The following is a 277,311-nucleotide window of genomic DNA, read 5'->3' on the forward strand; positions in this document are numbered from 1 at the left end:
TGATGAGGAATTGTCAGAGAGTCTGGGAGGTCAGTGCAGATGATGAGGCATTGTCAGAGAGTCAGGGAGGTCAGTGCAGATGATGAGGAATTGTCAGAGAGTCTGGGAGGTCAGTGCAGATGATGAGGCATTGTCAGAGAGTCTGGGAGGTCAGAGCAGATGAGGCAGCATTGTCAGAGAGTCTGGGAGGTCTGTGCAGATGATGAGACATTCTCAGAGAGTCTGACAGGTCAGTGCAGATGATGAGGCATTGTTAGAGAGTCTGGGAGGTCAGTGCAGTTGATGAGGCATTGTCAGAGAGTCTGGGAGATCAGTGCAGATGATGAGGCATTGTCAGAGAGTCTGGGAGGTCAGTGCAGATGATGAGGCATTGTCCGAGAGTCTGACAGGTCAGTGCAGATGATGAGGCATTGTTAGAGAGTCTGGGAGGTCAGTGCAGATGATGAGGCATTGTCCGAGAGTCTGGGAGGTCAGTGCTGTTGATGAGGCATTGTCAGAGAGTCTGGGAGATCAGTGCAGATGATGAGGCATTGTCAGAGAGTCTGGGAGGTCAGTGCAGATGATGAGGCATTGTCAGAGAGTCTGGGAGGTTAGTGCAGATGATGAGGCATTGTCAGAGAGTCTGGGAGGTCAGTGCAGATGATGAGGCATTGTCAGAGAGTCTGGGAGGTCAGTGCAGATGATGAGGAATTGTCAGAGAGTCTGGGAGGTCAGTGCAGATGATGAGGCATTGTCAGAGAGTCAGGGAGGTCAGTGCAGATGATGAGGAATTGTCAGAGAGTCTGGGAGGTCAGTGCAGATGATGAGGCATTGTCAGAGAGTCTGGGAGGTCAGAGCAGATGAGGCAGCATTGTCAGAGAGTCTGGGAGGTCTGTGCAGATGATGAGACATTCTCAGAGAGTCTGGGAGGTCAGTGCAGATGATGAGGCATTGTCAGAGAGTCTGGGAGGTCTGTGCAGATGATGAGACATTGTCAGAGAGTCAGGGAGGTCAGAGCAGCTGAGGCAGCATTGTCAGAGAGTCTGGGAGGTCAGTGCGGATGATGAGGCATTGTCAGAGAGTCTGGGAGGTCAGTGCAGATGATGTGGTATTGTCAGAGAGTCTGGGAGGTCAGTGCGGATGATGAGGCATTGTCAGAGAGTCTGGGAGGTCAGTGCAGTTGATGAGGCATTGTCAGAGAGTCTGGGAGGTCAGTGCAGATGATGAGGTATTGTCAGAGAGTCTGGGAGGTCAGTGCAGTTGATGAGGCATTGTCAGAGAGTCCTGGAGGTCAGTGCAGATGATGAGGTATTGTCAGAGAGTCTGACAGGTCAGTGCAGATGATGAGGCATTGTCAGAGAGTCTGGGAGGTCAGTGCAGATGATGAGGCATTGTCAGAGAGTCTGGGAGGTCAGTGCAGTTGATGAGGCATTGTCAGAGAGTCTGACAGGTCAGTGCAGATGATGAGGCATTGTCAGAGAGTCTGGGAGGTCAGTGCAGATGATGAGGTATTGTCAGAGAGTCTGGGAGGTCAGTGCAGATGATGAGGAATTGTCAGAGAGTCTGACAGGTCAGTGCAGATGATGAGGCATTGTCAGAGAGTCTGGGAGGTCAGTGCAGATGATGAGGCATTGTCAGAGAGTCTGGGAGGTCCGTGCAGATGATGAGGCATTGTCAGAGAGTCTGGGAGGTCAGTGCAGATGCTGAGGCATTGTCAGAGAGTCTGGGAGGTCCGTGCAGATGATGAGGCATTGTCAGAGAGTCTGGGAGGTCAGTGCAGATGATGAGGCATTGTCAGAGAGTCTGGGAGGTCAGCGCAGATGATGAGGCATTGTCAGAGAGTCTGGGAGGTCAGTGCGGATGATGAGGCATTGTCAGAGAGTCTGACAAGGTCAGTGCAGAAGATGAGGCATTGTCAGAGAGTCTGACAGGTCAGTGCGGATGATGAGGCATTGTCAGAGAGTCTGACAGGTCAGTGCACATGATGAGGCATTGTCCGAGAGTCTGACAGGTCAGTGCAGATGATGAGGCATTGTCCGACAGTCTGGGAGGTCAGTGCGGATGATGAGGCATTGTCAGAGAGTCTGGGAGGTCAGGGCAGATGATGAGGCATTGTCCGAGAGTCCGGGAGGTCAGTGCAGATGATGAGGCATTGTCAGAGAGTCTGGGAGGTCAGGGCAGATGATGAGGCATTGTCCGAGAGTCCGGGAGGTCAGTGCAGATGATGAGGCATTGTCAGAGAGTCTGACAGGTCAGGGCAGATGATGAGGCATTGTCAGAGAGTCTGGGAGGTCAGTGCGGAAGATGAGGCATTGTCAGAGATTCTGACAGGTCAGTGCAGATGATGAGGCATTGTCAGAGAGTCTGATAGGTCAGTGCAGATGATGAGGCATTGACAGAGGGTCTGGGAGGTCAGTGCGGATGATGAGGCATTGTCAGAGAGTCTGGGAGGTCAGTGCGGATGATGAGGCATTGTCAGAGAGTCTGGGAGGTCAGTGCAGATGATGCGGCATTGTCAGAGAGTCTGGGAGGTCAGTGCAGATGATGAGGCATTGTCAGAGAGTCTGGGAGGTCAGTGCGGATGATGAGGCATTGTCAGAGAATCTGGGAGGTCAGTGCAGATGATGCGGCATTGTCAGAGAGTCTGGGAGGTCAGTGCAGATGATGAGGCATTGTCAGAGAGTCTGGGAGGTCAGTGCAGATGATGAGGCATTGACAGTGAGTCTGGGAGGTCAGTGCAGATGATGAGATATTGTCAGAGAGTCTGACAGGTCAGTGCGGATGATGAGGCATTGTCAGAGAGTCTGGGAGGTCAGTGCAGATGATGAGGCATTGTCAGAGAGTCTGGGAGGTCTGTGCAGATGATGAGACATTGTCAGAGAGTCAGGGAGGTCAGAGCAGCTGAGGCAGCATTGTCAGAGAGTCTGGGAGGTCAGTGCGGATGATGAGGCATTGTCAGAGAGTCTGGGAGGTCAGTGCAGATGATGTGGTATTGTCAGAGAGTCTGGGAGGTCAGTGCGGATGATGAGGCATTGTCAGAGAGTCTGGGAGGTCAGTGCAGTTGATGAGGCATTGTCAGAGAGTCTGGGAGGTCAGTGCAGATGATGAGGTATTGTCAGAGAGTCTGGGAGGTCAGTGCAGTTGATGAGGCATTGTCAGAGAGACCTGGAGGTCAGTGCAGATGATGAGGTATTGTCAGAGAGTCTGACAGGTCAGTGCAGATGATGAGGCATTGTCAGAGAGTCTGGGAGGTCAGTGCAGATGATGAGGCATTGTCAGAGAGTCTGGGAGGTCAGTGCAGTTGATGAGGCATTGTCAGAGAGTCTGACAGGTCAGTGCAGATGATGAGGCATTGTCAGAGAGTCTGGGAGGTCAGTGCAGATGATGAGGTATTGTCAGAGAGTCTGGGAGGTCAGTGCAGATGATGAGGAATTGTCAGAGAGTCTGACAGGTCAGTGCAGATGATGAGGCATTGTCAGAGAGTCTGGGAGGTCAGTGCAGATGATGAGGCATTGTCAGAGAGTCTGGGAGGTCCGTGCAGATGATGAGGCATTGTCAGAGAGTCTGGGAGGTCAGTGCTGATGATGAGGCATTGTCAGAGAGTCTGGGAGGTCCGTGCAGATGATGAGGCATTGTCAGAGAGTCTGGGAGGTCAGTGCAGATGATGAGGCATTGTCAGAGAGTCTGGGAGGTCAGCGCAGATGATGAGGCATTGTCAGAGAGTCTGGGAGGTCAGTGCGGATGATGAGGCATTGTCAGAGAGTCTGACAAGGTCAGTGCAGAAGATGAGGCATTGTCAGAGAGTCTGACAGGTCAGTGCGGATGATGAGGCATTGTCAGAGAGTCTGACAGGTCAGTGCACATGATGAGGCATTGTCCGAGAGTCTGACAGGTCAGTGCAGATGATGAGGCATTGTCCGACAGTCTGGGAGGTCAGTGCGGATGATGAGGCATTCTCAGAGAGTCTGGGAGGTCAGGGCAGATGATGAGGCATTGTCCGAGAGTCCGGGAGGTCAGTGCAGATGATGAGGCATTGTCAGAGAGTCTGGGAGGTCAGGGCAGATGATGAGGCATTGTCCGAGAGTCCGGGAGGTCAGTGCAGATGATGAGGCATTGTCAGAGAGTCTGACAGGTCAGGGCAGATGATGAGGCATTGTCAGAGAGTCTGGGAGGTCAGTGCGGAAGATGAGGCATTGTCAGAGAGTCTGACAGGTCAGTGCAGATGATGAGGCATTGTCAGAGAGTCTGATAGGTCAGTGCAGATGATGAGGCATTGACAGAGGGTCTGGGAGGTCAGTGCGGATGATGAGGCATTGTCAGAGAGTCTGGGAGGTCAGTGCGGATGATGAGGCATTGTCAGAGAGTCTGGGAGGTCAGTGCAGATGATGCGGCATTGTCAGAGAGTCTGGGAGGTCAGTGCAGATGATGAGGCATTGTCAGAGAGTCTGGGAGGTCAGTGCGGATGATGAGGCATTGTCAGAGAATCTGGGAGGTCAGTGCAGATGATGCGGCATTGTCAGAGAGTCTGGGAGGTCAGTGCAGATGATGAGGCATTGTCAGAGAGTCTGGGAGGTCAGTGCAGATGATGAGGCATTGACAGTGAGTCTGGGAGGTCAGTGCAGATGATGAGACATTGTCAGAGAGTCTGACAGGTCAGTGCGGATGATGCGGCATTGTCAGAGAGTCTGGGAGGTCAGTGTGGATGATGAGGCATTGTCAGAGAGTCTGATAGGTCAGTGCAGATGATGAGGCATTGTCAGAGAGTCTGGGAGGTCAGTGCAGATGATGAGGCATTGACAGTGTGTCTGGGAGGTCCGTGCAGATGATGAGGCATTGTCAGAGATTCTGGGAGGTCAGTGCGGATGATGAGGCATTGTCAGAGATTCTGGGAGGTCAGTGCAGATGATGAGGCATTGTCAGAGAGTCTGGGAGGTCAGCGCAGATGATGAGGAATTGTCAGAGAGTCTGGGAGTTCAGTGCAGATGATAAGGAACTGTCAGATAGTCTGACAGGTCAGTGCAGATGATGAGGCATTGTCAGAGAGTCTGGGAGGTCAGTGCAGATGATGAGGAATTGTCAGCGAGTCTGACAGGTCAGTGCAGATGATGAGGCATTGTCAGAGAGTCTGGGAGGTCAGTGCAGATGATGAGGAATTGTCAGAGAGTCTGACAGGTCAGTGCAGATGATGAGGGATTGTCCGAGAGTCTGGGAGGTCAGTGCAGATGATGAGGGATTATCCGAGAGTCTGGGAGGTCAGTGCAGATGATGTGGCATTGTCAGAGAGTCTGGGAGGTCTGTGCAGATGATGAGGCATTGTCAGAGAGTCTGACAAGGTCAGTGCAGATGATGTGGCATTGTCAGAGAGTCTGGGAGGTCTGTGCAGATGATGAGGCATTGTCAGAGAGTCTGACAGGTCAGTGCAGATGATGAGACATTGTCAGAGAGTCTGGGAGGTCTGTGCAGATGATGAGGCATTTTCAGAGAGTCTGACAGGTCAGTGCAGATGATGAGGCATTGTCCGAGAGTCTGACAGGTCAGTGCAGATGATGAGGCATTGTCCGACAGTCTGGGAGGTCAGTGCGGATGATGAGGAATTGTCAGAGAGTCTGGGAGGTCAGGGCAGATGATGTGGCATTGTCCGAGAGTCCGGGAGGTCAGTGCAGATGATGAGGCATTGTCAGAGAGTCTGGGAGGTCAGTGCGGATGATGAGGCATTGTCAGAGAGTCTGACAGGTCAGTGCAGATGATGAGGCATTGTCAGAGAGTCTGATAGGTCAGTGCAGATGATGAGGCATTGTCAGAGAGTCTGGGAGGTCAGTGCAGATGATGAGGCATTGACAGTGAGTCTGGGAGGTCAGTGCAGATGATGAGGCATTGTCAGAGAGTCTGATAGGTCAGTGCAGATGATGAGGCATTGTCAGAGAGTCTGGGAGGTCAGTGCAAATGATGAGGCATTGACAGTGAGTCTGGGAGGTCAGTGCAGATGATGAGGCATTGTCAGAGATTCTGGGAGGTCAGTGCGGATGATGAGGCATTGTCAGAGATTCTGGGAGGTCAGTGCAGATGATGAGGAATTGTCAGAGAGTCTGGGAGTTCAGTGCAGATGTTAAGGAACTGTCAGATAGTCTGACAGGTCAGTGCAGATGATGAGGCATTGTCAGAGAGTCTGGGAGGTCAGTGCAGATGATGAGGAATTGTCAGCGAGTCTGACAGGTCAGTGCAGATGATGAGGCATTGTCAGAGAGTCTGGGAGGTCAGTGCAGATGATGAGGAATTGTCAGAGAGTCTGACAGGTCAGTGCAGATGATGAGGGATTGTCCGAGAGTCTGGGAGGTCAGTGCAGATGATGAGGGATTATCCGAGAGTCCGGGAGGTCAGTGCAGATGATGTGGCATTGTCAGAGAGTCTGGGAGGTCTGTGCAGATGATGAGGCATTGTCAGAGAGTCTGACAAGGTCAGTGCAGATGATGTGGCATTGTCAGAGAGTCTGGGAGGTCTGTGCAGATGATGAGGCATTGTCAGAGAGTCTGACAGGTCAGTGCAGATGATGAGACATTGTCAGAGAGTCTGGGAGGTCTGTGCAGATGATGAGGCATTGTCAGAGAGTCTGACAGGTCAGTGCAGATGATGAGGCATTGTCCGAGAGTCTGACAGGTCAGTGCAGATGATGAGGCATTGTCCGACAGTCTGGGAGGTCAGTGCGGATGATGAGGAATTGTCAGAGAGTCTGGGAGGTCAGGGCAGATGATGTGGCATTGTCCGAGAGTCCGCGAGGTCAGTGCAGATGATGAGGCGTTGTCAGAGAGTCAGGGAGGTCAGTGCAGATGATGAGGAATTGTCATAGAGTCTGACAGGTCAGTGCAGATGCTGAGGCATTGTCAGAGAGTCTGGGAGGTCCGTGCAGATGATGAGGCATTGTCAGAGAGTCTGGGAGGTCAGTGCAGATGATGAGGCATTGTCAGAGAGTCTGGGAGGTCAGCGCAGATGATGAGGCATTGTCAGAGAGTCTGGGAGGTCAGTGCGGATGATGAGGCATTGTCAGAGAGTCTGACAAGGTCAGTGCAGAAGATGAGGCATTGTCAGAGAGTCTGACAGGTCAGTGCGGATGATGAGGCATTGTCAGAGAGTCTGACAGGTCAGTGCACATGATGAGGCATTGTCCGAGAGTCTGACAGGTCAGTGCAGATGATGAGGCATTGTCCGACAGTCTGGGAGGTCAGTGCGGATGATGAGGCATTGTCAGAGAGTCTGGGAGGTCAGGGCAGATGATGAGGCATTGTCCGAGAGTCCGGGAGGTCAGTGCAGATGATGAGGCATTGTCAGAGAGTCTGGGAGGTCAGGGCAGATGATGAGGCATTGTCCGAGAGTCCGGGAGGTCAGTGCAGATGATGAGGCATTGTCAGAGAGTCTGACAGGTCAGGGCAGATGATGAGGCATTGTCAGAGAGTCTGGGAGGTCAGTGCGGAAGATGAGGCATTGTCAGAGAGTCTGACAGGTCAGTGCAGATGATGAGGCATTGTCAGAGAGTCTGATAGGTCAGTGCAGATGATGAGGCATTGACAGAGGGTCTGGGAGGTCAGTGCGGATGATGAGGCATTGTCAGAGAGTCTGGGAAGTCAGTGCGGATGATGAGGCATTGTCAGAGAGTCTGGGAGGTCAGTGCAGATGATGCGGCATTGTCAGAGAGTCTGGGAGGTCAGTGCAGATGATGAGGCATTGTCAGAGAGTCTGGGAGGTCAGTGCGGATGATGAGGCATTGTCAGAGAATCTGGGAGGTCAGTGCAGATGATGCGGCATTGTCAGAGAGTCTGGGAGGTCAGTGCAGATGATGAGGCATTGTCAGAGAGTCTGGGAGGTCAGTGCAGATGATGAGGCATTGACAGTGAGTTTGGGAGGTCAGTGCAGATGATGAGACATTGTCAGAGAGTCTGACAGGTCAGTGCGGATGATGAGGCATTGTCAGAGAGTCTGGGAGGTCAGTGTGGATGATGAGGCATTGTCAGAGAGTCTGATAGGTCAGTGCAGATGATGAGGCATTGTCAGAGAGTCTGGGAGGTCAGTGCAGATGATGAGGCATTGACAGTGTGTCTGGGAGGTCCGTGCAGATGATGAGGCATTGTCAGAGATTCTGGGAGGTCAGTGCGGATGATGAGGCATTGTCAGAGATTCTGGGAGGTCAGTGCAGATGATGAGGCATTGTCAGAGAGTCTGGGAGGTCAGCGCAGATGATGAGGAATTGTCAGAGAGTCTGGGAGTTCAGTGCAGATGATAAGGAACTGTCAGATAGTCTGACAGGTCAGTGCAGATGATGAGGCATTGTCAGAGAGTCTGGGAGGTCAGTGCAGATGATGAGGAATTGTCAGCGAGTCTGACAGGTCAGTGCAGATGATGAGGCATTGTCAGAGAGTCTGGGAGGTCAGTGCAGATGATGAGGAATTGTCAGAGAGTCTGACAGGTCAGTGCAGATGATGAGGGATTGTCCGAGAGTCTGGGAGGTCAGTGCAGATGATGAGGGATTATCCGAGAGTCTGGGAGGTCAGTGCAGATGATGTGGCATTGTCAGAGAGTCTGGGAGGTCTGTGCAGATGATGAGGCATTGTCAGAGAGTCTGACAAGGTCAGTGCAGATGATGTGGCATTGTCAGAGAGTCTGGGAGGTCTGTGCAGATGATGAGGCATTGTCAGAGAGTCTGACAGGTCAGTGCAGATGATGAGACATTGTCAGAGAGTCTGGGAGGTCTGTGCAGATGATGAGGCATTGTCAGAGAGTCTGACAGGTCAGTGCAGATGATGAGGCATTGTCCGACAGTCTGGGAGGTCAGTGCGGATGTTGAGGAATTGTCAGAGAGTCTGGGAGGTCAGGGCAGATGATGTGGCATTGTCCGAGAGTCCGGGAGGTCAGTGCAGATGATGAGGCATTGTCAGAGAGTCTGGGAGGTCAGTGCGGATGATGAGGCATTGTCAGAGAGTCTGACAGGTCAGTGCAGATGATGAGGCATTGTCAGAGAGTCTGATAGGTCAGTGCAGATGATGAGGCATTGTCAGAGAGTCTGGGAGGTCAGTGCAGATGATGAGGCATTGACAGTGAGTCTGGGAGGTCAGTGCAGATGATGAGGCATTGTCAGAGAGTCTGATAGGTCAGTGCAGATGATGAGGCATTGTCAGAGAGTCTGGGAGGTCAGTGCAAATGATGAGGCATTGACAGTGAGTCTGGGAGGTCAGTGCAGATGATGAGGCATTGTCAGAGATTCTGGGAGGTCAGTGCGGATGATGAGGCATTGTCAGAGATTCTGGGAGGTCAGTGCAGATGATGAGGAATTGTCAGAGAGTCTGGGAGTTCAGTGCAGATGATAAGGAACTGTCAGATAGTCTGACAGGTCAGTGCAGATGATGAGGCATTGTCAGAGAGTCTGGGAGGTCAGTGCAGATGATGAGTAATTGTCAGCGAGTCTGACAGGTCAGTGCAGATGATGAGGCATTGTCAGAGAGTCTGGGAGGTCAGTGCAGATGATGAGGAATTGTCAGAGAGTCTGACAGGTCAGTGCAGATGATGAGGGATTGTCCGAGAGTCTGGGAGGTCAGTGCAGATGATGAGGGATTATCCGAGAGTCTGGGAGGTCAGTGCAGATGATGTGGCATTGTCAGAGAGTCTGGGAGGTCTGTGCAGATGATGAGGCATTGTCAGAGAGTCTGACAAGGTCAGTGCAGATGATGTGGCATTGTCAGAGAGTCTGGGAGGTCAGTGCAGATGATGAGGCATTGTCAGAGAGTCTGACAGGTCAGTGCAGATGATGAGACATTGTCAGAGAGTCTGGGAGGTCTGTGCAGATGATGAGGCATTGTCAGAGAGTCTGACCGGTCAGTGCAGATGATGAGGCATTGTCCGAGAGTCTGACATGTCAGTGCAGATGATGAGGCATTGTCCGACAGTTTGGGAGGTCAGTGCGGATGATGAGGAATTGTCAGAGAGTCTGGGAGGTCAGGGCAGATGATGTGGCATTGTCCGAGAGTCCGCGAGGTCAGTGCAGATGATGAGGCGTTGTCAGAGAGTCAGGGAGGTCAGTGCAGATGATGAGGAATTGTCATAGAGTCTGACAGGTCAGTGCAGATGATGAGGCATTGTCAGAGAGTCTGGGAGGTCAGTGCTGATGATGAGGCATTGTCAGAGAGTCTGACAGGTCAGTGCAGATGATGAGGCATTGTCAGAGAGTCTGATAGGTCAGTGCAGATGATGAGGCATTGACAGAGAGTCTGGGAGGTCAGTGCGGATGATGAGGCATTGTCAGAGAGTCTGGGAGGTCAGTGCGGATGATGAGGCATTGTCAGAGAGTCTGGGAGGTCAGTGCAGATGATGCGGCATTGTCAGAGAGTCTGGGAGGTCAGTGCAGATGATGAGGCATTGTCAGAGAGTCTGGGAGGTCAGTGCGGATGATGAGGCATTGTCAGAGAGTCTGGGAGGTCAGTGCAGATGATGAGGCATTGTCAGAGAGTCTGGGAGGTCAGTGCAGATGATGAGGCATTGACAGTGAGTCTGGGAGGTCAGTGCAGATGATGAGACATTGTCAGAGAGTCTGACAGGTCAGTGCGGATGATGAGGCATTGTCAGAGAGTCTGGGAGGTCAGTGCAGATGATGAGGCATTGTCAGAGAGTCTGATAGGTCAGTGCAGATGATGAGGCATTGTCAGAGAGTCTGGGAGGTCAGTGCAGATGATGAGGCATTGACAGTGAGTCTGGGAGGTCAGTGCAGATGATGAGGCATTGTCAGAGAGTCTGATAGGTCAGTGCAGATGATGAGGCATTGTCAGAGAGTCTGGGAGGTCAGTGCAGATGATGAGGCATTGACAGTGAGTCTGGGAGGTCAGTGCAGATGATGAGGCATTGTCAGAGAGTCTGGGAGGTCAGCGCAGATGATGAGGAATTGTCAGAGAGTCTGGGAGTTCAGTGCAGATGATAAGGAACTGTCAGATAGTCTGACAGGTCAGTGCAGAAGATGAGGCATTGTCAGAGAGTCTGGGAGGTCAGTGCAGATGATGAGGAATTGTCAGCGAGTCTGACAGGTCAGTGCAGATGATGAGGCATTGTCAGAGAGTCTGGGAGGTCAGTGCAGATGATGAGGAATTGTCAGAGAGTCTGACAGGTCAGTGCAGATGATGAGGGATTGTCCGAGAGTCTGGGAGGTCAGTGCAGATGATGAGGGATTATCCGAGAGTCTGGGAGGTCAGTGCAGATGATGTGGCATTGTCAGAGAGTCTGGGAGGTCTGTGCAGATGATGAGGCATTGTCAGAGAGTCTGACAAGGTCAGTGCAGATGATGTGGCATTGTCAGAGAGTCTGGGAGGTCTGTGCAGATGATGAGGCATTGTCAGAGAGTCTGGGAGGTCAGTGCAGATGATGAGACATTGTCAGAGAGTCTGGGAGGTCTGTGCAGATGATGAGGCATTGTCAGAGAGACTGACAGGTCAGTGCAGATGATGAGGCATTGTCAGAGAGTCTGGGAGGTCACTGCAGATGATGAGGCATTGTCAGAGAGTCTGGGAGGTCAGTGCAGATGATGAGGCATTGTCAGAGAGTCTGGGAGGTCAGTGCAGATGATGAGGCATTGTCAGAGAGTCTGGGAGGTCAGTGCAGATGACGAGGAATTGTCAGAGAGTCTGGGAGGTCAGTGCAGATGACGAGGAATTGTCAGAGAGTCTGGGAGGTCAGTGCAGATGATGAGGCATTGTAAGAGAGTCTGGGAGGTCAGTGCAGATGATGAGGCATTGTCAGAGAGTCTGGGAGGTCAGTGCAGATGATGAGGCATTGTCAGAGAGTCAGGGAGGTCAGTGCAGATGATGACGAATTGTCATAGAGTCTGACAGGTCAGTGCAGATGATGAGGCATTGTCAGAGAGTCTGGCAGGTCAGTGCAGATGATGAGGCATTGTCAGAGAGTCTGGGAGGTCAGTGCAGATGATGAGGTATTGTCAGAGAGTCTGGGAGGTCAGTGCAGATGATGAGGCATTGTCAGAGAGTCTGGGAGGTCAGTGCAGATGATGAGGTATTGTCAGAGAGTCTGGGAGATCAGTGCAGATGATGAGACATTGTCAGAGAGTCTGGGAGGTCAGTGCAGATGATGAGGTATTGTCAGAGAGTCTGGGAGATCAGTGCAGATGATGAGGCATTGTCAGAGAGTCTGGGAGGTCAGTGCAGATGATGAGGAATTGTCAGAGAGTCTGACAGGTCAGTGCAGATGATGAGGGATTGTCCGAGAGTCTGGGAGGTCAGTGCAGATGATGAGGCATTGTCAGAGAGTCTGACAGGTCAGTGCAGATGATGAGACATTGTCAGAGAGTCTGGGAGGTCAGAGCAGATGAGGCAGCATTGTCAGAGAGTCTGGGAGGTCTGTGCAGATGATGAGGCATTGTCAGAGAGTCTGGGAGGTCAGTGCAGATGATGAGGCATTGTCAGAGAGTCTGGGAGGTCAGTGCAGATGATGAGGCATTGTCAGGGAGTCTGGGAGGTCAGTGCAGATGATGAGGCATTGTCAGAGAGTCTGGGAGGTCAGTGCAGATGATGAGGCATTGTCAGAGAGTCTGACAGGTCGGTGCAGATGATGAGGCATTGTCAGAGAGTCTGACAGGTCAGTGTGGATGATGAGGCATTGTCAGAGAGTCTGACAGGTCAGTGCAGATGATGAGGCATTGTCAGAGAGTCTGGGAGGTCAGTGCAGATGATGAGGGATTGTCAGAGAGTCTGGGAGGTCAGTGCAGATGATGAGGCATTGACAGTGAGTCTGGGAGGTCAGTGCAGATGATGAGACATTGTCAGAGAGTCTGACAGGTCAGTGCGGATGATGAGGCATTGTCAGAGAGTCTGGGAGGTCAGTGCAGATGATGAGGCATTGTCAGAGAGTCTGATAGGTCAGTGCAGATGATGAGGCATTGTCAGAGAGTCTGGGAGGTCAGTGCAGATGATGAGGCATTGACAGTGAGTCTGGGAGGTCAGTGCAGATGATGAGGCATTGTCAGAGAGTCTGATAGGTCAGTGCAGATGATGAGGCATTGTCAGAGAGTCTGGGAGGTCAGTGCAGATGATGAGGCATTGACAGTGAGTCTGGGAGGTCAGTGCAGATGATGAGGCATTGTCAGAGATTCTGGGAGGTCAGTGCAGATGATGAGGCATTGTCAGAGATTCTGGGAGGTCAGTGCAGATGATGAGGCATTGTCAGAGAGTCTGGGAGGTCAGCGCAGATGATGAGGAATTGTCAGAGAGTCTGGGAGTTCAGTGCAGATGATAAGGAACTGTCAGATAGTCTGACAGGTCAGTGCAGAAGATGAGGCATTGTCAGAGAGTCTGGGAGGTCAGTGCAGATGATGAGGAATTGTCAGCGAGTCTGACAGGTCAGTGCAGATGATGAGGCATTGTCAGAGAGTCTGGGAGGTCAGTGCAGATGATGAGGAATTGTCAGAGAGTCTGACAGGTCAGTGCAGATGATGAGGGATTGTCCGAGAGTCTGGGAGGTCAGTGCAGATGATGAGGGATTATCCGAGAGTCTGGGAGGTCAGTGCAGATGATGTGGCATTGTCAGAGAGTCTGGGAGGTCTGTGCAGATGATGAGGCATTGTCAGAGAGTCTGACAAGGTCAGTGCAGATGATGTGGCATTGTCAGAGAGTCTGGGAGGTCTGTGCAGATGATGAGGCATTGTCAGAGAGTCTGACAGGTCAGTGCAGATGATGAGACATTGTCAGAGAGTCTGGGAGGTCTGTGCAGATGATGAGGCATTGTCAGAGAGACTGACAGGTCAGTGCAGATGATGAGGCATTGTCAGAGAGTCTGGGAGGTCAGTGCAGATGATGAGGCATTGGCAGAGAGTCTGGGAGGTCAGTGCAGATGATGAGGCATTGTCAGAGAGTCTGGGAGGTCAGTGCAGATGATGAGGCATTGTCAGAGAGTCTGGGAGGTCAGTGCAGATGACGAGGAATTGTCAGAGAGTCTGGGAGGTCAGTGCAGATGACGAGGAATTGTCAGAGAGTCTGGGAGGTCAGTGCAGATGATGAGGCATTGTAAGAGAGTCTGGGAGGTCAGTGCAGATGATGAGGCATTGTCAGAGAGTCTGGGAGGTCAGTGCAGATGATGAGGCATTGTCAGAGAGTCAGGGAGGTCAGTGCAGATGATGAGGAATTGTCATAGAGTCTGACAGGTCAGAGCAGATGATGAGGCATTGTCAGAGAGTCTGGGAGGTCAGTGCAGATGATGAGGCATTGTCAGAGAGTCTGGGAGGTCAGTGCAGATGATGAGGTATTGTCAGAGAGTCTGGGAGGTCAGTGCAGATGATGAGGCATTGTCAGAGAGTCTGGGAGGTCAGTGCAGATGATGAGGTATTGTCAGAGAGTCTGGGAGATCAGTGCAGATGATGAGACATTGTCAGAGAGTCTGGGAGGTCAGTGCAGATGATGAGGTATTGTCAGAGAGTCTGGGAGATCAGTGCAGATGATGAGGCATTGTCAGAGAGTCTGGGAGGTCAGTGCAGATGATGAGGAATTGTCAGAGAGTCTGACAGGTCAGTGCAGATGATGAGGGATTGTCCGAGAGTCTGGGAGGTCAGTGCAGATGATGAGGCATTGTCAGAGAGCCTGACAGGTCAGTGCAGATGATGAGACATTGTCAGAGAGTCTGGGAGGTCAGAGCAGATGAGGCAGCATTGTCAGAGAGTCTGGGAGGTCTGTGCAGATGATGAGGCATTGTCAGAGAGTCTGGGAGGTCAGTGCAGATGATGAGGCATTGTCAGAGAGTCTGGGAGGTCAGTGCAGATGATGAGGCATTGTCAGAGAGTCTGGGAGGTCAGTGCAGATGATGAGGCATTGTCAGAGAGTCTGGGAGGTCAGTGCAGATGATGAGGCATTGTCAGAGAGTCTGACAGGTCAGTGCAGATGATGAGACATTGTCAGAGAGTCTGGGAGGTCAGAGCAGATGAGGCAGCATTGTCAGAGAGTCTGGGAGGTCTGTGCAGATGATGAGGCATTGTCAGAGAGTCTGGGAGGTCAGTGCAGATGATGAGGCATTGTCAGAGAGTCTGGGAGGTCAGTGCAGATGATGAGGCATTGTCAGAGAGTCTGGGAGGTCAGTGCAGATGATGAGGCATTGTCAGAGAGTCTGACAGGTCGGTGCAGATGATGAGGCATTGTCAGAGAGTCTGACAGGTCAGTGTGGATGATGAGGCATTGTCAGAGAGTCTGACAGGTCAGTGCAGATGATGAGGCATTGTCAGAGAGTCTGGGAGGTCAGTGCAGATGATGAGGCATTGTCAGAGAGTCTGGGAGGTCAGTGCAGATGATGAGGCATTGACAGTGAGTCTGGGAGGTCAGTGCAGATGATGAGACATTGTCAGAGAGTCTGACAGGTCAGTGCGGATGATGAGGCATTGTCAGAGAGTCTGGGAGGTCAGTGCAGATGATGAGGCATTGTCAGAGAGTCTGATAGGTCAGTGCAGATGATGAGGCATTGTCAGAGAGTCTGGGAGGTCAGTGCAGATGATGAGGCATTGACAGTGAGTCTGGGAGGTCAGTGCAGATGATGAGGCATTGTCAGAGAGTCTGATAGGTCAGTGCAGATGATGAGGCATTGTCAGAGAGTCTGGGAGGTCAGTGCAGATGATGAGGCATTGACAGTGAGTCTGGGAGGTCAGTGCAGATGATGAGGCATTGTCAGAGATTCTGGGAGGTCAGTGCGGATGATGAGGCATTGTCAGAGATTCTGGGAGGTCAGTGCAGATGATGAGGCACTGTCAGAGAGTCTGGGAGGTCAGCGCAGGTGATGAGGAATTGTCAGAGAGTCTGAGAGTTCAGTGCAGATGATAAGGAACTGTCAGATAGTCTGACAGGTCAGTGCAGAAGATGAGGCATTGTCAGAGAGTCTGGGAGGTCAGTGCAGATGATGAGGAATTGTCAGCGAGTCTGACAGGTCAGTGCAGATGATGAGGCATTGTCAGAGAGTCTGGGAGGTCAGTGCAGATGATGAGGAATTGTCAGAGAGTCTGACAGGTCCGTGCAGATGATGAGGGATTGTCCGAGAGTCTGGGAGGTCAGTGCAGATGATGAGGGATTATCCGAGAGTCTGGGAGGTCAGTGCAGATGATGTGGCATTGTCAGAGAGTCTGGGAGGTCTGTGCAGATGATGAGGCATTGTCAGAGAGTCTGACAAGGTCAGTGCAGATGATGTGGCATTGTCAGAGAGTCTGGGAGGTCTGTGCAGATGATGAGGCATTGTCAGAGAGTCTGACAGGTCAGTGCAGATGATGAGACATTGTCAGAGAGTCTGGGAGGTCTGTGCAGATGATGAGGCATTGTCAGAGAGACTGACAGGTCAGTGCAGATGATGAGGCATTGTCAGAGAGTCTGGGAGGTCAGTGCAGATGATGAGGCATTGTCAGAGAGTCTGGGAGGTCAGTGCAGATGATGAGGCATTGTCAGAGAGTCTGGGAGGTCAGTGCAGATGATGAGGCATTGTCAGAGAGTCTGGGAGGTCAGTGCAGATGACGAGGAATTGTCAGAGAGTCTGGGAGGTCAGTGCAGATGACGAGGAATTGTCAGAGAGTCTGGGAGGTCAGTGCAGATGATGAGGCATTGTAAGAGAGTCTGGGAGGTCAGTGCAGATGATGAGGCATTGTCAGAGAGTCTGGGAGGTCAGTGCAGATGATGAGGCATTGTCAGAGAGTCAGGGAGGTCAGTGCAGATGATGAGGAATTGTCATAGAGTCTGACAGGTCAGTGCAGATGATGAGGCATTGTCAGAGAGTCTGGGAGGTCAGTGCAGATGATGAGGCATTGTCAGAGAGTCTGGGAGGTCAGTGCAGATGATGAGGTATTGTCAGAGAGTCTGGGAGGTCAGTGCAGATGATGAGGCATTGTCAGAGAGTCTGGGAGGTCAGTGCAGATGATGAGGTATTGTCAGAGAGTCTGGGAGATCAGTGCAGATGATGAGACATTGTCAGAGAGTCTGGGAGGTCAGTGCAGATGATGAGGTATTGTCAGAGAGTCTGGGAGATCAGTGCAGATGATGAGGCATTGTCAGAGAGTCTGGGAGGTCAGTGCAGATGATGAGGAATTGTCAGAGAGTCTGACAGGTCAGTGCAGATGATGAGGGATTGTCCGAGAGTCTGGGAGGTCAGTGCAGATGATGAGGCATTGTCAGAGAGTCTGACAGGTCAGTGCAGATGATGAGACATTGTCAGAGAGTCTGGGAGGTCAGAGCAGATGAGGCAGCATTGTCAGAGAGTCTGGGAGGTCTGTGCAGATGATGAGGCATTGTCAGAGAGTCTGGGAGGTCAGTGCAGATGATGAGGCATTGTCAGAGAGTCTGGGAGGTCAGTGCAGATGATGAGGCATTGTCAGAGAGTCTGGGAGGTCAGTGCAGATGATGAGGCATTGTCAGAGAGTCTGGGAGGTCAGTGCAGATGATGAGGCATTGTCAGAGAGTCTGACAGGTCGGTGCAGATGATGAGGCATTGTCAGAGAGTCTGACAGGTCAGTGTGGATGATGAGGCATTGTCAGAGAGTCTGACAGGTCAGTGCAGATGATGAGGCATTGTCAGAGAGTCTGACAGGTCAGTGCAGATGATGAGGCATTGTCAGAGAGTCTGGGAGGTCAGTGCAGATGATGAGGCTTTGTCAGAGAGTCTGGGAGGTCAGTGCAGATGATGAGGCATTGTCAGAGAGTCTGGGAGGTCAGTGCGGATGATGAGGCATTGTCCGACAGTCTGGGAGGTCAGTGCAAATGATGAGGCATTGTCAGAGTGTCTGGGAGGTCAGTGCAGATGATGAGGCATTGTCCGACAGTCTGGGAAGTCAGTGCAGATGATGAGGCATTGTCAGCGAGTCTGGGAGGTCAGTGCAAATGATGAGGCATTGTCAGAGAGTCTGGGAGGTCAGTGCAGATGATGAGGCATTGTCAGAGAGTCTGGGAGGTCAGTGCAGATGATGAGGCATTGTCAGAGAGTCTGGGAGGTCAGTGCAGATGATGAGGAATTGTCAGAGAGTCTGGGAGGTCAGTGCAGATGATGAGGAATTGTCAGAGAGTCTGGGAGGTCAGTGCAAATGATGAGGCATTGTCCGAGAGTCCGGGAGGTCAGTGCAGATGATGAGGCATTGTCAGAGAGTCCGGGAGGTCAGTGCAGATGATGAGGAATTGTCAGAGAGTCTGGGAGGTCAGTGCAGATGATGAGGAATTGTCAGAGAGTCTGGGAGGTCAGTGCAGATGATGAGGCATTGTCAGAGAGTCTGACAGGTCAGTGCAGATGATGAGGCATTGTCAGAGAGTCTGGGAGGTCAGTGCATATGATGAGGCATTGTCAGAGAGTCTGGGAGGTCAGTGCAGATGATGACGAATTGTCAGAGAGTCTGGGAGGTCAGCGCAGATGATGAGGAATTGTCAGAGAGTCTGACAGGTCAGTGCAGATGATGAGGCATTGTCAGAGAGTCTGGGAGGTCAGTGCAGATGATAAGGTACTGTCAGATAGTCTGACAGATCAGTGCAGATGCTGAGGCATTGTCAGAGAGTCTGGGAGGTCAGTGCAAATGATGAGGCATTGTCAGAGAGTCTGGGAGGTCAGTGCGGATGAAGAGGCATTGTCAGAGAGTTTGGGAGGTCAGTGCGGATGAAGAGGCATTGTCAGAGAGTCTGGGAGGTCAGTGCAGATGATGAGGCATTGTCAGAGAGTCTGGGAGGTCAGTGCAGATGATGAGGCATTGTCAGAGAGTCTGGGAGGTCAGTGCAGATGATGAGGCATTGTCAGAGAGTCTGGGAGGTCAGTGCAGATGATGAGGGATTGTCAGTGAGTCTGGGAGGTCAGTGCAGTTGATGAGGCATTGTCAGAGAGTCTGGGAGGTCAGTGCAGATGATGAGGCATTGTCCGAGAGTCAGGGAGGTCAGTGCAGATGATGAGGCAGTCAGAGAGTCTGACAGGTCAGTGGAGATGATGAGGCATTGTCAGAGAGTCTGGGAGGTCATTGCAGATGATGAGGCATTGTCAGAGAGTCTGGGAGGTCAGTGCAGATGATGAGGCATTGTCAGAGAGTCAGGGAGGTCAGTGCAGATGATGAGGCATTGTCAGAGAGTCTGACAGGTCAGTGGAGATGATGAGGCATTGTCAGAGAGTCTGGGAGGTCAGTGCAGATGATGAGGCATTGTCAGAGAGTCTGGGAGGTCAGTGCAGATGATGAGGCATTGTCAGAGAGTCAGGGAGGTCAGTGCAGATGATGACGAATTGTCATAGAGTCTGACAGGTCAGTGCAGATGATGAGGCATTGTCAGAGAGTCTGGGAGGTCAGTGCAGATGATGAGGCATTGTCAGAGAGTCTGGGAGGTCAGTGCAGATGATGAGGTATTGTCAGAGAGTCTGGGAGGTCAGTGCAGATGATGAGGCATTGTCAGAGAGTCTGGGAGGTCAGTGCAGATGATGAGGTATTGTCAGAGAGTCTGGGAGATCAGTGCAGATGATGAGACATTGTCAGAGAGTCTGGGAGGTCAGTGCAGATGATGAGGTATTGTCAGAGAGTCTGGGAGATCAGTGCAGATGATGAGGCATTGTCAGAGAGTCTGGGAGGTCAGTGCAGATGATGAGGAATTGTCAGAGAGTCTGACAGGTCAGTGCAGATGATGAGGGATTGTCCGAGAGTCTGGGAGGTCAGTGCAGATGATGAGGCATTGTCAGAGAGTCTGACAGGTCAGTGCAGATGATGAGACATTGTCAGAGAGTCTGGGAGGTCAGAGCAGATGAGGCAGCATTGTCAGAGAGTCTGGGAGGTCTGTGCAGATGATGAGGCATTGTCAGAGAGTCTGGGAGGTCAGTGCAGATGATGAGGCATTGTCAGAGAGTCTGGGAGGTCAGTGCAGATGATGAGGCATTGTCAGGGAGTCTGGGAGGTCAGTGCAGATGATGAGGCATTGTCAGAGAGTCTGGGAGGTCAGTGCAGATGATGAGGCATTGTCAGAGAGTCTGACAGGTCGGTGCAGATGATGAGGCATTGTCAGAGAGTCTGACAGGTCAGTGTGGATGATGAGGCATTGTCAGAGAGTCTGACAGGTCAGTGCAGATGATGAGGCATTGTCAGAGAGTCTGGGAGGTCAGTGCAGATGATGAGGCATTGTCAGAGAGTCTGGGAGGTCAGTGCAGATGATGAGGCATTGACAGTGAGTCTGGGAGGTCAGTGCAGATGATGAGACATTGTCAGAGAGTCTGACAGGTCAGTGCGGATGATGAGGCATTGTCAGAGAGTCTGGGAGGTCAGTGCAGATGATGAGGCATTGTCAGAGAGTCTGATAGGTCAGTGCAGATGAGGAGGCATTGTCAGAGAGTCTGGGAGGTCAGTGCAGATGATGAGGCATTGACAGTGAGTCTGGGAGGTCAGTGCAGATGATGAGGCATTGTCAGAGAGTCTGATAGGTCAGTGCAGATGATGAGGCATTGTCAGAGAGTCTGGGAGGTCAGTGCAGATGATGAGGCATTGACAGTGAGTCTGGGAGGTCAGTGCAGATGATGAGGCATTGTCAGAGATTCTGGGAGGTCAGTGCAGATGATGAGGCATTGTCAGAGATTCTGGGAGGTCAGTGCAGATGATGAGGCATTGTCAGAGAGTCTGGGAGGTCAGCGCAGATGATGAGGAATTGTCAGAGAGTCTGGGAGTTCAGTGCAGATGATAAGGAACTGTCAGATAGTCTGACAGGTCAGTGCAGAAGATGAGGCATTGTCAGAGAGTCTGGGAGGTCAGTGCAGATGATGAGGAATTGTCAGCGAGTCTGACAGGTCAGTGCAGATGATGAGGCATTGTCAGAGAGTCTGGGAGGTCAGTGCAGATGATGAGGAATTGTCAGAGAGTCTGACAGGTCAGTGCAGATGATGAGGGATTGTCCGAGAGTCTGGGAGGTCAGTGTAGATGATGAGGGATTATCCGAGAGTCTGGGAGGTCAGTGCAGATGATGTGGCATTGTCAGAGAGTCTGGGAGGTCTGTGCAGATGATGAGGCATTGTCAGAGAGTCTGACAAGGTCAGTGCAGATGATGTGGCATTGTCAGAGAGTCTGGGAGGTCTGTGCAGATGATGAGGCATTGTCAGAGAGTCTGACAGGTCAGTGCAGATGATGAGACATTGTCAGAGAGTCTGGGAGGTCTGTGCAGATGATGAGGCATTGTCAGAGAGACTGACAGGTCAGTGCAGATGATGAGGCATTGTCAGAGAGTCTGGGAGGTCAGTGCAGATGATGAGGCATTGTCAGAGAGTCTGGGAGGTCAGTGCAGATGATGAGGCATTGTCAGAGAGTCTGGGAGGTCAGTGCAGATGATAAGGCATTGTCAGAGAGTCTGGGAGGTCAGTGCAGATGACGAGGAATTGTCAGAGAGTCTGGGAGGTCAGTGCAGATGACGAGGAATTGTCAGAGAGTCTGGGAGGTCAGTGCAGATGATGAGGCATTGTAAGAGAGTCTGGGAGGTCAGTGCAGATGATGAGGCATTGTCAGAGAGTCTGGGAGGTCAGTGCAGATGATGAGGCATTGTCAGAGAGTCAGGGAGGTCAGTGCAGATGATGAGGAATTGTCATAGAGTCTGACAGGTCAGAGCAGATGATGAGGCATTGTCAGAGAGTCTGGGAGGTCAGTGCAGATGATGAGGCATTGTCAGAGAGTCTGGGAGGTCAGTGCAGATGATGAGGTATTGTCAGAGAGTCTGGGAGGTCAGTGCAGATGATGAGGCATTGTCAGAGAGTCTGGGAGGTCAGTGCAGATGATGAGGTATTGTCAGAGAGTCTGGGAGATCAGTGCAGATGATGAGACATTGTCAGAGAGTCTGGGAGGTCAGTGCAGATGATGAGGTATTGTCAGAGAGTCTGGGAGATCAGTGCAGATGATGAGGCATTGTCAGAGAGTCTGGGAGGTCAGTGCAGATGATGAGGAATTGTCAGAGAGTCTGACAGGTCAGTGCAGATGATGAGGGATTGTCCGAGAGTCTGGGAGGTCAGTGCAGATGATGAGGCATTGTCAGAGAGTCTGACAGGTCAGTGCAGATGATGAGACATTGTCAGAGAGTCTGGGAGGTCAGAGCAGATGAGGCAGCATTGTCAGAGAGTCTGGGAGGTCTGTGCAGATGATGAGGCATTGTCAGAGAGTCTGGGAGGTCAGTGCAGATGATGAGGCATTGTCAGAGAGTCTGGGAGGTCAGTGCAGATGATGAGGCATTGTCAGAGAGTCTGGGAGGTCAGTGCAGATGATGAGGCATTGTCAGAGAGTCTGGGAGGTCAGTGCAGATGATGAGGCATTGTCAGAGAGTCTGACAGGTCAGTGCAGATGATGAGACATTGTCAGAGAGTCTGGGAGGTCAGAGCAGATGAGGCAGCATTGTCAGAGAGTCTGGGAGGTCTGTGCAGATGATGAGGCATTGTCAGAGAGTCTGGGAGGTCAGTGCAGATGATGAGGCATTGTCAGAGAGTCTGGGAGGTCAGTGCAGATGATGAGGCATTGTCAGAGAGTCTGGGAGGTCAGTGCAGATGATGAGGCATTGTCAGAGAGTCTGGGAGGTCAGTGCAGATGATGAGGCATTGTCAGAGAGTCTGACAGGTCGGTGCAGATGATGAGGCATTGTCAGAGAGTCTGACAGGTCAGTGTGGATGATGAGGCATTGTCAGAGAGTCTGACAGGTCAGTGCAGATGATGAGGCATTGTCAGAGAGTCTGGGAGGTCAGTGCAGATGATGAGGCATTGTCAGAGAGTCTGGGAGGTCAGTGCAGATGATGAGGCATTGACAGTGAGTCTGGGAGGTCAGTGCAGATGATGAGACATTGTCAGAGAGTCTGACAGGTCAGTGCGGATGATGAGGCATTGTCAGAGAGTCTGGGAGGTCAGTGCAGATGATGAGGCATTGTCAGAGAGTCTGATAGGTCAGTGCAGATGATGAGGCATTGTCAGAGAGTCTGGGAGGTCAGTGCAGATGATGAGGCATTGACAGTGAGTCTGGGAGGTCAGTGCAGATGATGAGGCATTGTCAGAGAGTCTGATAGGTCAGTGCAGATGATGAGGCATTGTCAGAGAGTCTGGGAGGTCAGTGCAGATGATGAGGCATTGACAGTGAGTCTGGGAGGTCAGTGCAGATGATGAGGCATTGTCAGAGATTCTGGGAGGTCAGTGCGGATGATGAGGCATTGTCAGAGATTCTGGGAGGTCAGTGCAGATGATGAGGCATTGTCAGAGAGTCTGGGAGGTCAGCGCAGATGATGAGGAATTGTCAGAGAGTCTGAGAGTTCAGTGCAGATGATAAGGAACTGTCAGATAGTCTGACAGGTCAGTGCAGAAGATGAGGCATTGTCAGAGAGTCTGGGAGGTCAGTGCAGATGATGAGGAAATGTCAGCGAGTCTGACAGGTCAGTGCAGATGATGAGGCATTGTCAGAGAGTCTGGGAGGTCAGTGCAGATGATGAGGAATTGTCAGAGAGTCTGACAGGTCAGTGCAGATGATGAGGGATTGTCCGAGAGTCTGGGAGGTCAGTGCAGATGATGAGGGATTATCCGAGAGTCTGGGAGGTCAGTGCAGATGATGTGGCATTGTCAGAGAGTCTGGGAGGTCTGTGCAGATGATGAGGCATTGTCAGAGAGTCTGACAAGGTCAGTGCAGATGATGTGGCATTGTCAGAGAGTCTGGGAGGTCTGTGCAGATGATGAGGCATTGTCAGAGAGTCTGACAGGTCAGTGCAGATGATGAGACATTGTCAGAGAGTCTGGGAGGTCTGTGCAGATGATGAGGCATTGTCAGAGAGACTGACAGGTCAGTGCAGATGATGAGGCATTGTCAGAGAGTCTGGGAGGTCAGTGCAGATGATGAGGCATTGTCAGAGAGTCTGGGAGGTCAGTGCAGATGATGAGGCATTGTCAGAGAGTCTGGGAGGTCAGTGCAGATGATGAGGCATTGTCAGAGAGTCTGGGAGGTCAGTGCAGATGACCAGGAATTGTCAGAGAGTCTGGGAGGTCAGTGCAGATGACGAGGAATTGTCAGAGAGTCTGGGAGGTCAGTGCAGATGATGAGGCATTGTAAGAGAGTCTGGGAGGTCAGTGCAGATGATGAGGCATTGTCAGAGAGTCTGGGAGGTAAGTGCAGATGATGAGGCATTGTCAGAGAGTCAGGGAGGTCAGTGCAGATGATGAGGAATTGTCATAGAGTCTGACAGGTCAGTGCAGATGATGAGGCATTGTCAGAGAGTCTGGGAGGTCAGTGCAGATGATGAGGCATTGTCAGAGAGTCTGGGAGGTCAGTGCAGATGATGAGGTATTGTCAGAGAGTCTGGGAGGTCAGTGCAGATGATGAGGCATTGTCAGAGAGTCTGGGAGGTCAGTGCAGATGATGAGACATTGTCAGAGAGTCTGACAGGTCAGTGCGGATGATGAGGCATTGTCAGAGAGTCTGGGAGGTCAGTGCAGATGATGAGGCATTGTCAGAGAGTCTGATAGGTCAGTGCAGATGATGAGGCATTGTCAGAGAGTCTGGGAGGTCAGTGCAGATGATGAGGCATTGACAGTGAGTCTGGGAGGTCAGTGCAGATGATGAGGCATTGTCAGAGAGTCTGATAGGTCAGTGCAGATGATGAGGCATTGTCAGAGAGTCTGGGAGGTCAGTGCAGATGATGAGGCATTGACAGTGAGTCTGGGAGGTCAGTGCAGATGATGAGGCATTGTCAGAGATTCTGGGAGGTCAGTGCAGATGATGAGGCATTGTCAGAGATTCTGGGAGGTCAGTGCAGATGATGAGGCATTGTCAGAGAGTCTGGGAGGTCAGCGCAGATGATGAGGAATTGTCAGAGAGTCTGGGAGTTCAGTGCAGATGATAAGGAACTGTCAGATAGTCTGACAGGTCAGTGCAGAAGATGAGGCATTGTCAGAGAGTCTGGGAGGTCAGTGCAGATGATGAGGAATTGTCAGCGAGTCTGACAGGTCAGTGCAGATGATGAGGCATTGTCAGAGAGTCTGGGAGGTCAGTGCAGATGATGAGGAATTGTCAGAGAGTCTGACAGGTCAGTGCAGATGATGAGGGATTGTCCGAGAGTCTGGGAGGTCAGTGTAGATGATGAGGGATTATCCGAGAGTCTGGGAGGTCAGTGCAGATGATGTGGCATTGTCAGAGAGTCTGGGAGGTCTGTGCAGATGATGAGGCATTGTCAGAGAGTCTGACAAGGTCAGTGCAGATGATGTGGCATTGTCAGAGAGTCTGGGAGGTCTGTGCAGATGATGAGGCATTGTCAGAGAGTCTGACAGGTCAGTGCAGATGATGAGACATTGTCAGAGAGTCTGGGTGGTCTGTGCAGATGATGAGGCATTGTCAGAGAGACTGACAGGTCAGTGCAGATGATGAGGCATTGTCAGAGAGTCTGGGAGGTCAGTGCAGATGATGAGGCATTGTCAGAGAGTCTGGGAGGTCAGTGCAGATGATGAGGCATTGTCAGAGAGTCTGGGAGGTCAGTGCAGATGATAAGGCATTGTCAGAGAGTCTGGGAGGTCAGTGCAGATGACGAGGAATTGTCAGAGAGTCTGGGAGGTCAGTGCAGATGACGAGGAATTGTCAGAGAGTCTGGGAGGTCAGTGGAGATGATGAGGCATTGTAAGAGAGTCTGGGAGGTCAGTGCAGATGATGAGGCATTGTCAGAGAGTCTGGGAGGTCAGTGCAGATGATGAGGCATTGTCAGAGAGTCAGGGAGGTCAGTGCAGATGATGAGGAATTGTCATAGAGTCTGACAGGTCAGAGCAGATGATGAGGCATTGTCAGAGAGTCTGGGAGGTCAGTGCAGATGATGAGGCATTGTCAGAGAGTCTGGGAGGTCAGTGCAGATGATGAGGTATTGTCAGAGAGTCTGGGAGGTCAGTGCAGATGATGAGGCATTGTCAGAGAGTCTGGGAGGTCAGTGCAGATGATGAGGTATTGTCAGAGAGTCTGGGAGATCAGTGCAGATGATGAGACATTGTCAGAGAGTCTGGGAGGTCAGTGCAGATGATGAGGTATTGTCAGAGAGTCTGGGAGATCAGTGCAGATGATGAGGCATTGTCAGAGAGTCTGGGAGGTCAGTGCAGATGATGAGGAATTGTCAGAGAGTCTGACAGGTCAGTGCAGATGATGAGGGATTGTCCGAGAGTCTGGGAGGTCAGTGCAGATGATGAGGCATTGTCAGAGAGTCTGACAGGTCAGTGCAGATGATGAGACATTGTCAGAGAGTCTGGGAGGTCAGAGCAGATGAGGCAGCATTGTCAGAGAGTCTGGGAGGTCTGTGCAGATGATGAGGCATTGTCAGAGAGTCTGGGAGGTCAGTGCAGATGATGAGGCATTGTCAGAGAGTCTGGGAGGTCAGTGCAGATGATGAGGCATTGTCAGAGAGTCTGGGAGGTCAGTGCAGATGATGAGGCATTGTCAGAGAGTCTGGGAGGTCAGTGCAGATGATGAGGCATTGTCAGAGAGTCTGACAGGTCAGTGCAGATGATGAGACATTGTCAGAGAGTCTGGGAGGTCAGAGCAGATGAGGCAGCATTGTCAGAGAGTCTGGGAGGTCTGTGCAGATGATGAGGCATTGTCAGAGAGTCTGGGAGGTCAGTGCAGATGATGAGGCATTGTCAGAGAGTCTGGGAGGTCAGTGCAGATGATGAGGCATTGTCAGAGAGTCTGGGAGGTCAGTGCAGATGATGAGGCATTGTCAGAGAGTCTGGGAGGTCAGTGCAGATGATGAGGCATTGTCAGAGAGTCTGACAGGTCGGTGCAGATGATGAGGCATTGTCAGAGAGTCTGACAGGTCAGTGTGGATGATGAGGCATTGTCAGAGAGTCTGACAGGTCAGTGCAGATGATGAGGCATTGTCAGAGAGTCTGGGAGGTCAGTGCAGATGATGAGGCATTGTCAGAGAGTCTGGGAGGTCAGTGCAGATGATGAGGCATTGACAGTGAGTCTGGGAGGTCAGTGCAGATGATGAGACATTGTCAGAGAGTCTGACAGGTCAGTGCGGATGATGAGGCATTGTCAGAGAGTCTGGGAGGTCAGTGCAGATGATGAGGCATTGTCAGAGAGTCTGATAGGTCAGTGCAGATGATGAGGCATTGTCAGAGAGTCTGGGAGGTCAGTGCAGATGATGAGGCATTGACAGTGAGTCTGGGAGGTCAGTGCAGATGATGAGGCATTGTCAGAGAGTCTGATAGGTCAGTGCAGATGATGAGGCATTGTCAGAGAGTCTGGGAGGTCAGTGCAGATGATGAGGCATTGACAGTGAGTCTGGGAGGTCAGTGCAGATGATGAGGCATTGTCAGAGATTCTGGGAGGTCAGTGCGGATGATGAGGCATTGTCAGAGATTCTGGGAGGTCAGTGCAGATGATGAGGCATTGTCAGAGAGTCTGGGAGGTCAGCGCAGATGATGAGGAATTGTCAGAGAGTCTGAGAGTTCAGTGCAGATGATAAGGAACTGTCAGATAGTCTGACAGGTCAGTGCAGAAGATGAGGCATTGTCAGAGAGTCTGGGAGGTCAGTGCAGATGATGAGGAAATGTCAGCGAGTCTGACAGGTCAGTGCAGATGATGAGGCATTGTCAGAGAGTCTGGGAGGTCAGTGCAGATGATGAGGAATTGTCAGAGAGTCTGACAGGTCAGTGCAGATGATGAGGGATTGTCCGAGAGTCTGGGAGGTCAGTGCAGATGATGAGGGATTATCCGAGAGTCTGGGAGGTCAGTGCAGATGATGTGGCATTGTCAGAGAGTCTGGGAGGTCTGTGCAGATGATGAGGCATTGTCAGAGAGTCTGACAAGGTCAGTGCAGATGATGTGGCATTGTCAGAGAGTCTGGGAGGTCTGTGCAGATGATGAGGCATTGTCAGAGAGTCTGACAGGTCAGTGCAGATGATGAGACATTGTCAGAGAGTCTGGGAGGTCTGTGCAGATGATGAGGCATTGTCAGAGAGACTGACAGGTCAGTGCAGATGATGAGGCATTGTCAGAGAGTCTGGGAGGTCAGTGCAGATGATGAGGCATTGTCAGAGAGTCTGGGAGGTCAGTGCAGATGATGAGGCATTGTCAGAGAGTCTGGGAGGTCAGTGCAGATGATGAGGCATTGTCAGAGAGTCTGGGAGGTCAGTGCAGATGACGAGGAATTGTCAGAGAGTCTGGGAGGTCAGTGCAGATGACGAGGAATTGTCAGAGAGTCTGGGAGGTCAGTGCAGATGATGAGGCATTGTAAGAGAGTCTGGGAGGTCAGTGCAGATGATGAGGCATTGTCAGAGAGTCTGGGAGGTCAGTGCAGATGATGAGGCATTGTCAGAGAGTCAGGGAGGTCAGTGCAGATGATGAGGAATTGTCATAGAGTCTGACAGGTCAGTGCAGATGATGAGGCATTGTCAGAGAGTCTGGGAGGTCAGTGCAGATGATGAGGCATTGTCAGAGAGTCTGGGAGGTCAGTGCAGATGATGAGGTATTGTCAGAGAGTCTGGGAGGTCAGTGCAGATGATGAGGCATTGTCAGAGAGTCTGGGAGGTCAGTGCAGATGATGAGGTATTGTCAGAGAGTCTGGGAGATCAGTGCAGATGATGAGACATTGTCAGAGAGTCTGGGAGGTCAGTGCAGATGATGAGGTATTGTCAGAGAGTCTGAGAGTTCAGTGCAGATGATAAGGAACTGTCAGATAGTCTGACAGGTCAGTGCAGAAGATGAGGCATTGTCAGAGAGTCTGGGAGGTCAGTGCAGATGATGAGGAATTGTCAGCGAGTCTGACAGGTCAGTGCAGATGATGAGGCATTGTCAGAGAGTCTGGGAGGTCAGTGCAGATGATGAGGAATTGTCAGAGAGTCTGACAGGTCAGTGCAGATGATGAGGGATTGTCCGAGAGTCTGGGAGGTCAGTGCAGATGATGAGGGATTATCCGAGAGTCTGGGAGGTCAGTGCAGATGATGTGGCATTGTCAGAGAGTCTGGGAGGTCTGTGCAGATGATGAGGCATTGTCAGAGAGTCTGACAAGGTCAGTGCAGATGATGTGGCATTGTCCGAGAGTCTGGGAGGTCTGTGCAGATGATGAGGCATTGTCAGAGAGTCTGACAGGTCAGTGCAGATGATGAGACATTGTCAGAGAGTCTGGGAGGTCTGTGCAGATGATGAGGCATTGTCAGAGAGACTGACAGGTCAGTGCAGATGATGAGGCATTGTCAGAGAGTCTGGGAGGTCAGTGCAGATGATGAGGCATTGTCAGAGAGTCTGGGAGGTCAGTGCAGATGATGAGGCATTGTCAGAGAGTCTGGGAGGTCAGTGCAGATGATGAGGCATTGTCAGAGAGTCTGGGAGGTCAGTGCAGATGACGAGGAATTGTCAGAGAGTCTGGGAGGTCAGTGCAGATGACGAGGAATTGTCAGAGAGTCTGGGAGGTCAGTGCAGATGATGAGGCATTGTAAGAGAGTCTGGGAGGTCAGTGCAGATGATGAGGCATTGTCAGAGAGTCTGGGAGGTCAGTGCAGATGATGAGGCATTGTCAGAGAGTCAGGGAGGTCAGTGCAGATGATGAGGAATTGTCATAGAGTCTGACAGGTCAGTGCAGATGATGAGGCATTGTCAGAGAGTCTGGGAGGTCAGTGCAGATGATGAGGCATTGTCAGAGAGTCTGGGAGGTCAGTGCAGATGATGAGGTATTGTCAGAGAGTCTGGGAGGTCAGTGCAGATGATGAGGCATTGTCAGAGAGTCTGGGAGGTCAGTGCAGATGATGAGGTATTGTCAGAGAGTCTGGGAGATCAGTGCAGATGATGAGACATTGTCAGAGAGTCTGGGAGGTCAGTGCAGATGATGAGGTATTGTCAGAGAGTCTGGGAGATCAGTGCAGATGATGAGGCATTGTCAGAGAGTCTGGGAGGTCAGTGCAGATGATGAGGAATTGTCAGAGAGTCTGACAGGTCAGTGCAGATGATGAGGGATTGTCCGAGAGTCTGGGAGGTCAGTGCAGATGATGAGGCATTGTCAGAGAGTCTGACAGGTCAGTGCAGATGATGAGACATTGTCAGAGAGTCTGGGAGGTCAGAGCAGATGAGGCAGCATTGTCAGAGAGTCTGGGAGGTCTGTGCAGATGATGAGGCATTGTCAGAGAGTCTGGGAGGTCAGTGCAGATGATGAGGCATTGTCAGAGAGTCTGGGAGGTCAGTGCAGATGATGAGGTATTGTCAGAGAGTCTGGGAGGTCAGTGCAGATGATGAGGCATTGTCAGAGAGTCTGGGAGGTCAGTGCAGATGATGAGGCATTGTCAGAGAGTCTGACAGGTCGGTGCAGATGATGAGGCATTGTCAGAGAGTCTGACAGGTCAGTGTGGATGATGAGGCATTGTCAGAGAGTCTGACAGGTCAGTGCAGATGATGAGGCATTGTCAGAGAGTCTGACAGGTCAGTGCAGATGATGAGGCATTGTCAGAGAGTCTGGGAGGTCAGTGCAGATGATGAGGCTTTGTCAGAGAGTCTGGGAGGTCAGTGCAGATGATGAGGCATTGTCAGAGAGTCTGGGAGGTCAGTGCGGATGATGAGGCATTGTCCGACAGTCTGGGAGGTCAGTGCAAATGATGAGGCATTGTCAGAGTGTCTGGGAGGTCAGTGCAGATGATGAGGCATTGTCCGACAGTCTGGGAAGTCAGTGCAGATGATGAGGCATTGTCAGCGAGTCTGGGAGGTCAGTGCAAATGATGAGGCATTGTCAGAGAGTCTGGGAGGTCAGTGCAGATGATGAGGCATTGTCAGAGAGTCTGGGAGGTCAGTGCAGATGATGAGGCATTGTCAGAGAGTCTGGGAGGTCAGTGCAGATGATGAGGAATTGTCAGAGAGTCTGGGAGGTCAGTGCAGATGATGAGGAATTGTCAGAGAGTCTGGGAGGTCAGTGCAAATGATGAGGCATTGTCCGAGAGTCCGGGAGGTCAGTGCAGATGATGAGGCATTGTCAGAGATTCTGGGAGGTCAGTGCAGATGATGAGGCATTGTCAGAGAGTCTGACAGGTCGGTGCAGATGATGAGGCATTGTCAGAGAGTCTGGGAGGTCAGTGCAGATGATGAGGCATTGTCAGAGAGTCTGGGAGGTCAGTGCAGATGATGAGGCATTGTCAGAGAGTCTGACAGGTCGGTGCAGATGATGAGGTATTGTCAGAGAGTCTGACAGGTCAGTGTGGATGATGAGGCATTGTCAGAGAGTCTGACAGGTCAGTGCAGATGATGAGGCATTGTCAGAGAGTCTGGGAGGTCAGTGCAGATGATGAGGCATTGTCAGAGAGTCTGGGAGGTCAGTGCAGATGATGAGGCATTGACAGTGAGTCTGGGAGGTCAGTGCAGATGATGAGACATTGTCAGAGAGTCTGACAGGTCAGTGCGGATGATGAGGCATTGTCAGAGAGTCTGGGAGGTCAGTGCAGATGATGAGGCATTGTCAGAGAGTCTGATAGGTCAGTGCAGATGATGAGGCATTGTCAGAGAGTCTGGGAGGTCAGTGCAGATGATGAGGCATTGACAGTGAGTCTGGGAGGTCAGTGCAGATGATGAGGCATTGTCAGAGAGTCTGATAGGTCAGTGCAGATGATGAGGCATTGTCAGAGAGTCTGGGAGGTCAGTGCAGATGATGAGGCATTGACAGTGAGTCTGGGAGGTCAGTGCAGATGATGAGGCATTGTCAGAGATTCTGGGAGGTCAGTGCGGATGATGAGGCATTGTCAGAGATTCTGGGAGGTCAGTGCAGATGATGAGGCATTGTCAGAGAGTCTGGGAGGTCAGCGCAGATGATGAGGAATTGTCAGAGAGTCTGAGAGTTCAGTGCAGATGATAAGGAACTGTCAGATAGTCTGACAGGTCAGTGCAGAAGATGAGGCATTGTCAGAGAGTCTGGGAGGTCAGTGCAGATGATGAGGAATTGTCAGCGAGTCTGACAGGTCAGTGCAGATGATGAGGCATTGTCAGAGAGTCTGGGAGGTCAGTGCAGATGATGAGGAATTGTCAGAGAGTCTGACAGGTCAGTGCAGATGATGAGGGATTGTCCGAGAGTCTGGGAGGTCAGTGCAGATGATGAGGGATTATCCGAGAGTCTGGGAGGTCAGTGCAGATGATGTGGCATTGTCAGAGAGTCTGGGAGGTCTGTGCAGATGATGAGGCATTGTCAGAGAGTCTGACAAGGTCAGTGCAGATGATGTGGCATTGTCAGAGAGTCTGGGAGGTCAGTGCAGATGATGAGGCATTGTCAGAGAGTCTGACAGGTCAGTGCAGATGATGAGACATTGTCAGAGAGTCTGGGAGGTCTGTGCAGATGATGAGGCATTGTCAGAGAGACTGACAGGTCAGTGCAGATGATGAGGCATTGTCAGAGAGTCTGGGAGGTCAGTGCAGATGATGAGGCATTGTCAGAGAGTCTGGGAGGTCAGTGCAGATGATGAGGCATTGTCAGAGAGTCTGGGAGGTCAGTGCAGATGATGAGGCATTGTCAGAGAGTCTGGGAGGTCAGTGCAGATGACGAGGAATTGTCAGAGAGTCTGGGAGGTCAGTGCAGATGACGAGGAATTGTCAGAGAGTCTGGGAGGTCAGTGCAGATGATGAGGCATTGTAAGAGAGTCTGGGAGGTCAGTGCAGATGATGAGGCATTGTCAGAGAGTCTGGGAGGTCAGTGCAGATGATGAGGCATTGTCAGAGAGTCAGGGAGGTCAGTGCAGATGATGAGGAATTGTCATAGAGTCTGACAGGTCAGTGCAGATGATGAGGCATTGTCAGAGAGTCTGGGAGGTCAGTGCAGATGATGAGGCATTGTCAGAGAGTCTGGGAGGTCAGTGCAGATGATGAGGTATTGTCAGAGAGTCTGGGAGGTCAGTGCAGATGATGAGGCTTTGTCAGAGAGTCTGGGAGGTCAGTGCAGATGATGAGGTATTGTCAGAGAGTCTGGGAGATCAGTGCAGATGATGAGACATTGTCAGAGAGTCTGGGAGGTCAGTGCAGATGATGAGGTATTGTCAGAGAGTCTGAGAGTTCAGTGCAGATGATAAGGAACTGTCAGATAGTCTGACAGGTCAGTGCAGAAGATGAGGCATTGTCAGAGAGTCTGGGAGGTCAGTGCAGATGATGAGGAATTGTCAGCGAGTCTGACAGGTCAGTGCAGATGATGAGGCATTGTCAGAGAGTCTGGGAGGTCAGTGCAGATGATGAGGAATTGTCAGAGAGTCTGACAGGTCAGTGCAGATGATGAGGGATTGTCCGAGAGTCTGGGAGGTCAGTGCAGATGATGAGGGATTATCCGAGAGTCTGGGAGGTCAGTGCAGATGATGTGGCATTGTCAGAGAGTCTGGGAGGTCTGTGCAGATGATGAGGCATTGTCAGAGAGTCTGACAAGGTCAGTGCAGATGATGTGGCATTGTCAGAGAGTCTGGGAGGTCTGTGCAGATGATGAGGCATTGTCAGAGAGTCTGACAGGTCAGTGCAGATGATGAGACATTGTCAGAGAGTCTGGGAGGTCTGTGCAGATGATGAGGCATTGTCAGAGAGACTGACAGGTCAGTGCAGATGATGAGGCATTGTCAGAGAGTCTGGGAGGTCAGTGCAGATGATGAGGCATTGTCAGAGAGTCTGGGAGGTCAGTGCAGATGATGAGGCATTGTCAGAGAGTCTGGGAGGTCAGTGCAGATGATGAGGCATTGTCAGAGAGTCTGGGAGGTCAGTGCAGATGACGAGGAATTGTCAGAGAGTCTGGGAGGTCAGTGCAGATGACGAGGAATTGTCAGAGAGTCTGGGAGGTCAGTGCAGATGATGAGGCATTGTAAGAGAGTCTGGGAGGTCAGTGCAGATGATGAGGCATTGTCAGAGAGTCTGGGAGGTCAGTGCAGATGATGAGGTATTGTCAGAGAGTCTGGGAGGTCAGTGCAGATGATGAGGCATTGTCAGAGAGTCTGGGAGGTCAGTGCAGATGATGAGGTATTGTCAGAGAGTCTGGGAGATCAGAGCAGATGATGAGACATTGTCAGAGAGTCTGGGAGGTCAGTGCAGATGATGAGGTATTGTCAGAGAGTCTGGGAGATCAGTGCAGATGATGAGGCATTGTCAGAGAGTCTGGGAGGTCAGTGCAGATGATGAGGAATTGTCAGAGAGTCTGACAGGTCAGTGCAGATGATGAGGGATTGTCCGAGAGTCTGGGAGGTCAGTGCAGATGATGAGGCATTGTCAGAGAGTCTGACAGGTCAGTGCAGATGATGAGACATTGTCAGAGAGTCTGGGAGGTCAGAGCAGATGAGGCAGCATTGTCAGAGAGTCTGGGAGGTCTGTGCAGATGATGAGGCATTGTCAGAGAGTCTGGGAGGTCAGTGCAGATGATGAGGCATTGTCAGAGAGTCTGGGAGGTCAGTGCAGATGATGAGGTATTGTCAGAGAGTCTGGGAGGTCAGTGCAGATGATGAGGCATTGTCAGAGAGTCTGGGAGGTCAGTGCAGATGATGAGGCATTGTCAGAGAGTCTGACAGGTCGGTGCAGATGATGAGGCATTGTCAGAGAGTCTGACAGGTCAGTGTGGATGATGAGGCATTGTCAGAGAGTCTGACAGGTCAGTGCAGATGATGAGGCATTGTCAGAGAGTCTGACAGGTCAGTGCAGATGATGAGGCATTGTCAGAGAGTCTGGGAGGTCAGTGCAGATGATGAGGCTTTGTCAGAGAGTCTGGGAGGTCAGTGCAGATGATGAGGCATTGTCAGAGAGTCTGGGAGGTCAGTGCGGATGATGAGGCATTGTCCGACAGTCTGGGAGGTCAGTGCAAATGATGAGGCATTGTCAGAGTGTCTGGGAGGTCAGTGCAGATGATGAGGCATTGTCCGACAGTCTGGGAAGTCAGTGCAGATGATGAGGCATTGTCAGCGAGTCTGGGAGGTCAGTGTAAATGATGAGGCATTGTCAGAGAGTCTGGGAGGTCAGTGCAGATGATGAGGCATTGTCAGAGAGTCTGGGAGGTCAGTGCAGATGATGAGGCATTGTCAGAGAGTCTGGGAGGTCAGTGCAGATGATGAGGAATTGTCAGAGAGTCTGGGAGGTCAGTGCAGATGATGAGGAATTGTCAGAGAGTCTGGGAGGTCAGTGCAAATGATGAGGCATTGTCCGAGAGTCCGGGAGGTCAGTGCATATGATGAGGCATTGTCAGAGAGTCTGGGAGGTCAGTGCAGATGATGACGAATTGTCAGAGAGTCTGGGAGGTCAGCGCAGATGATGAGGAATTGTCAGAGAGTCTGGGAGGTCAGTGCAGATGATGAGGAATTGTCAGAGAGTCTGGGAGGTCAGTGCAAATGATGAGGCATTGTCCGAGAGTCCGGGAGGTCAGTGCAGATGATGAGGCATTGTCAGAGAGTCCGGGAGGTCAGTGCAGATGATGAGGAATTGTCAGAGAGTCTGGGAGGTCAGTGCAGATGATGAGGCATTGACAGTGAGTCTGGGAGGTCAGTGCAGATGATGAGGCATTGTCAGAGAGTCTGACAGGTCAGTGCGGATGATGAGGCATTGTCAGAGATTCTGGGAGGTCAGTGCAGATGATGAGGCATTGTCAGAGAGTCTGGGAGGTCAGCGCAGATGATGAGGAATTGTCAGAGAGTCTGAGAGTTCAGTGCAGATGATAAGGAACTGTCAGATAGTCTGACAGGTCAGTGCAGAAGATGAGGCATTGTCAGAGAGTCTGGGAGGTCAGTGCAGATGATGAGGAATTGTCAGCGAGTCTGACAGGTCAGTGCAGATGATGAGGCATTGTCAGAGAGTCTGGGAGGTCAGTGCAGATGATGAGGAATTGTCAGAGAGTCTGACAGGTCAGTGCAGATGATGAGGGATTGTCCGAGAGTCTGGGAGGTCAGTGCAGATGATGAGGGATTATCCGAGAGTCTGGGAGGTCAGTGCAGATGATGTGGCATTGTCAGAGAGTCTGGGAGGTCTGTGCAGATGATGAGGCATTGTCAGAGAGTCTGACAAGGTCAGTGCAGATGATGTGGCATTGTCAGAGAGTCTGGGAGGTCTGTGCAGATGATGAGGCATTGTCAGAGAGTCTGACAGGTCAGTGCAGATGATGAGACATTGTCAGAGAGTCTGGGAGGTCTGTGCAGATGATGAGGCATTGTCAGAGAGACTGACAGGTCAGTGCAGATGATGAGGCATTGTCAGAGAGTCTGGGAGGTCAGTGCAGATGATGAGGCATTGTCAGAGAGTCTGGGAGGTCAGTGCAGATGATGAGGCATTGTCAGAGAGTCTGGGAGGTCAGTGCAGATGATGAGGCATTGTCAGAGAGTCTGGGAGGTCAGTGCAGATGACGAGGAATTGTCAGAGAGTCTGGGAGGTCAGTGCAGATGACGAGGAATTGTCAGAGAGTCTGGGAGGTCAGTGCAGATGATGAGGCATTGTAAGAGAGTCTGGGAGGTCAGTGCAGATGATGAGGCATTGTCAGAGAGTCTGGGAGGTCAGTGCAGATGATGAGGCATTGTCAGAGAGTCAGGGAGGTCAGTGCAGATGATGAGGAATTGTCATAGAGTCTGACAGGTCAGTGCAGATGATGAGGCATTGTCAGAGAGTCTGGGAGGTCAGTGCAGATGATGAGGCATTGTCAGAGAGTCTGGGAGGTCAGTGCAGATGATGAGGTATTGTCAGAGAGTCTGGGAGGTCAGTGCAGATGATGAGGCATTGTCAGAGAGTCTGGGAGGTCAGTGCAGATGATGAGGTATTGTCAGAGAGTCTGGGAGATCAGTGCAGATGATGAGACATTGTCAGAGAGTCTGGGAGGTCAGTGCAGATGATGAGGTATTGTCAGAGAGTCTGAGAGTTCAGTGCAGATGATAAGGAACTGTCAGATAGTCTGACAGGTCAGTGCAGAAGATGAGGCATTGTCAGAGAGTCTGGGAGGTCAGTGCAGATGATGAGGAATTGTCAGCGAGTCTGACAGGTCAGTGCAGATGATGAGGCATTGTCAGAGAGTCTGGGAGGTCAGTGCAGATGATGAGGAATTGTCAGAGAGTCTGACAGGTCAGTGCAGATGATGAGGGATTGTCCGAGAGTCTGGGAGGTCAGTGCAGATGATGAGGGATTATCCGAGAGTCTGGGAGGTCAGTGCAGATGATGTGGCATTGTCAGAGAGTCTGGGAGGTCTGTGCAGATGATGAGGCATTGTCAGAGAGTCTGACAAGGTCAGTGCAGATGATGTGGCATTGTCAGAGAGTCTGGGAGGTCTGTGCAGATGATGAGGCATTGTCAGAGAGTCTGACAGGTCAGTGCAGATGATGAGACATTGTCAGAGAGTCTGGGAGGTCTGTGCAGATGATGAGGCATTGTCAGAGAGACTGACAGGTCAGTGCAGATGATGAGGCATTGTCAGAGAGTCTGGGAGGTCAGTGCAGATGATGAGGCATTGTCAGAGAGTCTGGGAGGTCAGTGCAGATGATGAGGCATTGTCAGAGAGTCTGGGAGGTCAGTGCAGATGATGAGGCATTGTCAGAGAGTCTGGGAGGTCAGTGCAGATGATGACGAATTGTCAGAGAGTCTGGGAGGTCAGCGCAGATGATGAGGAATTGTCAGAGAGTCTGACAGGTCAGTGCAGATGATGAGGCATTGTCAGAGAGTCTGGGAGGTCAGTGCAGATGATAAGGTACTGTCAGATAGTCTGACAGATCAGTGCAGATGCTGAGGCATTGTCAGAGAGTCTGGGAGGTCAGTGCAGATGATGAGGCATTGTCAGAGAGTCTGGGAGGTCAGTGCGGATGAAGAGGCATTGTCAGAGAGTTTGGGAGGTCAGTGCGGATGAAGAGGCATTGTCAGAGAGTCTGGGAGGTCAGTGCAGATGATGAGGCATTGTCAGAGAGTCTGGGAGGTCAGTGCAGATGATGAGGCATTGTCAGAGAGTCTGGGAGGTCAGTGCAGATGAGGGATTGTCAGTGAGTCTGGGAGGTCAGTGCAGATGATGAGTCATTGTCAGAGAGTCTGGGAGGTCAGTGCAGATGATGAGGCATTGTCCGAGAGTCCGGGAGGTCAGTGCAGATGATGAGGCAGTCAGAGAGTCTGACAGGTCAGTGGAGATGATGAGGCATTGTCAGAGAGTCTGGGAGGTCATTGCAGATGATGAGGCATTGTCAGAGAGTCTGGGAGGTCAGTGCAGATGATGAGGCATTGTCAGAGAGTCAGGGAGGTCAGTGCAGATGATGAGGCATTGTCAGAGAGTCTGACAGGTCAGTGGAGATGATGAGGCATTGTCAGAGATGATTCTCATCATCTCCCTCTGGTGCTTCTCCCCATCTTTCTTTCTCCCGAGGCCTCCCGTCGCATGATGCTTTCCCTTCTCCAGCCCTGTATCACTTTCGCCAATCACCTTTCCAGCTCTTAGCTTCATCCCACCCCCTCCGGTCTTCTATCATTTCACACTTCCCCCTCCCCCTTCTACTTTCAAATCTCTTAGTATCTTTCCTTTTAGTTAGTCCTGACGAAAGGTCTCGGCCCGAAACATCAACAGTGCTTTTCCCTGTAGATGCTGCCTGGCCTGCTGTGTTCCACCGGCATTTTGTGTATGTGTTTGAATTTCCAGCATCTGCAGATTTCCTCGTGTTTGCTCTTTTAATTTTATTTATCTAATTTTTGAATTAAAGTGCAGGAAGTTGAGTGCTTCAACTTGGAGAATCATGGCAAAAGATATCCTAGCTGTGAAATGTTCATCAGACAAGCAAAATTCAGTGAAGTTCCAGCAGTAACACCAACCATTTGTCCAGCAGAAGCTTTTTTATTATGATTAAGAATCCAGTGTTGTGTGGGTCATTGTTTACATCTGAGGACATCAATATATTATTGCAAACTTACATTATCAAGTTTAGCACAAAACAGATTGTCCATGTTTAAAAAAGCTTGATATACTGGTCTGGCCAAGATTTCACCACCCCAGTGGGCTTTTGTCTAATTTCTTATAACAATGCTTCCGAGGTTATTCTTGTTTGTCAGAAGGACAGAGTTTTGTCAGCACATTGTCTCCCGAGCAATACATTGCTACTATATTTTTTATTGGTTCTCGTAGTGCAACACACATTCAGAAATAAAATCAGCAATTTCATTAAAGGAAAAATGATGTCCACATTCATTAAAATAATTCAGCATTCCATAATTCTGCCATAGTAATCACACAGTATGGCTCTATTGTACTGCATCTCCTAAAATAACGGGAAATGGTTCCCAGTACTCTTCACTTGCACGGAGGTACAGATGCAACCTCTTTCTGACCCTGTAATATACAGAAGATTACTTAATAAAAGCCACAGACGTAAGAAGTCAAAGTCAAGGTTACTGTTATATGTTCAAGTGTGTGCTCACAGGAGCAATGAAAATCTTGCATTACAAGCACATTGCAGCATACATCAGAAAATGAAACCCTAATTATACACCATTTTTACGAGAGAGAACAACTTGAACAGAAGCCCACTTTGGTGCAGGGACCATAGGGTTGCTGGACTGCAGTCATTAGGGTTATGCAGGTTCGTTCTTCAATCTGGTTGGGTGGGAACTTCAGACCCCTGTACCTCCTGCCTGATGGCACCTGTGAGAAGATGCTGCAGATCTTTGATGATGGGTGCTGCCTTGTTGAGGCAGGACTTCCTGTAGACAGTCCCAATGAAAGGGAGGGATGTATTGGACAATGTATTCATATCATGGGGGGCAGTAAAAGCTTTATTTCATCATTCAGACCCTAAGGCAAATATAAAGAGGCAGCAAGGCAAAAGGCATAGCTGCCTTCATGGAAAGAATATTTAAAAACAAGAAGATGAGACTAGACCTGGAGTGCTGCGTACCATTCTGGTCTCCTTACTTAGAAAGGATCTTCTTACCATGCAGGGAGAGCAGTGTCAGGTTGTCAGACTGATTGCTGAGATGTTAGGACTGGAGTACGAGTACAGAACCGGTCAGCTAGGTTTATATTCCTCAAGTTCAGAAGAATAAGAGGGAACCTTATTGAAAATATGGAATTCTGACAGGACTGAACAGTGTGGATGTGGGGAAGCCATTCCTTTTCAGAACGTCATGGATGTTTGATAATGGCTAACAAACGTCTACTATTGAAAGTATTCTGACTATTTGCACCGTGGTCTGGTACAGCAATCTGAGTGCACATTTCCAATAAAAAGCTGCAGAGAGTAGTGGACACAGCCCAGGCACAACATTCCCCACTAGTGGGGAGGTGCTGACTCAAGAAGGCCCCCCCGCCCCATCATCCAGGCCACTCCATCTTCTCATGGCCACTACTGGACAGGAGGTACAGAAGTCTCAAGCCTCACCAGGTTCTCGAACAGCTTTCCTTCAATCATTTTGTTTTCAAACCAACCTGAACAACCCCATGATCACTACCTCAGTTATAGCAACACTAGGATCACCTCAACCTCTTTGGACTTTTTTTGTATGATTTATGTCTTTCTCGTGAATGCTGTTATGTGCCTGTGATGCATTGTACTTGTGGTCTAGCTCTTGTTTTCTGTTTCTATAAACAGAGGCACATGATCAAGAAAACACATGCAAAATTATTCAGAAGACTAACCATATGCTAAAGAGTACCACAATACGTCTGAGCCTGAACACTACTGTGCCATGGATTTGTGTGGTTGGACTAAGCCAAAGGGACAACACTGAGGACACTAAATGGCAATACTGGTCCAATTGTATATCACCTAGAACAAGGATTCTCAGCCTTTTTTATGCCATGGACCCCTACCATTAACTAAGGGGTCTATGGACCCCAGGTTGGGAACCCCTGGCCTAGAACCTGGCATAGCTAATTCCGTGTTTAAGAAACACATAACCAACATTTTAGAAAACAGCTTTCCTCACTTTTGGTTACCTGATCTTCCAAGTCTTGTATGCAACTTCATTTTAGAGTCTGCCCCACGTTCATCAGCCTCTCCCTGCACCACACCTTCCACCCCACTGCATCAGGGTTGAATCAACGACCATTGATGAAGAAATCTAAAACCAATTTTCAAATCCTCAGGCTCATTTTAGTTCGTTCTACAAATCAGGCAAAGCTCCTCGTCATACATTTCATAACCATTCTTTGAGATAATAAGCAGCAAGGAAAAGGGAGCCTGTTCCATCCACATTTAGAAGTCTATTGCGAACACAGCATTCATATACAGTTCCAGGTTTTGCCTGCATCGAACCTGGGAGAGCCCAGGACACGGCACTGCCGGGACTGTCCCCATTACTGATCTGTTGTTTGGGTTGCTGATCTTACAGTGGGACCATTTTGCTTTCTGTGTCTCAGAGAGGCTGTTGCAATGATCAGCTGAGTCTGTTGCTTGTTACAGGAAAATGTATCCTGGATTCACTCAGCATCTATCATTACAGATCAGCTGCCTGGTTTGGGAAAATCTTTTGGCAAACAGGGACAGAAAACCTGACAGACTGCAGGGCTTCCTGTTCCGTACAGGATAATAGCAGCTCTGTGCCTCTTCGGCAACCCTCCTGTTTGCTTCTTTCCAAGACTTACATCGAGTCAAGTTTATTATCATTTATACCAACAAATAATGCTTCTCCAGACCAGGGCGTAAACATAATACGCAATAATTTAGGAAAGTAAGAGTTAAATCTACAAATTAATTATGCATAGATTAAAAAAGTGCACAAGCTAAATATTGTAGGGTACAGTACAAATTACCCAGTGATATTTCAAATGCGATATGGCAGGGAGTCCAGAAGTCTAATGACCTGAGGGAAGAAGCTGTTTCCTATCCTGACTGTTCTTGCCTTTATGGATCGGAGCCTCCTGCCTGATGGTAGACAGGCAAAGAGGATACTGGATGGATGGGAGGGTTCCTTGCTAACACTCAGCTCCTGAAAAATGTCCCCGATGGATCGTAGGGACCTCTCAGCTGTTCTCACAGTCCTTCGTAGGGACTTTCAGTCCGATGCTTGACTGCTCCCGGACCAGATGGAGGTGCAATTTGTCAGGACACTCTCAATGGTGCTCCTGTAAAACGCAGTTAAGATTTGGGGGTGGGGTGTGGGTAGGGAAGTCTCGCTTGCCTTGATCTCCTCAGGAAGCCTATGCCTTTCTTATTCAGGGATCAGGTCCCCATCCATAATGTGAACTTCCAGGAGTTTGCTACACTTTACTCTCTATGGAGGAGCCATATACGCGCAGAGGGAATATAGAAACATAGAATACCTAGAGCACAATACAGGCCCTTCAGCCCACAAAGTTGTGCCAAACATATCCCTACCTTAGAAATTACTAGGCTACCTACAGCCCTTTATTTTACTAAGCTCCATGTACCTATGTAAAAGCCCCTTAAAAGACCCCATCATATCTGCCTCCACCACCATTGTTGGCAGCCCATTCCACGCACTCACCACTCTCTGAGTAAAAAACTTACCCCGACATCTCCTCTGTACCTACTCCCCAGCACTTTAAACCTGTGTCCTCTTGTTTCAACCATTTCAGCCCTGGGAAAAAGCCTCTGACTATCCACACGATCAATGCCTCTCATCATCTTATACACCTCTATCAGGTCACCTCTCATCCTCCATTGCTCCAAGGAGAAAAGGCCGAGTTCACTCAACCTATTCTCATAAGGCATGCTCCCCAATCCAGCATCCTTGTAAATCTCCTCTGCACACTTTCTATGGCTTCCACATCCTTCCTGTAGTGAGGTGACCGGAACTGAGCACAGTACTCCAAGTGGGGTCTGACCAGGGCCCTCTATAGCTGCAACCTCTTGGCTCCTAAATTCAATTCCACAATTGACGAAGGCCAATACACCGTACGCCTTCTTAGCCACAGAGTCAACCTGTGCAGCTGCTTTGAGCGTCCTATGGACTCAGACCCCAAGATCCCTCTGATCCTCCACACTGCCAAGAGTCTTACCATTAATACTATATTCTGCCATCATATTTGACCTATCAAAATGAACCACCTCACACTTACTTGGGTTGAACTCCATCTGCCACTTCTCAGTATCTATGTCCCGCTGTAACCTCTGACAGCCCTCCACACTATCCACAACATCCCCAACCTTTGTGTCATCAGCAAATTTACTAACCCATCCCTCCACTTCCTCATCCAGGTCACTTATAAAAATCATGAAGTGTAAGGGTCCCAGAACAGATCCCTGAGGCACTCCACTGGTGACCGACATCCATGCAGAATATGACCTGTCTACAACCACTCTTTGTCTTCTGTGGGCAAGCCAGTTCTGGATCCACAAAGGAATGTCCTCTTGGATCCCATGCCTCCTTACTTTCTCAATAAGCCTTGCATGGGTTACCTTATCAAATGCCTTGCTAAAATCCATATACACTACATCTCCTGCTCTACCTTCATCAATGTGTTTAGTCACATCCTCAAAAAATTTAATCAGACTCGTAAGGCATGACCTGCCCTTGACAAAGCCATGCTGACTATTCCTAATCATATTACACCTCTCCAAATGTACATAAATCCTGTCTCTCAGGATCTTCTCCATTAACTTACCAATCACTGAGGTAAGGTTCATTAGTCTATAATTTCCTCGGATCTCTACCTCCTTTCTTGAATAAAGGAACAACATCTGCAACCCTCCAATCCTCCGGAACCTCTCCCGTCCCCATTGATGATGCAAAGATCATCGCCAGAGGCTCAGCAATCTCCTCCCTCACCTCCTACAGTAGCCTGGGGTCCATTTCGTCTGGTCCCAGCAACTTATCCAACTTGATGCTTTCCAAAAGTTCCAGCACATCCTCTTGCTTAATATCTACATGCTCAAGCTTTTCAGTCTGCTGCAAGTCATCACTAAGATCCTTTTCTGTAGTGAATGCTGAAGTAAAGTATTCATTACTTCACATAAAATCTTGAGCTTGCTGACTTGCCCCAAAACTTGGCTCACAGAACTGGCTGTCATCTTCATGCACAATGCCCAGGGCCTGGTTGCTTCCTCTATCCCAGAGCCATTCAAACTGAATGCATAATTGGCACATGACCTGACAACATACAGAGCTTTAACACAGGATAGAGATGAAAGCCCTGAATTAAATGGCACCATTCATCAAGTACTTACTGCCTACCAATGGCCTGAAACTTAAGGAATTCAGTGCATGGTGCAAACCATGCAGATGTTGCAAAGAACTGTCACAGGAAGTGGTGGATGCCGGTTTGATTGCAACATTTAAGAGAAGTTTTGTTAAATACACGGATGGGAGAGGTGTGGAGGCCTACGGTCCAGATGAGGTCGATGGTGTGAGGAAGAACAATGATTCAGCACAAACCAGATGGATCAAGGGGGCTGTTTCTGTGCTGTAGTGTGCTTTGACTCTATCAGGCAGAGGGAGCTCCTGTAATGAACCCTAGGGGTATGCCCCTCCACTTAGCCACATATGACTCTGGAAATACTCCCTTCAGCTCTATCTCCCAGTCCACCTTCAGACTATAGCCAGCCAGTCCTTTTGAGGACATCTTTAACCCTAGGGACACTACCAAATAGAACATGATCATCCATGTGCTGCCATTTTCTAAAAAGGTCAAGAGAGCAAGCCTTCTTTCAACAATTTTGTAGATTTGACATTTAACCACTTTTGTAATTCAGAAAACTAAATTATCCAATGTAGCAGTGAAGTCTTTATTCCCCGTTGAAAATTTGACAATGCAGAAGTTCTAAGTTCAGGAAAACTGGGTCAGCATTTGTTTCTAAGTGAAACACTACTCCCTCACAAGTTCCTCTTTTATCTTGATTTCTCCATCAAGTGTTTAGTACTGATTCATCAGCTAAGGTACATTGATTATCTAACATGTTTCTTCCAATTGAAAGCAGAATATAAAGTAAAGGCTTGCAAGCAACCAAGAAATTCCTCTCATTGCATTAGCATGAAAAACCTGGTTCATCAAAAAGCTGTTCAATTTGAAATTTCCCCTAGGTTGCCCTAGCAGTGGGCAGTGGCCATGGTAGCATAGCGGTTAAACTCAAGTTTAATTGTCATTCAACCATACACAATGAATGCAGCCAAACAATTAGTCACAAAAAAATCTAGCCCCAGTCCCTGAGTGTCATGGCCCATAGACTGATGATGTTGGCCTGGAGATAGGTTTCTGTAAGAACAAGCACGCAAAGTCCGATCGTTACGTGCTAGTTCAGCCGCAGACAAACGTAACCCAGCTTGTTTTCTACCGAGCGACACTTGAGGGCAGCACCAATGGGAGGGGCTAACTCCCAACTTAGCACAGGTGCCCGACATGCCACACCACCTCTGGTGTCTCCTCCCCGAGCAACAGGAAACCCCACAACGCCTTATAGTGCCAGCGGTAATATCAGGGTACGATTCCCGCTGCTGTCCATAAGGAGTTTGTACATTCTCCCTGTGACGGCGTGGGCTTCCTTCCACTTTCCAAAGTTACGTGTCCAGTGAAATCTTAGATCAACAAGTGTGTAATGTAGCTCTGGTGCATGTTAACTATAGGTGGACATGTCAGGGACTGGAAAGGCAGTGGCTTTCCCCACAAGTTCAACCCTTCGGACAGCGCGAGGACCAGTCGCAGCAGCCGGCTCAGAAACACTGCCACTGGCTCTGAGGCTCAGCAGGGAAGAGTGAACTCAGAACGGGCAATCAGCGACAGGGAACTCGATACTCCAAGGGAGAGACGGGACGCTCTGTGGCCATAGGACAGTGTGATGTCTCCCAGGTGTCCACGTCTGGGATACCTTGAAGTGGCTGCAGAACATTCTCAAGGGAGAGGGCCAGCAGCCAGAGGTCGTGGAGCACATTTACTGTAGGTGGAAAGTGGTCCTGTTCAATGAGTATAGCTGAAAAGTAGGATCTCAGAGACAGTGTTCTCTGAATTAATTTAGCTCCAGTGACACACGAATGAGCAACCGAGGAACTGGTACAGTGGCAGGGATTCAGGATCACTGGAATCTCTTCTGGGGCTGAAGCTTCCTGTACAAGAGGAATGGCTTGCAACTTAACTGGAGGGGAACCAATATCCTGGCCGGGAGGTTCACTAGTGCTACTCAGGAGGCTTTAAACTAGTTTGGCAGGGGGTGGGAAGCAGAGCACCAGGTCAGATGGTAAGGATCCAGGGGCTGTAGATGTCATGTTTAGTAAGTCTGATAGGAAGGACTCACTAGACAGACAGGTTGAAGAGTGTGTATTTTAATGCTATGAGCATTAAGGGGAGGGGAGATGAATTTAAACGGTGGATCAGTGCGTAAAATAATGATGTGGTGGTCATTAGACATAGTTCAGAGGGAAACAGGACAGGATGTTTAAAGTTCTAGGGTTCTGATTTTTAGAAAAGGACGACAGGGAGGCAAATGTGGATCAGGTGCAGTACCATAGCTGCACTCATTGGAACATTAACAGAGGTCTGGTTCGATGACATATGATATGGATAGAATTCACAAATAAGAAAGCTGCAATCATACTGATGGGATTATATGACAGACATCCAACAGATCTGCATACAGGCAGAGGAGAGAGAGGTGTAAAAATAGCAGAGTGGTTGTCGTAAGTTACCTCAACTTCCTTCAGATACACAGGGTCCTTAGTGCAAGGTGCTTAGGTGAGGCAGAATTTGCGTGGTGCATCCAGGAGGGTTTCTTAAATCAATATGTAGACAGTCTAACAGGAGGAGGGGCCATACAGAACCTGGTGTTAGGAAATGAATCTGTCAGTGACAGACCATTTGGTGGGAAAACATTTTGGGAACAGTAACCACAACTCCTTTAAGTTCTAGGATAGCATAAGGAAAATTGCAACCATTGCAAAGAGTACTGATTTAGAGCAGGACAAATTACAAGATTATTAGGCAGGAACTATGGAAAATTAATCAGGAACACCTCTTTTTGGGCAGATTCATATCTGACATGTGGAGGGTGTTTAAAGGGCACCTGCATAGGGTGCAGAACAAGTACGTTCCTGAGAAAAAGAACACGGCAAGGTAAGGGAACATTGGAGGTCAAGGGAGTTGTGAATTTAGTGAAGAAGGAAAATGAAACATACGTACAGGACTATAAAGAAGCGAGAATAGAATCATAGGGCACTGCAGGTCCTTCAGCCCTTCTAGTCCATGCTGAACTGTTATTCTTCCTAGTCTCATCAACCAAACCACTCCCATAGACCTCCAAACCCTTCATTTCCATGTATCCAAACCTAAATGCTTAAATCAAACACATATCCACCATTTCGACTGGCAGCTGGTTCCACCCTGAGTGAAGTTCCGCTTGTGTTCTCCTTAAATATTTCACCTTAACCTATAGTTCTAGTGTTACCCCACCTCAATAGAAAAAGCCTTGACCCTTGTAGTTTTGTATACTTCTGTCAAATCTCTCCTCATTCTCCTACATGCCAGGGCACAGTCTTAACATATTTAACCTTTATCAGCACTTGAGTTGTAAGAAATGTCCTTGTAACTTTTCTCTGTACTCTTTCAATCCTATTGATATCTTTCCTGTAGATAAATGACCAAAAATGCACAAATTACTTCAAAGTGGCTTCACTGATGTCTTATGCAATTGCACACATAGTATCCCTTATCCTGTACTCAAAACTTTGACCGATAAGGCCAATGGTCCAAAAGCTCTCCTTGACCCTATCTACCTGTAATGCCGAATCCCTCTGTTCTACCACTCTCTCCAGTGCCCTAACGTTCACTGTTTAAATCCTACACAGCAAAGTGTAACACCTCACACTTTTCTGCATTAAATTCCATCTGCCATTTTTCAGTCCATTTTTCCAGCTGGACCAGACCCCAATGAAAGCTTTGGAAGCATGCCTTGCTGTCCACTATGCCAGTCATTTTGGTGTCATCTGATCCAGTTTACCATGTTAGCATCCAATACTGATGACAAACAACAATGAACCTAACTCCAATCCCTGCGGCACACCACTAGTTACAGGCCTCCAGTTAGAGAGGTAACCATCTACTACCACTCTCTGGCTTCTCCCACAAAGCCAATATCTAATCCAATTCACTACCTCACCTTGAATGCAGAGCAGCTGAACCTTCTTGTCCAATCTCCCATGTGCGACCTTGTCAAAGTCCTTGCTAAAACCCACATAGACGACATCCACTGCCGTGCCCTCATCAGCTTTCCATTAAAACTCCATTAAGTTAGACATGACCTACCACACACAAGACCATGTTGACTGTCAGGCACTGTCTATCCAAATACTTTTACAGTAGATATAGATCACCTTCCAATAATTTACTCGCTACTGACCCCAGGCTCACTGGTCTATAATTTGCCAGCTTATTCTTAGAGCCTTTCTTAAACAACAGGACAACATCAGCTATCTTCCAGTCCTGCAACACCTCATCGTGGCTAAGGATGCTTTAAATATCTCTTCAAAGGCCCCTGCAATTTCTACGCCTCCACAAGGTCCACGGGGTGCTCTAATTTACCTCAAATCAGCAAGCACCTCCTTGTCTGTAATCTGTATACGGTCCATGACCTCCCTGCTGCTTTGCCTCAGTTCTATCGACTCTGTGTCCATCTCCCAAGTAAATACAGATGCAACAAATCCATTTAAGATCTCCCCAGTCCCATCCCTCTCGATAATTACCTTGAAACTAATGGAATTAAGATCACTAGATCCAAAGTGTTCCCCTAGACACACTTATGTAACCTGCCCTGTCACGTTCCCTAATCAGAGATCCAGTATCACCTTCTCTCTAGTTGAGACCTCTATACATTGATTAAAGAAACTTTCCTGAACACATTTGACAAACTCTATCCCATCCAGCCCTTTTACAGTATGGAGTCCTGGTCAATACGTGGAATGTTAATATAACCTACTATCACAACCTTTATCTTGCAACTGCCTTTGACCTTTCTACGAATTGGCTGCTCTAAATCCCGCTGACTACTGGGTGGTCTATAATATAACCCTATTAACATGGTTATCCCTTTCTTATTCCTCAGATATGGCTTCAGTAGACAAAAACTGCAGCCTGTCCTTTCTGAGCATGATTGTGACGTTTTCCCTGATGAGTAACACCACGCCTCCCAATTAATATTTCCCCCTCTAACATGAGCTCAAGAATGGAACTAGGAGAGTCAGGAGGGGCCATGAAAAGTCGTTGGCATGTGGGATTAAAAAGAATTCCAAGCTATTCTGTACTTACATTAAGAGCAAGAGAATAACCAGAGAGGGTAGTTTCAATCAAGGATAAAAGAAAAAAAACATGTGCATGGTGGAGGTGGATGTGGGTGAAGCCCTGAATGACTTTGACAAGGAGGAGGATTGTATTAAGAGTGCCGAACATACAAATATGCTAGGCCAGATTGAGACTTAGTGATCAGTCTTTTGATGAACAATAAGATGGATAAGCCACCAGGGCCTGATAGATGTAAGACAATATGACATAGGAGCAGAATTACTCCATTCCGTCCACTGAGTCTGTTCCGCCTTTCATTCAAAGCTGATTGATTCTCTCAGCTCTACTTTCCTGCCTTCTCCCATAACCTTTGACGTTTTTTTACTAATTAAGGACCTATCAACCTTTGCTAAAAGTATACCCAATGACTTGGATCTCCCAGGTTAGTGAGAGGGCTCGAGCTGTGTCCTCACTAGCCACAGGTGAGGACTGGTTAGTTAATGTTGCTGCGGTATTCTAGAAGGGAAATTGGGATAACCTTGGGAATTATAGGCTGGTGAGTCTCATGTCAGTCATAAGGAAGCTGGGATAGGATTTATGAGGATTTGGAAAACCATTGGCTAGAGACAAGCCAGCATGGCTTTATGTGGGGTAACCCAAGTCTCACCAAGTTGATGGAGTTTCTCATATGACAACAAAGGTGATTAATGAAGCCAGATCTGTGGTTGTTAGTAAGACATTTGACAAAGTCGTTCATGTAACAGACTTTGTTATGTCTCCCCTCTTGCTGTGAAATAGGGACACCTCTTTTTCCCTTATTAGGTGGTACATCAAACTACCAGGTGAACAAGTCTTTGGGGTACTGCAAGTCCATGTCTTTATTGATGTTTTGCTGCACACCTGAGTGCTCGGTGGAGGGTGCCGATGCTTTTTTTTTTGCTGGTGGGGGACAGGAGGGGATTTGTTGTTTAGCTGCTGCTTATGCGTGGGAGGGGGGAGCGCTTTGGGGTTCTAACGTTTAACAGTCATTCGTTCTTTGGGGCACTCCTCTGCTTTCATGGATGCTTGTAAAGAAAACATACATTTCTCGACACCTTTTGAAACCATGAAATATTCTATCAATTAAAAGCCACGTTATTCCTTCTTCTACACATAATAGCCAAGATTGGAACACCTTGGGCCTCTGCACTCAACCTAATTGGTTCAGACACAGTTCGTTGAATCACATGGTGATAACAGCATTGAAGAGGGTCATTTCAGCCCATAGAGTCTGTGCTCACTCTCTGTCAGGGAATCTCCCCAGATCTGCTCTCAGACCCCTTTCTCCATGTTTTCTCCACTTCCCTCTTAACGGTGTCAGTGCAGTCTAGCTCCACCACATCAGCAGGCACTATATTCCATATTCCAAACACGAGCTGGTAACAGTATGTTCCAGACTCAAAAGTGTGCAAACATTTGACGTGCTGTGCCTTCTTACCTTACTGAGTTCAGGAAATAATTCCTGCAATACAATGTCCAGCAGCACATATGTTAGCTGAAATAAAAGTGAAATAAGTAAATGTCCATTTCAAAACGTAATCATTTACTAATTTATTTAAACAAGAGCTCTTGTTAAACAAGGTCTCTTTTAAAATAATAATTGTGCCTTACTGGCAATCACTTGTAAGATTTAATGAGTATGCCCTTTGATAACCTGTCAGCAACCTCAGACTATTTTCACCCACCCCAAAAATGTCTGAGCTTAGTGTAACATACTTTATTAGACATTTTGGCCACATGTAACAGATGGTGAATAAATCTCCGTAAGACAGCTTCATAAATATCTTTTGGTTACTGGGACTTCTGTACTGAAGGAAAATGAATTCCCCAACTGAGTGAGGGATTTAATTAACCTCAAATCTCACAACTCCAGCCTTCTGCAGTACAATCAACACCATAATTCTCTCCAGGCTTGACAAGAAGCTCAGAGACCTCGGCCTTCACCCTGCCTTGGATCCTGAGCTTCCTGTCAGATCTCCGGCAGGTAGTAAGAGCGGGCTCCCTCACCTCTGCCCCTCTGACCCTCAACACAGGAGCCCCTCAGGCCTGTAACCTAAGCCCCCTACTTTACTCTCTGTATACCCATCACGGTGTCACTACCCACAGCTCCAATCTGCTAATTAAACTTGCAGATGATACTACATTGATTGGCCCAATCTCAAATAATATTGAGGCAGCCTACAGAGAAGAAGTCTCTGTAGACTGACACAGTGGTGTCAAGAAAACAACCTCTCCCTCAACGTCGCAAAAACAAAGGAGCTGGTTGTGGACTAGAGGAGGAACGGTGACAGGCTAACCCCCATTGACATCAACAGATCTGGGGTTGAGAGGGTGAACAGCTTTAAGTTCCTCAGCACACACATCACCGAGGATCTCATGGTCTGTGCAGACCGGCTCTGTGGTGAAAGAGGCTCAACAGCACCTTTCACCTCAGACGCTTGAAGAGGTTTGCTATGGGGCCCAAAATCCTTAGAACTTTCTACAGAGGCACAATTGAGAGAATCCTGACTGTCTGCATCACTGCCTGGTATAGGAACTGTACTTCGCTCAATCGCAGGACTCTGCAGAGAGTGGTGTGGACAGCCCAGTGCATCTGTAGTTGTGAACTTCCCACTATTCAGGACACTTAGAGAGACAGGTGTGTAAAAAGGGCCCAAAGGATCACTGGGGTCTGGAGTCACACCAACCACAAACTGTTCCAGCTGCTACCATCCGGGAAGCAGTACTGCAGCATAAAAGCCAGGACCAACAGGCACCGGGACAGCTTCTTCCACCAGGCCATCAGACTGATTAATTCATGTTGATACAATTGTATTTCTATGCTATACTGTCTGTCCTGCTTATTACAAATTACTATAAATTGCAGATTCAGACGTAGACATAATGTAAAGACTTTTACTCATGTCGTGTGAAAGATGCAAGAAAAAGTCAATTCAATTCTTCACTAAAAATGTGCTTGAAAGCTGTCTGTTTCCATAAACTTTGCTATTCACTGAGGTATGTTTTCACAACCTTGCTACATGCATGCAGAGGAAGCCAGCACTCTGCCTCCAACAGCTGAGCTGACCTGACCCCTTCAACTTTTCACCACCCTCACTTTCCTTGAAAACAGCAGGAAGATTTCTGTCACCAACCGGAGATTTAGTACTCCACTTGACTCAGTGGCCAGATTGATACAGATTGTTGAAATCATGTAGTTTTCTTTCACTAGTTGAGGTTCCAGGTTCTACCTTCCGTACAACAGAGTCTAATCTGGCCTCCATAAAATGACTGTGCTCTGTCTCAGCACATCTGCTGGAGAAACCTTCACTCGTGCCTCTGTCACCTCATATGGGCGTGTGTAGCATTCGGAATAAGGTGGATGAACTCGTGGTGCAATTAGAAATGGGTCAGTACGACATTGTGGGTGTCACTGAGTCGTGGCTGAAAGAAGGCCATAGTTGGGAGCTTAACATCAAAAGGACAGGCAGGAAGGCATGGGCGGTGGTGTGGTGTGGCTGCGTCAGTAAGAGATGGAATTACATCTTTAGAAAGAGGTGACAGAGGGTCAGAGAATGTCAAATTTTTGGAGGTAGAGTTAAGAAACTGCAAGGATTGAAAAAACATATGGGAATTATATATAGGCCTCCAAATAGTTTGGGGTTGAGATTGCAAAGGGAGCTGGAAAAGGCATGTAATAAGGGTAATGACACAATTGTAATGGGGGACTTCAATATACAGGGGATTGGGAAAATTAGTTTGATGTCAGATCATCAGAGAAGGAATTTGTTGAATGCCAACAAGATGGCTTTTTAGAGCAGTTTGCACTTGAGGTACTTGAGGAAAGGCTATCTTAGATTGAGTGTTGTGTAATAACTCAGATCTTATTTGGGAGCTTAAACCAAAAGAACCCCTTAGGAAGCAGTGATCAAAATATGATTGAATTTTTACTGTAATTTGAGAGGGAAAAGCACAAGTAACAGGCATCAGTATAGGAATGGAATAAAGGGAATTACAGAGGCATGAGAGAGGAGCTTGCCCAGGTGGATTGGAGGAGGATACTGGCAGGATGACAGCAGAGCAGAGATGGCTGAAGTTTCTGGAAATAGCTCACAAAGCTATTGATAGATCTGTCCCAGTGAAGGAGTTCTCAAACTGCAGCGGTAGGCAACCATGGCTGTCGAGGAAAATTAAGGACTGTATAAAAGCCAAGTAAAGGGCATATAAGGTAGCAAAAGTGAGTGGGAAGCTGGATGATTGGGAAGCTTTTAAAATCCAACAAAAGGTAACTAAAAATGCAAAAAGGGAAAAGATGAAGCATGAGGGCAAACTAGCCAATAATATAAAGCAGGATACCAAAAGATTTTTTCAGTCATCTAAAGAGTAAAAGGGAGGTGAGAGTTGATATTGGACCATTGGAAAATGATGCTGGTGAGGGACAAAGAATTGACAGATGAACTTAATGGGTACTTCGTAATGGGTGCAAGCCACTAGCAGCGTGTCAGAGGTCCATGAATGTCAGAGAGCAGGAGTGAATGCCATTGCTATTACAAAGGGAAAAGTGCTAGGCAAACTGAAAGGTCTTAAGGTGGATAATTCACTTGAACCAGATGGACTACATCCCAGAGTCCTGAGAGAGGTTGCTGAAGAGATAACGGATGCATTGGTCGGGATCTTTCAAGAATCACTTGATTCGGGCATGGTCCTGGAGGACTGGAAGATTGCAAATGTCACTCCACTCTTTAAGAAGGGAGGAGGGCAACAGAAAGGAAATTATCGGCCAGTTAGCCTAACCTCAGTGGTTTGGGAAAGTGCTGGAGTCTATTATTAAGGACGAGGATTCGGGGTATTTGGAGACTAATGATAAAATAAGTGAAAGTCAGCATGGTTTCTGTGAAGGGAAATCTTGCCTGAGAAATTTGTTCGAGGAAGTAACAAGCAGGGTGGACCAAGGAGAGGTAGTGGATACCACTTAGTTGGATTTTCAGAAGGCATTTGATAAGGTGCCAGACATGAGGCTGCTTAACAAGATAAAATCCTATGGGATTACAGGAAAGGTAACTGGCATGGATAGCAGAATGGCTGACAGGGAGGAGGCAGGGGATAAAAGGGGCCTTTTCTGTTTGGTTGCCACTGACTGGTGGTGCTCCTCAGGGGTCGGTACTGGCACCGCTGCTTTTCGCATTGTTTCTCAATGATTTAGATATGGAAGTGATGGCTTTGTGGCAAAATTGCAAATGATACGAAGACAGATGGAGGGGTAGGTGGTGCTGAGGAATCAATGCAATTGCAGCAGGACTTAGACAAATTGGAAGATTGGGCAAAAAAATGGCAGATGGAATACAGTGTTGGGAAATGAACAATAATGCATTATGGTAAAAGAAACAATAGTGTGGACAATTATCTAAATGGGGAGAAGATTCAAACATCAGAGGGGCAGAGGGACTTCGGAGTCCTCGTGCAAGACTCCCAAAAGGTTAATTTATAGGTCGAGTCTGTAAGAATGCAAATGCAATGTTAGCATTCATTTCAAGGGGAATAGAATATAAAAGCAAGGAGATAATGCTGATCCTTTATAAGTCACTAGTCAGGCTGCACTTGGAGTATTGTCAACAGTTTTGGACCTCATATCTGAGAAAGGATGTGTTGTCATTGGGGAGAGTCCAGAGGAGGCTGACGAGGATGATTCCGGGAAGTAAGGGATTAACATACGAGGAGTGTTTGGCAGCTTTGGGCCTGTACTTACTGGAATTTGAAGAATGCATTGGGATCTCATTGAAACTAACTGAATGTTGAAAGAACTAGACAGGGTGGATGATGTGGGGGCCATGTTTCCTATGGTGGGGTTATCCAGAATTAGAGGGCACAGCTTCAAAATTGAGGGGTAACCTTTTAGAACAGAGATAAGGAGGATTTTTTTTTAGCCAAAGAGTAGTGAATCTGTGAAATACTCTGCCACAGACTGCGGTAGAGGCCAAGTCCTTGGCTATACTTCAGGGGGAAGTTGATCATTTCCTGATCAGTCAAGGCACTAAAGGATATGGCAAGAAGGCTGGTGTATGGGGTTAACTGGGATCCAGGATCAGCCATGATGGAAGGCAGAGAAGACTTGATGGGCTGAATGGCCTAATTCTGCCTCTATGTCTTATAGTCGAACATTGCATTTGCCTTTCTCACCACTGACTCAACTTGCAAGATAACCTTCAGGAAATTTTGCACAAGGACTCCTTGGATCTCTAATTTCTAAATTTGCTCCTAATTTAGAAGGTACCTTTATACCTTCTACCAATTTGCATGATGATACATTCATTTCCCTACACTGCGTTCCATCTACCATTTTGCTAATCTGCACAAATCCTTCTGCAGATGCTCTGCTTCCTCTAACAATTCCTAACCTTCCACCAATCCTTGGACTGTCCACAAACTTGGCCAGAAAGCCATCAATTCTGTCAACCAAATCACTGACATGTAATGTGGAAAGTTCTCCCACTGACACTTGCTGTCACTGGCAGCCAACCAGAAAAGGCCCCCTTTATTCCCACGTACAAACACGCTGGAGGAACTCAGCAGGTCGGGCAGCATCCGTGGAAACGAGCAGTCAATGTTTCAGGATGAAACCCTTTGTCCTGACGAAGGGTCTCAGCCCGAAACGTTGACTGCTCGTTTCAATGGATGCTGCCTGACCTGCTGAGTTCATCCAGCTTGTTTGTACGTGTTGATTTGTCCACAGCATCTGCAGTGTACTTTGTGCCCCTTTATTCCCAAGTGTGGACACTCCCTGGTGTTTGTGAACCAGATCCCCAGCTACAGGTAAATAACCCCACTGCCTTGCGGGCAGCCTCAGGAGAGACGAAGGCTACGGGAGTAAACCCAAGCAGCAGATCTGGAGTGGAGCTCCTAAGGTGGCTGGACATCACTGAACATTCTTCCAGCAGCTCCTGCAGCCGAGCTGGTGCCAAACGTATCGCTTCATTAGCTTTCCTTTGGACTACACTGGTGAGGCTGAGAAGGGGATCTTGAGAACTGGCACCTCAGGATCTCTGTACCTTTCGCCCAGGCTTGAGATGATGATCACCATCACCCATTGTCCTTCCAGACAGACGGACGCCAACCACCCATCCAATACCCTCCCTCTCTGGCTTCTAGTCTTTAAATGACTGCCACCAGCAATTTCTATTCTCTTATTAAACTTTACACTTCAGCTAACTGCTGGATTAAAGTTACATGGTGTCGAGAATAGCAAATCCTCACAGATTTGAAAAGTACCTTCTGAACACAAGGTGTTTACTTTAGAAAGGTGGTATTAAATTTTAAGAACATAGAACAGTCCACTACCGTACAGGCCCTTCAGCCCATAATGTTATGTCGACCCTTTAACCTACTTCTGAGATCAATCTAACCCTTCCCTCCCTAGCTATTAGGTAAATATCCAATGGAACTAGGTATGGTGTAAAATGTTGATACAAATTGTTTTGTGAAACTAATGCCTTAAAGTGACCTCTATCTTTTAAAACCACTTAAGCAGTCTCTACTGACAGGGACAAAATGATCTGATTTAGAACAAATCTATCTTAAATTCAAACTTTTCAATATTAGAGAATCTACATGTACAATAAACAACATAGAAACATAGAAAATAGGTGCAGGAGTAGGCCATTTGGCCCTTCGAGCCTGCACCGCCATTCAGTATGATCATGGCTGATCATCCAACTCAGAACCCTGTACCTGCTTTCTCTCCATACCCCCCGATCCCTTTAGCCACAAGGGCCATACCTAACTTCCTCTTAATTATAGCCAATGAACCGGCCTCAACTGTTTCCTGTGGCAGAGAATTCCACAGATTCACCACTCTCTGTGTGAAGAAGTTTTTCCTCATCTCGGTCCTAAAAGGCTTCCCCTTTATCCTTAAACTGTGACCCCTCATTCTGGACTTCCCCAACATCGGAAACAATCTTCCTGCATCTAGCCTGTCCAATCCCTTTAGAATTTTATACGTTTCAATAAGATCCCCCCTCAATCTTCTAAATTCCAGTGAGTATAAGCCTAGTTGATCCAGTCTTTCTTCATATGAAAGTCCTGCCATCCCAGGAATCAATCTGGTGAACCTTCTCTGTACTCCCTCTATGGCAAGAATGTCTTTCCTCAGATTAGGGGACCAAAACTGCACACAATACTCTAGGTGCGGTCTCACCAGGGCCTTGAACAACTGCAGTAGAACCTCCCTGCTCCTGTATTCAAATCCTTTTGCTATGAATGCCAACATACCATTTGCCTTTTTCACCGCCTGCTGTACCTGCATGCCCACCTTCAATGACTGGTGTACAATGACACCCAGGTCTCATCGCACCTCCCCTTTTCCTATTCGGCCACCGTTCAGATAATAATCTGTTTTCCTGCTCTTGCAACCAAAGTGGACAACCTCACATTTACCACATTAAATTGCATCTGCCATGAATTTGCCCACTCACCTAACCTATCCAAGTCACCCTGCATCCTCTTAGCATCCTTCTCACAGCTAACACCGCCGCCTAGCTTCGTGTCATCCGCGAACTTGGAGATGCTGCATTTAATTCCCTCGTCTAAATCATTAATATATATTGTAAACAACTGGGGTCCCAGCACTGAGCCTTGCGGTACCCCACTAGTCACTGCCTGCCATTCTGAAAAGGTCCCGTTTATTCCCACTCTTTGCTTCCTGTCTGCCAACCAATTCTCTATCCACATCAATACCATATCCCCAAAACCGTGTGCTTTAAGTTTGCACACTAATCTCCTGTGTGGGACCTTGTCAAAAGCCTTTTGAAAATCCAAATATACCACGTACAACCTGAAATTCTTACTTGCCACAGACATCCATGAAACAAGAAACCCCCAGTGATAGAGTCAAAGTCCTTAAGCACCTCACCCACCCCCACCCCAAGCACTGACCCTTAGAGTCCAGTTCAGAAGTACTCAAGGACGTCTTCCTTCGAAAGGGATACCCAAGGATGCTCGGTGCTATTACAGACATTGAAGTGGAACGGCCAGAGGGGACAGATGTCCAGCACAGGAAATTGGGCACTGACCTGTTTGTTTAGCACAGGCTGCTGCAGCCCTTCAAACAGCAGTCTCACCCCCTCGTACTTGGCTTCTTCCCCAATGCACTTCACAAAATAATCTGCCAAGCAAAGAAACAAGTGTAAAAACCAACAATATTTACAGAGAAAGTCAACCGGATACCCTTTGAACAAATCGGAATATTAGAATCATTTATTATCACTGGCACATGTAACAAAATTTGCCGTTTGTTACATAAAAGGATATGGCAAATTACATCATAAAGTAGCAGCACAGAGAGAGAAACCCTGAAGGGCAGTATTCAACCAGATGGGATTTTACAACAAAGTTGCAGATTTTTAGGAAATTACAAATGATTAATTTTTTAAATAGGGAAGGAGTTCCAGGATTTAGGTCAGCAACAATGAAGGAATGCTTATGTACTTACACATCAGTAAGTGGCATTAAAAAAAAAATTGGATAGGTATTTGATAAGGTCCCACATAGGAGATTGGTGGGTAAAATCAAAGCTCATGGCATCGGGGGGAAGACATTGACATGGATAGAAAACTGGTTGGCAGATAGAAGGCAAAGGTTAGCGGTGAATGGGTGTTTCTCGGAATGGCAGGTGGTGACTAGTGGGGTGCCACAGGGCTTGGTATTGGGATTTACAATTTACTGTTTACAATTTACGTCAACGATTTGGATTAAGGCATTGAAAATAACATCAGCAAATTTGCTGATGATACTAAGCTGGGTGGCAGTGTGACATGTGACGAGGATGTTAGGAGAATTCAGGGTGACTTGGATAGGCTGGGTGAGTGGGCAGACACTTGGCAGATGGCATTTAATGTGAATAAGTGTGAGGTTATCCACTTTGGGAGTAAGAACTTTGGGAAGGCAGATTATTATCTGAACGGTGTAGAGTTAGGTAAGGGAGAAATACAAAGAGATCTAGGAGTCCTTGTTCATCAGTCACTGAAGGTGAATGAGCAAGTGCAGCAGGCAGTAACGAAGGCTAATGGAATGTTGGCCTTTATTACAAAGGGAATTGAGTACAAGAGCAAGGAAATCCTCTTGCATTTGTACAGAGCCCTGGTGAGACCACACCTGGAGTATTGTGTACAGTTTTGGTCTCCAGGGTTAAGGAAGGACATCCTGGCTGTAGAGGAAGTGCAGCGTAGATTCATGAGGTTAATTCCTGGGATGTCTGGACTGTCTTACGCAGAGAGGTTAGAGAGACTAGGCTTGTACACGCTGGAATTAAGGAGATTGAGAGGGGATCTGATTGAAAGATATAAGATTATTAAGGGATTGGACAAGATACAGGCAAGAAATATGTTCCAGATGCTGGGAGAGTCCAGTACCTGAGGGCATGGTTTGAGAATAAGGGGTAGGTCATTTAGGACAGAGTTAAGGAAAAACTCCTTCTCCCAGAGAGTTGTGGGGGTCTGGAATGCACTGCCTCTGAAGGTAGTGGAGGCCAATTCTCTGGATGCTTTCAAGAAGGAGCTAGATAGGTATCTTATGGATAGGGGAATCAAGGGATATGGGGACAAGGCAGGAACCGGGTATTGATAGTAGATGATCAGCCATGATCTCAAAATGGCGGTGCAGGCTCGAAGGGCCGAATGGTCTACTTCTGCACCTATTGTCTATTGTATATGGACAGGAAAGGAATGGAGGGTTATGGGCTGAGTGCAGGTAGGTGGCACTAGGTGAGAGTAAGCGTTCGGCATGGACTAGAAGGGCCGAGATGGCCTGTTTCCGTGCTGTAATTGTTATATGGTTATATAAGTAAAAAGAACTATAGTGCTGAAAGTCTGACCCAAAGTGGGAAATCTTCAGTCATAAGAACCTCTATAGATGTACTGTAGAGAGCACTCAAACTGGCTGCATCACCATTTGGGATGGAGTGGGTACTGCACAGGATCGAAATAAGCTGCAAAGAGTTGTAAAATTAGCACCATCATGGGTACTAGCCCCCATAGTATCCAATACATCTTCAAGGAGCGGTGCCTCAGAAAGGCGGCTTCCATCTGTAAGGACCCCCCACCACCCAGGACATACCCTCTTCTCATTGCTACCACCATGAAGAACGTACAGAAGCCTGAAGGCACACACTCAGTAATTCAGGAACAGCTTCTTCCCCTCCGCTATCCGATTTCCGAATGGACATTGAACCCATGAACAGCACCTCATTACTTTTTCTTAATTTCTATTTTGCACTACTTATTTAAACTACACGTATATCATACGTACAGTAATTCAGTTTTTTCTATACTTATGTATGGCATCATACAGCTGCCACAAAATTAACAGATTTCACAACATATGCTGGTAATATTAAATCTGATTCAGATGGGATTCTGCAGATGCTGCAATTCTAGAGCAACACACACAATACTGGGGGAGCTCAGCAGGTCAGCAGCACCTATGGAAATGAATAAACAGTTAATGCTTCAGGCTGAAACCCTTTATCAGGACTGGTTTCTATAGATGCTGCCGAGTCCCTCAAGCATTTGGTGCGTGCTGTCCCGATGTGGATAAACTAAGCAGGTCTGTGGAAGCAGCAATGTTTAAGGTCTAGGATGCTTCAGCAGCACCAGAGTGACGTGTGGTTTGGAGGGGAACCTGGCGCTCAGGATCCTGAGTTTTGGAAGGGATGTTGTAAATAGCCCAAGTGGGCAACTGCAGTGTATTCTGGATATGGTAAACACTGTAGCCACTGTGCGTTGGTGCTGGAGGGAGGGAGTATTTAAGATGACTGATGGGTGTCAATCAAGTAGCTGTTTTGCAATGCGGAGTGCTTTAGATAAGCAGATTTGTCTGAGCAATCCTAGTACATGACACTTGCACAAGAAATGCATATGCAGAACAACAGTCTCATAAATGTGTGCATCTGAATTATACAAAGTTTGTAAGTAAATTTCCAATATGAAAATTCCTTCTTTAAATATATCTGTTTCAGATATTTGTGTACATGAAGTCAGTGTTTAACCCAGTAAGATGTTTTGAACAAGTTATCTAACTGACAGGTACAGATAAGCAGAGAGTGACCTTCATCTTTTTATATCCCATTGAGCAGCCGGAATTACTTTTGCTACCTTGTGCTCGGTGACAGCTTTGCAAACTCAAATACAGAACTCTGACACTTCATGTTTCTGGGGAAGAGCTTTTAGTGAGAAAGTTACCTCAGACACCAAATGAAGTAAATATTGCAAACATGTTTTGCAAGTGTAGCAAATATATGCAAACCCTGACCAGCTTCCTGACAGCAGCACCCTTTGCAGCCTGCTCGGATTCTCTGCTTGCTTACACAGAGTCCACTTTAACTCCCTACCTGGAATGTAGTCCATCATTTCATCAAAAGTTTGCTTTGCCCTCCTTTGTCTGTCTTCCGTGGAGTGCGTCTCAGTGTTCTCACAGAAGACTGCATCTGTAAAGGAAATAATGCTTCAGTCCTTCACATCAACCAGCTACGGCTAGTGGCCAGGAAGCATCACAATCAGGAGGAAATATTTTTTAAAAAGTAGTTAGAGATACAGTGCAGAAAAGGCCATTCCAGCCCTTCGAGCTGTGCTGTCAGTAACCCCCACTATAACCTCATCTAATCACAGGATAATTTGCAATGACCAATTAACCGGTACATTTTTGTAAACCCATGCTTTCCACAGGGAGGACATACAAACTCCTTACAAAGGAGGTCAGACTGAACTCAGAACTCTGATGCCCCGAACAGTAACAGTGTCATGCTAACCCCTATGCTACCATGACATCCCAATTTACAGTGGTAATATAAACTTGCTAAAGAGCACTTGATGCTGTCCAAGTATGTATTGATGTAGTTCAGATATCATTTAGCGCAAGAGGGATTTATAAACCTCAAACAACACAAGCCTCAAATTCTCACACCAGCACTCTACATAAACTAGTAAAAGTGTGAGTGCAAACACAAATTTTGCACTTTAATAAACAGTGAACTCAATGCAACCATGGAGCATGATGGGTAAGTGCAATTACGAAGAAAGCACACAGTGCCTCTATCTCCTCAGGAGTTTGCAAAGGTTCAATATGGCATCTAAAATTGACAAACTTCTATAGATGCATATGGAAGAGTATATTGACTGTTGCTTCACAGCCTGGTAGGAAAACACCAACAGCCTTGAACAGAAAATCCTACAAATAATAGTGGACGCTGCCCAGTGCATGATGGGTAAAACCCTCAAGCCCTCCATTCAGCATATCCACATGAAGCGCTGTCACAGGAAAGCAGCACCCATCATCAGGGACCCCCACCACCCAGGACGTGCTCCCTCCTCACTGCTGCCATCAGAAGAAGGTGCAGGACTCATATCACCACGTTCAGAAAGTTATTATCCCTCAGTCACCAGGCTCTTGAATCAAAGGGTACAACTTCACTCAACTTTACTTGCCCCATCATTAAGATGTTGCCACACCCTGTGGCATAGGTGTCAAACTCAAGGCCCGTGGGCCATATCCAGCCCGCGAGATCATTTTAGATAGATCTATTATTTTAATTATTAATGGCCCGGCGATATGAAGCCTATGATTGTAAGTTAATACCAATCATAAAAATAGTGCTTGCTCAGCAGTCTCCTTCATAAGAAATGGAATTTGTGAAGTGAAACACTTTGTAGTTATAGCAGAGACTGAGACACATGAGAACAGGCTGAAAAAACGGAGGCAATGAAAGCTGCGTTCACACATGCCTGACTGATCCGACCCGCATGAAGCTGCATTTTGCCCAATCCAGCCCGTGACCTAAAATGAGTTTGACACCACTGCCCTATGGACTCACTTTCAAGGACTCTTCGTCTCATGTTCCTGATACTTACTGATTTATTATTTATTTCCTTTTCGTAGTTCTGGAAGGATCAGTGTTGCATCTGTTATCTTTCATGTCATATATTAATGATCTGGAGGATAGAATCAATGGCTTTGTGGCCAGTTTGCGGATGATACAAAGTCAGATGGAAGGGGAGGTAGTGTTGAGAAAGCAGGGAGTCTGCAGAAGGATTGGAATAGGTTAGGAGAATGGGCAAAGTAGTAGCAGATGGGAAGGGTATGGTCATGCACTGTGGTAAAAGGAGTAAAGGTTTAAACTATTTTCTAAATAGGGAGATAATTCAGAAATTAAAGATACAGAGGAGCTTGGGAGTCTTAGGATTCTCTAAAGGTTAACTTGCAGGTCAAGTCGGTGGTAAGGAAGGCACTTGCAAGGTTAACATTCATTTTGAGACTATAGAATATAAAAGTGAGGATGTAATGCTGAGGCTTTATAAGGCATTGTTCAGACCACATTTGGAGCAGCTTTGGGCCCCATATCAAAGGAAGGATGTGCTGGCATTAGAGAAGGTCCTGAGGATGAAAGGGTTAATTGAGCCCGTACTCATTTGAGTTCAGAAGGATGAGGGAGGATCTCATTTGCACCCACTCAATACTGAAATATTTGGATTGACTGGATGTTTCCTATAGCGGGAGAGTTTAGGACCAGACACACAGCCTCAGAACAAAAGGAAGTCCTTTTAAAACAGGGTGGTGAATCTGTGAAATTCAGTGCCACAGGCAGCTGTGGAAGCCAAGTCATGGGATATACTTAAAGCAGAAGTTACAGGTTCCTGCTTAGAAAGGGTATCAAAGGTTATCTGAACAAGGAGCAGAGGGAATAATGAATCAGTGGATTCGATGAGCTGAATGGCCTAATTCTGCTATGTCTTAATGCAAGGAAGCGCATTTAAGGAAGTAAAACAAGGCAAGAGAACACACAATAAATAGAAACATTAAATGTGGTGGAGGAACAAATGCCATGGCCACACATCTTTAAAGGTAGAAGTCAGGTCAATAGGAAGAAAATTGTTCAGCATTTAAAACCAACAAGTCATATGTATGTGGGAGAACATTTGTGGTGATTCGCCTGTTACAAGATTGATGCCAGCTGTCTGGGTAGGAGGTCATAAGTGACTCTGAAGCCACAGAAAAAAAAACAAGAGCACTAAACTAATTTTAAAATATGACTTCACACACAAAATGCTGATGGAACACAGCAGGCCAGGCAGCATCGATAGGGAGAAGCACTGTCGACGTTTCGGGCCGAGACCCTTTGTCAGGACTAACTAATGCTCTTGCTTTTTTTCCTGTGGCTTCAGAGCCACTTATGACCTCCTACCCACACCCCAGAATCTGAACCAGTGGTGGGGAGAAGACCCCGTTTGCTCAAGCACCTGCATCACTGAGGCACATTTTAACAGGATGCCCCACGAGCCTCAGCCAGGGGCGGTACACTTGGCAGCATAACCAAGTTCTCAGTCAGCTGGCATCAATCTTGTAACAGGCGAATCACCACAAATGCTCCCATAAACATCGGCAAGAAATGTTCACATCACACGATTTGTACCAGCGGGCCAACCTCCGGAGCATCATATAACATCAAAAGAGGTAAGCGTCCTGCAGGATGCTCGGGATTGGAAAATGGACATGGACTTGGGGAAATAAAGCTTGTGTTTCCCCCAGACATTGTGGCTACAACACTCCAGCCAGACATGGACCTGTGGTCTACAACAGCCAAGCTGGCACATGTTGTGGAATTGACAGCACCATGGGAAGATGGTGTTGAAGAAGCTTATGAGAGGAAAAAGGCCAAGTACTCTGAACTGGCAACTGAAGCTGCACAGAATGGCTGGAAGACCAAGATTTTTCCTGCAGAAGTAGGTAGATTCATGGCTACATCTACGACCAGTCTATTGAAGAAGATGGGGGTGAGGGTTATTCACTCCAACAAGCAATCAGTCTTTGTCAAATGCAGCAGAAGAAAGCAGTAATTGGATTTGGATTAAAAGGAAAGACAACAACAGGGCTGCAAGATGAAGACAGGAGGGTACGGAACCGAGGGGGGTGTATCTGGGACACCAGGTAGCACCGTTGAGCCCTCTGGAGACGTCGTGGGCTTATCAACGAAATGTCAAAGAAGGAGGGTGCCCACCTGATGACCCCGATGAAGTACCTACCCTCCTTGTCACCACTCCAAACCCACTGCCAACATTGAGAGTGCCGACTTATCATAGGGATTGAAACACCAAGTCCTTTTAGCTTTACCTCATCAACATTCTCAATACTTTGAAATGTCCCATAAAGAAAATGACCAGGGCAGAATTTCTACGCATAAGAAATATTGCAAAGGTACATCCGTTTCGATCATGTAATGAAGCTGAAAAACTATTTTACGCCTTTATATCGAGTAGACTGTATTACTGCAATGCACTTTTTACTGGCTTTATGAAGCGTAATCTATTGAGAAGCCTCAACTCACTCAGAATGCCACTGCAAGTCTTTTAACTGAAACAAAGACGAGGGAGCTCCCATCCTAGCTACTCTGTGTTAGCTTCCTGTAGCTTTAAGAATTGATTTTAAAGTTCTCTTACTTCTTTGTTTTTAAATTTTCAACTGTCTAGGACTGGAGTACTATACAACATAAAATCACTTTCACTTTATAATCCTGCTCACACTCTCAGGTCTCTTAATTTCAAGCAACTTCCTCAAAAAATATTTGGCAGATCCGCTTTTTTGAACTATGTTCTAAACTGTGGAATTCAATCTCTAAACCTGTAAGGGATGCTGACTCTGTTGACATTTCTCAACACCCAGTTGAAACCTATTTAACTTGTTTTTAACTAACACCTTTTGGTCCTTTATTTTCAGGTTTGTACTTTATCTCATCATAAAGTACTTTGAACTACATCATCTATATGAGAAGTGCTCCATGAATAAGTTATTATGGTTATTATTATTAAAAACTCGAGTGTGGATGAAGTCAGTCTGAGCAACTGGAAGAAACAGGCTGAAGACAAAGCTGAATGGATTATGGGCAAAGTGCTGGCAGCAGAAAGAACAAAAAAAGAGTTACATAAAACCATTTACTGCCTCAGGTGCCTGACCATTGTAACATGGGAAATTCAGCAATGGGCACTTAGCAAATTTTCACAAAGAGCAGTCAGACAAAAATATTGATACTGATCCAAAGAGAAATGCAGGATCAAAAAGGTGGGCAGATGCCCTGTTCTTTGATGAGCAATGCATGGGATCATTACATTGCCAAGGACTGCAAGCCAAATCTAATGGCCTTGAACCCACAGACAAATAAATTATTACTAAGCACTTTGGGTGTGGTGGAAGGGGGGAAAGTCACACTCTTGGAGGGAGTGCAAGAGGGCTGAAACGGAGTAATCCAGAGGAACGTGTGGACACACAGAGCACAACGAACATGCTACCTCACCCACTAGTGATCTTAATGGCACAATGGTGCCAAGATAACAACCTCTCCCTCAATGTCCAAAAAAAGCCCAAAAGAGTTGCTTGTGGATTGCAGGAGGAACGGAGACAAGCTCCAGATCAACGTCAACTGGACTGCAGTTGAGAGGATGAGTAGTTTCAATATACACATTTCTGAGGATCTCACCTGGACTGTACACAGCGGCTGTGCGGCAAAAAAAGCCACAACAGCATCACTTCCACCTCAGGTGACTGAAGACGTTCGGCACGGGCCCCCAAGTCCTCAATTGAGAGCATCCTGACTGGCTGTATCACTGCCTGGTACGGGAACTGCACCAACCTTGATTGCTGGGCACTGCAGAGAGTGGTACAGACAGCCCAGCGCATCTGTGGGTGTGAACATCCCTCCATTGAGGACATTTATAGCAGCGGGTGCAGAAAGAAGACGTGGAAGATCATCGGGGACATCTGTCACCCCAACCATAAACTGTTTCAGCTGCTCCCGTCAGGCAAACAGTACCACAGCATTAAAGCCAGAACCAACAGGCTACGGGACAGCTTCTCTCTACAAGCTATTAGACATCACATGTCTGAACATTGCAACGGAGTCATAACACAAAGATTTTTACCCCCTCACGTTGTGGGACAGATGTAAGATTTAAATTTTGCTAAGTTCAATTCAAATCCCTTATTCTCCCTTTCTAATAAGCAGCATCTCCCCTCCTCCTCTTCTTATCCATGTCTCTCTACATGCATTTGCGGTCTCTTCATTTCCTGCTTCCCTTTCACGTATCAATGCCAAAGCAGATGATGCGTTGTAAGAGGCGCAGTCAGAGCACTGAAGGCAGTTAGCAATAGGAATCTCTGGCGTGGCCTCTGCTCTCATTGAGTTCTCCTACTCACCTCGCAGCAGAGTTATAAGGGAGACCACTCGATGCTCCTGGAGCAACTGGTCCAGCTTTCGCTGAAGGTAATTGTTTGCATATGCCTCCAGTGTGTTCTTCAAGAGAATGCGTCCACCCATTAGAAAATGATGCAGCCAGTCTGGGATGTGAAAAACAACACGGGCTGCAAATCAAAACAAAATCCAACTGTTAGCATATTAAACTTAGTTGTCATCTGTAGCATGCTTGAATCCTTCACTTGGGTTGCCTCAGTGATGTTCAGGGGGATCAGATAATCTGTTGGACACATAGCTAGTGTTCCCTCACTCACACTTCCCAGTGGGGAGATCAGCAACCACTGGTACAAATCAGAGGACGTCTATAGTGGGCTCCACATACAGTCTGAATAAGGTTTTCCAAATACAAAATTGAACACAAGATCGTCCCAATATCACCCCAACCTAAACATGTATGATATTATAAACATTATATTGTGGCTATAGCTGCTTATTCCAGGGAATCCCTCGAGACCAAATATGATTAACTTCTAGTTTAGGTTTGTGGGTTCTGAGGCTGATGTGGGACGCTGACTCTTCCCGAGAGAGGGCAGGATGCCTAACAGAATCTTTCCATCACCATCCTCTGCATCCTATTGCCAATAAGCCACCTCACATTGGAAGTAAACTTTTGGACCAACTGACCATGCAGGCCCTTGTCAAATGTCCATATAGACAACATCTACTGCTCTACCTTCATTAATCTCCTCAGTTGTCTCTTCAAGAACCTCAAGTTAGTGAAACAGGATAAGAACCTCACAACGCCATTCTGACTCCCCCTAATCGGTCCCTGCCTTTACAAATGAACACCAATTCTTATCTACAACATTTTTATGGCAGACTTGTGGACAAAGTTTCTTTTAATATTGCACTTATACACCATCTTTTAAAAAGAATATACTTGAGAACAACCTTCCTTATTGCACTAGTTTTCATGATTTTTTTATGATCTGCTTTTCTCCAATAACACTCAAGGGTGAATGGGTCAAAAATAACAAAGTGACTTTGGGGAGAGAGGCAAATCCAGAGTAATTATTCCCTTTGATGTGTTAATCCAGAAAGAGTAGACACACTTTCAGAATTAGAGCTATTCTTTATTTTTATGATGGAAGGCTTTGAGAGGCTCTGGATGTAACAAACAACTCTTCAGGACCAAGTTTACAAAATCTCCATGATCATATTAAAGGATCAGAATTACAAAGGGCTCAGGCTTTACACATATAGACTTGCTGACTTGAGCTATTTAGCGCACTTACCCACATACATCATGTAATCATAAATGCCATCCAATGTTGCCATTTCCATGAAGTAGTTCTGATTGTACTTCTTCTCGGTGCTTTCAGAGCGATTAGCATTATTCTTAAACAAGTCAGTAAAAAGCTGAAAGAGAGGATTCCATTAAGAATACCAGCTGATTTCCCTCGGGATCAATAAAGTATGTCTGTCTGTCTTCCTTTCACAACATGGTGCTTTGTATTAATTGACATGCGTGGTGCCATTTACTTTACAAATGCTTGGCCCGTAACACAATGGAAACAGGGCACAGATATACAGTAAATCATAAACGTGAGAAAGTCTGCAGACACTAGAAATCCAAACTAACACAGACAAAATGCTGAAGGAACTCAGCAGGTCAGGCAGCATCTATTGAAATTAGTAAGCAGTTGACATTTCGGGCCGAGACCCTTCTTCAGGGCTGAGAAGGAAGAACGGAAGTGCCAGAACAAAAGTGTGAGGGGAGGGATAGGAGGCTAGCTGGAAGGTGATAGGTGAAGCTGGATTAACAGTATTTCTTATGATTCTCTCAGTAAGGCAGAAAATAAAACAGAACATTTGAAACCTGGTTATTGAAAACTGCACTACATCAAACCGTCAACCCACTGCCCCATGATGCTCAAACAGCATCATGAAGCTGAAACAAAAGCTGAATTATTTTTGAAGTGAGCTGTGATAAAAGTCATCTTGCACCTTTCAATGGACACTTACAGACATGAGTGACCACGACACATTTCATCATTACACATTCTATTAAGAGCACTGCCAGGAGCTTGGGCCACAATGGATTAGTCATCTATTCACAGGAGCTCCTAGCCTTCCACATTGGCACTGCCTCCTACTGCCAATCTTCAGCCACCATCCTGACCAAAGGTTCCCATCTGATATCACTGGAACTGCCAGAGTCCCCAGTCATTGTCTCTCATACATCCCTAATGCCAGCTGCCGATCACCAACTGTCTGATATGTCCCTCTAGCCCCACCTGAAAACCCCAATATATCAATGGTAGAAAGTAATCCTAGCTTGGAAAATAAAGCAGCAAACAGCAGAAAGCATTGCTGGGAGTCGTTGAAAAATGGCCAACTGCAGGGTAACTTAGGGCAGAGTATATCAGGAAATTGTACAACACAGCAGGTCAAAATAACATGGCTTTTAAACTTCATACAGACCGGGCAAATCAACTCAGTGGCAATATTGTGGAGGACAAATTCATGGACTGCATACGAGGCATTTCCTAGGTCAATACGCTGATGAACTACCAGGTAACAAGCTATTTTAGAATGAGTATTGTGCAAAGAGAAAGGGTTAAGTAATTAATATCTTTGTAGTTAAAAGGGCTTGAGAGAAGAGTAATAACTAAATGATTAATGTTGACTTAAGAGTGAAAAAGATTTAAAACTGAGATCTTAAATCTAAACAATTCAGCAGTTTATTGGAAACTATACTAAAAGGTATGACAACAATGAATAACAGATGGATTAGTGCAATGTGTCTGAATTTAAAGCTCAAAAGGCTAATAGGAAAAACCACCAAACGAGAGAAACTAAAGGTAGGATTTGGTTAAAGGTTAAAACTATCTGCTAATAACATTGCCAAAAATTGTGGGTAGGCTGAGGATTAGGAACATTTCAGAACTCAGCAAACTATGACCAAGACATTCAAAATGAAAGGGAATGCAGAATATGACAGTAATTGAGCAAGAAGACCAAAGTAGACATAATGGCTGTGTTACAGAAAGAAAAGATGAACAGAAATTAAAGTGGGTCCCTTACAGAATGGCTCAGGAGGATTTATAATGGTCTATAACAGTAAATGCAGAGAAGTTTACTGTACCATGGATAAAAGTAGGTTTAGAAGAGATGTCATGAGTAAGCTTTTTTTTTTACACAGAGGGTGGTGAGTGTGTGGAATGAGCTGCCAGCGGCAGTGGTGGAGGTGGATACGACAGGGTCTTTTAAGAGACTCCTGGATGGATACATGGAGCTTACAAAAATAGAGGGCTGTGCGTAATCCTAGGTAATTTCTAAGGTTTGGCACAGCTTTATGGGCCGAAGGGCCTGTATTGTGCTGTAGGTTTCCTGTTTCTAAAATATAAACAAAGCAACAAGTTAAAAATGGAATTGTGTAGTATTAGTATGAACGGGGGCCTGGTAGTTGATACGGACTCTGCGGGAAGGGGCTTGATTCCGAGGCACTAAGAGATCCCAAAGAGAGAATTAGCACCTGAGAAATCAGTAAGAGCTAGTAATAGAGAAATCAATAGGAGAGAAAGCCAGTAAAATCCCAGCAGCCAACGATCTACACAGCAAGGTCTTCGATGTGACGACTTTGCACACGTTATCGTTGTTCGAAGTGCCACAGCATAGAAGGAATAAAATATGGAGGCTTGGTTGTTGTGTGCAGATCATTAAATAGTAGGTTAGGTCTACTACTTCCTAACAGAGAAAACAAACAACCAGTTAGCTTGACATCAGTAGTTGGGAATTTGCTGGAATCTATTATTAGGGAAGTGGTAATACTGCACCTAGAAAGAAATAATAGGATTCAACTGAGCTCAGCAATGATTCATGAAAATGAGATCACGTTGAACAAACCAGGTACAGATTATTGAAGTGGTAGGTGAATCAGTAGATGTAGTGTATATGGACTTTCAGAGTCCCTTTGATTAAGGTATAAGGTAGTTTTAACTGGGGGTGACACTCGTGCATGGAAAGAGAACGAGTAAGCATGAACAACTTACTTTGAGAAATTAGGACATTCAAACTGGTACGGTAACACGGATTGATGTCAGAGTCCCAGCTGCTAAGAATCTATACCAATGATTTAAAAGAAATGATCATCTCCAAGCTGGGTGGCAGTGGGGCAGAGATGGCTACAGAAAGGCCAGGTGTCTGACTGATGTGGAGAAAAAGTGTGAAACCACACCACTTGGTAGGAAATAAAATAAAAAAAGCCATTATATTTATATACAGTAAGAGACCAAAAAGCTGTGTTGATCAAAGGGACTTGTATGTCCTTGTACACCAGTCAATGTGTGCAAGTAACCAGAGGCAAATGGTCTTCTACACTTCATTGCAAGATGATTTAAAATCACGTGGAAAGGCATGGAGCCCAGGTGAGAGTGTATCCAGAAGAGTTTGCCTGTCCCTCCTACCTGTGACAGAGAGAGCGCAGTAAAGGTTCACCAGACTGATTGCTGAGATGAAGAACTCATCCCACAAGGAGAGAATGTGGCAAGATGGCACCAACATTCTGCAGACAGTTCACAAAACAACTTCCATTCCTCCTTCTTCTTTTAAATATACGTCTATCACTAATCTGCGTGTGTTTGGAGCCAAAATTGACATTTTGATAATGTGTTTTTGGGCCGACTGAGTGAATTTGGTGTGGTTGAGAATGGAGTATGTCACCTACTTTTGGAGTGTGAACTGACAATCGGCTCCATTACTCACAGATCTTACTGATTAAGATGGAAATCAACGAGGATGAGAGTGAAAGGCGAGCAGATGATCAGAGTCATCTGCCTTCATTTGACTGGTGTCTCTCTCTCTCCCCTTCCCTCTCATTTGCTGCTGATGGAAGAAGGTGCAGGAGTCTTGGGCAAGGTTTGATGAGTATGGTTTCTGGGTCGGACTGGGAAGAAGGTGCAGGGTTTGATGGGCACGGTTTCTGGGTCGGACTGGGAAGAAGGTGCAGGGTCTAATGGGCACGGTTTCTGGATAAGACTGGGAAGAAGGTGCAGGGTTTGATGGGCACGGTTTCTGGGTCGGACTCGGAAGAAGGTGCAGGATTTGATGGGCACGGTTTCTGGGTCGGACTGGGAAGAAGGTGCAGGGTTTGATGGGCACGGTTTCTGGGTCGGACTGGGAAGAAGGTGCAGGGTTTGATGGGCACGGTTTCTGGGTCGGACTGGGAAGAAGGTGCAGGGTTTGATGGGCACGGTTTCTGGGTCGGACTGGGAAGAAGGTGCAGGGTCTAATGGGCACGGTTTCTGGATAAGACTGGGAAGAAGGTGCAGGGTTTGATGGGCACGGTTTCTGGGTCGGACTCGGAAGAAGGTGCAGGATTTGATGGGCACGGTTTCTGGGTCGGACTGGGAAGAAGGTGCAGGGTTTGATGGGCACGGTTTCTGGGTCGGACTGGGAAGAAGGTGCAGGGTTTGATGGGCACGGTTTCTGGGTCGGACTGGGAAGAAGGTGCAGGGTTTGATGGGCATGGTTTCTGGGTCGGACTGGGAAGAAGGTGCAGGGTTTGATGGGCACGGTTTCTGGGTCGGACTGGGAAGAAGGTGCAGGGTTTGATGGGCACGGTTTCTGGGTCGGACTGGGAAGAAGGTGCAGGGTCTAATGGGCACGGTTTCTGGATAAGACTGGGAAGAAGGTGCAGGGTTTGATGGGCACGGTTTCTGGGTCGGACTCGGAAGAAGGTGCAGGATTTGATGGGCACGGTTTCTGGGTCGGACTCGGAAGAAGGTGCAGCGTTTGATGGGCACGGTTTCTGGGTCGGACTCGTAAGAAGGTGCAGGGTCTCATGGGCACGGTTTCTGGATTGGACTGGGAAGAAGGTGCAGGGTTTGATGGGCACGGTTTCTGGGTTGGACTCGGAAGAAGGTGCAGGGTTTGATGGGCACGGTTTCTGGGTCGGACTGGGAAGAAGGTGCAGGGTTTGATGGGCACGGTTTATGGGTCGGACTGGGAAGAAGGTGCAGGGTTTGATGGGCACGGTTTCTGGGTCGGACTGGGAAGAAGGTGCAGGGTCTGATGGGCACGGTTTATGGGTCGGACTGGGAAGAAGGTGCAGGGTCTAATGGGCACGGTTTCTGGGTCAGACTCGGAAGAAGGTGCAGCGTTTGATGGGCACGGTTTATGGGTCGGACTGGGAAGAAGGTGCAGGGTTTGATGGGCACGGTTTCAGGGTCGGACTGGGAAGAAGGTGCAGGGTTTGATGGGCACGGTTTCTGGGTTGGACTCGGAAGAAGGTGCAGGGTTTGATGGGCACGGTTTCTGGGTCGGACTGGGAAGAAGGTGCAGGGTTTGATGGGCACGGTTTCTGGGTCGGAGTGGGAAGAAGGTGCAGGGATTGATGGGCACGGTTTCTGGGTCGGACTCGGAAGAAGGTGCAGGGTTTGATGGGCACGGTTTCTGGGTCGGACTCGGAAGAAGGTGCAGGGTTTGATGGGCACGGTTTCAGGGTCGGAGTGGGAAGAAGGTGCAGGGTTTGATGGGCATGGTTTCTCGGTCGGACTCGGAAGAAGGTGCAGGGTTTGATGGGCACGGTTTCTGGGCCGGACTCGGAAGAAGATGCAGGGTTTGATGGGCACGGTTTATGGGTCGGACTGGGAAGAAGGTGCACGGTTTGATGGGCACGGTTTCTGGGTCGGACTGGGAAGAAGGTGCAGGGTTTGATGGGCACGGTTTATGGGTCGGACTCGGAAGAAGGTGCAGGGTTTGATGGGCACGGTTTCTGGGTCGGACTGGGAAGAAGGTGCAGGGTTTGATGGGCACGGTTTCTGGGTCGGACTGGGAAGAAGGTGCAGGGTTTGATGGGCACGGTTTATGGGTCGGACTGGGAAGAAGGTGCAGGGTTTGATGGGCACGGTTTATGGGTCGGACTGGGAAGAAGATGCAGGGTCTGATGGGCACGGTTTCTGGGTCGGACTGGGAAGAAGGTGCAGGGTTTGATGGGCACGGTTTCTGGGTCGGACTCGGAAGAAGGTGCAGCGTTTGATGGGCACGGTTTCTGGGTCGGACTGGGAAGAAGGTGCAGGGTTTGATGGGCACGGTTTCTGGGTCGGACTGGGAAGAAGGTGCAGGGTTTGATGGGCACGGTTTATGGGTCGGACTGGGAAGAAGGTGCAGGGTTTGATGGGCACGGTTTATGGGTCGGACTGGGAAGAAGGTGCAGGGTTTGATGGGCACGGTTTATGGGTCGGACTGGGAAGAAGGTGCAGGGTTTGATGGGCACGGTTTATGGGTCGGACTGGGAAGAAGGTGCAGGGTTTGATGGGCACGGTTTCTGGGTCGGACTCGGAAGAAGGTGCAGGGTTTGATGGGCACGGTTTATGGATCGGACTGGGAAGAAGGTGCAGGGTTTGATGGGCACGGTTTCTGGGTCGGACTGGGAAGAAGGTGCAGGGTTTGATGGGCACGGTTTCTGGGTCGGACTGGGAAGAAGGTGCAGGGTTTGATGGGCACGGTTTCTGGGTCGGACTGGGAAGAAGGTGCAGGGTTTGATGGGCACGGTTTCTGGGTCGGACTCGGAAGAAGGTGCAGGGTTTGATGGGCACGGTTTCTGGGTCGGACTTGTTGCCGTTCACGTTATATGTGCTTCTGGTTGCTCGTTACTCCTTTTTTGCTGCCATTTTTCGCGATTTTGGTCAGGGCACTTCAGTCAACAAATGCCACTGTGCTAAATTGAACTGAACCACACTGAACACTCCTGGGCCGTTTCAAGGTCTCTGCGGTTTGATGTTTAATATTTTGTGTGCTATTCATTTGTTTTTTGCAGCTTGTGTAATTTGTTGTATTTTTTTGAGCATTGAGTGTTTTCTTTGAACGAGTTCCCTGGTGTTTCTTTGTTCCGTGGTTGCCTGTGGGAAGCCGAATCTCAGGGTTGTTATACTTGGATAATAAATGTACTTGGAATCTTTAAGAATGGGCCGATAGGGTTGAGCTCAGGAAAACGCAAAGTGACCTCTTTGAAACATACAAGGTGCTTACGGGACTGACAGGGATGACATTTTCCCTGACTGGGATGTCTCGAACCATAGACACATCAACACTGGCCATTCAGGACTGTGAATCTCTGGAACATGGAGGCTCATTTACTATGCACATTCAAGACAGGAACTTAAAGATACTTTGACAATCAGAGAAGCAAGGGATATGTGTTTAGGATAGGAAAGAAGCATGGAAGCAAAAGATCAGCCATGATGCTATCAACCGTCAGAACAGGTATAAGGGGCTTAATGTCCTCCTCCTTATGACAGTGTGTGTGTGTGTGTCTCTCTCTCGCTCTCTCTCTAACTCACTCCCACTACGCCAAAACTCAGCCTCAGTCAGACATGAAGCATTTTCATTTCTGAAAATACAGAATAGCTTGACACCTGCATGCACATCCTAAACTTGCACGCACTTCCTTGTAGTACAAACACAACAATACATCCAGAAAATGTACATATTTTCTTTAAATACTGATCTGTTGAAATTGGCTGGTTTTAATATGAGCTTTCAAAACATCCAGCACTCCTCCAAAATCAGTAAGCCAGTTTTGCCAGCTGTATGAGGTTGATAATACTGTAATTCTGGTGTAAATACAGGGATTAAGACACATTAAAATCATCCTCTTTTCCTCCAACCTATCATATTCATGAAGAGAATAGGAAAGAAAGAAACTACAGTTACAGGTTACTTCAAGAAGCTGCTGTGAGAAGTATTACGAATGTAAGCACTGCAGAGTATCGTGGGCTGACTGCCTCTACAAACTTCTATCAGATAGAGTGCCTCTCAACTCACCTTTTTATTGTTCTCTGAGGTTGGGCTGAGAATGGTGAGCTCTGGCCTGCTTGGTTTGGGCTTGGGAGCCTCACAGGAGTTGATGAATGCTGTGAGAAATGATTCCAGGTGTTGGCCTTTCTATACAAGAGCAATAAGTGAACAATGCATCGGTTATACTGTGATTACAAAGTGGAGAAGACAGTTAAGAAGGACTGCAGTACAGCAGTAAAACACAAACTGGAATTTAATGAGGTCAATGCAAGACTTTAATAAGTTCCAACACTTGCAAACCTGGGTAAAACCCACTTTTTTATGCCTCTGATTCCAAGTAGGAGAAAGGCTCTGCTTCTCTCCAGTAACCTGCAGGTCACCCTTGGGCAAAGTGTAGCTCCCCCACCGGATCAGGTCACGTGAAGCCATGGGAAAAGGTGGTGGATGGTCGTGGGAGCAGCTGGTGTATATCATAACCCTGGTTATGTGACCTCTGCTGCCAGGCAGACAATCTCTGCAGAGTATTGATAATGACCAGGGTCACCTTTCCTGTAAAGACACAGCCCAGAGGGCAGCAATGGCAAACCACTTCTGTAGAAATATTTACCAAGAACAATCACGGTCGTCAGATGTGATTCCAAGCAGATACCATCTGCCCCACACCAAGGCAGCAGGATAAGTTCCTGTCTCCAGCAAGAGACATTGGGAGCCATCACTTCAGCATGGCTGCACTTGTTGACTCCAGACCCTGACCGCTGCCACTGGCTCCAATGCAAATAAACTGCGCCCCAAACAGGAATTCCTTATACCAACCCAACAGCTACAATAACCTGGCCACGGATTCATAAAAATATTTACCCACTCTCCAGACTGTATTGCTATGTTCCTCCTGACTAACTTCACCACACTTCATTCAGTCCTGAAGAAGGGTCTTGGCCTGAAACGTTGTCTGTTCCAAATTGTGCCAATACCCTCTTTTTTTTTTTGGTCACCAGGGAAACATGACTGAGATTAAAAATTCTCATCTCGTTTTCAAATCCCTCCTTGGCCATGACATTCCCCACCCTTAATCTCTTTTAGTTGCCCTGCACTCCCTAGTGCTGACATCTTACTCATCTGAAGATGTGATTACTCTGCCTTCATGATCCAAATCCTTTTGTACATTCCCTCGTGCTTATTTTCTCTTATCATGTGGTTCAATATGAATTTGTAATTTAATGGGAATTTTATGAAGGGCCTCGAGATGACATTTACCACCTATTAAAGATGTGATATAACCCAACTGCAAATACGGTATTTAGAGCAAATCCTCTTGACATGCCTTTGTATTGACAGTATCTGAAACACTTTGCTGGCCACAGTCCAAATTTGATGACTAATCGCATGATCTTATTTGACGAGCTGTGATCCTCCACATCAGTTTGAATCAGCCTCAACAAACCGATTCAGATCAGATTCCCCAACCATTTCTGCAGACATCAGCTTTAAAAAGAAAACACGACAAATAAACCAAGTTCACTGGTTCAAGCAGTAACAACTTTGGAAGTTGGAGGACAAAGCAATGAATGAGCAGCAGACCAGATAAAAGCACAGTTGAGACAAAAACAAAAGATTTCAGAAATAATTAATAATGTAGAGATGGTCATTTCCATTAGGACTCTATCTAAAGTCAGATTCCAGAAATTCCAGCTCACTCGGGCATCAGGCGCAATGCTATTACAGCTCAGGACATTCCGAGTTTGGGGTCAAGTTCCAGCGCCATCTGTAAGGTAAAGTAGACAGGGAGCATCTTTTCCCCAGGGTAGAGATGTCTATTACCAGAGGCCGTGCATTGAAGGTGACTGCGGGTAGGTTCAAAGGGAATGTGCTGCCTGGTATGGTTGTGGAGGCAAGTGTATCTGAGGTTTTTAAAGAGATATTTAGATAGACTCATGATAATGTGGAAGATGGAGGGATGTGGACATTGTACAGGTAGGAGGGATTAGTTTTGGGGGCAGGGATGGGAGGTTCATTTACTTTCTAGCTGGTTTGGCACAACACTGTTCCTGTGCTGTACTCTTCTACGCTCCATGTGTCAGTACGTTCTCCCCATGGGGTTCCTCCATGTGCTCCAGTTTCTCCCACAGTCCAAAGACCTACTGGTTAATTGGTCACTGTAAGTTGTCCCGTCAACAGGCTCGAGTTAAATAGTTGGGTTGCTGGCGGTGCAGCTCTCTGGGTTGCAGGGACCTGGTCTGCACTCTATCTCTAAATGGTAATAAAATAATTTCAGATCCTCAGCAACTGAAGGTTTTGTTCAAATGTGAAGTCAGGCTTATGTGTCCAGGACTGTGATGGAATGAACAGACCTACTGGGTATGTTTAAATGGACTGAGGACTGAGCTTGTGAACTTGCCCTACAATTTCTTTGATAAAATAATCAAATGTGTGCTCCAATCAGATTCAGCGGGTGGAACGGGGTGAACTATGAGATGGAAAAAATAACTCCCTAGGTCAGTGGGAAGAATTCCTTTCAGGTTTTCATAAGCAGCCCACCATAGGGGAAGGCCTGGGAACAGTTGTCTATTCAACCTCGGCTGATGAAGATGTTTGTGCAATAAGTCTATGAAAAATGTTTGTAACTTACTTCCTTTATCAGCTTTCCAGGGACAGACTTGATAATTTTCCCTACAAACAGAGACAATATTACATTTCATGGGCACTTTTCACTTCACAAATAACAGGCGCTCTGTTCAGGACTGATTCCCACTTCATCACAATCTCATTTGCAATTAAAATTAGGCACTTTCTGAAGAACACGAGGGCTGTCCAAAGATTCCTTGTGGGGTCACGACTCCTACAACCACCAAGGATGAGAATAAATGAAACCCCACATCTTCTGGCCATATTCCAGCTTGCTGAGCTTGCTACTAATCAAGCTTCAGCCATCACTGCTGTGGCCTTCACATCTGAAGTGCCCCTAGTTACAGACAAAATACTCAACATCTTACCCAGATTTACATCCGGCAGGATTTTCTCCAGAAACTGTGATTCGCATCCATCAGGAGAGAGAAAATCGGCGAGAAGTTGGCTATTGCTTAATTCTGGGTGTTTCAGCAAATTCTAGGGATATTCAAGAGAAAACAAAATGAACTTCATAGATTTCATCCAGCACTCCAATTTTTCAGACTAAATTTTCATACTTTATTAACAATCTACACAATGGATCGATAGGCCAGAAAAGAACTACCAATGCGAGAAATCTGAAACAAAGCACAAGTATACAAAGACAGCATGTCCAAATATAAAAAAGCAAGCCACATCGACTCAGCTCTTCTCTTTCCTGGGTGTTGCCCAAGCAGCAGGGTACCTCCAGTGTTTCTGATTTCTCACATCAGCAGCTTTTATTTTCCTGATCAGTCAGCAAATATAAGACTATCAGATGTTCCTGTAAGTAGATTGTTCAATTCCAATTATTCTGCGCCTTTCAACCCAAAAAAATCACTTTCAGTGTGATGAACCCATCTGGAAAATGGATGAAGTCTGCTATGGACATTAAAAAGTGTATTTTCCGATTGGAAGCAAGTCCATAAATACCAGGAATCTCTCTCTTCATCCTTATTCTCTTTAGGTAGGGCACTCTGATATGATCCAAGCTCATCATGATGTACATTCAATACATACCTCAAAAATCAAACCCACAACTCTGATCTTTCCTTTTATGTGACAACTCATTCCTGCAAAACGTCAAAGTTGGAATCATATGCCATACCAATGATAAATAATCACAGCAAGCAAATGACCCAAGAAAATGACGCAAAAAAGCTCGGCAACCTCGGCAAATACGATTTTCATAAAGTCTCAGAACAGACCCTTCAGCCCATCTAGTCTGTTTTGAACCATTAATCTGCCTAGTTCAATCAACCTACACCCAGACCATAGCCCTCCATACACTCTCATTCATGTACCAATCAAATTCTTTCTAAAATGCTGAAATCGAGCTTGTATCTACTACTTGTGGTGGCAGCGCAAGGCACACTCACCGCCTTCTGTGAATAAATTCCCTTTAAATATTTCACCCTTAACCCATAACCTCTAGTTATAGCCTCACCCAACCTCAGTGGAAAAAGCCTGCTTGCATTTACCCTATCTAGACCTCTCATAATTCTGTACATTTCCATCAAATCTCCTCTTCATCGTCTACGTTCTGGTGAGTGAAGTCCTAACCTATTCAAACTCTCCCTATAACTCAGGTCCTCAAGACCCAGCAACATCCTTGTAAAATTTTCTCCGCACTCTTTGAATATGGTGTTATTTACATCTTTCCCATGGGTAAGAGACCAAAACTGCAATCAATACTTCAAATTAGGTCTCACCAGAGTCTTGCACAATTTGAACATAACATCCCATCTCCCATACTCAAAACTTTGATTTATGAAGGCCAGTGTGCCAAAAACTTTCTTTACAACCATATCAACCTGTGATGCCACTCTCAATGAACTAAGGACCTAGATTCCCAGACTCCTCAGTTCTACCTCACTCGGCAGTATCCTACCACTTGCTGTTTAAGACCTACCCTATAGGTCCTCCCAAAGTGCCATACCTCACACTCGTCTACATTAAATTCCATCTGCCATTTTTCAGCTTTCCAGCAAGCGACTGCCCTGCTCGCTGTTTTTAAGCTCTCTCCCCCTCTACGCAATCCGATGTGTCCTCAGGACTGTGGCTTGAGATGGTGAAAGGAAAGGAGAGTAAAAATAAGAGTCTTTGGTCACAAGTGGAGTCTGAGGTCAGGCAGCTCTGGATCTGGACTGATGCACAGGTAATTTCAGGTTTGTGACTCCACATAACATCACAGTTGAAACAGGTGGAAGATGCAAAGCCACATGCTTCCACTAATCAAAAGTAGGTTTGGTGCATGTAGTCATCTAAGCAGTTTTTAATATGAAGTGTACTCAGATTCACTCTGTGTTTCTCTCTGTATATGCTGCATGCCTGCTGAGTGCTCTGTGCTTTGATTTCAGATGTCTAGCATCTGTAATTTTTCAGTGTCCACCTGCTCAGGTTCACAATGACAGATTTGACTGTCAGTCTTAGATGATATTTCCATGTTACACTTCTATGAAGCATTTTCAATTCAGTTTATCAAAACCAACCTCGGACCCAGAAACAAAATACTGTATAATCAACATATTCTGTGCAGAGCACGACTGTGATAAACACCAGCTTTTAGCTGAATGACAACAGGAATAAAGGACAAATGATGAGGCTAAGCTCCATAGACTGTGATTGTGGATGATGAAAACCAGGTTTAATTGATGTTAAGAGAAAAAGTAATTGCCTTAGGGCCCACAACATGGGCTTGTAATCTCAAATTTAGAGCTGGGTAGTCTGGGGTGGTGTTAAGCACCATTTCTTCACATAACTTCCTCTTGCAATCTAGTAATTTCTCCTCCAGAAAGACTAAGTTTAGATGTTAAGTTGGAGACAAGGGTTAAGGGCTACAGACCAAGCCAGATAGATTAACTCTATTTTAATATGCAAGACACAACATCAAGTTTTATATAAAACTGAGAGGTATTAGATCAAAGCTCAAAGTAAAATTTATTATCACAGTACATGCATGTCACCAGGTACAACCCTCAGATTCGTTTTCCTGTGGGCATGCTCAGCAAATCTACAGAACAGCAACTGAATCTGTTGCTGCAAGTTCTAAGGAGCTTGTACCTTCCGGTGAGAAAAGAGCATGGCCTGGGTGCTGAGGATCTTTGACGATAGATGCTGCTTTTCTACGGCAACGTTTCATGTAGATGTGCTCAATGGTTGGGGAGGGCTTTACCCTTGATGTAGTGGGTTGAATTCACGGTCTTTTGTGGGACTTTCCTCTCAAAGGCATTGGTGTTCTCATACAAGGCCGTAATGCAGCCAGTCAGCACACTTTCCACCACGCGTCTACAGAAGTTTGCCAAGGTTTTTGATGACGTGCCAAATATCCGCAGACTCCTGAGGAAGTACAGGCACTGTCCTGTTGTCTTTGCAATAATATTTATATGATGCGTCCAGGACTGGTCCTGAGATAGTGACACCCAGGAATTTAAAGTTACTCACTCTCTCCACCTCTGATGAACACTGGCTCCTGGACCTCTGGTTTCCATCTCCCTCTTGCATTCTGATTTATCACCACCTTTGGTACAACCCACCATGGTGGTGTTATCAGCAAACCTGCACATGGTGTTGGAGCTGTACTTAGTCACAGTCATAGGCGTAAAGCGAGAAGAGCAGGGGGCTATTTACTCAGCCCTGTGGTACTGCTGTGTTGATTGAGATTGTAGAGATGTTTTAGTCAATCCAAACTAACTGGGGTGCAAGTGAGGAAGTCCAGGATCCAATTGCCCAAGGGGATTTGAGGCCCATGTCTTGGAATTTTACTGATTAGTTTTGAGGGAATGATGGTATTAAATGCTGAGCTGTAATTGATTAAGAACATAGTATGTATGCACCTTTGCTATCCAGATGTCCCAGAGTTATCAACAAGATAGCATCTGCTGTGGACTTATTGCCTCGCTAGGCAAACTGGAGCGGATCCATGCTGCCATTCAGACAGGAGCTGATATGCTTCAACACCGCCTCTCAATACACTTCATCACTGTGGATGTAAGTGCCACTGGGCAATAGTCGTTGAGGCAGGTTACCAAACTCTTCTTGGGCACCCCTGGGGTATGGACTGAAGCCTGCTTGAAGCAGGTGGGTACCATATACTGTCAGAATGAGAAGTTGAAGATATGCATGAACACACAGGTTTTCAGTACTCGGCCAGGTACCCCGTCCAGACCAGATGCTTTCCTTGGATTCTCTCTCTTGGTGGCAGCCCCGCACAGCTTCTTCAGATACAGAGACCAAAGGGTTGTTGGGAGACATGGGGGTGTTCTGGTAGTCAAATTGAGCACAGAAGTGCTCCAAGGTTTGCGCTGGGCTTGGAACACAACCAGTGAAGCAGGTCAGCCCATCATCAACATGCATATGGAACGAATGTTATGGCTCTCAGGCATACAGAAAGACAGAATGTCTCAAATAGACATACAGGGAGCTACTGGACAATAGGCTGAAGAGTACACCAGGCACACACCAGATGGAGGGAGGGTGTCCAAAACTGAAAAGTGTTTATCAGTTGGTCAGGAGATAAAACACCCGGATTTATATAGCACTTTTAGTGGATAAATGCCCTGGGCTGGTTCCCAAGAACACTATCCAACAACATTTAAGATGAAGACAAGTGCCAGGAAGTCCAGTCAACAATCAGTGCATTCAAAGGAATGCCTTTTTGGAAGAGAGGTGAAGAGACAGAAAGAGTCAGGGAAGACAAGGCAGCTGAAATCATGATACTCAAGTTGTGAAAACACATAGATGATGCTCAAGGAGTGCAGAATCTGCAGACTATTGTTGGACTGAAGTGAGTGGTATGACCCCTGAGACATGGGAGGCTTAGTATATGGGGTCGAGGGCTTTGAATTTGGCACAATTGATAGGAGCCATAAGTCTATGAATGCAGGTTTGATAAGCAAGCAGGACTTGCATAAACTAGGACAAATGCAGAGATTTGAATGTTTAGAGCAGAGATTCCTAATCTGGTTAATGGTAGGGGTCCATGGCATAAAAAAGGTTGGGGAACCCCCCCTTACCCCCCGGTCTAGAGGATTCCAAGGGGCAAAGGTGCGAGGCAGCCAGGAGAGCAGAATAGTTCAATCCAGGCTTAGTAACACCACATATGTAGGCTTTGGCAGTAGAAGGGTTCAAGCAGCACAGATAACATCAGAATGAGGTAGTTTTATTATCTGATGAGAAATGGGAGTATGAAGTGATGAGCTGAGAAACCGAGCAAGTTTGCTGGTGTGATGGTTATCTCGTTTTAAAAAAGTGACCATATGAACTGAAGTTGCAGCCTAAACCATAATTGCAAAGCTTTTAATCCTGCCCCTGAACAGACCTCCCCGACGTGGCAAGGGCCCAGTGGGCATATTACAATGCTACGTCACAGTAAGCAGGTGCAATTTTTAGGCAGTCATGTGAAAACAAGCCTCATGAAGCAGTCAGTGTTTACCGAGGTTGGTACCACCCACTGCCTTCTGAGATGCAGTAACATTCAACTTCAGAGAGCGACATCCGCACTGTAAACTAAAAGATCTTCCCTTGAAGTTTTCAGTTTTACCCCCCGGTCTAGACCTGACTTTGTGAATCATCTTTCAGTTTACAGCATATATACAAACCTTCAGCCAAACCAGTCTATGCTGACCAGCTAGTCCCAATTTTCTGTACTTAGCCTATACCTCTTTTAAACCCAAGTGCTTCTTAAACGATACCTCAACCATTTCCTCTGGCAGCTCGTTCCATTTACTCACTACCCTCTGCATGAAACTGCTGCCCCTCAGGTCTCTTTAAAATATTTCATCCAAAATATAAGCCCCTGGTTTTGGACCCCTAACCCTGGGGAAAAGATAGTTACCATCTACCTTATCGATTTAAATGATAATTTTAAACACTGAAATAAGATTGTCCCTCATTCTCTTACGTTCCAAGGAATAAAGACCCAGCCTGACCAACTCTCCTTAAACTCAGCTCCTCTAGATCTGGTAACATCCTTGTAAATCTTCTCTGCACTCTCTCTAGCTTGTAACCGGAACTCCCAAATCCTGAACTCGGTGCTCTGACTGATGAAGGCCTGCAAGCTAAATGCCCTTTTAACCATCCTGTCTCCCAACTGTAGTACTTTTATTTTTAATTTCATGGGTGCTGGTTTTGTTTTCAATGAAAGGTTACTTGCATTGTAACTGTATTGGTACATTATTGCACTTTGCACGCACGACTCCAGACAAGCCCTGCACATCCCAGGGGAGTGTCCTGGCTGTGTACAGGCCCTCTAAGTCCTGACTGCGTACAGTGACACCACTGTTTATGGAGCACTCACTTGAATGCGGGAAGTTGCAAGAGGAAGCAGCCAAGCAAACTGGACAAATCTGCAGTGCTACCATACAGGCAAATTATACCTACTGACCAAAGAGTTGTAAAAGTACTGTACAGTATCGGCAATATACAAGATGTGGAAACTCTGGAACCAATTTATGGCATGACTTTAGACAACAGACTGGCAATAATCAACAAAATGATAAACTGGTTTACTAAAGGCAGAAGGCGTCAAGCTGAATGAGCAGATTACCTTGGCTGCAACGCACACAAAATGCTGGTGGAACACAGCAGGCCAGGCAGCATCGATAGGGAGAAGCAGTGTCGACGTTTCGGGCCGAGACCCTTCGTCAGGACTCAGAGCAGGCAGAAGACCAGAGCGGGGTGTCCATGAAGAGGAGGAGGGTTGAAGATGGGAGAAGGGGTCATCAGTGGGGGTGGGAGAGTCCTTGCCAAAGAAGTAAGCTCGGAGACGGAGCCGGCGGAAGAAGAGTTCAGCGTCATGGCGTACGTGGAAGTCGCTGAGGTGTGGGCGAAGGGGGACAAAGGTGAGGCCCTTACTGAGGATAGGGCACTCTGCCTCAGAGAGTTGAAGGTCGGAGGGAATGGTAAAGACCCAGCACCAATGAGAGACGGGATCAGAGGGGGAAGGGAGGCTGGTGGTGTCGGTGGAGAGGGGAGGGTTGTGGTGAGAGGAAGATGGAGCCTCTGAGGGCCCAGGAGCTGACGATGGGATCTGAAGGAGAGGGGATTGCAGAGTGGTGGACGGGGAAGGGGAGACAGGAGTCACAATTGCAGCATGTGAAGACCCGGCCTGGAGTTCAAGGCTGGAGTTGCAGTCGGTGGTTGCGCAATCGCAGTCCTGACGAAGGGTCTCGGCCCGAAACGTCGACAGTGCTTCTCCTTATAGATGCTGTCTGGCCTGCTGCATTCCACCAGCATTTTGCGTTTGTTGCTTCAATTTCCAGCATCTGCAGATTTCCTCGTGTTTACCTTGGCTGTATCTCATTTACAGAACTTTGTCCATTATGGCTAACATAAACACAAGGAAAGTATTCACTGAAGAAAGTTCAAGAATGATGTCATCCCTGAAGATTAAACTCAGAATACATCTGAGTAAAACTGAACTCCTAAACCTTGTAGAAAGGCAATCCTAAGTTTAAAAAAATGAAAAAGAGGAATGATGATGCAGATTGAAACAAACTCATATCAATAAGAATTTCATTTGGTCAGTAATTAATACTGATGTCACAGTAAAAAAAAAACTATTTCTGCCAATTATGAGCTGCTTTATCTTGCTTTATCTTTTGATGAATGAGATAAGATGGATGAAATTGCCATGCTCATCAGATCAGACTGGAAGTCTTCAGTGGTCTAGCCCTGGTTTGTAAGTAGTTTACTGATGTCAACCAAAGGGCCACAGGAGTACATCAATCAGCTTCAGTACTCTCTAGATTGAAGAATTAACTATTTGTGGGCTTTTGAGGCCGCCAAAAGGTTGGTTTTGTAGCACAAAAATCATTCAGTGGAGGTGGAAAGGAGCAAAGATGGAAGAGAAAGGAAACATCTGATAAACACAGCTGAACTGACCGTCGTGATCATTACCTTGATATAAAGGTAATGAAGAAAATCAATACACAAATAAAAATAATTGAATAAATAAACTAATAAAGCTCACTATAAACCCACACAATGTGCAGGTTATAGGACACACACTTGCAGATATTCTTGAAACTCCTCTCGTTTGGATTTCAAAAATTCACAGTTCTTGGGCCCAATGAGTCTCTTTGAAGGAAGCTGTGCATCTGGGAAAGATCCTAAAACACACACAAACCAGAAAATGAGCCCCTGACACTGATGTATCCTTATAACTTTCAACCCAAAATGTTAGCAAAAATACAAAACATAAAGCTTGCATATTGGAAATGAAACAGATCATCAAAGACTAAAGTTGAGCAGGTTCAACCAAGTACTGTTTGGAAAGAACTTAGCTTAAAAACCTCAAACCCTAACTTGGCCCTCAAATACTGTCTGCTTTTGGCTCATTCAGGATCTAATCAGGTTGCATTTATTAAGATTCAGTTGAGTCTATATTTAGTGTGTATTATTTACTAATGGCTATATCTCTGAAATAAATTATGCAGCCCTAATAACAAATTTGGATCAGCATTGCCATCCAGAGCTTGCTTTCTACAGATAAAAGCAAAGAACCAAAATGCATTCCCAAAGTTCCCTGAGGAAACACACATGTAAAACACAACAGACAAAACAAAACCTACTTAGGTCTGCATTACCAATAAATATCTGAATCATTGATAGTTGATAAACTGCTACAAATTTAAATCACTGGATTCTCAACTTTCAGAAAGCCTCAGTTCAGATACCACGTTGAAAATCAGAAAGCTTACTGCTACCCAGGCACAATTTCTTTCCGATCTCATCACATAGTTTCTTACCAAAATCCACCACCAGAGAAGGTATGACAACAGTAGGCTTTACTAACTAAATGACCCATTTAGCACTCAAATTTGCAGCAGCTCTTAATGCGCTACGGAGCAATCCATTGCCCATTAATGCTGGAGCCATTAGCTCACTCAGGAGCAGAGCAATAAGAGCTGCACATTGGCCTGCACCCAGCCAAGGAGCAGTGAACGTAATGTTGTGGCCAGGGCTCACTAAACACCAACACACAGCCATGTACATGGAGCAGCTCAGTGGTCACCAGCCTGCCACAGAAAGCTCGTAAATTCAGTATTCCTCAACACTGAAGAGCGGTGTAGGTGGTGGGCCCGAGCGTGCTGAAAACTGGTACAATGCTGATTGCACCTTCACTGTGATGGGGAACAGAAAGGAAATCTTGTTTCCCTTACCTCTCTTTATTCCGTGTGCTGTCATTGACAAGAACTGGACCATGGCAGCCCACCAAAGGATAATACTCCTCAAGTGGACAAGCATGCCCTGTATCTGGCATGACATGTGAACACATACAAGACTAACAGATGCTATAATCTGAGCAAAAAAAAAACTATAGATGGAAGACTAATGTGGAACAAAATCCAATCTGCTGTGGCAGAACTAGATATGCCAACGCCACATTCCAACAAGGGGGCAGGTTATGGATGGGACTTGCTATGAGCATGGCCACAGCAAGCTTCCTGTATAACAGAAAACCCTTGGGAACAGCACAAATAAAGACATCTGCTGTAACCTCGGACACAGAGACAGTGCACTGTTAAAGGTAAAATCCTAACAGTGTTGAAGACCAGAGGATCTTGGAGTGCAAGCTCACAGCCTCCTGAAAATAGCTACACAGGTTGATAGGGCAGTTAATATGCTTGCCTTTATTAGTCTGGGCATTGAATTCAAAAGTTTGGAAGTTATGTTGCAGCTTAATTAGTGGGGCTGCATCTGGAGGATTGCATACCGTTCTGGTCACCCCATTACAGAAAGGATGTCAGGGCTTTGGAGAAGCTGCAGGAGAGGTTGACCAGGATGCTGCCTGGAATAGAGGGCATGTGCTGTAACAAGGGGTTGGAAAAATTTGTGTTTTCTTCTCTGGAGCAGCAGGGGCTGCGGGGAGGTCTGATGAAGATCTATAAGATTATGAGAGGCAGAAATAGAGCAGACACACAAAACTGTTTCCCCAGGGTTGAAATGTATCATACTAGAGGGCATGCATTTAAGGTGAGAGTGGGTAATTTTAAAGGAGATGAGAGGGGCAAGTTTTTTTTTAAACACTGAGAGTGGTGGGTGCCTGAATGTGCTACCTGGGGCGGTGCTAGATGCAGATGTATTAGCGACTTAAGAGACATTTAGATAGACATACATGAATATGAGAAAAATGGAAGGATATGGACATTGTGTAGGCAGATTAGCTGGACGTTTGACTGCTGTACTGGTCTAAATTCTGTATTTATATTAATGTGTTTATCGTTTACCCACAGAGCTCATTGCACTCATGTATATGACACTAAACTAGTCTGAATCTAACTGGTGTCAAGTGGAAGAGGGTGAAAAGATGATTACACAGGAGCTGAACACCACTCATTTCTGACCAAAAGACTGTTTAACTCTGAAGGCAACAATCCAGGCCTTTCAGTAAAATTACAAAGCAGATACTGAGTTTTTCTACTAAAGTTAACTGCTTGCTCCTTCTCAGAGAGAAATAACCTCCCATGACTAAGTCATGATACTGGACATATTCTCTTCCCTCAAATACTACTGTAACTTGCAACTTCAGTTCTATCCGAGAGTCCTTGAAGCTGAGGAACAATTGCCTGTGTCCACCAAGACAGAAACCTGGAAGGAGTCTACAAAGGAGAAGATCACTCAGAGAACCTCACTGCCCATCCTGATAGTACTAGCTCTTCAAAAAGTTATGTTAAACTGCAAGCAGTGGCAGTGAGGAATTTCCCTAATCTCACATTGGTTTTAAGTACTTATTATGAGAACAGAAGTGGCTGTCATGTCCATTCTGGCCCTCAGTACAATCCATTCTCCCCTCCCTACTTCCTTGTCCCTCTGTAACTTATTCCCTCTCAGACATGCTCATCAACTCCCCTTAAATTCCTGAGCCACTTACCTACACTAAGGAACAATTTACACTTTGTGCATTAACCAGTTGACCAAACAGTACACCACTGGACGGTGGGATGAAGCTGGAGCTCCTGCAGATAACCCGTGCATTCACAAGGAGAACTGACAAGCCAGAATTGAAATTGGGTGTGTGGGGCAGTGGCACTACCAGTTCTACCAGGTCTGAGACATGACACACTCCACATTGGATGGATCTAAGGAGAAAGTTTGAGTTCCTGTCGACCTGCAAGTTCACAGCCATCATGGAGCTGTGGCTATCCTGACATCCCCTCTCCCACCCCACTGTCTATTAGCTTTACAGCAAAGTCAGCAGCCCATGTAAACCTCATAGAGGGAAGAAATCCTTCCCTCTGGGTACGGGTACAAGCTGTGCTCGAAAGTGCAGAAGACCAAGGTGGAACAGGGCCACCATTTTATCAGGTGACAGTTCTGCATGAACTACAGTTGTAGAATAACACTGGCGAAGGGGAAAAACAGGGCAGGTGAACAAGATAATGGGGTGGCATGGTAGCGTAATGGTTAACGTAATGCTATTACAGCAGCACTGACCATAAGACATTGGAGCAGAATTAGGCCATTCAGCCCATCGAGTCTGCTCTGACATTCTATCATGGCTGATCCCAGATCCCACTCAACTGCTCTCTCACCATATCCTTTGGTGACCTGACCATCAGGAATCTATCAACTTCTGCTTTAAATATACTCACAGACCTGGCCTCTACTGCAGTAGAGCATTCCAGATTCATTCTTCTCAAACTAAAACAATTCCTGCTTACCTCCGTTCCCAAAAGTTGCCCCCTCAATCTTGAGGCTGTGTCCTCTAGTTCTGGATACCCCAGCATAGGAAACATCCTCTCTACATCCACCTTATCTAGTCATTTCAACATTCAGTAGGTTTCAATGAGATCCCCCCTCCCCACTCTTCCAAATTTCAGTGAGTACAGGCCAAATGTTCCTCATATGTTAACCCTTTCAAGTCTGGAATCATCCTTGTGAACCTCCTCTGGACTCTGTCCAATGACAACACATCCTTTCTGAGTTATGGGGTCCGTTGACAATACTCCACGTGCAGCCTGACTAGTATATTATAAAGGCTCAGCATTATCTCCTTGCTTTTATATTCTATTCCTTTGAAATAAATGCCAACATTGCATTTGCTTTCTTTACCACAAACTCAACCTGTAAATTAACCTTCTGGGAGTCTTGCATCTCTGATGTTTGAATTTACTCTTTTATATAATAGTTTGCACAATCGTTCATTTTACCAAAATGCATAATCATACATTTTCCAACATTGTATTCCATTTGCCAATGATAAGCAATGTGAAAAGTACAGGTCCCAATACTGAGGAACACCACTAATCACTGGCAGCCAAACCGAAAAGGCCCCCTTTATTTCCACTCGCTGCCTCCTGCCTGTCAGCCATTCCAATATCCATGCCATTACCTTTTCTGCAACGCCATAGGATTTCATCCTATTTAGCAGTCTCATGCGTTGCACTTATCAAATGCTTTCTGAAAATCTAAGTAAGTGACATCCACTGCCTCTCCTTTGTCAGCCCTGTTTGTTACTTCCTTGAAGAACTGTAACTGATTTGTGAGACAAGATTTCCCTTCACAGAAACCATGCTGACTTTGACTTATTTTATCATTAGTCTCCAAGTAGCTCAAAACCTCATCCTTAATAGTAGACTCCAACACTTTCCCAACCACTAACCACTATAAACTAACTGGCCTATAATTTCCTTTCTTTTGCCTTCTTCCCTTCTTAAAGAGTACTGTGACATTTGCAATCTTCCACTCCTCCAGGACCTTGCCAGAATCAAGTGATGCTTTAAAGATTGTGACCGATGCATCTATTATCTCTTCAGCAACCTCTCTCAGGACTCTGGGATGTAGTCCATCTGGTCCAGGTGACTTATCCACCTTTGAGTTTGCCTAGCACTTTTGGGACAAGTTCAAAGGGAAATAAGGAAAATGGGTGACTAGGAGTTAGTTATATTCCTAAATATAGAATAATACTGACCAATACAATGGCACTTGATTGGAAGACTGGATGATGTGTTTGTATGAGTGATACCCATCACACTCACTGGCTAACTTCATAGCACCATCTATCTTGATGAAATTCTCTCCCAACAGATAGTTGTATTTGAATAATTGGCAACCACTGTTAGAGCTGTTTCCATTACTATCATTTATCCACCTGAGAGAAAATAAAAATAAAAAAACTCGCTGAAAAAAATAAAACTGAGCTTTGTTTAAACTCTAGGCAATGTTTAAAGTTACCATAGTACCTTTCCCTCTTATTGCTGACAGCTTCCATTTGTAGTAGCTTATTTCTCAACAAATTATCCTGCAGAATGTGCTGACATTTTCACTGATTTTAGTATAGGCGACAGCCTGTGCAGACTTAACCAAACATGGAAGTAACTACCTCAAATATTAGCTGTGACAACGATTCAGATTACATTATTAGACAGGGATTACTAAGGCACTAGTACTGTTTTCCTTAATTCATGAGTGACATTAACAGCTTCTCTCACACTTTACCATGAAACTCTGTAAGCTTTGACTCCAATACATAAAATTCAAAATATCTCCGGTAAACAGGACAGCGTTCAGTTTCACGTCCCTCTGAAAAGTAAAAATAGAATTAATGAGAAAGGCAGTGTCTAAAAATCAATGCATTCAAACTGAATAATTCTTGTAGGTATAACGAACAACATGACAGAGGTTGATCACACATTTACAGGTTCGGCACTCCCTCATCTGATCTATCTCAAAGCCTGCTGGCCCCTACCTTTGATGAATGATTGAGTTCTCAAATGGGCAATAGTGTCAGCAGACTGACTCCTCTGAAGTTCCTCTTTGATCGTAATAAGATTTAGATTTACATATCACATGTACATCAAAACATACAGTGAAATATGACATTTGCCTTAACAACCAACACACCCAAGAATGTGCTGGGGCAGCCCACGGGTGTCGCTACACTTTCCAGCGCCAACACAGCATGCCCACAATGTTCCACAGAACAACACAAGCAGCGACAACAGCAGCAGCAAAACAAGCCCCTTTCAACCTAGTTTTCTTGAAAAAGTATTCAGCCACTACAACTAATTACTATTATATTTTCTAATTTTAAAAAGTTGGATTTTTTGAGCTAATCTACCAAACATAGTGCATCATGTTAAACCACAAGAAAAAAAAAATTCAAAACCATTCGACAATTTACCAAAAATTAAAAATCAAAATTGGGAAGCTGAACAAGTATTCTTCCCCTTTGTAATTACTATGCTAACTTTCTACAGAGGCAATATATATCACCTTACAAACTCACCCATTTGGTTGATATAGAGGACAGGACGATCATCTGTTTTCAATGAATTCATGAGAATAAATACCTCCTCTGTCTGCAAGGTCCAACTGTATGGCAGACTTTCAAAAGCCCAGACCAAAATGAAGGCAAAAGAGCATTCAAGGCAAGTCAGGGAAATAATAATAAGATGCACAGATCTGGGGAAGGGTATGAGACCATCTCAAAGGAACTGAACGTACCTCAGCGCTCAGCGGAGCCCATCATGAAAAATTTGAAAAATATGAAACCATGGCCACACTGCTTAGGTCGGGCTATCCCTCTGAATTCAGTCACCCGAGAAGAATGGCACTCGTTAGACAGGCTACTCTGGGGGAGCTGCAAAAGTCAGCGGCTGTAACTGGAGATGAAGTTCATGGCTCTAAGGCCTTACACAAAATAAGTAGTTATGGAAGACAGGCAGGAAGAAACCCTGGGTAAAAATAAAATGGGCATATCCTTGCCCATCAAGACTTTGCAAAGCATCACTTAGAAGATACTGTAAAGATGTGGAAGAAGGTCTTGTGATCAGATGAGACTGAAGTGGAACTTTTTGGCCTCAAAATCAAGCGGTACACGTGGCATAAATCTAATACTGTGCATGAGCCAGGTAACAACATCCCTACTGTAAAGTATAGTGGAGGCAGCATCGTGCTCTGGGATGCTTTTCAGCAGCAGGGACTGGAAATCTGGTCAGGATGGATGGGAAGATGACTGCTGCTAAATACAGAGAGATCCTGCTAGCCTCTGCCAGAAAGCTTAATCTGGGAAGGATGTTCATCTTTCAGCAGGACAACGACCCAAAGCACACTGCCAGAGCAACCACAGAGTGGCTTCAAATGAAGAAAATTCAGTGACTCAGCATCCTGAGCTTCACCCAATTAAACATCTCTGGCAAGACCTCAAGATGGAAGTCCACTGCCAATCCCCAACTAACATGGCACTGCTTAAGCAATTCTGCAAAGAGGAATGGGAAAACCTTGCTCCATCACATAGACACTTATCCAAAGAGTCTGTAAGAGCTGCAAGAAGCGATCCAACAAAGTACTGAGCAAAGGGGATGAATGCTTTTGAACTGCTGACATTTCAGTTTTTGAAGTTTTAGTTTTTTATGCTTTACAATTTTCCCTGCTTTTTTGGGCTCTACTGTGGGGGAAAAAAGGAGCATGTGATTCACAAATAAAAATCCTCAGTCAAATTGATCAAAATTCCTGGTTGTTATACTCATTTATGTGAACAAAAGACTGGGGGCTCAATACTTTTACAAGGCATTGTTACTCCCACCTGCACAGACAGGTGGCCTCTGGGCTTCCAGTCCTAGTACTGTACCTGGATTCTTAGACTCTAGGAAATCTGGCCTCCAACTTTGGACACCACCCCAGCACACCGAACAGGGGTTGACCTTCGGGCCTTGACGTCCAAACTTGCACGGAACACTGACTATGTGGTGAACCGGGCCCTTGTTCTTTGGGCACATAACTTAAGGTTCTGCCTTTGGCTTTGCTGTCTGGAATTCAGGGTTTGAACTTCAAACTACCACTTTTCCACTTGCTCAGACCTCCGATCCTGGGGGGAGGTGGCACCAATCTTGTGACTTCCTCCATAGCTGGAACACGCCACCTGCACTTCCAACCTGGGACTGGTCTCTGATCTGGGAATCACTGGTCCCCTCCGTGACTGTAATAATTTGCAGGATCGCTGACCTTCAAGTGGAGCACATCGACCTGGACTCAAGCTCCTGCACTGACTCTTTCTTCATTAACCACCCGGGCTCTATCCCTCCTCATCCCTGACCCTTAGCTTCTCTCTCTGTCCCCAAAACCATCCCTACAGAGTCTGAGCCATGACATCAACAGGTATCACTGCTTAGCGCCATCTTAACCAGAACGGTAAATATTTTAGTGAATTCCTATTTGTGTAAAATGTTTTATTATTTACAGTTAAAAGCCTGTTACTGTGAGCCAACCAGAAAAGTTGTTCTCACAAGCTTCACATTATAAGGTAGTGAAGCTGTTCTAATGATTATATTGAATTTGCCTTTATTAAAAAGAATTACAATCAAGTTTAGTATCACTGACATACGTTGTGAAATTTGTTGTCTTTGTGGCAGCAGTACAATGCACTACATAGTAACAGAAAAGAATAGTGAATTACAGTAAATATGTCTAAATATAAATTAAGTTAAATAAGTGGTGCATTAGGCCACTGAGTGCATGAATGCTTCTCATGTGAAACTGGGAGGTGATGGAGCGAGAGGAAGATGAAAACCAATGTAGCCATCTTACCTGATCCTTCATCATTCCGTTCCACATCAATACAGAAGACTGGAATCTTCTCCTTTTTGTTGTCAAAAAAGAAATCTATATATGGAATGGTTATTTTCCATGCAGAGAGGTTACGTTGAGCATTGGGAGTTATTGCCAGCTCTTCAAGTAAATCATCCTCGGACACCACCGTTGCCTCTTCCACCTGCAGCAGCGAAGGATTAAGGAAGTTTAACCAAACATCAATTTCCATCACATCTAAAATATTCATTAAAAAGTTGGGGAAACCAAAAATAAAAGAAAATAGATTTAGTAAATAATGCGTTCATCTATACTTTGATGGCTTTGGGTATGCGTTCATTGGAGCTCATTGAAACATATCGAGTACTGAAAGGCCTGTTAGAATGGACTTGGTGCGGAGGTTTCCTAGAGTCTGGGATCCGGAGGCACAGCCTTAGGATTCATGGAAGACCCTTTATAACAGAGATGAGGAGGAATTTCTTTAGCCAGAGGGTGGTGAATCTGTGGAATTTGTTGCCACAGGCGGCTGTGGAGGTGAAGTCATTGGGTATATTTAAAGCAGAGGTTGATAGGTTCTTGGTTTGCAAGGGTGTCAAAGGTTTTGAGGAGGAGGCAGGAGAATGGGGTTGAGGAGGATAATAAAACAGCCTTGATGGAATGGTGGAGGAGACTTGACAGACTGATTGGCCTAATTCTGCTCTTATGTCTTACAGTCTCATGTTATCATCCAGTAGAATTTTATCGCGGCTTATTTATCCTGGATTTATCCAGGACCATGTGCTTAATCCTACCACAAGGATTGAAAAACTGCAGCTGGCATTGAACTCGAACCTGGGACAAATGGACAGTTCCTGCTTAAGACTGCTATTTCTCAAGATTGCTAGATCAATGGACAGTCTTCATTGTTAGAACTCCCTACTGTAGAATTTACAGCCATTGATCTCTGGCTTTGCACATCCGTAGAGGGTTCAGAGATCTGCGAGTGCAATTGTAATCTTATCCCAGTCTGGGCCTTCAGAAACAAATTAAGGAAGCAAATGAAATAGAAGACTTCACACTTCTTAAATCCCCTGTGATAAGGAAATAAATCTTATCACTCAAGCAATTTTAAACAAAGCATGCTAAAGGAATGCTAAGGAAGAACGGTTGTGCTGGAGAGCCCTCTAGAGGAGAGAAGTTCGACAACTACTTTATAAGCTGGACTGCAAATACTTGCATTAATACTAAAATCACAACTTGAAAACAAATTACACATCAGTGGCTACAAATCTGCACATGGTGTTAAATCCACTTGGGACTCAAATCTATTTTGTAACAACTCCAACTGCCTCCAGTCACAACACAGAAAAAGGCCCTCTGGCCCATCATGTCTATACCAACCATGATGCCAGTAATCTGTCTGCACATGGTCTGTGTTCCTCTATTCTCTTTCTGTTCATGTGTCTGTCTAAATGTCTCTTAAATATTGTTCCTATATGTCTCTTCTACCATGTCCTCTGGCAGTATGTTTTAGGTATTCACTACTCCCTGTGTAAAGAAAGTTTGCCTCACACATCTCCTTTAAACATTCTCCTTCTCACTCTAAATCTTTGCCCTCCATTGTTTGACATTTTCACCTAAGAGAAAGACTATCTATATCTCACATAATTTTATATATTTCTGTTAGGTCGCTTCTCTGCCTCCAACACTTCAGAGAAAACAATCCTGGTTTGTTCAACCTCTCCTTATAGCTGATACATTCCATTGCAGACAATGTCTTTGTGAATGTCTCCTGCAGTCTCTCTAAAGCCTCCACATCCTTCTTACAGTGTGGTGGCCAAAACTGCACCCAACTCTCCAAACATGACCTAACCAAAGCTTTATTTCCAATGTGCTATAGATTCAGGAACAGTTCCTGCTGATTGGAGGGTGGCTAATGTTGTCCCACTTTTCAAGAAAGGGGGGAGAGAGAAAACAGGGAATTATAGACCGGTTAGCCTGACATCAGTGGTGGGAAAGATGCTGGAGTCAATTATAAAAGAGGAAATTATGACACTCTTGGATAGCAGTAGAAGGATCAGTCCGAGTCAGCATGGATTTATGAAGGGAAAATCATGCTTGACTAATCTTCTGGAGTTTTTTGAGGATGTAACTATGAAAATGGACAAGGGAGAGCCAGTGGATGTAGTGTACCTGGACTTACAGAAAGCTTTTGATAAAGTCCCACATAGGAGATTAGTGGGCAAAATTAGGGCAAATGGTATTGGGGGCAGAGTACTGACATGGATTGAAAATTGGCTGGCTGACAGGAAACAAAGGGTAGTGATTAACGGGTCCCTTTCGGAATGGCAGGCTCAGACCAGCTGGGACCGCAGCTGTTTACAACATACATTAATGATTTAGATGAAGGGATTAAAAGTAACATTAGCAAATTTGCTGATGACACAAAGCTGGGTGGCAGTGTGAAATGTCAGGAGGATGTTATGAGAATGCAGGGTGGCATGGACAGGTTGGGTGAGTGGGCAAATGTATGGCAGATGCAGTTTAATGTGGATAAATGTGAGGTTATCCACTTTGGTGGCAAGAACAGGAAGGCAGATTACTATCTAAATGGAGTCAAGTTAGGAAAAGGGGAAGTACAACAAGATCTGGGTGTTCCTGTACATCAGTCAATGAAAGCAAGCATGCAGGTACAGCAGGCAGTGAAGAAAGCTAATGGCATGCTGGCCTTTATAACAAGAGGAATTGAGTATAGGAGTAAAGAGGTCCTTCTGCAGCTGTACAGGGCCCTGGTGAGACCACACCTGGAGTATTGTGTGCAGTTTTGGTCTCCAAATTTGAGGAAGGACATTCTTGCTATTGAGGGAGTGCAGCGTAGGTTCACAAGGTTAATTCCCGGAATGGCGGGACTGTCATATGTTGAAAGATTGGAGATACTGGGCTTGTATACACTGGAATTTAGAAGGATGAGAGGGGATCTGATTGAAACATAAAAGATTATTAAGGGATTGGACACACTGGAGGCAGGAAGCATGTTCCCGCTGATGGGCGAGTCAGAACTAGAGGCCATAGTTTAAGAATAAGGGGTAGGCCATTTAGAACAGAAATGCGGAAAAACTTTTTCACCCAGAGAGTGGTGGATATGTGGAATGCTGTGCCCCAGAAGGCAGTGGAGGCCAAGTCTCTGGATGCATTCAAGAGAGAGTTAGATAGAGCTCTTATAGATAGCGGGGTCAAGGGATATGGGGAGAGGGCAGGAACGGGGTACTGATTGTGTATGATCAGCCATGATCACAGTGAATGGTGGTGCTTGCTAGATGGGCAAAATGGCCTACTCCTGCACCTACTGTCTACTTTATACACCTGCAATCTGACTTGCCAATTTTTACACTCAGTGTTCTAACTGATGAAGTCAAGCATGTGGAATGCTTTCTTTACCACCTGATCCAACTGTACTGGCCCCTTCAAAGAGCTTTGAACTTAAGCTCCCAAGGGTCCTTCGATTTACTGCATACTTCCCTTTTGCATTTCATCTTCGTCCCAAAATACAAAGCCGTTCACTTGCCCGGATTAAAATTCATCTGCAAACCACCGCTCCATACCCCCCAGCACCACTACTTCATCATGTCCTGTCAGGGTCACTCCTGTGCCTAGCGTCACTTCATGGACGTACAATCAGTGTATCCAAGTTATCTTACGTATTTATATTTATTGTGTTTTTTATTATTGTGTCCTTTATCTTATTGTGTCTTTTGTGCTGCATTGAACCTGGAGTGACAATTATTTCATTCTCATTTACACTTGTGTATTGGAAATTACATTAAACAACCTTGAATCTCCACCTAAGTTCCATCTTACTTCTACCCTACTGCATCCTTTGACGAACTTCCCTCGCAATTCATGTTCATAACTTATTCAGCAGACTGCTTACATTTCTATCAAACAATGAAGGTACATTACAAACAACAGAAGCTCCAGCAATAATCCTGGCAAAACAGCACTATCATAAACCTTCAGTCAGAAAACCTCTCCACTACTACCCTCAATCTGTGACATAGCCAATTTTGGATTCCATTTACCAACTTGATATGGAGGGCATGGACCAGCCTACCACAAGGGACCTTGTCAAATACTTTACAGAAGACCATGAGATGGCTCCCTGCCCTTCATCTTTTATCATTTCCTCAAAAAACTCAATCAAGTTTGGGAGAAACAAACTCCCCATAAGTTTATGCTTTTCTAAATTAAAAAAAACCCTGTCCCTAAGAATCTTCTCCAATAACTTCCCTTTCACTGATGCATCACTCATTGTCCTTTTATTTCCTGGTTTGTCCCCGTTGCCTTTCTTAAACAAAATAGTAATACTGCCTATTCTACAGTGCTCTGACATCTCACCTACAGCAAAATATCTCTGTCACAGCTCTTGCAATCTCCTTCTTTGTTTCCCTAAGCATTCTGAGGTAGATCCTATCAGGTCCTGGGGCTTATCCACCTTGATGTTTCTTAAAACACTGAACACTCCTCAATGTTGATGTGTCCTGGAATATCCACAAATCTAATCTCACCATCAGCCATCTCCTTCTCCTTGGTGAACAGTGATGCATTGAGAACCCCATTCACATCTTCTGGCTCAATGCATAAATTTCTTCCTTTGTCTTAGAATGGACCTGCCTCTTCCATGGTACCCTTGTCTTGAGATTCTGCTTAATCTTACTTACCAAGCACTTCTCATGGCCCCTTTTAACCCTAATTTCTTGTTTAAATATTTTCCTTTATAATCCTCAAGGATCTTTGATGACTTCAGCTTCCTTTTTTTTTGTATAAACTTACAATACCTCTTGTCATCCAAGATTCTGAAACCTTGCCAATCCTTACCTTACATCCTGAAAGGAACATGCTGACCCTAAACTCTAATCAACTGGCCTTTCAAAGATTGTCATATACCAGCTGCTCCCTGCCTAAAACTGTGCCCTCATTTTACCACTTTTCCTTATGAAATAGCCCTTACAGTTCTTTCTCATATCTGCACATTCTACCAAGTCTGACATTTTCCACTGCCCTCTGATTGTTACTTGACTCACCGAAGGGCTTGATTGTATTCACTGCAAGGCAGGCACTGAACCGAAGCAAAGAATCCTGGAAATACTCAGCAGGCCGGGCTGCTAATGTGGTGAGTGAACAGACCGTACATTTCAGGTCAAAGATCCTTTGTTAGAACTGATGCTGCTCGAAATGGTCAGCATTCTCCCTTTTAATTTCACACGTCCAGCACTTGCAGTATTGTTTTGGATTAAACACAACAAGCAGTTTAATTTAGGGTGGGATATTACAATGGGTCAGGAATAACAGGCTGGTCTATGTGTGGCAGGCACCCACTCTACAATTGCAGCAGACGGCAGTGACTGAGCCTGAATGAGAAAAAGAACTACTGACTGAGATGGGATGGACTAGGGGAGGATGGGAAATGAATCGGACAGATTGGGTTTGGGGTGGGAATGGACGGATTCACCCTTGGGTCACAATTCTCTAAGCAGATTTTTCAGCAGTAAAAAAACTAAATATACTTCAATTATTTTGCAGCAACAGCTACATTTTAACTTGTTACCTGATTCCATATTCGTTGGACAGCATTGCATTCCCCATACAAAAGCTCTTTTTGGGCTATGGTTTAAAAGTGGGCTGTATTAGCTGGAGAGGAGTGTTGCACCTTCCCAGCTATGCAGACACACGGCAACTCAGTCCAGAGCAGATCCACTCACACACTTCTAATGTCCACAAAACAACTCCAGAAGGCTCACAGGTGGCGCACCACATGAAACCTGCGCAGCTACGCACAGTGACCAAAGTCTTGATCCCAGAGTAGATTCAGAAGAAGCTGAAGAGTCAAGATGGGGAAGTTTCAGGAAGGAACTGCAAGGCTTATGACTAAGGCAATTCCATTGATGAAGTGAAAACTGATGATTTGGTTCAGGGCAGCACTGGAGGAAGGATGAAGGATAATGGAGCCAAAGGAGATGGGAGAAATTGGGAGCAATCTGAAGTGGATGATGCACTGGCATTTTAACTCAATGGAGGCATGGCCGAATAGGACCTGATGTGAGCTAGGATACAGACAGGTACAGATTTAATAAGGCTGCAGAGTGGAAGGTCTGGAAACCCACTGGAAAAGTTAGGTCTGGAAGCAACAAGGTCAATGAATGATGCCATTCGCGGAAGACTCAAAGCAAGACCAAGACCGGCAATGTTGCAAGAGGTGGCGAGGAGGAGGCATCTAGCAGGGCAACTAGCTGTGAAGAGTTCAGCCACAGCTTGCTGTAGGGAGAGGTACATGTTGGTGGTTAGGAAACAGTGCAAATACAACAGATAGAACTCTTCCAGAACTGGATGGCAGACAAGCAGCTTGGCAAGTTATGGGCTAGGTCAAGGCAGAGGGATACGACGCAGCAGCGGGAGATCTGATGCACCTCCATCTGCAGGAGCTATTGAGCGGGTGAGACACCCCTGGTTGTCAGGGATAAAGCACTGCAACCGGATATCATGGAACGAAACCAGCCATGGGCCATAGAATGAAACTACCCACAGGGTAATGGAGATGGATGCTATGATCAACCGTGCAGCTGTGCGAAATATAGAAAAATGATAAAAACATAACTACTTGAGAAAAATTTTCTGCTTAAGAGGGCATTGTCATTTGGCTACAAGGGATACATTTCCACCTCTGCCTCTTAACATCCCCTCCAAGAGGACCACAACCTTGTTGTGAATTTGAAGGCTTGTGTGCCTCAATGATCCAGAGAGCTCTGTCAGCTGGAATCAAGGCATGATGTGTTGGGTCTTGGTAGGGCCATCCATTCCAAACAGGTCAAAGTGTAGAGCCAGACTAGGAGTGGTCTACCTCTGTCAGCTCAGGGCTATCAACCCTTACTGGTAAAACAAAGTTGTTATGGAAACTCAGTGGAGAAACCTTGAGTGCAATGATATTCCTGCATCTCCACCCTGGACTTGCATGACTGACAGTAGAGAAAAACGAGAGGAAGCTGGTGACACAATGAAGAATGCTCTGAACACCACCAGAGATGGAGGACCTTCATTGCTACCTTAAATGCCAGTGGTTTATTGGGTAGTAACACATCTTAACATCCAACAATAACCTTAACTGTTATCTAAAATCTAAGTACAAATGGGGCCCAGATTTCATTCTGGACCTAAATCTGAAATTAACACAATGCTGCATTCAGAAGCCACCATTTCCACACAGGCTCACTAAAAGCTCCCATCTTCCTATGCCAGACTGCTGGTTAATAACAGTTTCAACATCAGGTGCTAATAACAGTGTTACTCACAGAATCATCATCTCCTTCTCGCAATCCATAATTCGGCAACATGGCCCCTTCCATCGTTGTGCTTTTAAAAACTCCCTTTATCTTGCTACCTATTCGACTTATTCCGAAAGTTTCTCCACGTTTATTGGTGCCCCTGAATGATAGCAGACAAATTGATCAGAAAATCCAATAACTCGAAGTATTTCAATTATTGATTGGGTAACTATGGAACATGCAATCCAATGAACTTTAGCTCATGCAGGTGTATGAACAGCCTTCCATCCATCTGCTCGCACCCCGTACCGACAGCTGTTTCAAGAATTCAGCAGCCAGGTCATCTTAAATGCACAATTTACCAGTGGCATTATCAAGTAACATCAAATAACCAAGTAAAACCAAAGACAGAAAGTAGGTCGTACTGAATTATCAGTCTTACACACCAAGAAACCATAAAGTGAATTGTCACAGGTGCTGAAGGTTCCTATAAAGCAAATAGAAATTGCCTATATTGGAAAGCCGAGCGTAACAGTCGAGTGTGCTGATACAGCTCTGACATTCGCATGTCAGCTCTTAATTCCAGAATTAAGCGTGGCAATTCTGAGTTTTGATTATGCTTAGCGATTTTACTGAAGGAAGCCAACTTTTAAACAAAAGCACTTGCATTTACATTCCACATTTCATGCCCCTTTCAGGGAGTCAATCATAGCCATTAATTTATTTACAAACAAGCTCCCAGAAGCAGCACTGTGACATTGATAAGTTCATTTGTTTTAGCGATGCAAATCGAGGCTAAGTATTAGCCAGCAGACAGGCTAGCTTTTGCAGCAAGACAACGTTCTTAAAGGAGACCTTCAGACTGTAACAACTAGGCATCTGAAGGAGCAGCCTTTGACAGTAGAACAGACGAAAGTGGAGGTTCTCTGAATAAAAAACTGGACAAAATGCTCCCCAAGGTCACAGAAAATAGATCCACCACAGTTGGAGAAAGTCTTGACAGAAAGTCAAGTTAATTTTCTCTCAGATTCACTTCAAAACAAAGGCAGCCTTATGCCCTCTCCACTCCCAGCATCCTAGTTAGAAACCAAGGAATGGTCCTGAATAGCTGCCACTATGCATGCAGCTCCTTCAGATCAACACAAACAGAAAAATTAATCTAAAACTTAAAGCATTCGCTCTTTCTCTTAGTCTAAAGACAGTCTACCTGATTTAACAATAGACTCACAGCACAGACAATGGTTCTTCAGACTACTGATTCACACCATCAACTTCTCCATTCCTCTCCCCACCCAGATTCTACAGCTCACCAACACAAGGATTATTTACAGCAGTCGAGTCGCAGACCTTTGGGAAATGGAAGGAAGCTGGAGCATCTGGGGGGGAAGCCCGCATTGTCACAGGGAGAAAGAGTCACAGGCATAGAGCACCCGAGGCCAGGATTGAACCTGGATCGCTGGAGATGAGGTAGCAGCTCCACTTGCTGTACCACTAAGCCAGCCAAGGCTATGCTGCTATATAGATGAATAATCTCAAAGGATAAATGCAGTAGCCTATAAGCACCGATAAATATTTCAATCAAATCAATATATTTAATCTGGTATATGGTTTTAGGATTAATATGCTAATTATGCTATAAAATTAATACAGCCCATCAAGCAGGCCAATTTGATAAAGATTAATGGTACTGCATGAAGATTAGACTAATTAAGTTTTTATTATGAATGTAAATAAAATATACTCCATTATTGCTTGAGCTGTATGCACTGGGATAACTGTACATTTATAATTGATCATTTGCATTCAAAAATCAGATTTATATCAAGGCTGCTTACTCAACGCATGGAGAGAAATTGGAATATATTAATAGGTTATATACCTCAGCAAATAGCGTAACATTATATTTTTAAGTACAATGGCTGGATATACTGTTAAATAAGGTTTCAGAAAGTGAGAAAATTAAATAATTTGGTAGACCAATTGATTTACTATGATTCCCAGAGAAGATCAACTCTTCAAGCAAGTTAATTTTGTATACTTTGGATGATAAATCCACATGACCAAATAACATGTCTATTGCATCCTTCCAGAAAAAAACGTCTAAATAAACTTCAGTTCAGCAATAACAGAATCATTTTCTTTAACCAAATCACAAATAACACAGTTTGTACTTATTAAATAGACTGGAACATTTTCTGAACCAGTGTGCTGCTGAATACCTATTTTAAAATAAGTATCAGATTGCATTCATATACTGAACATTTTTCAATATGTTTTTCCTCAAATGAGATTTGAAATTAAATTCCATGTTTCAATTTACCTCACATCTTCATTACTTCCTTTTTGGCATTTTGTCAAAATACCTCTGTTGGAAACAGGTTTCGAATTGGCCACTCCTCAAGTGCAAGTCAAGCACTAACATTCATTCTTGCAATGGTGTGTTAATCTATTTACTCGGCTGCACAAACATTTAAAATTTCCCAAAAAGGGCAGCCTGCCATTGGGTATTACCAAGTAATGGGCATTCCCACATCTTGAGCTCACAATCCTTGGACCTTATATCAGGCTTCAGAACATCAAACTGATGTCAGAGAACTTTCACACTTTAGAGGTGAATTAGAAGTACTGAGAGGTTTTTTCCATTTTTCATCACACAGGGTCTTACATGCAGATTTGCAATCTGCATGTTGGAATCCATTCCAAACAATGTCAACAAATACGCAGAACATCACCGGGAGAATTGCTAACTGGAAGCCAAAGCTGGAAGACAAGGAACTCGTGAGGATCTGAGCAACACACACAAAATGCTGGAGGAACTCAGCCAGCCGGACAGCATCTTTGGAAAAAAGTACAGATTGTTTCTCCAGCATTTTGTGTGTGTTGCTCAGATTTCCAACATCTTGATTGTCAAGAAGGTATGAGTTTTTTCTCTCCCTCCAAAGGGAGCAGCATGCAGTTAAGATCGGGAATCCACTGAGCAAGAGGGAATAATTCAATAATAGCTTAAAAAGGAAATTGGATACCTAATTAATATGAAAAACAAATTCCATGCCAATGGAAAAAAAGGATAAGATGCAAATTGTGAAATTCCCAACAGGTACTGTGCAGGCACAGCAAGTCAAATAGTCTCCTTGTGTGCTTTAGGATTTGAGGAATTCTTGTTTGTGATGAGAGCAGCAGAGGAATTGTTTCTGCTGCCTGGGCCTAAACTAGACCTTGGATCTCAGGAGTATCTCCCACATGAGAAAGCAGCACTGGGTGTCAATGCTTATTCTGCACAATAACCCAGTGCAAGCAACAACTGCAACACAAAATGCAGGAGGAACTCAGCAGGTCAGGCAGCATCAATGGAAATGAGCAAACAGTCGACGTTTCCAACTGAGACCCTTCATCAGGACTGGAAAAGAAGGGGAGAAGTCAGAGAGAGAAGATCGGAGGAGAGGAGGAAGTAGTACAAGGTGGCAGGTGATAGGTGAAATCTGGAGAGGGGAGGGGGTGAAGTAAAGAGCTGGGATATCGATTGGTGAAAGAGATAAGGGGCTGGAGAAGGGGGGGATCTGATAGGAGAGGACTGAAGACCATGGAAGAAAGGGAAGGGGGAAGGACACCAGAGGGAGGTGATGGGTAGGTAAGGGGATAAGGTGACAGAGAGAAACAGGAATGGGAAATGATGAAGGAGAGGGGTGATGGGCAATTACCGTGAGTTTACAAAATTAATTTTCATGCCAACCGGTTGGGAGCTACCCAGACAGAATATAAGGTGGAGTTCCTCCAACCTGAGTGTGGCCTCATCGCAACAGTGGAGGCGGCCATGGAACAAGATGTACGTCAGATATACCAGTCTACCAGGAAAACCCACTTTTTGTGTCAGACTGAGTGTAGGTACTTGGCGAAGCGGTCTCCCAATCTATGTTGGGTCTCACTGATATACAGGAGGCCACACTGGGAGCACAGGATACAGTAAATGACCCCAGCAGTGAAGTGTCGCCTCATCTGGAAGGACTACTTGGGGCCCTGAATGGTAGTGAGGGAGGTGGTGTAGGGGTAGGTGTGGTACTTGTTCTGCTTGCAAGGATAAGTGCCAGGAGGGAGATCAGCGGGGAGAGACAAATGGACAACAGAAAATGGACAACAGAGTCGTATAGGGAACGATCCCTATGGAAAGCAGTGAGTTGTGGGGGGGGGGTAGGGAAAGACGTGCTCAGTGGCAGAATCCCATCGCAAATAGAGAATTATGCGCTGGACGCGGAGGTAGATGAAGACAAGTGGAACCCTGTTCTTGGTAGGGTGCTGGGAGGATAGGGTGAGGACAAATGTGCGTGAAATGGAAGAGATGCAGTTGAGGGCAGCATTGATGGTGGAGGAAGGGTAGCCCCTTTCTTTGAAGGAGGACACCTTAGTTCTGGAATGAAAGCCTCATCATGAGAGCAGATGCTGAGGAGACAGGAACAGAGAGAAGGGGCATCTTTACAAGCAACTGGGAGGATGGGGAAGAAGTATAGTCCAAATAGCTATGAAAGTAAGTGGGTTCTCAAAGCTATTAGTAGATAGACATAGAGAGGTCAAGAAAGGGGAGAGAGGTGTCTGAAATGGGCCAAGTAAATCTGAGGACAGGGTGGAAGTCGGAGGCAAAGTTGATGAAATCAATGAGCTTAGCATTGGTGAAGGAAGCCATTCCTTGTCCTCACCTACCATCCCATTTTCTTCTGCGGTCTTCCATCTTCTCCTATTTGATTCCTCCTTCTCCAGCTCTTTATCTCTCTCACCAATCAACTTCCCAGTCCTTTACTTCATTGCCTCCCCCTCTCCCAGTTTTACCTATCACCTGGCACTTTGTACTTCCTCCTCCCCTCCCCTTCCCCTCCTTCTTACTCTGACTTGTGCCCTTCCTTTCCAGTCCTAAAGAAAAGTCTCACCACAAAACATCGACTATTTACTCTTTTCCATAGATGCTGCCTGACCTGCTGAGTTCCTCTAATTTTGTGTGTGTTGCTTTGGATTTACAGCATCTGCAGATTTTCTAGTGTTTACAGGCAACAACCTCATTCCAAAACATAGTTTATCTTTCAGTTAATTAGTTTCTACAAATACACAAACTGCAGAAGGGTACATGAAAGAAACCATCCCTTCAGCTTTAACCAAACCATATACCAAACAAATAAGCTGCCAATGAACTCACTACAAATCAACATTAAAATGTACATTGTAATGGTCGGTGTGACGCATTCTTGACACAAACATCTATGCATGTGGGATGAATGGACCCTGACTTACATTATAGCAGCAGGGAGAGAAGGTAAAATGCCAGATGGAAGTGTTAGAATTGACTGGACATGAGGAAAAACAGATGCAGATGAAGACCCTTGATTCATGGAGGCAGCTTGCCCTAGAGATGCAGACTCAGGGTAACGTTTAAATTCCTGTTCGGGGCTAACCCACAATATTTTTAAACATAATCCATTAGGCAGCGTTAATCAGTAGGAAAGAAACAGATAAAAGTTAGCTTCAGCACTTTCATTTCAACGAGGATTGTCTATGGCCAGTTACTTGCTTCCACATTCACATACATACTGGAGACAGACATTCAGGCCACAATGCTTTCTGCCTTTATAACAGACAAAAACTACTCATTTTTCTCACAAGATAATCAATACATTATGTTTTCTTCTTTTAACCATCGCTTTGCGAATCTACAGTCTCAGAAATTAACATTTAATTTAATCAACTGTGAAATATGATGCAAAAAAAGTTTAAGACTTGGTAACCTTTTTTCTGTTACTGGGGTGCCAATGCATTCGCTATGAACATACATCACTTCCTCCATTTAAATAAATCTATGATGCCAGTCTCCAGTCTCTACACCAGGGTAGTGATGGAGTCAGTCTTGTTGGGAAAAAACCCGCCATTCCAACCCACTCCAGGTAAGATCATACACAACTATAGTAACAGGGATGCTTGATGTACTGATTAGGATCTTTAATTTTTTTTTAATTATCTAATTCACTATTTTTAAGAAGCTCAAAAATTATTGTCATCCATTATTAAAGCTGTTGAATAGCTTTGGATATCAATTTCAGTTTTGACAAGAGGTGAACTATGAGCAGCATTGGTTTCTGTCAGTCAGGGTGTTCTGGCACACACTCACAAAACTCCAAGCATACTGAGAACTCTCCCCAGTTCTGAGATCCCAGAGAGGAGGACAAAGGGACAGAGACAGCAATATCCAGCTCAGATGAGGGCAGGCACACTGGGACAAAGGAGGAAGAGGAACCTGATGGAGGTGGCAAGTGGGTGAGGAGAAGTGGTGAGAGGGTTCTCTCCTTCCCTTTCCCCCATGGTCCATCTTCTTTCATCATCCCCCTCCCACTCCTTGCAATACTGTACTCTTCTCCCTCCCCTTACTTCTTCTTCTATCTTCTGTCCCTTTCCTTTCCAGTCCCCTCAAGGATCTTGGCCCAAAACGTCAACTGGTTATTCCCCTCCATAGATGCTGAATGACCTGGGGAGTTCACGCAGCATTTTTTGTGTAATGAATGAGATCCAATAACCCAGCCTCGTGAGTCCTTCCAGGTCTCGATGACTCCTGTTGTGAAGCTTTCTGCTAGCAGTGTCATTTACAGCATGATAGATGCCAAATTATAGATTAAAATTCTCAAGTACTGTAGTCCTATAAGAACTGGCCCCACGGGTTTCTAAAGTAGTCCATTTCAGTTGGGCTGAGCTGATATAGATCCAGATATCTGTAATGCTGTTTGCTCTTCTGTGCTTTAATGTTTTTAAGTGTGGAAGAGCTGTACTGTTCAACAAAACATCAGATTCACCATGCCCCACCCCCAGTTCTGGCTGCTAATACACTGATAAAGTGACATTGTTACTGAGTGAGTTGCAGATAAACAGATGATCAGGACAAGTATTTTTTTTACACAGATATCAAGGGTAGTGCTGGGAGCAGATATGATAGTGGTGTTTAAGAGGTTGAAAAATAAAATTGGAAAAATGTGGCAGATTTCTTTAGCTAGAGAATAGTGAATCTGTGGAATGCTCTGCCACAGACTGCAGTGGAGACCAAGTTCGTGAGTATATTTAAGGCGGAAGTTGATCATTTCCTGATCGGTCAGGACATCAAAGGACATGGCGAGAAGGCAGATGTATGGGGTTGAGAGGTTTTCTGGGATCTGCTGTGATGGAATAACAGAGTAGGAGTGATAGTCTGAAAGGCCTAATTCTGCTCCTATGTCTTATGGTCTTGTAAGTACATGGATATGCAAGGAGCAGTGAAATAAGAATAAATTACATTAATGTTTTCAGTACGGACATTGTGAGCTAAAGGGCCTGATCTATGGTGAAGGGCACTGTCCCATGTTCCATGCTGGGAATACACAGTGATTTACATCTCCAGTTTTTCTAACAGTATTACTTACTGAAAAGCAAACTGAAGTTAATTGCCTATTGACTTTTCCAACAGCAGGATATCTGCACAGTTTAGTGCACATTACTATGATTACAATATAGGATCTTTATATTACACAACTACACACAACTTCAACATTTTAATACACTAAGGAGAACAAAAACAAAAAAAATAACTTGATAACCTTTGCTGAAAAACCTCCTTCCTACATATTAAAGCTCACAATACCAATGTTTAAACATTCAGCTTGTTATAAAGGCAGAAGCTTCCGTAAGCATTGAGGATGCTCAGTGAAAATGCAATGTAATCTGGAGTGTGAGGATGTCATGATAAAGTGACATTCACGAGCAAGAGGGGGTTCTCAACATGCTGCAAGTATACTTACCTGAAATCATCCAAATTGAGGCTACTTCTGCAATACAGGCACAGGGAGTTACACATCACGCAGCACAAAACACATACAGAGATAACAAGCACATAACACATACAAAATGGAAAAATACACAATTAATGAGCAAAACTAATGGGCGGTCTAAATTTACACTATTCGTCATACTTTTAGTCAGAGCAGTACTTAATAAATAGGGAAATACTTTGGCTTTCTCTACTCTCTGGTATTTCAATGCTTTGGGCTGAAGTACTCCAGATAAGGTATACTGGGCAAAAGAAAGGGAAGCTTGTGGTAGACATAGAATCTAGTTTTACAGAGCTGAGTCTCTGGAAGTTTGGGAGTGAAATTAAAAGAGAACTTAGAGAAACAAATAGAGGCCATGAAAGAGTACTGGCAATAAATTCAATAAAAATCTAAAAAAATTTTTTGTACACAAAGAGGATAGAGTTGAGCCTATTAGGGACCGAAACTATAATCTGTGCAAGGGGGACATGGACCTGGTTCTGAACGCTGCAGTGTATTCAGGGAAGAAAGGGGATGATGATAATCTTGTAGCATTGGTGAACAAGTGTGAATGACTGAATGGGATAAACGTAGCAAAAGAGATCATTGGTGTCATTGAAACTGAATAAATTGCTAGATCCAGACCAAGTGTATTTCAGGCTGTTAAAACTGCAGAGGCTCTAACTAGAAATTTTTAACCTTACTTGAGTGGTGCCAGAGAGTTGGAGGACTGGTGACACGATACCATTTTCAAAAAAGAGCAAGGGATAAATAAAGATTGATTATTCTAACTTTGGTCGTCTATGAATTATTAAGAATGCATTCTGGGGCAACATTAGCAAAAGTGCAGATCAATCAGGCTCAGCAAGGATTTCCCAAGGCTGTTGAGGACAACCACTTGATGGATTCCTGTCAGACTTTTGACAAGATCCTACATGGCAGTCTGGTCAAAAAAAGATCAAGGCCAAAGGCAAATGACAAATGGACTCAAAATGAGCTCAGTGGCAGAAAGCAAATGTTTGAGAGATGTTTTTACGATCTGAAGCCATTACCAGTGAGGTGGCACAGGGCCCAGTGCCCAGTCCCTTGTGTTATGCGCATGATTTAGACCTAAACATAAGGGCATGATGCAGAAGTCTGCAGGATAATGCAAACTTTGGTCAAGTGGTTGAAAGGTAAGAGAGAAACTGCAGACCAGAGGGACAAAAGTGGTCTGATCAGCTGGCCAGTAAACTAGTGAATGGAGTTTAATCCAGGGACGTGTTGGAATGGTGTAATGAGGCAGAAAAGGATACAACGTATACCAGAACATTGAATGTTATGGTAGAACAAAAAGTTCTTGCAGTACATGTCCAGTGATGCCTAAAGTCAGAACAAGTAAAATAGGAGATTACATGAGATGCTTTCCTTCTTTAGCTGAGACATAGAATACAAAAACATGGAGGTTATGTTTGAAATGTACACAACATGAGATTCAACACTGCACATGTTGAATAGGGTTCCCAACCTGCGGTCCACAAACCCTTCGGTTAAGGGTAGGGGAGCCTAGCATAAAAAAGGTTGGGTACCCCCTGCATTACAGGAAAGATAGGATTACTCTGGAGAAGTTGCAGAGGAGATTTACAATAAGATTACAATGACTGGAATTTGGCTGTGAGAATAGATTGCATAAATTAGAGTGATTTTCAGAGGCTGTTAATTGAGATGCATCAAGTTATGTGAGGTCTGGACAAACGAAACAGGAGGGCTCCTTGTTCACTTGTCCTTCCAGTCAGTGATTTTTAGAGTCCGTCACTCTTTTTGTGTGAACAAGGGTTTCCTCAACTCTTCTCTAATCCCACCAATCATTTTAAATCTATGCCCCTGTTTCTTGACCCCTTTAAGGGAAATAGAATCCTCCTGTTTAGTTTTTCCAGGCCTCTCATAACTTGATGCATCTCAATTAACAGCCTCTGAAAATCACTCTAACTTATGCAATGTATTCTCACAGCTGAATTCCAGTCATTGTAAACTTCTTGAAAATCTCTGCAATTTCTCCAGAGTAATCCCATTTTCCTGTAATGTGACCAGAACATATGCAATACTTAATCTCATGTTGTGTACATTTCAAATAACCACCATGCTTTTGTATTCCATGTTTTAACTAATAAAGGAAAGCATCTCCAAAAGCTTGGTAATCTCCTAAAGTATTCAGGCTTCAGACAATGGAGAAGGACCACTGAAACTGCTACAAGAATGGTCAAAATGGCTCCAATGCCAGCACCAAAACAGCTCCAGGGGAGGAAAGTCACACATTCTGGGGGTCACCATGGCCACAATAGTAGTCTGCAGCTACTGGGGTTAATGTGCATCAATGGAAGTAGCACAACATTAGGAACAACTGAGGCTTATTCAGTGTATTACAGCACAGTCACTATTGTATTTAACTTCCCCAACAATAGAACCTCATTGTGACGATTAAGAATAACTGAAATCAATTTGTTTCTCTCTCTGCACAGACATCTATCAATAAGCAGTAATCTGCAGCCAATCTGTCTCACTCTTAGTACAATGCACAGGTCAGGCTTGGGTTTTAATATTCTGATTAGATACAAGCAGTTCCAGAAACACTCAGGAAGCTCAGCACTATCCAAGACAAAGCACCTGGCTTGAGTGGCACCTCATTACCATCCTGAACATAGAAACACAGAAAACCGACAGAACAATGCGGGCCCTTCAGCCCACAAAGCTGTGCCGAACATGTCCTTACCTTAGAAATTACCTACGGTTATCCACAGCCCTCTATTTTTCTAAGCTCCATGTACCTGTCCAGGAGTCTCTTAAAAAACCCATCGTATCCACCTCTACCACCGCCACTGGCAGCCCATTCCATGCACTCACCACTCTCTGAGTAAAAAACACCCCTGACATCTCCTCTGTACCCTCTTCCAAGCACCTTAAGCACCGTGCCCTCTGTGCTGGCCATTTCAGCCCTGGAAAAAAGTCTCTGACTATCCACACAATCAATGCCTCTCATCATCTTGCACACCTCTATCAAGTGACCTCTCATCCTCCGTCGCTCCAAGGAGAAAAGGCCGAGTTCACTCAATCTATTCTCATAAGGCATGCTCTCCAATCCAGGCAACATCCTCGTAAATCTCTTCTGCACCCTTTCTATAGTTTCCACATCCTTCCTGTAGTGAGCTGACCAGAACTGAACACAGTGCTCCAAGTGGGGTCCGTCCAAGGTCCTATATAGCTGCAACATTACCTCTCGGCTGTTAAACCCAATCCCATGGTTGATGAAGGCCAATGCACCATATGCCTTCTTAACCATACAGTCAACCCGCACAGCAGCTTTGAGCGCTCTATGGACTCGGACCCCAAGATCCCTCTGATTTTCCACACTGCCAAGAGACTTACCATTAACACTATATTCTGGCATCATATTCGACCTACCAAATGAGCCACCTCACACTTATCTGGGTTGAACTCCATCTGCCACTTCTCAGCCCAGTTTTGTATCCTATCAACATCCTGCTGTAACCTTTGACAGCTCTCCACACTATCCACAACACCCTCAACCGTTGTGTCATCAGCAAATTTACTAACCAATCCTCCACTTCCTCATCCAGGTCATTTATAAAAATCATGAAGAGTAAGGGTCCCAGAACAGATCCCTGAGATACTCCACTGGAGACCGACCTCCATGCAGAATATGACCCGTCCACAACCACTCTTTGCCTTCTGTGGGCAAACCAATTCTGAACCCACAAAGCAATTTCCCCTTGGATCCCATTCCTCCTTACTGTCTCAATAAGCCTTGCATGGGGTACCTTATCACATGCTTTGCTGAAATCCGTATACACTTCATCTACTGCTCTACCTTCATCAATGTGTTTAGTCACAGCCTCAAAAAATTCAATCAGCCTCATAAGGCACCTTTGACAAAACCTGCTGTCTGTTCCTCTCCAAATAGTATCCCTCTCCAAATGTTCATAAATCCTGCCTCTCAGGATATTTTCCATTAACTTACCAACCACTGAAGTAAGACTCACTGGTCTATAATTTCCTGGGCTATCCCTACTCCCTTTCTTGAATAAGGGAACAACATCTGCAATCCTCCAAAACCTCTCCATCCCCATTGATGATGCAGAGATCATCGCCAGAGGCTCAGCAATCTCTTCCCTCGCCTCCCACAGTAGCCTGAGGTATATCTCATCCAGTCATGGAGACTTATCCAACTTGATGCTTTCTAAAAGCTCCAGCAAATCCTCTTTCTTAATGTCTATATGCTCAAGCTTTTCAATCCACTGTAAGTCATCCCTGAAATCGCCAAGATCCTTTTCCGTAGTGAATACTGAAGCAATGTATTCATTAAGTACTTCAGCTATTTCCTCTGGTTCCAGACACAGTTTTCCACTGTCACACTCGATTAGTCCTATTCTCCCACATCTTATCCTCTTGCCCTTCACAGACTTGTAGAATGTCTTGTAGTTTTCCTTAATGCTGATCACCAAGGCGTTCTCATGGCCCCTTCTGGCTCTACTAATTTCATTCTTAAGCTCCTTCCTGCTAGCCTTGTAATCTTCTAGATCTCTATCATTCCCCGGTTTTTTGAACCTTTCGTAAGCTTTTCTTCTCATCTAGACTTTCAACAGCCTTTGTACACCACGGTTCCTGTACCCTACCATCCTTTCCCTGTCTCATTGGAACACATCTCCAATTCCCTAACCTGGTCCCTGAACATTCAGGTGTTGCCTCTAAGTCCAAGCCTGCATCCATGTCGTGAGAGGTGGTGACAGGCAAGGCTGACCAACTGGGCTCTGGTGAAGCTGTATAGGCCAATCCCCTGTACAATGGATTACAGAAATATTGATGAACTCCAACCATACCATCAAATTTGGATGATGTGATGGAGACAGGAGGTGATCAATGATCTGTGCTCCATTGGGAACTAAGGGCCCAAGAGGAAGAAGACATTGCAGTTACTTATGAAGCTGCTCCCAAACCATCTACTGTGGCATGGAGTGCATTGAGTGAATCTTGAATCGTTTACAGAACTAAGTAAGATGAGAGCAAACCAGTTCTATTTAATTGATTGGGGTCTCTTAATATACACCTGAGTGTCAAATTCTATTTGCTTTGGAGAAATGCAGAGAAAGTTCAATTTTTAGAAGAGTTGGGTGAAGACTCATAAATTTAAATCTCAGTTACATTCATTATGAGCGGAAATAGTCTTCAGCAAAGAAGCTCAAACACAACAGAAAGCCAGTCAGTAACTGCAGAGGGAAATCAAAATCATGTGTTCCTTCAGTTTTAAAGTAGTGGGTTGTCAGCACGAGCTGTGCTTACCCATTCGACCAGTGAGACTCACCTATTAGACTTGGAGTTGCGTGTGGGGGATTCCGCTCCTGTCAACAGATATCTGAAGTACTGTGGGGGAAGGAAACAGTGTAAATGTCAAATGCATTGCAGATCAAATTGTATGCAACCACACCACAACTCAAGAGCTCCTGAAACCTGGGCTCATGTGGATGCCCTGGCATGATGGGCTGAACAACCTTTTTCTGCTATAATAGAATTATAGCTTCTAGTATATACTCAGCCTCTCCAAATTCAGCCTGGTGTGTAGATTTATAACTATGGGGGAAGAGCTGTGGGGGAGAATTACTGAAACTGCAGTATAATATGCAGACAGTACACAAGTAAATAATTCAAAATGACTTAGAAGTTGTGTTTACACACAAACACTAATTTCATAGCAAACGTCATGGGAGCTACCATAACTTCGTTTTTAAACATTTAACACCCTCCTTCCTCTGATCCATCCAAAACATTGGCTAGGAAATCTGCTCCCACCTCTACCAATGGCTAACCACTAGTTCCTCCGACAGACTCCACTTCCCACTTTGCCAGCTCGTCAGTAGTGCCAGACTTGATTAGAAATAGGCTATAAATTTTCGCACACAATAGCTCAGCAAGTTGATCTGCTTCCTCACAGCTCCAGAGACACAGGTTCAATCCTGAACTCGGGTGCTGTCTGCGAGAAGTTTGCATGCTCTCCCTGTGACCATTTGAGTTTCCTCTGGGTATTCTGGTTTTCCCCCATATCCCAAAGATGTGCTGGGTGGCAAGTTAATTGGTGATTGTAAATTGCCCCCAGTTATAGGTGAGTGGTAGAATCCAGGCATGGGGAGGAGGATAGTGAGGGAAATGTGGGGAGACTAAGCTAGCATCAGAAGACACAACGTGCACATGGGTGCTCGATGGACTTGTGAATTCGGTGAGCCAAAGGGCTCTTTTCCATACTGTGTAATTCTGGCACATTGCTCATCTGCTCCACACATACACACAGCTGCCAGTGAAACACAGTGCACAGCAGGCAGATGAACAAACTGCCAGGTCAGCCCTGAGTAACCAAAAAACGTTCAACAAGACAGCAACACTGCTCAAAGGCGAGTCATATCCCATTCAAAATTATTCTCATTCGAACCCATTGGAATCAGGTTTATTACTGTTCTGAGGCCGCAGTACAGATCACTGCACAAAATATACCATAAATTACCATAGGATATATACATATTTTACTGAAGTACCCACGGCTGTGACCGTAGTTTTCATCTGCAGTGTACCTAAAAGGGAATATTTGATGATACCCTTTGGAGCTGCATGCAAAGAGTCACCACTTTCATGAACAGTGAATTCCAGTAATCAATTCAACACAAGTGTAACTGGTTCAAAGAAAATGCAGGGAAGCTACTCAAAGTTTCCATACCTCATCACTATGGCAAAACATCGGCGTAAACACCGTTTCCAACAGGTTCATGACATGCTCATAGGCCTCGAACAAGCAGCGCATGGTTTGAAGTTTCACAACATCTTTGTACGGTCCTTCTGCAACTGCAAAGTTCAAACAGAGCCCACTGAGTAAAGTACCCTATCAGGGTGCTGCATCATACACAGGACAGGCCCTTCAGCCCACGATGAAATTAATTAATTTCAACTAGTAGTTAAATGCCTAACTAAACTAATCCCTTCTGCCTACCTTATGTCCAAAATCTTCCATTCTCTGCACGTCTACCTCCGAGCCTTTTAAACACTTCTATCGTATTTGCCTCCCCCAGCACATTCCCTCCAAACTTCTGCCCTCTCACCCTAAATGTACGAACTCTAGTTTTAGACATAAATTCACATACTTCAAAAAGAGATTACGGAAAGATACAGCAACCTGTCACATCAAGATTCTACAAACTGAAATATGATTACAACAAACTACACTCAGTGGTCACTTTATTAGGCATAGCAATGGAACCCAGCTGTCCCATCCACTTCAAGGTTCAGTGTGTTGGGCGTTCAGAGACGTTCTTCTGCAAACCACTGATGTAACAGATGGCTATTTGAGTTACTGTCACCTTCCTGTCCGCTTGACCCAGTCTGGCCGTTCTCCTCTGACTCTCTCATTAACGAGGTATTTTCACCCACAGAACTGTGGCTCACTGGACGTTTCTTGTTCTTTACACCATTCTGTATGAGCAGTGTCTGAGATGTTCAAACCATCCCATTTGACACCAACAATTAATCCACGGTCAAAGTCACTTGGTTCACATTTTCTTCCCCATTCTGATGTTCGGTCTGAGCAACATCTGAACCTCTTGACCATGCCTGCATGCTTCTATGCACTGAGTTGCTGCCACGTGATTGGCTGATTAGATATTTGCATTAACGAGCAGGTGCACAGGTGTACCTAATAACATGGCCACTGTGTGTAGGTGTTGAAACTGCAGAACATGTAACATCTCTCCATTACTCAGAAATTCGGTGACTCTAATGGACTGACCTCAGCTTCCAAAAAAAATCAGAAATACTGTAGATACTGTAAATCTAAAATATGAACTGAAGCAGGGGAGACACCTGCAAGTACCCAAGAAAATGTACTGTACAAATTTACAGAAAGACAGCTCTGTGCAGTATCGTAGGATAGTTCTGCACAGGTTTAAAGCTGATATTTATATTTGCTCTCTCTCTCTCTCTCCCTCTCTCTCTCTCTCTGCAAACAGGGTACGTCATCAAAAAGACATCTGACAAAATTTCACACAAATTCAGAGGTCCAGCCAAATTCCTTGGAGTGAAGAGCAAATGGGCTAAAGATGAGGAAGTACACTATGCTTATTAGATTCCAGTCAACTCCCGTGCACTGGCTTACAATATTGTGCAAAAGTCTGAGGCACATGTAAAAAAAATTCTGTAAAGTGAAGATACTTTCAAAAATAAGGAATGATAAGTTTCTAAATATAAAAAAAATACTATAAAGAGCAATAAACTAAAAAAAAACTAAATCAATATTTGGTGTGACCACTCTTTACCTTTAAAACTGCACCAGTTCTCTTAGGTATACTGATGTCCAGTTTTGTATGAAAATTAGCTGCAAGGTTGCTCCACACATCTTGGAGAATTTGTCACCATTCTTCTACAGTCTTTGGATATGTTGCTCGCTTCTGTTCTCCAGGTAAGCCCAGACAGACTTGATGATCAGGGCTCTGTGAAGGCCATACCATTTGAAACCATATAAAAGAATCAAGGTGCCTAAGGCTTTTGCACAGGATTGTAGATCTCCACTGTTTTAATTTATAGCCATCAAATGGAAATAGATAACTTTAAATGTTCATTTGATACTGGGTGTGGTGTCAACGAATTGGAGAAAACTGATCAATTACAAATTGGAATCAAATGAAATTCAATGACAATCATATCAAATGGAATATGCAAAATAGAAAATAGAAAACAAACATTATAAATAGCCCATGAACAACACTGAACATGCAAGAAAATTGCAGTAATGACTTTAGAAACCTCAGTTGATCCATACTTCATTAACGTAGCATTGTGAAATTATAAACTCTGTCACTGAAGACTGTAATATACAACCCCAAGATGGGGAAGGTTTAATAAAAAGAGCTTTGGATATGCTATGGCTCGAATACTATGGCTAGTTCTATTCATGAAGGTGTGCAATTGGATCCTTGATTTCCTCACTTGCAAATGCCAGTCAGCTCAGATTGGCAAAATCATCTCCTTCACAATGACATCAGTACAGGTACACCACAGTGCCATGTGGTTAGCCCCCTTGTGACCGTGAGGTTAAGCACAGCTACACTGCCATACTTAAGATTGCTGATGACACCACTGCTGTCAGCCAAATCAAAGATGGTGATGAATCAGCGTATAGGAGGGAGGTTGAAAATCTGGCTGAGTGGTGCCACAAAAACAACTTCTTTCTCAGTGTCATCAAAACCATGGAGCTGATTGTTGGCTTCAAGAAGAGGAAATCAGAGGTCCATGAGTTAGACCTCCCTGAGGGTTCAGGAGTGTAGAGGGTTAGCAACTTTAAATTCTTCATTGTTATCATTTCAGAGCATCTGTCCTGGGCCCAGCACATAAGGGCCTGAACAAAGAAAGGCACAGCAGAGCCTCTACTAAGAAGTTTGCAAAAATTTAGCATGATATTTGACAAACTTCTATAGATGTGTGGTGGAGAGTCTATTGACTGGTTACGCGGCTTCGTATGGAAACACCAATGCCCTTGAATGGGAATCCTACAAACAGCAGTGAACATGGCCGGTCCAACACAGGTAAAGCCCTCCCTGTTATCGAGCACATCTACATGTAGCACTGTCATATGAAAGCAGCATCTGGCATCAGGGACCTCCACAACCCAGGTCAGGCTCTGTCATTCTCACTGCTGCCATCAGGAAGGAGGTACAGGAACATCAGGACCCACGCCACCAGGTTCAGCGACAGCTATTACCCCTTAACCATCAGGCTCTTGAACCAAAGGAAAGATTCAACTCTGAGTTAACTCAATTTCACATGCGTCATCACTGAACTGTTCCTATAAACTCACTTTCAAGTGCTCTTCATTTCATGTTGTCGATATTTTGCTCAGCTTGTTGTCCATTGCACATTGGCTGCTGTCCGTTAGGTGTGGTCTTTCATCGATTCTATCGTGTTTCTTGTATTTTCTGAGTATGCCCGCAAGAAAATGAATCTCAGGGTTGTATGTGGTGATATATGTGTACTTTGACAATAAATTTACTTGGTACCTTGTACAAGGGAGACACTGTAATGTTGGAGTCAGTGTAGATAAGAACCATGAATTAATCATTGAAAGATGACATTAGGAGATGCAATACAGGAAGCAACGTGAGAATGGTAAACCAGATTAGGAACAGGGATGGCATATTCAGACTAAATTATAATAAAATCTTCAAAGATAGTGAGACAAACATTTAGTGATTCTAGGAATGGACAACTATTTAAAGAACGACAGTAGTGACTTCAGGGTCACTCTGAATATATAAGAACCAGACAACATTCCAAACACAGAGCTATCTTACAGTCTTTGCTGAGCTTCCCAGATCCTTATCCAACCCACCATCTGAGCACAGCTGTCAGGGACACGAAACCAACTGAACTGAATTAGACTCAGAACATAAATCATCAGAATTTAAAAAAGTAATTATTCAACAATTACCCCATTATTTTAAAACCCTGTTCGCAAACTTCATTGACAATACATCAAAGCATATCCAGGAATATGTTTGCATTTTTCATTCGATCCAATTTTTACTTTTTTTTACAGAATAACAGCTTGGTTAACAAGCTTGCCAAGAGAAGGCCACTTGGCACATTATGTCTGTGCTGGCTCTCTACCAGGGTAGCTCAATATTCTAAACCACACCTTGAACTCATCACAACTTTGCTGAGTACCAACATCTAAACTGTAAAAACAAAATGACACAAGCACTAATCCTAAAAGAAAAATTCAAATGTGCAGACAAAGCTTCTGCTAACAAATGGCAACTTGAATTATATTAACAAGGGAAGTAAAATTGGTGGATTTCTCATTGGTAGTAGTGTGTAACAAGGACCAAGTTACAGCAAGTCCTACACCCTTCAACAAAGCCATACATAGAAATCCAAACTATTCTGGAACATTAGCGCCATACACCTATGGATAAACTCTAAGCCCATTGCTAAATGAATACTCATTACTCCCTTAATCAGAATTTTTATTGTGACAAACTTACTCTGTTTTATCTCTTCGACAATAAAGGGATCAAACTTGATTTTATCAATGCTCTCATCAAGACAATATGTCTCATAGATTTCCTTCACCTCCTTGTGAAGATTCTGCTTCTCGTCATCAGTGAGCTCAGGACACAGGATCTTGTCATTGAATTCTTCTGTTGAAACAAAAGTTTGCAACTGTAAGAAGAAGGGGGCGAGTTCAGACCTCAGCTCCGCACTCAAAATGACAGCAATATGGACAAGAAGTCGAAGGATATCCCGAGTCCAGACTACAATGTAGACTTGGGGACAAAGGACATCCACATTTACTGGGCTGTCCCAGGTCAGTGCACATCTATGCAAGCAGGAGGCATGAGGGCTGCTCAGTTGGACCGCTCAGAGCTCGATCCAGGGGGTCCCGTCTGCATGTGGGGAGGGCAGGAAGGTGGGAGAGAGGAAAAGGGCTTGATTTATTGTACAAAAAAGCTGGATGAACTCAGCAGGTCGGGCAGCATCTGCTGAAAGAAGCAGTCAACGTTTCGGGTCGAGACCCTTCGTCAAGACTAAAGGAGGAGGGGCAGGGGCCCTTCTTCTACTCCCCGTAGTGCTTTCCCCTTAGATTCCTTCTTCACCTCTCCTGCCTATCCCCTTCCCCCACCTTCTTTATGGGGCCCCAGCCCCCTCCTTCTTTAGTCCTGACGAAGGGTCCCGACCCGAAGCGTTGACTGCTTCTTTCAACGGATGCTGCCTGACCTGCTGAGTTCATCCAGCTTGTTTGTACGTGTTGATTTGACCACAGCATCTGCAGTGTACTTTGTGCTTGATTTATTGTTGTTGTTTTGGTGCTTAGTGGGTTTATTTTGTTGTGTTCAGTGTTTTCCTGCCAAGCATTGTGGGCATGCTATGTTGGTGGAGTTACGCCGGCTGCCACCTGCACATCCTTAGGTGTGTTGGTTGTGAACCACCATTTCAATGTACGTCTTGACTTACATGACGTAAATAAATTTAAACCTGAATCTGGGTGAAGGAGAGATAGGTATGGGAAGATATCAGTGAAGCAACAGGATATTTAAACAGGTTCAAAAACTTCGATACATCATTAACTCTATCTTATTGTCCATTTATATCAGATATTTCTTCCACGGGTCTCTTGGATTTAAACAAGCTCCCTCAAAGGATATTTGGCAGGTCAGTTTTTTTGAACTACACTCCTAAACTGTGGAATACCTAAAACTGTAAGAGAAGCAAACTCAATTGACACTTTTAAAGTCTATTTATTTAAACTAGCTTTTAACTAACACCTTTTGTCTTTTATTTTCATGTTTGCACTTTATCTCATCACAAAGCATTTCGAATTACATTGTTTGTATAAAAAGTGCTCCATCAATAAACTATTGTTGTTTATATCAGAAGCTTGTCTTCTTGAAACTGAAGGAATCTAAGTTATTTGACATATTTAAGCTGTTAAAATACAGAGCAATTTGCATTTATTCAGTACGTTCAACAAAGCAAAGTGCCTCAAAGTGCTCAGCCTGAGAAGAGTGGAATAGAGTCAACATTTCACTTCAATTGACCTTCCATCAGAACTGCCAATCTTTTAGTTTTGTCCACAGGTACTTTCACATATTTGTCACCGATGCACCATGTCTCATCAGCACAGGGTGCGTATAACTGTTGTGCGTGTAGTGTTTCCTCAGTAGTCGACAGAAGGCAGGAGACGTGTGCACAGAACATTGCAAATTGCTAAGTCTCACAGGTCAGGCGGACAAGAAGCATCAACCTTCATGGTACTTCCCACAGACAAGCATTTCCCACATTGCTTAATCTTACCCACAGCCAGACAGAACTGCAGGACATGCACTGCACCCTCCTGCTTTAATAAGTTCATGAACCCGAAGAGCAGATCCTGCTGATTTCTTATTTCCTTCAGCTCAAGTTTAAGGGCCTAGGGAAATTTAAAAACATATGCTCAGTATTTCATTTACAGCATGACGAAGCAGTTAAACAAGTACAATATAAAATCAATTTTAAACACATTTGAAATGCTTGAAATATTGCAAAATATTGAAATTTGTGTGAGTAGCTTCATCTTCACAGTCATGAAATTTTTTTATATTATTAAATACATCGAAGTTTTCAGGTAAATGCATTATCATGCAAAAGATGTTGGGAATGGCGAGGGTGGAGCGCCGTGGGAGGGGTGTGGTACAAGTGACAGAGAAGGAGTGCCAGGGGTGGGGTTGGTTTGAGTTCAGACACACCTAGCCCTGAGACACTAGGCAAGGTCATTTGTTTCCAAACAGTTGATTTATTGATCATAACAGAATGTACCTCAGGTGCTTCCCTCTCCCTTCCACTTTTCCCAACCACGATTCTCCTCTCCCTGCCCCCTGCCCACTCTCATTCCACAATAGGGACCCATATCAGAATCAGGTTTATCATCCCTCACATAAGTCATGAAATTTGCTTTTCTTTTTGCAGTACAATGCAATACATAGAAGTCTCAGGCACCCTAGCTATATACGTGTGCCCAAGACTGCACAGTATGGATTGTCACCGCATACTACCCTGAGATTCATTTTCATGCTGGAGTTCACTGAAGAACAAAGAAATATAACAGAGTCAGTGAAAAACTGCACACAAACAGGCTGACAAACAATCAACATATCACAGAATTCACACTGGCAGTTTGGGCTCGTCACCGTGCTGTATCTCTAAATAACAGAAATAATAGTCAAGGGAGATATTTCACTGGAGGCCATTCATAAAAAGTTCACTAGGGTGATCTGAAGAACGGCAGGATTATCCCTGAAAGAAAACTGGGAATTTGCTCACTGGATTTAGTAGGCTGAAAGGTCATCTTACTGAAGCAATAAATGTTGAGGAGATTTCCTCTCATGGGTGAGCCCAGAACTAGGCAGCATGGTGGCAGAATATCAGAACACCCACTTAAGAGAGGAAGAATTTCTTCTAGCGAGCTAGAAGCCATTGGAAACTCCTTGCCACACAGGGCTTTGGTCGCAACATCCTTGGATACACTTAAGACCAAAAAAAAACAGGGTTACAGGGAAATGTCAGGAAAAAATTCAGCCAGGCATGTGACAAGAGACACACAGTAGGCTGGTCTAGAGAGTTAGGGAATAAGGGATCCATGGTAGTCTGGAAAACAGGATCCAAAATTGATCTGGTAGTAAGTTGATTTGGGGTAGGGATGGAGGGTTGTATCTCTGAGTAGAAGTATGTAACAGTGATGTAGCACAGGGGTTGTCATTTGTTGTTTAATAAAAAAAACTTGAGTGGGAATGTCTGTGATCCAATAGATTTGCCAAAGATACAAACCACTGGTGGAGTAGAAGACAGCAAAGATGGTTGCGAAAGGATACAGAAGAATACAGATCAACTGAAAAACTGGGGGCAGCAGTGGCAGAGAGAATTTAATCATGACAACAGGCAAAGCGTTTTGAGTCATCTACATGTACATAAATGACAGGGATCTTAGGGTGCAAGTTCATGGTGAAACAGGTAGATAGGGTAGTTAAGGCACATGGCTTGTGTTAGGACATCATGTTGCAGGTGGTTTGCCCACACTTGGAATGCCATGTGTAGCTCTGATCAACATACTACAGAAAGGATTGGCAGCACTCAGACGAGAGCATAAGAGATTCACCAGGAGGTTGCCTGAAATGGAAGGTTTTAGTTACAAGGAGAGGTTGGATGGGTTGACTACGCTCACAGCAGCATAGGAGGAGTGACCGCAGGGGGTTATAAAATTGGGAGGGAACAAGGTAAATAAACACAGTCTTTTGTTCAAAGGGTAGTGTAATTTTAAATTGGAGGATACAGGGTTAAGGTGAGAGGAAAAATATTCAAAGGAGTTCTGAAGCACAAGTTTTTCCACAGAAGGTGGTGAGTATATGGAATTAGTTGCCAGAGGTGGTGATAGAGGCAGGTATTTAAAACGTAATTGGACAGGCACAGCAATAAGAAGTGTTCCAAACACAGGAAATGGAATTAGATCAGACAGGTGTCCTAGTCAGCACATTTGTATTGGACCTCTTTCCATGCTGCACGACTATGCCTCAGGGTGAAGCGTCAGATCGCCCTTTTGGATAGTGCAGCAGACATGAGGGAGGGATGGCAACACACACAAAAAATGCTGGTGGAACGCAGCAGGCCAGGCAGCATCTATAGGAAGAAGTACAGTCGACGTTTCGGACCGAGACCTTTCGTCAGGGAGGGATGGCCTTCCTCTGGTCTCAGTTTAATGGCTGTATTGCAACAAAAAATGTAGTCATTGTTGAGATTTGGGAAGATTGTCCAGTTATGATGTAGTGCAGTCAAACATTATTAATTCAACCCTTTCCCAGGCAACACGGCAATAACATGTGGTGAGACCAAACACCAAACAGTAAAATAATACCTCAACAACTATCCAAACAAAGCATGCCAATTATGTTCAGGAATTCCTGTGTTACAGCAGATTATGTACAGAAGAATTCTGCAGCTTAAATGTAGCATCCTGGGATCTTTGCAACCAAACCATTCACACCAGGGAGGTCCAACGATCAGTCCCCTCCTGATGTGAGCCAGCTGACTCTGAATGCACCCTCGACGGAGAAGTAGAATGAAAGGCAGCAGGGAAAATCAGGTCCCAATTGCTAAGATTTATGTTAGGAGGTATATTCTCGTGTCTTGAGATGCTCATTAAACTTAAACAAAATATCTTCAGCAGAACGGGGCTGAGTAGAAAACTATACATTCTTTAATGTCACAATTTCCTTGAGTGTTTTGTTTAAAACATCCATGGTTACAAATATTATTCAAGTGTGACCAGTACATAAGTGGCATGCCAGTAGAAATGCAAGATGAGAACTACTGCAAAACGTAGTTGATTACAAACCACAACACAATGATCAAAAGAAAGGTTTTACATCTCACCGACTGGGTTTTATTTCTGCCAACAGCATATCTCTGCAGGAAGGGGACCAAGGGAGAGGGAGGCTCAGTTGCTGGCTCCGGCTAACAACAGAAATGTTATATCAAATTAGCAAAAAAATTTTAGACGGAGTTTTATATTTAAAACATTTTCATCAAGATCAATAAAGGCATGCCATACAATGACATGTTAGCTTAAACATTCAAAGCACAAAATTTGACACGCAGTACAGCACTAGCTCCTATTCCATCTAACAATGATCTACAGCATAGAGGGGTCGGGTCCGTCACTGCAATATGATAGGAACAGGTCTGTCACTTGATAACGTTGGGCTACAGTCCTGGACAGAATGGACCTGGCACCGTATAACAGAGGGCTACAGTTGTCAAGTCAAGTTTATTGTCATTTCAACGATAAACTGCTGGTACAGCACATAGTAAAAACGAAACAACATTCCTCCAGGACCCTGGTGCTACAAGAAACAACACAAAACTACACTGGACTATGTGAGACAGCACGAGCCTACACTAGACTACGTAAAATAACATAAAAGCTACACTAGACTATAGACCTACACAGGACTACATAAAGTGCACAAAACATGCAGGGCAGTACAATAATTAATAAACAAGACAACAGGCACAGTAGAGGACAAATTACAATATAATAATAAATGATGTAGATGTCAGTCTAGACTGTGGGTACAGGTGACCCCCGCTTTTCGAAAGTTCGCTTTACGACAACTCGCTGTTACAAAAGATCTACATTAGTACCTGTTTTCACTAACCAAAGAGGATTTTCACTTTTACGAAAAAAAAGACGCCCGCTTTATATATGTGTTTAACCTGAGAAAGACTACAATGACCGTGAAGCCTTGTGTGGGCAGTTGTTTGCGCATGCGTGTACGTGCGTAAGTATCTGCATACGTACACGTGTACATGCCGATTATTTTTCCTCCAAATTGATTTTGACTCGCTGTCTTCCCGAGATTGATAAGTGAAACTATACTGTACCTACAATATTTCTACTTTATATAGGGTGTATTTATCATATCATTCCTGCTTTTACTATACGTTAGTGTTATTTTAGGTTTTATGTGTTATTTGTTTTAATTTGGTAGGTTTATTTTGGGTCTGGGAATGCTCAAAAATTTTTCCCATATAAATTAATGGTAATTGCTTCTTCACTTTACGACATTTTGGTTTACAAATGGTTTCATAGGAACGCTCTACCTTTGGATTGCGGGGGAAACCTGTATTGAAGAGTCTGATGGCTTGGGGGAAGAAACTATTGCACAGTCTGGTCGTGAGAGCCCAAATGCTTCGGTACCTTTTACCAGATGGCAGGAGGGAAACAAGTTTGTACGAGGGGTGTGTGGGGTCCTTCACAATACTGTTAGCTTTGCGGATGCAGCGTGTGGTGAAAATGGCTGTAATAGCAGGAAGAGAGACCCCAGTGATCTTTTCAGCTGACCTCACTATCCGCTGCAGGGTTTTGCAATCCGAGACGGTGCAATTCCCAAACCTCAGGAAGCTCTCGATACATCCTCTGTAGAATGTGGTGAGGATGGGAGGGTGGGAGATGGACTTTCCTCAGCCTTCGCAGCAAGTAGAGACACTGCTGGGCTTTCTTGGCTATGGAGCTGGTGTTGAGGGACCAGGTGAGATTCTCCGCCAGGTGAACACCAAGAAATTTGGTGCTCTTAACGAGCGGACATCGGTCACTCTATTACAATGGGTCACACTGGCAGAGGAGCAAAGTTTGTCAGTGTTTGATACTAGGGTTCAGTACTAGAGGGGACAGTCTGTCACTACCACACCTGGACAGACAGGACAGGAGAGACTGGACTGGTAGGGACAGGTCTGACTCTTATCATACTAGGACTAGAACACAGAAATCTACAGCACATTACAGGCCCTTCAGCCCACGATGTTGTGCCGACCATGTAACCTACTCTAGAAATTGCATAGAATTGCCCTCTATTTTTCTAAGCTCCATGTACCTACAGTGGCATGAAAAAGTTTGGGCACCCCTGGTCAAAATTTCTGTTACTGTGAATAGTTAAGTGAGTAGAAGATTAACTGATTTCCAAAAGTATTAAAGTTAAAGATGAAACATTCTTTTCAACATTTTAAGCAAGATTAGTGTATTTTTTGTACTATTTTAGAGTGGGGGGAAAAAGGAAAGGAGCACCATGCAAAATTTTGGGCACCCCAAGAGATTTGAGCTCTCAGATAACTTTTACCCAAGGTCTCAGACCTTAATTAGCTTGTTAGGGCTATGGCTTGTTCACAGTCATCGTTAGGAAAGGCCAGGTTATGCAAATTTCAACATTTTATAAATACCCTGACTCCACAAACCTTGTCCCAACAATCAGCAGCCATGGGCTCCTCTAAGCAGCTCCTAGCACTCTGGAAATTAAAATAATTGATGCCCACAAAGCAGGAGAAGGCTATAACAAGATAGCAAAGCATTTTCAAGTAACCGTTTCCTCAGTTTGTAATATAATTAATAAATGGCAGTTAACACGAACGGTGGAGGTCAAGTTGAGGTCTGGAAGACCAAGAAAACTTTCCAAGAGAACTGCTCGTAGGATTGCTAGAGAGAAAAATCAAAACCCCCGTTTGACTGCAAAAGACCTTCAGGAAGATTTAGCAGACTCTGGCATGGCGGTGCACTGTTCTACTGTGCACTGACCCCTGCACAAATATGACCTTCATGGAAGAGTCATCAGAAGAAAACCTTTCCTGTGTCCTCACCACAAAATACAGCAACAGAAGTTTGGAAAGGAACATCTAAACAAGCCTGATGCATTTTGGAAACAAGTCCTGTGTACTGATGAAGTTAAAATAGAACTTCTAGGCCGCCATGAGCAAAGGTATGTTTGGAGAAAAAAGGGTGCAGAATTTCATGAAAAGAACACCTCTCCAACTGTTAAGCACGGGAGTGGATCGATCATGCTTTGGGCTTGTGTTGCAGCCAGTGGCATGGGGAACATTTCACTGAGGGAAGATGAATTCAATTAAATACCAGCAAATTCTGGAAGCAAACATCACACCGTCTGTAAAAAAAAAAGTTGAAGATGAAACGAGGATGGCTTCTACAACAGGATAATGATCCTAAACATACCTCAAAATCCACAATGGATTACCTCAAGAGGCGCAAACTGAAGGTTTTGCCATGGCCTGCACAGTCCCCTGACCAAAACATCATCGAAAATCTGTGGACAGACCTCAAAAGAGCAGTGCATGCAAGATCGCCCAAGAATCTCACAGAACTAGAAGCCTTTTGCAAGGAAGAATGGGCAAAAATCCCCCAAACAAGAATTGCAAGACTCTTAGCTGGCTACAGAAAGCGTTTACAAGCTGTGATACTTGCCAAAGGGGGTGTTCTAATTACTGACCGTGCAGGGTGTCCGAACTTTTGCATCAGGCCCTTTTCCCTTTTTGTTATTTTGAAACTGTAAAAGATGGAAATAAAAAAGTAATCTTGCTTAAAATACTAAAGAAATGTGTCATCTTTAACTTTATGCCCTTTAGAAATCAGGTCATCTTTTACTCGCTTAGTTATTCACAGTAACAGAAATTTTGACTAGGGGTGCCCAAAATTTTGCACGCCACTGTATTGAAGAGTCTCTTAGAAGGCTATTTTATCAGCCTCCACCACTGTCTCCAGCAGTGCATTCCATGCACCCACCATTCTCTGTGAGAAAAACTTAACACTCTCCCTTGTACCTACTTCCAAGCACCTTAAAACTATACCCCCTCATGTTGGCCATTTCAACCTGGGTGAAAACTTCTGGCTATCTGCACGATCAACGCCTCTCATCATCTTATACACCTCCATCAGGTCACCTCTCATCCTCCATCACTCCAAGGAGAAAAGGCCAAGTTCACTCAACCTACTCTTATAAGGCATTCTCTCCAATCCAGGCAACATCCTTGTAAATCTCGTCCACACTCTCTCTATAGTATCCATGTCCTTCCTGTAGTGGGGTGTGCACAGTACTCCAAGTGGGGTCTGACTAAGGTCTTATATAGCTGCAACATTACCTCACTGCTCTTGAACTCAATCCCACAGCTGATGAATGCCATCACACCATACACCTTCTTAACAACACTGTCAACCTGCGCAGCAGCTTTGAGTGTCCTATGGACATGGACCCCAAGATCCCAGTGATACTCCACACTGCCAAGAATCTTACCATTAATACTATATTCTGTATCCAAATTTGACCTACCAAAATGAACCACTTCACACTTATCTATGTTGAACTCCAACTGCCACCTCGCAGTCCAGTTCTGCATCCTATGGATGTCCTTTGAAAACCCTCTAGTCTATCCACAACACCCCCAATCTTTGTGTCATCAGCAAACTTACTAACCCACACTTGTACTTCTTCATTCGGGTCATTTATAAAAGTCATGAAGAGGAAAGGTCCCAGAACAGATCCTTGTGGAACACCGACCTCCATGAGGTACCGGTGCGGACAGATCCGTTGCTATGTAACATTGGAGCACCATACTGACTGGGACAGGTTTGTCACTCTATATCACTCATGCACGGTACTTGCACATACAGGCCTGTCATTGCCTTTACAATTTCAGAAGGTTTTTCACAGGTTGGTTCATTCATAGTGGGCTGACTATCACTCTGCACCCTCTTATACCTTACTCTTGATTGAGACAGTTTCTGGTCCCCAGGACTCAAGAAAAATCTACAGCAGATATGCAAGTGGTCAGACTAAGGAGAAGTTAGTAAAGTATCAGCATCCCAACCAGAGAGATTGAGTTGAGAGCTTTCTGTGAGACAGATGTAAGCAGCTACTTTATAGAAAAACACCTGCTTTATTTTCCCTAGAATAGCTTGGAAAAAATAATATAATTGACATGCATTGTTAATGGTTTCGATTGTAACTCTGGCCCCCTGTTACATACTGGTCTCAACAACATTTTCAAAATCCCAACAGGAATCAGCTCCCAAAAGGCGACTTTCCTTTTGTTATTAAGACAAACTACAACTTCACTTGTCACAAGAAAGCTTTGAAAAAGTAGGTCTCGGGGGTACTTGTGAATTGTATTTTACAGGAATTTAGGAGGCAAGATTGACTAATAGTTGAATGGCTAATTAACAGCAGCAAATAAAAAGGTAGAGTGAAGTAGAGTGGCCATTGCCAGTATGGGCCAATGTAGGAGTGGGAGCTGAGGCTATGGGGGGGAGGCTGAGCAAGTGGCCCAGGTGTTTGGAAAGAGAGTGGATCTTTAAAAAGGCTTCAGTGAGGGCGCACAGGTAAGGAAAGAAGGTTGAATTTTACTATTGATCCTTAGTACTTGATTCAGTGTAGGTAAGATGGTAGTCAGGGCTGTAGAATACTCCTCCTTCACACTGTGGGAAGTCAGGGAACCTCAGTATCTCCCTGATGACACCACCTGTAGGGAGTATACCCAGCTGCAGCTCCTGACAGACCAGGTCAAGGAACTGGAGATGCAGCTGAATGTCCTCAGGATATCTAACGAATGAGGAGTGCATTTTTAGTACAGAGAACATGACAGCAGTGTTTAGAGATGGCCTTCTTGGTGTGTTGTCCAGTAAGGCCAGATTGATAGAACTTAAAAAGAAGAGAGTCACCCTAGTGGGGCTGTATAATGGACACCACCCCCCCCCCAGGTATTCAGCAAGAGCAGGTGTGTAGAAAACTTGCTATTAGTTTTAAGAATAAGAGGGGTTGTATTAATGGCAGATTTTATTCCCTACACTGACTAGACTACCCAGAGTGTTAAGGGTCTGGATGGGGTGGAAATGTACCCAGGAAAGTTTCATAAGTCAATGTATAGAGGGCCCTGCTTGGGAGTTACAATACTGGACCTCCTTTAGGGGAATGAGGCAGTGCAGCCAGCTAAAGTGACAGTCAGCGAGCACTTTGGTTCTAGTGACTATAATTCTTAGTTTTAAGACAGCAATGGAATAGGCCAGGTCCAGTTCACCGGAGCAGGACCAGTTTTGGGGGTATTAGCAAGAATCTAACAGAGGTTGATTGGATCATCCTGTATGAAGGGAAAGGGACAATAGCAAGTGGAAGCTTTCAACACTGTAAATACCAAGAAACCAAAAGCAGCATGTTCCTGTTAGGGTGGAGGGTACACCTGGCAAGTTTTGGGAAGTTTTGTTGATGAGAAATCTAGAGGTTCTGACCAAGAAAAAGGAAGAATACATTGGGTTGAGGAAGTCGAGGAGAGAGAATCCTTTGATCACAAAATGATTATAAATATTCAAGAGGGAAATCAGGAGGGCAAAGAGGGAGCATGAGACTGATCTGGCAGGTAAGACTAAGGAAAGTTATCTCTGTTTACAGAGGAGAAGGTAATGATTGCTCAGAATAAGTGAAACAAGTGGAGATGTTTTGGAGGACATTCATATTACCAGGGAGAAGGTACTTGCAGCCATTAAGGCAAACAGATTCCCGGGGTCTGATGGAGTTCATCCAGACTGTGGGATGCTAAAGAATTGGAGACATTTTCTTAATTGTTAGCCACAGATGAAGTTCCCAAAGACTGGGAAATGGCTAATGTTGTTCTGTTTAAGGGTAGCAAGGACAAGCCAGGGAACTGCAGGCTAGTCAGCCTGACATCTGTGGTGAAGTTGCTGAAGGGAATTGAGCAGTAGGATTGACCACCATTTGAGGGAAACTTTTTCCAGTGTGGAGAGTATATAGAATGAGCTGCCAGGGAAAGGTACAATAGTGTCATTTAAGAAATACATGGAGGGGCTGAGTTTAAAGGGATACAAGCTGGATGCAGGAAATTTGGACTAGCTGGGTGGGCACCATAATTAATGTGAGCTGATTGGGCCAAAAGGCCTTTAACTGTACTGCTGTGCTCTGACTCAATTACTGTGACTACTGACCTGTGGCATTGTCCTCTCACATCATGAAGACCCTGGAGAGACTTGTTCTAGAGCAGCTCTGGCCTATGGTTAGGCCACACTTAGACCCCCTCCAGTTTGCCTACCAGCCCTGACTAGGAGTTGAGGATGCCATCGTCTACCTGCTGAACGGTGTCTACACCCACCTGGACAAGCCGGCGAGCACTGTGAGGGTCATGTTTTTTTACTTCTCCAGTGCGTTCAACACCATCCGCCCCGCTCTGCTGGGTGAGAAGCCGACAGTGATGCAGGTGGATGCTTCCCTGGTGTCATGGATTATTGATTACCTGACTGGCAGACCACAGTACGTGTGCTTGCAACACTGTGTGTCAGACAGAGTGGTCAGTAGCACTGGGGCTCCACAGGGGACTGTCCTGTCTCCCTTTCTCTTCACCATCTACACCTCGGACTTCAACTACAACACAGGGTCTTGCCATCTTCAGAAGTTTTCTGATGACTCTGCCATAGTTGGACGCATCAGCAAGGGAGATGAGGCTGAGTACAGGGCTACGGTGGGAAACTTTGTCACATGGTGCGAGCAGAATCATCTGCAGCTTAATGTGAAAAAGACTAAGGAGCTGGTGGTGGACCTGAGGAGGGCTAAGGCACCGGTGACCCCTGCTTCCATCTAAGGGGTCAGTGTGGACATGGTGAAGGATTACAAATACCTGAATATACGAAAGGACAATAAACTAGACTGGTCAAAGAACACTGAGGCTGTCTACAAGAAGGGTCAGAGCCGTCTCTACTTCCTGAGGAGAATGAGGTCCTTTAATATCTGCCGGACGATGCTGAGGATGTTCTACAAGTCTGTGGTGGCCAGTGCTATCATGTTTGCTGTTGTGTGCTGGGGCAGCAGGCTGAGGGTAGCAGACACCAACAGAATCAACAAACTCATTCGTAAGGCCGGTGATGTTGTAGGGGTGGAACTGGACTCTCTGGCGGTGGTGTCTGAAAAGAGGATGCTGTCCAAGTTGCATGCCATCTTGGACAATGACTCCCATCCACTCCATAATGTACTGGTTAGGCACAGGAGTACATTCAGCCAGAGACTCATTCCACCGAGATGTAACACTGAGCGTAATAGGAAGTCATTCCTGCCTGTGGCCATCAAACTTTACAACTCCTCCCTCGGAGTGTCAGACACCCTGAGCCAATAGGCTGGTCCTGGACTTATTTCTACAGGGCATGATTAAGTTATTATTATTTAATTATTTATGGTTTATATTGCTATATTTCTTCACTATTCTTGGTTGGTGTGGCTGTAACGAAACCCAATTTCCCTCGGGATCAATAAAGTATGTCTGTCTGTGTCACATCAGCTCCAGCAGTTAATGGCAACAAGACAGTTGGTAATTTATAATGTCTCTTTGAAAACAGAATCTCTGACAGACTTGAGCTTGGAACTGCCATTTCATACTGGTTCTCATCATGAGGAAGCTAGATTTATTCCTGCCTTTTTTAAACAAATGCAGCAAGGTGACACTTTGAAGCTCACACACTGGCAATTAGCTTTGTCTTTGTAGCAGCTTCTCAAATGATAGGAGTATAACCTCAACCATTTGGATGGCTGATAGTACTTGAAAATAGCTGAATACTAAAGGACACATAAAAATTAGGTCAGACTTTCTTTGGAAGAATGTATTTTAAATCAGTAATACTCACAGGACTGTTGTCTATGAAAATCAGCAATAAATGGTTCACAGTGTCCTAACAAATGGAAAACATGAACATTATAGATGCATAACAATCAATAAATCTTCAGCTTATTATAATAATGAATGTGACAGACCAAACTTTAAATTTAATTAGATATTTCATGAAAAACAGTGTTAAATGGCTTAAGGTCAAGTCATCAGCAATCATCAAGTGCAAAGATCTCAACAAAGTGAATAATGGAAGTGCAAATATGGACAAATTGTGTGTTTGAGTATGAGAAAGCAGAATAAAAGCTTAAATACAGAAATATGATTGTAGAAGTATTCAACCATAAACAAGTTTCAGGGGATCCCTACCTATAAGCTGGTTCAATTGGATTCTCATTAATGGGAAGATATAGATGCTAGAAATCTGAAATAAAAACATTCAGGCCAGGCATCACCATGACCAATCTGAAATATTTCTATTTTTATCTTATTTAAGAGATATAACGTAGAACAGCTCCAACATCCAGCAACCCATCTATTTAACCCCAGCCTAATTACAGGACAATTTACAAAGACCAATTAACCAACTCATGAGAACAGCTTTGGAACGTGGGAGGAAAGCAGAGCACCCGGAGGAAACCCACGCGTTCATGGGGAGGACGTACAAACTCCTTACAGGCAGCGTTGGAGTTAAACTCTGAACCCTGCACCCCAAGATGCTTTTAGCATCATGACATCTTATCCCTCTCCAATCACCTCATGATTTCACACCTTCTATCATTTCATCTCTTCTGTCCAGACTTTCCATTTTGTTCTTTCCTCCTCATCACCCTTTCCCTCCATGTGTTGTTGTTCAAAAGCCAAGTCCAACCTTCCAACTCTGATGCAAGGTTCTTGACTTAGGTCATTCCACTGATACTGCCAGACCCGCTCAGTATTTCTAAATCTCCAGCCTCCATTCTGATATTTTGAATGACTGGGGCGCAGTGTCAAGAGGTGGAAGATGTGCTGGAGAAAAGAGGCCTTTTGAGTTCTAGTACAAGGGAGATCTGTTGAAATTCAGGCAGCATAGGGGAGCACTAAAGATATCAAAGAATGAAGGGGATTAGCAAGAGCATGATGACACACTGGTACCCAGTTCTGAAACCTGACAATATCAGATCAAAGACAAAGACTTAGTAACAGATATACTCTTTATCACAAGACTGTAATGTATGCAATCCACTAAGTAATCACCTCTTGATAAAAGAAAACATGAGATGACTGCAGCCATGTTTGTTAAAAGCATTTGTTTGGGAGCAAAGTGGTGCTTTTCCCTTTACAAATCCATTTTACTTGCTCTGTGAGCGTGGTATAGATGGAAGGGGAAGGAAACAATTCAATGGAAATGAGATGTTGGAGAGGTAGAGGAATTGTCCCACTTCATCAAAGAAAGCAACTGCAGAGAAAAAACATAAACCACTTTAATATATTCCAGCACCACGAAGTCCAAGTGGAAGAAGTGAGCACCTGGTGCTGATGGGCCTATGAAAGGCAAACACAAATCCATGCTCACACAGTACCTTACTTAACATCATCTTTAGGAGGTGTGAGAGAAATTGAATCTGACATTAACAACTTCACAAGGCTAACATAATGATATTGGTGGCACACACACATACCTTCTGAGATTCAGCTCTCATTTCAACAGGAATGCAGTAGATTATTACAGTCTCATAAAATTGGTCAGCCAACTAAACATTTGTAGGGTTCCAGGGATGTGTTACTTAAATGACACCAGATGATGCATGTTAGATCATCAGGAATCATAAGGTCATTGTGGAGAGTCAATGCTAAGAATCTGAGTACTGCTTTGCTCTTTACTGAAAGCTGTGAAGTTTGAGCAGACTTGATGGGTTGAATAGCTTAATTCTGCTTTGTCTTATAATCCCAGTCTGACCACATGGAATACTGCGAACGGCTCAGGTCTGCATTATATAAAGAGCACTGAAGAAAATGCAAAGGTCTCTAAACATGGCAGCATAAGTAGATAAGGTGGTTTAAAAAAGAGCATACGAGATAGTAGTCTTCATTAAATGTGGCACGGAATGGAAGAAAAGTTTTTTTAAATCACCTGCAATGATTTAACTGCAGTTTGGGTCATCTCAGTACAGTACAGTGGAGACTCACCAGGATTTTACCATGGGACAGATTTATGAGAGAATTATGAGAGGCAATGACACCGAAGGCCCCACTGCAGAAGTATCCAGACACCAGAGAAAGGTTCGAGGTTAGGAGTCAGGTTATGGAGAGGACAATAAAATTTCATTCAGAGGAGAACTGGAGTTTTGAATGCACTGCCCAGGAGGTGACAGAGGTGGACCCTAAAAATGTTTAGATATCTAAATGACCATCAGGCTATACACACCAAGTGTTGGTAAATTGGATTAGCTCAGATGGGTAGCATGGACATTAATGGGCAGAAGAATCTATTTTTGTGTTGTAAATCTCTAAAATGCAAAAGAGATTTATGAGAACAACACCAAAATCAAGAGATAATAATCAGCAAAGGGTGAAATGGAGTGGAGTATTTTTTCCCCATAGGAAAATAACTGAGGGTGATCTGACAGATTCTTAGATGCTGAGATGCGTCATTCAGGAGACAAATAGAGCATCAAACAAATTCAAAAGGAATTCAGCAGTAACTGGCAACATACACAAAATGCTGGAGGAACTCAGAAGAAGGCCAGGCAGCACCTATGGAATATGTTTAATCAGGACTGGAGGAAAAACAAGATGAGGAGTCAGAGTTAAAAGATAGAGGGAGGGGAGGAAGAAACATAAGGTGAAAGGTGAAACTGGCAGGGAGAGGGGTGAAGTAAAGAGCTGGGAAGTTGATTGGTGAAAGAGACAGAGGGCAGAAGGGGGAGTCTGATAGGAAAGGACAGAAGGCCATGGAAGGAAAAAAAGGGGGAGGAGTGCCAAAGGGAGGTGATGGGCAGATATGGAGATAGGGTGAGAGAGGGAAAAGGGAATGGGGAATGTTGGGTGGGGAGGGGGGCATTACCAGAAGTTACAGTGCTAGAGAAGCGCATAATTCTCCATAACTTCCACCATCTCAAATGGTAGAAGTTCAATTAAGCAGAGGAAGAAAGGTATAGAATAACTTTAGGTATAGAAAGGTATAAGGTGCCACGGTAGCGTAGCAGTCAACAGGATGCTATTACAGCTCGGGACATCGAAGATCAATCCCAACATCCTTTGTGTGGGTTTTCCCAGTCCTCCGATGTCCTCCCAAAGCCCAAAGACATACTTGGTAGGTTAACTGGTCATTGTAAATTGTCCTGTGATTAGGTTAGGGGTACATCAGGACCGTTGGGGGTTGCTGGGCAGTGTGACTCGAAGGGCCTATACCACACCGAATCTCTAAATAAAATAGATAAGCAAGTCAAGAAGATAAAGAGGGTGGAAGGAGACCTGGACATGTTGTGTTCAACGGTCTGTTTCCAAGCTGCAAATACTATATAAAGTAAGCCCTTTCAAACCACTTGCTTCACAAAATTCTAAACTTTATAAAAGTCGGGAATAAATGCAGTGCAAAGCAAAACAATGCTTCTTAAACTGAAACAGACCTTCTTTGTAAAAATCGCATTCCTTCTTGTGAAAATAGTGAATCGTTTATTTTTCTTGTGAATGCTGCTTATCTGATGCCTATGATGCTGCTGCAAGGAAGTTATTTGCTTATTTTTTTTTACTTACTTAGAAATATAGCACAGAACAGGCCTTTCTGCTCAACGAGCCACACCTTCCAGCAACCCACCCATTTAACCCTGCCCTCATTACAGAACTATTTACAATGACCCATTAACCATGTCACCAGACTGTGGGAGGAAACCAGAGCACCTGGAGGAAACCCACACTTCATGGGGAGGACGTACAAACCCCTTACAGAGGATGCCTGAACTGAGCTCCACTGCCCTGAGCTGCAATAGTATCGCACTACGTGATGCCCTTTGTAGATAACAACAGACTCTGACTTTACGTTCCGTTTGCAAGCCACGCTCCGACCTGGCTGGCCAGGTACTGGCGAAATGATGACACAAGTCCTGTCCCATCATACAAACTCAATAAGTTGTGTATGCATGTTTATGTATTTGTTTGGTAAAGGTACTGTAAATCGCTTACTTACCGGATCAGCTAAGAAGTCTAGGGAAGGAAGGAATACTGACCCAGCCAGAATTTCTTGGATCAATAGGGTTAAGGATCTAGATAAGAAACAGTAATACACTTGCAGTACATTCTGTTTTAAATTTCCTTAAACCACGTAGAACATGCATCTGAAAGATCGCTGTTAATGCGCATAAATATCCTATTTCTTTTTCCATTAGCTGTTGTTCCTTATTTACAGTGACGTACTCCAACACATCCCCAAGAATTATTAATGAAAAGGTAACAGATGATTTAGTTTCCAATGTCAGATTCTCATTCGCCATCACATTCTCAAAAGAGCAAACCCAGAGAAGCAATTCCAAAAATGAAGTAGATGACAGTGAACATAAACGATTACTGCACTACTCCCACAGGCCTTCCCCCCAGAAACTTACATCGTGTATATTATTTTAATACTATAACAAGTAGGGTTTGGAGGTTAACAGCAAAAGAGAGTTGAATGAGAATCTCAGAGGTGATAGAGAGATGAGGGAGGGGCGTTAGGGAAGGAATTTCAGAGGCAATTGAAGAATGGTAACTGTGTGAAGGGGGGAGAACTCAGAACCACAGTGCAGAATGTCTGGGCTCTGCAGAAGTGGAGTGAGCTGACAATAAGTAGGTCATTAAGGAACTCAAAAGCAACGACTTTAACCCTTACATACTGCTCATATTCTATACCTTCACAGAATGGTCCGGGTCAATTTTGACCCAGCCCAAGAATCCCCTCATAACAAGTATCTATACCAAATTTTGAACCACAGATCTATTTAGAATGTGTAAATAGCCTATCTGACATTAATAAATGTGTGATTAATCCTTAATTAATGTTTCAGAGATGTAAAATCCATTTCAATAGGTACGGGTCAAATTTGACCCGGAACAGCCTCAATGTACAAAAATTTGTAGCATCTGTAGCAAAGTATAAAATTTTTAAATATTTTCATTTTTGCACATTTTGGGTCCTTTAGGACAAGTCATCAAATTTTGGCTAAAAAAAGCATTTAGGGTGTTTTTACTGCTATCAATTTGAGGGGTGATTGATAAGTTTGTGGCCTAAGGTAGAAGGAGTCAATTTTAGAAAACCTAGCACATTTATTTTTCAACGTAGCCCCCTCCTACATTTACACACTTAGTCCAGCGGTTGTGGAGCATATGGATCTTGGGCCTCCAGAAAGGTCCACGGCATGGGTGATTGATAAGTTTGTGGCCTAAGGTAGCAGCTCTCGTAACATGCATATGCAGGTCAACTCCCTGAGTGATTATGCAGAAAGTTTGAAGTTAATAACTCATCAGTATATAACTCATTGGGGTAGTTGATAAGTTTGTGGCCTAAGATAGAAGGAGATGAGTTATTAACTTCAAACTTTCTGTGTAACTAGATCCATATGCTCCATAACCGCTGGACTAAGTGTGTAAATGTAGGAGAAGACTACGTTGAAAAATAAATGTGCTAGGTTTTCTAAAATTGACTCCTTCTATCTTAGGCTACAAACTTATCAATCACCCCTTGTATGTAAAGGTTAAACGTGAGATAGAAAGCCAGTCAGGTTTAATAATACAACCACCTGGAAAAGCTGCTGCGTTTATCCCCTCAGTAGCTGAAGAGTGCTCTTATAGAGATCTTTAAGATTATGAAAAGTTTTGATGGCATTGATATGGAGAAAATTATAGAAGAGGACAGATCTAATATACCAATCATTAACAGAGACTTTTCCCAAAACACACTGTGAGATTAGGCCACAGGAGCACCTTGCTTAGAGATTTTCAAAATTAAAGTGGTATGTCTTATTTTCGGAACAACTTATTACATAGGGAAGGAGTGGCCAAAACTTTAGGATGACAAACAAGGAAAAGTTGTTAGAGAAAATTGAGGGAACAAGTTGAAGGTGATTGGACAAAAGTATAAAAGGAATGTTAGAGGCAAGTTTTTTTTTAAATAGACAGTGATGGGTGCAAGAATCACCCTGCCAGGGGTAGTGGTAGAGGCCGATGCATTAGGGACATTTCAGAAATTCGTAGATAGGCACATGGATATTAGAAGAAAAACGGGGGGGGGGGGGGTGCAGGGATAGATTGATCTTAGGGTAGGTTAAAGGGACGGCACAACATCATGGGTCAAAGGGCCTGCACTGTGCTATAAATACTTGAAAATATAAATATTTAATTATCCTTTAAAGGAAAAGCTGAAATGTTGCAGAAATAGAATTACTGCTACAGACGAAATGAATAGGAACAGAAGCATTCAGTTTTCACAGGGTGTTCTGAAAATAAAAGGCTACCATCACATAGATTTCCCTTTGCAACATGCAGAATGTAAATCTGTGTTCATTACCTGCATTCTGTGGATTTTGGTGGCAAAATATATGGAAAAAGCAGTTCTGTTAACTTCCTGAGATACTGGAGTTCATCACGACGGCTTCTCAGAGCCAGATGCAGATCTGGTCCGTACTCCTCCAAAGCAGCTTGCTGTAAGTATTCACTGTGTTTTACTGCAGGCAGAATACAGACCTCAGATTGGTCATCAATACACAAAATGCAAGTCCAGTTCCAGAACTAGAGCCCAGGTAACAATCCTGCAGACTGCTCACAGCTTGAAACAATACTCAAACTATTTTAAACATACTTTGAAACATTACCTTTCAATGTTTCTTAAAAGGCGCATTAGACGAACACTTACAGCCTCACACAAACATTAAGATCAGTGTTCTTTTACTCAGTACAATACTGTAAATGCACTGTAATCAAACTTCAGCAATCCATTTCAGCTGCAGTAAGTTATAGCACCCAGCTACAAGTAACCAGTGCCAATGAGAAATCTGATTCACTAACGACAGCACGTCCAGGGATTTTTGCTACTTAGCAATACCGTTGGCACTAAGTCTATTAGTCACAATTTTTCTAGTTATATAATCCAGTGTGGGCAATAGGAGTACACACCAAAGCTGAAAGAGCTGTTCAACTAATAAATGCAGAGGCAATGGTTTTGGGAAAAACCTTGTACTGATGTAACAGTGAATATACTTCAAATGAAAGTCAAAGTAAATTTATTATCAAAGGGCATACATGTCACCAATACAACCCTGAGGTTCATTTTCAAGCAGGCATGCTCAGTAAATCCTAACAGAATCAGTGAATGACTGCAACAACTTGGCATTCAACCAGTGTGCAAAAGACAGCAAACTGTGCAAATACAAAAATAATAATAAATAAATAAGCAATGTGCAGAGAACAGGAGATGAAGAGTCCTTTAGAGTGAGTCCATAGGTTGTGGGGACATTTCAGTGATGGGGCAAGTTGTTCAAGAGCCTGATGTTTGAGGGGTAATGACTGTCCCTGAACCTGGCAGTGAGAGTCTTGAGGCTCCTGTACCTCCTTCCTGATGGCAGCAGCGAGAAGAGAGCTTATCCTAGGTGGTGGGAGGTCCCCAATGAAGGATGCTGCTTTCCTGTGACAAAGCTTCGTGATCTACTGGGCTGTATCCACTACTTTTTATGGGATTTTTATCAGAAAACGTATAGTGTTCTTAATGCAAAATGGTTCTGTGTAAATTCACGCTCTCCCTTTATATCTATTTGAATAGGGCAGGGAAAGGATACTTGAGGTTATAAGATCAGCTGTGATGAATGATTGCATAGGTTTAAGGGGTCAAATGGTCTCCTGGTCCTAATTCTTGCATTCCATCACAATGGTGAAAGCTAGTCAAGCATAGGCCTTTCCCTGTCTGAAACCTATTCAGCAAGGTCTAGTGACAACATGTCGAGTTGAAGCAAGTGAATTCTACTGGGAATAGTGTGATGTTAACACTGAGACTTCACGCGGGAGTCCTGAGGTTAACATCATCACCCGGTTCTGGCATTACAGCTGTGATCATAGTGGATACATCTGGCACAACAGGTGGATTCAAAAACTTGGTCTACATTAAAAGGTCGTGATTAGTATGCATCTCCTCCAGAAACTTGCTAATTGCAGCTTTCTGTGGAAATGTGGAGAACAATCCCAGTGTGGTCAGTGGAAGAATTCCAGAGATGCCCTTAAATCAATGACTTTATAAACCAAAGACAATTCCACCCTGGTAAGCTGTACTCTACTTTTGATTTCAAGGGGGCAATGGTATGTGATCACAGAGGACAAGCATTTGGCTGAAAATTTTAGATGAACTAACTTTCAGACAAGGTAAGTAACCCTCAAGCTGGAACCCGGTTAAAAGTTCTGGTTTAAGGTGGCACCACCAAACTCGTGCGACAGCTCACCAGTAGTTCAAAAGGCAAGAGATTTGACTAAAAACATTGCCAATAACACCTTTTCTGAAGTAAATTGCGGTAAATTATCACTGCAAACAATGAAGAGGCGAGTGAAGGCCAAGCGAGTTTGAGGGATGAACTGTGCTGGTGCACTGCAGATTCAATGCAGATGGAGTGAGCCATTTGGAGGGGAGTGGTTGAGGCAGAGGAGTTCCGATGCCCATACAACTGGCCCAGGTGTGAAGTTGGATCACTCTGCATGCTGAGCTGGTCTGGAGAAATCGACAGTGGCTTCGGGCTGGGGGGCAAAATCTGGCCCTGAAGCAAGCTGCTGGGTGGTGTGGTCTAGGCCTAGAGCAAGCCCAGTCCTAGTGAGAGGTACCATACGCTGTTTGGACAATTTAAACACTGGCCCAGATAGACTGGAAAGACAGGTTGCTGGGATCAGAGGCAAGAGTGGATTTCACTCCTCTCTCCACGGTGCTGAGGCTGCTGTGCTCTGTGCCCACTAATACCAAGGCTTTGGGCCTACTTGGGCTTCTCCAGGGTTCAGATCAAAGGACTCGTTTTTGGTTTGGAATGTTGGTGATCGCTTCTATTGTTTGAATGATTTGTGGTTTCTCCCCTTTCTCTGTGCATTGGGTGCCCATCTTTTTTATTAATTGGGTTCTTTCAATTTTCTTACTTTGTGGCTGCCTGTAATCAGACAAATTTTGAGGCTGTATAATTTATATGTTCTTTGATAATAAATGAACTTCGAATCTTTGAAGTATTAATTTGAAATAGAATTTATTCTTGCATATGGAGAGCAGAAGATCTGACCATGATTTTATAATTTCTTGGGTTTTTCTTCTTGCTGACTTAACGCACATTATTTCTTCAGCTAAACATTAATAAAAATAAGTAACCGTAATGCTTAGACATCCATAACTATGCCAATAATTGTTGGAAATCTTATCCTTTCAAAAATGTTTGAAATCCCAATACTGATGAAAATTGTAATATAACAAGGCACATCTAAGACACGGATATTTCAAAGAATAGTTTTCTGGGCTAGTCTCTAATGTCAAGCGGCTTCCCACAGGTCTGGGCTAACAGTCTAAAGAATCCAGTTCAAAGCCTGTTTCAGTAAGTAGAGTATTTTGTAAAATAACAGCTAGTCTGTTACGATAACTATGAAACACTGCTTGACTGTCACTTACACCATGTCTGGTTCACTCATGCCCGTCAGACAAGAAAATCTGGCGTCCTTACCTAGTGGGCCTGTATGTGATTACAGGCCCACTACAGTACAGTTAACTGAACTGGCTTCTGGAAAGCTGAGAAAGCCTACAACTTCAGGCCTATTAGAGACCAGCAATAACTGCTTGCCCTACCAGTGATACACACATTACTGAAAATGTGGATAAATTAAACAGCAGATCTGTCATCATCATGTCGTTGCTTTTGAGAGCTCATTGCCTGTTATGTTTCCTCTACTGCAACAGTGACTACACTGGACTTACAGCAGGCCATTACTTTTACACCTTTCAAAGGGACACAAATATTTTTCATTTTGTCTCATAAGCTTCAACTCTGCTGAATCACTGCCTCTATAGCTAATTCAAATTACAAACTATAGACAAATCAGCACTAAAACAGCAGTACGGATTGCTACAGGGTAAAGGAGATAGGAAACAAGGTGCGGTAACGTCATGCCAGACCACAGGAAGGTCACAGGGACTGTGTAATGCAAGCTTGGACTATACAAAATTCACTTGAAGCTTCCCAAAAGAAATGACTAGAGGAACATTATGCCTTAGAATGGAAGGACATAATGTTCCTGTGCTCTTTGTAAATTTTTGCATGCGCTTATCATCTGTATTTTTACTTAGTGACTTTTTTCGACCATATATGTACTTTTAATACCTTTTTGCCTTGCTTTTGAAATGACCTCAATATGCTTCACTGCCGCATTTAATAATTTCCGGTTTACAAGGACTGGAACATCAATCTAACACAAAAAGAGAATTTTATTATCAATTAAGCAGCTTAAAATGCTGGATTAACCAAACCTTAATAGTATTGAAGTTATTTATTTTTATTTACTTATTTAGAGATACAACACAGAACAAGTCCTTCTGGTACAACAAGCCACACTGCCCAGCAACCCATCTATTTAACCCGGGCTTAATCACAGGACAACTTACAATGATCAATTCACCAAATAACTGGGAGGAAACCAGAGCACCTGGAGGAAACCCATGAGATCACAGGGAGGATATACTCCTGTTTAAAAACAGGCGGTGCTGGAATTGAACTCTGAACGCCAGCACCCTGAGCTGTAATTACATTGGGCTAACCACTATGTTACCATGGTGACCCGGTAAAAGTTGTACAGCTCATGATCCAGTTCGGAACTCACTGTAAAAATCGATCAGACTTTACTTCACTCTGTTTGACAAACCTAACAGGTTTCAGTTTTTACCGTAAGAGGATTTGTACCGGGAACGTCAGATTGCCCAAGTACATGAGACATTGTGACTGGCTGAGGGAATACTCTAAGCCTAGGCTCCTTCGGAGTGACAGGAAGCTTGAAACGAGCTAGCTCAAAACCCTTATTTGCTATTTGATTGGCAGCAACTTTTGGTACAGTTCTAACTCCTACTGGCTTGTCTGCTTTTCATGTTCAGTTCCCAATTTGTGGGCTTTTTAAAGATATATGTTAAATTCTAGCTTAAGACTTGAATTTTTTCCTACCTCTATCTCATTCTTTAAAAGCCTGCTTAACATGCAAATTTCAATTCTCCTCAATCAAATTTCTGCCATTTCCATTATCTTTGATGTCAGACAATGCCATTCAGTCTGTGGAAGGAATAGCTGCTCCTTCCTGTTGTAAATATACTCTTTGACAACGTGAACACAGAAGCTCTCAGGGAGCTCTGAACAGGAGACCGAACCTCCATTCAGCTGCATACATACAGGGAGGCACGTTGAGAATCATGGATGAGTAACTGAGAGCGAGCAAGAGGGGAGTGGCGGGGCACAGCGGTATGACAATGAAGACCGTACGTTGAGATGACTTTAAAGCAAAAAGGAATTAGAAATGGCAGCCACTAATGGCGGGGGGGGGGGGGGCGGGGGAAGGGGGGAAAGAGTGGAAGTAAAAAAAACCCACAATAATCTTGAGTAAAATATTCCATGGCATACCAAGAAATAATCAAAGAAGAAATCAGTAACAAACTCATTGCATTAACACGAGCTTTGTCAAAGAGTGTGACTTTAAGGGATACTTTGAAGGCAGAAATAAAGGTCAAAAATCATAGAGGCCCATGGGGGAATTTCATAGCCAATGCTCTGAACTGAGGTACATCGATCTGAATGTTAAAGCACTAACAGACTATTATTTACTTACTAAGATACAGCACGGAATAGGCCCTTCCGGGTCTTCGAGCCGTGCCACCCAGCAATCCCTGGATTTAATCTGGGCCTAATCACAGGACAATTTACAATAACCAATTAACTTACTGACCGGTACACCCTTGGACTGCTGGAGGAAACCAGAACACTTGGAGGAAACCCATGCGATCACGGGGAGAACATACAAACCCCTTATAGGCAGTGCTGGGAACGGAACCTGGGTTGTCTGTACTCTCAAGTGTTGTGCTAGCCACTATACTACCATACGAAAATAGGGAAAGGGGAAGACAAAAAGGGACTTATCGGCAAAAGATAAATTATAAGATACAAGGACTGAGACCCCATTGGTGAGTGAACTCAAAGGTGCCCAGTGAACAGGATGTGGTACGAGTTAGAATCAGGGAGTCTAATTTGAATAAGCTCAAGTGTGAGCAATGGAAGGTGGGAAGCTAAACAGCATCACAGGCAGCAGAAGCTTGAATGAGCGGAGATAGAGGATGGTGGAAATACACAGTAGTAGTACTGCAGAAGAGTATCACTGACTCAAAAACTAGACTACATCCCAGAGTTCTGAGAAAGGTTGCTAAAGAGATATATTCATCATGATCTTTCAAGAATCACTTGATTCTGGCATGGTCCCAGAGGACTGGAAAATAGCAAATGTCACTCCACCCTTTAAGAGGGGAGGAAGGCAAAAGAAGGGAAATTATAGGCCAGTAAGCCTAATCTCAGTGGTCAGGAAGGAGTTGGTCTATTATTGAGGATGAGGTTTTGGGGTACTTGGAGACTATTAATTCAGTTAGCATGGCTTCTGTAAAGGGAAATTTTGCCTGACAAATCTGTTAAGAGTTCTCTGAGGAAGTAACAAGCAGGGTTGACAAAGATGAGGCAATAGATGTTGCTTAATTGGATTTTCAGAAGGCATTTGATAAAGTGCCACACATGAGGTTGCTTAACAAGATAAAATACTACGGTGTTACAGGAAAGTTACTGGCATGGATATAGAAATAGCTGACAGACAGGAGGCAACGAGTGGGAATAAAAGGGGCCTTTTGAGGTTGATTGCCGGTGACTAGTGGTGTTCCTCGGGGTCAGTATTGGGACCGATACTTTTCACATTGTTTGTCAATGATTTAAATAATGGAATTGATGGCTTAATTGCAAAGTTTGCAGATGATACAAAGATAGGTGGACGGGTAGGTAGTGCTGAGGAAACAAGCAATTGCAGCACGACTTAGACAAATTGGAAGAATGGGCAAAAAAGTGGCAGATGGAATACAGTGTTGCATGATAATGCATTTTGGCAAAAGGAACAATAGTGCAGACTATTATCTAAATGGGAATAAAATTCAAACATCAGAGGTGCAGAGAGTCTTAGGAGTCCTCGTTCAAGACTCCCAGAAGGTTTTGAGTCTGTGGTAAAGAGGGCAAATACAATGTTGGTGTTTATTTCAAGGGGATTAGAAAATAAAAGCCAGGAGATAATGCTGAGGCTTTATAAGACACCAGTCAGGCCACACTTGGAGTATTGTCAATAGGTTTGGGCCCCATATCTCAGAGAGGTTGTCTTGTCATTGAAGAGGGTCCAGAGGAGGCTCATAAGGATGATTCCAGGAATGAAGGAGTTAACAGATGAGAAGCATTTGGCAGCTTTGGGTCTGTACTCACTGGAATTTAGAAGAATGGGAGGGATCTCATTGAAACCTATTGTTGGCCAGAAAGAACGACAATCTTCAAATCAGTGAATTCAAATGAATCAAGGACAGTGGAAGCGGTCTTTGTTCTTGCCGTGTGCTTGGGGGATGGAGGCTGCCATTTTGTAAAGATGCTCTATTCTCCATTTTGCGAGCTTGACATGCTGGGCTTGATTAGTGTTTTAAAGAAGGCACAAAGACTCTTCAGGTAATCTGCTGGACTGGAGGTCATTTCCAAATAAGGAGTTATTTGTGAGGTGTTCTTTGGTTGGCTATAACATGCAGGATTGTGAATGCCTGAGGCGATTCGAGCTCATTGCTGACTGAGAACACAGAGCCATGAGTCAACAACTGCCCCTTGATGGGAAGAGGACAATAGATGGATGCTGCTTTGGACCAGAGTCAATGACCAGGTGTTAAAGGCCAGACACATGACCTGCGGCCAATGACACGGGAATGCGACATTTGAATTGATAAGAAATGGATATAAAAGTGGATGCTTTGTGGGTGCTGGTGGCGGTAACTTCGAAGAATAACCATCGCAGATACAAGCGAGAAGAACCCTGGGTGAAGCATGTGGAGAGTGAGTGGGGACCACGAGGAACAAGGAGCGCCTAGCCAGCATAAATTCCTCTGCCCGGGTAATATCTTTGCTATTCTTTGACTATCCAGGAGAGTCAGGGATACTTAGCAGGTGCGCACACAAAGAATTTAGTGTATGAATTCAAGTACTTGTTAGTTTGAACAATAAAGGTAATTGTCAGTAAATACAGATCTCTCTGTGCCTCACTCAGAATCATTGGAAGAGGTAGAAGTGGTAGCTCTCTCTCTCTCTTTTCCAACACTATTGAATATTGAAAGGACTGGATAAGGTGGATGTGGAGAGGATGTTTCCTATGGTGGAGGTATCCAGAACTAGAGGGTGCAGCCTCAAAATTGGGGGGGGGGGGGGGAGGGCAACCATTTAGAACAGAGGTAAGGAGGATTTTTCTTTTATTAACCAGAGAGTAGTGAATCTGTGGAATGCTCTGCCACAGACTGTGGCAGAGGCCAAGTCTGTGGGTATGTTTAAAGTAGAAGTTGATAGTTTCCTGATTGGTCAGGGCGTCAAAGGATATGGCAAAAAGGCAGATTTATGGCATTGAGTGGGATCTGGTATCAGCCATGATGGAATGGCAGAGCAGACTCGATGGGCTGAATGGCCTGATTCTGTTCCCGTGTCTTATGGTCTTAAATAGGAAACAGTCTGTTTCTGCCTCAGACAATCTGCTTACAGTCAGTGAGAACACAAAAGAAATGTCTGTTTATCCAGTTATGCAGGTCAGGCAAACAGGAAAATGATTCAGCATCCACAGTGGGTTTGAGAATGGTGGTGGTGAGCTGGATGTGAGGATTCAAGCAGCCACTGAGGGGCAGCATAGGAATGGAAAACAAGAGGGAAAGCAGACTGCAGAAGCTGTATTCGAGAACTTAACGAGCACCTCCAGCAGACGCTGCTGATGGAAAAACCAGAGATATACGTCCTGACACCTTCAGAGCCTCGTTTGGTTGAACATAAAAATCCATAATGAAAACCATCAATCATTCCCAGGCAGGACTTGTAGGAACACAGAGATAGTTAACGCAGAGATTGGTTTCCAAGTTTAAAATACAAATTATGCAAGCAAAACAAACTGCAGGAATAGAGAGGTGGGCAGCTCCAGTGACTGAGAAAGCCCCAGCATGGTGATAGCTGAAATCAGCAGACAGGTACAGGTGCAGTATCTTCACAGCCGCCTGCGGCAAAGAATCCTCACCTCCAATCTAAATGGGTGTCCCTCTATTCTGAGGCTGTGCCTTCTGGTCCAATGCCCCCCCAACACAAGAAACACCCTCCATCGATGCCTTTCGATATTCGATTGGTTTCAATGAGATCCCTCCTCATTTTACTGAATTCCAGTGAGTAGAGGCCCAGAGTCATCAAATGCTCCTCATATGACAAGCCTTTCAATCCCAGAATCATTTTAATAAACCTCCAAACCCTCTCCAATGTCAGCACATCCTTTCTTAGATAAGGGGCCCAAAACTGCTCACAATACTCCAAGTGAGGCCTCACCAGTGCCTTATAAAGCCTCAACATTACATCCTAGCTTTTATATTCCATAGCGCTATTTGGGTCAATAGCCATGGGCTAGGTTTCTCATACATTGGAACTGCTCATATGTTCTGCTTACCATAATCATCATCCTCTCAGCGCTTTAGGAACAGCTTCTTCTATCTGCCATCAGATTTCCAAGTGGCCCATAAACACCACCTCACTTTTCACTCTCCTCTTGCACAGCTTTTTATATTCCTACGGTCAGAGAGACCCTTTCCACATTTGACTTCTGCCTAGTGAGTGGGAGAAAGTCTCCAGGTGTCATTCTACTGCCACAAGGAATCCATGTTTCCCTTTATCCTTCGACACACTTCCCAAATAATTATCCTTTGTCATGAGCTTTCCTTCTTACCTTCTGAGTTCTCCGGACTAAAACAGCTGCAAAAAAGCGTAATGTTACTCTGAGTTCATCAATAAAGGCTTCGTCATCAGTTACGTCCCTGCAAAATCAACAAAAAGGGTTCAATTAACACAAATGCTCCTTTGAATTAGATATTAGTCTACAGAGTAATCGCTCATGACATCCATGAGAAACTGGTGAAATGAATCCAATACCGGGTCAGTCGCAGGATTAAATGTCAGTACGCGTATTCGCAACTGGAAGCCCGAGGAGCCAAAGCAGAGAACATTTGCTTCTTGCAGAATACATCAGTGATTTAGAGATAGATGGGGGCATTATAAAGACTTAAGATGAAACAATAATGGATGCCATTAGTTTATTTATTTTTATTGTATTTAGAGATACAGCATAGAGCCTTCCGGGCCTTCAAGTTACACTGCCAACCTATTTAACACTAGTCTAGTCACAGGACAATTTACAATGACCACATGGGAAGGAATGTACAAACTTGCATGGAGAGGACACCAAAACTGAACTCTGAACCGAGCTGTAACAGCATTGTGCTAACCACTAGACTGAATTTTGTGACAGCGAGTTGTGTCACTGGTGATAGCGACGCTGGTTGATACAAAAGTTCTTTATTCAAAATGATACAAGCAGGCATTCTCCTGAAGACTCCCACTAGAGGCTCCCTACACTCATAGAACCAGGATTTTAAAAACAAAAGTTTTAATCAGGTGATTCAATATAATTTCAATATGTTATCTATTTCAATATTTTGTGAATGACAAATGGTGCCATGGAGTTACATCTTTACAATGGAAACACACTATAAATGGCAGGACATCTCTGAATGTTCAAACACTTTGTTGGGACAAAATAATTCAAGTGGATGGTCTAACAGCTTGAGGGCAGAGAACTTAAACACCCAATATTAGACTAACTCCAAGTACACAAATATCCAAACTATTAATAGATGGGCAATGTGCCTGTGACCATGTTTGATTCACTAAGTTACAATATCAATCCGGTATGGATGCTTCCTTGATATCAGTTCCAATTATGCAAAATCTCTTAGTTGGTGTTGCCTGGCCAATTAACATAACACAATTGTTCTGCATTTCACTGAGGCACAAGAGAACCTCCTGATCACTTACATCACTTTCCAATCCACATCTCTTGAGCAGCCATACTCAAGAGGAGGCACAATGGAAGGAAAGATGGAAGAGCAGATTATTAGATAAATGGTAAAAAAATTGCAGCATGCTGCTGTGCAGAGGGACCTGGGAGTGCTTGTGCATGAATCACAGAAGGTTGGTTTGCAGGTGTAGTGGGCTATCAAGACAAATTGAACGTTGGCCTTCATTGCAAGAGGGATTTAATTTAAAAGCAGGGAGGTTATGCTGCAACTGTACAGGGCACTGATGAGGCCGCATCTGGAGTACTGTCCGCAGTTCTGGTCTCCTTACTTGAGGAAGGATATACTGGCTTTGGAGGCAGTGCAGAGGAGGTTCACTAGGTTGATTCCATAGAAGAGGTGCTTAGACTTTGAGGAGAGATTGAGTCACCTGGGACAGTACTCACTGGAATTCAGAAGAATGAGAGATCTTATAGAAACATGTAAAATTATGAAAGGGATAGATAAGATAGGGGCAGGGAAGTAGTTTCCACTGGTAGGTGAGAATAGAACTAGGGGGCATAACCTCAAGATTGAGGGAGTAGATTTAGTACGGAGATGAGGAGGAACTGCTTTTCCCCCCGAGGGTGGTGAATCTGTGGAATTCCTTGCCAAATGAAGCAGTGGAGGCTACCTCAGTAAATATATTTAAGACTTGCATAGTACAGGAATTAAGGGTTATGGGGAAAAGGCAGGTAGGTGGAGATGAGTCCGTGGCCAGATCAGCCATGATCTTATTGAAAGGCGGAGCAGGCTCGACGGGCCAGATGGCCGACTCCTGCTTCTATTTCTTACGTTCATACGCCTACTGGTGCTTTAGAAGGAGTACTCTTTATTTACAAATTCAAAACTGATTACTGCTTGCAATTTAAATTAAGAACTGTAGTTCTCCTTTGAATCAATGCCTAGCATAATTCACACCTTGCAACTATGCTCAATAAATAACTAGGAAAGGGGCTACAAATCGAACAGAGTTTCATATGTATTTTAAAAATATCACAGGAGCATTTAAAAAAGATTTTTGAAAAATCAAGTCACTTCCAATACTTCACAATGAAATTGTTATCTGGACTTGTACGTCAAGCATGGACCATCTACAGTAGGTACCTCAGAGCCTTACAACAATTCCACTAAAGATCCTTATTACTGAGGATGAACTACAGGACAGACACACTAACGCCAGCGTACTGGAGGAGGCCGACATCTCCACCACGATAAAGCAACACCAACTCCGACGGATCGGTCGTGTCATTCAGACGCCCAACTCTCGTCTCCCCACACCAAGGCCTCACTCCCAGCTGAAGGAAGGTCAGTCAGCTTCAAAGATAACATCAAAATCTGCCTGAAGAGATTCAACACTACATCTTAAAGACAGGAATACATTGCACTCAGTAGATACACCTGAAGGAAATCTGTTCTGTGCCTACACGAGAGCAACCTCTGCTGTACCGCAGAGAACAGCTGTGAAAAGAGGGACTGAACAACTACTAACCACAGCCACCCCTTACCCTTGCCCACACTGCACCAAAATATCTGGATCCTGGATCGGCCTCCACAGCCGCCTGAGGACCCACCAATGAACATCATACCGGCTCGAGTGATCATACTACTACAATCTGCCTACTAAGCTGACTGTGCTGTGCAGAGGATCAAACTTCCAAAAGGTTGGCATAGCTCACTCATACGTGTGAACTTGCTGCAGTCCATGTGGCTCATTCCCACAGCAGGTTTCAGTCTTTGCCGATTCACCTTTTGGCTACCACTCCTGCCATTGTTTTGGTTAACATTTATTTCTTCTTGGAAACCCTTCAGACATTCTGATTATAACATGCAGTCAAAGTTAACTGGGCTATGGGTAAGCCTAGGTAGTTCTAAGGTAAGAACATGTTAAGCACAGCTTTGTGGGCCAAAGGACCTGTTTTGTGCTGTAGGTTTCCTATGTTTCTTTATGTTTAACAGAACACAAGGCTCTCCAAAGAAAGTGATTCAAAATTCAGCTTGTGATGGACATCAGAGAAAAGTGAAATCTCACCTTAACACTCTCTTGGAAATGTACCTGTTTACCAACTAGAAAGATTGTTGGCTTCATTAACGATATCCTCCTATAGTCTGATGTAACTATAATGATGTATACTCAGTCATCTATTTTTGTCTTAAGATGTCAGAAACCAAGAAAGTTCCTTCTTTGGGATTAATAGAAAAACTAATCTTAGGTGATATCCAGCAAAGTCTGTCAGAGGAGACAAATCAACTGGGTGGGGAATCAGCGATAAACTATCTGCAGAGACAAACCAGGTGAACTGATGTTTACATACAAGCAAGTGCACAACAGGGGTACACAAGGACCAAGGATCAACTTTATTTGCCATATACATTTACATGTATTAGGAATTTGCTGATGTTGTGTTGATCAGGGTGTGAACTGCAACATAAAACAACATTCAACAATTATAAAGAATAAAGAATTGTATGAAACTAAAGTGAGAGGTTAAAGTACTGATAAGGAATAAACTGTGCATAAATACCAACATGTGTTTACAATGTAAAGAGCATTATAAAAAGTGGTTTAAAGTGTAATAGATTGGTGGGGGGGGGGGCTAACTAGAATAGTTAAGCAGATTAACTGCCTGGGGGAAGAAACTTCTAAAATGGCATTAAATTTAATTTTGTCTCAACAGCCCTACAGCGCCTTCCAGAAGGGAGGTTTTGCAAAAAGCAGTTTGCAGAGTGGGTAGTGCCTGCAAGTAGGGGAAGTCTGAACGTAACTGCTTTGTTTAATTACTGACTGCACGTTTGCAATTTAACAAATGGAAATGTAGTTTGAAATGCAAATCCTTTTAACTTTCTGCACTGATTTAAAGGACCAATGGATCACCGGTTCGATAAGATTGTTAACCTCACAATTTACCTGTTCACAGCCCTTACACTGTACCAGCTGCCTGCACTGCATTTTCTCTGCAATTCTAACACAAGGTTCTGTATCCTGTTATTGTACCACCTCAATGCACTGACGCAAAAGTCTTTCACTCTACCTCCGTACACATGACATAATAAACCAAGTTAACTTTAAATGATCTGCTTGAACTAAGTTTGAGATCCCTTCTCATTTAGACCATTCTATAATAAATTAAAGTTGTCAGCTGGACATCAACTAATTATGACTTTTCCAATTTGGTTATCATCAGACTTCATTTATGAGCCTTCACCAAAGAATTCTAGCACATATCAGGCTCCTAAATTAACGATCAACATCAAAAACACCCAATACACAGTACTGTGCAAAAGTCTTAGCACAGATTGCAGAGTACAGTAGTAATGTTATGAGTTGCATGATACTGCTGCAACAAAAAAAAACTAATTTCATGACATGTGAGTGATGATAAACCTGATTCTGATATGGGTGTCTATTGTGGACTGAGTGGGAAAGGGGGAAGGTAGAGGAAGCACCAGAAAGACTTCCTGTAATGACCAATAAACTGGTTGTTTGGAATCAAATGACCTTGTCTGGTGTCTCAAGGCTGGGTGTATCTACACTTACGCCACCCCCTGCCCTGGCACTCCTTCTTTGCCACCTGTTCCACACCCACCCTCACCATTCCCAACATCCTTTGCTCCTGCCAGATTTACAAACTCGCTCTCCACTCCACGCTGACAAATACAATACTGTGCAAAAGCCTTAGGTGCTATAGCTATATACATGCGCCTAAATCTTTTGCACAGTACTGTATTTCAAAAATGAACCATGACCGAAATTGAAAGCTTGATAGAATTTGAACCATTAAAATCAGAACCCGTTTATTCTCAAAAATCAAGCAAAATACAAATGAAATAGTAGAAACTGCTGAAGATATCCAGCATATCAAACAGTATCTGCAGAAAAATCCAACAGATTTTTCTGCTTGAAAATCTTGCATTGTAAATTTCATCTAATGACAGATCTTGAACCCGAGTCCTCTTGTCTCTTCCCACAGATGCTACCTGACTGGCAAAGTATCTCCAGCATTTTCTATTCTTATTTCAGATTTCCAGCACCTGCAACATTTTATCTTTAGATATTAAGAAGGGACCCGATTCTTACCTATACCATGGGTGCACAAAGTTTTCAATCACCAGCTCCAGAATCTGCAGAAGGTAAAGTTCTATGGTTAGTACAAAACCAATTTGTCTAGACACACATTTCCTTCTGCACCTCTCAAAAATGCTTTTGGGTATGACCTGACTAGCCTAATGTAAAAACTACTTACTCCCCCCAGTTCTTTATGAGAGGCGGGTCTCACTGGCAAGTAAAATACGAATGACCCACCCAGAAATGCCCTTGGAAAGATGGTGGTGAGATACAACATACCATCTACTCAGCAATGAAGGCACTGCAATGTATTTCCAACACAAGACAGTGTTCAGTTAGGGAGCTCGGGAGATATCCTTGTCACTTAGATATTTCGAAGGCATCTCTGAGGGAAACCTGACCGCAGTTATTTTGTAGATGGTACTCATTGCAGTCTATAGATACACTGCCAGGTAGCCAGGATTCCCTTTGTTTAGTGAGACATTATACCAGATAATTGGGGCAGGAGGCAGCTACCAGACAGGTACTAACTAGTGACAGTCATGATCACTTGTGTGGTCATTGGACACTACACCGTATTTAGAATGAACAATTTTTAAATAGTGTCAGTTGTACATTTGTGTTCAAAACCCAGTGACTTTTGTACAGATGGTTGGTGAGAAATACGCAGTAGGACAATTCAGAACTGTTTGCTCACTGTGGTTTCAAGCATTCAGGCTTGGAGATGCACGAAACTCCTGGGAGTGAAAATGAAATGATTTCACTACTTCAGCAAATTAGGAATTACAAACATTTGAAGATATTGACAATCATCTTGAATATAACAATCAAAATGAAGAATTGGAGGATGCAATTGTCAAAGCATTGTAAGTAGGTAATCCATTACTTCTGTGCTGATTTGTTCCTTACTTTCAATCAAAACAACAATGCAACAAATACTGGGTGAATTCCTCTGTCGATGACTGGTAGTGTTCCAATTTGTACTGCTATCCATTTAAATACATAATTTATTACTCAGTCTGTCTTTTTTCTTACACCTTTTTAACTATTTCCATGAAACTTCAGCTAATTGGGGCAGCCCACTTAATTGACCCAAAATGTACTGGTCCCAATGTGCCCCAAATATTGTGTTTGGTTGTGTTGGTGTGCACGCTATATGTATACAAAGTCTGTCAAAATAAACTTTATTCATAATAAAAATTATTTATACAAATAAACCATACACTGACTTTCATTTTTACATTCACAGTCAATTCATTACATAGTGTTCTATTACATTCCTTAAAACCAACGGGACTGTTGCAACTCATGTGGCCCCCTGGGGTAGTACACTACTACGTGTAACTGAAGGACTTCCTCAACCAACCTACCCCCCTCCGTGTCCAGTTGTGGAAGAACCCATACAGTGGGCCACCCGCACTGAGGTGGCTGCACCAAGCTTCAGTGCATGCCTCAGCCCATACTCCGGCAGCCTAGAATGTGCCAGTTGGCAGTACTTTTTCCATGGACATCTCAGTCTGCTGGGAGAACAGCAGGTTTTGGGCAGAGCAAGAGGCGTCTTTCATAGAGTTGAAGATCTGCCATAAACACCTGAAGCTCATCTGTGTGCGTTCCTGGGAACAGTCTGTAGTTCAGAGTCCTCTGTCATGCAGTTGCTCAAGATAAACCGGACACATCTATCTCCACACCTTCTTCACAAACACACAGTACTCTCCATCGTCATTCCATTGGTGGAGCAAATTAATGTTCGGACTGGGCACTGAATTGGATGTTCTCTGATGTTGATGAAGCTTTGAGACTGAGGAGGGTATCAGGCTTCCTCTTGCTGCCACAGCAGACTCAGTTAGATTACTAATGAACACTGAATCCCCTCACCAATCCTCTCTAGACTGTGTTTCCCCAAGCTAAATGTCAAGTGGTTAGATTCTTCCACCGGGGATGGTAACTGCAGGGCATTGACATGAGATTGTCTCCTTACCAGCTTACTCCTGTCTGCTCATTTTCTGAAAAGTTGAGAACGAAACCAAACCTTTCATGAAACTCCCCACTTCTGTTGCTACAAGAGGGCGGACCTGTGATGCCAAGAGACTGCAGCAAAATCAAACTGCTGGAAGAGTCAAAGTGCAAAATTCAAAGTAAATTTATTATCAAGAAGTATGTGTCATTAAGTATTACCCCGAGATTCATTTTCTTGCAGGCATTCACTGCAAATACAAAGTGCACAATATGAACAAACAACCAATGTGCAAATGCAACAAAGAAAAAAAAATGACAATAATAAATAAACAAGTACTGAAAACAAGAGCTGTAGTGTCCTTGACAGTGTGTCCATAGGTCGTGGTATCAGTTCAGAGTTGGGGTGAGTGAAGTTATCCACGCCAGTTCAAGAGTCTGACAGTTGAGGGGTAATAACTATTCTTGAACCTGGTGGTGTGGCTTCCGTACATCCTCCCTGACGGCAGCAGCAAGAAGAAAGCAATCTGTGGAGGCAATAGGTAAGGCCTTGCACTCGGACCCAAGAGACCCCATGAAGAATTCCTTCAATGATGTCCTGGAGCTGGCAACAAATCCCCCAATATGCAGGACACACCCACAACATGTAGAAAGCCACACTGAGAATTGAGCCATCTTCCGTAGCTAAATACTGTTTCGATGTTAAGAATAGCAGTGACGTGCAGTCAGAAAAGACAGTACCTGCTTATGAAAAGAATGATTCTGAAGTGTGTTGATTGTTTAATAGTTTACAATTTACAATATACATTTTATACCTGCAGTTTCTGGTTGAGACAATATTACGTAACTACAATATTACCCTATAACAACAAAGCTAAAGCAGCTAGAGGCAGTGATCAACTTTGCACCCGATGCACATCCAGGTTTCAGTAATACCACCTTTCCTCCTTCCTTCAATTGCAATCAGATCACACATATGCAGTGAGGATCCTGGATTAAAATGCCATCTTGAAATATGCCAAGAAACCTATGGGAAGAATAAAATCTACTGCTGCTTGCAGCATGACTACAAGTGACTGGCAGGCAGAACTAAAGGCCTGGCCTATTGAAGTCTTTGGATGTTATTCCTTTCTCTCACCCCACTGTAAACCCTCGATAAGCTTCCTTCAGTTAATGTGGCATTGCTCTGTTGGCAAAAAATGAAATCAAATTAGAAATCACAGTATGTGTGCTTGCAACACTGTGTGTCAGACAGAGTGGTCAGCAGCACTGGGGCTCCACAGGGGACTGTCCTGTCTCCCTTTCTCTTCACCATCTACACCTCGGACTTCAACTACAACACAGGGTCTTGCCATCTTCAGAAGTTTTCTGATGACTCTGCCATAGTTGGACGCATCAGCAAGGGAGCTGAGGCGGAGTACAGGGATACGGTGGGAAACTTTGTCACATGGTGCGAGCAGAATCATCTGCAGCTTAATGTGAAAAAGACTAAGGAGCTGGTGGTGGACCTGAGGAGGGCTAAGGCACCGGTGACCCCTGTTTCCATCCAAGGGGTCAGTGTGGACATGGTGGAGGATTACAAATACCTGGGGATACAAATGGACAATAAACTGGACTGGTCAAAGAACACTGAGGCTGTCTACAAGAAGGGTCAGAGCCGTCTCTATTTCCTGAGGAGACTGAGGTCCTTTAACATCTGCCGGACGATGCTGAGGATGTTCTATGAGTCTGTGGTGGCCAGTGCTATCATGTTTGCTGTTGTGTGCTGGGGCAGCAGGCTGAGGGTAGCAGACACCAACAGAATCAACAAACTCATTCGTAAGGCCGGTGATGTTGTAGGGGTGGAACTGGACTCTCTGACGGTGGTGTCTGAAAAGAGGATGCTGTCCAAGTTGCATGCCATCTTGGACAATGTCTCCCATCCACTCCATAATGTACTGGTTAGGCACAGGAGTACATTCAGCCAGAGACTCATTCCACCGAGATGTAACACTGAGCATCATAGGAAGTCATTCCTGCCTGTGGCCATCAAACTTTACAACTCCTCCCTCGGAGTGTCAGACACCCTGAGCCAATAGGCTGGTCCTGGACTTATCTCCACTTGGCATGATTAACATTATTATTTAATTATTTATGGTTTTATATTGCTATACTTCTTCACTATTCTTGGTTGGTGCGACTGTAAAGAAACCAAATTTCCCTTGGGATCAATAAAGTATGTCTGTCTGTCTGTCTTAGAAAGAGGTGACATGGGGTCAGAAGTTGTTGAATCGTTGTGGATAGAGCTGAGGAACTGTAAGGGTAAAAAAACCCTGATGGGAGCCGTTTACTGAGTCCCAAACAGTAGTGAGTAGCAGTCTACAAGTTACAACAGGAAATAGAAAATGCAGGAGAGGGAGCAATGTTACAATAGTCATGGGAGATTTCAATACACAAGTAAATTGGGAAAATCAGGTTATTGCTGGACTCCAAAAGGGCTAATTTCTAGAATGCCTATGAGATGGCTTAATAGAGCAGCTCGTGGCTGAGACCACTGGGGAATCAGCTATTCTGGATTGGGTGTTGTGCAATGAACTGGAATTGATTAGAGAGCTTAAGGTTAAAGAACCCTTGGGGGCAGGCAATTATAATATGATCAAATTCAGCCTGAAATTTGAGAAGAATAAGCTAAGGTCAGATGTCTCAGTATTACAGTGGGGTAAAGAGCACCAGCAGGGGTGACGGAACAGCAGCAATGGCTCAGATATATACATCCCAGGGAGGAAGAAGTATTCTAAAGGTAAGATGACACTACTATGGCTAACAAATCAAAGCCAACAAAAAGCCAAAGAGAAGGCATATGATAGAACAAAAATTAGTGAGAACTTGGGAGGATTGAGGAGCATTTAAAAACCAACAGAAGGCAACTAAAATTGTCATTAAGAAGGTAAAGATGGAATACAAAAGTAAGCTAGCCAATAATATTAAACAGGATACTAAACATTTCTTCAGAATCATAAAGTGTAAAACAGAGGAACGAATGGATATCGGACTGTAAAAAATGACGCTGGAGAGGTTGTAATAGGGGACAAGGAAATGGCAAATGAACTGAATAAGTATTTTGCATCATTATTCACTGTGGAAGATACTAACAGTATGGTGGAAGTTCCAGGTGTCAGGGTCATGGAAACATAGAAAACCTACAACACAATACAGGCCCTTCGGCCCACAATGCTGTGCCGAACATGTACTTACTTGAGAAATTACCAAGGGTTACCCATAGCCCTCTATTTTTCTATGTTCCATCTACTGTATCTATCCAGGAGTCTCTTAAAGACCTTATCGTATCCATCTCCAACACCATTGTCAGCAGCCCATTCCACGCACTTGCCAGTCTCTGTGTAAAAAACCTCCTCTGTACCTACTTCCAAGCACCTTTAAAACTGTGCCCTCTCGTGATAGACATTTCAGCCCTGGGAAAAAGCCTCTGACTAGTCACACGATAATCATGAAGTGTGTGTGAAGTTACCATTTCTAGGGAGAAAGTTCTTGGGTTCTGTAAGTAGATAAATCACCTGGACCAGATGGCGCACACACACCCCAAGGTTCTGAAAGAGGCAGCTGAAGAGATTGTGGAGGAACTAGTATTGAACTTTCAAGAATTGCTAGATTCTGGAATGGTTCCGGATGACTGGAAAATTGCAAATGTCAATTCACTCTTCAAGAAGGGAGAGGAGCAGAAGAAAGAAAAACTATAGGCCAGTTAGTCTGACCTCAGTGGTTGGGAAGAAATTGGGGTCTTTTGTTAAGGATGTGGTTTCGGGATATTTGGAGGCACATGATAAAATAGGCCATAGTCAGAATGGTCTCCTCAAGGGAAAATCTTGTAAGCTAGACATAAGAAAAATTGGTTGATGTTGTGTACTTGGATTTTAAAATGGCCTTTAACAAGGTGCCACACATGCTTAGCAAGCTACGAGCCCATGGTATTACAGGAAAGATTATAGCATGGATAAAGTAGTGGCTGGATGGCAGGAGGCAAAGAAAGGGAATAAAGGGAGCCTTTTCTGGTTGGCTGCTGGTGCCGAGTGGTGTTCCACAGGGGTCTGTGTTGGGACCGATTCCTTTTATGTTATACGTTAATGATTTGGATGATGGAATTGATGGCTTTGGTGCAAAGTTTGCAGACAATATGAAGATCGGTGGAGGGACAGGTAGTTTTGAGGAAGTAGAGAGACTATAGAAGGACTTAAAAACAGTTTAGGAGGATGGGCAAAGAAGTGGCTGATGGAATATAGTGTTCGGAAGTGTATGTAAAAGAAATGAAAGGGTTTACTATTTTCTAAATGGAGAGGAAATACAAAATTCTGAGGTGCAAAGGGACTTGGGAGTCCTTGTGCAGGATTTGTTAAAGGTTAATTTGCAGGTTGCTTCTGTGTGACGAAGACAAATACAATGCTGGCATTCATTTCAAGAGGACTAGAATATAAAAGCTAGGATGTAATGTTGAGGCTTTATAAAATACCGGTGAGGCCTCACTTGGAGTATTGTGAGTAGTTTTGGGCCCCTTATCTTAGAAAGGGTGTGCTGACACTAGAGAAGTTTCAAAGGAGGTTCACGAGAATGATTCCGGGATTAAATGGTTTGTCATATGAAGAGTGTTTAATGGCTCTGGGCCTGTATTCACCAGAATTCAGAATAAAGGGTAATCTAATTGAAACCTATCAGATGGTGAAAAGCCTTGATGGAGAGGATGATTCCTGTGGTAGGAGTGTATGACCAAAGGGCACAGCCTCAGTATTAAGGGGCGTCCTTTTAGAACGGCGATAAGGAGGAATTTCTTAACCAGAGTGGTGAATCTGTGAAATTCGTTGCATGGGCAGCTATGGAGGCCAGATCTTTATGTATATTTAGGACAGAGGTTGATAGATTCTTGATTGGTCAGGGAATGAAGGGATACGAGGTGAAAGGCAGAAAATTGGGGCAGAGAGAAAAAAATGGATCAGCCATTAAAAAATGGCAGAGCAGACAAATTTTGCTGCTCTATCTTATGTGACTCTCAGGGAGGATTCAGTGGATCCTGATTGAGAATGATCCCTAGGATGTGTGAATGGGAAAGACACAAATGTCCATATTGAGCTTGGCATCCTTCCATCAACCAATGGCCACAGTGGATGGAGTACTGTCAGATCAGCTGATGACCTTTGGGCTTTGAAGGAGTGATGGGTTGGAGGCCTGGGTAGATCCAGGCAGCCCAGGGGGAGGGGGCCAGAAGGGCAGTACTGCTTTTCCAACGGGCAGGCTGCCATTAATTGACGATGAGTGGTGGGCCAGGAACTGGGGTGAGGACGAGTTAATGAAAGTGGAAGGTACTGATGAGGGTGAGGTGATTATAATTTGCTATTAAGCAGCTAATGCATGAATTTGTGAATTATTATAATCTAAACATTGACAGGATGTAACATTTGTTAATAGTAAATTTAACAGCAAGTTAATATACAACACCATTCAAATTAAAACATTATTATGACACAGATGTTTTAATACCGACCGAGTGAAACGCCTCCCTTATCGCTTCCCCTTCTCCCATTCCATAAGGACTGTGGCTGACTAACCTTGGACAGAATGTAATGTTGACTCTATTCTGGAGTCATGACATTACGGGTATCATAATTATGCATGGATAAACTAAAATGAGAACCAGTCTTTAGGAAATAAAACAAGTACACAATTTAACTTCCAACTGATACTTCTGTAGCTGCTCAAACCTATAATGTAGGGATGGGACATACTCTATCCCACTGAAACAATATTGGGGAAAGACAATGTTGCCACATTGTTAAAGATGTATCCCCTACCACTTAATCCACAGTTCAGGACCCATCAATCGTCACCTAGCCATCTGTTTTAGTTACAATTTCATGGCACCAGCCCTCAAAACTGAAACAAAAGGGTTATATTTTGAGAGTCCGGCCTTAGGGACATACACCAGCATTGAATATTCAAAGTATTCTGCTAGCTGGAATGCATTACCATTGTAAATATATTGGTATATAAATTTACCTGACTATATTCAAAATGATAAAATTAAGTAGGTAAAACAGTTAATTGTTTATTGCTATTATTGCGTTGAAGTATAAAGCGTTGTGGTAGGAGAGTGAGATTCTCTGAACTCTCTCTGTGGGAGGTTTGCTGTACTAACAAAGACTGCGATATTTCCCAATTACAGCTTCTGTGCAGCTCAATTTTAGTCAGTCACAACAAACTCGACTCCTCACCTCACTCTCTTGTGGTTCAATCATCTGTCAACTCTTACTCCATGGAATATTTTGGCATTTGTTAACAACTTTGATGCCAACGTAAGTAGTAACCACTGCAAAATTTCTGTATACGTCAAGTGTAATCAAATTCAAAAACACACAAAATGCTAACATTATCAAGAATAAATCAAGTTCAAGTTCAGTTGTCATACACCCATGCACACATAAATACAGCCAAATGAAACAGCATTATTCTGGAGCCAAGGTGCAAAACACAGAACCACAGTCACTAATAATCACAGAAGCACGTGTAATTATTATAGCAGAAAACATACAACTTCAAAAAAGTAACAATAATCTAGCCCAAGACCCTGAGTGTCATGGCCTGCAGACTAATGGGAGCATGGGATGTTGTCCCAGAGGCAGATTTCTGCACGAACGCAGCAGTTCCTCATTTCGTGCTGTATGATGTTTGAAAATGAAATTGTAACCAAAATAATAAAAGGACTTGAGTATGTTTTCATAATGTGGTTATCTGAAAACCCAAACGATTCTGTTGAATGTAGGCAAAGATGAAACAACTTACTTCAGATAGAGATGCATCCACCTTTGAACTAACTGTCAAACCCAGCCAAGGTTGGTAGTTTTCCAACAACAGTGTGGCCCTGTTAACAGAAAATACATATTTGAAAGTATCTTATCCACAAACATTTCTTGCAGCTTCTTTTTTGATAGAATATGCAGAAGGTGAGAGCAATGAAAAAGAAACTGAACAGTTCGAACTGATAATTATTATGTCACGGGAATCAAATGCAAATTCAGCATTACGATTGAAGCGTGCTGTGTAAAGTGAAATAATTATGCACTTCATCCCTGCCCTTAATAAAATCATAGAAAACAGCAATCCATAGCAACTCCCAAACTGCAGACCCAATTCAATGAAGCGACTCTTACACCACAGTTATAAACGATCTTGTTTTATTGACAATTTATCTGTCCTCTGTATGTTTCAATCCATTCGGTCTTTGCAGAGGTGCATAGTCTGTTGTAAACAAGAGCAGGCAAGGCAACTTTATTTGCAGGGCTGAGTGCAATCCATTGAAAGAACAACTATAATGATTTATATCAACACAGTTCTGCCCCACAACCAGGTGCTGAAGGCAGTGGCAGAAATATCCCCTCAGCTATTAACCTTTGCCAATCCAGAGAGCCGGAGACCAACCACAGCCTCGGCCCAGCACCAGATAACCAGCTGGCTTCTTTACCACAGCATCTGACTGGGAACTGAATCTTCGTAAGCAATTAAAGGTCCCTAGCTTCATCATGTCATCATCTGTGAGGCCTGAGGTGGTAATTCTGTCAGAAACCTCAAAGTAGGCAGTCAAAGTAGAATTGACAGTTCCTTAAGACGACCAGATTAAGAAAGCCAAATACCAGCAGTGGTAAAGAAGTGCCACAGAGACAGGGGTGGAGGGCACCGTGTAAGCCTCAAGGTGGGATGTAGAGGTTTTGTTGGGTGCTTGTCCTATAGAACTTACTGTTTCCTTGTGACTACGAGGATGGCAAAGAAAAGAGCCATTAGGACCATCACAGAGGCTGCTCAGCGAGCTTCCAGATAGTTGTGGATCAAGAGGTGTGACCCATGACCAGGGCTGATCAACCCTGGTTGGGTGTCCGATGTTGAAAGGCTCGAAACACCTGAAGACCCCAGGTTACATCAATGAAGATGCATATCTCAGCATCATACCCATTCAGCTTTTTCTTTCTTTGAATTACTCACTGTTTTGCATTCAAGCGACAGGCAATTTACCACCATTGCACATTTTCCCTCAAATCAATGGCTTTCTTCAAGCTGGACAAAGCAATACAACATGAGGGCCCAATCTTCAGTTTGCACTCACAGCTTGTCTAGATTCACGTTTCACCTCAGGCAAAAGTCCTTCAGTCCCAATGAACTTACTTATGTCGTTTGCACTTGACCTTCCCACAGACAGCACAACTGTGACCTTGAGGAAATAGTTCCTGTTGTTCCAGCTGTTACAAATACAAAAAAAAGTAAAATTAGTGATCCTTGTTTGGAAGTTGAAACAGAAAATAGATGCACTTACCAATCCAATAATTAAAGGAGCAACAAGAGCCTAAAAGAACAAAGGCAGGAGTTTTGCAAATACACTGGTCACGGGCATCACTGTTATGATTTACTGTTCATTACTAACAGCCCAAAACGTGAATAACTGCAGCTCATGACTTGACTTGGAGGATTTTCCCCAGTAACCATCACAGAACATTGATCACCTCAATGCCCTTGGGGTATGCGTTTACACATCTGTAAGGGTTAAGTCAGTGTGGTGAACTATGTGCCTGTCGGGACACGCCCCCTGCTGACTGCTCCTGTGGCTCCTCCCACAGGCCCCTGTATAAAGGAGATCTGAGGCCTGACGCTCGGCCTCAGTCTCCAGGACATTGTATGATAGACACTCACCCCTGGTTCCTTCTTCCAGTCAATAAAAGCCGATATCTCGCCTTACGTCTCAGTGTGAGTTATTGATGGTGCATCAGTCAGTAAAGGATTTCAAGGATAGCACACAATCTTTGTGACTGGAAGGCGTTATGTCTCATCCTGCCTTCTGCCCATGGTTGAGAATTTAGAAGAGCTTATTGCATTTCATCTTCTCAGTGGCAGATACCCCCGCTACAGCATGGAGGAAGGCACATTTTATATCATGGCTGAGAGGCAGATCAAGGGACGGCCCTGTAGTTTCTTTAACGGTTGCAATTACATCTATCCAGGCAAGCAGACAGCATTCTCTCTCACTGCAGATCTGTGTCGTATGTACGTTCAGGAATTGTGACATTTTAAATTGCATATTTATGGATGCACTAAAATGAGAACCAGTCTTCAGAAAATAAAAGCTGTGCACAGACCTCATTCTCTCTGGGTAGCCTCCAACCTAACAACACGAACATAGACTTCTCCGATTTCCGGTCATTTTTCCCCCTCTCCCTTCTCTCATCTTCATTTCCCCACTCTGGCCTTTTACCTCTTCTCCTCACCTGTCTACATCTCCCCCTGGTGCCCCTCCTCCCATGATACACTCTCCCTCCTATCACATTCCTCTTTCTCTAGCCCTTTGCCTTTTCCATCAACCACCTTCAAGCTTCTTTCTTCATCCATCCTCCCCCACAAACCTGGCTCCACCTATCACCTTCTAGCACATCCCCCCTCCCCATCTCCCCGCCTTCCTTTCCAGGGCTGATGATGGGTCTCTGTCCAAGACGTCAACTGCTTATTCATTTCCACAGATACTGCCTGACCTGCTGAGCTCCTCCAGCGTTTTGAGTGTGTTGCTCTGGACTTGCAGCACCTGCAGAATCTCTTGTGTTCACAAACTAACTAGCAACTGATAACTCTGTGGCTAGTAAAGCCAATGTGGGTCATTCAGATTCTGTCCTACTGGACATCGTCTGGAGCTAAGCTTAGTGCCTAGGTGGCACATGGGGCCTCATCCCACTGGAAGCACTGAGGAAAGGACAACAGATGACCTTTGCTGCTGTTAGCATGTTTGTTAAAGGTGTATCCCTGCCTGCCACTGAATGAGCAATTCAGGATTCTGGCTAGTTGTATACTCATTGCATCATCCTACAACACTGTGGCAAAAGGGTATTTGGAGTTTGTAGTAGGCAGAGGCTTTCTGCACAGCATCAATATTGAATATTCAAAGGGCTCCTACTTCACTACTATTATAAATATGTAATTCTGTACATTTAGCCACATTAAGTAGGCAATTATAGCATTTCAAACTGTAGTCATTTATTCTTAACTTTATGCTAAAGTACAAAATATTACATCAAGTGAGATTCTCTTCATGAGCTGCATCTTGCAGACACCCACAAAACAAAGAAAGACAAAAGAACACTTAAAAAAAACATGCAATGAAGAATATCCATGTGCAAAGGAGGATAAATTGTGAAAATTAAAAAGAAAAAAACAGAGGATGTGAGCTGCAATGGTGCCAAAAGTGAGCGTACGAGCTGCGAAGCCAGGCCAGCACTGAGGCGAGGGAAGCCGGGCCAGAAGCCCGACGGCTACAGGGCAACAACTGCTCTTGAACTTGGCTGCATGGGAGCCGAGACTCCTGTCTTTGCATCCAACGGTAGTGATGAGAAGAGGGGTCAAACACAAGCAGACTGTCCGGGCTCAGGTGGGGAATCTCGTCTGGCACGGAGAATTACACCTGGTTGTTTTCCGCTCTCGGGCCTCAATGCTTTTAATCTAGTTTGACGCTTTAATTGGCATGGAGTAATGGGGCCGAACACTGGTTCGTTTTCCATTTTAATCTAGCCTTAAGTTTGCCCCAGTGTTGGCCAACCTTCATGTTCAAAGGCAAACAACACTGGACATACTCCTGAAGCCAACACCTCCTGAGGAAGTGGAACACTGTCAGCAAGTTGAGAACAGTGATGTGGATGATCCCGATCCTCTTCTGTCAAGGCTGAGGAAAGTCCATCTCCCACCCCCCCCCCCCATCCTCATCACATTCTACAGGGGTTGTATTGAGAGCATCCTGAGCAGCTGCATCACTGCCTGGTTCAGGAATTGCACCATCTCAGATCGCAAGACCCTGCAGCGGATAGTGAGGTCAGCTGAGAAGATCATCGGGGTCTCTCTTCCCGCCATTACAGACATTTATACTACACGCTGCATCCACAAAGCAAACAGCATTATGAAGGACACCACACACCCCTCATACAAACTCTTCTCCCTCCTGCCATCGGGGAAAGGGTACCAGAGCATTCGGGCTCTCACGACCAGACTATGTAACAGTTTCTTCCCCCAAGCCATCAGACTCCTCAATACCCAGAGTCTGGACTGACACCAACTTACTGCCCTCTACTGTGCCTATTGTCTTGTTTATTATTTTTTGTAATGCCTGCACTGTCTTGTGCACTTTATGCAGTCCTGGGTAGGTTTGTAGTCTAGTGTAGTTTTTTTTCTTTGTTGTTTTTACATAGTTCAGTGTAGTTTTTGTACTGTTTCATGTAGCACCATGGTCCTGAAAAATGTTGTCTCGTTTTTACTGTGCACTGTACCAGCAGTTACGGTCGAAATGAAGCATCTGTTTTTCAGCTTTCTACCTGACTCCCTATTCTTCTTTCAGCAATGACTCTGTGATGCCTACAATATCATGCAAACTCTCCCACAAGGACCATACCTATCCTCATCTACAGCTATTCTGAAAGTTAAGGAGTTGTGGTCACTGTTCCCTAACTGTTCACCCACTGAAAGGTGGGCCAGGCTCATTACCCAACACCAGAACAGACTCTTCTCTCGTTGGACCATCTACATTTTAATTAAGACAACTTCCTGGATACACTTAAATTCTGCCCCATCTAAACCCCTTGGACTAAGAAGGTCCAGTTTATATTGGAGGGAGGGGGTTGAAACCATGGCAACAACACTGACACACTTCCTTTATCCGACTCTGTTCCTCAAAGCCCCATTGGCTATTAGGAGGTTTGTAGTACAGTCCCATCAGGGTGACTGTACCTTTCCTTTTCCTGAGTTCCACCCAAATGGACTCAGTGTCTGACCCCTCCATTACGTCACCCCAAGAGCAGCTCTGATATTGTCCCTGATTAGTAGTTCAACTCCCCCCTCTTTTATCTCTTCCTCTATCTTTTCTAAAACTTCTAAAACCTGGTACATTAACCTCCCACTCCCGCCCCTTGCTCAACCAAATTTCAGTAATGGCTACAATGTCATAGTTCCATGCACAGATCCACACTCAAAGTTCATCACCCTCACCCACAATACTCCTAGCATTAAAATACATACATTTCAAACTATCCAACACATTATACTTGTTATTTTCATTTTGTCTTTCAATACTTTCCTTGACATCTACCATCCAGACGAATCTTTCCCTTACTGACCTAGGGCTCCAGTTCCCCACCCCCTACAAAACTAGTTTAAACTCTAAGTAGTGTCAGCAACCCTCCCGGCCAGGATATTGGTTCCCCTCCAGTTCAGATGCGACCTGTCCCTCCTATGCAGGTCCACCCTTCCCCAGAGGAGGTTCGAGTGATCCAATGACTTGAAACCCTGTCTGCCACACCATTTCCTCAGCCACTCATTCATCTTTGTTATCACCCCATTCTTACCTGTACTAGCCCATGGCACAGAGAGTAATCTGGAGATTACGACCTTCAAGGTCCTTCTCTTCAACCTCTTTCCTAGCTCTATATACTCACTGTATAGGAACTCTTCTCCTTTACTGCCTGTGTCACTGGTGCCAATATGTACCGGGACCTCTGGCTGCTCCCCCTCCCCTTGAGAATCATCCTGCAGCTGCTCCAATACATCAGAGACCCTAGCACCTGGGAGGCAACACACCATTCTCATGTCTCTTTTGCAGCCATAGATTCTCCTTTCTGTCCCCATAACTACCGCACTGAATTTACCCTTCCCTGTTGAGCCTCAGGGCAGGCCACTGTGCCACCAGCCTGGTGCTGGTGCTGTGATGTGGTAGATCTACCCCCCCCCCACCCCATCCCAGGAGGTATACTTTTTGCTGAAGGAATGGCCACAGGAGAAACCTGTGCTGACTTCTTAATCCCCTTTCTTCTGAAGGTCACCCATCCACTGTCCAAAGCCTGTACTCTGGGTGGAATTTCCTCAAAAGTCTCATTTATAATATCTCAGCCTCCCAAATGATCCTGAATACACCCAATTCCAGCTCCAACTCCTTGACCCAACAGTCAAGAGCTGAAGATTGCTGTAGACTACATCCCCACTGATGTAGTCATCAGGGAAACAGTCAGGTATCCTGAATTCCCACATCTGACAGCAGCATTCCATCCTATCTACTCTATACTAAAAAAAGAAAAAGGCTTGCCTCTTGTTAATCGTGCCTTCGCCGGTTCACATTGAAACCTGTTAAGCCAAAGCCCTCACACTCCAACAATGGCTGCTCTGCCTGAGCCTACCCTGACGGTAGAGTACAAAATTAATGGGAGGGTTCTTCGCAATGGAGTGAACTCATTAGCGATGCCTGTCGGAGGAATAGAGTGATCTTGGTGTCCAGCTCCAAGGATGAACTAAATCAGATGAAGAGCCTGTTTCTGTGCTGTAGGGGTTAAGAAGGTGAAGTTGAAGAGCCCCTAGGTAATATTACAACTCTATAAAACTCGGATTAGACCACACTTGGAGTAAGATGGTCAGTTTTGGTCAGCTCATTAATTGAAGGATATGGAAGTCTTAGAGAGCAAGTGCGGTAGAGGCTTACCTTCCAGGATTCTCACTGGATTACAGCCTCATGGGGAAAGGTTGAATGAGTTAGGGCTATTCTTTTTGGAGGGAAGAAGGATAAGGAAGAATTTCATAAAGGTGCATAAGATCATAAGAGGCATAGATAAAGTGAACAGCCAGTATCTTTTATCTCAGGGTGACAATGGTTGATACTAACAGGCATTAGTTACAGTACTTGGATTCAAGTGGAGATTTTCTGTTGAAGGGAAGGATTAGATTGATGTTGGAGTAGGATAAAAGGTTGTCATGGTTTAATCATCCTCCAACCCCTAAATATCACAGCAGAGGTTCCTCAGGGCTATATCATAACTGCAAACATCTCCAGCTACTTCAGTGGTGACCTGCTTCCATCATAAAATGTGATGTCGAGGTTTTTGCTAAGGATTGCACAAAGATTAATTTCATTCAAAACTCTTCAGAAAATGAAGCAGCCCATATGTGCACATCTTACCACAAGACATAGGAGCAAAGTTAAACCAATCAGTCCATCGAGTCTGCTCTTCATGATAGTGCATGACAATTCAACATTAAACCGCATGGCACAGTAACAGGCCCAAGAGGAGATCCAGTGCTGGTGATCCTGTGGTCAATGTGTCACCTCCCGACACTCCAAAGACTTTTCACTGGTCAGGAGTCTCCAATTCCCTGGACAAGTACAGACCAAACTCTAAGATGCTCAACATATCCAACGTGAAGCTGCTCATTTCATTGACAACCCTTTCAATGCCCTGAACATTTCTTCCTTCCAACACCAGTGTACAGTGTCTGCAAAGTAATCTACAAAATAACTTGTGGCTACTCCCAGGCCTCTGTGATAGCATGTCCTCAAACCCACTACTCTCATCAAGAACAAGGGCAGCAGGTGTGTGGGAACCACCATTTTCCAAATCAAGTGCTATTCTGCCCTGAAAATATATCACTAGTGGGTCTAAGTCCTTAAACCATAGCCATACCATCACCAATAAAATGTCAGTTTTTCAAGATGGCAGTGCTCAGATCATGAGAATAAATGAGTTATGAAAATAAAAACTTAGATTTACCTTTGGCTTGCGCTCAATAGAGAAGAGAATATTGGGTACAAGTGAGGCCGGTCCAAGTGAGCAGTAGAAAGTGACGACTCCAGCAAGGAATGACCAGAAGATCATGAGAATATGCAGGTACCTTTAGGTAGAAAACAGAGTTATCATGGGATTGACCAACTTACATTCAAACTGTTAAGTAAATGTGGTAAATTTATTCTAATATTGGCTTCATTAAAAAAATCTCAGAACAACTTGCTTTAATAAGACCTTAACGGCTAAAAAAAATCACTATTGAACCAAAACAAACAATGCTGGAAGCACTCAGCAAGACAAGCAGCTTCTGTGGTGACAGGAAAAGAGTTAAAGTGGCAGCCACTTGAACAAGCCAACGTCACTTAGGAACTAAACACGGCCCGGGGGGTGGGGGGGGTGAATCCTGTACAATCTGCCTTCCCTCAATCCAAACACAAGGCTCCAAAGCTGAAGAATATATTCAATCCTTTACTAAAAAACTAGTAGAACAACTTTGAAGCGATAAAAACTAATGAAACTAAACTGAAGCGATATAACAAATACCTTAGCGTATTAAACGTACTTTAGATTTCTCCAACGCAATTAAGCTACCAAACTAACTAAGCAATTTTAAATGTAATGAAGCAGTTCTAAGTGGTCAGCGAAAAAGATATCATTCTGGCTCACGCCCTAGCTTTAGACTCTGCGTGAACTTCTGACGATAAAAGCATGAATACATAACTAAAACTCTTTGCTTCTCCATGCTCCCACCCATGTGACTAACTACCATAACAAAAATAAACACAACAAAAATACAATGCAGATAGATACATGGCTCATACAGGCCAATTGTTAACGTTCTAGGAAGTAACAATTCCAGCATAATTCCTTTCTTTTGTAAATTTTAGATTAAACACTAAACACTTTAAAATTCAGAGATTTCGTAGATTTTTAAATAATGCAAATTATGTATAAAGTAAAAAATGGACAGCTACTACAAAGTATCCAAAGGTTGTTAAAAATGAGAGAAAGTCAACATGATTTGAGATGAACATGTATATTTCAAAAACAAAGGATAAGAACAAATGTAAAAAATCACCGTATTTCAGTCAGAGGGATGAATCTACGGAACAGTTGTAGTAAGAATTTAAAAACATGCACCACAATTAACAAGTTTTAAAAATTATTTAATGAACAAATATAAAATACATGATTTAAAATTAATGGCAGTAATGTAAATAAATGACATTTGGAATTGGATTTTGTGTTAAAAAATTACAAATTTTTTTGTTTTTGATGTGATGATTGACGTCAGCGATGTCGTTGTATAAGTGAGGGGGTAGGCAATATAGCTGTAGGTTCAGCCTACACCCTTTTGGTCTGTTTTAAAGAATATCTATGTTTTTAGTTGTAATTTTGTCCTATGAAATCATCATTATGAAATCATTGTTGTAAATTATGCTTTTTGTTATGTTTGTACAGACTGAAATAAATTAATTTCATTCATTCATTTTCAGATGTGGTTTTTTACTTCACTCTACCTCCAAATCAATTTCATGGCATGAGAAACACATTGAAAGTCAATAACGTCAATACACCTAATTAACTGACATTCATTGCTGTTGACACAAATATTAAAAATGCACACTTAAAACTGCACTACACTTTCTCCAGAGTTCTCAAGGATATATCTGCATCACAAAACCAATATACTGCATGGACAGCATTATTTTTTTCCCTTGCAGCAAATCTCAATCTATCATCAGTTGGAAGTGCAAAATCACCGATACCATTCGACAACGAGAAACAGGAGACTAGATCATTCAGCCCTTTGACCTTGCTCCACCTTTCCTCAAAGCTCATCAAGATTCTCTTGCCTGGGTTCATTGTTCTACCTCACTGAACCCTGCCTTTTCGTACCTTCCCATCCAATCGCAGGAAATGTGACACCTGTCTCTTCACCTCTTCACTTTTAACCTCCCAGCATGACAATATGAAACAGCAATTCACCCGCACTGAGTACTGCATTCAGAATGCATCACCCCAGCCCAGGAGAAATGAAACACAGATTAGCTGATTGTTCAAGTTTGTTGTCACGTGACTGTGCATCTATACAAACAAAACAAAGTTCCTCTGGACCATGGTGCCTATCACACACCACATATTACCACAAATAAGGTAACAAAGTATAATTCAAAATCCATGTGAAGTGTTCAGCAGAGGAAAACAGTAAACAGCTTGCCATCCTAGTGACAAGACCTTGGTAACGGCATTAGTTTCACAGCCTAAAGGATGAAGCTGTTACCCAGCCTGGCAGTCTTAGTCCTGAAGCTTCTGTGCCTCAATCCTTTCAGTAGTGGGTCAAAGAGATTGTGCAATGGGTGGTAGGGATCCTCATCAATGCTTCAGGACCTTTGCATAGAAAAATGTCACACGTAGGGGGAAGGGAGGCTCCAGTGAACCAGTCAGCACTTTTTAATATCTTCTGTAGAGTCTTTATTTTTTTCATTAACTTACTTATTCAGAGATACAGAACAATAAAAAGCTCTTCTGGCCCAATTACATCCATGACAAGACAATGAATATTGGGGCCATCGTCAAGAGGTTTGGGTTCACCATGATTGGCTGTTCAAAGGTCTTACAGTGATGATTGAATATTTAACTATTTTGTGGTGGGTCAACAAATGAAGTATGAGTGGTCTCACAAGGACAACACAACACCAAGGAAGAAGCCGCTGATTGAAGAAGTGTCTGTGATTGCAACCCGAAACAACATTTGACCACGGTGAGGTGACCCAGAGGTAAAGACATTCTGAGCCCAGGGCAAGTAATTGTCAATACTTTATGAATGTCCATGTTAGAGGCATCACTTGGACAGTGATTTGGCCATCTCAGAAGTGGTTTACTCACCAAGCAGCTCAAGAGGAAAAGTTGGCAATCAGCTTGAACAGTATCACATGAGTATCTGGACAATGGGAGGCTCACTGGAAGACAGGAAGTAAAAATCCCAGCACGACACTACAGGTGATGCGGAGACTAGGGGCATTCTGGAGAAGAGTTTAAAATCTACAACTTGCTTTCAGATTTTATAAAAAAGGGCACAAATCAAGCTCAAACTGAGTTGGATGCTTTGAGAAGGGAGTGCATTGCAACATGAAGCTTGCCTAAAGTTCTGAAAAATCCACATTCAGAGAGTTTCAACAGATTCTGATTAGATTATTGTGGTATACATACACCAGACTACTTTCCCTGCATGCATGAAGCAGAGTAAATTGCATACGTGCATGCTAATAACAAATAATTATATAGAGATGAGTGCAAAAGAGAATGGATGAAAGAAGGTAGTGCAATAGTATAGTGCAATGGTTATAGTTGTACTTGCTGAGGGTTGTCCAATACCACACTGTCGTCTGAAAACAGTGATAAAAGATTCCAAAGCCTTGAAAACAATCCAGCAAAGGAACATCAAAAGAAATAATTCTGCGACTTTAAAAAGTCCAGAAGAAGAAGAAAAAAAGGGGAAGCAGAGTGGGAGTCAAGATGCAAGATATTGCAAAAGCAACAATATGAAGATGGGGAGCCTTAAGCAATCAAAGCAGGTACTGCTGCTAATGAGTTCAACGTACTAATAGAATGGGTAACTGAGTGTTAACATCTATGCCTCTCAAAGTCCAACACTACATCCCCGCCATGAGAAGTGGGAACAGGTAAGGCCGGTCAGCAGGGCTCTGGTGATGTTGTGCTGGCCAATCCCCTGTACAATAGATTACAGAAACATTGATGAACTACAACTACAGCTTCGACTTTGGACGATGGAGACAGGAGGTCATCAGTGGGATGTGCTCCACCGAGGGCTAAGGGCCCAAGAAGAAATACCTATATTTATAAGTAAGAGTCTTTCTTTTCTGGTAAGCTTTTCATGAAAAGTTTAGTGCATTGAGGTTACACCAAGAACAGAGCAGCAAGGAATGTACTTAAAACAGTATGAACGGATATTTCAGAGAGAACAAGTGCAGGTTGTGGTGGGGAGGTTAGTGCGTGATTAGAACAAGGGGTCATGTGCATTGTCAACTGAACAAGTATTTGTAAGTGTACTTTTAAGATAAATTTGCCACGTGATTTGACTAGCAACAAAAAGTGCACCCAACGATGTAGGTTACACGGGACATACATTCCGTGTACCTGATAGCGCGTCCACTGGGTGTGTGCTCCTGGTCTTCCGCCGTTGTAGCCCATCCACTCCAAGATTCAACATATTATGCCTTCATAAAATGCTCTTCTGCACACCACCGTTGTAACGCGCGGTGATTTGAGTTACTGTCGCCTGTCTGGCCATTCTCCTCTGACCTCGCTCATTAACAAGGTATCTTCGCCCACAGAACTGCCACTTGGTTTTACTGTTTTTGGTACTCTCACTGGACGGAGACCATGAAACCCCCATCCTCACCACGATGAAGCTGCTGATTTACTGCCCTGGCGTAATACCAATCCTGCCTGATACCCTGACAAAAATCACTGAACTCCTTGGCTTGTTCCCCGCCTACCCCATCCTGTAAATACCTGACAGACCATCTCCCACCCCACCCCCAACACCAGGCGTCCCACCGAACCCCACTGTCCGTCACCACCTACCTGTTGAGCAGCAGGGTACAGGAGGTGAGAAGCAGGAAAATGCCACAGAAGACCGGATATTGGCGGCTAACGTCGCGAATGAGGTGAATGCGCAGCCTGAGACCCAGACGCTGCAGCGCCCGGGACACGGCCGGCATGTTGGGCCCGCACTCGGAGCCCGGCCCGCGGACACCCGCCCCTTCCGGTTCGCCCTCCGCCCGACGCGTCACTTCCGGCGCCTAACGGGAGCCAAGCTCTCTGGTATGAATGGAGTAAATCAGCCGCTTCAACTTTTTTTTTAAGCATTTCTTTGTATATTGCTTTCTGGAAATAGCGGTCTCGAATGATGATGCTGATCGCGAACCTGATGGTGTCAGGGTCCACCTTTTCAAGGCTTTGTCTAAATGCTCTAGACAAATCTTTCGCTATGAATTTTTTTTCGGTGGTTGAACGTAAACCCCCGCAGCAGTATGTAGATCTTAATTAAAAGTGTGCAACAAAATTAACACAAAACCGAGTTTTTCTTAAAGTCATATGTCCGTCAGTTCGATGTGCATATCCTAGTGAAAGTACCTGCAAGGTTTAGGACACTGGAATCTTGAGACATTGCCCAAGTTAAATGCAGCGGAAGTTTAACAGACTAATATTTGGTATTGAATGATTGGTTATGGGTGCTCAAGTCAGAGAAAGACATTTAGATGTTAAAAAAAAATCGACGGATATTGGATAGTGCAAGAGGGTAATGAGAGGCCCTCTACATGGAAAGTATTATTCATCAAGGTCCCCTCCATCCAGGTTACGCTCTCTTCTCATTTCTGTCATCAGGAAGAACTACAGGAGTCTCAAGGCCACACTACGAAGTTCGGGTACATTTATCCCCTTTGGTTCAAGAGGCCGATGGTTGAGGGGTAATAACTTCACTTTCTCCATCACTGAACTGTTCCCACAACTTACACTTACTTTCAACGTCCTCGATAGTTATTGCTTATTCATTTATTTGTGTTTTGCACATTGGTTGTCTTGTCTGTTGAAGTATTTTATTGTTTTCTTTGTATTTACTGTGAATGCCGTGACAAATATATACTTAAATAAATCTGCTTTTAACTTCGATCTCTCTGAATAGCAGAGTGGAGCGCAGAGGAGCTGGCCAAGCATTGACAATTGAAAGCAAAGCCAGTACAGATCTTGAGTTACAAGCACAAACATTGTCTGAGAAAGATCTTTCCCAGCTGTCATTAGCCATTCTTCTCCCTCCTGTTTCAAATCCCGAAAATGATGGCTGCACTACCTGTACCCACCTGCTCTGTACGTTCAGTATGCTCCTTTCAACTGCAGCAAATCTGAAGATCTGACTTCACAACTTCAGAATGCACAGCCCTCAGACCATCATGCCTATATCCTTCTCTCCATAAGCCTTGTATTTCATCTCTTGGTCAGAGGCCCACCTAGAGATTCTTGTTTACCATACAGGTCTCTCTCCCACAGCAAGGTGGCATCTTGAAATCATAAATAGCATCAATTGATTGTGGCAAAGCTCATTTCCCCTTCATTCTTCAGAACCAGATTGCCAACTTTGACGATGGCCCATACAATTATCTTCCAAAGCCTACTGAGTAGGATACTGTATGCCCACTCAAATCAATTCACATTTAGCAAGCAGCAAACTTGAACCAATAGGGGCAGGCCTCTTTATCACTGTTCCATCATTAAGATCAGGCCCAATCTGATTGCACCCTCAATTCCGACTCTATCCAGCCTTCTTTGCCTATCAGAAATCTATCTACCTCTGCCTATGAATTATTTAACTACCCTCTAAGAGTTGCTAACAATTGACTCATTTTTTTGTTTCATCTCTTCCTTAATCTTTAATCTTATGGCAGCCCATAATCTTTAAAAACAGTGAGTAATATGGAACTTCGTCATTGCTCGACAAGATTGCAGTGCTACTCCAGTCCACGCAAAAGTCAACAAAGGAAACAGCAGCCTTCTGCATCCTTCATCATACTATCAAGATTTTATCCTTTAATCAAGTCCCCTACTTCTAAACTCCTATAGATGCAAGCCTCACCTGTCTGAATGTTCCTCACAACCTCTCATTCCAGGTATTCGACTGGTATGGCTTCATTGAAATGTTTCCATTGCATTAGCATCCATCCTTAAATAAGACCAATACTGTACAAAATACAACAGTTGTGGTCTTACCAATACAAGCACAACCTCTGCCTTTGTAAACACAAAGTACACTGCAGATGCTGTGTCAAATCAAGACATACAAAAAAGCTGGATGAAATCAGCAGGTCCAGCAGCATCCATTGAAAGAAGCAGTCAACGTTTCGGGTTGGGACCCTTCGTCAGGACTAAAGGAGGAGGGGCAGGGGCCCTTCTTCTACTCCCCGTAGTGCTTTCCCCTTAGATTCCTTCTTCACCTCTCCTGCCTATCCCCTGCCCCCTATATAGGACCAAAAGCTTTTTCAGATATTTGGAATAAAACAGGTGAACATGGGATATTGAACCACTGGAAAATTACACTGGAGAAGTAATAATGGGGGGACAAAAATTGCAGATGAGTACTTTGTGTCAGTCTTCGCTGTGGAAGGCACCAACAGTATGCTAGTGTCGGGGGCACTAACAACTGCTGTATATTAGTGATTTAGATAATGGAATAGATGGCTGTGTTGCCAATTTACAGATACAAAGATTAATGGGGGAGCAGATACTGTTGAGGAAACAGATAGGTAGGCTGCATAAGGACTTGAATTTGGAGAATGGGCAGGAAAATGGCAAATTAAATACAATTCACTTTGATAGTAGAAACAAATGTTAACAGAAAGAACATCCAAAAATCTGAGATGCAAAGGGATTTGGGAGCCCTTGTGCATAAAGGTTAACTTGCAGGTAGAGTTGGAGGTGAGGAAGGCAAATGCAAGGTTAGCATTCATTTCAAGAGATCTAGAATATGTATTGTGTGAGTATTCGTAGGTCAGAGTGCATATGACGTGAGGATGGGGGTTAAGTAAAATGTAAGTCTGTTGAATAAATGCAGTTGTTCAATTTACAGTGGTGTTCGAGTCACATTAATACTACATGGTGTCAGAAGAAATCATGAAAAAATAGTTAGAGAAGACACATAAAAGATGTCAGAGTTACAACCACCATCAAGTTTAAGCCTACAAGGTAATCTTGCTGAGAACTGGAAAATATGGATCCAGAAGTTTGAGCTGTTTTGCACCACTAGTGGCATAGCTGAAAGGACGGAGAAAGTGCAATGTGCAACGTTTCTGCATGTGGCGGGGAAGAGGCAATAAAGGTTTGCAACACATTTGTCTTCCAAGATGATGAGTAAGATAAAATTGAAGTGTTGAAGAAAAAGTTTCATGATTACTGCGAACCGAGAAAAAACCTACCATACATCTGACACATATTTTTCACGAGGGCTCAAGGACCAAGAGCCCATAGACACCTATGTAACAGATTTGAAGAACAAGGCAAAAGACCGAGAGTTCGGACAACTGCATGATTCTTTAGTATGTGGCACGATTTTATGCGGCATACAAGATGATCAAGTGAGAGGCAGGCTATTGAGAGAGGCAGAGCTTACATTAGAAAAGGCAATTGATGTTTGCCGTGCCAGCGAGATCAGTTCAAGTCAGGTTAAAGTGCTCAATGAAGAGATTGAAGTGTACAAAATAAAAACTGAAAACTGAACAAAAGTAAATGTAAGATCAGAACTAGAGAGATCAAATATATAGATCACGTACTCAGTGCTGATGGGCTAAAACCAGATAATGAAAAGGTCAGGGCTGTAGTACAGCTACCATCACCCGAAGACAAGCAAGACTATTGAGGTTCATGGGCATGATATAGTATCTTGCCAAATTCATTCCCAACTTATCAGAGGTCAGCGCTCCACTTTGAAAGCTACTAGAGAGCAACACTGAATGGCATTGGGAAGATGAACAAAAGAAAAGTTTTGACACATTGAAGCAGTTGGTTACCAATGCACCAGCACTCAAGTTCTATGATGTCAATAAACCGGTGACGATGTCTGTGGATGCCAGTTCGGAGGGAATAGCAACTGTTATTTAGGATAATAGGATGAGAGGCCTGTGGCGTATGGATCACAAGCACTTATGGACTGTCAACGCCGATATGCTCAAATCGAGAAGGAATTACTCGCCATAGTTTATGGGTGTGAGAAATTCCACCAATATGTATATAGCAAAGAAATCCAGGTTGTGAGTGATCACAAACCACTTGACAGCATCTTCAAAAAGCCACTCCACCAAGCTCCAATGAGGCTGCAAAGGATGCTTCTCAGGCTACAGAGGTACACTCTCACAGATAAGCCAGGAAAAGAACTGCACATCGCTGATGCTTTGAGTCGTGCTTACCTCAAAGAGCAAAAGTTGCTAGGAAGAGAGCTGGAGGTCAACTGGGTTACACCTCAGCTACCCATGTCTGAGAAGTTGAACATGTTCAGGAAAGCGACTGTATAAGATCCTGAAATGCAAATGCTAAGAGATGAATCCAATGAATGGATGGCCAACAGAAAAAGATGTTCCAAAGAAAATGCAGAAATACCGGACACTTAAAGAGGAAATCAGCTATGCATCAGGACTAATGTTCAAAGCAGCAAAACTCATTGTGCCAAACCAAATGAGACAGGAAATGCTCAACAGAATTCATGAGTCACACCTGAGGATAGTGAAATGTAAAGAAAGAGCAAGGGACATTCTCTATTGGCCAGGCATGTCAACTCAGATAGAGGACATTGTGTCTCAGTGTGCTGTCTGTAATGAAAACAAAAACGGCAATCCAAGAGAGCCTCTGCTTCCCCACCCACTACGATGGGAGAAGCTTGGCACAGATCTCTTTCACTACAATGGTACAGAATATCTGCTTTGTGTGGACTACTATTCAAAATATCCGGAGATCACCAAGTTGAGTGACACGTCTAGTCAAGGTGTCATTACCGCAGTGAAGTCGATATTCGCAAGACATGGTATTCCAGATATTGTCGTTAGTGACAATGGTCCACAATATGCCAGTGGTGAGTTCAGTGGGTTCTCAGAAAGCTGGGAATTTCAACATGTTACTTCCAGTCCAGGGCACGCTCAGTCTAATGGACAAGCAGAGAGAACTGTACAAACTGTCAAGAACATGCTCAAGAAGGCACAAAGCAGCAACGGTGACCCTTACATTGCTCTGCTTGAATACCGCTGTTACGAAGGATGAACAACTCTGATGGGCAGAAGGGTACAGAGTTGCCCATGTCCCCCTCCCCTGGGAGAATCACAAACTTACTGTTACCACGCTGCTCATGAGGGAGAATGAGAGAGAGACACAGATAAGAGGAAAACAAGTTGGAACATCTGCTGCTGATAAGAGGGAGGAGAGGAGCCGTTGATTTACTGTTATGTCTTTTGGAGAGGGCTGTTTACTTGGTACCATTCTGTTCATTAAAATTCCTCAGTGGACAGCCGGAGTGGGCTGGTATGATGGGCTAAGCCATTCAAAACTGATTGGCACCTGAGACCCCGTGAGTAGGGATAAAAGTGAGGTCTGGGGAGACACCCCACAGACGCACCAAGAGATGTACCAGGAGACACACTAGAGAGCACTGCTTAAGTGTTGGAACCCATGAGAAAGTGTGGGGCATCGGAGACCGAACGAAGGATTGGTCAATTTTAACTTGTGTTTATAGCGAGGCCAGTGGGGGGTTTGTGTGTGTGTCCACCATAGAAGAACGGTCTAGCTAAAGGACAGAGGGGGTCATACCTGAATGGACACAACAACACATCGACGGATCAAGAAAGTAAAGGAAGGTTTGAATGACTGTAGCTGTCAGTTTGCTCGGCCTCTCTCTCTCTCCCCCCTCCAACGGTTACAACAAAAGAACCAACTACCTCAACTGAACTTTATACTTTCTCATGATAATTCCTTATCCCCTAGACGATAGAGCTTGTTTATTATTGATTATTATTATACCCACACTTTTAGGTTTAGTATTGCTAACGTGTATTATCTGTATATTTGCATTGGTGATATTGATTTGTATATTTTACTAATAAACACTGTTTTGAAAATAGTACTAGACTCCAATGGATACTTCTATCTTTGCTGGTAAGACACCCAGTTACGGGGTACGTAACACCGCAACACACCGATTGAGGGTGTGGGGTTCTCTCCTGCGCAGCTGTTGATGGGACGTCGTCTGAAGTCCAAACTCCCAACATCCACAACTCTACTGACTCCTGAAGGTAATGCTCAAGTACATGACAAGCAAAAGTACAAGGAAATAAAGCAAAAGAGCTACTATAACAGACATACAAGACAGTTGCCAGATCTGCATACAGGTGAAAATGTCAGAAGACAGAGAGGAGACACTTGGCAACCAGCTGTGGTTGTGAACAGGCATCAGCAACCTTCATTGTTCGCACGGTGGATGGAAGAGTCTACAGGAGGAATTGGAAGCATCTGCTGAAGACAGGCGAGAGGGAGTTTCCACGTATAGATGCACAGGACATTTCCACAGATACAGACATGGAAACGACACCAAGAGGGGCACGACAAAACTCCACAACACAAAGGTGAAGGTTTGGTGTGGGCCGACCGAGGTGGGAATGCAAACCGCAAAGACACAAGAGGTCACTCGAGAGACTGACGCTGATGAAGGACAAGTACAGCCACGATTGTGTTACACACGGTGTGGGAGACAAGTCAAACTCCCAGCTAGAGACTAGTCTCACAGTTTGAGGCAAAGTCACACGTTACAAGGTGTGAAATAAAAGGTTTATTAGTCTGTTAGTAAAAGAAAATATACTGCTGTTAGTATTGTAAGATACAATGTAGAATACAGCATAAGTTAAGATTTTTTTTCAGTTTATGTCATGGCTATTGCAATGTAAGAAAGGCATACCTAGAGGCATTGTTTTGGTAATTCAGTGTTGTTAAAAAAAATCTTGAGGAGGGTGTAACGTATTCTGTGAGTATTCGTAGGTCAGAGTGTGTATGATGTGAAGATGGGGGTTAAGAAAAATGAAGTCTGTTGAATAAACATGGTTGTTCAATCTACAGCAGCATCTGAGTCACATCAATACTACAGAATACAAGGAGGGATTTGATTCTTTATAAGGCACTGGTGAGGCTTTACCTTGAGGATTGTGAACAGTTTTGGCCTCCTCATCCAAGATGTCCTGGCATTGGAAAGGGTTCAGAGGAGATTCACAAGGATGATTTCAGGAATGAAAGGGTATCATACAAGAAACATTTGATAGTTTTGGGTCTGTACTTGCTGGAATCTATAGGGATGATGGGGAATTTCATTGAAACCTTTTTAATGTTGAAAGTAGTAGACATGGGAACGTTTCCCATGGTAGTAGTGGGGGGGGGGGTATATGGCAGAGGGCACTGCCTCAGCATAAAGGGGCTTCCATTTAAAACTGATGTGCAGATAAATTTCTTTAGCCAATGAATTTGTGGTATTTGCTACCACAGGGGCAGCTATGGAGGCCAGGTCTTTGGTTGTATTTAAGGCAGAGCTTGATAGGTTCTTGATTGGACGTAGCATCAAAGGTTATAGGGTATAAAGGTTAAAGGTTATAGGCCAGGTAGTGAGGCTGAGGATTGGGAAAAGTATTATCAGTCATGATTAAATGGTGGTGTGGACTCAATGGGCCAAATGGCCTAATTTTGCTTGAAAGTTATCAAGGTGTTTAAGACACCTAGACCAGATAACACAAAGTTAAGTCACCTTTACCAAATTTCCTGTGATTCTGCAATTTATTTTAAAAAATCTATTTTCTTTCCAAGTTCTATTTGTAGACCCAAATCAGATATTCCATCCAATATTTATTTAAGATCTATACTTAAATCTCTATCCGCCTACATTTTCTCTAGTTTGATTTGCTGTTCACCCCATTACATTAGGACAAGTATCATTTTTTGTACACTCAATACCTTGAGAAAAGCTTGCCTAAATGGCCAAGGTAACTACATTGGCATTAACTTTAGTTGGGACAGGGCTCCAGTATTAAAATAATACAAGCAGCAGTGATAGCAGTTGGTAGATCTATCAAAATGAAAAGGACACTAAAGCTATTATTTCTGCAAGAATCCACACTTTGAATCAGTGGATTACACAGAATAATAGAGCACGCTACCAGCTTAATTACAAGTGTCACTAGCTTATTTAAATTTGACCCATTTGCTATCCATTGATGGGAGTCACAGGTAATGCAAAATTAGTCTTAAGGTCATGTAATTATTAAATCGTAAGGAAAACATCAAATCTTCTCTGTATTGGAGATTCCCAATCAAAGGACCTATAATTATTAGAATCTTGTAAGAATCGTGATTAACAAGGTCCTTGGGGTAGAGAAAATTGTCAAGTGTATTCACTAGCTCTGAAAGGAATGTTCTTTCTCCAAGAAAATGGACCTCTACGTAATTTGATTGCTATCTGATAGTGCATGAACAGATTTGCATCACTGAAATATTTTCAAACTAGATATGTGATTGTTCTGTCACCAAGTGGACAACCAAAGAAATCCTCCATTAGGAAAACATGCTTAAAAATCAAAATCTTTATTACAAAAATAAGTTACACTCACCTCCAGCTTACAGTATAAAACAATGTTTATCTGCAGGAATGAAGCGATGATGATCAATGCCAATGAAATCTTGCTTAACAGCAAGGTCCTTTCAGGACAAGTAACATCTCCAGTTTCCATAGGTAGATGAAGGCAATAATTGATCAGGTAGTTTTTGCCAAGATTTACCAATTCACATCCAGATATTAACCTTTCATCTAGTTGCAAACTTTGGGGTAAACTTAAAACTACAATATCCCTTTTAATCAAACACATTTGAATTCCAAAAATTTAAAAAATCTTTCACATATCTTACCCTTCTGTTCTTATTGTTACCTGAACTTTTGCTCAATTTTCTTGGTCCCATCCATCTATCTACATGGTTTTGATCCACTTACAAGTTTCCACAAACCTGGTCAGTGCAAGATAGAACACCATGGTGTAGGTACTGACCTGCCCTCACATCTTTTACAAATGCAATGCCACTGACATTAAGCCTACAATGTCACTTGTTAAATATATAAACTACAACAGTGAAACATGATTATAGCAACAATTTACAAGAAATGCAGCATTCGATCCCAACAGAATGGAATATTGTCAATACTGGATAAAATACATCAGTATAAAATAACCTGAAGTCTGATTTTTATAGGCACGGTAGGACTGATGCAAATACAGTCATGTTAATTTAAAATCCGATGCCTCAACATCTAGGTAGTTATTTCTGCAAGGATTTTTTTCTTAAATATCTGCACCAACTCTAGTCTCAATCTCCCTTGAAGTTCTGAATCACTCAAGGCAGTTATGCACATCCTCTAGTATGACAAACATTCACAAATCTCAGTGAAGGCAGACAGGTTTACTAACCATAAAGCTATGTGCACTTTCTTCAGCAGGGAATGCTAGACCAGCCTTGCTAATCCTTCTTTATTACACAATGCAACCCAAATGAAATCAGCACAAAGACTAAACATAAAATTAGTTAGATAAACTTGGCCATTTCTAATGACCTATAGTGAGGAATATTATAACCTATTGAACAAGCTGTTCAAAACCAAAACAAGGCACCATAGTGCTAGGATAATTCTTAGGTAAACCACAACCACTGTTTCAGTTCTGAGCTTAACCAAAATACATCTCATTTTAAACTATCCTATGGTACAAACTTCTAAAATGCTTAAGTGGCTCAAGGATCAATTTATATGAATTAAGAATTCTCAACAAATATAAGCTTACTCTTTTATTACTGGTTCAAAGAACCACTAAAGCATTATACCATGTAACTTAAAGTATCTTAAGTCATTCAACCATCCTAATATACCAAGAGCAAATATCTTAAGATAACTTTAAGAGGTAATAAAATGTTGCGCATCTAATCTCTGTAGTTGTACAAATCAGCATCCTATCCTTTCTAAACATGGTAATTATGGTCATGGGGCTATCACTTTTGGAACCAGGGAACAAATTGGAAAAAATTCTAGGTCAAAAGGTTAGACATTTGTGAAAGGTATTTACAAAAGAAACTTGCCACTGAGTCATGGGGGCAACTTATGTAAAAGTGTGCTTACTAGAGTAAAGTACACACATCAAATCCAAACTAACAAAGTATTAACTTCATTAGAACACAAAGATATGTGCAATTCCATACATTGCTAACACTAACCCATACAAAACTATTTAAAGGGATATTGTAATTTAAACATTACAGTTTGCTGTCATTGAATTTTCAATTTCCAACATCTCAGTACTTACAAAAGTAACAGCTCCTTCAACTATAATACAACCTAAGGTTAACTATAGTATCTGAAAAAGCAACACAGCAATTTCAGTTTAATAGAGACAAGAGCAAGGTTTGTTATGGTCATTTGTAATAGATAGGGTACCACTACAATTCTCAATACACTAATTTAGCCTGAATTAAAAAGGGTACTGAATAAAAACAAAAAAAAACTAAGCAGGCAATAAAAGGTTTTCTTTGTGGCAGATACAGCAAAACAAATCTTGCTCTTGTTTACAGTTCTCTATATATACAGTACACAAAGGGTAGCTTGATCCTCGTTTACCGAGGTAAGTTAACAACCCCTTTTTAAAAGTTAGGTTCAGAAAAGAACCATTCTTCTGGAATGCTCAACTACCTGAAATATTGGTGATTAATTACACTTCCATCTGCAAGCAGTCCTCTTCAGGAGTAATGAGTTCTCGAACTGCAGTGTGAGGTAGTGATGAGGAATAACACAAGAACTACAATCAGCTGGACGTGAATGCAATGGCTTGGACATAATGTTTTCTGAGCAGGTCTGGTATTTGTACGAATACCATGGCCATTATGAAATCATCCAACAAAGCAATGGTCATCACCCACCACTACCCCTGTATATTACAAAAAAGGTAAATTTGCTATACAAAATTTAAAAATTACAGTCCATATACATTGACATCTGAAGCTTTTCTCCTTGGCTGTTCCTGGTCTCCATTTGGCGTCATCATCTGGAATCTTACCATCATCTCTTAGCAGCTTCCAGTGTAACTTCAGCAAGTCAGTCGTCATCAAAACAGGTCAGGACCGGCCTCGACCTCGTTTTCCTGCTAGTCAGGCAACAAAAGGAAGCCAATAAGAATTTAAGAAAAATGTTACTCCTCAATCATCCATATTTAATGCTTCAGTATAGTAACTATCTGAACCCAAAATACAACAAATGAGCTATTGTTACTGCCCAGGTGAATTCATCTTAAAAACTGAGTATACCATTTAATTTACATATTTTCAGCTTTTCAAACAATTCTTCAAAGCTTTCAGCATATTTACATTAATTCATATACACACCCTGGTGGTTCAATGTAATTTTTCAATGTAAAAATATATTCACAGCATTGTTTATCTGGATTAAGCTCAAAGGTACACAATTTGTGTTTGAAGTCAATATGGATTTCTGAATTTAATTCTTAGAATATAAGTGGTACACTCCTGTTTCCAAAGAGAATTTGATCAAAATATGTCACCATATTTTGAGAACATAGCTTGGTTAAGCAAACATCAGTTATTTCACAACACAGAGTAAGCATTTTAGGTGTTAAGCAAAGCACATATTAAGCATTTAATGCCGAAAATTAATAGCAGCTACATTTTTTGTGATTTGTACTTTAGAAATGTACTTCTGACTTCTTTAAAAATGGATTTTCAGGAATAAACTATTTGGAAAAAAAGGTACTGTACAAAAAAGCACAAACCACAAAGAACAAATACATCTAAGGTATCCTTTGGCATCATCCCCACAGTACTTCCATGACATAAGATCAGTGCTTTATTAAAAGTCAAAAAGCAATGCAGCAACTCAGTTAGATAACTTAATGCAAAGCAAAAGTGCCTCAATAATGTGCCCTAGTTCACCCAATCAATTTTACAAAACTGCAAGACTCTGCTATTGATGTATCACATGCTACCTTAAAAGAATTTCCTTCTCTATGTTAAGTATCATTCACATACAAGAAATACATAAATAAAACTGTGCAAATGCTAAAACACGCTTCTAATACTTCCTTCCATAACCATTCTGACCAAGGATTTCCATTATAAATTAATTGGAGAATTTGGATCAGCTTTTGCGATTGAAAAATGTCAAAGGAAAATGACTGCAACAAAACGGTATTTGGTTAAATCCATGCGGCTTGAGAATTTTGAAATTTTATAGTAGATATTAACAGTAGAAAATACAAGCAAGACTTGACAAAGTGTCACTTCTGGAATAACCAAACCAAAGGAATGTAGTAATGTTAAATTGGACAAAAGAAAATAAATTTATCTAGGTTCAACTTGCCTACTCCTGGTAGTAATGTACAAAAACATCAGTTATTTCAATTAAAAGAAATTCAGTTGGGGGGGGGGGGGGGGGGGGAGGAACTGTTTGAAAATTTATTCATTTAGCTTGAAAATGTCAAGGAAACAGAACTACCAGTATGTAATATGCATACAGTGAAGCCATATTGAAATGATAAGCCAGATTTTTTAAAAAGTCAAAAACATGATGAATTATGTCCAACCTCTGCTAAACTTTCTGGAATGCTTTTATCAAAGCAGCCAAATTTCCAAAAAAAAAAGCCATTCCCAGTCATTGCAGACATTGCCATCGTCTATTTGGTAAAAATATATACAGAGATTTGCACATATGGGATTCTTGCCAGATGTCACCAATTAACTAGCGGCAGCTAATCAGATTCAAGGACAATTGGATTTTTGAAGTCAGTTCAAACAAGCTATCAGTCACGTTATAAACCCTAATGGCTTATTTCCACTGTTGCCCACAAGTAGCCTGGTTGTTCTCAGATTTGTAACCATAGTTACCAGAATAATCACCACCTTGGAGCGGTTGCTGAGCAATAGGTTGGGAGCCCCAGTTCTGATTATTGGTCTGGCGCCGCTTCGAATCTGGCTGGTTGTACCCATCAGCTTTTCGTTTGCCTCCTACATTTCCACCGCGGCCACCCCTCACACCACGTACCCCGCGGGTTCTCTGTGTCTGGGGACCCCCTCTTGCACCACGAGCACCTCTCCCTGCCATTTGACCACGTTGTGTGAATCCAGATCTTCCACGTGGTTGGGGAACTCCACGACCTCTGACAAGAGGAGCACCTCTCCCACTTCTGCCACTTCGTCCTCTAGCAGTCGTTTGATAATCATCGTAACCATAATATGGATCTTCATATCCTCCACGATAATCATGGTAATCGTAGCCATAATAATCGTAGTAATCTTCGTAACTATAGTAATCTAATGAGTAACTGTAACCTCCTCTGGCTCCACGATTTCTGCCTCTTGCTGGAGGGGGCATGCGGGGAGGAGGATAGTAATAATAATCCTCATACCTGGAGTTAAAAAGACATTTGATTTGTATAAGACATTAGTTCAGTTACAATGATAAATGTTCTTTCAAGTTAAAGCAAAGACCTACTCTTAATAAATTAAAACCAAAGTATACATGGATATCAAATGGAACATTTCAACTGTCAGCAAGAAGACTGGGTGATGTTTTCATTTCTCAATCCTTAAAGAACTACCATGACTTCATGAGCCACCATTCTTAATACTGATTACCACAGGCAACATGATAAAACACATCTCCCTGGTCATCAATATTAGGTACTACAGAACTGAAAGAAAACTGTAATAGATGCCATCAAAATAAAGCAGACTACATTACAAGAACATCTGCACCTGTACAAGATAACCTAAATGAACAGGTAAAACTGAAGGATGTAACGTACATTTACTATTTTTTTTAATTCATTAGAAGGGCAGGGGTATAGTACATTTCAGGTGGATCAACCTGTACAGTTGTAGATAGCCTATCTGACCTACAATTGTGAAAACTAAATTCAGTTTTGGACAAAATAGGAAACTAATTTAGAGGAAATAAGGCAATCGTCTATGATTGAACTAAATGGCACAACAGTTTCAATCTAAACTAAACGCCAACAAATCTAGTGGGAGATTCCCACAATAGTACATTACATAGTCTGCTCTTCTGGTTTAACTGAGGGCAAGATTGAGGAAACAAAAATCAGCACCTAACAGAGGAATCTAGCATTCTGTAAACAGCTTAACCTCCACCAAGAATACAATGGGAGTTCAAAAAAGTAGCCTTTTAAAAGGTATATTTCTGATACATAATATACTTTTTAAGCTAGATCCATAACCAATTAATATCATTTACTTCCATCTGCTGGCCAAACACCAGTTATCAGATAATAAGTAAAAAGTTCCAAATTTCAAAGGCATCAGGAGTTGAATACACCAGATTTGTCCTGAAAGGATTCATGCTTATATGACTTAAAACAATTAATTGTTGTGCAATTGGCCAAAGTAGAAGTGCTGTCGAACAGATCTACTGATGCACCAACAGCTTGTCTTACAGCTGGACATTCCCACTAGGCTGGAATCTGACCTAGACTCCATGCATCACCAAAAGCAATACTTTTTAACTGGAACAGTTTCTTGGGAAAAAAACTATTCCGACTATAATTAACCAGACTTGAAATAGGATTAAAAATATCAAGATATACTCACAGCTGAGATCTAGCAGCTTGCCTCTGAGCTTGACGTTCTTTTTTCTTCTTGTCTGGTGGCTTAGCAAGAACTATTTCAATATTTTCCCCTTCTAGATCTTTTCCATTCATTTCATCCATTGCCTGGAACAAAGTAGTAAATATAGCAGTTTTACATAATTATTTGCCCAGATAAACAATTAAACAAACAAGCTGAGCCAAATAATCAGTAGCATGGATTATGACAAACTCATGCCTTTCACTTGATGCTGCATAGCACTACATTGAAACTTTCTTTACCTTTACTGCACCATCTCTCTCATCAAAGTGAATGAATGCATAATCTTTAAGTTTCTTCACCCGCTCCAGTTTGCCAAAGTGACTGAAAGTCTTTTCTAGTAATTCTTCTGTTACTGTACTGGCCAAATTGCGAACAAACAGCACTTTTACCTGCAATCAAGACATATATATATATCAATTATTTATAAAGAAAAATATTAAGAACATTAAATAATTTTATTTGTATCTCTATTTACGCAGGAGATAGACAAGCGTCTATAGAAGTGAGGCAAAGTGGCATCAACTTCACGGACCCTATACAGATTACAGGAGATGTTTGCCATGCTGAGGCAATTAGGGTGGATAAATCCCCAGGGCCTGACAAGGTGCTCCAAATATTGATGAGACCCTAGCATACATTTAAAACATCAAGCAACAGGTGAGCACTGCACAGACCACTGTTTAACAAAGGCTCTCAAAATAAACCAGGAAATGATAGGCTGGTGTGCCTGACATCAGTTATTGAAAGGAATTCTGAGGGATCAGATATACCAGAATTTGGATAGGCAAGTAGATCATGTCTACCCAATCTTACATTTTTTTTCAAGGAAGTTACCAGGAATGTTGATGAAGGCAAGGCAGTAGACATTTGACGAGGTTGGCAACCGGATCATGAAATTTGTGGATGATACCAAGATTGGGGGTATAGTGTACAACAAGGAAGGCTATCATGGCTTGCAGCGGGATCTGGACCAGCTGGAAAAATGGATTGAAGATGGCAGGTGGAATTTGATGCAGACAAGTACAAGGTATTGCATTTCAGTAGGACCAACCAGGTCTGTATTTCGTTGAAAGTGGTGTCACAAAGAAAGCTTTTGGTACAATGACCTTCAAAAATCAAAATAGTGCAAGAGATGGGATGTTATGTTGAAGTTATACAAGATATTGGTAAAGCCTAATTTGAATTATTGTGTTCAGTTTTGCTCACCTACCCACACGAAAGATGTAAATAAGTACAGAGAAAAGTTACAAGGATGTTGGCTGGGTCTACAAGACCTGAGTTATAAGGAAAGATTGAATAGATTGGGAGTTTAATCATTGGTGCACTGAACATTGAGATTTAATAGAGGTACACAACATTATGACGGGTATAGATAAAATGCAAGGAGGGTTCCGCCCCCCCCCCCAAGAGGTTCAGTGGGACAACCACCAGAGGTCAAGGGTAAAAGACAAAGTTTAAAGGGAACATGAGGGCAAACATCTTCACTCCGAGGGTTATGAGAGTGTGGACTAAGTCTCCAGCACAAGTGGTGCATGTGAGATCGATTTCAATGTTTAGAAGTATTGATAGGCACGTGGATATAGGGGATATGGAAGGCTATGGTCATGGTGCAGATCAATGGGAGTAGGCAACTTAAATGGTTCAGCACAGACTAGCTGGAGCGAACATGTTTCTGTGCTGTACTTTCCTATGACTACTTTCTTTCCATTGATCACTGAGACCAAAAGAAAAAATTAGTAAAAAGTAAGATGAGAAGCCGTGAAGTGGAAGTATACAGCAAGATGCAAGCTAGACTTTGGTGTACATTGTCTGGAAAGCCAGTATTACATGTACTACTTATCCTTGAAATAGGTAGTGAGCTATCGTCTAAGAGGTGAGATTAGGTACTTCACACGAGTTTCATGATGCCTAATCAGCCACAACGAAATGCTGGCAATATATGGTAAGATTTGTGCAAAAGAGACAAGTGACACCTGACCAATATACTCATGGGCAGGCTTTCTAGAGCCATTGCAGAGATTGGCGAGGGGTAAGAGAAAGTGATAAAACAGAGGACGGAGCAGTTGGTGGAAAGTTGGATGCAATGTGTAGAGACTAAGAGGAAGGATAGGCAGCAGATAGATTATTCATGCAGTTGGATAGGTTTAATGTGAGAAGTATCAGAAACAGAGGTGATGAACTTCTGAGCATGGATTTGTACACAGAACTTGTCACAGGTTACAAAGTCATCCTAATGAAGGGTCTCAGCCTGAAAAGTTTGCTATATTCTTCTCCGTAGATGCTGCCTGACCCATTGAGTTTCTCCACTATTTTGTGTGCTACAACGGGATAAGTTGCAGAGCTGGGTTGAGAAGTAGCATAGAAGTCAATTGGAAAAGCACAAAATGATATAGTTTGAAAGGTCAAACTTTTAACGCTGAGAACAGGATTAACAGCAAGATTCTCCTGCCCCTCAATGTAGAGTAACAGAAGGATGTTGAGGTTCACATCCACAGATCCTTTAAAATTGCTTTAAGAAGGCACGTGGTGTTGTAGCCTTCTTTAGTCGGGGGTTTAAGATCTAGAGCTGCAAGATAATGTTGCAACTCTATCAAACTCTGGTTATACCACACTTAGGAGTGTCATGTTCTGTTCCAGTCGCCTCATAAAAAGGATATGGAATCTTTATAGGGTGGCAAAGGAGATTTACCTGGTTTAGAGAATGTCTTGTGAGGAAAGGTTGAGTGAGCTTGGGCTTCTCTTTAGAGAGAAGATAGATGAGAGGTCACTTGATAGTCTATGATGGTAAGAGGCATAGATAGAGTTAAGTATATGGGGGATGTCAAAGATAAACATTTTTTTCCACAATGCATCAAATGTGCTGCCAGGTGGTGGTAAAGGCACATCTATTAGAGGCATCCAAGATTTGTTAATAGGCACATGAATGAAAAAAAATGGTGGGTTATGTGGGAGGGAAGCATTAGATTGATCTTACACTAGATTAAATGTTCTGTACTATTTTATTATGTTCTATATTTCAAAACTAGGATAATGTGAGACATTGCTGATGGTGAACTGCTTGTACATGCTATTGCCTGCCTTGAAGCCTGAGTTTGGGAAATTCTGTTTTAACAACCCATGTAAAGTAGATATCTCAAACCCAAGACAAACTTCATGCTAACAATGTGAGATTCTGTGGATATTCCATATGTGGATAGCTTCCCTGTAGCAGCCATGATCAAGACCTGATTGGTGCAAATAAAACTTGCTATTATCAGCTCAGAACAAAAGATTACCAAGAACTTGATTCGTGAGGGGTAAACTCCAGTATCTGTGAATGTTCAAGGTGGCAAATTTTGTAACACTCAATTAATGCATCCTTTCAGATGTTATACCAAATCTTCAAAGAGAAAACTTAGAATTTAGGCAAACAAAGGTGATTTTAAAAAAGTAGGTAGTTTTATCCCAAATCACATGAAACTCATCAACTGCTGAAGTTACATCTAATAGAGACTATACAACTACACACTGGTGCCTGAGGAAATGTGAGCCATTCACTACTGAACATGTACTGGAAGCTGCTACATGTATGACATGGAGTCTCAAGACTCTCAAGCACTATTAAGAATTTCACAATGGCATTCCATTTCAGAGTGCACTCCAAAATCAGCAGGTAATGTAGCGATCCTGATAATTATGACTAGGGGTGACTGCAGTACTAATTGTTCATAGTGAAATTATGGATTTGAAATACCATACCAATAAATGTGGAAAATATTTAAAACATTCAAGAAGCATTACCTTTGACATGACCTCTGGATCGGGATCTTCAATGGGGTCTGCCCATTCCACCGTGACAACATTACCCCAGACCTTCACTTTTCCACTCATAAGCCTGCGCCTGGCCTGGGCAGCAGATTTATGATCTTCAAACTCCAAGAAGCAGAAACCCCTATTCTTCTTCTTGTCATCAGGTTGGTGATACAGTATCACATCTGTGAGCCCCTCTGACAAAATAAATAAAATACTTTTTAGCGTCTACTCTCTACATTTATCTACTTACTAATAAAGCAGTTTCCTTCAGGGTTGAAATACATGAAGACGCAACATCAATAATATCCCCAAAACTTCTCCTATCCTAACAAAATACAAAAGCTGATTACCCTACAAATTGATCAGGATACCAATAATCTTCAAAAGAAGGGTATTTTGTTCTGAGCTACTTTCCTGTTTCCTACTTTTCAATGAAAGACCAGGTTACACTGAATTGCAAGCCTAGCAATCTATCCACTGGCTGTCAAGCGAGTGAGACTGCCAGCTTACAACTTAAATTTACAGTAGGATCATGATTGCCAGATCATGAAAAAAATGGCCAAGATGAATGTAGAAATTAATAGGGCAGTTTGGGGCTCACACGAATAGGTCAAAATACAACATTCTATTAACCCAAGCTCCCATAACACATTCTCTTGGTCTTACACTAAAAATTACCTCAGCCTACACGTATGATCGTAGTTTGCAACTATAGGTGTCCCATTGAAATGAATGGGAATAAAATTACAGAAATGAAATGAGACCTCCTCACTAAAGTCAATACGCAGTGTTTTATTCAGCATTGCATTTCATATAATCTTTCAGTAGTTCCCATATTTTTTTGACAAGTAGCAAAACAGTTAGAATATTTCAGTGGCAAGGTCTCATTAGATATCAGTCATTCTGGGACAGCTGCTGGAAGAGATCCTGCACTGAGTCTCTGCCCCAATGAAAGGTAGGGCAAAAATCTATGTTGAATGAAAGGAATACAGTAGGGTTCAGGAAGCACACAAATTATGTGCTCTGGAGCTTGAGCATTCAGCCAGGAAAGAGCATCAACCAGAGCAAGCACACCCCTATTATCCTCAGCCCAATGCTTGGAAGAAAGAGAATATCTGTACCAGAGTAACTCATTCAAACATACAATGTGCCTTCAAACTTAACGAATACCTTTTTATGTCAAGTATACATTTCACCAAGACTTTTGCTATATTTTAGGAGGATGAGATAAGGCTCTAGCATTGATCTTACAATTTGACAGACATCTTAAATTTCAAGAGCAAACACGAGGAAATCTATAGAAGCTGGAAATTCAAACACCACACACAAAATGCTGGTGGAACACAGCAGGGCAGGCAGCATCTATAGGGAGAAGCACTGTCGATGTTTCGGGCCGTGACCCTTCGTCAGGACTAACTGAAAGGAAAGATAGTAAGAGATTTGAAAGTAGTGAGGGGGAGGGGGAAATGCGAAATGGAGGGGGTGGGATGAAGCTTCAAGAGCTGGAAAGATGATTGGCGAAAGTGATACAGAGCTGGAGAAGGGAAAGGATCATGGGACGGGAGGCCTCAGGAGAAAGGGGGGGGGGGGGAGCACCAGAGGGAGATGGAGAACAGGCAGAGTGATGGGCAGAGAGAGAAAAAAACAATTAAATATTGTCAGGGATGGGGTAAGAAGGGGAGGAAACCATTCAGGGTCCAAGACAGTCCGCCCAGGTGAGGTGACACTTCACCTGTGAGTCAGCTGGTGTGGTATACTGCATCTGGTGCTCCCGATGTGGCCTTTTATATATTGGTGAGACCTGACGCAGACTGGGAGACCGTTTTGCTGAACACCTATGCTCGGTCTGCCAGAGAAAGCAGGATCTCCCAGTGGCCACACATTTTAATTCCATGTCCCATTCCCATTCTGATGTCTATCCATGGTCTCCTCTACTGTCAAGATGAAGCCACACTTAGGTTGGAGGCTGTAGCCTCCAACCCGATGGCATGAACATTGACTTCTCTAACTTCCGTTAATGCCCCTCCTCCCCTCATCCCTGACATATTTAGTTTTTTTTTCCTCTCTGCCCGTTCTCCCTCTCCCCCTGGTGCTTCCCCCCCTTCCCCTTTCTTTCTCCCTAGGCCTCCTGTCCCATGATCCTTTCCCTTCTCCAGCTCTGTATCCCTCTTGCCAATCACCTTTCCAGCTCTTAGCTTCATCCCACTCCCTCCGGTCTTCTATCATTTCGCATTTCCCCCTCCCCCCACTACTTTCAAATCTTTTACTATCTTTCCTTTCAGTTAGTCCTGAGGAAGGGTCTTGGCCTGAAATGTCGACAGTGCTTCTCCCTATAGATGCTGCCTGCCCTGCTGTGTTCCACCAACATTTTGTGTGTTCTTAAATTTCAAGTCTTGCACACCCAGGTCACTGGATGGACATATCACTAAAAGGAATTAATTTCTCAACACAGGATAAGAAAGTAACTGAATGGGAATATTAGACTAATCTTACAGTTATCAATGAAAGTAGGACAAACTTGCACAATTATGAGATTCAATAACTAATGACAGACTTAAATCCAACCACACCACAAACTGCATGTGTTATTTCATAACAAATCAGACTTTTTTTGGTCAGCAATGAAATCATTTGTTGCAGAACTTGCTGTCAATTTAACCCAATTATTTGCAGCGCAGTGAATTTGCTTGATCCACCACACATGCCACAGTAATTCAATGGATAGTATGCATGAATTGAACCAACAGAATGAAATCAAATCAATTTTACCTGTAACCTTTCTGAATTCATCCATAATTTGTTCTTTCGTCTTGCTTTTTGGAATGGATCCCACGAAAAGTCTGTTGTTTGCCACAGAAATGCAAACACCAATGTGTTTACCAGGCCGAATTTCATGGTTATCGCACTGAAAATTGATAACTGGGTCAATTAATGAGCCTTAATTAAAAAGGAATCGATTATAGCATACGTAACCATTGCAGAATCTCACCAATTTTACTGCCTCCTGTGCTGCATCTTTGGAGCAAAATGTGACGAAAGCATACCCCCGATTTAAACCAGTTAGTGGATCCATCATCAGGCGTAAATCCCAAATTGGGCCAGCTTTCTCAAAAAGGGGAACAAGTTCATCTTCGAAGAGATCTCTTGGTATTTTTCCTACAAATATCTTTGACAAAAATGTACTGATTTAATAAAAACAAACAGCAACTACTTTTAACCTTTACATCAACAAACTGGTAGTAATGGTTCTCTATACTATCAAAGGGATATTCTAAGAAATTCACATTCAACTTCCACTGAATACACAATGTCATTCAACGCCTCATTTAAAATTCTCTGCATATGAGATTAAAGATCAGCTATATTTGTCACACATATTGAAGCAAAGTGAAATGCATTGTTTGCATCAACAGCTGACAGTCCACGGGTGTTCAGGGAGCAGCCCACAAATGCATCCACGCTTCTAGTAGCAACACAGCATGCCCACATTCATCCCTTTGGAATGTGGGATAAACCGAAGCACACTGAGGAAATCCACGTAGTTACGGGGAGAACGTACAGACTCGGGCAGCTGCAGCAATTGAACCTCAATCATTAAAGCTATATCACATTACGCTCTTTTAAGGTGCACATCACTTTTTCTGATCTTGAGCAATCATTCACATGACAAGTTTATCATTAACTTATTGACTATGAAACATCCATCCTTTGTAAACACTACTGCTTACCTCAGTACCAATGTTTGGTTGAGGACCTGAATGAACAGTATCAGGTGGGGGACCACCATATTTTCTCTGCCCTGTGGTAACATCAAGCGTATAACCTGTTCTTTCTAAGAGAGCCTGAGGGAATAAAAACAAAATTAAAATCAAAAATCAGCAATGGCAGCTTTGAGGAGTTAAATTTACTGATATTATTACAGGCAACTCTCTCAAATAAACAATGGGACTATCTTTAACACAGATAGTAAAAGGTCGGTTTATTTGGATGGAGTAATTTTCTACAGTGCCAAGGATGGTCTGTGAACCTTCTACTCCAGTATCTAATTCACATAGGGAAATTTTGGATAGCCGTTATTCAAGCCCATCAAGCTATTTGCTAATACACAATCATCCAGACCAACAGATACAGGTAATTTGAAAATATCAGATAAGAAAGATGTTGGCAAGGCATCAAGCATAAAGCACAGATAAAGTCAAACTATAACTAATTTTCTGAAAACGGCACATCTTCTAAGTAGACCACAACCAACTTTTTGACATCAACATTTACTGGAAGGCACCATCCCACTGAGTTCCTCACTTATTGGTTCTGATCCAGAAAGGAGAGATGACAAGAGCAATGCAGTTGTCAAACATGCAAAAAGACCGTTGTGCACAGGTCAACAATTAGGGCAGAAAAAGTGTAAATGCAAGTGCTGGCTATGGAGGGAGAAATACCTCAGCCGGACCAATACCCACCCACTCCAGTCCACCTGTATTGAATGCCAACTATTCCCAACGCTGATTATGCTGAAGGATAAAGCCTAACAGTTAATGACAACAGCTGGTTAGACTGATCTGACTGCAACCTCACCCATTCCTACCTTAAGAACATAAGGACGGTGGAAGCAAATTTTGAAAATGTACGTAAGCCCAGTTAGTAGAGCTGCTGCCTCAACTTTCCAGCAAACCAAGTTTCATCCTCATTGCTGATACTGAGCAGTTAGCACTCCCCCAGTGACAGCATGGCTTTCCTCCCACATCCCAATGACAGGATTATGGTGTAAATACAATGGGATTCTGTAAATGTGTGGCTAATGGTCGCCAGACTCAGTGGTCCAAACTGCTCTATGCTGGTTAATTATGCCTCAATACAAAGAGCTCAGAATACTCGAATCTCAAAAAAATGTTCTCTCCATTCTCTTCAATGGACAATCCATTATAGCCTAGATTGGGGTTTCCAAGCTTTAAGCCATGGACTCCCTACCATTAACCGAGGGGTCCATGTGAGAACCCCTGTCTAAATTATCCAAGAAATATATCCTCCACGTCCACCCTGTGGATATTCAAAATTGAAAGGCCCTTTAAATTTAAATAAACCCCTTCACCTGTTCAACTTCTTGACGTTAACAGAAGACATTATTCCTCTGTTTTGCCTGCAACTTAATATAGGCCTAACTATTAAGAGCACTAAAAGGCAAGAACTCAATTTTGATATCCATTGACATAGTCAGCCAGTTAGGTAACACAAGCTAAAATTAGTACCCCACCAGTACTTAGCATGGAAATCTGCCACCAAAGCAGTCATGCTGAACTTTGTCCAATATCTGAAATAAATACTACCAAAAAGGGACAGCTTTTTTGCTAAACTGTCCCATTCATAGCCAAATATACCCACGGCCATCTGACAAAAGCAATCCCCCTCAACATCCCTAAGTCGAGAAAATCTGTTGCAAACTGTCTCTCAACAATCTTAATTATTGCAAACTGACTTTAGTTGATGACTTATGACCAATTGAGATACCAAAGTTATGTTTAATTTCCAGCACCTCTGAAAGTGTTAAGTCACCAAAATTACAACAGCTCCCTTCCCCAATCAAACTACGGCTCTAAAAGCAGCACTTTTTCCAGACATACACAGGCAGTAAAATTCAAAGAGCAATGTATTGTGATCATTGTAATATTGGAACTGTACCTTAATTTTTGTCTCATCAGGACCTTTATTAGCATCTGTCACCTTAGATCCTTGCTTTTCTCTTTGTCTGTAGGTCTTCATTACACCACACAGAAAGGCACTTTTATTCTTCAGGAAAATAAAATAGATTAAATCAGTCACAAAGGACATTCAACCAATAAAACTTAATACTGACCACTACTTATAGCATCGTATCAACAACTAGCATCACCCAGATGCACCCTGAACAAGTGTCATAGACTGCAAATAAACGAGAGGAGTAAGGGAAAAGAAACTGGTTCTGCTGTTCACAACATGCAAGGATGTCCATAAGTTGTTTGTCCATAACCCCAGGATGGCCCTCATTTTGGACAGTACAACAAAAACCTCAACTTATACTCTCAAAACAACTAATTTTAGCCTGACTATAACGTAGCTCCAAGAGTACAAAGAAGAGATTTCTGCAACACCTGCAAAACTGCAGCAACTTCCTATCATTTAAGTTCCAATTATAAACCTCCCCAGAAACTGAAAAATATTAACATAACAGAAATTCCTATAAAACATCACCACAATCTGTACTTGTGGAAGATGAAAACAATGATTACCTGAACATGTGAAAGATCACTTTCCTTAAACTGCTGTAGCACTGACAATGCACCTTCTTCATTGAACTCCCTCAAAGCATCAATCGCTCTCTCATCTAAATCACTATGGGACACCAAGCCTACAGGAAAAAAGACCTGGAATTTAGTAACACCCTCTGAAGAATTGTAATTCAGTATCGTTCACCTTGTAAAATTGCTCACTTTATCACACTTTCAACTCTGCTGAAATAAAATATACAGTAGTTAGAATTATTCTTTTTCCACAATGGCTTCAAAAGATCTTACAAAAATTACCATTTATCATTTAAGGCAAATGGTACATTGCCCTTCATTGGAATAGGATTTTACTGCAGGAGGAAGGATGTTTTGCAACAATTATTTTGGACTATTGCTAGAGTAGTCTGTGCAACGCTTGTCTCAGTATTTAAGAAATTGTACACTTGAGGGGGAGCAAAAGGTGATTCCTCGATTGAAAAAAGATCTTGTTAAAATACACAAAATTCTGATGCACCTTGACAGGCCAGATACCAAGGCACCTCTTTCTTGTAGGGAAGTGGGGTTGTTGTTCATGATTTCAGGATACTAGGCCACACATTTAAGACTGAAATGAAGAGTAACACTTTCAAAGAGCCTACAACCTTGAATTCTCATTCACTGAAAGTTGTGGAAGTTAAGTCATTAAGTAGAGTGGGAATAGAGTACCTAGATAAAGTCAGCCATGAGTTGAATGGCAGAGTAGGTTTGAAGGGCTGAATGGCCAGTTCCTACTATACTTGTTTGTAATGAAAGTCAACAAAAAAAATCAGTGATAGCATTTATAGCATCTCCTCTTCCTAGATGCTTACACTGTAAAACAACTTTAACTTTGAATAAAAGGCACAGAAAACTCAACATTAACTTCCAAATACCAGTCAAATTTCTGAACTCATCAAGTTTTCAGGGAAGTCTAAAGGGTAATCTTAAATGCAGAAAGATAAGTAGCAGCATTCAGGGAGAAATTTCAGCCAATGAAAACCAAAGGTGAGATCAAGCTCCACTGGACTAAAATATATTCATTGAGTTTTTATATGTCCTCCAGCTGAGAAGACATGAGGTGAGACTCAGACTAAGAAAGTATTATTGGATGGTCAAGCTAGAGAAAAACAAATGTATGGAGATATCATTTGCTGAAACACCTTAGCCTGGGTCCATCAGCGATGAGCTTTTTATCAGTGGTCACAGAACCTGAGGGAGGGCAGATCTGTACAATATTTTTCATTTCAAAAATAATCAACAGCCCCACAGAAGGACACCTTCACCTCCTTAGGAGTTTTTAATCATGACATGTAGATTTCAGCATGAATAAAACTAAAAAGAAAATGGGTCACCCCCGAACTTTCAGTATGGACACCAGAAAAGTGACAAATTCAAACTCTGAAATACTAACACTAGTAAGGAATCTCCTCCTTCTCTCCCCCCCCCCACAAAGTGATATATCAGATGTCCTTTGAAATTAAGGCACTTGTATAAAGTTCATTGATAAATGTACTCAAATAACAGTAGCAAATTCACTGTAAAATAGTCAAATAGCCTCAAAATTGTACTTTTTTCAAAATAGAATATTACAACAATTAATTTTGCTGTAACTCTAAGCAATGGTCATCTTGTGAGGTTAACCTATTAGGTCAACAGGCATCGGATCAATGGATCACAGGCTACTGGAGAACTGCACTGTCATGACTCAGCTCCATCCCTGGCTGAGACTGTTCAGCTGACAAACCAGGAACTGAAACGTGGTTTACTTCACATGCCTGGCAATGCACTAAAAACAAATTGCATTACTAGACCACACAATGAATTTCCAAGGATTCAGCTCTTCCTTCAGGTGTAAACGGGCAGACTGCAGCTTCATTGATCTGAAACACAAACTTGTCTATAAATAGGCACATTTCTTACATCAGTAGGCATTCATCTTGCCTTGCTGCTGAAGGAAGGGCTGCAATGTGGACAATTATCCTGCGTGCGATGTTCAGCTGTACTGAGGTTGAGCTCATTTTAAAATTAAGAACAGGGACCCATTATGAACCTGAACCACAACAGCAAATGGGTGTACTTTAACCGTACTATACACAACAGTTTTGATAAGGGTGTACAATACATACCTGCTAAATAAATTTCATCTAATTTGTCTGCAACCTTTCGTGGTAAGCCAGCCGTTAATAAAGTCTGGTAGTGTTCAGACCGAGGACTGGTAGTGGAAGTTTCCATGGGCTCCTCTATCCCATTCCCATTCATGTGCTCGGTCGCCATTGCTTCAGTGGACATCTGTACACGTGGACAGAAGGAAGTCAGAACATGTGCGGAGCCGCCGCTCAGTGCTGACAGCCGTGCGGACAGAAAAACGGGTACAGACAGGCTCGGCGTGGCCGGCTCCGGGCACCACCCTATACTGGCCTAGACCAACTACAGCCCCAGGCCCAAGAGCTTCCGCGGACCCGGGCCTTCCCGCCCTTTTCATACGGTCCGAGGGCGCGGCGGGAAAGACACCGACATGTGCCCGGGTCGGGGATGGGTCTCCCGGGCCAGGCGGCCCGGGGCCCGGACCACCACCTCCTTCAGCCCGGAGGCCGGGCCAAGCCACGCCGTCACCGGCCATGTGGGCCGGACAAAAGCCCGGAGCCGGCTCGTCCACCCCCCCCCCCCACTCACTGCGGCGCCCGGCTGGCACCTCCCAACACCCCGGCAGTGGCTGGCAGCCCGACCCCGGCCAGCGCGGACTAACAATGCGCCCTGACACACCTCGAGTTTGGCGGTCGGCCCCCTCCTCCCCGACCCTGCTCCCCATGGACCAGCAAGGCGGCAGTTCAGTCCGACGGGAGCGCCGGTCCGGGCCGGGCTGGTGGGCGGGATGCCGGCCGGTGCTCACCTGGCTACCGGTGTGCGGCGGTAGCGGTGCGAACTCGGCTGGTTCGGCCCCTCCGCTGGCGCTGGTGCTTCACAAAATGGCGGCTGCGCGCGGCTCCCCCAACCCCGAGTCCGTCCGCTTTCTCACTCACGCGCTCGCCGCCTGGCTTCGCGGGGTCTCCCGATCTACCCCGCAAGGACACTGTCAATGGAAAGCACGGCGTCACGCCTCCCCGCCCCGCCATTGGGCAAGGTCCCCAGACCGGACCCGCCCCTTCCCCACGTGACGGGTGATTGACAGAGGGCGTCTGCCAGCTGCATGGGCGCGGACTGTCTCCGCCCTGTTCTGCCACTGGCGCGCCTTTGGGTGCTGTCCTGGACACGAGAGGAGAAGGTGTAATGTACATAGGAACAAAAGAACATATGAATCGGAACAGTCGGCCCCTCTCCTCCATTCAATGATAGTTATTAACTGCAAGTGCTGGAAATGCTGGAAACACTAAGCGCTTCTTGCAACATCTGCGCAAAGGGAAACAGTTCAGGTGAAGGGACGGAGACACAAGATGGTGCAGAAATATACCAATAGTGTGAATACCTGCAAGAAAATGAATCTCGGGGTAGTATTCGGTGACAAATTGTATACTTTGATAATAAATTTACTTTGAACTTTGAAATAGACTGTGGACACCTTATCAGAAATGTGGATTGTTTCTTTCCCGACACAGAAATTGCCTAACCAGCTGAGTGTTTCCAGATGTTTATTCTGCTGTTCAATAATGAAGTGACTCAGTCTCATCCCCAGCGTTTTCTTGGTTCTTTTGTGTTTCAACTGTCAAAGGTCTCAATCTCCAGGTCCAAGGTAGAGAATTGCAAAGAGATAAGAAATACTTCATCACCAACACACACACACACACACACACACAAAATGCTGGAGGAACTTAGCAAGCCAGGCAGCATCTGTGGAAAAGAGTGAACAGTTGACGTTTTGGGCCAAGACCGGACTGGAAAGAAAGGGGAGAAGAGGGCGGAGGGGAGGAAGGTGATGGGAGGGTGATGAAGTAAAGAGCTGGAAAGCTGATGGTGAAAGAAAGGTCTAAAGAAAGGGAGAGAATCGGAGGCCAAGTCAGAAAGAGAAAGGGGAGGAGCAGCAGAGGGAGATGATGGGCCGGTAAGGAGATAAGGTGAGAGAGGGAAATGGGAATGGGGAATGGTGGAGGAGAAGGGGTGCAGCAATTACCAGTAGTTCAAGAAATCAATATTCATTCAATCAGGTTGGAGGCTCCCCAGACAGAATATAACATATTGCTCTTCCAACCCATGTGTGGCATCATGGCAGAATGGGGGGAGGGATGGGAACGGGAAGCAGAATTGAAATGGGAAGCCACTGGGTGATCCCACATTTTGTGGCTGATGGAGCAAATGTGCACGACAAAGTGGTCTCCCAATCTCAGTCAGGACTTGCTAATATTCAGCAGGCCACACTGGGAGTACCGCATAGAGTAGATGACCCCAGTGGACTTACAGGTAAAGTGTAACCTCACCTGGAAGGACTACTTGGGGCCTTGAATGGTAGTGAGGGAGGGGGAGTAGGGGCAAGAGTGGGCCTCATCAGCAAGAACGACGAGTCAGCTTACAGAGAGGAGGTGCAGCGGCTAACGGACTGGTGCAGAGCCAACAACCTGTCTCTGAATGTGAACAAAACAAAAGAGATGGTTGTTGACTTCAGGAGGGCATGGAGCGACACTCCCCGCCGAACATCGACGGCTCCTCGGTAGAGATTGTTAAGAGCACCAGATTTCTTGGTGTTCACCTGGCAGAGAATCTCAGCTGGTCCCGCAACACCAGCTCCACCAGCTCCATAGCCAAGAAAGCCCAGCAGCATCTCTACTTTCTGTAAAGGCTGAGGAAAGTCCATCTCTCACCCCTCACCCTCACCACATTCTACAGGGGTTGTATTGAGAGCATCCTGAGCAGCTGCATCACTGCCTGGTTCAGGAATTGCACCATCTCGGATCACAAGACCCTGCAGCAGTTAGTGAGGTCAGCTGAGAAGATCATCGGGGTCTCTCTTCCCGCCATTACAGACATTTACACCACATGCTGCATCCGCAAGACAAACAGCATTATGAAGGACCCCACACACCCCTCATACAAACTCTTCTCCCTCCTGCCATCTGGGAAAAGGCACCGAAGCATTCGGGCTGTCACGACCAGACTATGTAACAGCTTCCATCAGACTTCTCAATACCCAGAGTCTGGATTGACACCAACTTACTGTCCTCTACTGTGCCTATTGTCTTGTTTATTATTTATTGTAATGCCTGCACTGTTTTGTGCACTTTATGCAGTCCTGGGTAAGTCTGTAGACTAGTGTAATTTCTTTCTGTGTTTTACATAGTTTTACATAGTTCAGTGTAGTTTTTGTACTGTTTCATGTAGCACCACGGTCCTGAAAAATGTTGTCTTGTTTTTACTATGTACCGTACCAGCAGTTATGGTTGAAATGACAATAAAAAGTGACTTGATATTGTTTCACTTGCAAGGATAAGGGCCAGGAGGGAGATCAGTAGAGAGGTACGAGTGGACAAGGGAGTCGCATAGGGAGCAATCCCTGCAGAAAGTTAGGGGAGGGAAAGCTGTGCTTGATGGTGGGATCCCATTGGAGATGGCGGAAGTTCCGGAGAATTATGTGCTGGACTCAGAGGCTGATAGGGTGGTAGGAGAGGACAAGAGGAACCTTATCCCTGGTGTAGTGGTGGGAGGGTGGGGTGAGGGCAGACGTGTGTGAAATGGAAGAGATGCGGTTGGGGGCAGCGTTGATGGTGGGGAAGGGAAGCCCCTTCCTTTGAAGGAGGAGGACACCTCCGTTGTTCTGGAATGAAAAGACTCATCCTGAGAGCCAATGCGGCGAAGAAATTCTTCATTTCACTTTGATTTATTCAAAACTTAATCTTCCCAATTGTCGATATCCTAGCAAGAGGAAATATAATCTCAGCATTAACCCTGTCAGTCCCACATGGAATATTTTACATTTCAATGAGTTTACATCTTCTAACTTCCAATGAGCATCTAGTCAGTCTCTTTGTAAAGGTTTTATGAAAAATCCTTTATGTCAGTAATCAACCTTCTCTGCATTACCCTCTATGCGAGAGGAACCCTCCTTAAATAATGGAGTACACAACTCCATGGAGTCCCAGGGTAAATAAATAATAAACAAATAAATAAATAGATTGATTGATTAATTAATTAATTAATTGATTAATTAGATAGATTGCTGGTTATTTGGAGAAATAAATAAATATATATACTAAAGCTATTTTGAACTCCATGGAGCATGTGGGGATCTTCCGATATCCAGGCACTCTTTCTTTCTTTCTTTCTTTCTTTCTTTCTTTCTTTCTTTCTTTCTTTCTTCTTTACTTTTTTTTCTTTCTTTCTATAGGGATATGTTAGGGGGGAGGGGGGAGGGGGAAGGGTTGATAATTTTTTTTCTTTTCTTCTGTAATCATTGAAAACTCAATAAAAAAATTTTAAAACTTAATTAAAGGTAATTGCACACAGTAAACTGTTCATCAGAGATTCTATTATTGTTTGGCAATAGAGCATAGCGTGTCAGCCTCGGTGTTTGTGGAGTTTGGCATTATATTATCATGCAACATCATCCATCAAAATGAAATTCAAATGCGCTTTAACACTGGAGATTAATTGTGATATCAACCATTGTTAACATACTCAATGTGCATTTTGATTAGCCCTGCAAATAAAGTTATTTGTTCATTCATGACCAAAAAAAATCTTCACCACTTTTATATCACAACCCCCTGCAATAAAGAATAAGTCCTTTATGATTTACTATATGTACATTTAATGTCACCCAACTTCACTTGCCCTATCACTCACTGAACCATTTCCACAACTTATGGACTCACTTTCAAGGATTTTTCCTCCCATCTTCTCAATATTTATTGCCTTTTTTTTCTCTTTTCTGTTTGCACAGTCTGTTGCCTGTTGGTTGTCCCCTCTGTTGGGTGTGGTCTTTCGCTGATTCTATTATGGTTCTTGGAAGTACTGAGTATGCCCACAAGAAAATGAATCTCAGGGTTGTAAAAGGTGAAAATATGTGCTTTGACAATAAGTTGACTTTGAACTTTGTTAATGTTGTTTGCTTCATGCGCACAGCCAACTCCACACTCGCTAATGTTGTCCACATCCTTTGCAGGCACTCCATCTTCTCCTCACACTAACTGAGAATCGATAGCAAATTTGGCTATTGTATGCATGGCATCTTCAACCTGACCATAATTAGTTGAGTAACATTAACCCCTGTTGCACCCAGTTGCTGAAGGCTAATTTGGAAATAGCTCACTTATCCAAAAGCAACATGCACAGAATGCTTGGAGGAACTCAGAAGGTCGGGCAGCGTCTATAGAAATGAATAAGGAGTCGACGTTTCAGCCGGAGATCCTTCATCAGGTCTGGAAAGGAAGGGGTAAGATGCCAGAATAAAGGGTGGAGGGAGGGGAAGGAGTGCAAGCTGGTAGGTGAAACCAGGTTAGGGAGAGGGAAGGTGGGCAGATGAATTAAGAAGCTAGAAGGTGACAGGTGGAAGAGGTAGGAAGGAATCTAACCTGCTCTATCTCACTCAGCCTATCCTCATAAAAAAGAGCTCCCTAAACCAGGCGGCATTCTGGCAAGCCTCCTTTGCGCAAGCTTTAAAGGATGTGGGAAACACGAGTGAGTATGGAGTATCAGAGGGAAATGTGAGATCATCCAATTTGGAAGGGAGGGGAAGCAAACAAATTCTTATTGGAATGTGTCGGATTCAGAGCAGTTTATTGTCATACGCACGAGGGTGCCGTGACTTTTCTTGCTCGCAGAGAGTGTGCACAACAACGGAGTGGTGCAAGTAGTGTGAATGTAAAAGACCTGAGTGACTGAGTGCACGAAACTAACAGAACTGGTATGTACCTTTAGTAAATCATGTTGGCCTTGATTGCACGGGGTCGGTGACTATTCCCTGCTCCTGAGGACCATCTACATCTATCCCATACATTTGTGATTCCAGCCTATTACCCTACCAATAGATACTTTGTCCATTCCTCCCCAGCACCCGCAGACATTTGACCTTAACTCTGTTCTGCTTAAATACTGCTCACCTCTTCTCTTTCGACGAAACACAGTCAATGTGAAATGTGGGGACGAATGAGCTGAAATGGAAGGTTACACTGGGCAAACTCAGGAAACGGACTCCAACCCATCGATTTCTGAATGTTACCGGCAGATTTATTTCAGTGTTACTGCCCACAGAGAGATTGGTTAAGTGATGTCAATACTTCAGTGAGTGAATTCCACAATGATTTAACTGGCATTTAGATTTGAAAATGTACATAAGGACTTTGCAAATCTTGTCATGGAAGCCAAGAATAGACCAAAATACAGCCCAATTTCTCTCGAAAAGCCTGCAGGACCACAGCCCACGGTACTCACAGCTTCCACCTGATGTTCCACCTTTGCTCAGAGTAGTAGTTGTACAGAGAGGTGCTCTGGATGAGGAAGGGGTGTGGGAGGGAGCTGCCTGTCATTAGCCTTGGATGAATGATTAGGATGTGGCATGGAGGGATTTGCATAGAGAAAGAGAGTAACGAGAAGCTGATATACTCTGTCACACAAGCTGGCAGCTCAGTGGCAAGGGCAACTGCACTAGCCACTGCACCTCATCAGGATTCAGCTCTGTGCCCTGAACTCCAGATCGTCCCAGATCCACCAAGTCTCTTCCAAATGAGAAATCGGGGCCAGCCACCGCGCGTTGTCTCTCACAATGCCACTCCGCTAGCTGGCTTTCTGCAGGCCTGGAGAACAGGCTGCACACGCGGAGATCCACACATCCCCAGATCGGTAACTGTAACTGCAAACCCAAGGGACCCAAATCCATCAACATTCAGCTGACGTGCAGTCACAAGGTTATTCAGCTACCTGCCAGATCTCAGGGGAGCCATTGTAATGTGTTTTTTGTTCTCAGACTTGCCTGGGGTTAGGCCTGGAAGTCATGCCTGGAAATCATTCAAATGTGGCTGGTGATAGTTGTGAGAGACCTAGAAACGGTAGCACGGTAGTCACATGACATCTAGGTGTTCCATAAAGCTTCTGAGCTGCAGAAGGTTCAAAGTAAACTTATTATCAAAGTATGTACAGTACACCATATACAACCTTGAGATCCATCTTCCTGCAGGCACTCACTGGAAAATAGTGAAATAATGAAAAACCCACACACAAAGAAAGGCAACATCCCTGAATGTGAGTCACTTCAGAGCTGAGGTTGAGTGAGTTATCCATGTCAGTCCAGGAGCCCGGTGGTTGTAAGGCAACAGCTACTCCTGAACCTGGTGGGCGTGGGACCCAAGTCTCCTGCACCTCCCACCCAATGGCGGAAATGAGAAGAGAGGGAGATCAGTCAAGCGCTGGGACATGGGATGTGCTTGGGTTGGGGATCTTGTCTGGCATGGAGTAGTGGGGCTGATCACTGGTTCGTTTCCCAGTCTTGGGCCTCAATGCTATAATTTGGCTTGAAGCCCACCCCAGCGCTCTCCTTTTCAGCAATGGGTGACCTTAATCCATTTCATGGTCCTAGACCCCCCCCCCCCCCAGTCTTGATTCATTTGCCGAATCCTTCAAGTGATCATAAAATCATCAGTTCTTCAGACAAAAGTTTGTTTCTTAAAGGGAAATTTCAAGCTGCAGATTGCAGTGATTGTAGTTCGGAAGAACATAAAATATCTAGCAGTTTTGTAAGCTGCCCTCAAAATGTATGTTGCCAGTGCCACCTTGTACAAGGAGGGAGTTAGGTGCCTGGCTTATCTGGAAGGATCATTCCACCTTTCACCCTGAATTTTGAGAGGGAGAAGCTAAAAGTCAGATGTATCAGTATTACAGTGCAGTAAAGGGAATTACAGAGGCACGAGAGAGGAGTTGGCCTGAATTGAATGGAAAAGAGCACTGGCAGGGATGACGGCAGAGCGGCAATGGCTGGAATAGCCACAAAAGGCCGTTATGGGTGTGGCCACCACAGATTTTTGACAAGTGTACCACAGAGGTTCACTGCCTGAGCTGGTCAGCTGCCTGCTATATAACTTTGGGAGTGTGCTCCTTGGTTGTGAGTGGCATCTTATTAAACATTAAACAGAAGCTTTATCTGTTCTCTCAGAGGGCATAAAAGATACCTTAAGACTGTTCAGAAGCTGCAGTCGCCAATCCTATCTCAGCATCACTGAAATAATTTGCTCAAAGCGACACCACTGCTGAAGGATCTGGCGCTGTGCAAATCGATTGCTCCAGCACGTGTACTTAAAAGCGATCACTTCAAAATAAGTGATTGAGTGCGAAGCATTCATGGCACACTGAATCCACAAAGGTGCTATATAATAGGCAAGTCTTCTGATCTGTCATTTAAAGTCTTATTGCATTGCATCTGCAAATAACACTCCTCCACTGACCTCCTTTGCCAGCAGCTGTCACTTGCTCAGCAAACGGCTGCTCTTCTCCCCATGGCGTACTGGCAGAGACTGAAGGTCAAAGCACTAGAGGTAAGGACAACAACGAGGCAGTCATGGAGGCAGGAGAGTGCCTATGGGATTGGCTTGAGCCAGTGGAATGGATCATGTTCAGCGACTCATCAGAGGACCTGACTGAATACACCACAGTTGTCCAGGACTTTATAAAGACACTTGTGGATAAGTGTGCCCCCTCAAAATAATTCAGGGGCTCCCCCAACAAGAGGCCCAGGGTAAACCTAGAGATTTACAATCTGCTGAGGGCTAGATTGCTGGCATTCAGGACTTGAGATCCAGGGAAGTACCGGAGGTCCAGGAATGACCTCTGGAAAGCCACTTCACCTGCAAAGTGGCAAGTCCGGACGGAAATGGAATCACAGAAGCAGGCTCGATGGCTGTGGCAGAACTTGAATACTATCACCTCCTACAGAGTAAAACCAAGCAACATACTTGATGGCAAGTTCTCACTCCTAGATGAGCTCAGTGCCGTTTATGCTCACTTTGACTGACAGAACATGGAGACAAACTCCCAGAACCTCAAAGACCTGTGATTTCCGTCTCTATTGCAGACATAAGGCCATCCTTCACAAACTCCCAGAACCTCAAAGACCTGTGATTTCAGTCTCTATTGCAGACATAAGGCCATCCTTCACAAACTCCCAGAACCTCGAAGACCTGTGATTTCCGTCTCTATTGCAGACATAAGGCCATCCTTCAGGAGGGTGAACCAACAGAAAGCAATGGGCACAGATGGTTCACCTGGCCATATACTAAAGACCTGTGCTAATCAACTTGTTGGTGTGTTCACTGGGATATTTAACCTCTCAATTTATCTGTCCAAGGTACCCAGAGGTATCAAGTAGGCTTCAATCATATTGGTGCTTGAGAAGAATGTGGGGGGTTTCAATATGAAGGTAGATTGTGAAAATCAGGTTGGTGCAGGATCCCAAGATGGGGAGTTTCTAGAATGCCTACAGTATGGCCTTTTTACAGCAGCTCATGGTTGAGCCCACTGGAGGATCAGCTATTCTGGATTGGGTGTTTTGCAATGAACCAGAATTGATTAGAGAGCTTAAGGTAAAAGAACCCTTAGGGGCAAGAGATCATAATATGACCAAATTCACCTGAACTTTGAGGAGATGCTAAAGTCAGATGTATCAGTATTACCGTGGAGTAAAGGGAATTACAGAGGCATGAGAGAGGAGTTGGCCAGAACTGATTGGAAAAGAACACTGGCAGGGATGATGGCAGAGCGGCAATGGCTGGAATTTCTGGGAGCAATTTGGAAGGCACAGGATAGATACATCCCAAAGAGGAAGAAGTATTCTAGAGGCAAGATGACACAACTGTGGCTAACAAGAGAAGTTAAAGCCAACATAAAAGCCAAAGAGAGGACATGTGATAGAGCAAAAATTAGTAGGAAGTTCAAGGATTGGGAAGCTTTTAAAAACCAACGCAAGACAAATAAAAAGGTTATTAAGAAGGTAAAAATGAAATATAAAAGTAAGCAAACCAATAATATTAAAGAGGATACCAAAAGTTTATTCAGATACATAAGGTGTAAAAGAAAGGTGAGAGTGGATATTGGACCTTTGGAAACCAATGCTGGAGAGGTAGTAATGGGGGACAATGAAATGGCAGACAAACTGGATGTATTTTGCATCAGTCTTCACTTGGAAGACAGTAGCAGTATTGTGGAAGTTCCACATGTCAGGGGTCATGAAGTGTGTGATGTTACCATTACTAGGGAGAAGGTTCTTGGGTTCGTGGGAAGCTGAAAGGTCTGAAGGCAGGTAAATCACCTGGGCCAGATGGTGTACGCCCCAGCGATCTGAAGAGATTGTAGAAGCATTAGTAATGATTTTTCAAGTATCTCTAGATTCCGGAATGATTCTGGATGACTGGAAAATTGCAAATGTCACTTCACTCTTTAAGAAGGGAGAGAAACAGAAGAAAGGAAATTATAGACCAGTTAGCCTGATCTCAGTGGTTGGGAAGATGTTGGAGTCATTTATTAAGGATGAGATCCCTGGGTACTTGGAGGCACATGATAAAATAGGCCGTAGTATGGTTTCTTCAAGGGACAATCTTGCCTGACAAATCTGTTGGAATTCTTTGCAGAAGAAACAAGCAGGATAGACAAAGGAGAATTTGTCTATTTGTGTACTTGGATTTTCAGAAGGCCTTTGGTGAGGTGCCACACATGGGTCCGCTTAAAAAGCTACAAGCCCTTGATATTACTGGAAAGATTCTAGCGTGGATAAAACAGTGGCTGATTGGCAGGAGGCAAAGAGTGGGAATAAAGGAAGCCTTTTCTGGCTGGCTGCCAGTGAGTGGTGGTATTCCACAGGGATCTGTGTTAGGTCCGATTCTTTTTACATTATATGTCATTAATTTGGATGATGGAATTGAAGGCTTTGTTGCAAATTCTGCAGATGATATGAAGATAGGTAGAGCAGCAGGTACTTTTGAGGAAGTAGAGAGAGGTTACAGAAGGACTTAGACAGATTAGGAGAATGGGCAAAGGAATGGCAGGTGGAATACAATGTCAGGAAGTGTATGGTCATCTCTTTGATAGAAGAAGGGAAAGGGTTTGACTATTTTCTAAGTGGAGAGAAAATAAAAAAAAACTGATCTGCCGTAAAGGGATTTGGGAGTCTCTGTGCAGAATTCCCTAAGGGTTAACTTGCAGATTGAGTCTATGGCGAGGAAGGTAAACGTAATGTTAGCATTCATTTCAAGAGGACTAGAATATAAAAGGAAGGATGTAATGTTAAGACTTTACAAAGCACTGGTGAGGCCTCACTTGAGTATTGTAAGGAGTTTTGGGCCCCTTATCTTAGAAAGAACATGTTGAAACTGGAGAGGGTTCAAAAGAGGTTCACGAAAATGATGCCAGGATTAAATGGCTTGTCATAAGAAGAGAGTTTGATGGCTCTGGGCCTGTATTCACTAGAATTCAGAAGAATGGAGGGTGACCTCATTGAAACCTATTGAATGGTGAAAGGCCTCATTAGAGTAGATGTGGACAGGATGTTTCCTATGGTGGGAGAGTCTAAGACTAGAGGACACAGCCTCAGAACTGAGGGGTGTCCTTTTAGAATGGAAATGAGGAGGAATTTCTTTCCCAGAGAGTGGTAAATTTGTAGAATTCTTTCCCACAGGCGGCTGTGGAGGCCAAGTCTTTATATATATTTAAGGCAAGGTTGTTAGATTTTTGATTGGTCAGAGCATGAAGGGATATGAGAAGAAGGAAGAAGGTTGGGGCCAAGTGGAAAATGGGATCAGCCATGATAAAATGGTGGAATGTACTTGATGGGCCAAATGGCCTAATTCTGCTCCTATATCTTATGGTAACCTGCTGACTCCAAGGGTAGTCATAGCCGAAGGGTGGTAGTGGGGACAAGCTCCCACTGCTAAACAAATGCTCTTCATGGCGTGTGTCTCAAACAGCCTCTGACCACCAAGTCCAACTCCTGGCCTTCACGTGTGGCATGGTTCTTATGCCCAGCGGAGCTGTTCTCACTGACAGGAGATGCAGCAAAGGCGGACCACTGGTGCCTTAAAACCAGTTTCTCCAGGCAGATTGGGGCTCGTTAACCATGGATGGTAGCTCGTCTAGGAGAGGGAAAACTCCGATTTCAAACCTCCACTGCCTTGCAGCTATACCCGCTCACGGGAAAGGCTTTGGGAGTAAACCCCGAGGAAAAATCTGGAGTCGGAGTCCCGAAGGCGGCTGACCGCCGTACCCAGCACCAGCACGGCAACTCCTGCGATGCTGCTGGCACCAAACCGTATCGAATTTCGTCGTTCCTTTGGACCTGTCATCAGCATGGAGTGGGGGGGGGGGGGGTTCCCACTGCATGGGCAACAGATGGATCTCCTTATCAACTTTGCCCTGGCTTGCGCCCTGGAGACTACCAGAGGCACAGTACTCATGGTCAAACACGACCGATGGAGGCCACGTACACGATGGTAACCTGCCTCAATGTCTACCTCCAGTAGTACCTGCATGTACAATGATGAAGTGCTTTCGGAGGTTGGTCATGAAGGGCATCAACTGCTGCCTGTGGAGGTATCTGGGTGCCCTCCAGCTGCTGTAACAGGTCAACGGCAGGTGCCATTTCATTGGCTCCTCACTCAGTTCTGAAATACCTGGCCAGTGAAGGTGCATACACAAGGATGTTCTTCATTCATTGCAGCTCAGCATTCAACACCATCATCCCTTCAAAACTAATCACCAAGCTCCAAGAGCAACACACAAAAGCAAATATCTATTTATTGAGATACCACGTGTGAATTGGCCCTTCAAGCTGCTCCACCTTCAATTCAACCTTAGCTTAATTATGGGACAATTTACAAAGACCAATTAACCTACCAACTGGTAGATTCCTGGACTGTAGGAGGAAACCCACACAGTCACGGGGAGAAGGTACTAACTCCTTACAGACAGCAGCAGGCATTGAACGTGAGCCGCTGGTACTGTCAAGAGTTATGCTAACCACCATGCTACCACGCTGCCCTGGAGGGACTCAGCAGGTCAGGCAGCATCTGTGGAACTGAATAAACAGTCGACATTTTGGGAAGAGATCCGTCATCAGGGCTGGAAAAGAAGAGGGTAAAAGGTGGGGGAGAGGTGAAAGAGGACAAGGCAATAGGGGAAGTGGTGGGTGGGGAGTGAAGTAAGAAGCTGGGAGGTGATAAGTAGAAAAGACAAAGGGCTGGAGAAGAAGGGATCTGATGGGATCATGAGAGAAAGGGAAGGCAGAGGGCCACTAGGGGGAGGTGATAGGTTGGTGAGGAGAAGAGATAAGATTCCAGAATAGGGAAATGAAGAGGGAAAGGGGAGGAAAAATAAATACCGGAAGTTGGAGAAATCAGCATTCATGCTATCATGTTGGAGGATATAAGACCGTAAGAAATAGGGGCAGAATGAGGCCATCTGGCCCATCGAGTCTGCTCCACCATTCAATCATGGCTGACCCTTTTTTCTATCTCCTCCTCAACCCCAGTTCCCGGCCTTCTCCCCGTATCCTCCCCATATCCAGATGGAATAGGCCTCGATATCTCCTTGTGCAATTGGATCCTGGATTTCCTCACTTGCAGATACCAGTCATTTCGAACTGGGAACAACATCTCCTCCACAATCATCATCAGTGCAGATGCACCACAAGGCTGTGTGCTTAGCCCCCTGATCTACTCGCTTCATACCTGTGGCTGTGAGGGTAAGCACAACTCCAGTGGGTATTTAAGTTTGCTGATATCACTGTTATTGGTCGAAACAAAAGTGGTGATGAATCAGCATATAGGAGAGAGATTGAAAATCTGGATGAGTGGTGCCACGACAACAACCTCTCACTCAACGTCAGCAAAACCGAAGAGCTAATTATTGAGGAAGAAATTGGAGGACCGTGAGCCAGCCCTCCCTCATTAGGGAATTGGGGCTGGAGAGGGTCAGTAAGTTCAATTTCATTGGGATTGTCATATCAGAGGACGTGTCCTGTGACCACCTCTACTTTCTAAAAAGTCTGTGCAGGTTCAGCAGGTGTTCTATAAGACTTTGCAAAGTGGAGAACATCCTGATTGATTGCAGCATGGCCTGGTGTCGAAACACAAAAGCCCAAGAATAAAATAATTATAAAAAGTGGTGGATACGGCCCGGTCCATCACAACCAAGGCCCTCTCAATCTTTGAGCTCGTCTACAAGCAGCACTGCCATCATTAAGGCCACCCCACATCTAGGTAATGCTCCCTTCTCATTGCCTCTATCGGGAAAGAGGTACAGAAGCACGAGGTCTGATACCACCAGGTTCGGGAACAATCATTACTCTTCAATCATCAGATTCCTGAACCAATGTGGATAATCTCACTCTCCTCTACTCTGAACTGATTCATCCACATACCTGTGGACTCACTTTCAAAGGCTCTACAACAAGTTCTCAGTTTTGTTAACAAATAAATAAACAAATAATTTTATTTGTTGTATTTGCACAGTTTGTCTTTTGCACTTTGGTTGTTAATCTTTCTGTGTAGTTTTTCATTGATTATGGTATGTTTCTTTGTTCTACTGTGTTTGTAAGAACATGGATCTCAGGGTATTATATGGTGATATATACATTCTTGGATGAGAGATTTACTTTGAACTGGGGAGATGCAATAAAACCATGTGCAGTGAGGAGTTGGAGAGTACCGCCACAGTGATAGAGTCATAGAGTCAAAGTGCAGCACAGAAACAGGCCCTTTGGCCCATCTAGTCTATATCAAAATTATTTAAACTGACTACTCCCATCAAACTGCACTGGGACCACAGCCCTCCATTGTCCTCCCATCCACCTACCTATCCAAAACTCCTCTTAGACATCGAAATCAAGCTCGCCTCCACCACTTGCGCTGGCAGCTCGTTCCACACTCTCACCACCCTCCTCAAGAAGTTCCCCCTCAAGTTCCTCTTTAATTGTTCACCTTTCACCCTTAACTGATAACCTCTAGTTGTAGTCCCACCCAACTTCAGTGGAAAAAGCCTGCTTGCATTTACCCTATCTATACCCCTCATAATTTTATACACCTCTAACAAATCTCCCTTCAATCTTCTACATTTTAGAGGAAAAAATTAAGGAATAAGGTCCTGACCTATTCGATCTTTCCTTATAACTCGGGTCCTCCAGTCCTGGCAACATCCTTGTAAATTTTCTCTACACTCTTTCAACCTTATTTACATCTTTCCTATAGGTAGGTGACCAAAACTGCCCACAATACACCAAATTAGGCCTCACCAACATCTTATACAACTTCAACATAACATCCCACCACCTGTACTCAATACTTTGATTTATGAAGGCCATCATGTCAAAAACTTTCTTTACGACCCTATCTACCTGTACCACCACTCTCAATGAAATATGGACCCGTATCTCTAGATCCCTTTTCTTCACTGTGTAAGACTGCTTGGTCCTACCGAAGCGCAACAACTTACGTTTATCTGCGTTAAATTCTACCTGCCGTTTCTCAGCCCATTTTTCTGGCTGGTCCGGATCCCATTGCAAGCTCTGATAGTCTTCCTCAGTGTCTTCTACTACACCACTAATCTTGGTGTCATCCACAAATTTGCTGATCTGGTTTACCACATTATCGTCGTGTTAGGGTCCGGTCCGGAGCCCGCCTTCTGGGTCTTGCTCTGGTCCGTGGACTCCGGACTCCGGGCCTTGCAGCCAGCCCTCCTGTCACCCAGAGCCATTGGATCATCTTGGCTTAAGGAGGTACACCTGTCGCCTATTAGGGGGCAGGTGTTTATAAGGGGCTCGGGGACTGCACCTAGGTGGGGTGGTTGTTTTTGCTCCTTGCCTGCTCTGTCTTGGTTTCCTGCTACTCTCGGGTGCACTGGTCCTGCTGTTCTGCTGTATTTGCCTTGCTCGCGCTGTCTGTTTGCTTCTCCCTATTTACTGGTGTATCCTGGTTGTCCTGCTGCTCACCCTGGACCCAGCTCCCTTCCTGTCCCTTGCCTCTGTTGGGTAAGCCAGGCTGTCGCTGTTGCCCGGCGGAGGGACTCCGTTCCCTTCCTTACACCTCACCTCTGATGGGTTGTGCCCTGCACCTGCCAGGTGTCTGTGCCTTGCCTGGGCCCTGCCCAGGATCCATGCAGCCTGCCCTGAGGACTCTGACCCTTTCCACCCATTTCTCCCTATGGGTTGTGTCTGCACATGCCCAGGTGTTCTGCGTCTTGCCCGGGCTTCTGTGTTCCTGCCTGGAATGTGGCCCTGCCCAGGAATTATGTGCCTGCCCCAGGGGTCTCTCCTACCCTGCCACGAACGCTGGGATCCTCCTGCCTGCCTGACTTCTGGGATCCAGCACCCCCCCTAACCCTAACCCTGCCCTGCCACGAACGCTGGGATCCTCCGGTCTGCCACGAACGCTGGGATCCTCCTGCCTGCCTGACTTCTGGGATCCAGCACCCCCCCTAACCCTAACCCTGCCCTGCCACGAACGCTGGGATCCTCCTGCCTGCCTGACTTCTGGGATCCAGCACCCCCCCTAACCCTAACCCTGCCCTGCCACGAACGCTGGGATCCTCCGGTCTGCCACGAACGCTGGGATCCTCCTGCCTGCCTGACTTCTGGGATCCAGCACCCCCCCTAACCCTAACCCTGCCCTGCCACGAACGCTGGGATCCTCCGGTCTGCCACGAACGCTGGGATCCTCCTGCCTGCCTGACTTCTGGGATCCAGCACCCCCCCTAACCCTAACCCTAACCCTGCCCTGCCACGAACGCTGGGATCCTCCGGTCTGCCACGAACGCTGGGATCCTTCTGCCTGCCTGACTTCTGGGATCCAGGACCCCCCTGCATTACCCCTTAAATGCCATGGCATCCCGATCCTGTCCTACCCCTAGTACTTCAGTGCCTGTGTCCAGCATTTGGGTCCATTCCTGTCCCCGCTCGTGACACATCGAGAACATTGATATAGATGACAAACAACAAAGGACCCAGAACTGATCCTGTTGGCACCCCACTTGTCAAAGGCCTCCAATCAGAGAGGCAACCATCTACTACGTACCTCTCTCTGGCTTCTCCCACAAAGCCAATGTCTAATCTAACTCATCTTGAATGCCAAGTGATGTGGGACCTTGTCACATGCCTTACTAAAGTCCTTGTAAATAACATCCACTGCCTTGCCTTCATCAACTTTCCTGGTAACTTCAAGAAACTCTGTAAGATTGGCTAGACACGACCTACCACACACAAATCCATGCTGACTATCACTGATCAGCCCTTGTCAATCCAAATGCACATATTTCTGGTCCCTTAGAATATCTTCCAATAACTTTCCCACTACTGATCTCTATTCATTGGAGCGTAGAAGGTTGAGGGGGGATTTGATCGAGGTATTTAAAATTTTGAGAGGGATAGATAGAGTTGACGTGAATAGGCTGATTCCATTGAGAGTAGGGGAGATTCAAACGAGAGGACATGATTTGAGAGTTAGGGGGCAGAAGTTTAAGGGAAACACGAGGGGGTATTTCTTTACTCAGAGAGTGATAGCTGTGTGGATTGAGCTTCCTGTAGAAGTAGTAGAGGCCAGTTCAGTTGTGTCATTTAAGGTAAAATTGGATAGGTATATGGACAGGAAAGGAGTGGAGGGTTATGGGCTGAGTGCGGGTAGGTGGGACCAGGTGAGATTAAGGGTTCGGCACGGACTAGGAGGGCCGAGATGGCCTGTTTCCGTGCTGTGATTGTTATATGGTTATATGGTTATATTATATGATGTTGGGCTCACCAGCCTATAATTTCCTGATTTATTTTTAGTGCCTTTCTTAAACAGCAAATAACATTAGCTATCCTCCAATCCTCTGCTACCTCACCTGTTGCTAAATATGATTTAAATATCTGCTAGTGCCCTTGTTGTTTCTGCACTTGCCTCCCATGGGCTCTGAGGGAACACCTTGTGAAGCCCTGGGGATTTATCCACCCTAATTTGCCTAAAGGTAGCAAACACCTCCTCCTCTGTAATCATGACCTCACTACTGCTTTGCCTCACTTCTATAGACTCAGTGTCGTTCTCCTGAGCAAATTCAGATGCAAAGAATCCATTTAAAATCTCCCCATCTATTTTGGCTCCACGTATAGATTGCCATTCTGGTCTCCAGAGGATCAATTTTGTCCCCTGCTCTTAACATATCTGCAGAAGCCCTTGGGACCCTCTGTAACCTTGTCTGCTAGGGCAACCTCATGTCTTCTTTTACCCTCCTGATTTCTTTCTCAAGTGTTTTCTGGGACTTCTTATAATCCATAGGCACCTCATTTGTTTTTTTCCTGCCTATACCTGTTATGCACCTTCATCTTCCCTAAACCTGTTGACTTTACCCTTTATTCTGACTGGCGTATACAAGCTTTGTACTCACAAAGTTTCACTTTTAAAGGGCTCACACTTACCAAGCACACTTTTGCCGGAAAGCAGCCCAGTCCACACTAAGCGGAGCTTTCCTGGTTTCATCAGATTTGGTCTTTCTCGAATTAAGAGTCTCAGCCCGCAGACCAGACCTATCTTTTCCCATATTTACTTTGAAACTGATGGTATTATGATCACTGGATGCAAAGTGTTCCCCTGCACAGACGTGAGTCTCCTGCCCTGTCTCATTTCCTAATAGCAGAGCAAGTATTGCAGATTCTCTCGTGGGAATGTGTCAGTAAATCACAGTGCATGTCTTGTACATCCCAAAACCTTTCCCATATACAATCTGCTTATAATTCAGGCCACTAATGTCTCCCCATCCAGCCCACTATTTCACTGCCATTGTAGAAGTACTGTCACCCTACTCCCAGCTGTAACCGTATAACCATATAACAATTACAGCACGGAAACAGGCCATCTCGGCCCTTCTAGTCTGTGCTGAACACTTACTCTCACCTAGTCCCACTGACCCGCAATCCAAAATGATTGTCCCTGTCAGGCACCGACATCTCCATCAGTTATTACAGTCAGTGGACAGGTTTCGTAACTCAGCTGACTATCAGCAGATTTAACAACACTGTGCTCTGAACCCTGAAATAAACAAAATTCTAGAAACCCGCAGCAAAGCAGACAGCATCTGTACCGAGAAGGAGAGTTAATGTTTCAAGCTGAAGATCTAACCATCGTTTTTATTTTGTTCTGACCTCTTTTAAAGTACCTGGTGGGCAGAGATCCAAGGAAGTTCTCAAAATAGGGAAGTGCACTGCCACTTCAGGGACTGCTCTACAGAAAGGCCAGTACTGACATCAGAGTTCATGCCTTCAGCCATCGGAAGGAGCAGAATTAGGCCATTCAGCCCATTGTCTGCTCCATCATGACTGAGTATTATCCCTCTCAACCTGCTCCCTCCCCATAATCTTTGATGCCATCAGTCTCCACTTTACATAAACCCAATGACATAGCCTCCACGGCCATCTGTGGCAATGAATTCCACAGATTCATCACCATCTGGCTACAGAAATTCCTCCTCATCTCTGTTATAACAAGACATCCTTATACTCTGAGGCTGTTTCCACAAGTATAGGAGATATTCTCTTCAAGGCCACGCTATTGAATATTGAATAGGTTTCAATGAGATCCCCTCTCATTCTTCTAAACAGCAGCGAGTACGGAATTAGAGCCAGCAAACCAGGCTTTTATAAGTAAGAGTGAGAATAGGAACCATTAGTGGTGAGGTGAGTGGCAGCTGGAGCCAGATATTATTGGGAGGTGTTGGAAAATGTGTGAAGAGGGTGGAGGGATGAAGATGGGTGAAGGAGGGATTGGGGTGTTATAGGAAAGGGGACTAAAATGGAAGGAATAAAGAGGAGGAGGGAAGTTACCCGAGACTGGAAAACTCAATGTTCATACCATTGGGTGGTAGACTATCCCAGCCCAGAACGAGGTGTTATTCCTCCAGTCTGCATCAGGCTTCAACCTGGCAGTAGAAAAATCCAAGGATTGATAAGCAAATGAGGGAGTGGGAAGGGGATCTGAACTGGGAGTGGCTCCTGCAGAGGGCAGAAAGAGGTTGGGGGGTGGGGGAGGTGTGGCTGCTGCTGAGCTCTCATTGTAGTGGGTGGATGTGGATACCCATGGGGTGAAAGACAAGGACCAAGGCAACGTTCTCTGTTCTGTTTTGGGAGGTGGGGTGAGGGCAGAAGAATCAGGAGATGCGAGATTAGGCTCCATTGACCACAGTTCCTGATTCAGGACACAGTTCCTGATGTCCTGGAATAGAAGACCCCAAGTTGAAAGTAGCTGTATTATTTAAATGGTAAGCTGTGCAGAGTGCTTGTATATGAATCACAAAAGGTTGGTTTGCAGATGCAGCAGGCTCTCGAGGAGGCAAATGGAATGTTGGCCTTCGTTGCTAGAGGGATTGAATTTACCAGCAGGGAATTGAATTTAAGAATTTATGCTGCAGCTGTACAGGTTACTGGCGAGGCCTCATCTTTCTGGTCTCCGTACTTGAGGAAAGATACACTAGCTTTGGAGGCGGTGCAGAGGAGGTTCACCGGGTTGATTCCTGAGATGAAGGGGTTAGTCTATGAGGAGAGGTTGAGTCACCTGGGACTGTACTCGCTGCAATGCAGAAGAATGAGAGGAGATCTTATAGAAACACATGAAATTATAGAAAATAGTTTGTCCACTCAGATGGAGATAGAGACCTGGAGAAGGGAGAGAAATGTCAGAAAAGTTTGTCATTTTCACCGCTGCAATGTGCTCACACCACCAGTCACATCATCTCCTCCCCATTTCTTTCTGCCTCCTGCCAAGAACATTTCTTCTGCAGTTCCCTGGTCCACTTCTCCCTCCCTGATCCCGAACACTTTTCCCTGCCCTAGCGGTAGACGTAACAGTTGCCCTCACATCTTTTCCCTCATCACCCCAAAGGAACCTACAAAGTCCATTTTGGTGAGATAAAGGTTCACTTGCGTCTCCTCCACCCTCCACCACCACATTCGCTGTGGCTGAGGTGCCAGCAAGAGCAAGTGCACCCTGGGCGATCGTTGTGCAGAGCTCCTCTTGCCACAGCCACCCTGAGCTCCCAATGGCAGACCATTTCCACCGCCCTCCCCATTCCCGCTGTGACCTGTCCATCCTCAACCTTCTCTACAACCGGGATGAAACCCAACTCAGCCTGGTGGGGCACCACCTTATGCTCTTCAGCCCAGTCGCATGAGCACTCAGTTTTCCAATTTTAGCTAACTTCCTTCCCCCACCCCCTTTCTTTATCCTCCCCTCATTTCTCCCACTGTTGTCCCCCTATCCACACACCAAATGTGCTCCCCTTCACCCCTGTTTATCCCCATTCCCTCCCAGTGCCACTTCACAAACAGATCCCCCCCACCCTTCAAATCTAGTTTAAAAAGCAAATAATCTCCCGTCTGAGAGTTCCCATGATCAGTCCAGCACTTTGTGTTCCTGCTTATCTCCCTCCAGCAGCTGTCTCCTGCCTTCATGCTCCCCTCTCACTCCACTGCTTTTTTATCTCTTTTTCCTGTCTGCCTCCATCATTTACTTCCACGGTCTTTCGACTCTGTTTCTGTTCACCTCCCCTACCTGGCACTACCTGCCTGTCCTCTTAATCTTCTTCCTCAGTCCACCCCTTGCAATGGAAATCTTTAAAACTGCTCCCCTTCTCGTTGCGCTGGCTGCCTTGCCTCTCCACAGCCTTTCGGCCTGAAACATCGACGGCTGCTTTCCCTGAGCAGACGCTGCTCGACCTGCTGAATTCTTCCAGCAGGCTGACCGATGCTTCTTTAAGCTTGTGAACCCTGGTCCTCCACACATCAGCCAGAGGAAGCATTCCCCAACTTCTAGTCTGCTGACCGCCATAAGGATTGTATAAATTTGGCACGGTGTTGTAATGCTATTACAGCGTAAGGGACCCAGGTTCAATCCTGCCGCTGTCCGTAAGGAGTTTGAACGATCTCCCTATGATCTACGGGCGCTCCAGTTTCCTCCCACGTTCCAAAGACGGACAGCTTGGTAGGTTAATTGGTCACATGGGCTCGACGGGCCTGTTACCGTGCTGTATCTCTAACTAAAAAAAACTCCAATTATGTTATCTTCTGCTCAGGCAGAGCTGAAGATGGCACTAGAGGGCAGCTTCTCCCAGCCCATCCGCAAAGCAGATTAAATTCTTCTCCCTAGTGCCTCCTCTTTGCTTTTCAAGGTGGCTGGGGTCCATGTTCTACAGCTGTGCCCAAACCGTGGTTCTTCATGGCGGCCGTTTCCCATTCTCACAGATTACCGATCGGCCGCGCTTCGAAATCTCCAGGAGTGACGTAAAAGGCGTGCACCCTTGCAGGGCCCTGCGGACAACTCGATTCTCCACATTGCAGGAGATAGTGGGGCGCTCGGGCAATGGCTCTCCCTCTCTCGATGTTGAGAGCAAGTTTGCTGCCGACTCTCAGGTCGGGGAAGGGTAAATAAAAGCGGTGCTGAAGTTGTAACGTCGAAGCGGTGAGCTGCCGGCCTCCCCTCGCACTGTGGAAGGAGTGATTCTTCGCTCTTCCTTGTTGGTGAGACAGAGCGAGCCTGTGGGATGTCCAGCTGTTTGGTGGACAGTGTTTTGTGATGTATTGTAGACCATGGCCTTTCTTTCGAGGCTTTGCTTTTGCTTGCATGGTGGGTGGGGGCACTGATTTTTTCTGCTGAAGTAAAGGGGGGGAGAGTTGATGTTTTTTGCTGCTGCTTGAGTGTGAGAGGGAGGGGGGTTGGGGTTCTTATGTTTTTACTGCCATTGGGGTTTTCTTCAGTTTCGTGGATGTCTGTGGAGAATAAGAATTTCAGGCTGTGTATTGTATACATTCTCTGATATTAAATGGAAACGTTGAACCATTGGTTGAATACAGTCCTGTCAGTTCAATCTCTCCAGCAGACTCACCGTCCCTGGAACCAATCTCCAACTGTAATGAGTCCCTCTGTGGTTGCCTGCAGTTAGGTTTCACAAGGACATTTTTGTCATTGCTGTCTCATGGACTTCCTCTCTTGGGCAAAAGAACAAATCCACACAGAATTTTGGATGTCGACTCACCAAGACCCTATAGAACTGTAAAAATACTTCCTTAATCCAATCTTTTAAAAGCCTAACATTTGCCTCCTAATTCCTCACTGTCCCTGTACTTTGGTATTTCGTGATTTGTGTAGAAGCCTTCCGTTCACTTCAGAATTTAACAAATACTCAATTTTTAACAAAGTTGGTATTATTCATTCATAATATGGCATGAGACTTCCGGTTAAGATGGTGCTACCGAATGCATGCGACAGCTTTCTGGTAGTTGAAAAGCTAAGAAATCTGACTAAAAACATCACTAAAAATACCTTCTCTGAGGTAAATTGTATGAAGTTATCACCTCAAACAGTGAAGGGACGAGTATTGGCGAGGGGAGTTTGGGGGATGAGCCAAGATGGTGGGTCGCAGAATCGTTGCAGATGGTGTACTGATGCCCGTGTAACCAGCCCAGAATGCAGGTTGGATCGCACTTGTCACCAAGCTGATTTGAGGAGCATTAGGTTGGCTTTGGGCTGGGTGGCAAACTCTGGGCCCGGAGCAAGCGTGGTCTAGGCCTGGAGCCTTTCGCCACAGCTGGGTCCCAGTGTGAGGTACGATTCACTGTTTAGACAGTTTGAATGCTGGCCCAGATCAGAGGTGAGATCCGATTTCTTCCGCTCTCCACAATGCTCTTTCCTCTCACCAGAACATCGGTGCCTTCTGCTGTCCATCATTTGTTCAATTTAAATGAAAACACAGAGAGTCAGGATCTGGGGTGACAGCCGATTTCATTCACTCTCCACAATGGTCACTCCTCTCTCTCTATGGTGCTGAGGCTATGAAGACTTCCCCAGCTGCTGTGCTCCATGCCAGCTAATATGATGAACTGATAAATGAGGCTTTGGGCCTTCTCCGGGTTTCAGATCTGAGGACTCAGTTTTTGGTTCGGATTGTTGTTGTTGGCTTCAATGGTTTGCATGATTTGTGTTTTTTTACTTCTTTCTCATGTAGTAGGTGTCGGTCTTTTATTTTATTCTTTTTTTCCACTTTAGTTGGGTTCTTTCAGGTTTCTTGCTTTCTGGCTACCTGTGAGCCAAGAGATCTCAAGGTTGTATAATTTATGCATTCTTTGATATTAATTCAGCTTTGGATGTTACATACTCTATATTACATTTAATGATATTCCATCTGCCATTTTCTCACCTTGCCCACACCTCACCCAAAGACATCATCCTCCATCCACCCCTCAGTTAAATCACTGAGAATGGCTTAGGGCCTAAACGCCAATGACTGGAGCTTTCTAAGGGTTACAGCTTGGATTATTCACTTTCCTCGACGCAACAACCAATGCTCTCTCCATGGAGCTTGTGTGAAGGAAAATTGCAATATCTGCTTTTCAGAATCAGGTTTACTATCACTGGCGCGTGTGATGAAATTTGTTGCTTTGCAGCAGCAGTACTTTGCAATAAGCAATAATAAAATGAACTATAATTTACATTTAGAAATGTTTTAAAAATTAAATTAACTAAGTAATGCAAAGGGAGAGCAAAAAATAACATCGAGGTAGTGTACGTGGGTTCCTTGTCCATTCAGAGATCTGTCAGTGGTGGGGAAGAAGCTGCTGGTTTAATGTCGAGTGTGTGCCTTCAGGCTCCTGTACCTCTTCTGTGATGGTGGCAATGAGAAGAGGGCGTGTCCTGGGTGATGGGGCCCTTGATGATGGATGCCGTCTTTTTGAGGCATTGCCTTTTGATGCTGGAAAGGCTCGTGCCCGTGATGGAGCTGGCTGAATTGACAATGTTCTGCAGCTTGTTCAGATGCCACGCAGTGACTGCCCCATACCAGACAGTGATGAATGCTCTCCACGGCACATCTGTGGAAGCTTGCAAGACTCTTTGGTGACATACCAAGTCTCCTCAAACTCCTAATGAAACATAGCTGCTGTCGTGCCTTCACGACAGAATTTCAGATGGTGACGAGGAGCGAGATCGGTCAGCTGCTGAGACCAAAGAATTGAGGAGTGGGGACTGAGGAAACGCACCCCGGTCCTCCGCAAAGGATCAGAAGTGAAAATGGTGAGCAGTTTCAAGCTCATAGATGGTCAACATCGGTCCTGGGCAACAAGGTTGTAGTTGCACCACCACTCAAGCAGCTGACCGATCTTGCTCCTCGTTACCATCTGAAATTCTGCCAGCTATAGTTGAGTCGTTACCGATGGACTTGGAGCTGTGCTTAGCCACATGGTTGTGGCTGTGGAGAGAGTAGAGCAATGGGTTAATCATACATCCTTGAGGAGCACCAGTGTTGATTGTCGGCAAGGAGGAAATGTTGTTTCCTATCCACGTCGTGTGCGGTCTCCCGTTCTCAGAACACAACTCCTCTGTAATTCTGGGTAACCATCATTTGCATACACCTAACGTTACTGACCAAGCTATTGTGGGATGTTAGTCAGACGTCTCCCAGAAATCCAATCAGACAGGTACTAGTTGCTCTTCATTAATTCTACTGACGATATTGTCAAAGCAATCCAGGAGATCAGCTACTTGCCTTTCATACTGTAAATCTGTTTGCCTTCGCTCCCATTACATGGTCACCAGACATTACTTCCATTATCATGTCCAGCACTTTCCCTACTACTGCTAGCAACAGATTAGTTGTTTATTTTCTCCCATTTCCCAAAGGGAGTCCTCGAGCAGGATTCCCTAAAAGTTAACTTGCAGATTGAGTCAGTGCCGATGAAGGAAAATGCAATGTCAGCATTCGCTTTGGGAGGGCGAGAATATAAAAGCAGGGATGTGATGCTGAGGCTTTCTAAGGCACTGGTCAGACCACACTTTGGAGCACTGTGAGCAGTTTTGGGCCCCTTCTCTAAGAAAGGATGTGCTGGTATTGGAGAGGATCCAGAGGAGATTCGCAAGAATGGTCCCAGGAATGAAAGGGTTAATGTATCAGAGTGCTTGATGGCTCTGGGCCTGTACTTTCTCTGGAGTTTAGAAGAATGAGGGGAATCTCATGAATGAGGGGAATGAGGGGAATATTGAATGGTCTAGGAGCAGTGAACATGGGGAGTATTCCAGAGGGCTCAGCCTCAGAATAGAGGGACAAGCCTTTAAAACAGAGAAGAGGAGAAATTTCTTTAACCACAGGGTAGTGAATCTATGGAATCCAAGGCCACAGATGGATGCAGAAATCATTGGGTATTTTTAAAGTGGAGATTGATAGGTTCTTGATTAGTAAGGTTGTCAAAGGTTATGGGGAGAAGACAGGAGAATGGGGTCGAGAGGAATGATAAATCAGACATGATGGAACGGCGGAGAAGATTCAATGGGCTGAATGGTCTAATTCTGCACCTTATTGTCTCCAATCCAATTGGCAGGGTCCGGTCCCGAATCCACAATCCGGGTCTTGATCCGGTCCGAGTGCTCATGACTCCGGGTCTTGCAGCTGTCCCTCCCGGCCCCTTTGAGCCTGTTAAGATCATCCTGGATCAAGGAGCCAATTCGGCTGCATGTGTTTATCAGGGGCCGTGGGATGGAGACTGGGTGGGTGGTTGTTTTGTTCTGTATATGCTCTATCTGGTTGGTCTTGTTCCCCTGCTTCTCTCCTGTGCGCTGGTCCTGCTGTTTCGCCTCATTCTCCTGTCGGTTACCTTTCCCAATTTACCAATGTACCCGGTGGATCATTGTAGTTTTGCTGCTTACCCTGGACCCAGCTTCCTACCCGTTGCCTCTGTCTGGCGGCTCCGGCTGGACTGTCGCTGTCTGGTGGGGGTTCTGCCCCCTTCCACCTATTGCTCCCTAAGGGTGGTCCCCTGCACCTGCCCAGGTGTCCGCGACTGGCCCAGGCTTCTGTGTTCCTGCTTGGGAGGCGGCCCTGCCTGGGATCCCTGCAGTCCGCCATGAGGAATCTGCCTGCCTGCCTCGTCTGAACTCTGGGATCCTCCCGCCTGCATTAACCCTTACATGCCATGGCATCCCCATCCTGTCCTCCCCCTAGTCCTTCAGTGTCTGTGTCCGGGTCCATCTGGCCCCTGTTCCTGACACCAATATATTCTTGGTGAATTTTTTTCATTCCTGTGGGTGGTGATAATTGCATTTTGAGCACAACTCATTTGCAGAATACTCCAATGAACTCCATAGAGAAACACTTCAATTAAACAGCAACTAATGTGCAGACAACAAGTCCACCGCTAGCTCAGACCAGATATTTCTCCTGCAAAGGAAGTGCTTGGTAAATCTGTCCAAGGGACGGGACACTAAATAACAGCAACTGGACAAATCAGTCCAACATCCAAAGAGACAGCATATCAGATGGACCACAAAAAGTAGTAGATACAGCCCAGTCCATCGCAGGCAAAACTCTCCTCACCATTGAGTACATCTACAAGGAGCACTGCCACAAGAAATGATCCCCACCATCCAGGCCATGCTCTCTCCTCACTGCCGCCATCTGGAAGGAGGTCCAGGAGCCTCAGGTCCCACACCACCAGGGTCAGAAACAGTTATCACCCCTCACTCCTCAGGTTCCTGAACCAGCATGGACAATTCACTCATCCCAACACTGAATTGATTCCAGAACCTGTGAACTCACTTTCAAGGACTTCAGAACTCATGGCCTCAGTTTTTCAAAGAAAATCCACATATATAAATATATTTTCAAAAAATGTATTAAAATTATAATATATATTATAATATATATACAAAAAAGTCATGTGTGTATATCTATATATATATACACACACACATACACTTATTTTATATATAAAGCAATTTATTTATTTTTTTGTATTTGCACAGTTTGTCTTTGTTGTGTCTTTCCTGATGCATTTCTAATTTCCAGATCTCATTGTTTAACTGACAGTTCTCAGCTGTTGTTGATTGCTCATTATCGCGTTGCTAATCAGTTAGCTTTTGTCGTCAGGGTGGCCATTTTATATTGTTTGTACATTTCAGTTTGCTGGAAGCAATTTGTTGGAAGTCGGGGAAGTTTTGATCAATATTTGAATCTGCCTTTCATTAGAACGCTGAGAAGTACTGCCTTTTTACACCAGCTCCTTGCGTACTGTAACACGTTGGTGAATGATAAAACCTGTCAGTACCTCCAGATGAACTCTGTCGTTTTGTGTGTTTCCCCCTGGCTGTCAGTCTGTGGTTTTGTATTGCCGTGTGCTCCTGTCTCTGCTCCTGCTCTACTCCGGCCCCTGTATCACTGAGTACTCCGTCCCTCACCTGTTCTCATTATTACCTGTTTTGCTGCCACCCGTGTCTCATTGTGCTCCACCTATCATCTGCCTCTCTGTTGCTCAGTGTATTTCGGTCCTGTGTTTTCACTGGTTTGTTGCCAGATTGTGCCAGTGAATTTTCCTGAGCCCTTCCAGCATTTGTATCTGTCCGTCTGAATAATGACTCTGCCTGTTTCCCGATTTTGGTTTTTTGGATTTCTCTGGATGTTTTGATCTCTGGATGTTTTGATCTCTGCCTGAACTTTGATGCCAACTTTGTTTACACCTCGGGATTTGTTACTCAATTAATATCACTGAGTGCACAGTACTGGGTCTGCGATTGGATCCCTGTTCCAGTGCCCTGACAAAAACCACCTTCAACTAAAGCTAAGTCAGCACTGGAGTTATCCATCTGTCCCTCTAGAGGAAGAAGGGAAAACTCTCGAGTGAGGGAAGAGTAGCCCTCCTCTGCACATTGTTTGTCAGGCTTTGTTTGTGTGTGGTTTTTCATTAATTCTGTTGTATTTCTTTGTTCTACTGTGAATACCCGCAAGAAAACAGATCTCAGGGTTGTACATGTATGCACTTTGCTGATAAGTTTACGTTGAACTTTAAACAACACAAACCAAGTATAATACAGCATAGAGACAACCCCTCGCCCCACCATCAAACACTCATTGTCACAAAAGCTATTGACAACCCCCCCCCCCCCCCATATTCCCAACAACTGGCCACAGATCCCACCATTCAGCTAAGTAAGGAAAAATTCACCACGGCCAATTAACTTACAAACCTCCACATCTCTCAAAGATTCAAAGAACATTTATTATCAATGTATGCAGTATACAAGTGAGATTTGTCTTCCCGAAACAAAGGAGAACCATGGAACCTCTTCAAAGAATATCGAGCCACCCCGTCCCCACTGCAGGGCAAAAGGAATCCCGCAAATGGCAACGATAGAAAAATCAGCCAAAATACAGAAGCACACAATCAAAAGGCCTATTTCAGTTCAGCTCAGTGTTCACAATCTGCAGGCCACCCTGATTAAAAATCGCCCAAACTAGCCAGAAAGAAAAGGAATAACCAGAAAACTAGAAACACATCATGAAGTGATCTCGAGTCCAATCCACAAACCATGTCCATTAGACCTTGCTCCAGCACCGCCCTTCGACGGGAAGGAGGGAGATAGAGAGATCATTCCAATGCAGGCATCATCCCTCAGGAGCAGCGAGTGAGACCGCCACACGCAGACCCCTTCCTCCAGCAGCAGTGAGCGCGCTGCCGAACACTCGCTCGCCTCAGTCTTCCTCTGCACTTCAGTCGATGAGAAATGGAGTTGATCACAGGCTTGCACCCGGTCTCCAGGCTTCCTGGCCTCCATAACACACACTCACGGGATCCTCTCGGAGGCAGCAAAGCGCCAGGCCCAAATATGCACGGCCAGAATGTAGATCACAGGCGCTGAACGTTAGTCGCAGGGAGCAGAACCACATCTGAAATAAAAAGACATGAAAGGAGTGAAAGGAACAGCTTTGAAAGCCATCTGTAAGATGCCGGCTTTGGCAGCGTTGTGCGCTGGCGCATCTTCTTCCGGAGATCTGGGTGAGAACTGAAGCACCCAGAAAACGGGCCACAGGCCGAAGGACCAGGACTGAATCTGAAGCTGGGTTGTTGGAGCTGCTCCTCGGCACTGCACACTCCGCCACCCCAGTATGAAGCAATGCTTGAGATCCAACAAGATGGGCACTATTGGCACACTTGAAACACTCCAAAGTTCCTTTTCCCTTTCCTCCATAAATCCGGAACAGGTACATTAATCGGACTGAGTCGGAAAACAGGGCTGAGTGAAATGCAATGTTTAGATTTGACTCTAGGGGGAGCAAAACACTACAACAGGGTAGTGATTGATGGTAAATGAACAGTATCAGCACAGAAACCTAGTGCAGATAATGGACTGCTTTCACGCAATCCTTTCAACGATCATATCCTCATTGTAACATTCAAGATGTCCTGGGTACTTTGTGGGCTAGTACCCAAGATGGAGCTGACTAAATTTACAACCCTCTGCAGTTTCTTTCGGTCCTGTGCAGTAGCCACCTCCCCCATACCAGACAATGATGCAGCCTGTAAGAATGCTCTCCTTGGTACATCTATAGAAGTTTTTGAGTATATTTGTTGACATGCCAAATATCTTCAAACTCCTAATGAAGTATAGACCCTGTCTTGCTTTCTTTATAACTGCATCGATATGTTGGGACCAAGTTAGATCCTCAGAGATCTTGACACCCAGGGAGTTGAAGCTGCTCACTCTCTCCACCTCTGATCCCTCTATGAGGATTGGTATGTGTTCCTTCGTCTTACCCTTCCTGAAGTCCACAATCAGCTCTTTCGTCTTACTGACATTGAGTGCCAGGTTGTTGCTGTGACACCATTCCACTAGTTGGCATATCTCACTCCTGTACGCTATCTTGTCGCCATCTGAGATTCTACCAACAATGGTTGTATCATCAGCAAATTTGTAGATAGTATTTGAGCCACATAGTCATGGGTATAGAGAGAGTAGAGCAGTGGGCTAAGCACACACCCCTGAGGTGCACCAGTACTGATCGTCAGTGAGAAGGATACGTTATCACCAATTCGCACAGATTGTGGTCTTCTGGTTAGGAAGTCGAGGATCCAATTGCAGAGGAAGGTACAGAGGCCCAGGTTCTGTAACCTCTCAGTCAGGATTGTGGGAATAGTGGTATTAAATGCTGAGCTATAGTTGATGAACAGCATCCTGACGTAGGTGTTTGTGTTGTCCAGGTGGTCTAAAGCCATGTGGAGAGCCATTGAGATTGCATCTGCCATTGACCTGTTGTGGTGACGGGCAAATTCAATGGGCCCAGGTCCTTGCTGAGGCAGGAGTTCAGTCTAGTCATGACCATCCTCTCAAAGCCTTTCATCACTGTAGATGTGAGTGCTACCGGGTGATAGTCATTAAGGGAGCCCACATTATTCTTCTACTGAACTAATGAGCTCACATCAGCTGCCTTGTGTAGAGAGAGAGGGAGAGAACAGCCTCTGCAGGTCAGAGATGATCATGGATATTGTGTCCTAGCTGTCTGGATACCAGGAGTGTCACCGGAGCTGCCCGTCAGCACTGAACTCAACTTCGGACTGCCTTAGGGGCTCCAGCTCTGGATTTTTCCCTCAGTTTACTCCCAAAGCCTTCCCCGTGAGTGGGTACAGCCGCCAGGCAGCGGAGGTTTGAGATCAGAGTTTCCCTTCTCCTAGATGAGCTGCCAACCACGGCTGACAAGCCCATCTCCCCGGAGCAACTGGTTTTTAAGGCACCATTAACCGACCTGCGTCGGTGCGGGCAGAGGAGCGGGAGTAAGGAGTGCTCGAGGTCGACAGATGACTGGAGATCGGAGGATCAGCCATTGTCGGTAGGCCGAGACCGCCGGACCTGAGCTGCGCAGGCGCGGGTGACGTCAGCGGCGAGCGCGGGCTTTAAAAAGCGGCCCACTTTCAGGAGCGGGCAGCGGAGTGCTGGGCCTTGCGCAAGAGGATTTCGGCAAGAAGCCTGTTTTTCATTTATTCTGACTAATCTGGGGTCAGGTAATGGGGGAGACAGCTAGAGCAGTGGTGTGCTCCGTATGCAGTATGTGGGAGGTCAGGGTCAACACAGTTGCCCCTGATGACCACACCTGCAATAGGTGCGTCCAGCTGCAGCTCCTATCAGACCCAGTTAGGGAGTTGGAGCAGGAGCTGGATGAACTACGGATCATTCGGGAGGCAGAGGCAGAGATGGATAAGTTATTGGGAGGTAGTCACACCGAAAAGACAGGAGGTAGGCAAATGGGTGACAGTCAAGAGAGGCAGGGGGAGCAGACAGAGAGAGAAGAGCACCCCTGTGGCCGTTCCCATCAAAAATAAGTATACCGTTTGAATACTGTTGGTGGGGATGACCTACCAGGAACAAGCTGCAGTGGTCCTGTCTCTGGCACTGAGGTTGGACCCTCAACTAGGAAGGGGAGGAGGGAAGAGAAGACAGTGGTAGTGATAGGGAATTCTATAGTCAGGGGGGGCGGATAGGAGATTTTGTGGGGAAGATCGGGAATCTCGGATGGTATGTTGTTTCCCTGGTGCCGGGGTCTGAGACATCTCAGATCGGGTGCAGGTTATTCTCGAGAGGGAGGGCAAGAATCCAGATGTTGTGGTCCATGTAGGGACCAACGACGTGGGTAGGATGAGTGAAGGGGTCCTGCGTAGGGAGTTCAGGGAGTTAGGTGCGAAGCTGAAGAGCAGGACCTCCAGGGTAACAATCTCAGGATTGCTACCTGTGCCATGTGCGAGTGAGGCAAGGACAGAAAGATTATACAGATTCATATGTGGCTGAGAGGATGGTGCAGGAGGGAGGGCTTCAGGTTTGTAGATAATTGGGCTTTGTTCCAGGGAAGGTGGGATCTGTTCCGACGGGACGGTTTACACCTGAACTGGAGTGGTACTAACATTCTTGCAGGAAAGTTTGCTTGTGCTTCTTGGGGGGTTTAAACTAAATTTGCAGGGGGCAGGGATCCAGAATGTGAGAGAGGATAGCGAGATGAAGAATAAAGGACAGGTGGGGACTACACGGTTCCAGAATATTAAGAGTGTAGTTAAGAAAGGTGAGGCGGAACAAGTGATAAGGAGGACACATGTACAGAGGGATGGTCTGACCCAACATGGAGTTAAATGTGTTGAAAGAATAAGTAAATTTAGGAAGGACAACAAAATTCTGGGGGCTTATAGCCCGATGGGAGTTCAGGGAGCTGGGTTAAGCACAATAGGCAGCAATTCAAACAGAGAGAGGAGAAATGGGCTGAAAATTCTATATCTGAATGCACGAAGTGTCAGAAATAAGGTGGATGAGCTTGAAGCCCAGGTGCGAATGGGTAACTATGATGTTGTTGGGATAACAGAGACATGGCTGCAGGGAGATCAGACCTGGGAAATGAATGTACAAGGGTATACGTGCTATCGTAGGGACAGAAATGTGGGCAGAGGGGGTGGGGTGGCCCTGTTGGTGAGCAATGAGATTCAGTCCTTAGCAAGGGGGGACACAGGGTCAGGAGAAGTAGAATCTGTGTGGATAGAACTGAGGAACAGTAAGGGCAAAAGGACCCAAAGGGTCGACAGGCCACTAAACAGTAGCATGGATATTGGGTGCAAGTTGAATAGGGAGTTAACATCGGCATGTGGCAAAGGTAATGTCACAGTAGTTATGGGGGATTTCAACATGCAGGTGAACTGGGAGAATCAGGTTGGTGCTGGACCACAGGATAGGGAGTTTGTAGAGTGCCTACGGGATGCATTCTTGGAACAGCTTGTACGAGAGCTGACCAGGGACAAGACTATTCTGGATTTAGTGTTATGTAATGAACAGGATTTGATAAGCGATCTTGCAGTAAAGGAGCCATTAGGAGGTAGTGATCACAATATGATAAGTTTTTATCTGCAATTTGAGAAGGATAAGGGCAGCTCGGAGGTGTCAGTGTTGCAGTTGAACGGGGGAAACTATGGAGCCATGAGGGAGGAGCTGGCCAAAGTTGACTGGACGGATAGCCTAGCAGAAAACTCAGTGGAACAGCAATGGCAGGTATTCTTGGGAATAATGCACAAGGTGCAAAATCAGTTCATCCCCCAGAGAAGGAAGGATTCAAAGGGGGGAAGGGGCCACAGTGGTTGACAAAGGAAGTCAGAGATTACATAGCATTAAAAAAAGGAAATATGATAGAGCTAAGGTGAGTGGGAGGACAGATGATTGGGAAGTTTTTAAGGAACAACAGAACTTAACTAAAAAGACAATACGGGGAGAAAAAATGAGGTATGAACGCAAGCTAGCCAGGAATATAAAGGAAGATAGCAAAAGCTTTTTTAGGTATGTGAAGAGAAAGAAGATAGTTAAGAACAATGTTGGGCCCTTGAAGAATGAATTGGGTGAAATTATTATGGGAAACAGAGAAATGGCAGAAGAATTTAATGAGTACTTTAGATCTGTTTTCACTAAGGAAAACACAAGCAATCTCCCAGATGTATGGATGGGCCAAGGACATAGGGTAACAGAGGAAATGAAACAGATTGACATTAGGAAGGAAACGGTGTTGAGAAGACTGATGGGACTGAAGGCTGACAAATCCCCAGGTCCAGATGGTCTGCACCCTAGGGTACTAAAGGAGGTGGCCCTGGAAATTGCGGATGCATTGGTAATCATTTTCCAATGTTCCTTAGATTCAGGATCAGTTCCTGAGGATTGGAGAATGGCTAATGTTATCCCACTTTTTAAAAAAGGAGGGAGGGAGAAAACAGAGAACTATCGACCTGTCAGCCTGACATCGGTGGTGGGAAAGATGCTAGAGTCCATTATTAAGGATGAAATAGTGGCATATCTAGATAGCAGTGATAGGATTGGGCCGAGCCAGCATGGATTTACCAGGGGTAAATCATGCTTGACTAATCTGTTGGAGTTTTTCAAGGATGTAACCAGGAAGTTAGACAAGGGAGATCCAGTGGATGTTGTGTACCTCGATTTTCAGAAGGCATTTGATAAGGTCCCACATAGGAGATTGGTGGGTAAAATCAAAGCTCATGGCATCAGGGGGAAGACATTGACATGGATAGAAAACTGGTTGGCAGATAGAAAGCAAAGGGTAGTGGTGAATGGGTGTTTCTCAGAATGGCAGGTGGTGACTAGTGGGGTGCCACAGGGCTCGGTATTGGGACCACAGCTGTTTACCATTTACGTTAACGATTTGGATGAAGGCATTGAGAATAACATCAGCAAATTTGCTGATGATACTAAGCTGGGTGGCAGTGTGACATGTAATGAGGATGTTAGGAGAATTCAGGGTGACTTGGATAGGCTGGGTGAGTGGGCAGATACTTGGCAGATGACGTTTAATGTGAATAAGTGTGAGGTTATCCACTTTGGGAGTAAGAACAGGAAGGCAGATTATCATCTGAACAGTGTAGAGTTGGGAAAGGGAGAAGTACAAAGAGATCTCGGAGTCCTTGTTCATCAGTCACTGAAGGTGAATGAGCAAGTGCAGCAGGCAGTGAAATGAAATGTTGGCCTTTATTACAAAGGGAATTGAGTACAAGAGCAAGGAAATCCTCTTGCATTTGTACAGGGCCCTGGTGAGACCACACCTGGAGTATTGTGTACAGTTTTGGTCTCCAGGGTTAAGGAAGGACATCCTGGCTGTAGAGGAAGTGCAGCGTAGATTCACGAGTTTAATTCCTGGGATGTCTGGACTGTCTTATGCAGATAGGTTAGAGAGACTGGGCTTGTACATGCTGGAATTAAGGAGATTGAGAGGGGATCTGATTGAAACATATAAGATTATTAAGGGATTGGACAAGATAGAGGCAGGAAATATGTTCCAGATGCTGGGAGAGTCCAGTACCAGGGGGCATGGTTTGAGAATAAGGGGTAGGTTATTTAGGACAGAGTTAAGGAAACACTTCTTCTCCCAGAGAGTTGTGGGGGTCTGGAATGCACGGCCTCGGAAGGCAGTGGAGGCCAATTCTCTGGATGCTTTCAAGAAGGAGCTAGATAGGTACCTTTATGGATAGGGGAATCAAGGAATCTGGGGACAAGGCAGGAACAGGGTATTAATAGTAATTGATCAGCCATGATCTCAAAATGGCGGTGCAGGCTCGAAGGGCCGAATGGTCTACTACTGCACCTATTGTCTATAAACGGTTCTGCTGGGCATAGTAGCTGAGCCACACGTGAAGACCAGGAGCTGGACTTGGTTGTCAGAGGCTGTTTGAAGCGCAGACCATTGGGAGAATTTAATAGGTCGTGGGAGCTTATCCCCATTGCCACCCCCGGCTACAAAATATAATCCCACAATACCACACAAGTTCTCAATTCTGTTCTTTTATGTATTTGTTTAAAATTAGCTTTGTATATATAGTGTTAATGTTATAGCACTTTTATTTCCAACTTTCCATAGGCAACAAAACAAAACACAATATGGCAAAATTGGACAGGAGGTGCTTTGGTATCTAGTCCAGCTTGGATAATATTTAAAATAATCAACCCCTCAAGTTCCTTTTTGGGTTTGAGTGAAATAGGGACGATGACTTAAGCTGGAATATCCTGCATCTGTCTGTAAGTGAGTGAGTGATTGGTGTAGAGAATTTAGTGATCTATACATTACTAACATGTCGTGTGAATCAACTCTGAATTTAGCTCTGCACGTAGTGGATCATACACTCTTTCAGTCCTTAAGTCGTATAGTTTTGTACGGTCATTGCTGCGGCTTAGCAGCTGGGAACGTTTTCCAGTTCTGAGCTGTGCACTTCCACGTGAATTCTATCAACCGGCCACAGGCCCGATAGTGAGGTCAGCTGAGAAGATCATCGGGGTCTCTCTTCCCGCCATCACAGACATTTACACCACGCGCTGCATTCGCAAAGCAAACAGCATTGTGCACTTCCACGTGAATTCTATCAACCGGCCACATGCCCGATAGTGAGGTCAGCTGAGAAGATCATCGGGGTCTCTCTTCCCGCCATCACAGACATTTACACCACACGCTGTGCACTTCCACGTGAATTCTATCAACCGGCCACAGGCCCGATAGTGAGGTCAGCTGAGAAGATCATCGGGGTCTCCCTTCCCACTATCACAGACATTTACACCACACGCTGCATCCGCAAAGCAAACAGCATTGTGAAGGACCCCACACACCCCTCATACAAACTCTTCTCCCTCCTGCCGTCTGGGAAAAGGCACCGAAGCATTCGGGCTGTCACGACCAGACTATGTAACAGTTTCTTCCCCCAAGCTATCAGACTCCTCAATGCCCAGAGTCTAGACTGACATCAACATCATTTATTATTATATTGAAATCTGTCCTCTACTGTGCCTATGGTCTTGTTTATTAGTAATTAATTATTGTACTGCCCTGCACTGTTTTGTGATCTTTATGTAGTCCTGTGTAGGTCTGTAGTCTAGTGTAGTTTTTATGTTGTTTTATGTAGTCTAGTGTAGCCTAGTGCTGTCTCACATAGTCCAGTGTAGTTTTGTGTTGTTTCATGTAGCGCCAGGGTCCTGGAGGAACGTTGTTTCATTTTTACTGTGTGCTGTTCCAGCAGCTTATGGTCGAAATGACAATAAAGAGTGACTTGACTTGAGTTGACCTGAGGTGCCACAGTTCTGGTTTTGGGAAGGTTTCATGGGAGGTTTGTGGATTGGGCTCTGAGGTTCATGTTACGATACGTTTCTGGTTTTTCATAACTCCATTTTTATCACTATTTTGTGTGATTTTGATTGGAGCGGACTGGCTCTGCGGCCAGCAGTTAACGATTCTAAACTGGACTGAACTGAATATTCCTGGACTGGTTCAATGACTCTGGGATTTGATGTTTTATGTTCTGTGTTTTTCGCTGATTTTTTTTTAATGTGTTTTGTTTGCTTTTTTTGCCCATTGGATACCTGATGTTTTCCTGGAACAGTGTTTCTTCGTTTTGTGGCTGCCCGTGGGAAGACCAGTCTCAGGTCTGTGGGTACTGATGCACCATCAATAACTCTCGGAGACGTGAGGCGAGAGATAGGCTTTTATTATACAGGGGTCTGTGGGAGGAGCCACAGGAGCAGTCAGCCGGGGGGGGGGGGGGGGGGCGGGGGATGTCCAGACAGGTATATGTAGTTCACCACAGGTACTGCATACATGCTCCGCTAATCAATCTACTTTCAACAGTGAGCTTTGAAGTTGGAAGTACACAGTGGTCTGTGACCAACATGGGCAAATTCCAGTTCGGGAAGGACATGGAGATGGACGATGTAAACATTATAATAAGCTCAGTAAATGATCAGTTCACAGCTGAATTATTGGTGCAAGTTTATTATTGAAGCATTGGAGAAATATTGGCAGAGCAAGTTAAAACATTAGAATTACAATATAGATGTCATTATGAATGTTACCCAACCTGGAGAATCAGAGTCATACAGTACAGGCACAGGCCTTTCGGCCCATCTCGTCCGTGCTAACATTTACACGAATCCCATTTGATCCTATGGGGAGAACGAGCAGACTCCACATTGCCAGCAACCATGCCCAGGATTGAATCGGGGTCACTGGGGCTCTGTCGGCCGAGCCACTGGGCAGCACATCAGTGGACAGTCTCAGAGCTGCTGCAACGTCGAAACGAGCGACACCAGGGCTGTGTGGAGTGAGGGTGTTCACTCTGACTCACAGGGCTGTGTGGAGTGAGGGTGTTCACTCTGACTCACAGGGCTGTGTGGAGTGAGGGTGTTCACTCTGACTCACAGGGCTGTGTGGAGTGAGGGTGTTCACTCTGACTCACAGGGCTGTGTGGAGTGAGGGTGTTCACTCTGACTCACAGGGCTGTGTGGAGTGAGGGTGTTCACTCTGACTCACAGGGCTGTGTGGAGTGAGGGTGTTCACTCTGACTCACAGGGCTGTGTGGAGTGAGGGTGTTCACTCTGACTCACAGGGCTGTGTGGAGTGAGGGTGTTCACTCTGACTCACAGGGCTGTGTGGAGTGAGGGTGTTCACTCTGACTCACAGGGCTGTGTGGAGTGAGGGTGTTCACTCTGACTCACAGGGCTGTGTGGAGTGAGGGTGTTCACTCTGACTCACAGGGCTGTGTGGAGTGAGGGTGTTCACTCTGACTCACAGGGCTGTGTGGAGTGAGGGTGTTCACTCTGACTCACAGGGCTGTGTGGAGTGAGGGTGTTCACTCTGACTCACAGGGCTTTGTGGAGTGAGGGTGTTCACTCTGACTCGCAGGGCTGTGTGGAGTGAGGGTGTTCACTCTGACTCGCAGGGCTGTGTGGAGTGAGGGTGTTCACTCTGACTCGCAGGGCTGTGTGGAGTGAGGGTGTTCACTCTGACTCGCAGGGCTGTGTGGAGTGAGGGTGTTCACTCTGACTCGCAGGGCTGTGTGGAGTGAGGGTGTTCACTCTGACTCGCAGGGCTGTGTGGAGTGAGGGTGTTCACTCTGACTCGCAGGGCTGTGTGGAGTGAGGGTGTTCACTCTGACTCGCAGGGCTGTGTGGAGTGAGGGTGTTCACTCTGACTCGCAGGGCTGTGTGGAGTGAGGGTGTTCACTCTGACTCGCAGGGCTGTGTGGAGTGAGGGTGTTCACTCTGACTCGCAGGGCTGTGTGGAGTGAGGGTGTTCACTCTGACTCGCAGGGCTGTGTGGAGTGAGGGTGTTCACTCTGACTCGCAGGGCTGTGTGGAGTGAGGGTGTTCACTCTGACTCGCAGGGCTGTGTGGAGTGAGGGTGTTCACTCTGACTCGCAGGGCTGTGTGGAGTGAGGGTGTTCACTCTGACTCGCAGGGCTGTGTGGAGTGAGGGTGTTCACTCTGACTCACAGGGCTGTGTGGAGTGAGGGTGTTCACTCTGACTCACAGGGCTGTGTGGAGTGAGGGTGTTCACTCTGACTCACAGGGCTGTGTGGAGTGAGGGTGTTCACTCTGACTCACAGGGCTGTGTGGAGTGAGGGTGTTCACTCTGACTCACAGGGCTGTGTGGAGTGAGGGTGTTCACTCTGACTCACAGGGCTGTGTGGAGTGAGGGTGTTCACTCTGACTCACAGGGCTGTGTGGAGTGAGGGTGTTCACTCTGACTCACAGGGCTGTGTGGAGTGAGGGTGTTCAGCGGGCATCCGAGGGAGAGGATGTGAGTTTTCCCAGAGACTGGTTTTGGGACCTCGATTGGGTGACTTGGACTAAAAATGGGGTGAGTCTTGCTTTTCAGGGACAGAAGCTAGTAGATGGCTGAAAAACACTGCTGAGGTTGTGGGGGGAAGCAGATTGGATTGTGGCAGTTAAGAGGCATTTGAACAGGCAGGTTGTGGAGGGATATTGACCCTGCACAAGCAGAAGCGAACTTGGTTTGGTGTTGTGGTCAGCATGGAGCTAACAGGCCGAAGGGCTTGTACTGGTCTGTGAGAAGTGGCTGGGTGCTTTCAGGCCACGCCAGGACCGGGGGTTTAATAGCAGCCCGCTGGGAAGATCTTCACCTCTTTCTCAGGGTGCAACCTCTGCTGCAGTGCCCACTCTAGCTCCTCCACCCCCAGGACCCGCACCTCGCCAGGCTGGAGAGCCTCCAGCCCCTCTGCCAGGCTGGCTGGCTCCTTCCCATCGTTGTGGGCCAAGGCAGCTCCGCTCTGCCCCCCGGCACAGCAGTAAGCCGACCAGACGAGCTGCGGGACGGCCTCTCTCTGCTCCTTCGGCCCGGGGATCCACACGTCGTGGCGGTAGGGCACGGCGCCCGTCACCAGGTGCACCGCCACGTTGGCGCACTGCTGCTGGAGGAGCTGGGCCGTGGCCCGCTCCTGGCGGGCCCAGGCGCCGCTGTTGAAGGCCTGTGTCTGGGGCACGGTGTTGGTGAGGGTGTAGGTGGCACTGCGGCTGGTGTAGCTGCCCTGGTAGCTGTTGGGGTTCAGGTGTCCTCGGCTGTAGTAGCTGCCGTAGTACTTGAGGTCGTATCTGACCTCCACCGGTTGGCTCTGCCGGATGGCCTCTTGGTTCTTCACGTTCTTCGTTATATGGCGCATGTCGGCACCGGAGTTCCAGTTAACCAGCTGAAAGAGAGACCAATCACACGGGTCACTCAGGAATCCATTACACGAACACCTTGAGGAATAAACCAGGAAAATAATGGAAAGGGAGTGTCTCTCTCCCCCCCCCCCCCCCCCCCCAGCCCCATGGAGAGAAAACCAGAGCTGACCTCTCCTGTCAGCAGTTCAAGGATAGCCTCTACCCAGCTGCTATCAGGCTCTTTGAAAGACCTAGTGCAATAATCTCAATCTTTCAATCTACATCTCTGTTTATCTTTGCAGTATATCTGCTGCATCTTGGCTACTGGAGAATCCAGGACATCTTCAAGGAGAGATGCCTCAAAAAGGTCCCCCCGTCACCCAGGGCATGCCCTCTTCTCATTGCTACCATCAGGAAGGAGGTACAGAAGCCTGAAGGCACCCACGCAGTGATTCAGGAACAGCTTCTTAGAATAGATAATTAGATAGAATTTATTTAAAATCTTACAACATGAGGGGATAAAAATCTTTCACAATGTTTAGACGTGAATTTCTAAGTCTAATAGCTTGTAGAGAGAAGCTGTCCCGTAGCCTGTTGGTTCTGGCTTTAATGCTGTGGTACTGTTTGCCTGACGGGAGCAGCTGAAACAGTTTATGGTTGGGGTGACAGATGTCCCCGATGATCTTTCACACCTTCTTTCTGCACCCGCTGCTATAAATGTCCTCAATGGACGGATGTTCACATCTCCGTCATCAGGTTTCTGAATGGACAGTGAACCCATGAACACTACCTCTCTACTTTTTAATTTCAATTTTTGCACTGCCCATTTAATTTAACCTATTTAATATATAAACACACTGCAATTTGTGATTTTTCTCTATCAATATGTATTGTATTGTACTGCTACCACGACGACAACAAATTTCATGCCATGTACCGGTGATATTAAGCCTGTCTCTGTAACTGTGACACAAGATTGGTCACTCTGTGTTCCCAGTTAATTCCTCACTGGATTGATCTGTGTAAGTGGTGGAAACAAAAGCTTTTCGCTGTATCCCAGTCACATGACAATAATGAACCAATTGCATTGCTTGCTGAGGGTCTGAAGCCTTCGCTACCAGGCTTCACGTTCAACAAAAATATCGTAAACATAAGAGGTTCTGCAGATGCTGGAGGAACTCAGCAGGCCTGGCAGCGTCTACGGAGAGGAATAGACAGTCGACGTTTCGCGCCGTGACCCGTCTTCAGGACTGAAAAGGAAGGGAAGGGAGAAGAAGCCGGAATAAGAAGATGATTGGAGGGGGAGTACAAGCTGGCTGCTGATAGGTGAGACTAGGTGATGTGGGGTAAGAAGCTGGCAGGGGATAGGTGGAAGAGGCGAAGTGCTGAACAAGAAGGAATCTGATAGGAGATAATACTGATATCAGATTAGCCACCTGATAAACTCTGAAAAGACAGGAAACAGTCTAGGAGAGGCCTACGCTCACTACCACTCCTAGCCTGCAGCTCTTTCCCTCTCTGGCACTTTTACTTTACCCTTCTCAAACTCTCTCCTGGTCACTCTGGCTCCTCACATTCTCTCCCACCCACCCTTACTCTGGCTCCTCCCACTCTCTCAGTCACTCGGGCCCTCTCATCGCCTCAACCATTCTCTCTCCCTCTACCCTCCTCCCTCATATTTTCCCGTTGGTGTCTCCCTCTCTGCTTCCCTCCCCCTCTCGTCCTTTCCCTTTCATCCTCTCCCTCTGATCAGCAAATAATTTAATCCACCCAGAATCATTCAGCAAGCAGCCTGTATGGATAATTTGCTGGCAATTCCCAGCCCTGAGTCTCACATTGACCACATCCTATCCCAGCTCACCTTAGCTGCCTTGGCAGGCAGTGTGAGCTGAGGTGTGTGCTCACCAGGGCGAACGGTGATTACAGGGCGGACGGTGATGACAGGGCGGACGGTGATGACAGGGCGGACGGTGATGACAGGGCCGATGGTGATTACAGGGCGGATGGTGATGACAGGGCGGTCGGTGATTACAGGTCGGACGGTGTTTACAGGGCGGACGGTGATGACAGGGCGGACGGTGATGACAGGGCGGACGGTGATGACAGGGCGGACGGTGATGACAGGGCGGACGGTGATGACAGGGCGGACGGTGATGACAGGGCGGACGGTGATTACAGGGCGGACGGTGATGACAGGGCGGACGGTGATGACAGGTCGGACGGTGATGACAGGTCGGACGGTGATGACAGGTCGGACGGTGATGACAGGGCGGACGGTGATTACAGGGCGGACGGTGATTACAGGTCGGACGGTGATGACAGGGCGGACGGTGATGACAGGTCGGACGGTGATGACAGGTCGGACGGTGATGACAGGTCGGACGGTGATGACAGGTCGGACGGTGATTACAGGTCGGACGGTGATGACAGGGCGGACGGTGATGACAGGTCGGACGGTGATTACAGGGCGGACGGTGATGACAGGGCGGACGGTGATGACAGGTCGGACGGTGATGACAGGTCGGACGGTGATGACAGGGCGGACGGTGATGACAGGGCGGACGGTGATGACGGGGCGGACGGTGATGACGGGGCGGACGGTGATGACGGGGCGGAAGGTGATGACGGGGCGGACGGTGATGACGGGGCGGACGGTGATGACGGGGCGGACGGTGTTGACAGGGCGGACGGTGATGACAGGTCGGACGGTGATGACAGTGCGGACGGTGATGACGGGGCGGACGGTGATGACGGGGCGGACGGTGATGACGGGTCGGACGGTGAAGACAGAACGGACGGTGAAGACAGAACGGACGGTGATGACAGGGCGGACGGTGATGACAGGGCGGACGGTGATGACAGGGCGGACGGTGAAGACAGGGCGGACGGTGAAGACAGGGCGGACGGTGATGACAGGGCCGATGGTGATTACAGGGCGGACGGTGATGACAGGGCGGACGGTGATGACAGGGCGGACGGTGTTTACAGGGCGGACGGTGTTTACAGGGCGGATGGTGTTTACAGGGCAGTCGGTGATTACAGGGCGGACGGTGATGACAGGGCGGACGGTGATGACAGGGCGGACGGTGTTTACAGGGCGGACGGTGATTACAGGGCGGACGGTGATGACAGGGCGGTCGGTGATGACAGGGCGGTCGGTGATGACAGGGCGGTCGGTGATGACAGGGCGGACGGTGATGACAGGGCGGACGGTGATGACAGGGCGGACGGTGATGACAGGGCGGACGGTGATGACAGGGCGGTCGGTGATGACAGGGCGGACGGTGATTACAGGGCGGACGGTGATGACAGGGCGGTCGGTGATTACATGGCGGACGGTGATGACAGGGCGGACGGTGATGACAGGGCGGACGGTGATGACAGGGCGGACGGTGATGACAGGGCGGACGGTGTTGACAGGGCGGTCGGTGTTTACAGGGCGGTCGGTGATGACAGGGCGGACGGTGATGACAGGGCGGACGGTGATGACAGGGCGGTCGGTGATTACAGGGCGGACGGTGATGACAGGGCGGACGGTGATGACAGGGCGGACGGTGATGACAGGGCGGACGGTGACGACAGGGCGGTCGGTGTTTACAGTGCGGACGGTGATGACAGGGCGGACGGTGATGACAGGGCGGACGGTGATGACAGGGCGGACGGTGTTTACAGAGCGGACGGTGATGACAGGGCGGACGGTGATGACAGGGCGGACGGTGTTTACAGGGCGGACGGTGTTTACAGGGCGGACGGTGTTTACAGGGCGGACGGTGATGACAGGGCGGTCGGTGATTACAGGGCGGACGGTGATGACAGGGTGGACGGTGATGACAGGGCGGACGGTGTTTACAGAGCGGACGGTGATGACAGGGCGGACGGTGATGACAGGGCGGACGGTGATGACAGGTCGGACGGTGATTACAGGGCGGACGGTGATGACAGGGCGGACGGTGATGACAGGTCGGACGGTGATGACAGGTCGGACGGTGATGACAGGTCGGACGGTGATGACAGGGCGGACGGTGATGACAGAGCGGACGGTGATGACAGGGCGGACGGTGATGACGGGGCGGAAGGTGATGACGGGGCGGACGGTGATGACGGGGCGGACGGTGATGACGGGGCGGACGGTGTTGACGGGGCGGACGGTGATGACAGGTCGGACGGTGATGACAGTGCGGACGGTGATGACGGGGCGGACGGTGATGACGGGGCGGACGGTGATGACGGGTCGGACGGTGAAGACAGAACGGACGGTGAAGACAGGGCGGACGGTGATGACAGGGCGGACGGTGATGACAGGGCGGACGGTGATGACAGGGCGGACGGTGATGACAGGGCGGACGGTGATGACAGGGCGGACGGTGAAGACAGGGCGGACGGTGATGACAGGGCCGATGGTGATTACAGGGCGGACGGTGATGACAGTGCGGACGGTGATGACAGGGCGGACGGTGTTGACAGGGCGGTCGGTGTTTACAGGGCGGACGGTGATGACAGTGCGGTCGGTGATTACAGGGCGGACGGTGTTGACAGGGCGGACGGTGATGACAGGGCGGTCGGTGATTACAGGGTGGACGGTGATTACAGGGCGGACGGTGTTGACAGGGCGGACGGTGATGACAGGGCGGACGGTGATGACAGGTCGGACGGTGATGACAGGGCGGACGGTGTTGACAGGGCGGACGGTGATGACAGGTCGGACGGTGATGACAGGGCGGACGGTGATGACAGGGCGGACGGTGTTGACAGGGCGGACGGTGATGACAGGGCGGACGGTGATGACAGGTCGGACGGTGATTACAGGGCGGTCGGTGATTACAGGTCGGACGGTGATTACAGGGCGGTCGGTGATTACAGGGCGGACGGTGTTTACAGGGCGGACGGTGATTACAGGGCGGACGGTGTTTACAGGGCGGACGGTGTTTACAGGGCGGACGGTGTTTACAGGGCGGACGGTGATTACAGGGCGGACGGTGTTTACAGGGCGGACGGTGATTACAGGGCGGACGGTGATGACAGGGCGGACGGTGATGACAGGGCGGACGGTGATGACAGGGCGGACGGTGATGACAGGGCGGTCGGAGATTACAGGGCGGACGGTGATTACAGGGCGGACGGTGTTGACAGGGCGGACGGTGATGACAGGGCGGACGGTGATGACAGGTCGGACGGTGATTACAGGGCGGTCGGTGATTACAGGTCGGACGGTGATTACAGGGCGGACGGTGTTTACAGGGCGGACGGTGATTACAGGGCGGACGGTGATGACAGGGCGGACGGTGATGACAGGGCGGACGGTGATGACAGGGCGGACGGTGATGACAGGGCGGACGGTGATTACAGGGCGGACGGTGATTACAGGTCGGACGGTGATGACAGGGCGGACGGTGATGACAGGTCGGACGGTGATGACAGGGCGGACGGTGATGACAGGTCGGACGGTGATTACAGGGCGGACGGTGATGACAGGGCGGACGGTGATGACAGGTCGGACGGTGATTACAGGTCGGACGGTGATGACAGGGCAGACGGTGATGACAGGTCGGACGGTGATTACAGGGCGGACGGTGATTACAGGTCGGACGGTGATGACAGGGCGGACGGTGATGACAGGTCGGACGGTGATGACAGGTCGGACGGTGATGACAGGTCGGACGGTGATGACAGGGCGGACGGTGATGACAGGGCGGACGGTGATGACAGGGCGGAAGGTGATGACAGGGCGGACGGTGATGACGGGGCGGACGGTGATGACGGGGCGGACGGTGATGACGGTGCGGACGGTGATGACGGGGCGGACGGTGATGACGGGTCGGACGGTGATGACGGGGCGGACGGTGATGACAGGGCGGACGGTGTTGACAGGGCGGACGGTGATGACAGGGCGGACGGTGATGACAGGTCGGACGGTGATTACAGGTCGGACGGTGATTACAGGGCGGTCGGTGATTACAGGGCGGACGGTGTTTACAGGGCGGACGGTGATTACAGGGCGGACGGTGTTTACAGGGCGGACGGTGTTTACAGGGCGGACGGTGTTTACAGGGCGGACGGTGATTACAGGGCGGACGGTGTTTACAGGGCGGACGGTGATTACAGGGCGGACGGTGATGACAGGGCGGACGGTGATGACAGGGCGGACGGTGATGACAGGGCAGACGGTGTTTACAGGGCGGACGGTGATTACAGGGCGGACGGTGATGACAGGGCGGACGTTGATGACAGGGCGGACGGTGATGACAGGGCGGACGGTGATGACAGGGCGGTCGGAGATTACAGGGCGGACGGTGATTACAGGGCGGACGGTGTTGACAGGGCGGACGGTGATGACAGGGCGGACGGTGATGACAGGTCGGACGGTGATTACAGGGCGGTCGGTGATTACAGGTCGGACGGTGATTACAGGGCGGTCGGTGATTACAGGGCGGACGGTGTTTACAGGGCGGACGGTGATTACAGGGCGGACAGTGTTTACAGGGCGGACGGTGTTGACAGGGCGGTCGGTGTTTACAGGGCGGTCGGTGATGACAGGGCGGACGGTGATGACAGGGCGGGCGGTGATGACAGGGCGGTCGGTGATTACAGGGCGGACGGTGATGACAGGGCGGACGGTGATGACAGGGCGGACGGTGATGACAGGGCGGACGGTGATGACAGGGCGGACGGTGTTGACAGGGCGGTCGGTGTTTACAGGGCGGTCGGTGATTACAGGGCGGTCGGTGATTACAGGGCGGACGGTGATGACAGGGCGGACGGTGATGACAGGGCGGACGGTGATGACAGGGCGGTCGGTGATTACAGGGCGGACGGTGATGACAGGGCGGACGGTGATGACAGGGCGGACGGTGATGACAGGGCGGACGGTGATGGCAGGGCGGACGGTGATGGCAGGGCGGACGGTGATGGCAGGGCGGACGGTGATGACAGGGCGGTCGGTGATGACAGGGCGGACGGTGATGACAGGGCGGACGGTGATGACAGGGCGGACGGTGATGACAGGGCGGACGGTGTTTACAGGGCGGACGGTGTTTACAGGGCGGACGGTGATTACAGGGCGGACGGTGTTTACAGGGCGGACGGTGATTACAGGGCGGACGGTGATGACAGGGCGGACGGTGATGACAGGGCGGACGGTGATGACAGGGCGGTCGGAGATTACAGGGCGGTCGGAGATTACAGGGCGGACGGTGATTACAGGGCGGACGGTGTTGACAGGGCGGACGGTGATGACAGGGCGGACGGTGATGACAGGTCGGACGGTGATTACAGGGCGGTCGGTGATTACAGGTCGGACGGTGATTACAGGGCGGTCGGTGATTACAGGGCGGACGGTGTTTACAGGGCGGACGGTGATTACAGGGCGGACGGTGTTTACAGGGCGGACGGTGTTGACAGGGCGGTCGGTGTTTACAGGGCGGTCGGTGATGACAGGGCGGACGGTGATGACAGGGCGGGCGGTGATGACAGGGCGGTCGGTGATTACAGGGCGGACGGTGATGACAGGGCGGACGGTGATGACAGGGCGGACGGTGATGACAGGGCGGACGGTGTTGACAGGGCGGTCGGTGTTTACAGGGCGGTCGGTGATTACAGGGCGGTCGGTGATTACAGGGCGGACGGTGATGACAGGGCGGACGGTGATGACAGGGCGGACGGTGATGACAGGGCGGTCGGTGATTACAGGGCGGACGGTGATGACAGGGCGGACGGTGATGACAGGGCGGACGGTGATGACAGGGCGGACGGTGATGGCAGGGCGGACGGTGATGGCAGGGCGGACGGTGATGGCAGGGCGGACGGTGATGACAGGGCGGTCGGTGATGACAGGGCGGTCGGTGATGACAGGGCGGACGGTGATGACAGGGCGGACGGTGATGACAGGGCGGACGGTGATGACAGGGCGGTCGGAGATTACAGGGCGGACGGTGATTACAGGGCGGACGGTGTTGACAGGGCGGACGGTGATGACAGGGCGGACGGTGATGACAGGTCGGACGGTGATTACAGGGCGGTCGGTGATTACAGGTCGGACGGTGATTACAGGGCGGACGGTGTTTACAGGGCGGACGGTGATTACAGGGCGGACGGTGATGACAGGGCGGACGGTGATGACAGGGCGGACGGTGATGACAGGGCGGACGGTGATGACAGGGCGGACGGTGATTACAGGGCGGACGGTGATTACAGGTCGGACGGTGATGACAGGGCGGACGGTGATGACAGGTCGGACGGTGATGACAGGTCGGACGGTGATGACAGGGCGGACGGTGATGACAGGTCGGACGGTGATTACAGGGCGGACGGTGATGACAGGGCGGACGGTGATGACAGGTCGGACGGTGATTACAGGTCGGACGGTGATGACAGGGCGGACGGTGATGACAGGTCGGACGGTGATTACAGGGCGGACCGTGATTACAGGTCGGACGGTGATGACAGGGCGGACGGTGATGACAGGTCGGACGGTGATGACAGGTCGGACGGTGATGACAGGTCGGACGGTGATGACAGGGCGGACGGTGATGACAGAGCGGACGGTGATGACAGGGCGGACGGTGATGACAGGGCGGAAGGTGATGACAGGGCGGACGGTGATGACGGGGCGGACGGTGATGACGGGGCGGACGGTGATGACAGTGCGGACGGTGATGACGGGGCGGACGGTGATGACGGGTCGGACGGTGATGACAGGGCGGACGGTGATGACAGGGCGGACGGTGTTGACAGGGCGGACGGTGATGACAGGGCGGACGGTGATGACAGGTCGGACGGTGATTACAGGTCGGACGGTGATTACAGGGCGGTCGGTGATTACAGGGCGGACGGTGTTTACAGGGCGGACGGTGATTACAGGGCGGACGGTGTTTACAGGGCGGACGGTGTTTACAGGGCGGACGGTGTTTACAGGGCGGACGGTGATTACAGGGCGGACGGTGTTTACAGGGCGGACGGTGATTACAGGGCGGACGGTGATGACAGGGCGGACGGTGATGACAGGGCGGACGGTGATGACAGGGCGGACGGTGTTTACAGGGCGGACGGTGATTACAGGGCGGACGGTGATGACAGGGCGGACGGTGATGACAGGGCGGACGGTGATGACAGGGCGGACGGTGATGACAGGGCGGTCGGAGATTACAGGGCGGACGGTGATTACAGGGCGGACGGTGTTGACAGGGCGGACGGTGATGACAGGGCGGACGGTGATGACAGGTCGGACGGTGATTACAGGGCGGTCGGTGATTACAGGTCGGACGGTGATTACAGGGCGGTCGGTGATTACAGGGCGGACGGTGTTTACAGGGCGGACGGTGATTACAGGGCGGACAGTGTTTACAGGGCGGACGGTGTTGACAGGGCGGTCGGTGTTTACAGGGCGGTCGGTGATGACAGGGCGGACGGTGATGACAGGGCGGGCGGTGATGACAGGGCGGTCGGTGATTACAGGGCGGACGGTGATGACAGGGCGGACGGTGATGACAGGGCGGACGGTGATGACAGGGCGGACGGTGTTGACAGGGCGGTCGGTGTTTACAGGGCGGTCGGTGATTACAGGGCGGTCGGTGATTACAGGGCGGACGGTGATGACAGGGCGGACGGTGATGACAGGGCGGACGGTGATGACAGGGCGGACGGTGATGACAGGGCGGTCGGTGATTACAGGGCGGACGGTGATGACAGGGCGGACGGTGATGACAGGGCGGACGGTGATGGCAGGGCGGACGGTGATGGCAGGGCGGACGGTGATGGCAGGGCGGACGGTGATGGCAGGGCGGACGGTGATGACAGGGCGGTCGGTGATGACAGGGCGGTCGGTGATGACAGGGCGGACGGTGATGACAGGGCGGACGGTGATGACAGGGCGGACGGTGATGACAGGGCGGACGGTGTTTACAGGGCGGACGGTGTTTACAGGGCGGACGGTGATTACAGGGCGGACGGTGTTTACAGGGCGGACGGTGATTACAGGGCGGACGGTGATGACAGGGCGGACGGTGATGACAGGGCGGACGGTGATGACAGGGCGGACGGTGATGACAGGGCGGTCGGAGATTACAGGGCGGACGGTGATTACAGGGCGGACGGTGTTGACAGGGCGGACGGTGATGACAGGGCGGACGGTGATGACAGGTCGGACGGTGATTACAGGGCGGTCGGTGATTACAGGTCGGACGGTGATTACAGGGCGGTCGGTGATTACAGGGCGGATGGTGTTTACAGGGCGGACGGTGATTACAGGGCGGACGGTGTTTACAGGGCGGACGGTGTTGACAGGGCGGTCGGTGTTTACAGGGCGGTCGGTGATGACAGGGCGGTCGGTGATGACAGGGCGGACGGTGATGACAGGGCGGGCGGTGATGACAGGGCGGTCGGTGATTACAGGGCGGACGGTGATGACAGGGCGGACGGTGATGACAGGGCGGACGGTGATGACAGGGCGGACGGTGTTGACAGGGCGGTCGGTGTTTACAGGGCGGTCGGTGATTACAGGGCGGTCGGTGATTACAGGGCGGACGGTGATGACAGGGCGGACGGTGATGACAGGGCGGACGGTGATGACAGGGCGGTCGGTGATTACAGGGCGGACGGTGATGACAGGGCGGACGGTGATGACAGGGCGGACGATGATGACAGGGCGGACGGTGATGGCAGGGCGGACGGTGATGGCAGGGCGGACGGTGATGGCAGGGCGGTCGGTGATGACAGGGCGGTCGGTGATGACAGGGCGGACGGTGATGACAGGGCGGACGGTGATGACAGGGCGGACGGTGATGACAGGGCGGACGGTGTTTACAGGGCGGACGGTGATGACAGGGCGGACGGTGATGACAGGGCGGACGGTGATGACAGGGCGGACGGTGTTGACAGGGCGGTCGGTGTTTACAGGGCGGTCGGTGATTACAGGGCGGTCGGTGATTACAGGGCGGACGGTGATGACAGGGCGGACGGTGATGACAGGGCGGACGGTGATGACAGGGCGGTCGGTGATTACAGGGCCGACGGTGATGACAGGGCGGACGGTGATGACAGGGCGGACGGTGATGACAGGGCGGACGGTGATGGCAGGGCGGACGGTGATGGCAGGGCGGACGGTGATGGCAGGGCGGACGGTGATGACAGGGCGGACGGTGATGACAGGGCGGTCGGTGATGACAGGGCGGACGGTGATGACAGGGCGGACGGTGATGACAGGGCGGACGGTGATGACAGGGCGGACGGTGATGACAGGGCGGACGGTGATGACAGGGCGGACGGTGATGACAGGGCGGACGGTGTTTACAGGGCGGACGGTGTTTACAGGGCGGATGGTGTTTACAGGGCAGTCGGTGATTACAGGGCGGACGGTGATGACAGGGCGGACGGTGATGACAGGGCGGACGGTGTTTACAGGGCGGACGGTGATTACAGGGCGGACGGTGATGACAGGGCGGTCGGTGATGACAGGGCGGTCGGTGATGACAGGGCGGTCGGTGATTACAGGGCGGACGGTGATGACAGGGCGGACGGTGATGACAGGGCGGACGGTGATGACAGGGCGGACGGTGATGACAGGGCGGACGGTGATGACAGGGCGGTCGGTGATGACAGGGCGGACGGTGATTACAGGGCGGACAGTGATGACAGGGCGGTCGGTGATTACATGGCGGACGGTGATGACAGGGCGGACGGTGATGACAGGGCGGACGGTGATGACAGGGCGGACGGTGATGACAGGGCGGACGGTGTTGACAGGGCGGTCGGTGTTTACAGGGCGGTCGGTGATGACGGGGCGGACGGTGATGACAGGGCGGACGGTGATGACAGGGCGGTCGGTGATTACAGGGCGGACGGTGATGACAGGGCGGACGGTGATGACAGGGCGGACGGTGATGACAGGGCGGACGGTGACGACAGGGCGGTCGGTGTTTACAGTGCGGACGGTGATGACAGGGCGGACGGTGATGACAGGGCGGACGGTGATGACAGGGCGGACGGTGTTTACAGAGCGGACGGTGATGACAGGGCGGACGGTGATGACAGGGCGGACGGTGTTTACAGGGCGGACGGTGTTTACAGGGCGGACGGTGTTTACAGGGCAGTCGGTGATTACAGGGCGGACGGTGATGACAGGGCGGACGGTGATGACAGGGCGGACGGTGTTTACAGTGCGGACGGTGATTACAGGGCGGACGGTGATGACAGGGCGGTCGGTGATGACAGGGCGGATGGTGATGACAGGTCGGACGGTGATGACAGGGCGGTCGGTGATTACAGGGCGGACGGTGATGACAGGGTGGACGGTGATGACAGGGCGGACGGTGTTTACAGAGCGGATGGTGATTACAAGGTGGTCAATGATTACAGAGCGGACAGTGATTACAGGGTAGTCAGTGGTTGCAGGGCGGACGGTGATGACAGGTCGGACGGTGATGACAGGTCGGACGGTGATGACGGGGCGGACGGTGATGACGGGGCGGACGGTGATGACGGGGCGGACGGTGATGACGGGGCGGACGGTGATGACGGGGCGGACGGTGATGACGGGGCGGACGGTGATGACGGGGCGGACGGTGATGACGGGGCGGACGGTGATGACAGGGCGGATGGTGATTACAAGGTGGTCAATGATTACAGAGCGGACAGTGATTACAGGGCAGTCAGTGTTTACAGGGCGGTCGGTGTTTACAGGGCGGTCGGTGTTTACAGGGCGGTCGGTGTTTACAGGGCGGACGGTGTTTACAGGGCGGTCGGTGTTTACAGGGCGGACGGTGTTTACAGGGCGGACGGTGATTACAGGGCGGACGGTGATGACAGGGCGGACGGTGATGACAGGGCGGACGGTGATGACAGGGCGGACGGTGATGACAGGGCGGACGGTGATGACAGTGCGGACGGTGATGACAGTGCGGACGGTGATGACAGGGCGGACGGTGATGACAGTGCGGACGGTGATGACAGTGCGGACGGTGATGACAGGGCGGACGGTGTTTACAGGGCGGACGGTGATGACAGGGCGGACGGTGATGACAGGGCGGACGGTGATGACAGGGCGGACGGTGATGACAGGGCGGACGGTGATGAGAGGGCGGACGGTGATTACAAGGTGGTCAATGATTACAGAGCGGACAGTGATTACAGGGTAGTCAGTGGTTGCAGGGCGGACGGTGATGACAGGCCGGACGGTGATGACAGGGCAGACGGTGATGACCGGGCGGTCAGTGTTTACAGGGCGGTCGCTGTTTACAGGGCGGTCGGTGATTACAGGGCGGTCGGTGATTACAGAGCGGATGGTGATTACAGGGTAGTCAGTGATTACAGGACAGATAGTGGTTACAGGGCAGGAGGGGTTCCTATCGCCAGCAATGTGGGGTATAAACTGTACGTTGTATCCCTCAGGTTCGAGACTGAGATGGAGACCCCCCCCCCTTCATTCCAGAGTGAGGAATGGGGGTGTGGGGTGTGGGGGGTAGTGATGTGCAGGATAGTGGAGGTTAGTGAGTGGGGATGCTCTGGTGGAGTGTCTGCTGAATTGCGAGGGGGAGGGTGGGTATGATAAGGTCGGGACAGATGGACCAGTGGGGCTGGAGGCTGCAAGTGGTAGAGGGTTAGTGTGCAAGTCAGTCTGGTCTACATGGGGAGATGGAAGAGGGTTTGCTGAGTAATCAGAGGGCACAAGTTGTCAGCAAAGAGAGAACATGTCCCCGTACCCATTGCTGCCAGTGGCACGGTCGGCCGTCTGCCTGAGGGCTGCCTGTGACTAGCAGGATGCCACCACCCACTCAGGCCAGTCCTTGGCCGACTCCGGCCGCAGCTCAGCCTACCTGAGGTTCGTACTTCCATCTTTTGTCAGACCCGCTCCGCATGTCATCAGAGTCGTACTTAAACCCGAAGATGTGTGCGGAGTAGACGGGGATCCTGCGGTCTCTGTCGAAGAGCCCAGCGAAGTAGTACCTGCCCTTGTGACGCTGACACAGCCTGGCAGGGCTGGCGGGCTCCAGGCCCTGCGGCTCCAGACCGCCCTGGAAGAACTCCCCGCAATTGTTGTTGTTGAACTGGGCCACCACCTCAGCACGAGCCGGGGGCAAGGCTAAAGCAGAGAGCAGCACAAGGAAGAACTGAGCCTTCATGTTCCAGGCGTTGGGTCCTTGTGTGAAGGTCGCTGGCTTTGGCTTGCGAGTCAGAGGGCTCAAAGTCGGCTGTGGGCTGAGGAAGGCAGGTCCCCTGACTGCTGCATCTGGTCCTGCTCTCAGGGCACAATCAGGGTTTTGGACCCATGACTTCCTCACGTGCTTCAGATCAGCCCCAGATGGCCATTCCCAGGATACGCTGTTGCTGTCGAAAGCGACAGGAATCCTTGCCTCTTGCAGACTCTACTTCATCCGCCTCATCCTTCCAGCCGACTGCATTCCGCTCCAGATTCCGCATCTGCAGTCCTGACGAAGGGTCTCGGCACGAAATGTCAACTTTATTCACTTCCATAGTCGCTGCCTGACCTGCTGAGCTCCTCCAGCAGGTTGTGTGTGTGGCTCTCGATTTCCTGCATTTGCAGCATTCCTCGTGGTTACCATCTGTAGGCCCTTGTGTGTGCTTTGTGGCCCCTGCTACAGGGAGGCAGTGAGCGGGGATGATTACCGGAGGCCCATATGGTTCATCCTGCACAAGGCCACCACAACCCCTACATTTATACAGCATCTGGAGAATGAGGGAGAAAGGCACCCAGCCGGGTTCAGCACTGACACACCTAGTGGGAGTGTCGGCCTGAAATCAAAAGGTAAAGGATCACCATTATCCACCATATCCATTACGTGGGTTAGGAACTTGTGGTGCGCTGGCAGGACATGCAGTGGAAACAACAAAACTCAACAATTAAAAAATAATTATATAAAAATTAAAGTTGGAGGTTAAAGGAATAAAATAAACGTAAATACTTAAATGCCAGAGTGTATTTACCATGTAAACGCTGTGGGAAAATGTGGTTTGAAGTGTTTACAGTGCAGTGACTGGGATGATAGTTAGAGAGGGAAGGGGCAGGGGGACTAATTGCAATGATTAATTGCTTTAACTGCCCAGGGGAAGGAACTTTTGAGTGCGTGAAGTTTTGATTTTTCTTTGAATAGCCCAATATTTACTGGGACTACCATAGTGCCAGAGGGTAATTTGGGGCAGTCTCCCAGGTAACTGACATAATAGATTTGTGTGTGTGAGTGTGTGAGTGTGTGTGTGTGTGTGCGTGCGTTTGCCTGTGACTGAATGAAGGCCCTGTCCCCCGCGCTGTACCTCCTGCTTTTAGTTGCCACAGGCTTACAGTCAGGGGTCAGGTTGGCGAACAGCGGTGGGGGGAGGGACCTTGAGGGTGGAGAGGCTGCAAGTGGAGTCGGTAGCGCAGCTGTCGGCATGGTGTTGGGTGGGATGTGTGTGCCCGTGTGTGTGTGTGGTCAGTAGCGGGGTATGTGAAGAAGTCCCACAAAACTGAGGATTCCTGACAGTGAGTGGTGGGAGGGGCCAGTCATATGCCAGAGTCACACTTTCGAGATGGCTCTGGAAGTCCAGCCCCAATAGCACAGGTACGCACAGGTGAAGAGCAATAAATACTCCCCGCTGGTAGAGAGGGTTCACCTTCTACATGCGAACCCCCAGTATGCTTACGTGGTCTTACCTGATGGGCGGGAGGACACGGTCTCCATCCATGACCTGGCACCCGCAGGTGCAGCAGACCACTACCCAGAAGGCTCTCCGGTAACTATGAACCCTGCACCAGAGGTGACACCGTACTCACCAGGCCCTACACAGACTCCTTACGACACTTGTATACCGGGCATTTCGTACGCATTTATACCAGGCGCCTCGCACATGCGTGAGGGATCACCGGCGCCTAGTGGGCTGGAACAAGCACATCCTCCGTCTCCTGTGCAATCACCAATGTCGCCGGCATCCGTGCAATCACAGCCGGTGCTACGTAGATCGCAGCGACAGATTCGACCACCTGATAGACTTGACTTGTAAGAAACTTCGCCACATGGGGACTCTTTCAAACAAAGGGGGGGTGAATGTGGTGAACTATGTGCCTGTCTGGACACGCCCCCTGCTGACTGCTCCTGTGGCTCCTCCCACAGGCCCCTGTATAAAGGCGATCTGAGGCCTGACGCTCGGCCTCAGTCTCCAGGACATAGTATGATGGACACTCACTCCTGGTTCCTTCTTCCAGTCAATAAAAGCCGATATCTCACCTTACGTCTCAGTGTGAGTTATTGATGGTGCATCAGAGAGCTGCTGTGGCATTCTCCTTCTGATTCAGATTCAACGATCACAAGCACCCGGTGAAATGTGTTAACAGCCAGCACACCCAAGCGCACTGGGGAGGGGCAATAGCCCAAAGTGTCGCCACACACATTTTAGCTCCAACGCGGCATGCCCACAATGTTTCACAGAGCAAGACGCACGATGAGAATCATCAAATATTCCTATTTCCTGGGGTCTTAACAGAATGTAAAGCACATATAGCCTCAGCCACTTCTTCATTGGAAATAGGCTGATCTAACTGTGTTAGACTATCAGCAGACAATGTAGGAATGTTGATATTACTGAAAAAAGCATTCATATAGGTATCATCTGAAGAAGAGTCAGACTGATACAACTCAAAGTAAAAGTCTTTAAATATGTTGTTAATTTCAGGATGGTCTGTTATCTTAGTACCATTATCTTTAAAAATTTCTGTGATTTGATGATTAACTGTAAAATATTTTAAGCGATTGGCTAATAAACTACCTGTTATATCCCCATGAATGTAAAATTGAGTTTTATCTCTCAACAGCTGTCGTTCAATTGGGTAAGTCAGCAGAAGATTATACTTGGATTGGATTTCAATACGCTTATTATATATAGTTGGATCTGGAGATAGGGCATACTTTCGATCAAGATCTTTTAATATCGCTGCTAGGTCAGATTTTTCTTTGTCAGCTTTTTTCTTTATATAGGTAGAGTAAGAGATAATTTCTCCATGAATATATGCTTTAAAAGTATCCCAGACGATAGTACCAGCAGTATCTCCTTTAAAATTTTCTTTAAAGAAAAAAGTAATATGGTTTTCCAAAAACTTTAGAAAATTTTTATCAGATAACAATGATAAGTTAAAATGCCAACTTCTATTTGATACAGAATAAACAGGTAATCTTAAAGCCAGAAGCACTAGTGCATGATCAGCCAAAGCAATCTCCTTATAATCACAGGATCGAACCAGTGCAAGCAAGTTTCTATCTATGAAAAGGTAGTCAATCCGAGAGTACATATGATGGGCCTGAGAGAAATCTGAATATTCCTTTTCTTGGGGTGCAAAAAACGGCACTCGTGGAGAATACCACATTGAAATAGAAAAGATTTAAAAATTCCTTCAACCTGGTTAAATCTGAACTGAAAATGCTTAATCGGAAACTTGGAGGTATACAGCAGACTGTGAATGACCATTATTAAGCTACACGAAGAATCTCTGCCGGTGTTGCCGAAGGATATCAAAGGTTTCAAGAGAATTTATAAGGAATAACTTTAAAAATATGACGCGTTACTGAAGAAACTTACAGACTTGGAGACCAGGAACCGAAGGTGCAATATCAGAATTCTTGGGCTTCCTGAAAAACTGGAGGGTAATCAACCTATCGATTTTTGTGCTCAAATGCTGAAAGATTTATTCCCTGATATATTATCGGAACTACCAAAATTTGAGCGCGTTCACTGAGTTACCCCGCCTAATTGGGATCCTGCCAAACCTCGCTCTAATATCATTCGCTTTTATGACTATCAGATTAAAGAACAGATCCTTCGTGAATCAAGGAAGAAACGTATATTTCAATTTCGTGATCAACAGTTTCGGATTGTTCAAGATTATCCACCGGAAGTTCTAAGAGCTAGACAGGCTTTTAAAGAGGTCATGTCTGATCTTTTTAAGCTTGGCTGTCGCCTTTCTCTCAGAGATCCGTGTAAACTCAAGGTTACTACTTCTGATAATAAGGTTTCTTGGTTTACGAAGCCTGAATGAAGCTGAGAAATTTTTACACAGTCTCCATGCTTAAATTCAACCTCGAATATTTCTCTTTATGCCAAATGTTTTAATTTCAGGTGTTCAATCAAGTAATTGGCGCTTTGTTGATAACAAGGTTTCTTGGTTTATGAAGCCTTGATCATTTGTTTGATTAAGTGATTGGCGCCTTGTTATCTTTCAAACTATGTAAAATATGCAGGCAGACTGCATCCAATTTCTCTTTTGCTGTTTTCCGCCTTTATCTAATGTTACTTTCTCGCAGCTCTTTTTAAACAATATGTTATATTCTCTCAGTGTTATGTTGATTTTTATCTTCCGTTTAGCAATTTGACTGAAAGTAATTATGTAGGGTGTACATGTAGTAATTACTGAGGAATGAAACTGTAGGGTGTTTTGCTTTACTTTAAATTCACTCTGATCTTTCCTATCTTTTGATTATACCTTTCAGTCTTTTACTGTTTTTCAATAGTATACAATATTCTATATTTCTTATTGCTGGTTTTTGTTTTTTTTCATTATTTTACCATTTTGTCATTTTGTTTTTTTTCTCCCTTGAATGCCTTAAATTAGTCATGTAGGAAGCTATTCAAACCGCTTCTAATTATTTTCTATTTGTTTCTTTACCCTTTTTTCTGCACCCACAAGTATATGTTGTTTTTCTTATTGGTTTCTACTAATATTTGATTTTATTGTCTTTCCTTTTTACAGAGACTAATACTTATATTTTCCCATGTTTTTTTTGTAAATAGCAAACTTATTTACTGTGATATTTTGTTTTTGTATACATATATTTACAATCGTTTATTCAGCACAGCTATACATATATATTTTCTGGAGCCACTGGAGTTTTGGGTTGGGAACGTTAGAATTAGTCTTCAGCCTCCCTTGGCTGATTTCTCTCTTTGTTGGGGGGGGGGGGGAATGGGTTCTTCCAGAAAGCTGATTGGACGTTTTTACTGTTTTACTTATTCACTATATACATGTCTGTGATTACTTTTTATACATTACTACAGGATACTTGATGGATTCTTTTATTAACATACTCAGTTTTAATGTGAAAGGTCTAAATAACCCTATTAATCAAAATAAGATTTTCTCTTATATCCGGAAACTTAAAACTCGTATAATCTTTCTCCAAGAAATCTATATTCGTAAAGATGATATTTCACGTTCTTTCAAAGGATGGAAGGGTATACATTTTCACTCACCCTCTCAATCTAGATCGAGAGGCATCTCTATCCTGTTTGATCAGAATGTATCCTTTATTCAACATAATCTAATTTCTGATATAAATGGCCACTTTGTTATTGTTTTGGGTAGTCTTGAGAATAAAACTAATGGTATTTGCGAATGTATATGCTCCAAATACAGATGAGTCCTTGTTCTTTGAACATCTTCTCTCTTTTCTGCCTGATTTGAATCAGTATTCCTTGGTGATGGGTGGAGATTTTAATTTTTGGCTTGACCCTATATTAGACCGCTCTTCAAATAAAACCCCTGTCACTAATAAATCAGTCCTACTTTTAAAATATTTTCTATTTCAAATTCTTGGGCGTCCGCATCTCTGAGGATCTATCCTGAGCCCAACGTATTAATGCAATTGCGAAGAAGGCACAACAGCAGCTATATTTCATGAGGAGTTCTAGGAGACTTGGTATGACACCAAAGACTCCCGCAAATTTCTACAGCTGTACCGTGGAGAGTATTCTAACTGACTGCATCACTGTTGGGTATGGAGGGGCTCCTTCACAGGACCAGAAAAAGCTGCAGGAAGTTTTAAGCTCAGCCAGCTCCATCATGAGCACTAGCCCCCCCCCCCCCCACCCAGCATCGAGGACACCTTCAAAAGAGAATTCCTCAAAAAGGTGGCACTTGTCATTAAGGATCCCATCGCCCAGTAGAAACCCTTTTCTCATTACTACAATGAAGGAGGAGGTACAGGAGCCTGAAGATACGCACTCAACATTTCAGGAACAGCTTCTTCCCCTCGACCATCAGATTTCTGATTGGACAATGAACCCATGAACATTACCTCGTACTTTTTCCTCTCTCTGCACTACTTATTTAATATATATAGACACACGCTACTTTTTATAATATATAGTAGTTATTATAATGTATTGCAATATGGTGCAATAAACATAAAATTTCATATCATATGCCGGTGCTATTAAAACTGATTGAGTTCAATGAGTATTCAAACTACAAGAAGCAAAAAGCAAAACAAGACACCAACAGCGAAGCAAGCCCCTTCCCCACCTGTCCCACTCGCACAGACGACAGCCTCCAACCACGGGACGTGCAGCCACTGGGCCTCCAGTCCTTGTCCCAAGATTCTCGGACTCGCAGGCATAGGGCTCCAACTTTGGACTTCATCCCAGGGTGCCAACCACGAGCTTGACCTTTCTGCCTCCACCCTGGACTCACACAGACCTCCAACCTCGGCTCCAGAGCCCTCGTGACTCCTTCAGGCCTCTCTCCCCTTGGTTAGTAATGTGGCACATCTCCACATCTTTCACCTTCCTCTCCATTACATTAGAGGCATTAAACCCAGGAGTGTTCAGCTGCCATTTCTCCTCTCATAATCAAACCTCTGTTTGATACATACAATTCTCAGTAGCTGAGCCTTTGCTCTGAGGCAGCGAGCCCTGCTTCTAGACACCTCAGCTAGAGAAACATCTACAAACAACAGACGATCTGCAGTTGCTGGAACTCCGAGCAACACACACAAAATGCTGGAAGCGCTCAGCATTTATGGAGAAGAACGTAGTCAACGTTTTGGGCCGAGACCCTTCACCAGGACTGGAGGAAAACAGCTGAGAAGTCAGAGTTAGAAGGTGAGGACGAACACAAGGTGAAAGCTGAAACCAGGAGGGGAGGGAGGGGTGAAGTAAAAAGATGGGAAGTTGGTTGGTGAAAGAGATACAGGCTGGAGAAGGGGAGACTGATAGGAGAGGACAGAGGCCATGGAAGAAAGAAAAGGGGGAGGAGCACCAGAGGGAGGTGATGGGCAGGCAAGGAGACAAGGTGGGAGAGGGAAAAGGGAATGAGGAATGGTGAGGGGGGGCATTACCAGAAGTTCAGGAAATCAATGTTCATGCCATCAGGTTGGAGGCTACCCAGATGGAATATAAGGTGTTGCTCCTCCAACCTGAGTGTAGCCTCATCACGACAGTCGAGGAGGCCATGGACTGATATGTCAGAAGGGGATTGGGAAGTGGAATTAAAATGGATGACCATGGGGAAATCCCACTTTTTCTGGCAATCTGAGTGTAGGTGCTTGGCGAAGCAATCTCCCAGTCCAGTGGGAATGGAAATGGGAAGTGGAATTAAAATGGGTGGCCACAGGGAGATCCCACAGTCTGGCTGACTGAGCGTAGGTGCTCGGTGAAACAGTCTCCCAATCTACGTTGGGTCTCACCGATATACAGGAGGCCACACCGGGAGCACCGGACTCACAGGTGAAGTGTCACCTCACCTAGAAGGACTGTTTGGGGCCCTGAATGGTAGTGAGGGAGGAGGTGTAGGGGCAGGTGTAGCACTTATTCCGCTTGCAAGGATAAGTGCCAGGAGGGAGATCGGTGGGAAGGGATGAATAGACAAGGGAGTCACATATGGAGCGATCACTGCGGAAAGCAGAAAGTGTGGGGTGACGGTGGGGAGAGAAAGCTGTGCTTGGTGGTGGGATCCCATCGGAGATGGCAGAAGTTTCGGAGAATCGTGTGCTGGACGCGGAGGCTGTTGGGTGGTAAGTGAGGATAAGAGGAACCCTATCCCTGGTAGGGTGGTGGGAGGATGGGGTAAGAGCAGACGTGCATGAAATGGAAGAGATGCAACTGAGGGCAGTGTTAATAGTGGAGGAAGGGAAGCCCTTTTCTTTGAAGAAGGAAGAAATTTCCATTGTTCTGGAATGAAAGGCTCATCCTGATGGAGGAACTGAGAGAAGGGGACGGCACTTTTACAAGTAACAGGGGAGGAAGACGTATTGTCCAGGTAGCTGTGAGAGTCAGTGTGTTTATAATAGACATCAGCAGATAAACTTCCTCCAGAGATAAACATCGAGGAAGGGGAGGGAAGTATCGGAAATGGTCCAGGTAAATTTGAAGGCAGGGTGGAAGTTGGAGACAAATTTGATGAAGTTGACAAGCTCCACGTGAGAGCAGGAAACAACACCAATGCAGTTGTTGACGTGGTGTGGGAAAATCTGCGGACTGACACCGGTTTAGGCTTAGAACATAGACTGTTCCATGTAGCCAACAAACAGGCAGGCACAGCTGGGACCCACGTGAGTACCCATGGCTACACCTTTCATTTGAAGGAAGTGGCAGGAGCCAAAGGAGAAATTATTGAGAGTGAGGACAAGTTCTTCCAGATGGTGGAGGGGAACTGGTAGGGTCTGGTGTGCAGGAAGAAATGGAGAGTTTTGAGGCTTTCTTGGTGGGGGATGGAGATATATAGGGACAGGACATCCATTGTAAAAATAAGATGCTCAGGACCAGGGAATTTGAAATCATTGATAAGATCCAGAATGTGTGAAGTGTGAAGTAGCTAGGAAAGGACTGAATTAGAGGGCATCAATCAGAGTTGAGGTATGCAGATATGAGTTCAGTGGGGCAGGAGCAAGCTGAGACAATAGGTCTACCTGGACAGGCAGGTTTGTGGATCTTGGGTAGGAGGTAGAAACGGGGGGTGTGTGATGTGGTAACTATGAGGTTGGTGGCAGTGGATGGGAGATCCCCAGAGTCAATAAGGTCGGTGATGGTGTGGGAGACAATGGGCTGGTGCTCCTCAGTGGGATCCTGTTCGAGGGGTAAGTAAGAGAAGGTGTCTAGGCCTCAGAAAGGTCGAGGTCAGTCTGTCAGACTACTACACATGTTTCTCTCTGGACACCAGACCCAACCAGTTCCCCTCCACCACTGCTCTCCTCCGTCTGGTGGAAATGTCTACGTAGCTACTTCTTGAGCTCTGTAACAATGTGGAGTTGCTCTCTGCCCAGCATCCCCCTCCTCACCTAGTGGCAGCTATAACATGCCAGCTACGGACTCAACCCTCTCCTCTGCTTTCTATGTTGTCTATTGGCCTTCTCCACTCGCAGTCCCCATGCAGGCTCATGGCCTGAAATATAAACCATCTATGTGCCTCCACAGAGGCTGCCCGGCCTGCTGAGCTCCTTCTGTAATTTGTCTTTTCCCGTGAGAATTTTGTACATTTTGATGAGATCACTTCAGAAGGATAAAAGGTGATCTTAAAGAGCTAAACATAATCTCACCTTGATCTTGGTCCTTAAGTTAAAAAAGGAGTTCACGGTTGCCATGTGGAATGCTACAATCCTGTGCATCCTTGCGTCCTTTGTTTTTTGGGCAAGGGATCAATGTCGGACCATCTTGGGCCAGGGAGACTCTCAGGGAATTCCCAGTGCAGGAGTTCTTAATATTGTAATGTTGTGTTCTTAATATTTTGGTAATATTGTAAATATACTGTTTGATTAAGCATTCTTTGTTATTTACATAATCCATTGCAGATTGTATGTAAAAGTACATGAATGGCACATGTTATTATGCCACCACATCATAGGCGCGCGTCTCACTAGAAGAATTATTCCCAGCTCTCCCGTGTTTTTCTTTCGATTAGTTCTGGAGTTACAAAACATAACAGTGGCAACAAGGAACTTCTAAACGAACCCAGAACAACTACCTACCTGTCGAAGTCCAGCTAGATGTTCAAGTTCTTTTTAAAAAGCGCAGCAAGACTGTCAAGTTAAAAAACGGCAGGAAACTGACAAGTCTGTGGGTTCGTAGACAGGGAGTCCAGGGAGATAATAATGATAAATTTAAAAAATGACAGAAATGGCTAACTACATTGGAAACATAGACACATTTAATTTCATAATGGATAACTGACTCATGTATACTGAGAGAGCAGAGCTGTATTTTAAAGCAAATGGAACATCCAGTGAGAGATGAGGGCCAGTTTTGCTGAGTGCATTGGGTTTAAAGGTGTACAGTTTGCTTTGAAGTTTGACCACTCCAAACAAACCATTGGAAATAAGCTTTAGTGCTATCGTGAAAGTAATGCAAGAACACTTCGAACTGAAGCCGTTGTTTGCAGAGCACTTTGGGTTTCATAAGCAGAATCAAGGGGAAGGGGAGTCCATTCCGGCATACGTGGCTGAATTGAAGAGACTGTCTGAGCAGTGATGCACTGAGAGATCATTTAGTTTGTGGAATCTCACAAGAAAGCACTCAAATACAGCTCGTGCCTGAAGCAAAACTCGCATTTCAAGGAGCTGGATCAATGGAAACTGCAGACAGAGGCACAACTGAGTTGCAGTCAGGAATAAAAGTGAGGCGAACATCTGAACAATAACCAGCCTGGCCAAACGAAATGCGTTACCATTGTGACAAGAGCTCACATACACCAGACTGTCTCTATTACTTCAAGCTCTCACACCCCTTCCTGACCTTTCTCATCTAGGCTCCCCCCCCCCCCATCACTCCCACTGTCCAACCTCCTCCTGATCCTTCTCACACAGACCCTTCTTTCAACCTCCTCACTCACTGACCACTTCCCGACCCCGACAACCCCTTTCAGAACGACCCCTCCCACACCCCAGCCATCTTTCCCCTGCTCAACCTCTGACCCCTCCACTGCCAACTCCTCCATTCTCAAACACACCCACTTCATATCTCTCCCCCTTCCTGAAACCTCTCTCGCTAAACCCCACCCTGACCCTCCACTCTGCTCCTCGCAAACTCTCCTCTTACAAGAGGCCCTGGCCCTTACTTTACAAACTGAGTGTCCCCATAGGGTTGAAGACAGTTCTAATTCTGTCTGTGCATTGGGCCAAGGTCCCACAGAGAGACTGAGGAAGTGTAGCAGGTTTGGACAGTTGCATAGCAGTTAGCACAATCACTTTTCAGAGGCAGCAGTTAGCAATCGGGGTCCAGTTGCTCCACTGCCCATAACAAGCTTTACTTCCTATGCACACCAGAAATGTGGAGGTTGTTTTGGGAGCACTTGCTTGTGGTTCTGAATAGGTTTGGCCCAATGAGGCATGGATAGGATGGTAGGGGGATGGAATCATGGATGGGACAAGAGATGTGGAACATCCAGACAAGAGGAAGAAAGAAGCTTACTTAAAGTTCAGGAAGCAAGTATCAGACAGGAGTCTTGAGAGTTACAACATAGCCAGGAAGGAGCTGAAGAATGGATTTAGGCGAGCTAGAATAAGCTCCTCCATTCAGAAGGCCTTGGTGAGTAAGATTAAGGAAAACCCCAAGGGTTTTCGACACATATTTGCAGAACAAGAGGATGGCCAGAGAGAGGGTCAGGCCAATCGGGGACAGTAGAGGAAACAGGCCTGGAGGCAGGGAATGTCCTTAATGAACACTTTGTTTCAGTATTCACAGTAAGAAGAGCCTTGATGTTTGTGAGGACATTATCTAGAACATGTCAACATTAAGAAAGAGGATGTGCTGTAACTTTTGAAAAACATTAAGATGGATAAGTAACAACACACACAACATGCTGGTGGAACACAGCAGGCCAGGCAGCATCTATAGGGAGAAGCACTGTTGACGTTTCGGGCCGAGACTCTTTGTCAGGACTATCAAGATAGGTAAGTCCCTGGGGCCAGAGGGATATACTCCAGGTTACTATGGGAAGTGAGGGAAGAGATTGCTGAGCCTTTGGCAATGATCTTTGTATCCTCACTGGCCACAGGAGTAGGACCAGATAATTGGCAAATGTTATTGTTTATTTGAAGGAAGGGAGTAGGGATAACCCTGGGAATTGCAGACCAGTGACTCTTACTTCAACGGTGGGAAAATTATTGGAGAAGATTCATAGAGAAGGGATTTACAAGCATTGGGAGAAGTATAGTCAGATTAGGGATAGTCAGCATGGCTTTGTGAAGGTAGGCCATTCCTCACAAGCCTGATTACATTCTTTGGGGATGTGACAAAGCACATTGAAAGTAGAGCAGTGGATGTGTTGTACATAGATTTTAGTAAGGGGATTGATAACATTTACAATGGTAGGCTCATTCACGAAGTCAGGAGGCAGAGTATCCAGGGGAACTTGGCTGTGTAGATACAGAATTGATTTGCCCACAGAAGGTAGCGGGTGGTGGTAGATGGAGCATATTCTGTCTGCAGGTTGATCAGTGATGTTCCACAGGGACCTGCTCTGGGGCCCCTGCTGCTTGTGATTTTCTTAAGTGACTTGGATGGGGAAGGGTGGGTTGGTAAATTTGTAGATGACATGAAGGTTGTGGACAGTGGGCAGGGTTGTTGTAGGCTGCAGTGGGACATTGACAGGATGCAGAGCTGGGTTAAGAAGTGATGGAGAGTTCAACCCAGAAACGTGTGAACTGAATCTGAAGGTAGAATACAAGGTTAATCGCAGGGTTCTTGGCAGTGTGGAGGAATAGAGGGATCTTGGGGTCCACGTCTATAGATTGCTGAAAGTTGCCAGCAAAGTTGATAGGGTTTGTTAAGAAGGCATATTGTGTGTTGACCTTCATTAGGTAATGTTGCAGCTCCCTCAAACCCTGATTAGAGCACACTTAGAATATTGTGTTCAGTTCTGGTCAACTCATTATAGGAAGGATGTGAAATCCTTACAGAATGTGCAGAGGAGATTTACAAGGATGCTGCCTGGACTAGAGGGCAAATCTTATGATGATGCAGAGGTTGTGCAAACCAGGACTTTTCTCTTTGGAACTAAGGTGGATGAGAGCTGAATTGATAGAGAGGTGTACAGGATGATAAGAGGCATCAATAGAGTGGACAGCCAGAGGCTTTTTCCCAGGACAGAAATGGTTAATACAAGAGAGTATAATCTTAAGATGACTGGAGGAAACTATGGGGGGGATGTCAGATGTAAGTTCTTTACACAGAAAATGGTGGGTGCATGCAGTGGAAGCAGATACATTGGGACAATTAAGAAACTCTTAGAATAGACTCTTGGATGATAGAAAAATGAAGGGCTATGTAGGAGGGGTAAGTTAGATTGATCTCCGAGTAGGTTAAAAACTTGGCACAAGATCATGCGCCCAAGAGCCTGTCTTGTGCTGTAGTGTTCTATATTCTATGTTCTCTCCGGGACTGCGTGAGTTTCCTCCCACATTCCAAACATGTATGGGTTAGGGTTAGTAAATTGTGAGCGCGCTATCTTGTGGTCAGAAGCATGGAAACACTTGTGGGCTGCCCCCAGCACAATCCTCAGACTGTGTTGGTCATTCACTCTGTGTTTCAGTGTTCACGTGACAGATAATGCTCATCTTCGGTCTTTAACCAATCCCTGTCTGTGCAAAGAATTGTTACTGAAGGAAGACAAGGGATGTCTCAGGGCATCTGCAAGGGGGAAGGGGGAGCAGCCGGAGGTTGTGGTGTACATTAGCATCAATGAGATGGGTAGAAAGAGGGATGAGTGTAGGGAGTTAGGAAAGAAATCAAAGAACAAGCTATCAGGAGTAGTTACCTCGAGAGCCTTGTGCTGGTGAGGAGAGGAACAGAAAGTTGGGGCAGATAAATGCCTGGCTGTTGAGCTGGTGCAGAGACAGGGTTTCCAATTTCCGGATCATTGGAACCTCTTCTGGGGCAAGGGTGACCTGTACAAATGGGAGATGGATTACACCTAAACTGGATTGAAGCCAACATCCGACCTGGGAGGTTCACTGTTACTACCCAGGAGAGTTTAAGCTAGATTGACAGAGGGATGGGAAGCTGACAATCAGGCACAGAATGAAAGGATTGAAGCTAAATTAGGAGTAGTGAGCAGCAATACTGTAAGTAAGGATTGCCTGGAGCTAGGGGATATAAACAACATGACAGATGGATTGAGATGTGTTTGAATCAGTGTCAGGAGTATTAATAATGGTGATGAACATGAAGCATGGAACTATAATGTTGCAGCAATTACAGAGACGTTGTTGAGAGACGGTTGCTTAATGTTCTGGGATTTTGGTGCTTTAGGAGAAATGGGGAGGGGTTGCGTTACTAGACAGGGACAATAACACAGCTGCATTCTAATAGGAAGAAATGGAGGGTTCATTAACTAAGTCGATATAACCGGCACACCAATCGTGAGTTGGAGAGCTGGGAAGGTTCAGGCAAAGGAGAGACACACTGCCCAGTGGAGTGGCTATCGATGGAGTGGTCTGAGGCAGAGTGGTATTGCTTTGGCTCATTTGGGCTTTGGTGGGTAGGTGGACATGATTTTTTTCCCCCTTGCATTTTTTTTTGGAGCAATAGAGAGCACGTCTGTAGGGTTAGTACTTTGCTCTGGGCGTCAGATGTAGAAATCCCGGGAATCTTCCAGTCTCCCAGATGGCCACGTCTGTGCCAAGAGCACCGAGATGCAGCTCCTGAGAGGCCGTGTTAGGGATCTGGACTGTGGCTTGATGACCTACAGCTTATTGGGGAAAGTGAGCAGGAGATGGATAGGAGCTACAGGGAGTTAGTCACCCCGAGGCTGCAGGAGTTAGACAAGTGGGTGACGGTCAGGGAAGGGATGGGAAGAGCATAGATAGTAGAGAGCATCCCTGTGGCCATCCCCCTCAGGAATCGCTATCTTGTTTTGGATGCTGTTGGGGGGGATGACCTGACAGAGGACGACCACGGTGATCGGGTCTCTGGCACTGAGTCTACTCCCGTGGTGCAGAAGGGAGAGAAGAAGATGGGGAATGTGGTAGTCATAGGGAATTCAGTGGTGAGGGGAACAGACAGGAGGTTCTGCCAGCCTGATAGAGATACCCGCATGGTGCGTTGCCTCCCGGGTGCCAGGGGACAGGATGTCTCGGATCGGGTGCAGAGTATTCTGAAGGGAGAGTCTTGGTACACATTGGTATCAATGACATAGGGACATAGGTAGAAAAAGGAGGAGGTCTTGAAGAGAGAATTCAGGGAGTTAGGTAGGAAGCTGAAAAGCAGGACCTCTAGAGTAGTAACCTCAGGATTGCTGACTGTGCCATGTGCTAGCGAGTTCAAGAATAGTAGGATCAGGTGTATGAATATGTGGCTGAGAGACTGGTGTAGGGGGTGGGGCTACAAATTCCTGGATCACTGGGGCATCTTCTGAGGGAGGTACGACCTGTTCAAAAAGGACAGGTTACACCTGAACCCAAAGGGTCCAATATCCTGACAGGGAAGTTTGATAGAGCTGTTAGGGAGGGTTTACACTAATTTGTCAGGGGGATGGGAACCAGAGGGATAGAGCTGAGGAAGGGAAAAACAGAAATAAATCAAAGATAGCGTGCAACAGAGATGATAGAAAGGACAGGCAGGAGATGAGGCATAATCACAGCCAGTGGGATGAGTTACAGGACAATAGAGGTGTGGTGCAGTTAAAACAGAAAGCAACAAATACTGGACTGAAAGTGTTCTATTGGAATGAACACAGCATAAGAAATAAAATGGACGATCTTGAAATTCAGCTGTAGATTGGCAAATAGGACATTGTGGCCATCTCTGAAACTTGGGTAAAGGATGGCTGCCATTGGGAGATGAACGTCCAAGGATACACGGTGTATTGGAAAGATAGGTTAGGGGGTGGAGGTGGTGCGGCCCTGTCTATAAGAAATAACATTAAATCAGTAGAAAGGGGTGACATAGGTTTGGAAGGTGTAGAGTCTCTACGGGTTGATTTAAGAAATAGCAAGGGTAAGAGGGCCTTCATGGCAGTTGTATATATGCCTCCAAACAACAGCTTGCATGTGGATTACAAGTTGCAGCTGGAGACAGAAAAAACATGACAGAAGGGCAATGTCATGATAATCGTTAGGGATTTCAACATGAAAGTGGATTGGGAAAACCAGGTCAGTACTGGAGCTCAAGACAGAGGATTTGTAGAATGTCTAAGGGATGGCTTTTTAGAACAGCTTGTTGTTGAGCCCGCTAGGGGATCGGCTGTGCTGGATTGGGTGTTGTGCAATGATCCAGTGGTGATAAGGGAGCTTAAGGTTAAGGAACCCTTAGGGAACAGTGATCACAATATGATTGAGTTCACTTTGAAATTTGAGAAGGGGAAACTAAATTCCAACGTGTTGGTATTTCAGTGGAATGCAGGAAATTACAATGGCATGAGAGGGGAACTGGCCAAGGTTGACTGGAAAGGGACATTTGCAGGAAGGACAGCAGAGCAGCAATGGCTGAAATTTCTGTGAAAAATGAGTGAAGTGCAAAACAGATATATTCCAAATAAGAAGAAATTTTCAAATGGAAGAAGGACACTACCGTGGCTGACAAGTGAAGTCAGAGTCAAAGTAAAAGCAAAAGAGAGGGCATACAAAGAAGCCAGAGCTAGTGGGAGATAGAGAAACTTTTAAAAACTTGCAGAAGGAAACTAAGAAGATCATTAGGAAGGAAAAGATGAATTATGAAAGGAAGCTAGTGACTAATATCAAAGAAGATACTAAAAGCTTTTTTTAAGTATATAAAGGGTAAAAGAGTTGAGGGTAGATATAGGACCAATAGAAAATGATGCTGGAGATATTGTAATGAGAGACGCAGAGATGACAGAGGAACCGAATGAGTATTTTGCATCAGCCTTCACGGTGGAAGATATCTGCAGTAAACCAGACATTCAAGAGTGTCAGGGAAGTGAAGTTTGTGCAGTGAATATTATGACTGAGAAGGTGCTCAGGAAGCTTAATGGTCTGAGGGTGGATAAATCTCCTGGACCTGATGGAATGCACCCTTGGGTTCTGAAGGAAATACCTGAAGAGATTGTGGAGGCATTTACAATGATCCTTCAAGAATCGATGGATTCTGGCATTATATTTCCTGAGTTCAGGGGAATGAGGGGGGATCTCATAGAAACATGTTAAAAGGCCTGAACAGATTAGATATGGTAAAGTTATTTCCCATGGTAGGGGAGTCCAGGACAAGAGGGCATGACTTCAGGATTGAAGGACATCCATTTAGAACAGAGATGCGGAGAAATTACTTTAGTCAGAGGGTGGTAAATCTGTGGAATTTGTTGCCACGAGTGGCTGTGGAGGCCAAGTCATTGGGTGTATTTAAGGCAGAGATAGATAGGTTCTTGATTAGCCAGGGCATCAAATGGTATGGGGAGGAGGCAGGAGAGTGGGGTTGACTAGAAGAATGGGATCAGCCATGATTGAATGAAGGAGCAGACTTGATGAGCCAAATGGCCTACTTCTGTTGCTATATCTTATGATCTTATTATATGGGTGGAACTCAAGAATTGGAAAGGTGCTTTCACTCAGATGGGTTTATACTACAGACCCCCAAACGTACTAGACTTTGTACCAGGGAGTGAGCTGGCCTGGTGACTGCTCTGATCTGTCTGTTGGTGAACACTTGGGAAACAGTGATCACATCTTGAGCTTCAAGATAGCTATGAATAAGGATAGACATGTTCCAGTAAGAGGGAAGGACAAAGATGGCAAGACAGGGGAACCTTGGATGATACAAGAGATGGTTAATTGAGTCAAGAAGAAGGAAGAAACATGTATGACTTGGGAAGCTGAAATCGGACAAGGTATTTAAAAACGAACAAGGACCCAGAAGGAAACTGAAACAGGAATTTAAGCGAGCTGGAATGGATCTTTAAGAGTCCTTGGTGATTAGGGTTAAAATGAATCCCATTCTACACATACATCAAGAGCAGGAGGGTAACTAAGGAGAGGGTAGGACTGCTCAAGAATACAGGAAGGAACGCGGGCTTAGCGGCAGAGGATGTGGGGAAGATCCTGAATGTCTTCTTTGTGTATATATTTACTGAGGAGAAAGATGAAGAAGACAGTGAGGTGGGAGTGGAGCATGCTAAGATGCTCAGGCATTTTGAGATGAGGGAAGATAGTGTTAGCTCTCTTAGAGAGCATTGATGTGGATAAATTTCCAGAGCCTATGGGATATACCCTGAGTTTCTGAGAGAGGTGAGTGAATACACAACCCTTAAGGATAGGACTCCTGAACACGTGGAGAATCATGATGACAGCCAGCATAGTTTTGTACAGAGTAGATCCTTTCTGGCTAATCTGACGGAGTTGGATTGAAGAAGGCAGAGCAGTGGATGCTGTCTACATGGATTCCACAAGGCTCATCCAGAAGATAAGGATATGTGCGATACATTTTCTATGCCTGTAGAAGTCATTAGGTAGTGGTGGATCTCAGGCTGTCTGTGACTCAGGGTGTTCCACAGGGATCTTCGTTACTTACTGTATATGTGGTCGGGTGGGCTACAAGGTTCACACACCAGATAAAGTTTGGTGGTGTGGATAGCACGGAAGACTGCCGACGGATAAAACAGAACACAGATCCATTGCAGCTGAAGGTTAATCTGGGCAATGGTGAAGTGTTGCAGTTTGGGAGATCCAATATAGAGAGAAGGAACACAGTGGGGGGGGGGGGTGGAGAGGAGAGATCCTTAACAGTGTTGATGTACAGAGGGATCTTGGTATCCAGACACCCTGAAAGTTGCGGTACAAGTTGACAGGGGTGTCTGGTGTGCTCTGGTTTCCTCCCACAGTCCAAAGACCTACCGGTTGGTAGGATAATTGTTCATTGTAAATTGTCCCGTGAGTACACTGTGGTTAAGT

General features: G+C 45.7%; 2 protein-coding genes and 1 long non-coding RNA gene across 10 annotated transcripts; 1 reads left to right on the top strand and 2 right to left on the bottom strand.

Moving 5' to 3' along the window:
- Window positions 1-38,692: 38,692 nt before the first annotated feature.
- On the bottom strand, window positions 38,693-177,511 carry snx14 (sorting nexin 14). 4 transcript variants are annotated; one of them, XM_059986585.1, is made up of 30 exons: window positions 177,313-177,511; window positions 172,687-172,807; window positions 166,298-166,371; window positions 164,924-165,002; window positions 156,158-156,201; window positions 150,915-151,002; window positions 145,241-145,325; window positions 141,424-141,580; window positions 139,072-139,147; window positions 134,923-134,967; window positions 129,740-129,796; window positions 126,339-126,419; window positions 123,231-123,345; window positions 121,421-121,576; window positions 117,109-117,233; window positions 115,708-115,766; window positions 110,343-110,369; window positions 102,574-102,706; window positions 95,252-95,435; window positions 92,162-92,245; window positions 86,729-86,829; window positions 79,066-79,177; window positions 78,702-78,742; window positions 76,103-76,222; window positions 68,569-68,692; window positions 67,276-67,440; window positions 61,427-61,522; window positions 58,113-58,204; window positions 50,507-50,563; window positions 38,693-39,198 (listed from the first exon to the last, which is right to left on the bottom strand). In XM_059986585.1, exons 1-30 carry the CDS (start codon window positions 177,447-177,449, stop codon window positions 39,160-39,162), a joined length of 2,874 nt encoding a protein of 957 aa, XP_059842568.1. In that variant the 5' UTR covers window positions 177,450-177,511; the 3' UTR covers window positions 38,693-39,159. The 4 variants fall into 4 exon arrangements, with proteins under 4 accessions (XP_059842568.1, XP_059842570.1, XP_059842569.1 ...); XM_059986587.1 differs by lacking the exon at window positions 129,740-129,796 and having other exon boundaries at window positions 177,313-177,510; XM_059986586.1 differs by lacking the exon at window positions 110,343-110,369 and having other exon boundaries at window positions 177,313-177,510.
- On the top strand, window positions 176,365-195,745 carry LOC132403210 (uncharacterized). 3 transcript variants are annotated; one of them, XR_009515212.1, is made up of 4 exons: window positions 176,365-176,568; window positions 178,117-178,199; window positions 192,465-192,642; window positions 192,812-195,745. It is a non-coding gene; the product is annotated as an uncharacterized LOC132403210 (long non-coding RNA). The 3 variants fall into 3 exon arrangements; XR_009515211.1 differs by having other exon boundaries at window positions 195,012-195,745; XR_009515210.1 differs by having other exon boundaries at window positions 192,465-195,745.
- On the bottom strand, window positions 185,859-205,121 carry LOC132403209 (heterogeneous nuclear ribonucleoprotein Q-like). 3 transcript variants are annotated; one of them, XM_059986591.1, is made up of 12 exons: window positions 204,946-205,119; window positions 204,182-204,344; window positions 202,041-202,159; window positions 201,454-201,561; window positions 199,506-199,619; window positions 198,767-198,943; window positions 198,547-198,682; window positions 195,766-195,971; window positions 192,225-192,374; window positions 191,947-192,068; window positions 190,382-190,745; window positions 185,859-188,468 (listed from the first exon to the last, which is right to left on the bottom strand). In XM_059986591.1, exons 2-12 carry the CDS (start codon window positions 204,342-204,344, stop codon window positions 188,433-188,435), a joined length of 1,695 nt encoding a protein of 564 aa, XP_059842574.1. In that variant the 5' UTR covers window positions 204,946-205,119; the 3' UTR covers window positions 185,859-188,432. The 3 variants fall into 3 exon arrangements, with proteins under 3 accessions (XP_059842574.1, XP_059842573.1, XP_059842572.1); XM_059986590.1 differs by having other exon boundaries at window positions 185,859-188,471; XM_059986589.1 differs by lacking the exon at window positions 185,859-188,468 and having other exon boundaries at window positions 189,782-190,745; window positions 204,946-205,121.
- Between the last annotated feature and the right edge of the window lie 72,190 nt (window positions 205,122-277,311).

The sequence above is a fragment of the Hypanus sabinus genome, chromosome 12 (assembly GCF_030144855.1).
Source record: "Hypanus sabinus isolate sHypSab1 chromosome 12, sHypSab1.hap1, whole genome shotgun sequence".
Lineage (NCBI taxonomy): Eukaryota > Metazoa > Chordata > Chondrichthyes > Myliobatiformes > Dasyatidae > Hypanus > Hypanus sabinus.

Bases quoted from the DNA above. Each gene is read 5' to 3' on its own strand.
- LOC132403209 (XM_059986589.1), bottom strand. From the start codon at position 204,344: ATGTCCACTGAAGCAATGGCGACCGAGCACATGAATGGGAATGGGATA. The intron at 198,944-199,505 runs GTAAGCAGTAGT...TTTTTGTCAAAG, and splicing joins AACCAAACATTGGTACTGAG to ATATTTGTAGGAAAAATACC. The intron at 192,069-192,224 runs GTAAAGAAAGTT...ACTTTGTTCCAG, and splicing joins AGAGAGATGGTGCAGTAAAG to GCAATGGATGAAATGAATGG.
- snx14 (XM_059986585.1), bottom strand. From the start codon at position 177,449: ATGCCGGCCGTGTCCCGGGCGCTGCAGCGTCTGGGTCTCAGGCTGCGC. The intron at 115,767-117,108 runs GTATGGAAACTT...CTTCCCCCACAG, and splicing joins TGTTTTGCCATAGTGATGAG to TACTTCAGATATCTGTTGAC. The intron at 68,693-76,102 runs GTGAGTTGAGAG...CCTCTCTTTCAG, and splicing joins CCTCAGAGAACAATAAAAAG to CTTTTTACTGACTTGTTTAA.